The 287,238-nt window shown below is 44.1% G+C and overlaps 4 protein-coding genes and 3 long non-coding RNA genes across 24 annotated transcripts; 4 read left to right on the top strand and 3 right to left on the bottom strand.

Annotated features, from left to right (window-relative positions):
- The first annotated feature begins 110,035 nt into the window (after positions 1-110,035).
- LOC119701928 lies at positions 110,036-199,831 on the top strand. Of its 3 annotated transcripts, none has more exons than XR_005257212.1 (9): positions 110,036-110,102; positions 122,724-122,832; positions 123,172-123,325; positions 169,921-169,993; positions 170,096-170,251; positions 172,235-172,356; positions 188,654-188,793; positions 195,626-195,782; positions 198,897-199,831. It is a non-coding gene; the product is annotated as an uncharacterized LOC119701928 (long non-coding RNA). The 3 variants fall into 3 exon arrangements; XR_005257211.1 differs by lacking the exon at positions 110,036-110,102 and adding an exon at positions 121,108-121,585 and having other exon boundaries at positions 172,246-172,356; XR_005257210.1 differs by lacking the exon at positions 110,036-110,102 and adding an exon at positions 121,108-121,585.
- On the bottom strand, positions 113,565-125,290 carry RCN1 (reticulocalbin 1). The gene is made up of 6 exons (XM_038139232.1): positions 125,011-125,290; positions 120,893-121,086; positions 119,165-119,343; positions 118,582-118,642; positions 115,828-116,027; positions 113,565-114,956 (listed from the first exon to the last, which is right to left on the bottom strand). Exons 1-6 carry the CDS (start codon positions 125,232-125,234, stop codon positions 114,849-114,851), a joined length of 966 nt encoding a protein of 321 aa, XP_037995160.1. The 5' UTR covers positions 125,235-125,290; the 3' UTR covers positions 113,565-114,848.
- An 18,694-nt stretch (positions 199,832-218,525) lies between the features above and the next one.
- Positions 218,526-222,789, top strand: LOC119701929. Its single transcript, XR_005257213.1, has 3 exons — positions 218,526-218,766; positions 219,888-219,960; positions 222,097-222,789. It is a non-coding gene; the product is annotated as an uncharacterized LOC119701929 (long non-coding RNA).
- A 7,615-nt stretch (positions 222,790-230,404) lies between these two features.
- Positions 230,405-253,386, bottom strand: LOC119701678. Its single transcript, XR_005257143.1, has 3 exons — positions 253,235-253,386; positions 231,812-232,013; positions 230,405-231,046 (listed from the first exon to the last, which is right to left on the bottom strand). It is a non-coding gene; the product is annotated as an uncharacterized LOC119701678 (long non-coding RNA).
- A 229-nt stretch (positions 253,387-253,615) lies between these two features.
- Positions 253,616-255,876, top strand: LOC119701351 (basic salivary proline-rich protein 2-like). The gene is made up of 4 exons (XM_038137921.1): positions 253,616-254,060; positions 254,450-254,741; positions 255,041-255,233; positions 255,499-255,876. The coding sequence occupies exons 1-4, from the start codon at positions 253,616-253,618 to the stop codon at positions 255,874-255,876; spliced, it is 1,308 nt and encodes a 435-aa protein (XP_037993849.1).
- On the top strand, positions 255,433-280,750 carry PAX6 (paired box 6). 16 transcript variants are annotated; one of them, XM_038138693.1, is made up of 15 exons: positions 255,433-255,589; positions 259,470-259,585; positions 262,018-262,160; positions 265,562-265,638; positions 265,997-266,051; positions 268,700-268,830; positions 269,726-269,767; positions 269,861-270,076; positions 270,652-270,817; positions 275,062-275,220; positions 276,010-276,092; positions 276,345-276,495; positions 276,636-276,733; positions 278,744-278,894; positions 279,762-280,750. In XM_038138693.1, the coding sequence occupies exons 5-15, from the start codon at positions 266,042-266,044 to the stop codon at positions 279,845-279,847; spliced, it is 1,293 nt and encodes a 430-aa protein (XP_037994621.1). In that variant the 5' UTR covers positions 255,433-255,589; positions 259,470-259,585; positions 262,018-262,160; positions 265,562-265,638; positions 265,997-266,041; the 3' UTR covers positions 279,848-280,750. The 16 variants fall into 16 exon arrangements, with proteins under 16 accessions (XP_037994621.1, XP_037994620.1, XP_037994628.1 ...); XM_038138692.1 differs by having other exon boundaries at positions 276,618-276,733; XM_038138700.1 differs by having other exon boundaries at positions 269,861-269,875; positions 279,762-279,847.
- On the bottom strand, positions 259,611-261,769 carry LOC119701677 (vegetative cell wall protein gp1-like). Its single transcript, XM_038138708.1, has 2 exons — positions 261,432-261,769; positions 259,611-261,002 (listed from the first exon to the last, which is right to left on the bottom strand). The coding sequence occupies exons 1-2, from the start codon at positions 261,755-261,757 to the stop codon at positions 260,852-260,854; spliced, it is 477 nt and encodes a 158-aa protein (XP_037994636.1). The 5' UTR covers positions 261,758-261,769; the 3' UTR covers positions 259,611-260,851.
- Positions 280,751-287,238: the final 6,488 nt, after the last annotated feature.

The following is a 287,238-nucleotide window of genomic DNA, read 5'->3' as shown; positions in this document are numbered from 1 at the left end:
ATAAGAGGCAGCATGGAAAATGAAGTGAAGCTGGGAGTGGGAGAAAAATATGAAAGGAACAGTAGGACAGAAGGGCACTGGAAAAGACTGCTGTTCCTTTCCACATCTCACTAATCAAAATACATCTTCATGACCTGCAAAGGTGACCAATGAACTTCTGGTGAATTCTGGTGTATCCCCTTAGACAACAATTAGTAACATTTTCAAATATCATCAAATCTTTCAAACCTGGATATACCTCCTTAATTAACCATGAATTTACTGAAATCTGAACAAAAAAAATCTCAGGAATCAGTATTTTTATTACTGTAGCACTTTTAGGCAAGAGCCTGTTCTTGTTTGGAAGAGTTTATTGTCTGCTTGGACAAAGGGAAATATTACCAACAGATTTCTATTACAGAAGAAGAATGAGACCTGCCAGAATCAGGTGATTTGCCCAAGGATGTGAAGGAATCTGAAATGATGATGAAACTGAGACTCAGCATGCAAACCTGCAACGCTTCCATCAGGTTACAATTGCACCTCCAGCTTCCTAACAGCTAAAAATCATTCACAACCCTTCCTGGTTTGGTAACAGACTCCAAATACTCACACTCCACACATTAGGAGTGTCCTGCATCACCTTGGACGTTTAAATGCATACTTGCAGATAGGTCTACAGGAAACTTATGTAATTTTACTGATTTCTTTGTAGACTTTTATTCTGTTTTAACTTTCCTTGGCTTAAAAAACACGTGCAGTTTCGCCTTTGTCTTGCCAAGTGACTTTTCCCTGCCTTGTCTTGCAGGTGTCACAAGCCTTGGCAATCCATTTGTTTTCTGCTTCTCCAGTAAATTTTGATTTTGCAGAGTGTGCCATGCTTAACAGGCAGCGAGGAATCCTTTCTCTGAGCTGAGCCCTGCTGTCCAGCACCTCCCCCTTCCCAAGCTCTCCTTCTCCCATGTATTAACCAATGTCTTAACTAAAGATGCACATGGGTAGAAATTATGTACATGTAATGAAAAAAAGGAAGGAAAGTTAACATCACTGGCATGTGGGAGGTTATAGAGTGGCCATCCTCTCCGTGGTTATTGCCTCTTCTTGAGGGAGAGCTGAAACCAGAATATCTGAGGTAAAGAACATAAAGGAATCAATAAGCGTGATGTCCATGTGCATAAAATCAGATGGACATGTAAAGAATATAAAAAATGAATATAAAAAATTCTACCAGAGCTCCAGAATAAAGGCTGCCAGAATCCCCAGAGGTGTAAGTGTGCCAGGACTGGCACACCTTGTGTGCAGCAAGCACTGGGGCTCAGTTTACCCTATTACTTAAATAACTCGGTGAGGAATCTTCTGGCTTGAGGATAATGCAGCCATAAAATCTTTCTCTGCACTATTCTGAGAATGAACTTTATTCCATATCTTATCTTCTGCTTGAAAATGAACATCCTTTCTATTCTTATCATGTTTCTGCTTTTTTTTTTTTGAATTGTTGAGTGTCAGCCATATTCTGCTTGGCAGTTATGCAAAGTTGTTCCTGCTCAGCTCTGTTGTGCTGAGTTACCTTTGAAATTCAGCCCTCTTTTTGTGACTGCAATCCAAAGGCCCTTTTAATAACCTGCTCAGGGCTAATAATACTTCCAGGAAAGCCAGTCTTGCTCTGATACACCCACCCCTTTCTCATTAGATGGTACAAACCCTTCAGTGTGATACAATAGAGTCCACAGAGAAGAAAACCCCAGGTAACCATGTACCACAGATCTGCTTCGTGCTAAAGTCTCGGATGAGGTGACAGCACAGTATTCACCTTCATGCCATCTAATCTGGATAAAACAAGTGTCTTTTTCCTTCACGGGCACATCAGGGATGCCAGATTTGGATTCATTGAGGGGTCAGTGTTGTATCATGGATGGTTTGGAACACGCTCATTTTACTTCTCCATCACATTGGTGTTCACGTCTTTAGAACAAATTATCCTTGAAAATACTAGGGCAGTCCTTCACACTGTAGCCTTTTCCCGAGGTAAGGAGGTCAAATGCACGGCCTGAAGAGGCTGCCCCTTTCCTCAAAACACACACACACAGGTCAGGACCTTTTCCCTACCCCCAGCCATTTCTCAGCCCTCTCTGGCAGCGGGGTCTGCGCTCCCCTCCCGCCCCGGCACCGGGGCTATACCCATGGGAGGCCATGGTATTTCTGAACAAAACCTTGGGTCTTCCTCACAAAAAAATGCCTTGGAACAAGCAGTGGGTTGGGGAGTCTTAACTTCTTTTTGTTAGGGTCGGGGATAAATGTGTGAAAGGGTATTTCTTGTTGGGACTCAGATGTTTATTAGTTCTTATCTGTGTTACAGTCTCACAAACCCTGAGTTCTATAGCTCTTCACTCTAACAAACTAAAAATTGAGCCCTGTCTGTCTCTACAAGGCCTTTTAAGGATAAATTGTCCAATTAAGAAATGACACCTAAATTATTTTTACTTTTAACCCAATAACCAACCACCCATGCCCACAGTGTGGACTTTTTATCCAATTACACAAAACCACCCAAACCCATGGAGAAGAAGGTGAAGCAGAAGGACCAGCCTCCACCCTAAAACCTCCATCTTGCTTTATATATATTACTATATTCTAAACCCTTATACTCTAAGTTTTCCACCCTGTGATATTACACCCTTCTATTCAAACTCCACACCCACAATCCCAGTTCTGTCATTCCATTTTGGAAGCCTTCTCCACAGCCTCAGGTCAAATGCAGTGTGCTCTTGGGGGTCAGTGCCTGTCAGCACAGAAAGTCTGAAATTCTCAGAAACCAGGGTTCCAAGTGGGTGACACTGGCCGGCCTGGGCTGTGTCCTGAGTGGGGACCCAGCTGCCGAGGCCCTGCCCTGGCTGGGGCATTGCTGCCACGGGAGCCTCTGGATGATCAGGGATCTCCCTGTCCTTGGGGAAAGGTGTGTGTTTGCCTTGGGCAGTGTGCACACCAAATCCTCAGAACAGAAAATGAATTCCAAGGGAAATGTCTTTTTTTTCCCAAAAAAAAAAAAAAAAAAAAAAAAAAAGCTGGATGGATTTCCTTGCTTACTGGTAAGAACACAGTTCTTGGCAAGCTGGACCCTGTCAAGGCTTTACTTGGAACTTCCAACAGATACTTTGGTTAAAAACCCTTAAATCTTTCCTTTGCTTAACAACAGCATGCAGTAAGTAAAAAACAAAGAGGAGAATGCGAATTTAAATAATTAAACTTCTTCTTCCAGATGAAAATCTTCACGTAACCTACAGAAGTAAGAATACAGCTTATGTTCACTTTATTCTGAGGGAAGCCTGTAACTAATTGGCCTATCTGTAATGTTTTTGGAGTGATTCCACTATAAATACACTCTTTATAATTAAACTAACTGGCTGATTTATAGACCTGCAGTTCAGATGCTGCTGCACTTAGGGGATTTTGCTGCATTTCTTTTAATAATGATCATGGTCTTTTCAGCTGGCGAAATTTAACTTCAGCAAATCTTTGGAGATAAAAATTGCTTGCAGGTGTTGTAGAGTAGTAGTTTCAAGGTTTAGTTGGGGTGATAATCCTTTCAATTTATGAAAAAGCTTATGGAAAACTGATTGAAAAGGCGTGGCCTTTAAAAAAAAGTATTTAGTGTATCCTACCTTTAGTATTTTAATGGCTTTCAAAATGCTAATGGACGGAATGTGGTCTGTGGTGCTGTGAGCAATGTGGAGTCAGTGCAGCTCTCATTGCTTCTGTGGAGGGAGTCACGCTGGCTTCTGTGGAATTTGGGTGGGGTTTTGTGCTTGTGAATTTATTTTATAAAGTTATCTGAGAAGTGCAATAAGTACTTGCACGAATAATCGCTGGGTGGAGGATTTTTCTCTCTGGTAATTTACAGTTTTCTTTCTCAGAGTTGTTATGGAGACTTAAATATTGTAATAGGATAAGTAATTTATGAAATATATGTGTTCTGTAAAAATAGCTCTTGATTGAAGCTCTGGATTAGAAGTGAACTCTGCCTGCTTCTCTGCTTCTTATCTTTTTTTCTTATCTATTTGCTTGCTTGGTTTTTGGTTTCTGGGTTTTTTTAATCAGTTCTCTTTAGGCACCTTGGTGTAAGAGTACTTCTTTTACAGTGGCAATTACATATCAAGCTCTTATTTTGAAACACTGTTTAGCTGTAGTGGCAAAGATTGCTAATCACAGACAGGAGGTGGTTGTATTTAACTTCGTGTTTTGCAAATATGAAACTAAAGGTTTTCTTTAAGGACTAAAAGAGGGAATAGTCCTGGGTACTGGAGAAGGTGGTTTCCAGACAGCAGACACAGGAAGTGCTACAGCTGTGCTAATCTGGAAGAACATCACAGCAAACTGTGGCAACGAGCTGGGCTTGAGGAGCTTCCCGATTTCTGCAGAAGGATCACTTTTGTCAGTAAAACAACCGGGTCCACCAGACTTACAGATTCCTCTGGGTGTATTTCAGCGTGCACTGCAGCCTACTGGCTTCCTCAGGACGGGAGAAAATCTGTAAAAGCAAGCTGACCTCCAGTATTTTCTTAGAGCGTTTGAAATGAATCAAAATACAGGAGCACACAGAGACTGGTGTGGTACCCTCTGATGGCATTCACTGGATTTGCAGTGCAGCCGCAGTCCCAAAATGAAATAACTGCACCCAAGTCCTGTGATCCCCGGGAACATCTGCATATCGCAGCGAGGGGGAAAGCAGCTGTCACTGCTCATTTTGCAGTGACTCCTCTAGCAGGGAGGGGACAGCCCGTGGGGACAGCAGGGAGCGGGGCCAGTGCTGGGCAGGGTCAGACTGCCTTGGCTGAAGCGGGCTCTCGTTTTTGGGGTGCTCGGGGGGCTCTGAGCAGCGGCTGTCCCGCAGCAGGCTGAGGTACCGTGACCCTGTCTGTGGCTTTTATTTGGAGTTCATTGCTGACTCTGTGTCTCACTCGGAGCCTGGGCAGGGAGGGTCACACGCTGCCCGACTGCTCCCTCTTGCGCTGGCTGCCAGCGGCTCTGACACAGCGCCCGGCCCCGGGCTGCTCTGTCCGCCTGCTTCGGGGGGTCTGAAGGGTTAATTCATGCAGAAGATATTAGTTCTATTAATTACTAATTAACCATTGATTAATCATGCATATTATTAATTATTAGTTCTATTAATTATTAAATATACCTTAGTTATATTAATTATATTAACTAATATATTAGCTATCAATACATTATTAATATTAACGAATAGACATTAATTATATTATTAGTTATAATAATTATACTTTATAGTAATAATAAATAGTCATTATTAAATAGTTAGATTAATTATTAGTTATGGTAATTTATTATTATTATTATTATTATTATTATTATTATTATTATTATTATTATTATTATTATTATTATTAGCAACCAGGCTGAGTTTATTCTCAGCCTGGTTGCCATCAATAATTTTACATGGAGTCAATGCATCTCAGATTCTCTGGAAGAAAATGTTGTTTGCTGCACTTTGTTCCATACTCTTCAGCTGCCACGGCTTTCTGAGACGTGAGACTGTTTGATAGGCACATAAATATGAATATAATTATTAAAATGAGCAGCATATTGAAAAATCCCATATTTTTAAAAGCAGGGTAAGGCGTGCATACCTGCCTTAGTGTCTTGTTCCTCAGTTAAAGGACCTCATGTATTCCCAGATGCCAGGAATAGTCTGGATGCATCCTGAGATGAAAGTGAGATTATTCAGGTAAAGGTGGCTAACAAGAAATTCCTCCTCATGTTTAAGGGCTGTGTGCATGGGATAACTAATGGTTGTAGTACGTTTATTCTATTATTGTAAGTATTAGATGATTCCTCTCTCTTTTTATGGTATTTTATTGTAATATGTTTTAGGAGGTTGGAAATACCTTAATACTGCATCAAATATTACTTTTAATTTTTATTTTTCTACAGGCTATTGAGGGACACATGATTTTTTGGAGCATACTTTACATACTTGGTGTAAAGTTGGTTTGAGCTTGGGCCCTCTTATATTTGAGCTGATAAACACTTGTTAGACTTAGGAAATATTTGGGAATATGATAGACCATATCTGTGCTGTCTTTTTAGATGCTACTGGGTTTTTTTTTATAGAGGAACAATTTCCTGATCATTGTGTGATGCCTTTGCTTTTTACTGCTGATGGGACACGTGTATTATGCCAAGATCCATACATTTAGTCCTTAAGTACTTTCATGAAAATTAATAGGATTTTATTTAAAGCAGCAGCATTTTAATTTATGTAAGTAGCTTTTAAATATCAATGGTTTTCAGCAGCAATTTCTGATTAAAATTAATAGAATGTGTTGCCAGCTCCTGTCTAGCCAGTGTCAGTTATTTGGGGTCACCTTTATTCTTGAAAGCAGGTGTGGTTATAGCACCTTCCAGAAAACAGAGATGAGGAGAGATGCAAATGCAAAGAGACTAAAAAGCAGCAGCGGTATCATAAAAAGGAACATGTTTTTGGAAATGTAGGAGAAGTTTTGAAAGTTATACAGCATATCACACACTTCACAATCATTAAAATCAAGGCAAAAAAAACCCGACTGAACTGATATTCTCTCAGTGTTCTTTAGTAGAGACCCATAGTTATAAAATTGAGTTTTGTAACTAAATTTTAAGACTCACATTGTGTTCCTCTGGGCTGGAGGCAGGGCTCTGCTGAATATTTCATGGCAGTAACACCAGCAGTTAAAGGCATTAAGGAGTAATGCAGGGCAGGAGGCAGTGCACACAGGTGCAGGGGATCCTTTCTACACTACTTCTCCACCAGCTAAAGCAGACACTCATTAATACAGCATCTTCTGAAATCTGATGGTGTGTGGTTAACATTCGGATTGCTCACAGCTCAAGAAGTTTGGCAAGAGACAAAGAGCATTTTTAAATGCTTTCAACAATTCGTGCAGTGGATTTCTTTCTTAAAAGGTAAAAGGGATACTGCATCCATTTGGTGTCTTTACTGCTGTAAAAATAATGATGAGCAGAAGTTTTTTTGTGTTACCTTGGTAAAAGATCCTCTGGAAGTCAAACACTATTAACTTTAACGAAGTAGCTTTGATGGCAGGGAAGAGACAGCTGATACTACACTTCCTGAACAATAAACCACAGTGACAGATAAAAACAAACATCTGCACGATAACATATAGCATTTCAGAGAACAGAGCCAGAAACTAATGCAGACTGAAGTGATCTTTGCTTTCTTTTGAAGCCCATTACTGCTTTTGAAATTGTTCTTTCTGAAAAGAGTTAAAATTAAGTTCTGATTCTGTGACAAATTTATATTATGCTGTTGAAATAAGCAAAGGCAAATAGATGTGCCTCATATTGTCTTGGGCCTCAATTTTTGAGCTTTGTTTCATTGTGCTTAAAATTATACACCATGACTGATAACTTAATAGGAAGAAGCAGTCTGTTCTTTCATGTGTTTATTCCTTCCTCTATTTCCTGTCCTCTTTCCCTGAACTTGCTCACTTTTTGCCCTCAACTCTGCATGTAATAGACCTGCTGTTCATTATTTTTACCTGAGCTAGAGAACCATTTCATTTTCCAGTTATGTTTCTATACTGAGGACAAACAGACATAATGAACTTGCCAATGTAAATAAAAAGGAGGAGAAAATGCCAGTTTTTGTTTCAGGTGATCAGAACCTGTGCGTGTGCTCTCTTAGGGGAGGGGGTAGATTCCTTCATTGTCCTGCTGTCTGCAGCCCAGTGGTTAGGGTGTTTTTAAGGAAGATCTTTTGAATTCTTTTTCACTGAGGAGTTTTTATTCTTGGGTTTCTTGTGTTTTGGGCAGCCTGATTACTCTTGGATGAAGTGTGTTGTTGTCACTGGGCTTACCTTCAAGGAAAAGTGAACCACTCATCTCTAGCCAACAAGATAACTCAGGCATCTGAAACCTAGGATAGGGTTTTGAGATGTGAGGAAGAGTCTAATCTAGGAAGAAGGTGACATTTCAGACCTGCAACAAAGCATTTTGATCCTGATGACTGCCCTGTTAAAGTCCTGTTGTAAATTGGACCACACTCCCTGATGTCCCATTGACAGTAATGCTGTGACAGGAATGTCTTTCCAGTCCATTTCCTGCTTTTAAAAATTTTAATAGCAAAGTATTTATTCAAAGAAAAACAATATGCTAAGGTCAGCAGTGTAAAAAAGGTTTAAATCCTATGGCCTGGGTGTTTTCAGATGGGTGATGTATCCTAGAACCTCCAGCATGTGTACTGGCCTCTGCCCCCATCATGCCTGTATATTACAGTCTTTTTTAGAGCAGATTTCCTCTGCACAGTTGCTGTCAGCCCCTATTTTCATTTGCATGATTCTTGTGAGTTGCTTTTCAGATTGCATCTTTCTCATCCAGACCTCACAGTGAATTTCCTTAGGCTTTACCTTCCCCATGAAGACAGGTTCTTTTAAACCAAGAAGACAAAGCAGTTCCCTGCTTCTATGAATTGTCAATAAGTGCAAAAAGCTCCTTGGAGATTTAAATGTGGCACCTGGGGACATGGTTTAGTGGTGGATTTGGCAGTGCTGGGTTGCTGTTGGACTTGATGTTCTCCAAGGTCTTTTTCAGCCTGAATTATTCTGTGATTTATTATTAACATGATGATGTGCTCTAAGAGCCCCATTCTTCTTTGGGCAGGTGAGTGGATGGGCTTGGCTCCTCTGAAGGCAGGAGGGATGACTGCAAACAATGCAGCTGATATGGCAAAAGGTGCACTGGCTAAGTGTAGGCACACAGTTTGGGGTGACTGGGAGCGGGGCTGAGCCTCATCCCCAGTGGCTCCAGCTGTGCAGGACAGGTGAATGCTGTTGAAGGGAGCCATGGAGTGCCCAGGGGTGCTGAGCAATCCCACAGGGAACAGAGGGCACACAGGTGCAGGGCATCAACAGGAGGAGATAAAAGGCTGGGCTGAAGAACAAGAGGAGCAGATGCTCACAGCTTTCTGAAATGCCACGGTGTTACTCTGGGCAGATTCCTGAAGCCCTCTGATGAGGTGAGGCGTTATTGTGTTTGGGGAATGCTTAAACCCTTCTGAAATGGTGTGGTGACACTCTGTGTATGGTGGCTGGCTCAACTCCAACCCATGCTTAGGAAAAGGGACCAGCCTCCTGCTGGGAGCAGCACTGCCCTGCTTCTAGGGACAGGGTGATGCACCAAGTGCTGTCCCTGCACCACTGTGGGGTTTATCCATGGATGAGTGGACACTTCCGAGCTTTATGTGTGTGTGGTGCTTTTTTTTTGTTTGTTGGTTTTTTTTTTTTTTTTTTTTTTTTTTTTTTTTTTTTTTTTTTTTTAGTCCAGGCTCTTCACAGAGTGGTGAGGATTTGGCCTAGAACTTGGGTTTTACCTGTCTGGTTCTGCACTGGGAGAGGTTTGTAGAAGGTGTTTGAGCTGGGAGTGGAAGCTGTAGTAGAATGATTCAGTCAGCTCTGAGCAGTGTTTCTTATCAGCCCTGACTTTGTCCAGCTTCCTGGGGCTTGCACAGGGTTTTTGAATACATGTATTGCTTACCAGCCCTACAGAGTTATTTTTGCTTTCTTTTTAACTTAGCAAAGACTCGTTCTGTTATTGACTACCAGACAGGTTTTACAACTAAATTTTAAAATTGCTTTGGATTCTCTTAGAGCACAAATGTTCTATTTAAGTGGAACACCTGATTAGCTATTGTGGAGTACAGAAACTACTACAGAGTCTTCCAACCTCTGACTTTTTAAAATAATCATTGTGTCAAAAATAGACTGATAAGCTTAGTCTCAAGGGGTTAGTGCAGGGAAGAATCCTATATTCTCATTTTGTTTCCCCACCCTTATCAGGCTGATCCTTTTCCTGAGTCGTTCTGTATTTCCTTTTCCAGGATGCTTTATATTCAGAATCTTCAGATGTTAGTTGAATCAGTGTCAGATTTCCTGAAATAGATACTTTAACTTGTACATGCTGCACATTGCTCTAGAGGTCCTGATTGACTTTTGTCTTATGGAAATCTTCTGTTACTTCACTTACAGCACTTCAGTTCTCATATAGTACCTGAAATTATTTGTACATAAGATTTCCTGCCTCTGCCTTATTTTTGCATGTGCCCCCCTTTCCACAGGGGGCTGCTTTGCATGCTGGAAGAATTGATTTTAATTTGGCATGTACTGGATATGAATACAGCCTGAGATTGCACATGAGCTGTGCCCTCTTGTGTTCACTTGGAAAAGCAACCGAAGTACAAGAAAATAAAGCCAGCCTCCTGAAATTGAGTTGGTTGGAGTTGAGTCATCTCATATCCCAGCAAAAATCTCAGACTCTGGAAACACTGCATTCAAGGACTCCAGAATTTGATGATTTCTCCTCTTCCCAGTGCTGGGCAGCACGAGTTAGATCACTTTCATTTCATTTTAAATGGAAAGAAAAGTGAAAGAGCAGAAAAGACTAGAGTGTCATTATGAATAAAAAGAGAAAATGTCTTTGAATTCAGAGTTGGGTCATTTTCCTGTCCCAGGAAAGTAATATGCATTAACAGAACTTTTCCAAACAAAACCTTCCTAATTGTATTGTATCAGTCTCCTAGAAGGTGATTTGATATGCTCTGTGTTTGCCTAATGAAACTATTTGATCATGTGCAAAGATTCTGTTTATTAAATTAATTACTGTAGGCTAAAAAATATGGTCACAAAACCAAAATGCAGTGAATTGCAAGTTCAGCTTGTTTTCAGTGGGGCTGTAGGTGTTTCTATCTTGTCTCCATTAGCTTAAAATCTACAAAATAATAGCTATAAATAGCTTGTTTTAATGTTTCTCAAAATTCTGGTTTGGTTTATTCACAGTGAAATACACTGGAATACCTAGTGGCAATTTTCCAACGCGCATTTAAATACTAATGTTATGTTGATATGTCTGCTGTGCCCCTTCTTTCATGTTTTTTAGGTTTATTTCCTGTAGAGATCTATGATATATGTCAACCATGTCTTAGCTTGACCTCTTCTTTCATGTGGAGAATATATTTTGGTTTGAAGGGATTATTTTGTCATTTTTGTTTCATCCCTTGATGAATCATTGGTGTCATCATTTTGGAAGCAGCATTGTTATGTTTAGTGAGCATCAAGTTTTTATCTTGTGTTTTTTTGGGGGGAGTATTATGATTAACAACAGACTTTTCTGTGGCCATTGCTAATTATTGACATAAATGTCTTTATGTGCAGCATCTCAGTAAGCATTTGGTATTACAGGTCAGTTATTCCCTCCTGGTTCATGGCACTGTGGCAGGGAATCAGTCTGGAGCAGGAACAGGGGTTTGCTTCCACTGGAGTGGCTCATCAGGATTTTAGGTGTCGTTAAAGCCAGAAACAGCCGATTTGGCCAGGGCTTTGTGAACCTTTTGCCGAGTCTAATCTGAGTTTCTTGTCACCCTGACTAATTTCAGTGGTTTTCTTTCGCAGGAAATTGCATTGTGTGCTTGCCTTGTAGGGACTTGGACTCAGATAGGGAATGTGTGTATGAAATGAGATCATTCCCTGGCTTGGAATGAATGTTGTTTCATAGCTTGTGTTGATACTCTGGTAAAAACTGAGATATAGCTTGTATAAGTTTTGAAGTCTGAGTGAATTGTCAAGTACCATGGAAAATAAGATTTTAGTTTAAGAGTGAGACTTTTGAAGTATCCAGCTAGAAATTGTGGATGCTTTTATAAAAATTAAAATATTAATATATACACTTAAAGTTCAGTATTTAGATTGAGATTGTGTATATTTGAACAGTGTTTGTAAAAACAGTTTCCCCTTTGGAGAACAACTGATGCATCAATGTGTAAAAATCCTCATGGAAGAAAAAGAGTAGGAACCCAGAAGGCATCAAACTGATAATTCACTTTACTAATTACACCCAACACAAGAGAAACAGCTGCAGCAAGAAGAGTTTTTAATGGGGCTACCCTTCCTCCTTTATCTTGTGGATGTAACTTGTGTTGTCAGAGTGCTTCACATTTATTTACTTTAATTGTGGGACAGTTTTGCTGTGCCTTATTAAAGTGAGAGCCCATCTCTGAGAAATTCACGTGTTTAGTAGGATACTGTGCAGCTCAAATCCTTAGAGATAATACCTTAGAGATGTGATAGAGTAGATCACACATGCTGGGAAAAAAAAAGACCAAAAACTCCAACAAACTTGAGGTTATTGGTGAAAACATTCACTGAGATCTAATGTTAAGGACACGCTGAGAATAAATAATTTGTGATCTTTGCTTTTGTAACTGGAAGAAAAAGATAGTTGAAGGGGTTTGTTTCCTCCCAAAGCCTGGAAACATGGATGATGGTTGTGGAAACACAAGGTCTGTGCAAGCTCTGTGCAAAACCCATGCAGTGAAATTGAGCAACGTGCCAAGGACCAGTCTGTGCTGTCTGTTTATAGCACCAATTTATATTATTGGTTTGTGGCACACTGCCTTGAAAACTGGGGTGATGACAGGCCTCGGGACAGAATTGCAATTATTTTTGTGTGACCTGTCCACAAGCTGTGTTTCACCTGGGAGCTCAGAACACCCCATTAGCTCCCAGTGTGGGAGAGCACCCACCTTCTGCAATTTTCAGAGTAAAGTTTTCCAGGAGAGGAGAAGTGGTTCCCAAAAATGTTTATTTCCACTCTTTCCAAAGCTCAGTATTTTTTTGTGGAGGCATAGGATTGCTGGTAAGGGGATTTTTTCCTTTGGGCAGATTGGTTTCAATTAGTCTTACTGCTTGGATCCGGTGTGGGCACACCCCAGGATAGCAATGCCTGCCTGTCCCACTCCTATTCCTCCCCTTGGCTGCTGATTTGATTCTTTTGTTTGGGCTGTTCAGTTCCTGCACCTGAATAGCAGATGTCTGTGTACCTGCTGGAGTGAATGGTGTGGTTTTTTTTGGTTACTGCCAAGATGTTTGTCTGAGATTGTGACATTTTCTGTAAGTAAAGGCAGTGAATTGTTGTTAACAGGAATCCAGAGAAAGATGGGAGAGGAGTGCCACATGGTATCATTGTAGGGCATTGTAGAAAAGAAACTGCAATTTCCTCTGTAAATCTTCTTTTTTGCCTCTTCAGCTGTTTAAAGGCACGTTAACTTTGGATAAACTTACTTTTCTTCAGGTATCCCACATTATCTCTTTAAGTGACCCGCATACAGTTAAAATGATCTTATAACCTTTTACTGTGAACTTCCTGATCCTGTGAATTATAGCACTTGCAATTGCTCTGTAGTCAGGTGAGTAACTAAAACATCACCACTGGATGCTGAGAAGACAAAAATGTTGATTCTGAGAACCAGCATTGAGCTCCTGTGCTTCGGATGGAGGGTTGCTAGCCTGTAAAATGAAAATCACTGGCACTGTGGTCAGATAATAATGTCGAGGCCATGCTCCGTGCCTTGAAATGTAGCAACACTGCAAGACCTTGAGAAAGGCTACATTGGGAATGGGAGCTGAGCAATGCCATTGTGCAGTGCAGCTTTTCATGGGCAGAGGGGTTTTGTCAAGTTTAGGCATTGAAATGAATCCTTTGCTACCTGAAAAAGAGCTTTTGATTGCCTGTGGGTTGTAGTTAGTCAGCTACTTTGAGCAGAACTCTTTCTTAAGCAGACAGAAAATAAATATAGGCTTACTTATGGAATATTACCAAAGACATGGGAAAACACTTTGGTAGCTTGGGGCTGAACTTAGTGACCCTGCAGTCCATATATCCTTTAACAATGTGTATGTTTTGTGCATATAGATCACTGTAGAGCTGATACTCAACATCCTTACGTGGCTTCAATAGAAGCCCCAAGGGTCCTTTTACTCCGTGCTCTGAGACAACTTGTTCACTGCTCTAGAGCTAAGGGTTGGTTTGTTTGCTTTGTTTTGTAGGGAGAAAATCATATGCTGGGACGTTTTGCCTTTTAATTTTGAGGTTTTCTTAACATATTCTCAGTCTACCCGGAGTTCTTGGTTTATCTGAGCATGAACATAGAATGTAGAAGGAGCTGCTCGTTCCTTCTGTAATTTCTAAGTCAGCACTGATTATGGTTGGCTTTGTCAGTGACACAGATGTGATCCCTCAGAGTAAATAAACAAACAAAAAAGATTAGATGAGATCGTTTACACCTCTTTTCTGCTCTCTGAAAAGGTGTAAATCCTTGTGAGTTCTCAGGACCAAAGCTGTAAACCCCAGCACATGCGCTACTTTGCTCTGGTTATGCTCCACACTGCACACACCTTTAGATGTTTTAAACTCTGCAGATGCTGCAATTGCATGCTTCTGTGTGCCACAAGCTCCCCTCTCTGCACTAGCCTGGGGCATTTTGGGGTGGCTGGATCCCAGAGGAAGGGTCTGTCTGGTGTGCTCTGGGGGCTCCTCCTGAGGGGTTGGATGGTCAGGCTCTCCACTAAACACAGGGGTCAGCACCACTGGCTTTTTGAAACACAAATGAAGGAGATGGTAAGCAACTTTTGATATCAAAAGGAGTAGATGGAGCCAGTGCCCTCAAAGTGGGACTCACCACTGCAGCTTCTTCTGCAGCTTGGCAGTAGTCTGAGCTTCTAGATCTGGCTGCTGAGTCCAAGTTTTTACACGGTTACTGCTTCAGTACCCAACTGTAGCACATCTTTTATGGGCTATAATTGTAATTCTGCTCCTAGTGTGCTACTGGTTTATCCTCTTTGCATATGTAGGTCTGTAAGAAATCAAAACGTGCACATTGGTGTTAGCAGCAGCTTTCTTTTTGCCTGCATAGCCAGATTTGATTTATCATCTTGATGTTGTCGGCATCTGACTCTAATTAACTGGATAAATGAAGCTGAGATCTTGACTGAATTAGCAGTTGAAGAATGCATCTTACCAGAAGCAGATGGAGAGAAAAAACAGTGTATTTAGTTTATGGCCATTCCCCTGGTTTATGGCCATTTCCTATTTTTAAGGGAAAAAGTTCTGCCAAATCAATTCTTGTCAAATGCTAATTAAATTATAGTGATGATTAATCCTGATGTAAATACATTATTTCAGTGTTTAGGAGAGTTATAAATAGTTTAAAGACTTAAGAGACGTTGTGAATACATAGTTAATCTGGAGTGCATTTGAGAGAGAGAAAATGCCAATTAGATAATTCAGTGACAGTTTATACAGTTTAATTTATCCTTTGTAAATAATGTTTGTTATTATTAGCCTCTGTTGTAGATAGAACTCGGCTAAATCTTTTTGTTGGTAGAAGAATTCCTTATAGTGACATTTATGCTGTCCTCTTTAACATCTTTCTTTTCTTGCTAGAAATCTTAGAGTTATACAAAAAAAAAAAAAGGCAAGTGCTGTCATTTCTAGGCTGTGGAAAAAGAAAGTGAAGCAGGAAGGCATTCCCTAGGGTCACTGAACAGGCTGAGAACAAAACCCATGTCTGCTAGCTAGCTCCATATGCTGCCTTAAATGCTGTGGAAGGAATATCCTTCCATGGCACTTCCCATGGCATATGTTAAAAAACAGCGGGCAAGCAGTGTCAGTGGTTGCATTACCCTGTGTCTAGTCTGGACTTTGATAAGATCCTGGAAAATGTGGATATATGATGTTGTTAATTAAAAAAGAAAAACCCCAAGTGTTGCTTTCAGACTATTTCATCTGCTGCAAGGAGGGGTCAGCCCCTTACTCAGCACTGGTGAAAAGATATCCTCGAAGAGGTGAGGAGCTGTTAACACTGTTCCTGTGCTGCAGAACTTGTTTTTCTCCAGCCAGACGCTCTGGTCACCAGTCAGTGCTCCTCAGGAATGTGTTTGGAGGCAACCTTCAGGGAGAGCTCCATTTGGGTTCCAGATTGATGAGGCAAAGCACCAGACCTTAGCATTTCCTTAGTCCATCACAATGGCGCCTGCAACACCTCAGTTCACCACTGTGCTGGCAGATGGAGAAAACAAAGCTGGAGGTTAATTTATTGGTAGTGGAGAGAAGAGATCTCTGCTCCTTCATCTGCAGTATTCTATGAATTATGTGCTTCTGCAAGGTGAAATGCTGAGTTTTTCTATGCGCCGTAATTTACGACGCAGTTGCTACGAACACACGAGGAAGATTTGCCAGTTTTCAGTCGTACACCTCCTATATACAAGTTGGGAATAAATATCTTTTGGCTTTTGTGGCAAGGTTCAAATTTATCTGGAAATGAAATGTAAGATAATGTTATGCAGCACCCACATGCGTAGCCTTTTGGAAAAGAAAACAAAAAGGTTTCTCTTTCTTGTCACAACAAATAAATGGTTTGCCATTAGAAGTAGAGTTGTTTCTCATAAACAAACAAAACAATTCTGGCAATAAAAGTAAAAAAATCCTGCCTATGCCATCCTTTTGGGACAAATAGTGAGTGTGTGGAGGTGACAGCCAGTGCAGGGAGCACACCAGTGTCTCCTCATGGATTTGCATCAATTACTCAGGGCACAGCACTATGTCACTGAGGGAGCATTCTGTGGTGTTTTCCTAGGTGAAAGGGTAATTATTTGGCTGTTAGTTCTTGATTTATTAATATCAGCACCAAATATGAGGGTAAAGGATTATTCCACACAGAGGATTGTGCCACTGACAGATCAGCTGTGTGGAAGATGCAGGGATTTTGCTGCTGATACAAAAAGCTATTAGTGTAAAGACAAAGGTCAGCCTGGAATCTGAATGCTGTTGAGTGACATTCAAGGAAAGATGAAAACTGAAATGAAGCTCTGTGCTGGTAAAACCTGGTCCTAGTGTAACTTCAGGTTGCCATTGCAGCTAATCAATTTGGTCATTTGAGTTTTATAAGAGAAACAGCCAAGAGCCTGATCCAATTTATGGGTAAATCAAAGAACTTCAGACTTTGAGAATTTGGATGGGACCTTGACAGTCCTCAGACAAAAGCAGATTTTACTAATGAAGATACAGTCAATCCTTTATGGTGTCTGCGCTGTTTCTGTTTTCAGAAAGAGGCTGATCAACCTTCTGTTGTTTTATATTTTCTGGGGGGTTTTGTGGCTTTTTTGCCTTTTTTTTTTTAATGACTATGTTGACTTTTGAAAGTGAACTAGCAGGACATTTTGCTTTAAAAGCCAGCAATACAAACACCACTATTTTTGTGGCTGGAATTCATTGAACCTAGAATCACCTTAACTTGCCATGGATGTTGCATGTTCTGCAAGTGGCGCTCATGTGTTTCCACCAGACTTTTCAAAAGCATGAACTGATGAGGAGAATATTGGGGAGGGAGTTTCAGCTGGGCTAGAGTTAATTTTCTTTGCAGTGGCTGGTGTGGGGCCGTGTTTGGATTTGTGCTGAACACAGGGTTGATCACACAGAGATGTTTTTGTTGTTGTTGCTGCACAGAGCCAAGGCCTTCTCTGCTTTTTGTGAACCCTGCTGGTGAGGGAGCTGGGGGTGCCTGGGAGGGGGGGAGGGGACACAGCCAGGACAGGTGACCCCCCTGACCAAAGGGACATTCCAGACCATGTGGCATCATGGTCAGTGTATAGAGTGGGGGGAAGAAGGAGGAAAAGGGGGGTGTTTGGGGTGATGGTGTCCATTTTCCCAAGCCACTGTTCCCTGTGATGGGGCCCTGCTCTCCTGGAGAAGGCTGAACTCCTGCCTGCCCTTGGGAAGCAGGGAATTAATTCCATTTTTTCCTTTCTTTCTCTGTGTGTGGCTTTTGCTTTCCTTACTAAGCTGTCCTTATTTCAGCCCATAAGCTTGCTACTTTTTATTCTTCCCATTCTGTCCCTGAGCCCACTGGTGGGGAAGTGAACCAGGGGCTGCCTGGAGGATGGCTGCTGTCTGGGGTTAAACCACGAGAGATGGAAATGCTTAAAATACTTTTTTTTTTTTTTTCTAAATTAAAAAATAGTATGTCTGAAAAATCAGATGGGCCACTTCATTCAGGTGCTACACCTCCAAAAGTTCTGGGAAAGCAAATGCTTTTAATATTGTGCTAAACTTCAATGCAAAGTACATGGGATGGTGTTGTGGCTTGGCTAGAAGGACAGCAGGTTCATTGTGTTCTTCTTGACTTTTAAAGCCAAGACTACTCCTGGATTACACTTCCCGTTAGCCTGCTCACCAAGAGGGTTCTGATGATGCAGCTTTTTTTTTTTTTTTTTCCTAAAGAAAATCTGTGTAATATGAGCTGACTTGGACTTTGCAGATAAAGGAAATGAGAAAAACTTAGTTTGCATTTAGCCAAATGCCTGGAGCGTTATTTGTGAGTTACTGGTGTGGTGGACAGCTGCATTCACACCTTGCATGTGCAGAACACTCAGCTCCTAAAACCCTTTGGTGCATGGACAAACAGCCAGGGTTTTTTTGGGCTGTCTTATATGAAATGTTTTTGAACTGCAACATCTCTAAAATTCACTGAGTGGGACACAGAATTGCTCTCAATTCCATTGAGAGTCCATTCCAATTCCTGAGCTCAGTTTATGTTTGCATCAGATTAAATCAGGAATGACTTGGCCAAGACTGAACATCCAAAGTGGAATAAACAAAGCTTTCAAAAACCTAGAATTGAAGGGACAGTCTCATGCTTGGAGTTATTTACTAGGTTACTCACCTGAAGAATATTTCAATTTGCTGTTGTTGCTTGTTTTTTGTCTTCTGAGATCTGACCATAAGCTAAAATCACAACCCTTGCTGGTAGCTGGCATAAAGGAATTTATTTATCATGTTGCATCGACCTGAAAACAAACTTCTGTTCAGCTTTTCTTGAGATATTTGCCTTACTGTGTGGGCTGAGCTGAGGAATCTTGCCTTCACATACTGTAGGTTTTTTGGTTTAGTGACAGATTTACAATAATAAACTTGAGAGCCTGTATGGGAGATAGTGGGAGAGGAAGTGAAAGATGTATGAAAAGCATTATTTGATTTTAAATCCGTGGAATCCTCATCCCATGAAGAATGCAATGAAAAGCATTAAGAAGCTGTTGCGTCCTCAAAGCTGTGGAAGAGAGTCCAAGGGGCTTTGCCCTCTTGTGAAGAGTTACAGGGGATGGCCAGGGCAGGGGGGGCTTGTGCACAGAGCCCAGGGAAGGTCAGAGGACAGGGATGAGCTGTCCGGGAGGAGGGCAGCACACAGCAGCAGTCCTGGAGTCAGCTGGGAAGTCTAAATATCTCTGCTTTCTGTGCCTGTGATTATTCCCAAAATGTTAGAAAGTTCTTTTTTCCCAGCCCCGCGACTGAAGAGAAAGTTGAAATTGCTCATCTCTGGTCCTCAGGGTTGTTTATTTTCACTTATCTCTTCATTCTTTGTCTGTCCTGCTGAGGTCTGGCTGGCAGGTCGGGTTGTGGCACAGTCCCTGCCCTTAGGGTGGTGTTAGTATTTTACACTAAGAACTACGTGTACTTTATTGACAATAATTTTCCAATACCTATCACCTATGTTAGACAGTCTGTCTCTACTCTAAACCAATCCAAAAGTGCCACCATCTCAGCAGAAGATGAAGGGCAAGAAGGAGGAAGACAGGACACACCCAGATTCCTCCATCTCGCCTCTTGAACGCCCATTCTAAATGCCCAAAATTCTACTTTTTTCACCCTGTGACAAACTAACTATCATTCCACTCAAACTCTCGTGGCATGTAAATCCTCACACAAAGCTGGTAGTTTTTCCATGGGCTAAAATCGAAGGCACAGGTGTCTTTGACTCCGTGCCAAGGTCTCTGAGCCCCCTGCCAGGGTCTGGAGGCATCCAGGGCAGCCAGAGCAATGTCTTGGGTTCCAGCATGAACACAGCTCAGCAGGTGCAGCTGGAGCACCCCTGAAGTCATCTCTCTGTCATGACTTCAATGCCTTCCTTCTCAGGAAGCTGGGGCTGCGTTTTGAGCAGCATTTTCAGATGTCCTTCATTTCTTGATGGTAAAGAGCTTTTTTCTAAAATATGCAAATTCTATGTGGTAGGTAGGAAAAATAATTCTGCAAAAGTGGAATTGACTGCAAAAAGGTGCTAACCTTGTGAAGTAACATCTCCCTTGTCATAGACTAATTTTTATTCTCTTTTCCTCTCCATTTCTTCATTTGCATAAGTTTTTTTTTCAGTGTTTTCTTTTATGCTGTTTGGGGAATTAAAAAAAAAATACATTATTGTAATTCCAAAATGTCTCAGTAAGCGCTCAGCATGTCTCAGTGCTCGAGGTTTGGTCTGGCTTAGCCATTTGCTGACTGCCAATGAAAAAACCACGGGGGTTGGCAAGGTTATTGACAAAGCCTTTTGCACTGTGAGCACAGAAATAACAAACTGGGCATTGCCCTTGCTCCTGTCTGAGTGGAAAAATCACCTGTGAATTTACATGAAACAACAAACCAGCTGCTGTCAAATTGGAGCTCAACCCACAACCTCACTCACCTGAAATGCTTCTGATGGTCCTAAAGCAGCTGCCTAAACATAATGTAGGTGATGGCTTGAGAGGATACAATGCATATGACAATTGCAACACTTTCTGTCGCAGTTGTTCTAAATTATCATATGGGAAATAGAGTATTTGCCTTGTGTTTTGCTGCACTAAATGCATTAAAGAGAAAATAATGGCAGTCTGGTACCACGTGGGCAGGAAATCCAACAGGTCACCTTGATTGCTGGTAGGATAAACAATTCAAAACAAGCACAGCTGAGGAAGGGATAAGTTGGGAATTCTGCATTTAGGTGCTTTAAGTGCTGGAAGGAATAGTAACTTATTTATAATATATTTATAATCAGATATTTATTTATATTTATAGTAATATATTGATTTATATTTTAAAATGTATTTATTTATGCAAGGCTTGTGCACATTCATGCAGTCCAGGAATTCCACAGAAGGGATGCTGCCTTCCAAGCAGCTTGGCCTGCAGGAATATTTCACTTTGGCACAGCTGGAAGTGTCTTAAGGAGCACTGGTGACACGTGCTTGACTAGTGAGTCTCCCTGTAAGAAGTTATTTTTTCATCCCCTGGCATAAGACAACTGCATGAACTGTTAATGGTCAGAAATTAATTTTATTGAGCTGAAAGAAAATGCCAGGGCAGTCACAAAGGCTTGTTTTAAAACCTTGCCCTCCACAAAGGGTTTTTGTTTTGAATGTAACAACTGCAGGTTTTTCTGAAGGCTGTTGTTTGATCCCAGTGCTAATTTGTGATCATAACACTCCATTCCCATGAAACAAAATAAAGAGATGTTCCCACAGAATAGGATATAATGCTTGAAAAAATATTCCTTTCAGGTAAGCAGAAATTATTCATATTGATTCAAATGAGAGAAAAAAAATAACAGGAACCTGTACAAAACCACCACAGATGCAGAGCCATTATTCTGTTCACTCAGCCTGATGAATTTGCTCTTTGCAAATTATTTTGAGTGCATCAACGAGCATAAATAAACCATATTTTAACTGAAATTTCAATTATCAGCCTGGAAAAATATATCAGAGGTGCTGCATTGCAAATCCTTACAGCACAAAGGTATGTTTAAAGAGTGAGAAATTCAGTTCTTGACTAGGGTGCTGTCATAGATGTTTAGATTTTCAAACACCATTGGGACCCTTCTGTTCAAGTGGCTTGACCTGTGTTCCTTGGAGCAGGCATTTTTGATTAATAAATCACTGTGGAGCTTGTAATTCCTGCTTGAGCTATAGCAGCTCTATTTGGGAAAAAGAAAAGTCAGTTTCTGAAAGAAATATTTCTGGTGCTGAAGAATCCTGAGTATATAGTGCCAACAATTACTCACTGCTGGTGTTATTCTTCTCTTTTAGCCTGAGTTTTCCCAGATTTGCCTTTTGGAGATTGCATCCTGGTTAGGCATTTCTTTCTGGATTCAGGATCCACAGCTTATTAGAAGATTTTCCTTGTGCAAAGATCTGCTGATCTCTGATGGATTCTCTCCGTTCCAGCCTTGTGGGCAGGAGGCATCTTTCCCACAGCGGATAACTTACTGGGAGCTTTTTCTGGGCTTTTATCAGTTAAATATCTGTTAAAGCAGCACTGTACAAGGGGTAGGTTCAGCTCTCTGCATTGATTCACTCTCATCACTGCACCTCCTCAGGTTTTTTGCTGTTTGTACAAAACAAGCCTTGCTCTAGGAATTGATTTTCTGGGTTTTACTAACCATTGCCTCCAAATTATGTAATTATTTGTGGGTTTTTTAGGCTGTGGATGAGGTTGCCATCTTCAAAGTGATCTGCATCTTATCCACTTAAATGCTAATTTGATAATATTAGCTGGCTTTTGTGACTGACATGGCCCAAGCCAATGACTTCTGATACAGTAATATTGAATATATTGCTACCAGTGGTATTATAGCTAACCATCTTGTTCCAGTCATTGCTAAAAATAGCAGCACTGGCCCAAAGTCTGTGAGACTACTAAAATATCCCTCAAATAATTCTACATTAACATATTTTTTTGTGATCTCTCTTCACTGGTTCTCAGCCTTTTGGTTGAACCTCGTTAATTTTTGTGCGGTGACAAATGTCACCATGGAAATGCCATGCTTTAAAGAAAATACCATGCAGTCACATTCGTTACAGACCATGGTTAGTGTCAGCCCTGTTACCTTCCCAGTATTTTAAACAGTTTGCCAAGCCCTGCTTTCCACATGACTGTGTTGGTCATTTTTAATTCTCCTGCTGTGCTTTATTCCTCTGTGCACAGGCTACCTTGTCATGGCTTAGCTTTGCAGGGATGTTATCCTGACCAACCTGTGATGCCTTGGATAGGCTACCTGAAACAGAGGCTGGACAAGATTTAGGGAATAAAAGTGGCTGTTTATTGAAGGCCTTTAACAGCTTCACCTTGGGCAGCAAAAAGCCTCTGAGCTGGATGGCAGTCACGAGTTTTTCATGCAGTTACAAGTTTGGTCCAATAATATATCAGAGATAAATCCTCCAATTTACAGTTTCAGGTAATGAAGTAATTTACCCCAAGTTTGTCCCCCCAACTCACTGCTGTTTACATCTCTAGGGGACTGAGACAATGTGTCCTTGAGTTTCAGGCTGAAAGAGGAATTGTTCTGTCTGAATAAAATGGGAGAGCAGAAGCTGAGAGGCCATGGAGCTTGAGTTATTCACTAAAGCAGTACAGGATCTGAAAAACAGAAAAGCTAAATCCTAAGGCATCACCTGTAGTTAATTGGATCATTTATTATTCACCGTTTTAAGGTCCACATGTTGCCTAGAGAGTGGCAGTGTGGAAAACATTTCCCCTCCATGGTAAGGGAGTGGTATCGAATTTCTTTCTACTCCATCTTCGGCTGTGGGAACCTAAGGGTTGGAAAACAAAGCCAGAGCAAGGAAATGCAGAGCCAAAGGGCTGAGCCAAGCAAAGCTATTATCTGTGTTAGTAAATGTGGCTGCAATTCCCTTCAAAAGGCGGATGTGGTCTGAACTAAATGTTACTACACTGATGTGTGATGGTGCTTGGCCTTCCCAAAGTGGCGGTGCTCTTGGATTCTGGGCTGTGTGAAACAGGGCTGAGTTACTGTGCTGACAGCTCTGTGTGCTGGTCTCTGAATGCAGGCAGTGCCCCACATGGTGCTGGGACAACAGGCTCCTGGTATGAAATGTTAAATAGTGAATGTCCTCACAGATACATTTCAAAATGCAGGTACCAGTTCACATTTCTGTTGTGCTCTGTGAGAGGCATTTTGCTACCAAATACACCAAGTGGGTTTGGATCCCTCTGAATTCTGTATGTAAAAAAATTAAATTTAAAAAAAAAATCCTTATTCTGTGCTTTAGTCAAGTTCAAATGTTCTGAGTCCAAACTTTGGCTTGAAATATCTCTGCGAATTCTTTTACTGGATGAGAGTGGTCGTGGCATGTTCTGCAGTCCCATACTGAAACAAATTTTCTCGTGGAAGTTGAGGTCCTCTCTGAATAATTAATGAGCTGATAATTTATTTATGACAGTTATGGTTTCATTAAAAATGGCACTACCTGCTGGGCAGCACAACTATGCTTTTAACAGTTTTTATCAGGCTGTTAAAATTACACAGATGATGAATATTTCAATAGTGAGAGAGAGCAAAGCATTTAACCAACTACATTGGTTTGAGAATCTTATGCTGCCTAAAATGGCAATGCCTGGTAATTTGTGTAAATAACTAAAACTGCTTTTTAAGAGGGGGAAATTGAAGATTCCCAAAGCAATTTCAGCAAGTCAGAAAGGTGAGTTTTCTGAAAAGCCAAATCAGTGTTAAGAGAACGTTTTAGGCTGCACTGGACATAACAAAATGAATGTTTCCAAGGAGCAGATCCAGCCAGAGGGAAAACTAAATATTTTAATGATGTTTAAGTTATTCTTCCCTCCAACCCCAATCAATAGTGTGATTAGTGTACACTGGTGCAAATGATGAGTTATAGGTATGGATAGCCTATTTGTTATTCATTGAATATGATTGGATTTGTGAATATTGGTTGTAATTATAATATGAATTTTTGTTCATGAATTTGCTTAGTGTAGTTTTAGGGATTTCCACTTGGTGGAGCTTTATGATTGAATTTTTAATAGATAAAATTCTAAATATTTGTGATTCAGACTTAATAACTGCTCCACTGCAGTGAAAAAAAATAAATTTGAGAAAATGAAGTGAAGAGTAAATATTAGGTATTTATTGTTCCCTTTCATTTGGATCTTGGATCAAACAATGGTATTTTTTACAAGGTATCATTATGCTATTTGAGACATCATTTAATACAATTAGTTTTAATAATTTGAAAATAGGGTGGCATAATAGCTCTAATAGGTACTGATATGTATATTCTATTCACAAGTTAAGGTTTCCACTTTGTAAATACGTGTATAGGCATACATACATATTTTTTTAAAAAAAAATATTCTTAGTTAAACTATTGAAATAGTGTAAAATTATCTTTTGTTCTTACTGCATAGGGGTTTATTAAATTCTGAAGGATCCTAAAGAATTTTAGAAATTAGTTTCTCAGAATAAAATGCCTGAAAAGATAGAAGACTTCATACTGGAATGTAAGGAGGGACGATGTGCAAGGTTTCTGTCCCTGGCAGGACTCAAAACTAGATCGGGCAAGCCAGAGGACAGGACCCAGTATCTTTTGGAAACCCCTTTCAACCTAAATTTTTCTGTGATTCTGTGAAGAAAACTTTCACCTGTGAATTGTGATAACAGACACACGGGCACCAACTTGATGGCCTCAATTTTTTTTTGGGGGTGATTGATTTGTTAAGTGGGAGATTTTGGAGCAAGCAGCATTGTGATAGCACTGAGGATAATTCAGTTTATAAATGAGTAGAGAGCTGTCTCCTGGGAGCAATTAAGACACAGTATGTGATGGCATTGCTTTACCCATCATCAAAATAGATCTGCATAAAGTGTAGCAACATTTCAGCTGCCATGGCAGGTAATGAGTGAGGTCCTCCACACATCTCTGCAACCTTCAGGAGAATTCTGCAGGAGATTTGTTCCCCTTGGTGTATATTGGAGAGAATTTGAAGAAAAGTTGCTGTTTGCATCTTTCCACCCCAGGGTTCCCATCAATTTTTCCCATTTTCTGAGAGATATTTCCACTCCTTGTGTTACTGATGCAGCCCAGCCTCTCATTTCCCAGGCTTCTGAGTTGTTACCTTGTCTTCTCAGAGTTTAATATAATTTTTCTCAGATCGTGTTTTGGATTATTTTTAATATTTGCAGTATTAAAAAAAATACTTTTGTCACTGAGACTTACAAGCAAAAGGACAAAGGAAAATTTAATGTTCTGCAATACTTAGGTATAAATCTGACAAGGTATTCCCTTTGTTTTCCTTTGCCCTGTTTGTCTCTAAGGTGGCCAAAATTTTTATGTATCTATCCAAGAATTTTAATTAAAAACCCAAACAAACAAGAAAAATCACCTCAATAAACCAAGGAAAATCATCAAAAAAAACCACCACTCCAAAAAACCAACCAAAAAACTAAACAGAAATGAACAAATTTGGGTTATTCTTGTCTTAATCTTTGAAAATTAATGGCTGTTGTTTCCAAATATTCCTGGCTTTAAAATCTGAATATATTGGGGAGGAGGGCTAATAATTATAAAAAAAATAATTACTGCTTTAAAATATTAATAATAAAAATAAAATAAAATTAAAAGTATTTTATTATTAATAAAATTGTTTAATATTAATATTAAAATACTAATAAAATATTAATAAAACAATAACCAATGCTATGGTTAATAATAAAACAAAATAATTAAAATGAAATAATAAGCTAATAAAGTAATGAAATAATATAATAATAAATATAAAATAAGAGAAATAATGAAAATTAATACAAATAATATAATAACAATAATTTTTATTATGAATTAATTATTGTTATTAATCCCTGCTGGGGACCCGGTGCTGCCCACGCCTCCCCATGCTTGCAGGGCAGTGCAGAGCAGGCTGAACACCCTTTTCCTTCCCCGTTGCAGGAGAGGAAAAACATGTAAGTGGAATCACTGACAGAGGGGATCCAGAGGGAAGCTATTTAGAGGAATAAATAGCTTTTGAGGCCAAACTTCTGTTCATAAAATACAGCTTTATAGGACCATCAAGCGTACATTTATGTGTGTTATGTATTTCTGTTTGTGACCATGTAGTGAAAGGTAAATAATTTATAAATGTTGTAATTAAAAGCCATTGCTAGGGGGATCTGTGGGAGATGGAAACACCTTTTGGATCTTTCTCTGCTCCCCTCATGCTTCTGAAGATGCACAAGTGGGATTCCTCCCCAGGCATCGTTGACATGGTTGAAGTTTTGCTGACTGCATAAATAGGGATTGGTTTGTCCCAAATTTTTAATATTTTAGTGTAGTGAGTTGACTTCAGTCACTTCAATGGCTGACCCTTTTTCCTCCTCTCCAAAAATTCAGTTAAAGCAAACTGAGGACAATTAGAAATAATTGAGGCATTGAGTACTGTTCAAGGGACAAATCAACGTATCATGCCAAGCAGTTTCCCAATAGCCTTTGAAACCTTCCTCAAAACTGAGAATAACCAAAGAAAGGTGTTTGCAAAGAGGTTTCTTCTTTGCTGTGCTGTTTTTCATGCTGGTATTGAACTACTAGCATTGTTCCCTGTGCAAGCAGAGTAGAATCCCCAGATTCTGGAGTTTCCCCTGCTGTGATGCCCTAAGGCATGATCCAGCTACGTTTTCCAGTTGGGACAGAGCAAAAACAGAGTTCAAGCAAAGTCTGGGGACCTGTGTGATCCTCACAGACACAGACTGTGATCAGAGCAGTCACCACACACAGATTATTTCGAGTATCCACTTAGTGCAGATATTGTATAATACAGTATAGCTCTACAAATGCCGTGAGCAGTCTCCCAGTGAAGGTGGCTGGGGAGCTGCTACCTCCTGTTGATTTCCCTGGCTCCAAATTTGAGCCCTGAAAGAGTGTCAGGCAGCATCACTGTGGGCTTTGCCTCTTCATTCCTGGTGTGTGTGCAATAGCTTCAGAAAGCACGCCAGAACAGCTGCTCCGATGGCTCCTAGGTTCTGCTGGATGAATGGGTGGCCCTGAAGTGGGATCTTGCAGAAAGCACTCGTTAGATGAGAGGTTGCTTTTGTGCAGGCTGGTAATTGGGATCTGATCTTTCTCTTGAGATATTGTAGCTTGGGCAATCGTGAGGGAGTGGCTCTATGTGTGAATGGGGCATTACTGCCAGTCTTGAACGTTTTGGGGTTTTAATCCAAATCATTAGGCACATCTGAAATTATAAAAATATCACCACTGGTTTGGGTTTAACTCTTCCTGTTTTGTAGGCTTTTGTTGAGTGTCTAAGATTCAAAGATGAGTCCTGATGACCTATATACCTGTGCTGGTTTTGGCTGGAACAGAGTTAATTTTCTCCACAGTTGCTTGTTTGGGGCTGTATTTTGGATTTGTCTTGCAAATATTTTGGATATATTTTGATAATGCTGGGGGATTTTTGTATTGCTGAGCAGAGTATACACAACATCAAGTCCTTTTCTGCCTCTCACCCACTCCACCAGGGAGGGGCTGGGGGAGCACAAGGAGTTAAGAGGGGGCATGGCCAGGACTGCTGACCCCAACCAACCCAGGGATGTTGCAGATCTTATGGCCTCATGCTCAGCATAGGAAATAGGGGGAAGAAAGAGGAAATGCATGTGTGGGAAATCCAGAGTGATGGCATTCATCTTCCCAAGTCACCCTCGGGGGTGACGGAGCCCTGGTTTTCTGGGAATGGTTGATTTCCACTGCCCCTGGGAATGGCAAATGTGTTCTTTGATTTCCTTGTGGGTGTGGCTTTTGCTCCTCCTATAAACCCGAGGGCTGAGATAAACACAGGTTTTCTCATTCACACTTTTAATTCTCTCCCCATCCCACCAAGGGGGAGTCAGCAAGTAACTCCTGGCTTTTGGCTGTCTGAAGTAAAACCACCACAACACCCAGAGTTGTGAAAATGAAGATGACGCCTCTGCCCCATGACTTACCCTATTTCTTTTCCCAGCCCCAGCCCTTTCCTCATTCCTTTTTGGGTTTTTTGGGGCTTTTTTTTAGCATTTTCAACTTCTTTGTTGATGGTGAAGATGTGGGGTGTTGCTGGCTGTACCTGTGCCTTGTCAGTGCTGCTGCAGTCCTTGGTCTGGTGACAGAGGGGGTTGGATGCTGGGACAGCTGCTGCCTGACCTTGGTGTATTTGTTTCTAAGTGGCAAACTGCTCTGCCTACAGTTGCCACCTCAAAAACTCATCCCCAGCCATTACACTCTGTGAAATGGCCAGAAATTGTTGTCCCTGCCCAGGAATGGGGATATTTCTGAGGAGCTGCAGTGCAGCATTTGGTGTAAAGGCAGAAGCTGAACGCTGCTGCAGCGTGGCAGGGCTTTGGGGCAGGGGGTACAGCAGGAGCAAAGGCAAGCTGGTGATGCCATGAGCTGAGCTGCAGGGACACAATCTGACAAGGTCTGAATCTGGAAAGACAAATCTCAGTGCTTGAGTTCGTTCTGTGAAATGCTGTGTGGGATCACACCTGCAGCAGCTTACTAGGAATGATTTACAAGCCTCAAACAGGGTCTGGGGGCAGAGGTAAAAGCACCTGTAGCTGAAGACTTGAGAAATCCCAAGCTCTGCTTTTGGTGGACTGATACGTTATGTTATACATATACACTGTATACTACATGTTAGATACACACACACTACCCTGTATGTTTTTATATAGATATACCCTACATGTTTTTATGGATACACCCTATATGTATGTTTTTATATAGATACACCCTATATCTATGTTTTTATAGATACACACTATATGTTTATATATGCTATATGTTTTTATGTATATGCTATATGTTTTTATATATATATTATGCTTTTATAGATATGCAATGTTTTTTTATGTAGGTACTATATGTTTTTATGTAGGTACTACATGTTTTTTATGTATATAGTACATCTATAAAAACACAGAGTATATGTTTTTTAGGTATGTACACTCTGTTTTTTAGGTGTACATACACACACTATGTGCTAGCCCCAGTTACCAAACCTGCAGGTGCACTGTTTGCCCAACACAGAGGCTGTGCTGGCTGTTCACTTATTTTCTTCATTGTAAATGAAGAATTGCCATAGCAACTGTGTGATATGTGGCACAGGTTTTTGGTGTTCTGAAGGTCGATTATTTAACTGTGCTATGAAAACTTAAGAGTGCCTTTGCTCTTCGATAATGGAGCAAAATTCCTGTAAATAAAATTGCTGCCTTGTTTCTATATTGGTTTTCTGCACAGTGATATCCAGACATTTCTTTGATTTCCTGGTTTGCTTCATGTATAACTCTTTGCTTGTTTTACTTTTTACAATATTACTTTTAATCAGCCAGTTAGGAAAGGAGTCAGAATATGGGACTTTTACTGGTGTTCTATTGGTATCAGCTGCAGCTAATGACCTCCCAAATATTTCATGAAAAAACATGCAGCTGAAAGCTGGGATTGGTTACTAAGAATTGCAGAAATTAACAGAAGCCACATCATAAATCAGGGTTTTTTTCCTAAAATACCCTAATATTTTGGACACAATTTCATTTCTTGTGTTACTGCAGCTTCACTTTTTTATCAAAAGCAGAACTTGGAGAAGTGAGCAAGAGCAATTTCATCTACAAAAGCTTTTCCAAATTGAGAAGTGTATTTGAAGGCTTCAGAACTTAACAATATGGATTACTGGTTCACATATAATCTAAGATTAACACATTTAAATATATTATAACAAGCTTGCATAGATCTATAGAGAAAGTTGAGGGCGACGTTATCTGATGCTGATGAGATATTGAAACCCTTCTGTGTGAGCTTTGTGCTGAAAAAAAGTGTGGCTTTATTTTTTTAAATTGAGTTGTACCTTATTGTGTTTGTGGGGTTGGTTCTCAGGCAAAGGAAGGAGTGATGAATCTGACTCCATGTTCTCAGCAGGCTAATTTATTATTTTAAGATACTACATTATATTAAAGAATACTAAACTAAACCATACTAAAGAATACAGCAAGGATACTTACTGAATGCTAAAAAGATAATAATGAAAACTCGTGACTCTTTCCAGAGTCTGACACAGCTTGGCCCTGATTGGCCAAAGAGTGAAAACAGCTCACAGCAGACTCCAATGAAACAATCACCTGTGGGTGAACAATCCCCAAACACATTCCACACGAGCACAACACAGGAGAAGCAAATGAGATAAGGATTGGTTTTCCTTTTTCTCTGAGGCTCCTCAGCTTCCCAGGAGAAAATCCTGGGCCAAGGGATTCTTCAGAAAGTATGACTGCCACAGTACCTGAGCAGAGAGTGCAGTCTGGACACATTACAAATGTTTCTTTAAATGCAATTTGCTTTCAACTGGTGCATCTTGCTTCTTAAGACGTGACTCATTCTGAGGTTTGGCTTGCTCATTTTGTTGGAGATTCATAAAATGTGTGAGCATTTCAGAGTTCAAGAATAAACGGAGAAAGAGGACCCAGAGGCTGAAGCTTGCACTGGCCATCTGTCAGAAGGGCTTCCCTGGGCTTCTGTCCCAGGAAAACACATTGCCTGCAGCTTTGGGTGGACTTGTAGGAGGCAGGAGCTGGGTGATGGAGCAGAGGACAGAGCAGGGCAGCAGTGCTGGGAATGTTTGTCACGCCGAAATTCCAATTCAGCACAAATGCTTTCCAGCGTCCCATGGAGTAATAATGCTTTTGGTAACACTGCTTTGGCATTCGACAAGTTTCACCTCAAGTCAGTGTTAAACACTCAGCAAAAACAAAGAATTTTGGTCTGTGTTTGAGGTTTCTAGTCCAGATTTTTGTTGAGAAATATTTGTGGTGCAATATTTGTATGAGAAATATTGCCTGCAGAAAGCTTCTTCAGGGCTTTGCTATCATCAAATGCAGAGGCTGCCCCATGTGCACAGACAGGAATGCCTATAAATATTAACAAATGGAGCATCTTTGAGGTCAGGGAGAAGTATTACCTGATTCAGAGTTAAGAGAAGTCATAGGAGGACTAGTTTCTAATTTGTGCCAATACAGTCAGTCTCTGAATTGGGAAATTTTTATCTGCTGACTCACAGTTTTCTGCTCTAGAAAGAGATTGCTCTTTCTCATTTATGATTTTTTTCCCTTTCTGCCTTTTCTTTCATAGCTGTTTCATGTGCATACAGGATATTGAAAGACTGTGTTACAATTTTATAGTTATGTTGAATTAAATACAATATACCATATATAAACATAAGATATATTAAAAAGATAAAAATGTAATCTATAAAACTATATATAAAATATGTTTAGACATAAATATTTATGAAATATAAATATAGGCACAAGTAGATAATTGCCTTTTTTAGCTATCAATTTGAACCTACACACATAAGAAGAGTAAATTTGAATCCCCAGGAGTAGTAGTTTTAAGGGGTTTTTTGCATGCTGGTTCTATTTTTTTCTTTCAACTGCAGTATCTGTGCATTTCATAACTGAACAAGTAAAATATCTGTATAAAAGGTAGCATTTTTAACACCATGAATGAACTAATGCTTAGCCAGCAGAACTGCAAGACATTTGGATACATAGGAATTTGAGTTAATGATGTAGAAATTGTATATATGCACTGCCTGGAAAGCAGGCTAAATGACATTGGGTCAGCTTTTGCATGGAAATGCAAAGAAAATGAGTTTATTTTACAGATTTTGAGGAATTTTGTTAACTGTAGCGATTGTAGCTTAGAAAGCTACAATCAAATAAAAGTATTTAGCATGCTACTAATGGAGAATTTTGTTGCATGCTTGGGGACTACTTTAAAATGCTCCACTAAGGTCTAGGTATAATTTTTGCATCTATATATCATTTTTTTGGTGCTAATTGAGAAGTTTTATAAGGATAAACACAGACTAAAGAGCTGGTACATGATCTGTTGGTGCTGTAAAAGTCATATTGCTGATTGTATGTGATACATTACTCTCACCTGGAATATGGAATGCATTACTAAAATAAGAATGTGACTTGCTGTGTTTTTGCTAGGTATATTTTTTCCTGCTTTCCTTGGTCAAATTTTAGTCAGATAATTCTTAATTTCCATGGCTTTCTAAGTCCAGGTAACCAGTAAAATTTTTTCACTTCAGCTTTTTTGCTGCTGTTTAATGAAATGTAGATCTGGTGTATTGGTGGCAGAACAAATGAATTATTTTTATAAATGATCCATTTTTTGGTTTTCCTTTTACATGTTTTGGATGAAGTATTGTAATTTGTCTGTTAGAACTAATGAAAGATTGTTTGTTATGATTTGAAAATGCAGAAATAGGATATGAATTTTCTTTAGAAACTGCAACATCTTGACTTGCAAGGCTGCTCAAATATTTATTATGATGTTGCTTTATTGAGGTGTTCCAGCCTTCATCTGCAGTTTAGATTTTGTCTTTATTCTGTCTAGATTCCTTACTCAAATGTAAGATTGTTCCAGGAATTGTGAACTGCCTGGGATTAGATGTGTGCAGGGAGTACTGGTGCCTGTCTTGGGAAGAGAAGAGAGGTTTATTTCGTGGTTTGGTTTTGTGTCATTGCTAAACATAATAGAGATTTTCATTCTCCTCTGATGGATTTTATGAGCTCACACGATGCTAGTCTGGAATGAAATTAACTCACAGGGCGGTAAAGCTGGAAAATTTTGCTGCACTGAATGTTGCAGATGCTCAGATGAGGGAGCTATTGGCCTAGAGACACCCTGGTACTTGGGAAAATATTCTATTTAGAGACCACTCTGCTTATATGTCATTTTCTGTATTTATCTGACCTTTTGCTCATTCTTTATTACTAGGGCAATTTACATAAAATAGGATCTATGCCATTTATGAGTTCATGTGCTCCTGCTGCTTATTCTTCCCTTGAAGTTCTAATCCTTTGTGGCATTTCACCCCAAAGCACTTTACAGTAATTGCTAATTGATATAAAAGGATCACTCCATCCACCCCTGACATGCAGCACCTCGCTGCTGAAACTCAGAAGCTGTTTAACAGTGAGCACTAGGACTGAATAACGTTTTTAGGAGGGGAAAAAAATCAACCCATCAACCTGAAAATGGGCAGGTTATTTACATAGTCAGGAATTAGCTGCAATATCCATTTCAGGACTGTGTTAGCATGCCAGGGTTCATATTCCTGGCATTCAGAAAGGAGACCCCTGCTCACAAGGAGTGAAATACAAAATAAAATTACATTTTATTCAGAAAATTGTTCATTTTATTTTGTTTCACTCTGGAAACTTGCTGTTCTTGGAATTCAGTATATTTTCTCATAGCTTGTGAATTGGATCAGCAGAGATTTAGAGGAGAGGCTTTTGCTTTAGGGGATGACAACCTTGGTGTGCTGTGGCTTTTGGGGTTACCCAGAGTTCTCAGATGGGGTACATTTGCCACCTTGACATGTACATTGTGGGGTTAGGTGAGAGAATGCCTGTAAAGAAAGGTTGTTCCACCCAAACATGGGCTGGGAATGGCAGCCACAAAGGGAAGACAGCTCCAGGAAAAGTCCTCCAGAAGCCCTCAGGGAGTAATGTGGGCTTTCCAAGACTCAGCCTTGAAGTGTGGAAATCTTTGTGGCTGCTGTGGTGGGTTAATGTTAATTAAAATTAATGTTTCTTCTTAATGTCATGGAGACTTCTCCATAAGTAAAAAAAACCCCAGTTTTCTCATGGTTTTCTCACAAATAGCAGCTGCTCAGGGAAATCAGTAATCATGAAGTTTTTTTTATTTTGTACAAGTTTTTCCTCATAATTGCATTTATGGGTTATGTTAATTTATGGGGTACTGTTTTAAAGATGAGTTCTTCAAAGGTAAAAGTTTTCATTATCTATTTCTAAAATTATTTTTGTCTCTGGGAACAGAGGTCTTCTTTTTCTTCTCTGGGGGGCAGAGGATTACTCTTTTCTCTTTTTCTGTTTAAACTTACAGGATCACAGTTACTTTAACATCTGCTTACTTTGGTCTGGAGCCTTTTGCCTCCTGCACAGCAGCTGCGTCTGTCCAACAGGTACAAATGTGGTTTTTAATTTATTGAAAGAGGCCATAAAGGGGGAGAGCACAGAACGAGCCTGGCGTGCCATCAAAATACCTGCTTGAAAAGCAGGAGAAACCAGCCATGGCCAGGGCAGCAGAGCTGCTGAGACGGGAATTAATGACTGAGGTTGGTGAAGATGCTGCTGCTTAAAGTAAGGAGAGAGCTGTCTTTCATGGTGTACCCCCTGGCTGCATGACAGGTTTGATAGCACATTTGCCCCACTTGTTGGATTCAGTATTATTTATGCCTATATTACCTGTGTACCCCTGAGTGATTTCATTAATTTGCTGTATAACTATGTAGCAGTCAGTGGCATTTAATTTATTTTACTGATTTATGTCTACCATTTAAAAAAGAAAGCCCGTACAAAGCTTTGAGTGACATGATGGTAATTAAATTTTAAATAACTATAAATTAAAATATAACTGCAAGTTAAAGTTAACTATCAGTTAAAAATAAACTTCACAAGCCAGCAGTCTTCTATTCAGAGAGGTGGTAATTTATCAGCAGTCAATCTGCAGAAGCTGATTGGGTCTTAAATGGCACTTGAAACCTATCAAACTGGGTGACTTTAAAGGGTTTCTGCTTCTTTCAGCTTTGATATCCTCTTGGTCTGAAATTACCAGAGTCCCAGGCATATTTGGGATGCTCAGCTCTTAAGGCTGAGTCTCTCAAACACACTCCACTAAGAAGTGGTAGCCAAACACAAAGTGAAAACACTTTCCTGCAATTAAGTTGATAGATATTTATAACTAATATATAAAGTTCTCCCAGTAAGTGACTCACGCACATTCTAGAACATTGTCACACACTCACAGTGTTTATGAAGTAGAAAATTCTTGTTAAAGCAGGAGTCAGCCTGTAAGCCATTCCTTTTAAAAGTGAAAATCTTATCCTGTCCTTGGAGCCAAAGTTATGTGAGCCTGCCAGAAAAGCTTTGATTTAGAAATACTGCTTTCTGAGGAAGCTGAAGAAAGCAGAGGAACTTTTTTTTTTTTGTATTTTAAAAGGGCCTAAGAATAAAGTGAAGGCCTCTTTTCCTTTAAGTGAAGTTTGACTGTTAAATTATCAGGATTCTTTCGAGTTACTCCTAAATTCTTCTATCCTAAATCTGAGAAGAACAGTTCCAGGGAGAAAAACATTGCAAATGCATTAAAAGAGATGTAATGTCAAGAATGGCCACGTCTGTGAAGGGAAAATATCAACCTATCGCTATACTTCTTTTTTTCAGGCACCTCAGGATTTCTTTGACGGATGTTTTTGCCTGTTGGGGGTGCACAGTGTGGTATTTTTACATTGGTTCATCTTGTACAGCCCAGCAGGACTTATACAATGGAATTCAGTGTCCTGGTGTGGTCAGGAAGGTGGGACCTGAAGGAAGGAGTCAGCAGTCAAATCAAAGTGGCTTCATCCACCAAGTAAAACCAGGAAAAGTGAAAGGAAAGGGGAAACCTAGAGTAAATAGTAAATGCACTTCACTGTTTGTGGCACTTGCACAAATGGAAAAGCTTAGTGCTCAGAAAAATCAGACTGTAGAAAACAAGGCTGAATTTGTAGAGGTCACTTGTTACTTTTTCCTGGTCTGTTTGTTGTAGTCCAAGTTTAGGAGTTACTGCCCTCAAGCTGCGCCAAGGGAGATCCAGGCTGGAATTAAGGAGGAAGTTTTTCACAGAAAGAGTGGTCAAATACTGGAATCATCTGCCCAGGGAGGTGGTGGAGTCACCATCCCTGGATGTGTTTAAAAAAAGACTGGATGTGGCACTGGGTGCCATGATCTAGTTGAGGTGTTAGAACATGGGTTGGACTCAATGATCTTAAAGGTCTCTTCCAACCTAGAAATTCTGTGATTCTGTGATAATACCAGGATTTATCCAATACATTCAAGATTTTTAATAGTTTTTTGGCATAAAACAACAGCTTTTTTCACTGGAATGAAGGTGGTTTCAGCTGGAGGTGGGAAGATAGATGGTGTATGGGTGATGGTGATGTGAGTGCCAAACAATAAATCTGGAGAGCTAGGAGTGATTTTTTTATTTTTTTATTTTTTTTAAGCTAACTTTACTCATCTGTCCCAGTCACTGGTCAGATTAGTGGAATCCACTTTTTAGTTTTCATCTAACATTTAGAAGATTTCCAGCTCCTTTGTTCTTGCCAAATAAATGATTTCATGGTCCCAGTAATGACGTGTAAATATTTCAAATGGGAAAACTTACATTTTGTGGAATGGTAAAATTGTTTTGTTGTAGGTTTGAGTAAAGTGGTGTGGATCACACAGTCCCTTTTGCAAAGATCAGTTTTTGAAAAGAAACAGTCAGGTTATTTTGTGTGAAATTAATTTTGAGCAGTGTGAAACGCTGATGCTTTTTACCTGATGGATTACCTGATGCTGTTATCACTTATAAATAATAAGATGATATTTGCCTGGCTGCAGAAAGGCTTATTCTGTTCCTCTTTTGGTTCCAGCTTCTACACTTACCCGCTCTCCTCGCCCCATATTAGTATTTTTAAAGCAACAATATTTATGTTGAGTTTCAGGTTTGTTTGGCCAGAAATCCTATGGGAAAGCTGTGGAGTCCTTCAAGCCTCCAGTTTTCAAAAGATCATGTCCAAAAGACAAGAAACTCAGCTCAGAGAGGCAGGTTTTGCTGGAGAGGTTGCTGGTGGGTCTTCCTCCAGTAGGAAATACTCATTTCAGTTCCTGGTGTGACTGAACACTACCACACATTCATATTTTGAAGGTTCACACCAAATGCCCTGGATATCTCAATTCCTCTGGGCAGATGGATGTTTCTGAGTCAGAAGAACAGCCATCAAGCACTCAGTCTGGACTTGATGGGGAAACCCCAAAATTTTTTTCTTAAGTAAGTAGGGAGAGTGGAGTGCGGCTGAGTGCAGAGCTGGACACATCTCACCACAGCAGAGATTAAGTTCTTTTGCAGTCTGTGATCACCACCTGGTTGGCAACGTAGAAATCCATTGGCAGTTCTGCTGCTTCTGCAGTATTTCTTCTGTTTCAGCTGTGGTTCTTCAATAACTGATGGAGGAGTCCTTGTAAACATGAACTGTGACAAAGAAACCTTGACATATAATGTTTGTAATAAACCCATTTTAAGCATTAGTTTCTTTACAAAAAAATTACTGTTTTTTTTAATCGACAATGGGTTGTGATGGTGCTCTCTGAGTTCTTCAGTATATGTGGAATATTATGAATTTTCACTGACTTCAAAACTTGTACAAGATCAGTGGAACCTGAAATAGTCCACACTGAAATTCTCTTGCACTAGCTTCAGATATTTTGAATAGTGTCAACTCACACCAAGCATTGTGGGGAGTAAGTTACTCAACAGAACTGCTAAAAAGCTTTTCTCTGGTGTCTTTAGACCTTCTGTTTACATTCTCTCCTATTACACACATGTAAAATATACATCCCCTACACATAAGAAGGATGATTCTTCCTTCCATTGACTCACTGAGGTGTAATATTACTTTTTTCTTTCAGCATCAGTGGCATGCAACAATCAGCTGCAGTTAGTTACACCTCAGAATTTCTAACCTTCTTTTAGATACTTCAGTAAAATTTAGGCTTAGCTGAAGAGCAGTTGGATTCCCAAATGTTTGAGGTGCTTTAGTGTTGGAGTTAGATTCAGGTGTCATGTTCAGGCCCAAAACATGGGACATTACTTTCTTGGCATCATGATGACAAGTTTTTCATAGTTTATAAGTTTAATTGAAGGCCTTTTGGAAGCATTAACTGCTTGAATCATCTGCAGATAGGAGGATGAATTAAAATAATGCCACGGAATCATATTTGTCTATCAACAGTGCATGGGTTCTTTTTCTGGTTGTGACACAACAGAATTTGGAAATCTTGTATTCTATTTGGGCACTTTGATGCTACCTTGTCTTCATAAAAGACATAATTTTATGCTGCTTTCCCACACAAAATTTTTTTGGAACATGTGCTTTCTGAAGCTGCTTCTACAGTTTTGGATCACTTAGCACCATTGGTGTCATTCAGGTACACCAGCAGTAGAAATCAGTCTGTGGCAGAGGTTTAGCACTCAATATTATGTGGACCACGGAAGAATGGTCTATTAATTAATCTTTTAATTCATATACTAGTTATTTAACTAGTATATATTGAGCTATTATATGTTTAACTCTTAATTAATATATTAACAGACCATGGAAGAGAAAACCCAGCTATGTAAAAATTCACTGAGTGACCTCAAAAGTCAGTAATAGGGAATGTCAGCCTGTCAGATTGCATTATTAGAACGAGCTCATCCTGGTTAGGTGCACTTGAGTTCTACAAATGATGATTCATCTCCCAGGTAGTGTAATGCCCACTCACTGGACCTCAGCAAAAGTTTTCCTTGATAGAAATTAACTGTCAGTGATTATTGCAGGAGCTCCAGGTGATTCACTTCTAGTTACAGCCTCTGTGTGGAGCTTTTGGAACATGGGATTGATTTTTCTTCTCTTTCCCACCTTTTCTTTCTCCCTTTATTGGGAAGTCTAACCTGAAGTGAATCTGAGCCTAAAAAGAACTGGGTTCAGCAACAATCTAGGAAAAGTAATATTGCTTTTACTGGCTTCTTTCCTCACACTTGTGATGTGGCTGAGGCAGTTAAGGTAATCTATTCCCTTTTGAATATGCAATTAAGTGTCCACTGCTGCTTAGCAGCTCTCCAAGCAGAGCTCCAAATCAGCCTTAGATGCCTTGTTGCTTGAGCATGTCCACAAAGGACCTTCTTCAGCCTTTTAAGGCTTTTAATTTTAGCTAGTTTTCATTTGATTGTGATAGAACTAAGCAGCTGGACTCCAGAACCCCACATAAAGGAATTTCATCAATTTTGCCATGTTTTCTGATCTCTGAAAAGTCCATTTGTCACTGGAAAATACACCTAAAGAATTTCTAGCTGATATTTTAAATAACAACCAATTTCTATTTGTCACCTCGTCAGAGCAGACCCATGGTGTTTGTCGTTCTCATACTGTAATTGCAGTGTCTGGGTATTAGAAGTTGTCCTATTTCTTCAAGAAGAGAAATTAATTCTCTATCTTTGGTAGTGTGATGAGAGATCAGCTTGAAGCTTCAGTTGCTTTCTTGAACTGGTATTTTACTAACATTTCCTGCTGGCGGTGCCTCCCTGCCCTGAGGATAGGCAGAGCTTTCTTTTCTTGGCAAGTTCTTCCATCAGCTCTTTTGTTTGAGCTGGTGATTGACCTTGGATTAGTAGTGCTGTCCAAAATAGTAACTAAATAAAAGATGTACTCCGAGATGGTGATGAAGGGACCCTCTAGCAGATTGTAGCATCAGGTGATTGAGGAGAGGCAGCTCTCACCCACCTCCCAGGTGATGTGCTCAAAGGAGAAGAAAGAAAGGGCTGCTGGATTATAGATTTCTTTTCCCCATAGGTTTCTGCCTGTCTTTATTTAAGTGCATAATGACCCAAAGACTTTGCAGTTGCTCCTCTCATGATCTTTCTTATTGACTTTGGAATCAGACATGGGGAATAGTGTGCTGTGGGTTTTTTAATGCTTACACTAATACAGTGAATGATAAGCAGTGGTAGAATTTCTTCACTTGACTGAAATTTATCATTAAACCTGGATACGGTTTTAGGAACAGATAAATGGCCTTAAAGCTACCTTGAAATCCTCTGTTGACTTGGAAATTGTAAAAATAAAGAAAAATACTTGAAAAGCCAACAAACACGAAGCCCAACTAGGCAAGAAAACATAAAAAACATAATATTGTGAATACATTGAAAGAAAAGGACTTTTCTCACTGTCCTGGAAGCTCCATTTTTAATTCAACTTGCAATTGATTTGGGACAAGGCAGAGGGGAGTTTAAGAGTGTTATCCATTTGCTTTTAGAAATAACTTCTTGCTTGTGTATTACAATCCAAGGGGAAAATGCCTCCTTGTTAGTCTGTATAGCTCGTGTAAGGCAAATTTTCACAAGAAAAATGCAGTGCATGCTGGTAAGTTATCTGGTAGGCTTTAAGCTTGCTTGCTTTATATAGAAGAATCAAATTAACTTCACTTTGTTTAATTTTTCAGCATTTGTTTCATCTTTCAAAGAGTAACCCTACTTTTCTTTTGAGATTTGCAAAGGAAAACAACTTGGAAAGGACTGTGCACTCCTCAGTGTAGCAGCATGCTGAATTTCTGTTGGGGAAAAAACCTAAGGTCACACGTAAATCTGTTAAAGAGATTTATGTCTTAATGTCTTATAAGCAGCTCATGTGGATTTAGAGTATATCTGTTGTATAGGTGATTGTTTTCTGTGCCTACTTCAATACTTTACATGCATATAACTTCACAGGGGAACATGGATAATGTTATTGTGTGTCTTTAATGGCTGTCAGCTGGATTAGTCTTTCAATTAATAACATATCATTGAGAAGGTGAAAGTAAATTTAGGCAGATGCAGTCTGATTGACTCATACCCCATGATGAGTATGGGGTGGGTTGTGAAAATTAGCACTGCTACAAAAGTGGGCAAAATTTAGATCAAGAAATCTGTTTGTCCTGGATATAACTGCATGATTGTCATTTAAAATATATTGATCTTTACGTTGCATTAAAATTAATTTCCTTTTCAGACACCTGAAAGGTCTGATGTCTGAAACCTCTGACTTTTTTTTACAAGTAAGCCCTTAATGCTGTTTTGTTCATAGTTTTCAGGGAGACATCAACAAAATCAAAAAAGTGTAAATTCCTCTCCATAAGTATCCTACCTCACTCAAAAGAAAAGTCAAATGGTGACAATCAGAATTTTCTCTCAAATATGAAGTTTTTCTTCTTTTCCCCTTTTCATTGCAGTGTTTAAAAACCTATTCTATTTTTTTTTTGGGGGGTGGGGGGGAAATGAAATATTTAACTCATCCAATACATTTTTCATTTCAGCTGTAGAAGATGATAAATACCAATTTACCAAAAACGTTATGGAGGGAGAAATGAGGCTTAAAAAAAAGAAGTTAATCATATCGAGGCAGCTCAGTATGATGAGAGAACAAACGACCAGCCTCCCTTTGGCAAACAAAACTGAATCATAGGAAGGAAATGAGGTTGCCAAGGCAGTGAAAAACAGAGCTGGAAACTTCTCTTGCAAGTCAGGTCCCAAGTGGGGAGGCATTCAGAGCCTCTGGGAATTGGGGAGTCCCTTGCACGTCTCCGCTGCCACTCAGGGGCTGCAGCCTCCCAGCTTTTCCTGCCAAAGGGGCTCTGGGGTCCCCTGCACAAAGGACAGGCTGTGCCCTGGCTCCACAGGCTTCCACCACTCGTGGCTGAGGGGCAGGGGGTTTGGACCAGCAGTGTGCAGTGGCTGCTTTTGTGGCTCCAGGGAGAGTTTCCATTCCTTGGGGTGTCAAACCTGCCCTGGGGGAGGTGCTCAGAGTGATGTAAGGCTGTGTGCACGAAACACCTGGTGTTGAAGTTCATTAAATCAGTAGAATATACCATGCTGATGGCTTGCTCTGTAGTGCTTTATGTTTTCCATCCCTCTGAAATGTAGGTTCTGTTAAAAATCCTGCCTTATTTTTAATTTTCACTATATTCAAGACTCCAGCTACTTACTTGCAAGTGAGTGGATGAGGGCCCTGCTCTTGACTGCACCACTGACCTTGAGGAGGAGGTGACTGGCAAGTTGCTCTCTCAGCTTCCCTGCTTGCAGGACAGGATTGATAAATGATAGTTTTATAAAAATTACAAGATTGTAATGAATAAAAGCTGCTGGGTAAATTTTTGGTAGCCAGTCATTTGCCTGTCATTTGACTTTGTAAATTTTTGGCAAAGTTAGAGGTGAGATAGAAAAGATTGTTTAGATGATATACACAAGAGGAAACTTAATTTCTTTCAGAACTCAGTCAGATGCCCCAGCACTGCAAAGACAACCTATGGATACATGTGCCAGCCTTTTTTGAGCTGTACAAGTTATTTTTTGTATTAAACACCTCTTTGAAACTCTCAGTGAGCTCTATAAGGAGAAGAATCCCCCAAACTTCTCCTTGGGGCAGTTCTAATTCCCTAATACCTCTTGTTTTGCTGTGACTCCTGCTTTTGGCATGGGGACACTGCCAAGCTCTGTGTCCTGTGGGTGGCCCTGTCTCCCCTTCTCTGGGAGCTGCACTGCCAGAGCTCACAGAGAGGTCTTCAGCTGGGTTTAGTAGGGGTTTTCACTTGTTCCCCCTCCCATGCAAGGCTGCCTGCCGGGATCCTCTCTCAACAAGTGGATTTCTCTCTGCAGACGGAAGGTAATGGCATTTTGGGCACCACTGAAGTGAACCAGCCCTTATTCCCTGATGTTTCCCACTGCTGTCTTTGAAGGTGACAGAACCCCCGTGGTCACTGCTGTTGTGGCTGTGTTGCCTCCTGAAGGTGAGACACTCACTATAAAAATGGCAGCAGTGGTGGAAAAGGTTAAAGCGCAGGGATGGACTGCCAGGAAGAGAGCTCTGCCAGAGAGCAGTGGTTGGCTAAAGCTGCTAAATGCCTCTTTGGGTCTGTGTGCAGAACTGTGTCCTATTGTTGCTTAACCTGCTCCACTTATAATCCTAAACCAGCAAAGGCCTCCTACAGAAGCTCATTATTTGAACAAATAAGGCTGACTTCAAACGGGATGGACCAGAGCTGGTCCCAGGAGCAGGTGTGCAGGCTGCCCTGAGGGGTGGGTACCTCTGCCCCTGCCCTCTCCAGGGCACACACAAGTGTTTAGGTGTGCTTAACCTCTCCTGCCACAGCTGCTTCTGGAGAAAGGTGCTAGCAAAGGTTAGATGCTGCAGATAGCCCTGGCAAGCCTGCCCTGCCCACTAGGACACCTGCTGCTGGAGCTGAGCTCCCCAGCACCGGGGGGAAATGTTCCAGCCATAAGGTGGGTTAATAAGGAAATGGGGCCCAAAGAGAAATTCAACACAGCTCTAGGAGTTGAATAGGCTTGACTGGAATGATTTTCTTAATTATGACTCAATTTCATTTTTTAGAATGAAAAATTAAAAACTTTAAATGCAGGAAATATTAAGCAACAATATTGAAGAAAAATAATGTTTTTTGGTTTTTTTTTCTCAACACTTGTGCATGTTTTATGCTTCCTCTTGCTGCTGGAATACCATAGCATGTGTTTTGTTATGCGTTTTGCTGTAAAAATTTGTTAGTAGTTTTATTTTCTTTCATCCTTCATACTTTTAAAAATTATTTTATGTGGGCTGAATACGTCTTTATTGGTTAAAATAAGTGTGCTCCAAAGCATGTCCAACATGACCCTGAATGCCTATAACTTGTTGGCAAAAACTGTGACAATATATATTGCCTGAGGAGACACCCTCATTAACAATTTGTTCCTTTCTTGCAAAAGGATAAAATTTTTGGAAATCCAATTAGATTTGATGCTTTTCTCCTTTCCAATTAATTTTGTAACTGATACAAACCAAAATGAATGATGACTTCCTCAAAAATCCCCTACTTTTATAAAGTTAAAATAGGCTTCAAGAACAAATTAGCGCAGTGCAAAAATTAATACACGCGAAGTAATGTAAGCACATGGCACTTTTAATTTTTCAGTGGCCTGGGGGTACTGTTATCTGGTCTTTTCTGGGAAATCACTCATCATGTTGCTATCGGGGAAAGCGAGAGCTGCAGCCCCCTTTCTGGGAGCAATCCAGTGCAGTATGGATATTAATTAAATTTATTAAACAAATAACACAGCGACTCAGGGAAGCAGGGGTCCATCTGCCAGCTCTGCAGATTGATCTCTGCAGAGACGCGAGTTGAATGGTAGTTAAAGCTAAGTTGCAGAGCTCAGCAGATGGGCTCTTGTCTCTAGTGGGGGGAGATTTGGTGGCGGTCCAACAGCTTTTTTCCCCCTCCAGGTTTTTGTTCCTTGCAACTGTGGCTGAAGAAGCACTTCTCTGCCTTTTCTCAGCCTTGCCCCCCCCTTTTGTTTATCTGAGCAATGTTTAAGTCTGAGTGATTTGTTAGAGAGGCAAGTCCCGGCTGATCTCGTTTTGTGCATGTGATGTAAACCTCAAGCAGAAAATAATTAGGAAAATGTAATCCCATTGACTTTACACCCCACTTGTGTACACTGCTACATCTCTGCCTGGTGCCTTGGAAAAAAAAAAAGTCTAATAGCAGCACTGCACTTGCTACTCAAAATCACTGCCCATCGTGCAGATATCGTTAGAAAAAACCTTTGCTGGAAGGCTGTGTACAGAATATGAAATTATTTCTGCCTGTGGGTCTAGGCTGCAGTGGTATTCTTTTGATTTCACTTTATTTTATTTCTTCCTGTTGTGTTCTCTGCCTTTTGAAAATATGTATCTTTCGAATGAATCCCTCTGCAATCTTCCTGCAAACTGGTATTAAACAAATACTGATCTAAGGAATAGTTTGCTTTATGTGAGCTACCTAAAACCTATGGTGTTGTCTATTGTGGATTAAAAGCCCCTGTAATTAATTATGCAATTAAGCTCTTTATTTATTATATATTTGCAGGTGGGTAGGTCTTTAATCAAGTCTTGAGAGTGATGGGTAATATCTGCTGTTGGAGACCAGTCATAATGCCACTTACATCCTTGGCAGAAGTCCCACAGACTGTAGTGGGAGCAAGACTGGCCTTAATGCTGCAGGGAATCCTGCTGGCTGTGGTTCAGAAAGCCTTCTGAGAAGGTTTTGTAATGTCTAATCAGAGTTTGACTGTTCCTCAGCGAGTGCTTGCAATGGGAAAATCCCAGCCACACAAAAGTCACCGCTCTCCTACAGCCTGCAATAATAAAGAGAGGATGAGCTACATGAGAGGGTTCTGCTGTGTGTCACAAAAAGATTGCACTTCTCTTTCCTGCAGGAGGAAAAAGTAGGAAAAATGGCTTCTGAACTTGGTGGGAACTTTGACAAAAACAAGGCCTATGGGATTTGGCTCTAATAAAGTGTGTTCTGCAGAGTAAACAATGGAGAAATCTTCTCTGGCTGGTAGTTTATGCTTTTGTAGTGCTTCTTCATTCCTCCAAATCAATTCATTACTATTATTATTAATTAGTAGTAGTAGTAATAGTATTTTCTTGGATCAGTCTTTGTTGAAAGAACAATACTGGTGTTTAACTTCAGGCATGAATATTTCACAGGCTTTATCTAGAGAAGAAAAATTAGTTTTCCTTCTATCACTTTCCTGTGTTTTACTAAGGGTATGCTTTCAGTTCTAGACCACGCTGACATTATTAACATGAATGTTTCTGTTACTGTGGTAAAGGCCAGAATTAGCTGATTTTTTATTAGTACTCTGACAAACAATATTCTGAACTCTGGGAAGGACATGAGTGTTCTGTGGTGCTCATGATATTTTAAACTGACCCAATATGTATAGAGAGGAAAATGTTATTTTCTGAGAGGTTCTTGTTACTGGTTTGTAATAGGTGATCTAGTAATTTATCTATCTATCTGGCTTGTTGGAATTGAGACTCATCAGGATTATGCAGCCTGGATTTAAATTTATAGACTGTTGTTTTATACTGGTGCTAATTCCACTCTCTAATTTGAGTAGCTGTCTTTAATATTTAGGAGAAGACTGCCTGCTGCTCATGACCAAGTTCTGGGTGCGATTGTCTGGAAGGAAATCTTGTGTTTAATCAGAGTTGCTTTTAGAATAAGTGATCTCAATGCATTATGTAGGGTAGAAATAAAATGGTTGAAATTCTATGAATTCCCACAAACTGGAAGGGAAGGGGCAGTGAAGGGGCATGGAAGGGAGACACACAAATAGTTTGCCACGCTTAACAACATGTTGCTTGAAATCCTGTCTTTGAAATGAGTCTTGCATGGTTTAGGAGCAACAGAGGGGTGTGCAGTAGGGGTGTGGTAAATGACTATCCCTTACCTGAACTATTTTATGTTGTTACATTTACTAGGGGTGCTTAACTACAGTATTCTTAAATGAATAAAGCCTCCACCATGTTTCTGAGCCTTCTCTGATAGAGACCAGAGTATCAGCTACACGTTTAATTTTGCTCTCAAACAGTTCCTAATTAACAGGGGTGCTGTTAATTAGGATGGAGTTGTAGAGGTAGAAGCAAAGGATCCTCTGAAAATAATCAGGAGTTTTGCTATGTATATAAAATATACATTTTGCTTATGATTTTAGCAAAATGTTCCTCGGGCTTAGTTATTTCTAGATTCTCTCGTGCTTCCATTTCTGCATTATTTCCTTCCTACCATGAATTCTGTATATTTACACTGAGGAAGGCAAATACCCTCTCATAGTTAGCAGAACCTTTCCTAGGAATCTCTCAGTGTTTCCTAAAAAAACCTGTAAGAATTTGAAAACGTATAGCACCTTGACACTGGAATGGTAAATGCAGTAGTGTAAGAAGCTGACATTTACAGATGTTGCATCATTTCTGCTTTTGAAGCTTCACCTGGACACGGGGTATGGATCTGCTACAGTTCTCTCTTTGCCCTCCTTGAAACACTATTGAGTCATCCATGTAATTACCAGTAAATGGGGGAGAAATTGAGGAACTCTTGAGCCTGGAAGTAGCCTAGACATGCCTTGTAAAATATATTAAGAATGATGATTTTTGCATTAATGTGAATAGTCTCTAATAACATGATGTATCTTTAAAGAGGGCTTTGGCTTTATAATGCCTAGTGAAGTACACTTAGCTCTTTAATAGCACTTTCCAGTTGCAGGCTTTTAATGTTGACAGCTATATTTAGTACATTTGATATTCCATAGGGTGTTCTTAGAAGAAATGAACACATCTGATGGAACAAACCCACTCTCCATGTTCAATTAGCAACAATACTGCTCAGTGGAGGTTGGAACAGATAGGTTCTTAGATGTTTCTGGGAATATGTGGATCAGTGCTTAGGGACAACAGATCATTCCACTTAACTTTGAACTATCTGACTTTTACTAGTAGCTGTCTTTTAATATTAATAGGACATTCCATTTTGGCTTTGTATATTTCAGAAAAGATAAAGAATTTCAGTCTTTAGCTTGGAACTCACTTCACCAGACTAATGAAGGTATTAGACGTATAATTGTTCTAGCAGATAAATTACTGAGTATGTGGCTTAAGTCTATGCAGGGAATTAATATTTTAGTGTAGGTATTATCATTTTGGAAACGTAGGCTGCTAATATTTAAAGAAGGACTCGGGAAAAACATGTGGGCTACTGGTAGACATATCTTTGGAAATCACCTGTACTCTTAATTGTTCCTGATTTCACAACACTGGGTTTCCACTAGATACACTAAATTTAGCAAAATAAGTAATTAATATCTATTTGGATTTGCATGCCTGCAGTGGCATTTATCAAAACTCTGAATTTTTTTGTGCGTGTGTGGCACTTTTCATGCTTGGAACCTCAGTCTCTGTTCTTAGGCTGCATTGGTCAGTCAGAAACACGTGAGGCTGCCCCACACAAGGATTTAACACCAGGGGGATTGCTCCCAGCTAAACATTTAATACCTCAGGGATTGCTCACAGCTATGCAGTGAGTCCTTCTGTGCTCTGAGGCAGGGATGAAGTTCCCATGGGCTGCTGCAGTTCCCTGTTTTTCCTGGCAGCTTGCAGTGCAGCCCTCCTCAGGTCCCTGTGGCCTGCCAGGCTGTGCTCCCAGGCTCCCAAAGCACAGCTTCAAAGATAAGGTCACTCCCAATGCTCCCTTGCCTTTCCACTGCTCCACCGTCTCCATGAAAACATTCCATCCTGAATTTACCACTTTATCTCTGTAACAAATAGGTTTAAAAGAAACCTTTAATCTCTTTCACTTCAGTAAGGCTCACCCTAGTGATGTTGACACATATTTAGAAGTTAACAGAGAAAATAAAATACAAAGAATTTGAAATTTGACTATCTGAAGTTTGACTATTTCCAGAAAATGCCACTTGGTCGCCAGTCTTTTGGAATGATGCACAGCTTGGAAAGATGGGTGATGGGGTTTGATCCAGTTTCACATAGCCACCTCACATTCTGTGAGCAGTCAGATCAGACCTAGAGAAGCCTTTCACTGGTTGTACTGGGTATGCTAAACTTGGCTCCTGTACAATGCAAAAGCAACCCTAATTACTCATGGTGCCTCGTTGTTAGTCTGTTATCTTCTAGCCGATGGAAATGGCAGTGGCATCCATGGAGAATGATATCTAGGGCTGTGTTGGCATCCTGAATCACAAGTGGCACTGCACAGCTCAGTTTTAAAACAGTTTATCCAACAGTGTGGATGCACCTTTGGTCCAGAACACTTGCCCAAAGTAGCTCTGAGCTGCTCAGCACATTTTCCTTAAGCTTCCTTTGGTTCAGCTCCCCCTGATCTGAGCTACTCATGCAAGGTGTAATGTGTGGGTTTTTCAGCAGTGATTTTTCCATCTGGCAAAGCCTATTTAGGGCTCTGTGCCTCAAATTTAGCCCGTTGAGTCTAGGTTTTTAGTTCCGATGAGAACATCTCTATTTTTGTGTTTTCCCAGCTTGGGCAGTAGTACTTGGTTATGTTTCAGATAATGAAGGGTCGTGTGATTAACTGTGTCCTTGAGGAAGCAATGGAGGTGACTTTTTCTGAAAAATATTTTGGCTTGGGACAGGGATCAGTTTTGTGATCCTCATGTCAGAGTCACCATTCTCAGGTTCTGGGATCTAGTCAGTCTCTGCAGTTTCAGTAATCAAATACATTGTGCTTTCAGGCTGCTGATTTTTGGGTGTGGAGTGAGAAGACCACAACCAACACTCACATAGCATTTACTCACATTTGTTTGCTCCATATCCTCATACAAATTTTCTCTGTGTGTGTGCATACACATACAGATATTTACATGTATGTAAATATGCCCCATATGAATGTATGTACACACTTATATACATGGGGGATATGTGGATATAAATATATATTTACAAAATATATATGTATACACACAGAGACTTGATTTTCTGTGTGATTTAGGTGGCAGTAGACATCAGATCTGGGTACCTTGGTGTCCAAGATCACCTCCAAGGCTAAAGAAGTAGAAAGAGTGATGGCAACCAACAGATTGGTGTAGACCAGTTCCCCACCAAATTCATTTACTGATTTACTTCAATTAGACATTTTGCTGTTAGATATTGGGGCAGGGGTAAGAATTTTGAAAGGGTATTCACATAGCTGTGGTTGATAATAGTTTTATCTATTCAATAGTCTTTTATCCCCAAACCCCTTAATTTTGCTGTGACTTGTTCAGTGTCTCATCCAGTCTCATCCAGACTCTGAGCAGGCTCTTCGAGAAAGACCAAGACTTGCTTAGGCTGATGGAGATCCTGATTTTGGATTCTTCTAAAACCACTTTCCCCACTTCCCTTTTTTGTGGCTTTGTCCTCATTTTTATTGCACATATTGACAGAATGAAAACTTCCCACCCAGCGCAGAGCCCTTCCACTGCCTTTAAGTGCCTGGACTGCAATGCACACAGTAAAGTTGTAAAGTCGTTATTGGAGTTGTGTCCCTGCAGGCCAAACTACCATTGTTCTACTTCTGGAATGAGGTCTTCAGTCCAAATTTTTTTTTCTCTTATTTCCTTTATTTAACAAGGCATTACCTTTGGGGAAAAAAATCCATCTGCCACAATTTTTGTATGTTTTTCATACATCATTCAGTTTAAGAAAATGGGAAATGTTACAGTAGCTGTTCCTGAGATGCAGCAATGCAGATGTGCAGGCCCTTTTCTAAACACAGTCTATGTGTTGCCCAACTTTTTTAGAAAAATATAAATGCTGTAAAGTGAATAATTCAAACCAGATTTGCACGTTAATCTGTTTTTAAATTAGGTTTTTTTCATGTTGTGGATCTACGCATAATTCTCTGGAGGTTTCAAGCAAGACTGAACTGGGTCAGATTGGCTTGTATATTTTCTCTAAATAGGATGGAAATAAAGTCTAGTAGTGGATTGGTGATATTAATCATATGACTGCTGAATTGGAGTCATTATTGGGCTCTGGAAGGACTGTAAATTAATTTATAGAACTACAGAACTGGCCATGCTAGTGTACCCACTCAAGGGCATGTATGTACAGTATTTCAGTCCTTCACAACCTCTTTTGCATTATGAAAGGTGTGCAGCATTTGTATTCATGTACTTGGAGAAAAGTGGGGAGTGCATCTTAAAAAAAAAAAATTAAGCTATGCATATGAGGACCTGGAACATCTTTATACCTAAACTTTATTATTCTTCACACTGCCTCCAGGAGTATATCTGAGATATTAATCATATGACTGCTGAATTGGAGCCATTATTGAGCTTTTGAAGGACTGTAAATTAATTTATAAAGTCTATAGGATTGGCCATACTAAGGCGTGCACTCAAAGGCACTTATGTTCAGTATTTAAATCTTTCACAGCCTCTTTTGCATTATGAAAGGTATGTAACATTTGGAAAATGCATCTTAAAAAAAAATTAAGCTCTGCATATGAGGATCTGGGATATCTTTATACCTAAACTTTATTATTCTTCACACTGCCTACAGTAGTATATCTGAGCCCTTCCATTTCCTTGTTAACTATGTTAACAATTAACTCTGTTAACACAATTTTATCTGACTTTAAGCTTGGGATACTTGGAGGACTGCTGCCAAGTTCCTGAAATTGTACACACAGAGAAGATTTTTAGCCTTAATATTCAACATAAGTGTAAATTATTTAAAACTGTGATCATGACAATTGATCAGCTTCTATCTGGCTGTGAAACTCAATCAAAATGGATAGGGTAAAACTGAGTTGAAGGTTTATTTCTGTGATCATGAGCTGGCTTTCAGGGAATACTAAGGCTGTATTTTCTTTGGCAAAAGGAATACTTTGTATAAGAAAGTTTGGTTTTGTGTTTTGAGTCACTGCAGTGTGATTAACACAATGCTCAGTTAAATCTACATAAGTACATCTTTCTTTTCTGTTTATGACAGAATAATGGGTAATTATCACCTATCAAAAAGATGATTACTTTTTCATTAAATTAAATAAAACATTTTTAAAATGTACTATTTCAGCTTGTGAATAAATTTATCAAAACAAATATGCATTTTCAGCTTCCTTTTTCTTGCTGGATTTCTGTTTGTAAAAGTAGAGCATTATTCTCTCAGGAAGGGAAAAAAAGCAAATCCATGGATCTGTTTTCCAGCCTCTATTTCCAGGTTCTTGAGGGATGTGTTTTTTTACCTCTAATGGAATGAAAAGGATCAAACTGTGCTAGCACGCAGTGCTACTGTCCAGCCTGTCTTTTTAGCTACTTTTTATGAGGTAGCCCCATTGCCCTTGCAGCACTTGTCTATCAAAGCTGCCTGCTGCTCTTCAGACACATGCAGCTTTTCTTTCTTCAGAGCAGTGATGTGTCCACATGGGTGGACATTAGTGTGCGTGTAACCTGTGAGATGGATGCAAATTGCTTGAAAATGATTATGGTAAATATGCTAATTTTTAAATATTGCCTCTTTTAAAATCCCACCTGGAGTCCTAATCTGCTTTAAATGCTGAAGAATGAAATGGAAGTTCTCTCTTGCAGATGGACTTGATTACTTGTACATTCTGTACAGGAAAAAAAAATCCCGTGAGGGAACTACATGCATTGGAGTTAGCATAGAATGCAAGGTTCTGATGTAGAGTTGAGCTCCTCCAAAATTTGGGGACATTTGGATCTAAGCTCAATCTTCTCTCTCCTCAAATCTTGTACGCTACCTCTTATCCCTCAATTTTATAGGATTTAGTGAATGTAATAGTCTTTGCCTATCTGAAATTTCTCCATTGTAGGGGAAGTTTTCAATTTTATTTGCCAGAGCCCAGGCTTTAATTCACATCCATTCTGGTGACCTGGTTTGTTTGAGTTGGGGGGGGGGGGTGGGGGGGTGTGTTTGTGTTTTGTGTGTGTTTGTTTGTTTGTTTAACCTGCATCCAAGTGCCCTGTGTTCACCTCCAAGGGTACACTGCGATTCACAAAAGGTAGATGTGCCAGACAAAGGAATTTTTGCCCTGAAGCATGTCAGCCTCTACTGAGGCATGAGCAGTGGCACAGAACAATTGCAGCATGGCCAACAGGCATCGCATCTGGAGTGCTTCGTGGAGCAGATGTGGTTTTCAGGTTTCTTTGTTTGTTTGTTTGGGTGAGGTTTTCTGTTTTTAATAGAGGAGGAGGAGAAGGAAGCTGAGACCCTGGCTTTCACTTTATGCTTAAACTCTCTGGAATGAGAGGTTGTACGGGAGAGAGCAGGAGGTGAAGAATACAAGGTAAAATATTCAAGACCAGGAGACACAAATAGATCAGTAAACAAAAAGGTTGAGTATGAAAGAAGAACTATAGGATCAAACCTTTGGCTGTCTTTTTTCTGTATATATAGCTGTATTTTGGGTGTTGTGTACAAGAGTTAGGCACATAATGCCTAAGTAATGGATGGCAAAACAAATATTGTCCCTCCTCAGCCAGAATGAGAGCAGGGGTGAAGAGTGCCAGAATAAAGTCAGTAAGTGTGGATGCCATGGGACAGAGAGAGAGAAACGGCAAGCGTTTCTCACAGGGGCTTGTGAGAATTTTAAGGAAGCTACAAAAACATGATAATTTGCTAAATATAAATAATTAGCAGGTGGTGTTTTTCTACTTCTTATTTTTCTTCTTCTCAAGGACAGTGTGTGAGGAAGATGTTTTTGTTAGTTAGCCAATCAAATATCATAACACTCTATAAAAACCGTGCGGTTCCTTTGAATAAAGGCTTCTTATTCTTTTGTACGAGATTGCCTCTGTCTGTTTCTGTGTTCTTCATTGCACGAGAGCGACAAGTAAGTGTAAGGAGGAGAGAGAAGAGAGTGGTGGAAAATGTTTTGCATGTGAGCCAGTAGGTGTGTTAGAGACATGAATCTAAAACCATCTGATGGTGAGCGTTCTTGGTTTCAGGTTGTTCTGACATCAGTATAGGCTGAAGTGTGAGAAGAGGGTGTTATTACTCTCTTAGATGCTAAACAAATCTGTTGCTAAATCTCAGATGTCTATATCAACTGTTTAAGCAGGTTCAGTTAAATTATCTGGTTTAATCTTTTGTTTACGTTGCGTTGTTTCATGCGATGGATCTTGCAGAGCTATGGCCACAAGCACTCGAGTTATCACAGCCTATGTGTGGAGCTGGGCTGCATCCAGCTCTGACAGACACACCCAGGGCAGGGTGTGGGGTGGTGAAAGTATAGCTGTGGCATGTGGCACTCAATGAGGACAGGCCAGCCCCTGCCTGCACAAGATTTAGGAAGGAAGGTTGGGATGAGTGGCTCTGGTCATGGAGCAATTCTGGTTTCCATACTGGGCATTTACTTACGTCTCTCGTGCTACGAAGACCCACGTAAAAGCCAAGGATTTCCTGTCCTGTCCTTTTCCTATCCCACTGGGGGATTTCTCAACATCTTTTAACTGCCAGGAGGTGACATAAAGAAAAACATAGCTTGTTGGGGCCAACTTGTCCTGATCAACCTTGTCTCTGTTTCGTTATACATGATACTAAATTCTGTAGGAAGTAAAGCCTAGATAGTATGGCAGATGGTTTTTTCATGCACCATCCTTTACCAGAATGTCATCATCTACCATGAAATACCACTGCACACCCAATTTCTTTGTATATATATTTGTGTTCAGAAAGCAAGGCCCGCTGAAGAACATCAGTGATTCTGCAGAGCACAATTAATAGCACAGTGCTGATCTTTCCTCCTCAGATGCCTCTCTGCCCTGACACTGGGAAGATCTGGGTCTTGCATGAGCTAATGTGAGTGATCTTCACTTGCAAATGGATTTTTTTGCCTTTTTTTGTTTTTTTGGTTTTTTTTTTTTGTTTTGTTTTTGTTTTTGTTGTTGTTGTTAATGAATGTTAAGTCCTCAACCAGAATGTCTTCTGAAAAGATAACCTGTGGCTGTCTTTTTCCCTTCCTCCCCACCACCTCTTCCTCCTCCTCCTGCCCTGTTTAATGGGTTAACGTCTGTTTCCCTTCACAAGCTGAAGGTCGTTGTAACTTCTCTCTATTTCAGCATCTTTGCTTTGTCCCTCCTGAGGTTAGGGGCCAGGCTACAGTGGTTCTGAGTGATGAGAGACAATGCTAAAATGGAATAATGCCTCAGTCCTGGAAGCCTTTCTCTTTCCAAGCACTGAGTTGCCATTTGTATAGGATCAGGATGAAGAGCAGGGTTACATCATTTTCCTGAGTGAAAATTCATCAGAAAACCTGAGGGAAATTATTGTGTATCCTGCATCAGTCACTTGAGGCTAAAATCTGCCCTCTCCTTCTGTGTTCTTGCTGAGAGAAGCTAACTGTGCAAGCTTTGAGCAAATGTTCACTTGCTGGGGAATGGTTGTTACATGCACAGAGTCATGGAGGCAAGTCCTTGCCGTGTGCCAGCAACATACATTCTGTTTGCTCTGTGTATAAAGTAGAATGTGGTTTTGGTTTTGGCTGTCTGTAGCTCAGAAGAGTAAGTAGATTGTTGGAGGTGCTGTAACTCCAACAGCATGATGGGGTTTTGACCTTCCAGATTTAACACAACAGCAAAGTTCACATAATGACAAGAATCCGAGGGTAAGAAAAAGCAGATCATCAAAATTTATTCATCAAAGTTGTCAGTTTGTTCAGACCACATATTTAATCTTTCTGTGGAAGTGTTATCTAGAAATCACTTTTGATGCGTTTGGGTTTTTTTTTTGTTATTGCTAAGTTAAGTTTAAAATTCCAAAAATTGGAACCATGAAGAGATAATGAAATAAACACTTAATATTTATCCTATAATAAATTGCTTTCCACCAATGGAAGTGCAACTCTAGTTTACTTGGGATTGATTTTACCTCATGAAAGCTTAAAATGTTTATAATTTTTTCAGAATTTTTTTGTAGGGCTGAAAGGAGGTCTTGCAAACGAAATGATTTAATGCACTGTGTTGATGGGATAACAAGTTACAGTCACTGTTCTATTGACATCACTGATGGTGCTGAACCAACAACCCCAGACAAGGACAAAAATGAAGTTTGGTGGTTTTTTTTGTTTTTTTTTTTTTTTTTTTTTGAAGAAACAGAAAAACTGTGTTTGTTATAGGAAAAATCTGTCCAAGTAGGTAGCGCTCACTATCCTTCATTTAGCTACATCTGTGGAATGACTCATTTGTCCACAAGTGTAAAAAGAGTGATTAGAAAACAAGAGAAGAGGTGTGGAGGAAATTAGGCTCTTCATGATTTCTCTCGAATTAATTCTGTTGAAGACTGACTTTTGCAAAGGGTTTATTATTTTGAGCATCTCATCAATGGTAGGTGTTTGTTTTACTGCACAGACAAATGATACAGTTTTTCTGTATATCTTTACCCAGGGAAGTGTAATATATGTTGCCAAAGAAATTTGGAGCAAAGAGATGAACAGTGATTTTTTTTGACGAAATCAATTATCATTATCTGAGGCTTGTTGAAATAAAGGGCTGGGTTTGTATAGGAGCTTTTAGATAAAAATTGAAAGTCCTCATCAGTTTCCAAAAGATGTTAATTACCTTTGCTGATCTAGTAGCTGTGAGAGACATACAATTTAACCTTTTAATCAAGGGACTGAAACCCCTGAGCATCCTCCTTGGCATTCTCTCAAGTGTAATATTTCAATGTGGGTTTTTTTGGGTTTTAGGGGATTTTTTTTTGGTAACATACCACCTCACAGGATCTCTGCTACATTTATTTGCTTGTTTGTATCCTGTTCATAATTATGTGATCTACTAGATGCCTGTTTTATTGTGAGTGGGAAACAGAGGAACAGGCTCATAAAAAGGTGGTTTTACAGTCTCAACAGAGATATTACAGCTGGGTGAACAAGCTGCAGGATCTGTGCTCACTAGAACTGTCTAAACACTGTGTGGGCTGTGCACTACACAGGTCCAGGGCAGAGGTGCTACAAAAATATCCTGTGATTTGTGCATAACTGTAATGATGGTTGGCCTGGGAAAAAGAATTGTGTATGTTTGCAGCTTTGCTTTAGGTCTACTTTTTCTATTTCTTTCTTAAAGCAACCTAAAGGATAATTTCCTTCTTGCCTGTTTGAAGATGGAGAGGAAAAAGTATTAGAGAACATATGCTGTGTTTTGAGATAATTTTAGTTTCACCTTTCTGACTTTATGGAAACCAAAGCTAAAACATGTTTGACCTAAATGTACTTTAATGAGTTATGCAACATGGTTAGTGCACATTTATAAATTTTTATTGCTCATATTGCATGCCATCTTCAGGCCCACAGAATAACCAGCCTCTCTTGTATCTGTTTTTTTTTTTTTTTTTTAATTAATCCTTTCAAATGAAGAAGTTAGATATTAGAAGATTTTTATTTTTGAATAGATTGGCTTTGATCAGATCCAGTTTTTTTTCGATGCAAACACAAAAATATTCCCGCAAGGAGAGACTTCAGGCACAAGGAGTTCTCTGACCATGGGGAGTGTCAGGCAGGGGCCCAAAGGCAGTAATTTTTTAATACACCTGCACGGCCAGACCATGCTCCCAGAATATGCTGGGTTTGAAGGGACCCATTGGAATCATTGAGCCCAACTCCTGGCCCTGCACAGGACACCCCAAGAATCCCACCCCAAGAATCCACTCCTGGCCCTGCACAGGACACCCCAAGAATCCCACCCCAAGAATCCACTCCTGGCCCTGCACAGGACACCCCAAGAATCCCACCCTGTGCCTGAGTGTTGTCTGAACACTTCTTGAAATCTGACATGCTGGGTGCTGTGACCACTTCAGTGTTCCAGTGCCCAGCCACCCTCCGGGTGAAGAACCCAGACCTCTAATTCAGCTTCATGCCATTTGCTCAAGTCCTGTCTCAGCTCATGAGGGTGAAGAGACCAGAAAGGGATCAGTGCCTGCCCCTCCTCTTCCCCAGGTGAGGATGCTGTAACTGCACTGGGGTCTCCCCTTGTCCAGGCTGGACACAGCCAGTGCCCTCAGCCACGCTCATTTGGCTTCCTCTCAGGGCCCTTCACCACCCCCGTGGCTCCTTTCGATGCTCTCCAGTAGCTCAAGCAACCATCTTCATTTTCTTCCTGATGGAGGAATTCACTTGTCCCATTTCCACCCTTCTCTGCCACTGCTGTCATTTTTTAAGCTGTAGTGCTCTGGTTTGGCCCTTCCAAACCCCAAATACTTTTGCTTGGATGCAGCAAGGAAACCACAATGCTGAGCAGACCAGGGAGGAGCACAAGAGCAAGAAGGATGGAGAAAGTTCATAGTTAGGGCCCCAACTTCCCAGGATCAGCACTGCCACAGCTGTTTGGCGTCTCTCCAATGACTTTTTCAAATACTCAGGAGGGCCCTCGCACTCTTGGGGCAGGTCCTTGCAGCTGGATCTGTAGTTCAGGAAGGAGCAGAGGCTCTGTGCTGCCCAGCATTGACAAGATCAGAGGAACTGAGAGCATCCTTGGGAAAACCACACAGGCACCAGGGAGCTGTAGATGCCTCCGGCTTGGGTGGCAATTGCTGTGGAATTTTTGAGACAGCAATTTAGGGCTTAGCTGCAATTCTGCCTAAATGGAGGCAGTCTTGAATTCTGTAGTATGCTGGCAGTTTTAGCTTGTTTTAAAATTAGATTTTTAAAAAAATGTATCAATATTTCACCTTTCCAGTCACAGAATTCTCTTAAAATTGGAGATTCATAACCTTTCATACTGACTGCAGCCTGCTCTTAAAGTAGAAAGATATATATGAAGTTCCCATCATTTTGACATGTGTAAGGGGTTAAGTCATTCTTGAACAGTTTATCGCTCATCAATTGTAATTAAATATGTTTATATTAAATTATGTTCTGTAATTAATGTAAAATCTCTTAGCCTGTGCTGTTATTAGAACCAGATGCTGAAGTATCAACAATATTTCAACATGACTGTGCTGCCTTGCCAGCTGTCTAACTGTAATTACTTTAATCTCAGCTTGTTATCTAATTATCACCTTTGTAAAGGGAAAAGTACTCTCTAATGCGTACTGATTGTTTCAGATGATGATGAAGAGCGTGAAGCAGCTGTCAGATATCCTAGCCCTGCTTATCTGGATTAGGAAACTTATTGGGAGGCCTACTTTGCTTCAAACCTCGCTGACAGAAAATGGGACAATGGGAAAGAGGGGTTTTGTCACCTTGTTTACCCTAGAAATGTGATTCCAGTAATCACTGGAGACAATGGAGAAAACAAGCAAAGCAATTGCTGTTCCCAGGATAAAATAGCAAGACCATGATAAGGCACAAAGAGTGAACCATTTATGAATTTTCTAGTGGACAGTATATTGGTATTTTTTTAATCTTTTACTTTCATTGCAGTGTTGGAGAATTACTCTTAATTTAGTTACGTGGGTTGTGCTGAAATGTGGTGGCCAAGTTTGTTATGTTATTTAATGAGTTTTATAAACCACATCAATATAGATAACCTCTTCCTGGGGAGTCTTGAGTGTTTTAAGCACTGAAGAAATTGCACTAAGAATCGTATGATCTGCTGTTCTCTTTGGAGACTTCATTCATGACAATGCTGATGTGATTTTACAGAGTATTTTAATACTGTGTAGTGCTTAAAGCCAAGATCCAAACCCTGCACCTCAATGAAATTCAGGGGAAGAAAAGGGTAGAATGCTAAAGTAAAAAAAAATAGTAAATTACTGGATTAGTAACACTCGCGTAAGAGTGATTTTTGCCTGTAATTCTGTTGGTTTTTTCCCCCTTCACTTCTGTTTATCTCCCACCTCCAAACAGTGCTGACAGTGATGCTTCTGTACGACTTTTCCTGAAAAGTCTGGATTTTTTAGCTGGAGTATTTTATTTGGTGGCAGTAATATAACAGGTAAGAAATAAAGAAATTTTATGATAATGTCCTCATAGCAGTTGTAGCTTTTGAAAATGGAGCTTTAGCAAGGCTTCTTGTGATTGAAGTTTATCATTGTTAATGCTGGCATGGTTTGAATCTTGCTGAAATATGTGAATGTAGATGTGTCTTCTCTTTCCTTGACACTTTCTGTACTATACCATAGAAATTTGTTGCTCAGTAAGTGTTCTAAGAATAAAGGGGTTTTATTTATTTTTTTTCTAAAGGGGAGGGGAGATTTTTTGTGTGCTCTTTCTCAGTTTGATATCAGGGCACAACTGAGTAGTTGCACCAAAAAAATTATAATTTTCTGCTATTGATTTAATTGTGTTTTCCTTCTTGCAACTCAGATTATCCTTGTAGGCCCGCTTGATTTGTACATAAATGATAGTTCAGTCCAGCAGAAGGCTAAGTGAATAAAAATGAGCTGTAGCTTGGTGCTCTCTTATATTATCTCTAATATTTCTGGAGAGATAACCAAGCTTCAGGTTACCACAGAGTTGCTCAGTCTTGATTTCTCTTAAAAGCACACACAAGAAATTAAGTTCTGACTGTGTTGAAAAGGTTCAGAACAGAAGCAAAGTGAGGCAGCAGAGTTTTGCTAAAAGGCTCTTGGCTGGAGGAGAGGAACATCTTGCCAGGACTTGAGGGCAGTCATTTCTGTTTGTGTAGAACAATGAGCCTGTGTGAATGAATGACTATAAACACAATTTCCATGTCTTGGAAATTAGCACTCGATGCTCAAATTTAATACACTCCTTAACAGCTGGATTTTTGTGGAAATCAAATCCTTCAAGTAGAAGTGTGTCTGTAGCACTTCATCTGAGATGTCAGGGTGCACTAAAGGAGAGTCAGTGATTCTCTGTCAGTGAAGGCTCCTCCAAACTACAGGTGGATGCTGAGTTCTCTTCATGTGACTAATTTGGGTGAAGAACCTAAACCTCCCAATTCAGCTTAATGCAGAAATGGAGCAGAATTCAGTACTGTCTTAAATGTACCAATATAATGAGAATTAATAATAATAATAATGTGCTAGCTTTTGATTTTTTCCTTCTAAGCTTTTCTGATTTAATGTAAAATTGATTTACTTTAGAAAGTATTCTATATTTTTGGGCAATCACCTGATGCAAGACTACTTGCAAATGTTGTAAGGTGTTAATTTGTTTTCATTTCTTTTGACAGAGAATAATAATTCGGGAAGTTTTAAGCTGCCCACTCGAGGAGGATGCTATAAAACATTATATTATTTTAAGACTATTTTTGACTGACACTATCTTTTCTTGGAAATGTATTTGAAATTAAGTTGTCATCGGTAGTAGGTAGCTCTTTGTTTCTTGTGTAAGAGCTCCATATTGGCCTGTTAAACTGTAATGGGTTCTTTGTTTTTCCTCATGTCAAGGAACCCTGAACTCAGGAGTCTCCTAAACAAGACCATGACTTCTGTAAAACAGCCACTGCTATATTTCAGGTCAGTGACTTTCCAACTACAAATTCCCAACATTGCTGCAAGTGCAAGGCTTGGTGAAAAACACAGAATACAAATTACCATTGCTGAAAAATGATCCTGTGAGAGACTGAGTGCAATAAAGCTTGAGGTGGGCTCTTATTCTGGATTTATGAGCTTCAAATAAGGATGTACACAGAGGTAGCTTTAATATGTAGCAGTTCATTGGGTTTTGATATTTTAAAATGACATAGGTCTCTTTAAAAGTTGCTAATTGCAGAATAATCCCTTGAAAATAATTACCCCCGCATGAACTCCATTGATTTAAGTGTTGAGGTATAAATACTATAGATCATATATTTTCATCTGTACTCAAGTGCAGATGTTGAGGTTTTGTTTTCATTAAATCCTGCTTTATTACACTGACATAGAAAAAATAACAATATGTTTCTGTGCAGATATACACACACATACTAAATGGGTGCCCATAGATACACAAAATACATATTTGATAGATACATTATTTATATATATATATATTTGTGTGTATACATTTGTGTATATATATATATATATTTGACACAGTGTATTGATTTTTTGGGTGTAACTGTAGAGCTGTAGGTGCGATTGTGATGCTTTTGAGGTTAGTGTGAGCTCTGATATCACAGTATCCAGCATGTTATTGCATCTGGAAAAGAGACTTTCAGTCTTCAGTCTCTTGCTTGAACTGTTTATGTTAGTCTGGGACAAAGAAGCCTGAAAGCTCATATAATTTATTTGCTGTCTTTAAATCAAATATTGGAACACTTAAACCAAATGATGTGACAGAGCAAAGTGTTTTCCTCAGTTTGTAGGGCCTTTTCTACTCCTATTAGCTCTCAGGATTAAAGGCTAAGCTGTTGAGGTTGAAGAGGTTTGCTAATCACAGGGAAATAATTCCAGAGGTCTGTGGGTGAGGGCTTCTGGTGTTTAAGGGTAAAGCCAAGGATCAGCAGAGGAATGTGCAACTGCAGGAATGATGAGGAGGGGTTTGGTCACAGTGGTGAGATTCAGTTCACACTTTACTGAAGGAAAAAAAAGGATTTTTCTGCTTTCAGAGAGATGGGTTGGTCTGGGCCAGGATGGTGCTAGACAGATGTGGGAAAGGAATATGTCAATTTTCAGAGACATGGAAAGAAGTGAGCTGGGACACAAATGCCAGAGAAGAAATGGAGCACATTTTCTGTTAATCAGGCAGGTTGTCTGGTCTGCTTTGCAGCTTACAGCAAAAGGTAGCTAAACTTTGGGGTTTGGTTCATAAATAAAATATGGCATTGATTCAATTTTGCTTTCTTCAAGATTTCTGCATTTCTGGAAAACACAAAGAGTGAAATTTTCTTTATAATGCTTAGGAAAAAGGTAGGTGTTGACCAAGTGAATGTAGGATATATTTGTTGATGCCTTGAAAGGCACAGTTGAAGATCAAGAATTTAGATGCATGCTTTGCATGGCAGATAAACAACAGGGCTGTGTTTTCAACTACTGACTGATGACCCGGATTATCTTTCTGTGACTCAAATAAAAAATGACAGCTTGCCTCAATAATGGGAATTTGGGTGGAAGAGCCTCATTGAGAGTTGCTGTCTGTAGCACATACATCTGCCCCAGTGGTGAGGAGCCAGAGCAGCAGGGCTTGGAAGTAAGGCTGTCAGCTTAATACATTGTGTGAAAATTGGGGCCGGAGGTCACCAATCTCCTGGTACACAAATCTCCCTCTGAGAATCTCATTTCATTCAGACTATCAGTTAGATTAGAAATACCCTAATTATCCCACTGAAATTAAATTACTTTATGTAAGGGTGATATAATGAACAACCATAAAGAAGCCATACAACCAATCATCCTATTAGTCACAGCGAGACTAGACCATACACTAAATGGCTCTGGTTTGATTATTGCTGGCTGCTCTGTGCCACATAAACTGGGGGGGGGAGGGAAGGGCCTAGGGGAAGATTAGTTTTGATTTCCCTTTCTATTTCACTGGAAGGAAGGAAGTCCCATTTTAATTCACAGTGCAAGCCTTCTAGGCCAAAAAGGTGTACGGTTGCCCGGCAGAGAAGCCACAAGATGATGAATTATGGAGAGGTGATTGGGATCTCCCTTAGCACATGGTGAGTTTTGTTGTTCCAGCGAGCAGGAGAAGAGCTGTAGGAATGCAGGTAGGCTGCTCCAGCACCTCAGCTAGCAAACCTTGTCACTTGTCAAAAAGGGTCATTCTTTTCCAGATACATTTGCAGGCACGTGCAGCCATCGCTGCTGGAGGAAGGTGAGGGTTTAGCTCGTCTTGAGAAGTTGCTTCACTGGCTTAAGGAGGTCAGCTCTTAGGAATAAGCAGAAAAAGCTGCATGTTTAGTTTTGACTTGGTCTAGGACTGAGAAAACCTTCTGTTTGAACTGGTGCTGAAGTGGCAGAGCCCGTGGGTCAATGACCAGCCCATTGTGTCTGTCAGAAAAGCCACTCCTGTGATGAGCTGTGATTTTCGCTTAGGGTGGGAACTCCCTCAGAGGGACTAAAAGGTGCAGAGAGAAAGCAAAGCAGCTGCTTGCTTCTTTCTGCTGCTTGACTTTCTCAGTCAGAACTTCAGAGCTGTTTACTGAGTAAACATTTTGAAGAATCAAGGGATGCTGCTGTATAAACATCCCCAAACTAGCTGGATATATTAAAGGGGGAGGGGATTTATAGCCTGAATAAATTCAGGTGTAAATGTTAAATGACTGTTTTAAAGGATGGGCATGAGAGAAACCCAGGTCTAGAGGAGTATCCAAGAAATGTAGGAACTAGAAGAAAAGCAGGGATATCTTGCTGCTTTGATCTTCTTGCAGTTTCTTTATTGGACTTATTTCATGATGTGCTACAGGGCAGCACTGCTTTGCTCAAGTTCAGTCCTGCACAAATGCAGACTGGGCATTGAAAACATGATGCATCTTTTTCTGAGTAGGGCTTTAAGTTATTTGTCATAAAATGTTTATAATCAGAAAGATGATTTTCTGTGAAGGAAGGTGATAACTTAAAGCTCAGTTTTCTTCTCTTAGTCTTATGTCATTGGTGAATGGTGTAAAATGTGCTGAGGCAGTGCTGGCCCAGTAGCATTTCCCTGAGTTTTTATCGTCTCTTCTGAAGATAATTGGAAAAACTAATTAAATTACATTATATGTTGTTCAGGGTTTACTTTCTAACTACAGAAACATGCTTTGGAAAAGGAGCAAGCCATCTGAATACTCTAAATATCACAGAAAATGTTTTTCAAAATTCTGGGATGCTTTTTTCTTTTATTCAATTAAATACTGGATTGTTAAATGCCTTATCTGAATGTGAACAGAATGAAAGTATGAAATAAGTAATTTCTGCTCATCAGAATTGCAAAGTATAATTTTTGATGAGCCATAAACCTCAACTGCTGATACAAGTTTTTTTAACTCAGTAAGTAATCTGCACCTATACATTAGAAATTAAAATCACTTTTCTCCTCTCGGACAATACCTCAGGAATAAAATGTTTCAGCTGTGAGATGGGAATGAAGGAAGAACATTTTCAATGAAAAGAGTAAAATAAAAATATCCAAGTAAATCAATGTTGATGCCAAGAGACAGTAACTTGACTTGTGCAGAATCTCTGAGGAATATTAAGCCTGCTGTAACTGAGCATATGTTCTTCTATTCAATCTCTGGATAGGCAGGGGCAATGGCACTTCACAAAAAAAAAATTTAATGAAACTTTGTTGCTTTGGAGTTTTCAATTTAAGAAAAATTGACTTAGCTGGAACTAATATGCAGTGTTTTAATCATGGTGTCTGGAGGTAGCAGAATTTCCCCATTGCTTTGAGCAGAAATTCATGCTGTTTCCATAAATTACTCCCTGAACACCCCTTGAAATCTTCCATTTTTTACTTTATACTCTTCTGCTTATCCTCTAATTTTCATGTGTGATTGGAAGAGAGAGGGATGAGAAATAAATATCGAGCCAGCTGGTGAATGGAAATGCCTTCAAATGAAGGTGCTTTTGAAATTAAAATAGTGCTACCAACAAAGAATATCAATTGGGGTTTTCTTTAAAAAATATTATTATGGACTAGCACAGTCAGCAACCTGTTCTGTGAGGCTTAGTAAGATCCTATGGAATAACCCTGATTTGATGTTTAAACAGCTGGAGAGAACCACCAGCACTGTCAAGGACCTTCAGAAAATGCCATTATGATCAGTGAAATGGATCCCCTGCCCCAGAGGCAGCTTTAGTGCTATGATTTGTTACCTCAAGTAATTTTCTTCATCTCCCAGAGCCACTATTTGGACTGACACAGACCCTTGGTAAGGGTGAGCTTGTGTGGAAAGTTGATATCCTGTTTACTGGATAGGGTCAGAGTTCTTGTAACATCTCAGGTTTGTTTTGTTTTGGTAGGGGTTGTTTTGTTTTGTTGGTTTTTTGGTTTTTTTTGGTTTTTTTGGGAGGGGATTTTGGGGTTTTTTTGGGGGGGGGGTTGGGTTGTTTTGGTTTGGGTTTTTTTGGGTTTGTTTTTGTGTGGTTTTCTGTTTGTTTTGTTATTGTTTGGTTTTTTGGGGGGTTTTCTTTTCCCCCCAAAGAAACAATCAATTATTTCCCTATTTGTGTGAAATTTCCTTTAAAAATATATTTGGTGTAGATGCCCTGTGTGACCCCTTGGAGAGGGCAGGGAAAATAGTGCCTGGAACAGGGTGTGCAATACACCTGAGCACAATTTATCACGGTGCAGCAAAGCCTGATCAAGGATCAGAGTACAATAACTAAATGGATGATTGATAAGCAACAGTTGAGTAGATGGGATATTTAGAAAACCAGAAGTATTTAATGGTGCAGCCTAAAAATCTTTCATGAGTGCATAAGTTTATGTAGTAATCTATTTTAGCATTGAAAAAAGTTATGTTCTGTAAGCACCTATAGGAGATGCATTACCTACCAACTGCATTCTTGTGTCTGGAGCTCTTCACAAGAAAATGCCAGTGTAGGATTTGTTTGTAGGCTGGAGAGTTGGACAGAGAGAAACCTAATGAGGTTCAACAAGGGCAAGTGTAGGGTGCTGCAGCTGTGGAGGAATTACTCCAAGCACAGGACAGGCTGGGGAGCAGCTCTGCTGAGAAGGACCTGGGATGATCTCCAGAGGTACCTTCCAACCCTGACAATTCTGTGATTGGACCTGTCTCAAGTTGAAAATTATCTACAATTGTCAGAAATTCAATATTGTAAATGGAAAACTCCAAGCTGAATTTCAAGGCTCAGGTTGGAGATGCCTCTGGATTGGGACCAGGTTCTTTTGCAATCTGGCAGTTTAGGAATGCACTTTTGTAAGCAGGACTGGAGGTCTTGGATATTCCCCTAAGAGAAGGTGATGGTTTGAATAGGTTCTGTCAGGTTGCTTCTTTTGGTGTTCTCAAAATAATAGGAAGAATATTTTGTAAGGAATGTGGTGCAGAAAGACAGACAGGGATGGTGAGCAATTTTCTTAGTTCAGAGTGTTAAACCTATGCTATATCAAAATTAGTTGCACTTAAAACCATAGATGAGATGAGATGGATGGATGAGAAGCTCTACCTGTCAAAGTGGCACTTTGATTATGAAATTTAGGCAAAATTGAACTTTGTATTTGTCTTATGCCAGTGTTTAGGATGTGTTGATGTCTTTTCTATAGGATAAAATCATATCAGCTTTCCTGTGAAGATCACTATTGGAAAGAGCAGGTTGCATTTAAACAAAATTGTATCAAGGTGTAATTATTCCCATGTGCCTGTGGAAATGTCTTGCTGCAGGGTGGTGGGAACAAGAATTCCTTTATACTTCAGCATCCAAACAGAGATTGCAATTCACGTGCTATGAGTTTTGATTGTGAAGAAACCAATGACATTACTCCACATGCTTTCCAAGAATAAAGCATTTTATGTTCCTTCTTGCTTTGTATTCTGTCTGTGGTTTATTTCAGGATGCTAGCTAACTTTTAGGCTTCTGATTTTTAAAGAGGAAGTGTTTAACCTGCATTTTTGGGTTGCATTTGCTGCGTGAATTCTCCTGATCATGAAGGTTTCTGGCAGCCAGGTGACACTGTTACACACTTTAATTCTATTAAGGAAGGGGTGCTGCCCTTTTTCAAGATCAACCCAAGCAGCAGCTAATCCTGGTTTGACTCAAGGAAGGATTTTACTTTTGGATCTAAAGGGTGACAATTCTGTGGCTAATTCTTGACATGTCAACCTTCACCAGCTCTACATTGCAGAATGGTAGAAAAGGGGATTAATCCAAACCTGGAGACTTATATTTACAGAAATTGGTCATATAAAATTCACATAGAAGTGTGTTGCAAGAAGTGCAAAAATTCACATAGAAGTGTGTTGCAAAAAGGGAAACATTTCCAAAACATTTTAATGTGGAGATATGACATGTACATGTATAGAATATTAATAATATATCTGATATTAGCATGTGAAAGAATTTGTCAGTGCTAAGTATTAAAAAATATCACAAATGGTTAATTCTTGCACCATCACAATTTACCTTCTACTCACAAGAACCTATCTAAACCCTTTTATCCTCCTTGCTTTTTTTTTTTTAAAATGTCACATCATTTTCATGTCATATAACTCAAGTTAGTTTGTCATGTGTGCTAAATAAATCTGTGGTAAATATGGGACATTTAAAATCCCTGAATGTAAGGAAATAGTATCATCTTGGATTTCGGCTAAATGTTTCTACTATTAGGGCAAGATGTTTGCTTCTGATGGAAAGAATTTTTTCTTCCTCTTTTCCTCCTCGTCTTCTTTTCCTCCTCTCCTTTTGAAGTTCTGTGATTTATACTGAGCTTTAGGAGTAACTACCTCTTGTTTTTACTTAGTTCATGACAGAAGAGCAGGGAAAGAGACATTTCTGTTGCCATAATATGAGAATTTTAAACAAATCAGAAGACAAGCATGCAGAGAAAGTGGGTAGCATTAACACTGTGGGTAGTAAACCTCGAAAATCTATTGCCACAGAAAGCTGCAGAAACACAGCATCTGCAGGTTCAAGAAGGGAGTAGTCAAACAGATGGACAACAAGGTTGTAAAGAGATACTGAGAGGATTAAGTAGGGTTGTGCCTTAGAAATACACCAGACAACACTTTTGGGTGCTGGGGGATGCACAAAAAACAAACCACAGAAAACAGTCAAGGTTACCTGCTCGTGTGAGGGACCATTCCCTGTTTGCTGTGTGAGGCAGGATGCTGCCCAGGAGGGACCATTTATCTGGCACAGCAAATGTTGTGTGTTCAGAGCAGAAGCCACATGATGCTGACCTGCTGCTGAAGCCTTGTCTTTGCTCCTTATCCCTGGCTCTGTTTGAGTCAGTGCTTTGTTCCTCTGTCCCTCTGCGCTTCAGCAGCAGGAGAGTGCACCAGGCAGCTTCCTCACTTTGTGCACGGGTAGCTGAACTTCCCCTGCTCATGCAGAACCTCCAGAGGACATGGAAACTGATCTCCTTGTTTTATTTGGGCTTCCAGGAGTGAATCTAAAGCGATGAACATGCCCTAGCTTTGCAAAAAGAGGAGGAGTGGTAGCTACATGAAGTTTATTATGCTCCATCAAGTCTGCCAAGTTTAATCTGCCATTACAGAGAGAGAGCTGGCTGTGAAATGGTTAGGATTGAGTGACAACACTTAACTAACCACTGAGAATGATTTTGTCTTTGTCGTACAATTCATGTCTCTCCATCATGTCTGTGTGTGTAGGGTTTTCAAATGAGTCTAATTATGAGTGATGAACAAGTGGCTCCATGGATGTGCCTTCCTTGGTGACACTCTTACTGATTGCTGCTCATCTGCACTTGTCACCAGTATTCACAACCATCCCAGGTGTGCACTTACCTTCTCTTAGTTAAACTACTGGGGCTTTGAAGGAGAAGTTGAATTATTGTTTTGTCCTGATTTGGGGTTTGGTTTTTTTTGGGTTTTTCTGTTTAATTGTTGTTTAAATTTTGAGCCAAAGTTTTGGGTTTTGTTTTGTGATTACCCAAGAATGTTTCTGGTGGACTAAATGTGAGTTGTAGCCCTTGTTTGCATTTGTGATTTCTCAAAGTAGATACACATTTAGTTTCTAGTCTCTTGGGTGCTTCTCAGCACTGAAGGAAAATGCAAAAGGCATAAACTTTTCTGCTAAGAACTCATTTTGCTGATATTTGTGAAGCAGTTGCTCTGTGCATGTGCTACAGAATAGTATGAGGTATCTTCCTATGACATGAGAAATTGAGATCATGAAGTCCAGCTTGAAGCAAAACTTGATCTTTATTTCAGGAGAAATGAACTTATTTTCTGTTATTTACTGGTCTCTTGATATGTACATTGACAGCTTTTAGATTGTGAAAAGCAGCATCAATAGGAAGAAGAGTAGAAGACTGCTGCAGAGAACATAGAAAGTCAGGAGATAAAAGAAATGTAAAGAAATTATTGCTATTGCTGTATCACTGCATTGTCGTGTGTTGTTATATTCTTCATGTGCTCAAAAGAAAGTGACGACTCCTTTTCCCTCCAGTGTGTACATGTTGGCATTTGGTTGCCTTTCATTTCCTTCCTGATGCTAATTTTGTACTGAAGCTGGGGTGACCTTTATGTGTACCACTTTTCCAGGTGTTGCCTGCTTTCACCCACACAGTAACCACTGCTTGCATTTCTAATGAGGCAAAACACCAGGGACTAACTTCTGGCACCTTCTCTGCTAAGCTCTACTTTGACAATTATGCTCATCTAAAAGGAAAAGCATTTGTTGGAAACTTCTGAAATTGGTGGAATCAAGTTCAGAACAACCCCTTGAACTGGCTCATAAGTGTGTTAGGAGAAGGCAGATCAATTGTGGACTTGGAGTCCATGGCAAATGTCAGCTTTCTTCCCTCTTTACCCCACTGCTGACACGGAATAATTTCTGCCATTTTTATGGAATTTCTCTCCAGGTGAAGTAGGGCATGTAGGAAAGACATTTTAATACATCTTGGAAATGCAGAGAACTTTTACTTGGCAGGCAGGTTGGCTGCTTTGCTCAGCCAGGTGAGTAAGACACGATCATTGTCAATTCATGAATGTAAGATATCTGAGTTAGATTTTTTGCTCTTGGGAGAGGGTTTCTTTCTAAAACTGCTAGTCAAAAATCAGCAATTGTAGAAGAAGTTTAACTTGAGTGCAGCTGGGACGAGCTGTCATTTTGGTATGGGCTCAGATGGCCTTCCTGTGCACTCCATCTAGCAAACAATGCCCTAACAATATTTGTAATCTCCACTGAGGGAGGAAAGGTATGACTCGTATTAATAACCAAACGCTTTAAGCCCTTTCCTTTATCTTGATGATTTTAGTGAAATGTTTAAGTCCATTTGTTGTGTTGGTGGTGCTGCCTGCTTTTTTTTGTGAACAGAACTGCTCATTTTAGCTGTTGAAAGATGGTTCAGGCCAAAGGGAGGACTGCAGAGATTGCCAGCCCAGTTATAAATGTGGACATCTGCACAGAGCTTGTGAGGCCCTGGTCCACAGGCCAAAGTGCCAAACTCCTCTTTATGTCCTGCTCTCACAGATTTGGTTTGGCATGTGTTTCGTTCATCTAAAGTGAAGAGTTGCTCAAAGTCCATGTCAGGTAGTTACAGGAGGCATCAGAAGGGTTTGAGTCTGATTGGTTTTTGAGTTAAGAGCCAAGGCATTACGCTGCTGTTTTTATTAAATGCAGCTCCAGTTTGCAATACCCAATGACAGTAGATAAGCCCTAAAAAAACCCCAAAAACAAACCAGAAAAACAAACAAAAAACAACAGCAAAAAGAGACATTTTTGTTTCTAGTCTTGTCCATTCATCAATCCTTGTCCATCCTTCTGCTCCCTTCCCGAATCAGCGGCGTCCCCTCCCTGCCCACCTGGCAGCAGATGTGCTGTCAGGCGCTGCTGTGTGTCCCAAGCCCTCCGAGTGGCAGAATGCAAAATCTCAGGTGACGTTCACCTGGAAGCTCTTAGCCCTCAACAGCTGCAGCCCCTTGATTACCTTGCCTGCCTCGGTGGCTCCGAGCTGCCACTGTATCAATTGCTTGTCAATTCAGCTTAGCCCTGACTTTGACTGACTGGAATGAGGGAAGTGGGAGTGGGCTGCAGGCGAATGGTTAAAATTAATTGCTACATAAGAAAAAATTGAAAGATAATTATTCCTGCTTTCCTGTCAGTGCTCGAGGGTAGATGACCTCATTAACTTGCAGCTTGTACACAATTCAATTACTAGGAGATGGAAAATACATTTTTAATTACCTCGGTGGCTTGTGCTCCATTCATCTCCATTTGCATGGCTTTTTTACTGTTGTGTTCTGAAGAGGTAGCACGGTCTTCCCAAAGCTGCCCTAAGACCTTGGTTCTTGCTACAATTATTCTTGTTTGAGGTAGGATTTTAAATGTGTGAGATTAACCCTGTGGTGCCAAGTGAGTTGGGAGGTCCCGTGATGGTACTAAGGTGTTTTTTGTTAGTTTGGCATGTCAGGATTTTGAAACTTATCCTGTCAAATAATTACAGAGTGTAACTTTGTTCTTTTGTGTGTTTTGTTGCTACATAATTCAAGAAAGAATGAAATTAGTGAGTAATAAGCAGATCACCTAGTTAGACAAATATCAAACCAATGTATGTCATGGGAAAGGATTCTTTTGTAATTTCTAAAAGCCTATTATGGCATTTACTGAATTAATAATGACTTAATTGTTTAAATCCATAGCTAGGCAATTATTTCAATGCATCAGTTTTTAAAACTGCCAGTAGTGTGTTGAAGTATACAACATGCGTGGAAAGACTATTTGTTCATCACAATCATTTAAATTAAAGCTACTGCAGTACTGAAAGGCTTGGAGCTGAGAACTGAGGAACCCTGTGACTTGGTGCACAGAGTTTTTTGGGGTTTTTTCGGGAAAGACTTGTCAAGGATTACTCAGAACTGATCTGGAGTGTTTCATAGCATGACACAGACTAACTCCCTACCCTGATGGTGTGCACTGTGTTGATGGGGAAATAAGAAGTAAAGTACAGGCCACAGAGAAGTTGTTGATCCTTAGGGCAGGAGAAAGTGTTGAGGGAAGTTGTGAGGTCCAAGTTGTGATATTTAGTGGTGGGAACTGAGTATGTTTTATGTGATCTCTGTTTGGTAACTACTTTGCTCTCTGAAAAAATATAATGCAGGCATTCTTGAACCATTCATGTAGACTTCATTGTGAGTGTATTAGCCCTACTTAATTTTTCTCTAATGAGCATTAAAGCAAGATAAGGTGCTTTAAAGGCTGGCTGTCAGAGAGCCTTTAAAGCTGTTTTAAGGATGTGTAAACTCTGAGTCCGTGGTGACCTGCTAGGGAGCATCCTTGGGGGAGACCTCTGAGAGAGATGGTGACAATTTAGACATTCCTCCTTCCTCTCACTGGCTAGTGATCCAAGGGATCATGAAATACAATCTTCTTGCCATACAGGAACATTTAGGGTGTTTTCAAATGGCAATTTTACAGAGTAAAAAACCCAAATTAAAAAACAATGGTTGGACTACTACATACCTCCTCAGTCTAGCAAATTTATGGTGATATTTTTCTTCAGGGATATCTGCTAAGGAACACACACAGGACAGTTCCTTCACTGAGCAGTCAGAAGCCTGCATGTGAGTAATTTTGAAGTGAAAGACTGTAAATATTTTAAATCATCTATGATGATTATTGTATTTTTTTAATGTCTCCAATATTCCTTAAGCCAGGAAGACATCTAAATAACCAGCCTTGCAAGGATTACCTTTCTGCGTTTGTGCTCTATTAGTATGAGACATAAAAAATGCTGCATCAAGGAATCAGTTGCTTGCAGGCCTGCAGAGAAATTGTGTTGGATTTTGCTTATATATTACGAAATACAACGGCAATTTCTCAGGGATGTTTTTAGGTGTGAAGGTTTTACTGGTTATTTTTAATGCTTTACTGTTAGGTTTGGTGATTCTAGCGCCAGCAAAGCACCAAGTGCAGCCAAAATTCATGGCATTTGCATGAGATGCAATGTCTGTTACAAGATGCACAACATTTACTTTGATATATAGCATATTTCCACTGTTCTTCCAGAGATTAAAAAAAATACTGTAGCTCGGAACTTTTTTGGTTTTCTAGCAACAGGCAGGTCAACAGATGCAACACAAAGTAGAAAAGCATATTAAGAATATAGATACATGGAAGCAAAAGTGACTTGAAATAACAGTTGGAGGAAATCCACACAAGCATAGATTGTTGGGAATACACCCTTATCTGCCTCCACTGATTATTATTACATCAGTATATGTTGATCAAAAAAAAATTAGGTCATCTGAAATACAGACAGGGCTTCTGCAGCTGTCTGGCTGTCAAGTCTTTGAAACGTATGTGACCACAGCAGAATTATTTATTCTGCTATACCCACGCTCCGTTTAGGGAAAATGAATATAAATGGTAAGATAATAATTGGAAATTCACTGAAATGGGACATTTGGGCCACCATCAGGATTCTGCAGCGTTAATATATTTTCAGATGACACATAGGAAAAGCTGTTAAGGATCTAAGGAGAGAGGCTGATTCAACTTGAATTTCTCTGTGGGTTTTTTTGTGTTGACCACCACTGAGAAGCAGGCATTTTAAACTTTACTTCTGTCTACTACCACCTATAGACTAATGACATCTTTACCATTTGTAAAGGATAACTCCTATCATGACCTCTAGGTTTGGATTTTTCTTCAGTCAAGAAATATCCCCAAGACCCAGTTTGTGTTTGGCTTTGCCCCTGCCCCAGTGCAGGACCTCACACTTGGCCCTGTTGAATTCCTTGAGGTTCTTATGAGCCTCTCCAGGCTGTCAGTGTATCTCTGGATGGCATCCCTTCACTCCAGCAGCTGCACACGCAGCTTGGTCTTGTCAGCAAGGCTGCACTCCATCCCACTGCCCACGATGCCTCAGGTTTTGGCTTTCATATTTTTCAGATTCTGTGCTGCTTTAGTGTGCACTTCTGAGCTTCATGTGAGGGCATGGTGAGCTCTCTGCACAGAGCAGGGAGACAAAACAATTCCTGCTCCAGCTGGGCACCAAGGACAAATGATCCAAATCTCAGCCCAAGAGCACAAACAGCGTGGGCTGGAGAGAGAAAAACAAGCAGGATGGGAGTGCCTGGGCTAAAGCTGGAATGGGACAATGAACGGCAAGGTGCAAATGGAGCAGAACTGATCCAAGGGAGAGACCCCGGGAGCGCTCGTGCATTTTGGGGCCGTTTGGGTTGATCTTGGGTGCAGCCCTGGCTGGGCTCTTGTGCTGCCCAAGGTGGATCCATGGAGGAGATCCTTTGAATAAATCCCTGCTTTATTCCTTAGCTCTGTCCCACCTCTGCTCTAGGGCAGCCTGTGCTGATCCCAACAGAGATCCCCGAGGAATGCCCATCAGGTCCCACTGACCTCCTGTGCACTTTCAGGTTCTTGAGATGCTCTCAGACCTGATTGTCTCCTACAGTGAGGGACCCTTCATTCTCTCTTGGCACTGTGGCTGGAGCACTTGCCAGTAAAGACCAAGGCAAGAAATTGTTGAGAACCTCAGACTTCTCCTTGTCCCATGCAACCAGGTCTTCCCTTTCCTTCTGGACAGCCCCCACATTTCTTCTAGTCTTCCTTTTACCGCCAACTTACTATAGAAACTTGTCTTGCTGCCCTGACATCCCTGTCCAGATTTAATTCTGTCACAGCTTTGGCTTTTCTCACCTGATCCCTGACTGCTCAAACAATTGCTCTTTATTCTTCATATTTTACCTGTCCTTGCCTCCACCTTCTGCAGGCTTCCTTTTTGTGTGTGGGTTTGCTCAGGAGCTCTTGTTCATCCATTTCTGCCTGACTTCCAATGTGTTGGGATGCATCACTGCTGAGCTTGGAGGAGATGATCCCTGAAGATCAACCAGCTTTCTTGGGCCCTTTTTCTTTTTCAGGGCTTCATCTCGTGGTACTCTGTCAGGTACACTGCCTGCAGGATGTATTTGGAGAGTAAAGAATCAGACACAGATTCCCAGCTAAATGGAGAATGGATGAGGGCTTCTGGCATGGTTCTGGAAATGTTTCCAGCCTTGACACACAGGGATCTGCTGGCACAAACCTGAGGGTGCTCACCTTTTCCTATTGAAAACTCAGGCAAGAAAGGTGAGTAGGGCATTCCTTGTTTTAGAAAGCAAGGGGAAATTGCATGTATAAAATGAAATTTCAAGAGGGACAGCACCTCAAGACTGTTGGAAAACAAACTCTTAAGATGATGTCATGGAAGAATTTTTCTTTTCAATGATCTGTTTCTCTGCTCACATAGTAGTAGTAACTTCTAGTTAACTTGTACAAAACAAACAGTAACTTGCTTTCTTGCAAAAAAAAATCCACGTTGATCTAGTCTGTTGGCTCATTTCCAAAAGAGATTTGCACATGCTGACTATTAAAGGCTTTCTTTTAATCCTCTTCTGCTCTTTTGGTTGAAGAATTATTGGAGATATTTTCCTTTTTTTTTTTTTTTTTTTTTTGTCCCTCCTCCATTTGCAATCAATAATATTGCACTTACTGCCAAAGTAGTACAGGATTCAGTTACAATATCAAATATACAATATTCTCCAATTATTCTGTTTGGTTATAGTAAGGATACTGCAGTCTCACAAAATGTAGTTTATGGTTCTCAAAATCTTTAGTAAGTCTGCACTGATATAAATTGTAACTCATTGTTTAAATTACAAAGCCCAGATATCTTTTATAAATGCAGAAAAATGGTTCATTAGAAAGATTTTTTTTTTAAAGGCCATATAAAGAAAGGGAATGGGCTCATTACAAAATATTTCACACATAATCGAACTAATTAACATAATAAATTGCAGGGAGCCATATTGGATTATCATATAATTAAATAAATTCCACACGGGCCACATAAGTTAATGTTTTCTTTTTTGGAAAATTGTATGCCTTGGCAAATAAAATATTCAGAGGATTAACTATAAAGAAAAAAATGGCTTTGTGTAATTATTGTCTCTTGTAATTTGAATTAGACTTAATTACATTTCCTAAATATGAAGAGAAAATAAGTGTGATCTATAGAGAACAGACAACACCACCGAGACAAGTCTGTCTTTGTTTCCTGACCCATTAAGTGACAATTATGATACTTGTGTTAAACATCTTAGAAGTGCTATCAACTTGCCATAACTCTTCACTCATTCTGCTTGAAAAGATCATCATAGGAAACGCTTTTGCTCTTCTGCTTTTAGATGGAGACCATCACTTGTGCAATACAAAAAGTTCATGGAAAAACGTCAGGTGTGTCAAGTGCTGATTTCACCACATAGATAAAATAAGGGATTGCTTTTCTTGCACCTCCAAATCCATGTAGCCTTCTAGAAGGGGGTTGGTGTCACTGTCATATTTTCTGGAAAAATCCCCTTGCCCAGGATTCTTCTCCTGGGAAGCTGAGAAGCCTGAAAGAAAAGGGAAAACAATATTATCTCCTTTGCTTCTCCTGTGTTTTGCTGCTTTGGAATGTGTTTGGAGATTGTTTACCAACCAGTGAGTGTTTCATGTGAATTGTTTTGACTTAATGACCAATCACGGTCAGGCTGTGTTGGGACTCTGGAGAGAGTCAGGAGTTTTCACCATTATCTTTTTAGCCTTCTGTAAGCATCCTTTCTGTATTCTTTAGCATAGTTTAGTATAGCATTCTTTAATATAATGTAGTATCATAAAATAATAAATTAGCCTTCTGAGAACATGGAGTCAGATTCATCATTCCTTCCTTCATCTGGGAACCCCACAAATACAAGAGGTTGCTGTAAACCCCTGTAAAATGTGTGTCCTTAAGTCCTGCCATGGGCCAGTGGTCAGTGCTGGGTGGTTTTGGTGGAAGACACACACTCCATTTGCAGGTGTCAAGTGAGTTCCTGCACTTCAAGTTGAATTACTGATAAAAGTTGTGAATGTTCTTATTTTCTCCAGGGTTGTTTGGGTTTTTCTTTCCCTCACCATTTATTTATTTAAAGTAAAGGAACTGCCAGACAGCATAAGATGTGAAATAAATTCAGTGGGGGTTTTATAACACATTTTATAGCAGTTAGTGAAAAATGCTTCAGAATTTTTGCATACTTGTGGAGAGTTATGCTACCTAAACTCATAAATATTTCATCTATTAGTGAATATCCAGTTAAGAGTATTGTATGAGCTTGAGGATCCACACCCAGAGTTTACAAACTTGGTCTACTACCTGTGTTGCTCAGCCTGTGCTAGACTAAATAATTTATATTGCTGAAAGCAGATCTGCTCACATACTCTCAGATGGGAACCAAACATTTTGGCCTTTGCATGGAATTTATCTGTGAATCACCCACTTATGGTTTATTCTGTTGTGACAAAGGCAAATTTTAGGCATGAAATATAATTATGTGGTTTAAGTAAATATTTGCTGAGGTTACTTCAGCATTATTTTTCATTTACTTTTTGATAGGAAGTAGTCTTATATAAATGAAATACTTTTTTTTTCCCCCTAAAATTCTTTGAGATATGCTTCTCAGAATGGATCTGGTGCTCTATTAAGATTGAATTTTTCTTTTTTGCTTCCATGTATGTGATAAAAGTATCTTTTGCTTGTCTGCTATAAGTGTTGATGTTTTCTAGGCAGATTTTTGAATAAATATTTCTCTTTTTAATGTAAATTTTTGGTTTTTGTACAAGAGGTTCTATTATATATTAGACTCTAGTTTGTTTTGCTATTACACTCTGATTTCTCCTTGGGACTTTTGTCTCATTGATTGTGAGAAAGGCCAGTGGAAAATTCTCATGCTGCATGTGTGCTATATCCTGTAATTTACAGCATTTTGCTGATAATCATCCTGGTTTTCCTAATTTTTTTCAATGGAAAAACTATCTCCATCCATAAAATGTTGTGGGATCCTTTGATTTGCAGCAGCCAAAGCTAAAGATAAAATAGACAATTGATGTAAAAGCAGTGGTTTTATTTCTTGCTTACCTGGAAGGCCATGTGTCCTGGTACTCCTCTTGGTCATATAATTGCTTTTATTCACAGTGCTTCTGCACTGGGAAGATGTTATCCATATATATAGATTCCCTGAACATGAGCCATGGAGATGAATTTTCAGACTTTTTTTAGTATCTAGTGTTAAAATGCTAAGCAGCTTATTTACTGGATGTTCCTGCCCTGTTTTCCCTGAAATTTGGCCACCTTTGTGTTTCTGAACTGCCCTTTGCAAAGATACACAGAGGAACTCTGAGGTTTCCCGAAGTTGTGCCGTGTTGAACGTACAGACATCCATCATCTGCATGACATTATGTGCCTGCTTTTTTCCCAACTATTTAACAAGAAATATACAAATCGGTTTGGAGCAAGTACTTTGCTTCTTCCAGCTTTTCCTGGACTGTTTGCTGAGCCTTACTCAGGCCTTCAGGTTGGAAGGTGACCACGAGGATCCTCTGATTGAACCTTTCTTGATGAAAGCACAGCCTAGACAAGATGGCACAGCACTCTGTTCAGCTGAACCTTAAAACTGCCCAAAGTTGGGTATTTTTACCCCATTTACCCATTATTACAATAGCTGAATGTTCTCATAGTGAAAGATTTTCCTCTTGTCTCTAGCTGGAATGCCCCAGGATTGCTTGTACCAGTTACCCCTCAGCTCTCTGAAGAAAGGGAGTCTCCACCTTCTGAGTACAGGAACCCTTTAAATACCAAACATTAAATATTCAGTACAATACAATATTATTAAATATTGTTGTAAGGTCTCCTCCAAGCCTCCCTATTCCAAGGCTGAACAAACCCAGTTCTCTTTGCCTTTCCTCATGTGGCAGGCTTCCCTCTCTTTGTGGCTTTGTCCAAGCCATCCACAACTCCTTTAAATAGCAGGGATCAAAACTCAACAGAGTTCCAGGTGTGGCCTGACAAGCACTTTAGTTTTGACAGTAGCTTACCACTCCCTGCTCCCAACACCCATCCTGACGTGTTTAGAGTCAATTTAGATTATTTCATTCGATCCTTACACGGCACTTTGATCAAAAGGCTTTTCAATACCGCCTAAACAATAACCGTGTGTGCTTGGTTTGGCAGTTTTGGCAATTCCTGTGAGTAGGACAGGAGGTTTGGCTCCTCTTCCCAGGTGCTGAACTTGTTTAGCTTCACGCTGCACTGGGAGAGCAGCTGATGTGTTTCTGTTTGGCTTCACAGCGATGTCAAGAAGACTCAGCTGGAGTCAGACTTTCAACCTCTCCTCTCTGCTGCTAGAACAGACAGAACACATCCAGGTGTCTATTTCATAGACTCAGGTGCAGTGAAATGCACTATGATGCACAATTTCCAGGCCAATCCCTAACACCTGGCTATTAAGCTTGTTTTAAGGATGATCATCCTTTTGGCCTTTCCCATTCCTAATAAAAGTACACCCATATTCAAGCAAAACTTCCTTTAATTACTACATTGTCTGCTTCTCTTGGAAATCTTTGTCAGCCTTGTCTAATCCTAATTGTTAATGAAAATGATTGAAAACAATCAATTATCTTCTTAGATGTCTTGGATTTTGGAGTATTTTATTTTACGTGAACAGGTTTTTGGGCAGATCATTCCCCCAGTATGTGAAATAATGAGATTCTTTTGTGCTAAACCAGTTAAGAGAAATATTTTTGTGTCTCTGTACTCTTGATTCTCCTGTTCTATTTATGGATTGCTGGTTAAACAGCTTAAGTAGTGAGAAGCCTTCTGAAACTTAGTTATCCTCCTTGCTTCTCTAGCTTTGGCTGTCCTGCAAATTCCTATTATTTTTTCTCTAACATCATAATCATAAGTTTATATCTTGCTTTTCTTCTTCAGATTTATTTTTATCACCTCCACTTCAAATACATTTTTACTTCTTTGGACTTTCCCACTATGAGCTGTTTCTGACTTCCATCTTTGCAATAAATGATATTTTCCCTTCCCTAAATCATTATGTGGCTAACCACTACATATCACACTCTGAAGGGAGGTGAACCTTAACTAGGACCACTGCTGAACTGTTCTGATTCTCTCACAGTCCTTTCAGTGTTTGATTGAGGGTTCAGTCCAAGATCACTCTCACCTTTCCACTTTTAGGAGCTTCACCATAGTTCTTGGAAAAATCATCTTGCTAGTGATGAACCAAACTTTAGTTTCCTAAAGTTTGTCTCTCATGAGACATTCAGCCAATTGTCCTTGTTTTCTCCTGCTCCACCTCCCCAATACTTTGCTTTCATCTGCTTTCTGATCTACAGACACCAGATGCCTTTCAAATTCTTTGGTCTTTAAAGTTTTCTACATATACAACTTCTCTAATCTCTACTATCAGATGCAGAATGGAAACTACATGCAAATATGAGTGGGGTTATGCCATTGCTCTCAGTAGTCCTTGTTCCAAAAATAATCACTTAATCATAGATTCAAAACCATTGTTAAGTGATTGTAATAATTCAGTTCTGCCAGGTGTTTAAATCTGATCCGTACAGACACTGAGGCTCACAGGATTGTGTGCCCAGATGCCAAAATGGTGGAAGAAGAGCTGTAAATCTTGTTAAGGTTAAGCTGAAATTTCTGACCCAAGTAGTTCAATGCTTATTTGCATTAGGCTTTGTTTTGCCTCTGCCAAACACACCTGGAACACCAGGTAAGCAGATTTCTGTGTTCTTGCTCTGGCATTTAGGATTCTGATTCTAACAGACTTTGCAATAAGGACTCAGAGATTCCTGGGTTGTCATAACCCTGAATTTGTCACTTTTGTGGACATGGCAGTAAGGCAGCATTTTATTGTGTTGCCAGCTTGTACAGAACAGTGCTCTTGGCTTTTCCTGAGCTCCGAGCTCACCCCAAGCTGGGATTGAAGTGCTGCTGCCTGTGCCACATTCAGGTGCCATTGTCCCACAATGTCCTGGTGCTGTGTGAGGTATGGCTCCCGACCTGAGCACGTCAGGAGCCACTCTACTGGAATGCCTGATGTATGAGACACAGTACTGCACGTGGGAAGGGATCTCTGGAAGTTATCTAATCCAATCCAATCTCTTGCTGAAGACTCCAATAATGTAAAAGTTGCATCAGGTTCCACTTGGCTCTGTGCGGTTGAGTTTTGAGAAAAAGGTATGTGTATGGAGATTGCGCAGTTTTTTGGGGCTCCTGTCCTGGTTATCTCATGAAAAGTCACTAATTCCAGCTCCAGACTCTTCCCATGACTGGGATGTTGCTGGTATCCACAGGCACAGTAGCTGCAGCTTGTCCTGCTCCCCAGACTGTGGGAGCTGAGGTGTGGTAGCTCAAACACAGTAGATGTGGTGCAACAGTGAGACCAGCTGCAGGCGTGATCACCTTGAATGTATCATAAGATAATTCCCTGTCTCTGTCTTTACTTCATAAAACAATGAATACATGAAACCAAGGAAGCTGTGGGGCCATTATCCAGTCACAAGACCTTTGTTATTTGGCAGTTAATCTGTCTCTGTGCAGACCTTGGTCACATTATTCAGCTATGAGGTGGAAGGGGTCTGTTTTTAGACTAAATGGTTGATCTGAACCCACTAAGGTACTATGTGGAGTTTTTTTAACGTGGTGAACAGGAGGTCTATGGATAGTTTAGTGATGCAAGAGAGCAGACATCTGCTTCTCTCTTCCTCCCTCCCTTGCTGTTGACTTTCAGGCTTCCTATGAAGCAGCTCTGTGTGTGCCCATGTGGCTGGTAACTCTCCGGGTGCCTCTCAGCACTGGAAATGATGATCTGCCCTATAAGATGTGTGGAACACCCATGTGGGCCTGATCCAAAAATTACTGAAGCCACTGAGGGCTTCTTACTTTCTTTTGTTACTACTTAAGCCAGGCCATCCAGCGAGTCACTTTTGTTCAGCTTGCCAGTGGTAAACTTTTAAAATATCGTTTCTTTTATTCACCTTCGCTTTGCCTGTTTGGCGCCATTCCTAATCCTCTTATTTCTGCAAAGTAATTGGCAAGTACAACGTTTTGAGGCATAGGAAGAAGCTTTGGGCTGTTTGTTCTCTTACTAAAACAAATGACACAATGGAAAAATAACATCGGGACATGAAAGGGAAGGAGGGGAGGAGCAGAGGAAGGCGTCAGTGGGCGAGGGCAGAGTGAAGTGTCCTTGGGGAGGCTGCTGGGGTTCTGTGGGATGTGGCAGGGCACGATGCCTGCCTGCTCCTTGCTCCGAGCATGTTTCTCTCTGTCGCTGCCCTCTCGGCTCAGGATGGTTTCCGTCCTCTCTATATTTCAAAGCTTTGTGGTAAATAATCAATTCAAACCAGGACCCAGTCTCTCTTTCTGTAATTCTGAAAACCCATTAAATTATATTGTTGGGGGAAAACAATAGTTGTGCTAATCATGCTCTGTGCATGTGCATCTTAATTTCCCCAGAGACCCGAATATGAATTTTTACTAACATGTTAATTTTGTGTGTTAATCAGTAGCTGTAGGCCGAATGAATGGATTGACTATGTAAAACCGTCTGATATTGAAACAACTCCTTTTGACCCCCTCAAATTGGCTTCATTCCACTGAAGACGGTTAAAGTTAATTAAGCACTCAATAGGTTTATGGTGTTTAAATTAAAATATATCACCGCTCATTGTGCAGTCATCAAGCGCACACGGCGATACCGCACCCCCCCCCCCCCCGGTGCGCACCGCCAGGGGGCGCCCCGCGGCCGCGCTCGCCGGGGGGGGGACACGGGGACCCCCGCTTCCCAGCCTTCCTTCCCTGCTCTCCCGCTCCCCAGCCTTCCCTCCCTGCTCTCCCGCTTCCCAGCCTTCCTTCCCTGCTCTCCCGCTCCCCAGCCTTCCCTCCCTGCTCTCCCGCTCCCCAGCCTTCCCTCCCTGCTCTCCCGCTCCCCAGCCTTCCCTCCCTGCTCTCCCGCTTCCCAGCCTTCCCTCCCTGCTCTCCCGCTTCCCAGCCTTCCTTCCCTGCTCTCCCGCTCCCCAGCCTTCCCTCCCTGCTCTCCCGCTCCCACCAGGGCTTCCCTGCTCTCCTGCTTCCCAGCCTTCCCTCCCTGCTCTCCTGCTTCCCACCTGGGCTGCCCTGCTCTCCTGCTTCCCACCAGGGCTTCCCTGCTCTCCTGCTTCCCAGCCTTGCCTTCCTTCTCTCCTGCTTCCCAGCCTTCCTTTCTCTCCTGCTTCCCAGCCTTCCTTTCTCTCCTGCTTCCCAGCCTTCCCTCCCTTCTCGCCTGCTTCCCAGCCTTCCCTCCCTGCTCTCCTGCTTCCTAGCCTTCCCTCCCTTCTCTCCTGCTTCCCAGCCTTCCTTTCTCTCCTGCTTCCTAGCCTTCCCTCCCTTCTTTCCTGCTTCCCAGCCTTCCCTTCTCTCTTTCTTCCTAGCCTTCCCTTCCTTCTCTCCTGCTTCCTAGCCTTTCCCTCCCTCCTGCTTCCCAGCCTTCCTTGTCTCCTTCTTTCCAGCCTTCCCTTTTCTTCTTCTCTTTCCCAGCCTTTTCCTCCCTCCTTCCCTTCTCTCCTTCTTCCCAGCCTCTCCCTCTTCCCAGCCTTTCCCTCCTTCCAACGCCTTTCCCATCTCCCCACCTCCCCTCTGTCTTCCCAGCCTTTCCCACCTTTCCCTCCCTCCTTCCCTCTCCTCCTTCCCAGCCTTTCCCACCCTCCCAGCCTTTCCCTCCTTCCTTCCAATGCCTTTCTCTCCTTTCTTTCCCAGCCTTTCCCTCCTTCCAGGCCCTTCTCACCTCTCCACACCCTTCCCTCCTTCCCAACCCTTCCCTCCCTCCTTTCAATGTCTTTCCCATCTCCCCTTGCCCTTCCCAGCTTTTCCCTCCCTCCTTTCCATGCCCTTCCCTCCTTCCCAGCCTTTCCCTTCTTCCAGGCTCTTCTCACCTCTCCACACCCTTCCCTCCTTCCCAGCTTTTCCCACCTTCCCATGCCTTTCCCTCCCCCCTCTTTCCCAGCCTTCCCCTTCCCTCCTTCCCAGCCTTTCCCACCTCCCCAGGCCCCCCCACCTTCCCTTCCCCCCTTTTCAATTAAACTTCTGCCATGAAATGCCAGAGCCCAGGGATATATGTTTACTGAGAAATAACTGGAATTATGCATGAAAAAAATATATAAAATAACACTTAACTCTTCCTTAAAAAAGAAAAAAAGACGTGTTGAAAGCTGTAACAATTGCTGTGCTGGCTTTCCCCTCTGGGCCCTTTTAAAGGGCTGCTGGTGGCTGGGGGTTGCCATTGCTGCTTTTCAGAAGCCATGGCAGTCACGTTAAGATCTCCAAAAAGAATTGTATAATAGGTAGAGTGCAAAAAAATGAGATAATGGTAACTCTCAAAGGAATACATGCTTTAAATTAAAAAGCCACGGTGCTGCTGATGTGAGCATTATATTAATGCTTGTATGACACAATCCTCAAAGCTCTTTCTTCTTCCTCAAGCTGTTTACTTCACCCTTGGAAGCGAGGGCTATGTGGCACGGCCAGCACAGATTGTAATTTGACTTATGACTTGGAAAAACTCAAGGTTTTGTAGTGCACTTCTCACAAATAATCTGTGCAGAAGGTGTTGGAAGGTGGGAAGATTAAGCGTGGTGGTGGGTGAAGCCCTTGGCAGCGGGCTGCACAGGACAGCTGTGACCCCACTCCTGGGTGGCACACACGGGGGAGGTGAGGCCACTCAGCCCTTCCTGCCGCTGATGGGATCTCGTTTTTCATAATGTTTTATAAAGTTCAGGCTGCAAACCTTCTCCATACCTGGTCTAACTGCTTGCACATGGCGCTTAAATGTTGTTCTGTGTTGTCATAGAATTACACACCACCCTCTTATTATTACAGGGATTTTGCTGGTCACAATCACCACAGTCAGATGCCCATCGCAAGCATAAAGGATAAAAATTATCGTCTTCATGCTGGCCTTCCTCACCTAGGAAATGTTTCTGCATTATTCAAAACTAGAAATGCTCTATGGGGGAAGAGGAGTGATGGAAAGAGGCTCGAAGAAGTATCAGACTAAATAAAATAATGTTATAAAATAAGTAGATTGTCCTGAAGGGGGGAGAGCCTTGTTACTTGTGTTGGTCAGGTGTGATGCTTGCTTTCAAAATTCATCTTGTCTGTGTATGGTAAGAACCCATAAGTATATCTTCCCTTGAAGAAAGGGAAGATATAAAGGGAAGATGAAATCCCATCCCACACCTTTGTAGTAATTCATTATTAATTTGCCACGTTCTTCTGTTTACCTTCCCAAAACAGATTGGATACTGCACCTTCTGCGCACCTTGGTGTATGTGAGTGAAATGTTCTTGTCTTGGATTTCATCAGGTGAGCAGAGTGGGTTGTTCTGGTCTGAGTTAGAGGCTAAACAAGTGATTTGCTCAATTCTCTCACCTTCTGTGCAGAGCTGTGTAGGGGTCCTGTGCTTGAGAAAATGTCAAAGCCTGCCCTTGCGAGGCCACGGCTGACAAGCACTGTCTCTGCTGTGGCATATTCCTGCCTCCCTGCAGTAAACTGAAGCAGTAAACTGTTTCCTTGTGGTTTTAAATGTATTTCATGTTTCCCCACCTGTGCCAGCTCTGCTGGATCTGCTGCTGGGCAGGTGAGTCAGAGGCAGGGCTGCTGCAGTTGCATCCTGTGGTATTTTCGGGGTCCCCCATTGTGGGGAGGAAAGATGAATCTGACTCCATGTTCTTAGAAGGCTAATTTATTATTTTATTGTATGATATGATATTATATTAAAGAATGATATACTAAAACTATACTAAAGAATGGAGAATGGATACAGACAGAAGGCTGAACAAAATACTAATTAAAAACTCGTGACTGAGGAGAGAGTCTGACACAGCCTGACTGTGATTGGTCATTAAATCAAAACAATTCACATGTTGGTAAAACAATCTCTAACCACATTCCGAAGCAGCAAAACACAGGAGAAGCAAATGAGATACTATAGTTTTCCTTTTTCTCTGAGGCTTCTCAGCTTCCCAGGAGAGAAATCCTGGCGAAGGGATTTTTCCAGAAAACATGACAGTGGCAGCATCCTCTGTGGGGGAAGCTGAGCTGACTTCTTGCCTTCTGAGCCCTTCAGCAGAGCAGTCTTCCCCAGAAATGCAGCTCCCATCTGTGCTGGCTGCTGACAGGAGAGGAGGAGGTCTGGCTCTGCTATCAATGCTGCTTCCTGTTCAGGCTCGTAGTTCACGTTTATAGCTGTCACCACAAAAGGCAAATGACATTTTTACATGGAAAGCTTTCACAGGAGCACTCAGAGGGCTGATAAAGGTGCTTTGCAATTCTGCATGAGTTTAGACTGACTGCAGGAAAGATCTAATGCAGTGGACCAGCTAAGTGTTTTTATTTCTTAAATATCTTCAGATGTGATTGTATCTGCAGTGGGGATTTTATCCAACAGGGTAGCTGTGCAAATGATGCAAGTACTTAATAAGTAGGCATAAATGTGATTTTCTTTTTTCCTCTTACTGAAGTGCCTTTTGAAATCAGGGCTGTGGCACTGGCACAGATGAAGTACACAGATGCTCAAGGATTTGGTGTTCTGCAGCTCTGCCCACCGTAACCAAACCTTGAGATCAAAATTTTGCAGTGATTTTTTTTTTCCTTTGTACATTCCTTAGACAGCACCAGTCCAGCTACAAAAATCCCCTTGTTCTGTGAGCCTATATTTAGCATCATGTTTTGCACACAGTGACAGTTCATCCAGATATCTGCAAATCTACTTTGCAGCAACACAATCTGCTTACCAAATTAAATAAGTGAAATCAGGGGGATTTCAGTAATCCCATGAGAGCAGCTTTGGAATGTAAATGAGTTTGATTGCCACTGATAGCCATTCGCCAGAAGAGCTTGAGGATTTTGGAGATGCCACCCGAACAATCCTTGGAAGGCTGGCTGGGTGCAGGGCTGGGTGCCTTTGCTGGTTTCCCATGCTGAGGGACAGTTCCTGCAGGGATATCCGTGGCTGCTCCAGGGCTTTTGGCTGACAAGCCAACGTGGACATGAGATGTCACCTGCTGCTTCCTGCCTGCTCTTAGCCAAGGTGTGAGAGCCTAACAATTAGCAGGGGTGAGGTGGTTTTAGGGAAATGATTTAATAATACCCTGGTGAGTACTCTAGCCTGAGGGAACAGTAGAAAAGTTTAAGGTTTTGGTTTTTTTAATATTAAATCCTTTCAGTGAATCATAGTGTTTAAAAGGAAATGGAGGATTAAGTCTAAACACTTTCTCTTTTTTTATTTCCTTCTTGGAGTTTTTGTGTTGAAGTTGATGAAGGGCTGTCTGAGGAAGAGCTGGAATTTCACAGGCAGATATAATCAAGGCATAATGTAGAAACCTGATTTGCAGAGCTTGCTCTAGAGCAGCTGACTGGGATTTGCTCAGCAAACCTACCTTTTTCTTGCATAGAAGACACATGAATACACATTTCATCAAGCATGTATGATGTGAAAGCAGGACCTCGTCTGCTTCAGGAATCAAACATTTAAAAATCGTAATAGCTGTGTCTGTTCTTTTTATCATTGGCTAGTTCATATGCAGAAAAAAAAGCCTTTTTTTCTTAGCACATGTAATGTTCTGGGAGGGGTGCCAAGCATGCTCTCATTTCTATTTTGTTTTTGTGCAAAGGTGTTCTAAATGAGAATAAGCAGCCCCACAGAGGGTATCACTGTAGCCATGCATTTTCTGCCTAAGAATTTTAAAAAGGGCTTTCCCTCAGATATGCTTTCAAGTTACTGAAGTCTAGGATCTGGCCTTAAAAATGTGTCCTGGTACTCATATACAACTATTACCATTTCAACCAAGTCCACAAACTTGTTTTAATGCATGAGGTACTTTCCAGATTTGGACTGTTCTGGGGCTTCACTCTGTATTTTCACACATTTGTCAAGGAACAATTATAGATTTGACGGATGCTGGGTGTTAACACATGCTGAGGGAAACTTTCCTCCAGCCAGAGCACTTTGAATCCAGTTGTCATCGTTCTGTTCCTTCTGGATTGATGTTAATTTTCTGTGATGTTGCTGGGGCTCGAAGTGGACTCAACAACTTTCAGTTCATATGTTCTTCCATGCAGCAAGTGAAGGGAACAACCCTTCTTAATTCAAGAAGTTGTTCTGCCACATCATTCCAGATGGTTATGAACAATCCTAGGAATTCAACACTGATTAACTTTTGTTTTCCATCTTATTTGGGTAATCATTTGAAATGTTGAGAAAGAGCAGAAGATGATTGGCAACCCCCGAGGATAAGAGGCCATGTGTAGCTCAATAACAGATGAGTTTTTATTTATTTTTTCCTGTTTTCCTGCATTGTATAACCTGTCCGTGAGAACTTTTAGGCCCGTTGGGCTTTTTATGTTTTGCTGCTGGCTCACAGCTTGCTCATGTCCTCTGGCTTACTCTGTTCTGATAAAACATGACTTGTAATTTAGAAGAAAATTATGTAAATTAAGATGTTAAGTTCTTACCAGGGCATTGTAAACTTCAGTTTTAAAGGTCAGCTTAAAGGAAACATAATCTTTTTGATGTTGTATTTTTTGGGTTATTTCAATTGGCAGAATGGGCAAGGGGGCACCCTGATGATGATGATATCTAACAGATAGCAGCATGAGCTGTGCTGAGTAAAACTGGGCAATAAAATCTTTGATGACCACTAGTTTTTCCTCAGAAATTTTAATCTCAGACTAAATCAATTTATCACGGTGCCAAACGAATCAGTTTAGTGCCTATTTTTATGGGTATATTGCTTTATCTGCTCTTTGACACAGAACTCTTGTAGTCTGGTCAGCAAGGAGGATGTGACACTTGCAGTCCTAGAGCAAAATGTGCTCTCTCAGAGCAATCCCAATGAACATTTTGTTTGCTGCAAGTTTCATATTGCTGCTGAGGATCAGTCTGGTGCCACTTTGATACCCACACAGAGGGCAAAAACACATTGGTGGTGTGGGGTTGTCTCTCTCTCTGTTGTGTCTTTGCTGGTGGCACCCGGGCACTAATCTGTGTTGATACGCCTTTGCTTTTAATAATTCTAGATGTTATATACTTATTTATTTAAAGGTCAGAAATTTCTTTGCTGGGACATTAAGGGTTTTTCAGGTAGCTGGGGTCTCACTTGAAAGCTGTGTGTGTGGAATTGTGATTTTTGGATTAAATTGCCTTGAAAGATTGTTTCCAACACCACTCTTTGCTGCCTGCCATCTGCTCCAAGGGCTGTTTCTTTTTTCAGCTGTGAAACGCAGCCAATTTGGCCCTTGCTCCTCAGGGTGTTGGGAGGAAGAACTTCTCCCCAGCTGCTGCCAAGGGGAATTCCCTGCAACTCTGAGATGTCCCAGAAAGGGGTGAAAGCAGAATGAAGCCTGACAAGGGACAGTGCCAGGCAGAGCTGTGCTCAGTGAACTCTGCTCGGCTCAGGTCAGAATATCTGTCAGCTCTGGGCTGAGCTGCATGGCTGAGGAGGTTGGTCCTGGGTGTGTGTCAGAGGCAGACTTGGAGCTTTCTGTGTGCCCCTTCCCTCCCCTGGTTCTGCCAAGCAAGGTGTGTGACACAGAGAGAGCAGGAGCTGAGGTTTGGATTGGATTTGAAGGCTTGGATCTGGCTGTGGCCTTAATATTGTATGTGAATTCTTTCAGGTCCATGCAAAGCAGGGCAGCAAGACCTCCTAGATGAAGTATTTTCTTCTCACTCACAAGCTTAGTGTGTTGCATATGAAAAGCTACAACCCCCCCAAAATCCCAGAGTTTATTTTTGGGCAGCTCCCCGTTGTCATTGTCGCAGAAATAAGGGATTTTTCTAGGTAGGAAAGTTTATTTGTTTGGTTGTGTGTTGTTGTTTTGGGGTTTTGTTTGTTTGTTTTTGTCTGCCAGAAAAACATTAGAATCTTAAAAATTAATCTGTTATTTGCTCTGCTCCTATTAGCTTCCCATGCCTAATTTTGGGTTCAGTGAGCAAAGTCAGTTAGCAGTTTTCCCATTGTACAGTGCTACCATGGAGGACATGCACACTTCTTCTTTCCCCTCATGCGAATGCTCCTAGATGCTACCTGTAGGTCTGAAGACAGTAGATAATGTTACTATGTTATAGATTAAAATAAATAAATAAATGAATAAATACTCTCTATATATTTGTATTTTGGTATATTGTCCAAAAAATATATATATATTTTATACAGAAATGTTAAAAGTGTTTATATGTGAAGCCCAACCAATAACCAAGCCCAGGATCAGCTGCTCACTCATTCCCTCAAGTTAAGGGACAAAATCAAAAGAGCAACACTGAGCAAACGCAGGGATTGTGACAAAAGCCTGTTTGAGAAGCCAAACAAAGTGGAACAAGGAATGAATTTCTCCCTTCCCGTGGCAGGCAGGTGCTCAGCCATCCCCAGAAAGGCAGGGCTCCATCATGTGTGACATTTGGGAAGAGTCCATCACTCCAAACATCCCAGCTTTTGTTTCCCCCAGCTTTGATAGTCTGGGATGTCCCTGGGGTCAGCTGTCCTGCCCCTGTCCCCTCCCAGGTCTTTGTGCACCCCCAGCCTTCTCTCTGGTGGGGTGAAGAGCAGGAAAAGCCTGGGCTCTGTGCAGGCACAGCTCAGCAGCACTGAAAGCATCCCTGCTTTCAGCACAAACCCAAAATGTAGCCCACATCAGTTCCTACGAAAAAAACTAACCCTGCCCCAACCAAAACCAGCCCAGCTCGTCTTTCATGGCGTTGATCCTATCTTTAGTTTTCAGTGTGAACCTCTGGGAGTCCAAAAGCAAAATATTTTGATGGTCCTGACTGAAAATAATGCTGATATATCTGAAAATAATGCTGATATATCTGAAAAAAAATGCAATGTATGTGAACACTAATCTTGCAAGTTAACATGGTTATATATATAAACATGTTATAAAAGCAAAGTTCTTCTACTGAAATCCCCTGAAAACAAAGCAAAAAGAATGGCACTGCCAGAAAACAAGAAAAGTATTATTTGATACAAAACAGATTATACACTGTTTTTAATCCTAGAGCTTTGCATGTCATAAAGTTAAAATTACTTTGTTTTTTTACAAAAATTACCAAAAAATTACAAATTACAAAAAGAAAAAAAAAGAAGAAAGGGAAGAATTTTAAATTAAGAAGGTTTCCTATAGTAACTTTATATTACTGTAGTAAACCCAGATTTTTTTTTGCTATTCAGTCAGTCAGCCTTGTCACACACTGCTAATTTTGCACTTCAGATCATTACCTGTTCTCTCCCTTTGTTGTTTCTTTAATTAAGAAAAAGCTCTTCCATGGTGTGAGATATTCTCAGTGTTGATTCTGTGTGTGCACACTAACTGCTGTAGCAGGCCTGGCTGGGCTCTGGGGGTGCAGCAGCTCCCAAATGATTAATCCAGCCACTGCTGGGAGATGATTGCAGCAGAGGCAGCACCAGGTGAGGGAGAGAAGTGCAGCAAGGGCATCCCGGAATTCCTGAGCTTTCAGCTCAAACCAGCTACCAGCTCTCCTCAAGGAAATTGCTCCACATTGCTGCTCTTATCCTCATTAATTACAGAAAATAATACTTTCCCAGCATAGTGTAAGATGACTGTGGATAACAGAGAACCTCTCTAAGCCTTTAAAGGGCAGAAGCTGTTATTAAGCAGGTGTTTTACTGTCATGCACATCTTTGTTTTAAGTCTTATTTTAAGGGAAAAAAAAATCCTCATTACTTAAGAAGTGACACTCATTGTCTCTTGGAGGGATTAGACTGGTATTGTTTTAGCATCAGAGTGCCGTGAATAACCTGGAGTGTGGGTTATAGCTGCTGCCCACGGGGTGTGCCTGTGGGGCAGTGAAAACACAGGAATTTAGCGTCCAGTCCTTTAGGATCACCAGTGAGGCCTGGAGAGCTGTGCATCCAGTATTCTGCTCGTGTGGCCACATCAAATATCTCGTGGTCAGCTGCAGAGCAGCGCAATTTTCCTCTCCTGATTTCCTTTCCCTCTGCCCCCAAAATGATTTTGTACCACTGTCAGCCTGGATATGGTGAATTTGAACAGATATATACATTGTTCTTTCACAAAGAACTTCCATGTACAGTTTCTAATTAAATGATTTTAATCTTTCCAGTTCAATCAGCCTACATAAACATCAAATATCAAAAAGGAATCTCTGTTCCTGTAGTCCTTTGCTGCCTCCACAGAGTGGTTCTCAGTGATATAAATGATGTTTGTTCTCCTGTTACTGCATCTCCAGATAATGAGCAATTTTATTATAGCTGGAGCATTATCCCAGCATGTATTTGCAAGAAGTATATGACAATGAAATAGTAATTTTTCATTATTTTTTTTAAATATCTTTGGACCATCTATGCCTCTGACAAATATTTCTACTCAGCTTTGTATAGGAATAGATTCCTCTTTTCTAAATTACCCTCAACTGCAGTTTCTTTATATGATTTGTTATCTTTTTATCTATTAGAAAGCTGTTTTAAGGTCATCTCAGTACTTTGCATGAATGCTTTTTCTTCCCTATGTTTGTTAGGAATGCTTGCTATGGACAAAGGAAGCATTATCTATCCAGGATAATTTCCAGTTTTACTTTAGATCTAATGCAGGCTGCTGAAAAGCATTTTATTTCTTTTAATCTAAATCTTAGTGATGAAGTTATAATGACACTTTTAGAAGCATTACTTACTGATCTTGTTGTCAGGTAGACTGTATCATGAAAAGAGGTATCATGAGATATTCAAAAGGATTCTGTTCTTTGCAAGATTTGTCCCATTTTTATTTGACTGTCCCCCTAGCACACCAAGTTCATAACAACTGATTATTTGGTTACACTTGGATTTATGATGTAGTTCCCAAAAGGCAAAAAAGCCCCCTCAATTTTATCATATTGTTTTCCTCAAAGAGAAAGTTTGGCTGATCTGGGGGAGTGACTGCACCAAAATACTTCCTGTAAATAATAATGTCTTCATCATTTTCAGGGGTAAGAAAATGAGAATGAGAGAGCAGAGTGCCAGAGGGATGTGTGTGGGTCTCCTGTTTCTCCTTACTTTTTAACCTATATCCTCTTTCACAGCAAATATTTAAGATTAAACCAGCTCTGGTGTGGGCATTGTTTCCCTCTACTGCTTTGTGATGTTTGTATTGGTGATTGTCAGACTGGCCATTCACATGAAATTTCAATTCCCATCTCAATTTTGGTCTCATCTAAAAATAGAGATTCTGTATCAGAAGAGTGTAATAGAAGATAATTATATGATACCTAGAAAGGAAATACCAAGCAGCAAGAGAGAGACTGGAAAAAAAATTTGTGTGGCACTTAGCGCTAATTTTGAGGAAATGAAGACGTTGCCCACTAAAACCTTTGCAGGTAAAATCCAGCTGTTTGCTGCTGCATCCTAATCCTTTTTGCTCTATGGGTTTCTGGAATGACGGAATTTTAATTTAATGGGTTTTTTGCGAGTTTATTCTCAGAATTGTCAATCTCCCTGTCAGAAATCTCATTAACACAGATAAGATGTGAGGAACATTGCCTCGGTGACCAGAGCCAGCTCACGTGGCTGCCCCTCGTTCCACACAAGGAAAGAGGCAGTGGCAATCTGGGCAATGTAGAAAATGCCCGTGCAATGGATCTGTTTTCTTTCTAATTTAAAAAAGTTAAGATGTGTGTCAGCACTGCAGATCTTTTCAGGCAATTTGAACTGCAAGATGTACATATCTCATGTCTATTTGAGATAGTTTCCCATATTTTTTATTCATATACTGTTAATGTTTGGATAATTCTCAAGTGCAAAGATAATTTGCTATTATCTTTTCTCCTCAAGTGCATGTTAAACATGGCCTTGCACAATCCTGGTACATTGTATGTAATTGGCAGTATTGTTGATACTTGCAGGTATGCACTGATTCAAAGGATTGCCTTATAATGAGAAATTTTTCACTTAATCATAATTTTTTCTCTGCCAGTGTGGCCTAAGTTAACTCCACCGATTGCAAAATTGGAATTTGAATCTAGATTTTTATTGCCAGTGATGTCAGAATTCATATGAAAGAATTAATAGGAAGCCTTTAATATACCAGGAGGGAAAATATAGTGCAGTGAAAGCAACCTGTTTACATGATGGTCTTGGTATTGAGAAAAATCTGTTCTGCTTCACAACTCCTTACTGTGTTCTGTAGGACTCAGGAGAGTTTGATGCCATTAGCAAGTGTAGGAATGAATGCAGAAACGTTTCAACAGATGTCAGAATTGGGCATTGTTTTGTATTTTTACTGTTTTCAAATATTTTTCTTTTAACACCATCTTTGTCCTGCCAGGAGAAAACAACAACTGGTTTTTGTGTGGATGTACAGCCTTCCCCTGCAAGTGACAAGGCAGCCTTGTCCTTCCATGCTGCACTCCACACGAGCAGAGGAACTGAGATATATGAAGCCACAAAGTGAAATAGAAATATTTTTCTATTGCTCTGTGGCGGCTGCAGTGACACAAAAGTTGTTAAAAAACAGCAGCCCAAAGCCTGGATTTAAAACTCCCAACAGGTGGGACAGATCTGATTGCATTTGCCAACATATCTCAAGGCTCTCTACCTGCTGTAAAGAAAATCCTTGTGTTGCTATTTTCAAGCAGAGAATAATTTGCTAAGGAGTTAATGATATAAGAAAAATCAGTAGTTACTAAACAGGAAAAAAGTCTAGTTGTGTGGCCGCTGTAAGTGAAGAAAGGAAATAATGTTAAAAAAAAGGTAGAATGACTTGGTATGTATATGGGTAATATTCTGAGCCTTGCATGGGGCATGTAAAGCATTTAACTCATCAATAATTTCCAAATTTCCCAAAGCACATACTTTGCTTGCTTCAGTCTACATTAAAATAATAAAAGTGTCATAATAGTTGTAATTTTGTTTAATTTCAAATGATGGCTGTTAGCAGAATTATCTTAAATCAGAATTTTGGAGATGTTGAACTGATGTTTTGTAAGTCATGAACCTGATTGGTTTTTTTTTAACAAGGAGAAAGAGATTCTGTATTAGAAGTGTACTAGAAGATAATGAGATGATACATAGAAAGGAAATACCAAGCAGCAAGAGAAGCTTTATATTGTAAAAGCACCTAATTATAAGTTGATTGTTTTATGAAGCTTTATTTTGTCTATAAATAAATGTTAGAAAAAGTTATTGCCTGTGCCTTAAAGAAAGATTTTTGGATTCTTTTGAGGATAGTTCTAAGCACAATTTTTTTGTGCCTCGAGTTGAAAATAGTTTTGATTATAAAGTGCATTTTTATTATGTTTTTACTTTCTGTCACTGGACTGGCTGGCTTTTGCCTGTGCTCGTTAAGAGAACACTTCGAGGTTTGTGTTAATCCAGAATTTTGATTACAGAATATAAGCTTATAGACTTCAGAGTGTGAAGTAAGGCTATAGAGATTATTGAATAGTTGATGCTGAAATGGTACCATTGCTCTACCATCCTGTCCCTTCCTCCTGCTGTGCATGTCACATTTCCTTGAAGAGCTGCGTGCACCTTTGTTGCCCACTGCAGAACATGTTGAGGTAGCCTTTGCCTAAGGCACTGCTCTGTATTTTGGCTTTTTCAGGCTCTTGCTCCAGAGCAAAGATCTGAAATGAGTTGCAATGATCAATATTTCTTTATTCCCTCGTTAATTCTTACAGAACTCTGGAAACTGAAAAACTGACTCCCAAAGGCGACTGAAACTTGTAATTTCGTTTTGCTCGACGTGAAGTTCTTTAATCCTTCAGCACATTACATGGTTCTCCTGTGGCATTAGGGTATTAGTACTAATGGAAAGACATAGTTATTACAAACAATTCCAAATTTCATGGTGTGGATCTTAATAGCAGAAAGGGATTTTCTCGTGATTAAAAAGAAAAATGGGTGGCAAAATAAGGAAGGAATGCTTGTTACATGGGATGATCCCCTGGAGGCTTAATTACTGAAAAAACAAATAGGAGGTAAATGTTCAAGATGTTTGCAGGTTAAACATTCCATGAGTATCTTTTAAATAAGAGTATCTGCAACCTTGGAGCAGCTAATTGCTCAAGAATCACAGCCATTTGTGCTGCCTCATTTTCCCCTGGGATCGACACTCACAACAGGATAATTCTTACCTTGATATAAGTGTCACAGTAGGGACTCAGTGTAATTTGCTGATATGATATCAAAAATAGCATTAAGGTAATTACATTTTGCACTTGTAATGTTTCACAGGCAGCAATATAACTGAAAAGTACTCTTTTTTGTTGTTGGGTTTTTTTGGGGTTTTTTTGTTTTGTTTTGTTTTGTTTTTGGTTTTTTTTGCTTATAGTAACCTGGCCATTCCCCACCAGAACCACAGTTTTCTACTCTTTTTCCTCCTAAGGTTGAGCAGTGAAGTTACTCAAAAGTTTTGGGGCTTTTTTAGCGTCTTCAACACAGAATTGTATCCAATAACCAGAGCTGGAGAACAAAGTGAAGTATTACACTCTTTGACTCAGGAGATGTTCTGTAGCCCAGGATGATCCATTGTGGGATCTGTCTTCAGTACTGTTCCACTGCAGTTCAATTTAAACTCTTTGTTCCTCTCACTTTCTGGAGGAAAAGTAAAACAAGTAGATTGTTTTATTGTTGTCACTTGGATGTGTTCCAGTAGATAAAATTGAACCTTTGTGTTGAAACATTTATTTCCCCGTAACACTAACCTTAACTTGTGAATTGTGAAACCTGTGCAGGATAGATCAGCATTTGCAGCTCTTCAGTGGTAAAGTGGCTACAGCAAGAAAACCAGACCTCAGTTTGTTGGAAATTGCCATGGAGATCTGGATTTAAATTGACCTCCTCCTGAATTTACCTCATTGACAGAATGACAGAATGACCTAGGTACCACTCACTTGGGTCACCAGGGACAAAGGAAATGGATTTAATTGTGATTTAGACTCAGCTCCACCAGAGGTTTTGCAAAGCTTTGTACTAAGTTGGGGGTGCTTCTTTCAAGTCTTGTATCAGTTTCTGGGAAATGCCCAAGTCCTGGGAAGCACATCTTTATTTACATGTGATATCTTATTTAGGTGGTACCTACCACCTTATTTAGACATTTTAGATTAGATTTACAACTTTGGTATTACAGAAAGGATCATTGTTCATTAAATCCTGGTCCAAACAAGTAACCCACAGATGCCAAGCATGGGGGATCAGAGTTTAAGCTTTTGTAGCAACAAAAGACAAGTTGAAGAGCTGATGGCAGCTTTCAAACCAGCGTAACTGGTTTGTAACTTTTCAAACCTGGTGTAACTGGGATGGAGGTTGTTGGCCTACAAAGCTTGCAGGAGCTGCCCCATGGAAAGCTGCTCTGGAGCCAGCTGTGGCTTGGCTCTGCTTCATCCACACCTCCAGTTCTTGCAGGGAAAAAGAAAAAAAGTATTTGTCTCTACCTGGCTTTGAGGGGCTCCCTGCCCATGCTGCCCATGGGTGACTGTTTCCTGCCAAAGCTGGTCATGAAAATGTGTAGAGGAGCCAAGCTGGACTGATAATTTATCTTTGCAGCTGCTAGAATTTCAATATACGGAAACAACCATTTAAAGAGAGATTGTTCTTCCATTAAAAAGGCACTCAGGGCATCTCAAAATTAAAGCCTGGAAATGGAGGTGAATTCAGATGATGTATTTGAGGGCTCTCCTGCAATGGGCTAAATCACACAGAGAAAAAAAAAAACCAAAAACCGAAAGGCACATTGGAATATAATTTTATTTTGCCATTGAACAGTGCTAGAGACCCTTTTTGTAGATAGACAAATGCTTGTCATTACTTTATGCTCAAAGGCAACATTGAAAGTGACCTGGAACAGGCAGGAACTGACTTTTTTCTACTAATATGATATGAAAGTTTTATCGTATTAGGAATTTTCTGTCATGGTGGATTAGTATCAGGTCATATTAATGTTCCTTTTTACTAACTTACAATGAAATGTGCTAACGTGACTACACTTCACTATCACAAGAGAAAAAAAAGCAGAATGATTTTATATTAATGTGATACCATAGAAAGATTTCAATACCTCTGTCCCATGGCGAGTAGGAAGAAGTTAAAAATAAAATAAAATATAATGGCTTGGGACAAGGAATTTGTGGGATTTTTCTCCCAAGGATGAAACTCCTTCCCTCACCCTCCCTGCCCCCAACATCATGTCTATATTTGTTAAGTGGTTTCTGGATTTTTGAAGTGATTAATTTTGAAGCAGTTTGGGCTTGATTTCATAATTATGGTTGCTCTCCCATTTCTAACTAAAAGTCATTTGGAGCAGCAAATACTGAATACCTTGAAAAACAACCCAGGATGCTTCAGGCTGACTATCCCTTTACTTTCAACAAAGCAAATGTTGACTTCTCAAAATGTTGATCTAGAAGCCAAATTTAAAAAAAAAAAATAGAGAAAGTGGGGGAAAAAATAAGGGGGAGGAGAAAAAAAAAAGGAAAAAGAAAAGCCATCATATTGTGTCCATACTCCATTATGCACTGAATACTGTGGCCAGAAATAATTAACAGGCACAAAGGGTGGCAGTTAGTCATTTGGCTGTATGATTGTACCTGCAAGGTTTCTTTCATCTGGAGCCAAAATCTGATAAAAATGGATAATGTTTGAAATGTTCAGTCTTATCTAAATTATGACCAGAAAAAGCCTGGGTTTAATCTTGGCTCCAAACTTTTACAGGACAAAGCAGATGAGTTTGGCTCCTAGATTGAAATTCAAGTCATCCCTAATTCTGAAAATCTGTAATGTGGTTTTCAAGGTTTCCTTTTTGATGCAGCTAACATTCCCTAAAAGCTTTGGTCTAAAATAAAAGGGATCAAAACCTGTCAAAACCCCTAAAGAGGTGATAAATTAAAGCAGAGTTATTTTTAAAAGGGCAGGATTGCTTCATTGGATGACATGCATGAAGAAGACTGGGTTCCCTGCTGGAAGGTGATGAAACATATTTACACCAGCTCAGAGGATTTGAGAACATTCTTCTTGCTGCAGGTATAGCCCTTTGCTTCAGGCCCTTGGCAGGTAAGGGGAGGAGAAGAGACCCCATCAAGTTCCCATTTCCAGTGAGAGGAGAACAGTTGTATTTTTCAGTTGTTATTTTAAGCAATAGCAGTGACTGGTCTGGAGCCCCTTGTCCTTTTGCTGGTTTTTGGGGTTTTTTTCTGAGTTTCTCATCCTAGTGCTGTCCCCACGAGGCACAGCAGCTTCTCATCAGAATGGCCTCAATTAGAACAGCAGCACCACTATCTGTAAATAACTGCTTTCCATCATTTATATTGTGTTAAGGGGCAAGGGTCTGGAGCCCCTTGTCCTTGTGCTGTTTGCTGTCCTGGCCCTGCGTGGGTTGTGCAGTGCTGGCTTCCAGAGCCCCGAGGAGCTGCAGGGCAGGGCTGGAGATGTTGTGCCAGCCCTTTTGTTTTAACAAACACCTACAAATGAGACAGGCCTTTGTGCTCCAAAGCATGGCCGGGGCAGGCAGAGGTGCTGGGCTCCCTCTCTCCGCCACTGAACTGGGGACTGAGCGCTGCTGCCAAGCTGGGGAACAAATCTCCCACTGATCCGGCTTGTTTAGGACTAGGTCATGGTGGTGTTGATCTGAGCAGCACTCAGAGATATAAAAAAAGGTGGGCTCTACCCACGGAATTTGGAACATGAAATGCTCTGCATCATTCAAAACACTAATTTGGGAATCTAAAGCAAAGCTAATCCTAATCCATGGCTCAGCACAGCAGTAACAGCCAGCTGCTAATGGATACTGGGGAGAAAGTGGGGATAGCCAATCCAGCCTGGTCTTTCTGAGACTTGTAGAAGAATGTTGTATTAGAGAGGAGAAACTCTGAAGTTTTTATGTCAGGTTATTAAAAACATGTTTGTTAATCATGTACAGCCATTTAAAAGCTCTGCCAGGTTAGAGAGCCTGGGCTTCTCATCCTAGTGCTGTCCCCTCAGCAGCTTCTCAATTAAAACAGCAGCACCACTATCTGTAGATGACTGCTTTCCATCATTTATATTGTGTTATCTCTCTCTTCAGACTGCTTTTTAATTTTTATGTTTGCAATTATAAGTGATTTAAAGGAAAATTCATTGCACAACCTGTCCAGAGTCATTAAATTCACCTAGGTTGAGTAACCTGACGTTCACCTGGAAATAACCACATCAGGGACATTATCTTACTGAATTTTCAGCTAACTTAGAAGTATAGTCCTTATCTTTCCTTCCTTTTTCTCTTCCCTATCAAGTGTAGTGGTGGGGGAAGGGGGAACATCTTTAATTCACAAGAGATAATTAGCCAACTCTGAAAGGTGTGTGCTAATTACAGAACGCTGTATATCTCGTGTAGCTGATTGCAGCACAGGTTTCTGAATAGTAGGTATGATTTTTTCCAAACACTGTTCAGTAATTTGAAGTGTTATTAGGGGATTAACTTTCCATATGAAAAGCTAAACTAATACTTATTATACAGATTATAGCAGCAAGTGGCCTACGAAGCTGTTGAGGCCATTATTTTGCAGGCTGCCAAGGACTGAGGAGAGTGCTGGATAAGCATCCCAGCCAGGGCAATATGCAGAGCAGCATCCTCGGCTGCTCCTCATCCTTCCCACCTCTGCCAACACCAGGCAGGCTGCTGGGCTGATTTAGGAACACGGCTCTGAAATGGAGAGGCAGAGGAGGAAAGGTGTGAGGATTGTTTTGTGCTACGTTGTTCTGCTACGGCTGCAAATCAATCAAACTCTGCTGATCTTCTTGAGTTATTTAGACCAATCTCTGGGGAAAGGCTGTTAAGTGTTTACTGCTCTGAGAAAACTGAGCAGTACAGCTTTAAGTATCTGTTTCAGCTTGCTGGACACAGGGTGAAGTTAGTTTCTGCATCAGTATTTTTAAACCCCATTAAATAGCTTGTTTTGATTTACTGCTGATGGTGGCAGGTAGAAGCTGTTGCTGATCCATCTCCTCTCCTCCTCAGTTTTTATGCTCTTATAGGGTCACATATTCTCTCTCTGTGTGACCTCTGATATTTGTCCAGCCCATGGGAAATCTAACTGGATCCCTCCAAGCTAAAAGCTTGAAGCTGAAGCTTGTAGTTCCAGTGAAAACCTCCCATTCCCTATGAGCAAGGCAACAGCAAATGCAGACCTACTTTTAAATGGAGGCCATGCAGCTGTGACCATGGAGAATGGGAGTATGTGGAGCAGGAGAAGGAAGCTCTTAGATTTCTCTGCTGAATAAGTCAGCACTTAAGCGTAGGGCTCACACTGGGGCTGTAAAATGCACACTAACCAGTGGATGGAAAATACCTGTGTACAGTTTGTGCTTCTAGGGGAAATGTAACCTGGTTTTGGAAGAGAAAGGGATAAATGATAAAGTTTGCTCATCTTTGTAAATCTGTACGCTGGTTTAGTGTTACATTCCAACACCCCTTCTCCACCAGCACCACCCCCAAAAGAGAAAACAACCCTGCCGTTGTTTTAAAAATAAATTATTTTAATGTAAAATTGTACTAATTTCATCATATTATTTACACACACTGAGTTGTATTCTTTGTTTTGCAAAGTACTTGGTCAACTCTTCATTAATGGTTTAAAATAGATTTCGTTTTGACTTTTTTCTCTGCCTTTTTGTCGTCATTTTGCATTTTCTGATAGATCAACCAGCAGAGTTCTTCCTAAAAGGACTTCCATATTCTCTTTAACAAATGTCCAAATTATTTATTAAAAAGCAAATTATCTGTTCTCACATCTGCCTACCTTATTAATCCATGCTTCCTTTGCTTTGCTTTTCAGTGCTCCTCTGTTTGTAGAATTATAGCTTCAGCCCCCCTGTTTGTGCTGATATATGATTGAATAGCTTATTGAATGCACTTTGTCCACATTTCTGGAATACATTTGCTGTTCTAAATTTTTTAATGCATTTAGCTTCCGATATGAAACTTGGGGAAATGGTTCTGAACATCTCCACATCAGGTTCCCATTGCATCCCTTTGTCTATCCTAGCAGTAATATCCTCTGAGATTTCCTCCTACAGGCATCTCTGAAACCCTTAATTGAACCACTAGTGTGCTTGTTTAAAGTGTTGGCTTTCTGAAATGATTTTTAAGCTTTCCCTACACACGTTTTCAGTCTCCCCAGCCTTTCCCTGAGCTAATGGCATTATGATGGTCTCCTGCCTTCAGGGATCTCTCTTGAACTACATGAACTCCTAAAGTGTCAGTGAAGACTTCTCTCACTTTCTGTTCCCACTTTTATTTCTCTCTTGGCTATCTGCTGTCTGGGCTGTGGGCTTCCTTCAGGCTCAGCTGTGAGTGGCTGTGCATCCTTTTGCAAGAGAAGAAAGGGGTGTAAGTCACTGCCTTGCTCCCTTGCATGGGCTGCCACTGAGCCGACAGGGAAACTGCATTGTACAAGGGAAAACTTGGCACTGGTGCCATTAACAGTGTGTCAAACAGTGAGTTCTTTTGGCTTTTTATATCAGGATATGCCCATATGGTCCTTGCATCCTTAACTGTCTAACAAAAGTTAGCAAACTCAGACTGAAGTGCCAGTGAAGCTTTTAGGCCGTGGCTCTGGTTTACGTGTAAAGTCAGAGATCTGGGAAGCCTCGTGGGGAAGAGGAAGGAAGATCTATAGAACACCCAGTATGATGGTAATTTAAAATTGTTTCTCCTAGCAGTTTATTCTGATTTAAAAAAAGCAAGCAAAACCCAATTCTATCCTAGGTTTTTTTACCTAAGATCAGCCACCATGAAACACTCTACCTTTGCTGTTTTGATTGTAATAACAAGGTGAGGAGCCAGACAGGACTGAGAAAGCCACTTTGCCCCAGTACCCTGCTGCAAAGCACCAGTACTCAGGTAGGACACATCAGACACAGTTATATCTTGGAACAGTTAAATTAAAGCAAATTAATTCTTTAAATGTTCCAAGTAGTCATTGGATTTTAGTTTGATGCTTTTCTGTCTCATTCTGGAAAATGAATTCATAAATCTTTGGGTTTGACCCAATTAAAAAAAAAAATTAAAAATCCCAAACCAGGAAAAAACCTCACACTGAGAGATTTTGACTGTCTGATTCACTTTTGGTTTTGTTTCATTTGGTTCAGCCTTTTTCTTTTAATACTTGGTCAAATCTTTCACTTCTGATATTCTATGGATGGGTTCAAAAGCAGTTTTGTTTGTCTTACATATTGTTCCATATATCTGTCTTGAGCTATGCTGGCTTCTCTTGTCATTTTGACACTGATTTACTGGAATGAACTTATATTTTAAACTCTGTTACTGTTCTTTAAATGCCTTCCATTCCACATTAACATTTCTCAGCAATGGTTAGTTCTAATTAGTTTTCATCCAGCCTGTTTGCAAATCTAGCACAATATATTTTGAAAACAAACTTACTGAACAGTATCAGACATTTGAAGAAAATAAGTGATCAAGTGACTTTGCTGCTGGTAGTTCATCTCTGTTCTGTGTGTGCTTGTACCCAGTTATATAAATCATTTATATATAGTCATTTAACTCCTAGAGGAAAAAATAAATTCTATTGAAAGATCTGCTGCAGAAATTCATTTTTCTAATGACCTATGGCAAGCAGAGATTCAAAGGCCTATGAGTAGGTCATGGATTTCTGTTGGGGTGTTCTGAAAGAGCTCACGTGTTCTGTCAGCAGCTGAGCCCCAAAAACTCATTCCCACCTCACTGGGATGGGGGAGAGAGTTGGAAGGGTAAAAGTGAGAAAAATCATGGATTGAGATAAAGACAGCTCCGTAGGGAAAGCCAAAGCAATTCACACAAGCAAAGCAAGGAATTCATTCCCCCCTCCTGACGGAGCTCAGCCATGCTAGGGGGAGCAGGGCTCCATCCCACAGAGACCAGGGCTCCATCCCTGGGGAGCAGGGCTCCATCCCACAGAGACCAGGGCTCCATCCCTGGGGAGCAGGGCTCCATCCCAGGGCTCCATGCCCAGGGGAGCAGGGCTCCATCCCCAGGGCTCCATCCCAGGGGAGCAGGGCTCCATGCCCAGGGGAGCAGGGCTCCATCCCCAGGGCTCCATCCCAGGGGAGCAGGGCTCCATGCCCAGGGGAGCAGGGCTCCATGCCCAGGGCTCCATGCCCAGGGGAACAGGGCTCCATGCCCAGGGCTCCATCCCAAGGGAGCAGGGCTCCATGCCCCGGGACAGGGATTTGGTGGGACAAACACCACACTCCAAACATGCCCTTTCCTCCTTCTGTCCCCAGATCCATACACTGAGCATGAGCCAGAGGGTCCGGGACCCCCCTGGGGCTGGCTGGGCTCAGCTGGATCCTCTCCCAGTCCCTCCCTGCTGGGGTGGGGTGGGAGGCAGGAAAGGCCTTGGCTCTGTGTGAGTGCTGCTCAGCAATAACAAAACCACCCCTAACTCATCAACACTGACCCCAACACAAAAGCACGGCCCTATGCCAGCTATTAAGGATAAAAATTCCCTCTATCCCAGTCAAAACCAGCACACATTCCTGTTGGCATGCTTTGATGGCTTTCTACCTGCCCACAAGTATGAGTGTGCCAGGGTTTGCCTGGATCTTAAACAGGTTTTCAGTTTTTCTAGAGACAGTGGAGAGCCAGAGCTGTACCAAGGTATCTTTGTAATTTTCAGTGAAATAAATTTGCATATATGTTAACATTTTTGTACTGTTTTAAACCAAACAGCTGAATAATTTGCTTCTTCATCTGTCTTTCATGTGTTGCTGCACAGACACCCATTACATGTCTCCCACAGCAGCAAAAAAACCTGTGCAGAGATGTTTCATTCAGTGTTAGCTTTATTTTTTCCTAGGAGGACAGTTTGCAGAAAAATTTATTTTAAATTTATTTTAAATTTATTTAAAATAAATAAATTAATAAAATAAATAAATGAAATAAAAATTTATTTTAAATTTATTTTAGATGGTGCCTGTGGATGTAAATGAGCATAAGTACATTGAAAGAGAGAGAGAAAATATCATTTTTTGAACCACACAATTAATATGAGCTGGGGGCTGATGCATTTGTGGTGTGCCATTCTGATCTGTGTGATTATTTTCTCTCTCCCCTGTATGCTATTTCTTCATGGTTTGGTGCTCTTGAGGTGTGAATTTTAGTCAAATAAAGATAAAACTGTGGTTATTTCATTACTCGTATGACTGTAATTCTTAGGAATCCAAGTCATGAGGTGTAATTTCACTGCCCTAACCACTGCAGCAGTGCTGGACCAGGAGATTGCTGCAGAAATTACAGCACAAGAAGAAGGAAAGCCCAGGGGTGGAGGCAAAGGGGGAGATGCACAGCCTGAGTTCAACACCCTGGATGGGACTGCATGGAATGGATGGGACTGGAATGGAATGGATGGGACTGGATGGAATGCAAGGGATGGGTCTGAGGAAGTTTTTTCCTCCCCACTCTCTGCAATGTCAATTGCTCTATTAGGTCTCCATTTCTTGCTCTCTGTTTAGTCTTGCTGATAGAGGAAATGTAATTAATGTGCTGCTTGGCAGTTGCATCCTTCAAAGCTGTGGCTGAGGAGAGCATTGGGAGCTAGCTAGAAATTTAGAGAACCCTCTGAAATATGAGGAGCAGCATGGAAATAGGAGCATATTCATGTTTTTTGGCTTCTATTTGGCCTTTAAAAAATAACTTAGGTGAACAAGAGTAATAAAACTTTCAGCAATGGGTGAGAGATCAGCCATCTTGGGGGCTGTGCGGGTTTTTGGAAGTGAAGATGAGTCCTGTGGAATTGGGTGGGCTGGAGGGAGTGAATTATTGCTCTGCTTTGCAGTGGGAGCCGTGCATTCAGGGAAAAAAAACCACTGTAGTAATAAAGTTATAAGTGATGAGGGATTGCCTGGCTAAAAGGCTCAGCTGTGAGGTCTTGGATGAAAAGAACCTGCAAGGCTTCAAAGATTGCATTCCAGAAACTGGGTTTGGATGGATGTTTAAGAGAAGTGCAAGTGCAGCTTGATGAAAGCAGGTAGAACTTGACTGAGCAAATTTTACAGTAAATTTGGCATTCATTTTGGTTTTAATATTACTCAGATTTTTAAGGGGAGCAAAGCACCAAAAGCCAAGCAGATTTCATCTGTGCTTGATTTCCAGGTTTAATTGGAGAGCAGGGGACAGGAAAAATTCCTCTCCCCTCTCAGTACTATTGCTGTCTGTCCATCCCCATCTTTGTGCCTGCCTGTTCTGCCCTAAGCCTTAATGCCAATTCCATAACACTCAGGTGACCTTCTAACTGTGGGTTTTGGCTTGTTTCCTGCACACCAGCAGCTCAGGGAGACACGAGGATGACACATGAGTGAGAACACCCTTGAGAGAAAAGAATTTTTGGAAAAGAGAGCTATGACAACCTCAGCAAGAGAGCCTTGCTCCATTCCAGTGTTGTACCAGGGTTGCTAAGAAATGCTTGACACAACTGCCACGTTATCTTTCCTCCCAGACAACCTGCAGGATCTGCAATTCAGGCAAAGCACTCAGATTAAAGAAGCAAGCAAGGCTCCAAGCTGCTTCTTAAGTTGCTGGGAGAATTTTGTACATTCCTCACCCCTGTGCCTTGTCACAGCTGCATCGTGGCTCTGCCACCCTGGCTCTGAGAAACACGAGTGACTCCTTGTGCCTCTGCTGAGCTCTGAGAATCTCCAGGCAGCAACGGAAAAAGAAAAAAAAAGGTGTAACAGGGAAGGGGTGAAGGTGGTTCTGGTAGTGCAGGGCAGACTTTTATCTGGGATTATTCTGAGTTTCACCAGAAGCAGGGAGGGATGGTGCAGAAGGTACAGGAGATCTGAGGCTTTCCTTGTCTCCACAAGCAAATGATGTTGTCCCTTTGACTTAAAAATTTGCTCACAGCGTGTGTAATCTTTTCCCATTACACATAATTTTTAATTTCATTGTAAAGTACATGTTTGGAGATAGTGTAACCCTGATTACAAAGCACATGTGAAATTTCAGCATGCAAGTGAGTGTAAAACATTTGATTTGATGCTGTTCAAACCAATGCTTGTTAACAGCATGGCATACAGGTAGAGAAAGTATAAAAATGTGGTGTAATGCAGTGGAATGAAAAAGTATCTTTCCAGTTCTATTCTGAGAACGCAGCAAAAATAGCCTGATGTCAAATGCCATTTGATATCACTTCTTAATGTGTCTGATACACTTATTCTTTATGTGAGCCCACTGCTATTTTGCTTATGCTGCAAAAATTCCAAAATACTTATATATACATTTTTTTTTTTTGGCTTTAAGTGTACCAAATTAGCTTCTTAGTTTCATTCTCAACTCCTCATGGTTTTTGCATTGACAGATTGATGGCATTCCTACCTTCATGTTGTAGAAGAGAATTTGAACTTAACAGCTCCACGAATTGTTTACAAAATCTTGTCTCTCTGCACAGGAATGAATCCCTGCAGTTTCACTTCTTGCCAAACTGGGGGAAGGTGGCTGCAAGGAATTGCAGCACTGGCATGTCTGCTCTGCCACCAATGCTGGGCAAGAAGTAGAAGTAAAAAAGCAACACCCAAAGCGTCTCTGTAAACCCTGGCAGACTCAGCAGTGGTGAGAGGCTGGATTTTATTCTAATATTAAAGCAAGAAATGGTAATATTAAAGCAAGCAGATAAATGGGAGAAACGGGTATTAAGCATATATTGCATATTTTAATTGCATGTCGCACATATTGCATATATAAACATAGACTGCATATTGCCTATTTTAATTGCATCTATTAAAATTAAGCAGCATTTTTAGCTGGATCAGTTGGTCTGTACAGCCTGGCAGGACTGTGCTGCTGTGTTGTGTGCAACCTTTAGGCACAGCTCGGGTTGCAGGCCTGAGCTGTGTGCTGACAATAACCACACTGTCTCACTGACTTATTTTGACAGTTTATGTCCGGTTACTTTCAGTGATTTGCAAAGCTGACATTTCCCTTTAGTGAACCTGAAACTCCTTTCTGCCGTATTGCCCAGATATTTTGAACATACCGGGCAGTAGCAAAAAGCAGAGAAAAGAGGGCTCCTTTCTCACTGAACCTGGGGAGGGGTGGAAGGAGCTGGACTGTAAACAAAAACTGGGCCCCACATTAGTGCAGTTGTGGTCAGAGGTTTATTTCTATTAATTTGTCATGCTATAAATGCCACACTACCGTTCTGTTCTGTAGCAGATATTCTCCTGTTCTTACAATATTTTCCTTCCTTATGGTTAAGTGTATCTGATTGAGCCAATTTATACTGACAGCTTTCCTAAGTTAACTTCTCTGTGAATTCCCAGTTCATTTAATATATTTTCCTCATGCTTCCCACATTTGAGTTACCTTTGTTCTGTGTCTGAAGGATAGGAAGCTGATAGTTATTTTATATTTATATTTCAAGGCTGCTTAATGTTTAATGAGGCTGAATATGTTGTAAAAAGCTTCAGAACACTCAGGCTGGTTAATATTTCATGTCGATCTACAGAGACAACTATATTGATCTTTTAAGCATCTGCTAAACAAGACAAGGAATAAATTAGATTTTGGTCAGTTTGATTTGGCTGGTGAGTTAAATAGCTTTTAGAGCATTATCACCTTTTAAAATGTTTTGTTTCCAGTTGAATAAAGTAGATTTTAAAGGCAGTATTTCATGTCGTTTCTCATTGCTCTTCATCTTGCCTGTTTCATTTCAGCTGTGTTTGTGTGTGTTATGAGGGATGCAGGACATAAAGAGGGGATGTTTGCACTGGCTGCTTTATGCACCCATCATTAGACCTTCTGAAGCCACAGTGGAAGGCCCCTACTTGTCCCTGTTGACTGCATTTTGGACACAGGTTCCCACTATTAAACTAATGTTGATTTACATCACAGTTACATGCTTAGAAAATTCTCAGCAAAGCTGGACCACAAATCCAGTCTGATTCAGGGGAAAACCTACTTTATCCCCAAGCTCCAGAGGACCTATTTTAACATCTGGTATGCAAGTTTCCTTTTTACCAGCTTTGGGGGTAACAAGTGCAGAAAATGGATTTCCTTGCAAAAAGAGGAAAAATAAATGATCCATTCAGATGTTTACAGAATTGTCCTGTACACTTACTGTGTACACTGTGTACAGTGTTACACACTGCAAGTGCATAACAAGGCTTTACAAAGGTCCTTTCATACTGAAATGATTTCATAACAGGTTTGTGATGACTGAAAATTTCCAAACTCCGCGCTCAGAAGACGCAGAAGGTGTAGAGCTGATCTAAAATTGACATTTTTATTAAAGAGCCGAGTTGGCAGCCTCGGCACAGAGCCATGGGGTTTGAATGTTAGCTCAAGAATAGGTCATGCAGCTTACCCTACAGAAAGACCCATGCAGGAATTATTTGGCAGTTTGACTAAACTCAAGTGTAAATTACTGCATTTAATGTCTCCGTGAAAACAGTACTCTCTAGCCTGCAAGTATACAAATACTTTTCTGGTAGAGAGCTAAATTTTAAATTATTTTGTAGTAAACTAAATATTCCAACTCAGTATAACCCTAAATAAGTCTGTTTCAGGTTAGATATATTTAAGTTTGTAAGTATATATGGGAATTATGGAATCATACTTTTGTTAGTCCCTTGCATTTGTGGAGTTTTTTTTAATTGATTATTTAACTATAGTTTACTGTAGCCGGTTTGGAACAGATGTAATAGCTGTGAAACTTCATTCTTTGGCAGAAAACAATTTAAAGTTATCAGTTATCAGTGATTTGAGGAAGTCTAGGGGTTCCTAGAAATGTTACACCTGTACTATTAACTGAATTTAAAACCTAAGGACAAAGAAAAAAGGCAAAAAATTGACGCAAAATCTGTTAAACTAAGAGCAGGAATGAAGAGAAGGATACCTCTGGGATACCCCTCCAGCACTTTTTGCTTCATTCCTGCTGCCTGTGGAATTTCCTTGTGAATTTACTCTTTAAAAAAGATGCTCCCTATGATTTTTAAAATGTTTCACCCATGTGTTACCAAGTAAAGATTTCAGGAAGTTTTAGCCATCTGAAATCTGTTGCACTTGTCATTTTATGGGTTCTCAACTAGCATTCCTTCCTTTTGTGTCCCAGCAACCTGTGTGATGCAGTGAAAGCCATATTTAAATTTCAAGCTGGAGAGGGGGCATTAGGAGTAATTTGGGGGGATGTCTTTGATCTGTCCATCTCATCAATACTATGTTCTGTCTGTCTGTGTTACCTTACAGTTGCTCTAATGATCAAAGCTCATCCCCACTTTTATTTCTCCCTGAAACATTAAATTCTCTGACTTTTATCCAAACAGAAGGAATGTCCTGAGAAGCCCTGAGAACATCAGGCTCCTGGGAGTTCAGTAATTACTTCAAGGTACATTTTCAAAAGCTATACTAATGTTTCACCTTTAGTGCTCCCATTGGTCCTTTTTAAAAGCTGCCAGGCTATTCACATATAAAGAAAATATTTCCTACACATCTCAATGCATATCTAAATTCCAGTTGATATGATGGAGCCTTGCCATTTCTAATGTATGTGTTCCCCTTAATTAGCATTCAGATTCTAGTAGTGCTCATTCTAATTAGCACTCAGAGTCAGGATCGTGCCATGACTTGTTCTTCACAGCTGTTCTGGAATTTCAGGTATGTGCTAGTTTCAGACCACTAATGTGACCAACATTGCAAATGAGGCCAACTAAGAAACGTTTAAAAATACTAAAACTTCAGAAGTTAGCCAGCCAGACCATATCTGGACCCTTTATGATTATGAAACACATTCTTCCACAGGGAAAACAACTAATGTGCAGTATGTGAAACTGAGCTCTGCTGCCCTCAGAGCCAAGCAGAATGCAGGTGTGAAATTGTGTGCACGTGTGTGCCCCTTGTTCACTGTTTCACATTAGGGGAAAGCTGGTAACTTCTGAGGTTGCTTTGAAATTCACCATTCTATACAGCCCTTGAGTCTCAGGGACATCAGCCTTACCGGTGCCTGAAACTTCAGTGGGAAATAATGCTCAATTCCCCCTTTGAGATCACTGGAAAAGGTTAATAAGCTGCTTGCTGGACACTCTGAATGGAACACGGCACAACTAAACTGCAGCCATGAAAAGAGAAGTGGTGGATGTTTCCAAGTGCTTGGCTATAGGCCAAGTCAGGTTTTGCAAAATGTTTAGCTATGCAATCTTTTTTTGTAGATCCTTCTGTCACTCCGTAAAACTCACTTCATTTGCTAAGGGTGATGCTACCATGACTCAATAAAATGCTTCTCTTCAGCATGAGACCATGCTTCAGTGGTCTCTCTTCCCTGAGCAGACCACTAAGACTTTACACAGTGCCTTCCATGAACTAGACTTGCACCCTATCTCACAGGAGCATGAGCCAGTCTAATTCCCAAATGTTAGTGGTCAGTAGTAGTCAGGAGATCAGGATCGGATGGTTGTAAGGTTATTTCTGACCTCCAGTCCCACCACCCCATTGTTCTGCTTGCCTTTGGGTGGCTTTGGGTAGCCAAGGCCTTAGACTAGGCCTTAGAGTAGTTCTTATAATCCTTAGAACAAGGAGTTCATGATGACTTCACTGGGATCAAGATCAGCTTCTGCACAGCAAATAAAACATTCTGCAACTATTGTAAGGTACTCTCGTAACAGGAGCAGGATGGGCTGTGATCTCCTCTCTCTAGGGAGTTCTGTACACTCCTTTTCCTTGGAACAGGAGATAGATTCAACCTGACTGAATCATTAAATGGAATTATAAGACAATGAACATTAGCCACTTAGCTCATTTCATAAATTCCAATAATTAAAACTGCATGGGCAATAATAATAGCTATTCCAGATATCTAAGTAAGAAAAATGCACCTTTGATGTATTGTGGCATAGTCGTGGTGAAAACACTGAGTTAATGGAGGATCTGTGTAATAAGTTACCATACAGAACCTGCAGCTGGAAATATATAAACATGCTTCCCAACAGAATTTCACTGTGTCACAATTGATTAAGAAAATCGGCAATAACTGACAAGATAGGCACAAAATGGATTTTCATGTTGCTGGGATGAAGTATGGCTCCCAGCAATTAATGGTTTTAGTCATATTAGGAAGATAAATAATGCTATCTGACATTTCAGTATTTCACATTACACTAAAATTTTGTAACATTTGCTCATAATATGAGTTGAAATATGTTACCTAGAAAAAAAAAATCTTATCTCTGGAACAGTCAAACCCCATTAGAAACCTTAGGCTTGAAAAATCACAATGTTAACAGTTATATCCCCTAGCAAAGGTTTGCTTTCTTTAAATAGTGTTAAATTTAAACCCAGAAGCTCTAGTCTCTTTTGGAGTTACTCTTCCATAGTGCATTGAGCTTGAAAGGGAAATTTAGAGCATGGAATGTACTGTGCCATTACTGAATGCTGGTAAGAGAAACGCCATGGAGAACTGTAGAAACAGAGGAGCCTTCAAAATGAAATCACATCAGGGATACTTATGATCTCTAAAACTGCTTCTACATTCTGCTTTATTAAAGAAGCTCCTAATTTTACTATGACCCCATAACCCACTATTGAGAAATAATTTGATTATTTTAAACCTCATTCTAGTTGGCATGTTTGCCTTTTTCCTAGCTGGATATATGCTACCTGAGTACCATTCTTTTGGGAAAAAAAGAAAACCTGTTTCTGGACCTGAATTTTCAGTTACTGTTTGTGTGAAAAGCTCCTCTGATTTCAGCATTCTTACTCACATAAGTACAGTTTTATCCTGGAAAATACCAATGCGTTCCAAGCAGTAATAGGAATCAAGAACAAATATGAGAACAGGATTTTTTTCTCTTGCGTGCTGCTAATTCTGTTCCAAATTCATTTAGTAATGTGGAAGAAAATGTGATTGCTTGTCAAAGCACAGATGTGGTTTTTTGTTGGGACAGTGCACAGAGCATTCAGAAGTGTCATGTTTAGCTGAGGGCAACAATGCTTAGTGTCTCAGCACCCAACTCCCACTGAATTTCAACAAGAGTGAGCAAACAACCTTCCCCTGGGCTCCAGTGAAAATCCTTGGCTTAGTATCCAGTCTGAGCTGCAGTTTCACTTGCAGGAAACAAGCGGGTTTTTTTGAGGTCTTTTAAGGTATTGTTCCCTGAAACAGCAGAAGATAATCTGAGCACACAGAGAGTACTGAAAAATCTGTTAGCAAAATATGTTACTTTGATAAAGATTGTCAGGATTATTGAGTACAATAAACCTTTCCAAATCCAAGCCATAAAGAAAATATATAATCATTTACACGTGCCAAGATACAATTTTATTGCTTCCCAGATAACACTGCATTTAGGCTTTTATTTAACTTGAGGGTACTGTAAAAGCAAAACCAGTTCACTTTTAAAATATTTGCTCTACTGTACGTTAGTGGGAGAGGTAGGGATTTTTCAGACATTGCTGGCAATGTCACAAGACGTGCACCCCAAAAGCTTAGTGGTGGTGCCAGCAAACACATGCCATTTGTCAGACTCAGCAATCTACATTTAATTATCTTCAACCGCAAGATGCAAAATATTGCACCATGGTTCTTCTATGACCTTATAAAAATGACACTGTTCACAGAGGTCACAGTTCTGCACTGTCTCCTGATGATTTTCACAAACGTGTTGAACTGCTGAAGTGTCTCCCAGCCTGGGAGTCTCAAAGCTCCCCTCTGGATGGATGGTCATGGGACCAGGGTGTGATGTTTTACACCAAACCTTCCAGGAACCTCCCAGAGAACGCTGCTGTGGAGTCCTGATCTCCCAGTACTAGTGTCCAGAACAAATTCTAGTTACAGCTACTATGTATAATGCACTTCTTTTTGGCTTTTCTTTTTATTTAATGAGGTGACAAAGAACAGTTGGGGTTGTATGTCCAGATGCTTTTAGAAATGACCATCCCAGTGCTTTGGGAACTACTGGCTTTAGAGGCTTGGTTTGTGTTTTCACATCATCTCTCTGCTAACCTGTATTAGTGTTATTGCACCTTCACAGTATCAAAAAGAAGTATTGGTTTTATTGTGCTTCTTTTAAAACCAGTACAGTTAAAAACAACCAAACTTAGAGAAGTCGGTTATATAAAAATATACATGTAACAAATCACATTATACAGTAAAAAATAAAGCACCTATGTGGAAAGCTTCCCCCTTGTTTGGAAGGAGAGCTGTCTTTAGAGTTGCTTCAGTAACATGTACTTATAGGTATATACACACAAACCCAGAACTTCAGCCACAAGAATCTGTCCTCGTAGTGGCAGAGGAGACAGAAGGCCCAGAGGGGTGATATGTCTCATTCCTTCTCCATCACAGAGCTGCTGCCATTCACACTGCGTGAACAAGAGCAGGGCTGGGGTAAAGTGTGAAAAGCAGGAGATAAATTATGCTCCATGTGGCACAATTCCTCCCAGGAAGCAGCAAGGCCAAGGGCCCACAAACAGATGTACATTACCCTGTTGTGGAAGGAGCAGCTGCCAGGCTGGACTCTGCATCCCTGGCTGGGAATGCCAGGGTCAGGGACAAGGCCACCTGTGCATTTGCACATTGAAGCAGGAGCCAGGGGGCTGCTGGACACTCCTGCAGCAGCACTGACCCAACTGGCACACAGAAACCGTGTGGAGACAAAGCTGGTATCAAACTCTTCTCTGGGCAGGAGGCTCAAAGGGTTACCTCTAAACTGTTACATGCTAGTAGAAAAGACAACTAAATAACTTAAGTCTGCTTAAACATTAGGGTGCTAATCCTAGGTGCATTTCACTATGGCAAAAGTGGGTATTTGAAGAAAACACTTGGCTATTAAAGATTTTTGCAATGTTTTTAGAAGTGCCTTTTCCATGTCAGGCTCTAACCTATTCAGAAAAGTTACCTTCTTAATTTTTTCAAAAATAAAACTGTAGTAACTATAGATTGTATTTAACCATGTGAAAGGAGTAAAAAATCTATTTCTAGGTGGTTTCTGAGGTAATAAGCTGGCATGTTAAAAATAATATTAACGCAAGTCATTCAGTTGTGAGTGTCCCTTGCCCATCTTCCCTCCAGGAGGGGATGGACACAGTGATTTCAGTAAGGTGGAGAAAAGATGTGTGGCACACTGGTTGGCACACTGTATCATAACTCATCATGGTTTCTTGTGAGGTCCTCCCCATAATTAGTAGCTTGACTTCCAACAAACATATTCCAGTTGTCTAGAACCTCCTCTTTCGTTAGTTTTTGATCCTGGTAGAAGGAAAAAAGAAAACCTCTGTAAGAATATTTTCAGAACTAAGTCAAAGACACACCAGCACAGACTTGCAAGAGCCCTGGGAAGCAGACAGCTCTTCACAGCAGCAGACTGCAGGTTCAGCAATCATTTTTAGCTGTCCCAGTGAGTGAAATCTGGGCCTCAGTGGAAGACAGCAGTCCCACAGGCTTCAGGTAGGTCAAACTGCTAACTGGAAGTTCTTTGTAATGCCAAGCAGTAGTTTAACAGAGGATTACCTGGTACACAGTTTTGCCCTGTGGTTTGCTTCATCTTCCTGACTGTAAAAACACAAATCCTCTGGTGCACTTTGTGGAAGGTGGTTGCTTATGTTAGCAGTTTACTTTCTGTGTTCGGAGCATTTTGGCTTTCAGGTCCCAACTTTGCTTGCATTACCCTTCTGAAGGCCACCATCTGGAATATACTGTTCCTCATCAGAGCCAGTGTTTAAGTGAAGGTATGTGCTTGAATATAGAACTGAGAGTGGTTTTGCTACCCCTACATTTGAGTACAAGGGGTATCTAAATGTAACTTTGTTTTCCTCTTTTAGTCTATATTAACATACAAACGTAGTGACCACTCTTAAAGGAAAAAGAGTATTTTTTGCTGTGTTAAAATAGTGATAGTTTCTCATCTCACCTAATGAAAGCCAGGGGACCTTCTAGAGCTGATAAACTGTATTTTACTACTTAGTAATTTCAACACTACCAACTGAAACTGGCATGGAAACATTAATCCACTAGCAAGTCTAGCCTCTAAAGAAAAGTTATTAGGAATAAATTCTTGCAAGCTGGTATTTTAAAAAACCCACAAGACCCTATATAACTTCTTTAAAAAAGCACCACATACCTTGTCTACATCAGATTCGTAGACTAAGTGCCTGGCTTCAGCTAGTGCATGGTCATAGTCCTGGGGGAGGATCCAGTGCTGGATCTCATCTTTGTCCATCTTTCCATCCTTGTTGAGATCACGAAAATCTGAAAACTGCTCACGCTCTGTAATCACCCAGTCGGGCTCTGGTCCACCCTCTTCATTCGCAAACATATCAGCTGGAGAGGAAATAAGGGTCTTACTTGGGTCCTATTTACTTTGCAAATTAAACACAAAATAAAGATATTTTCACAGTGTTCCTCAGAGGGGACTGAACTTTTCACTCTTTGCACAGTGTCTCTGTACAGAAAAAGAAATGTGGGGTGTAGATAGAGTAGCTCAATCTGCTCTCGGGCCTATTTCTTCACTGCTGGTGGTTCTGCCCATTCTCACAGAACCCTGTATCATACCTGTGCACTCCTGGGGCTAACATGTTCAAAGGCCATCATCTGAACTTCAGAATGAACAAAATCCTCTAAGGATCTTTAGTTGAATAGCAGACTTAAGCTTTAGTGCTAGGCTTGGTCACATGGGGAGAAAAGAACTCAGCCATTTTATCTTGTCCCTGCCAGCAAATGTCTTTGTGGATAAGATCAGACTCCAGCCAGCAGAGTGATTACAGGAAAAAAGGCACAGGGGGAATTTAGGCAAACAAAAATTGCTAAATGGAACCTGCATGCATTTGTACTGCTTTTAGAGAAGTCTTGTGTGAGAGACATTCAGCTTAGGAGATCAGTTCTCTTTTAACCATGCAGTGCTGCAGCACATTCCAGCAGAAGACTCTCTTCCAGGAAGAGACAGAGCTGGAGAAGTCACGAGACATGGTGCATTGTGTGAGGAGCCACAGGCACAGGGCACTGTCACAGACTGGCACCTGGGGAGGGAGCACTGCTTGTGACAGGATGCAGAGATTACACACACGAGCTGCTCTGCACATCACTCCTGTGCTACCTTTTGGGAGCACTGGTAGGACCATGCCAAAGTGGCAATTGCTTTCTGCATAAACACAGGAGAGCAGCAGTGATTGTTAAAACAAACTGACTTCTAGATGTTCTTTACATCACAGGGGTTTCCAAATCATGAGTGGTGTGTCTATGTCATTCTTCTGGTCACTGTGGCCAACCCTTCCCTACTCATCTCATTCCTCAAGCCTTCCACTTCTCTATTTAGAATTAAAGCCTGCTTTGTGATACTACTCCTCTCCTTTCCAGTGCCTTTTGGATTTGGTTTTCAAGGATGTGCTAAGGAAAAGTGTACCCACATGGATGGTGTGAGGGTCAGAGGCTGGCTGGTATCTGTGGGAAACAAAAATGCTGAATTCAAAGGCAGGAATAACCCGCCCTGACCCTGCAGTGTCCCTGAAATACTGTTACCTGCCATGCACAGTGATAGTTTAGTTCTCTCTGCTCAACATTTTTACAGGTATTTTGCTCCGCCGGTTGTGTAAATCTAAACCAAATTTTGCAAAAGACAAAATGGGAAGAAAGAAGGGAAAGGAGGGTGGGATCATTCTATAAGCTCCAACAAATCTTCCCAACAAATACTCCATCTAGAGACTGAAATTTTTGGACTTCTTTTTGTTGCATCTTATAAACTACCGAAGAAGACATTTAGTTTTCTGTTCGTTTCTTAATCCCAACTTCATCAAATTTTTAAAAAATTACATCTGAAAAAGTAAAGTAGGAATATTTTAAGCATAGTTTTCTCAACTCAGGAAGAAACTTCAGACAACACATTCACTTTCTTTTTTCATTTTTTAAAGCGCAAATTATATTGTTTATTTGAAGCAACTGACATGTCCTGTCAATTTGATTTTTATCATCCTTGCCAATGTGGGGTGATCGTGACTAGAACATTCTATGTTCCTATCTATAGAAGACAAGAAAAACCAGCATTCACATGGTAACAAATGTTGACAATTACCTTATAATTATATGTAGGTAATGTCACTGAATGAACTGAAATTACTGTGGAAATTATGCTGCTCTGTTATTTCAGTCATAGATGAATAGCATTCACTTTCTGGGCTAAATATAATTTACAAGGAACAGAACCCCCTGCCATTAATTAGCGTGTGTATATTGTTCCTGATTCTATGTGAAGTGATCTTTATAGCACCACTAGAAACAGAAAGCTTCATCCAACTTTGCACTAATGCCTTCTTAGTGCTACTTTCTGGATTTAAAACTCATCAAAATGTAATGGTATCATCAGTACAGAAGTATGGGCTTTACTTACTAATTAAACTAGAAAAAAAACCTAGTAGGAACAAGGTGAACTTTCTGTTTTTGCAATGGTTGATTCCCAGGTGTTTTGGATATTTGAGAACCATCCAAACCATCCAAAACCATTTATTTGGGAAAAAACTAATTCATTTTCTGATCCTCCTGCATTTCTAAACAATGCCTTCAAACAGCAGTCAACATGGTGCAATATACAAAGAATATCCTTGCCATGAAAAATATTATTCCAGATTCCCTTCTTTTGTTCTCATATAACTCTTACCTGAGTTAAGTAAGAACAAGAGAAGAATTTTGTGCTGTGAAGCATGAGGAACTCTTCCTGGTCATGTTGCTATCTACCTAAAATGAAATTAAACTTTCTGGGTTGGATGGTCGGTATAAAATAGTTAAACTGTTTTGTTCAACTCTGGGTAGTTAATGCTGCTGCCAATTTGAGAGAAGTTGGAAAAACGGATGGGAGATTATATAAGAAACAAGTAACAGCACTTACCAATGTACTCATCTTGATCCACAAAACCATCCTCGTTTTTGTCTATGTCTTCTAAGGTTTCCTGGAAAACAGTTTTGCATGAAAGTTATCAAGAAAAAACTGAGAGCTCTGATTACCTGCCTTTGATAATTTAATGTTCTGGGGCCTTGACCTGCCCCTGTACACAAGTGAATGTAGTCTCACTAAATCCAGTGGGACTGTTGTTTACACAATGAATATAAAAATATCCTTTCATGTTGAAAATATTCCCTGTATGAATGAACTGCTTATGTTAGGGGCAGATACCAGCTTGCATGAAGCACTCAGCTGTTGCATGTCAGCACACCCTCCTTTTATTTTGGTTTAAGTCTGTGCCCCAAGATTGTTTCTTGATTCCATTTAGGAGCTGTCTAAGTGCACTTAAAAAGTCTTTCTTATGTTGAGACTTCTAAACCAAGTGAGTATCATGAAAGGCACCCCTTTCTGCTCCCCACTTAGCTATTATGTGTGTGTCTCTTTCTAAACCCTGCCTGGAAAGGTGAGAGAAGCCTTCAAAGTTCACCCATAAAAATAGAAACAATGGCATTGATTTTGCTTTGCTTACTAAGACAACAATGTTTTTCATGTGCTCAAACTCCTCTGGGTGCAGGAAAGCAGTGAACTCTTCACGAGTGGCAGCCAAGTCTCCATCCAGATCTGCAGCTTTGAATCGTCTTTCATCTCTGGGCAGCATTTTTTTAAAACTGTGCTGATCAGTCGCATCTTGGAATTCTTCTGGATTTTCTGCAGACAAATCAAGATGATCTCAGAGGTGTTTTCCTTTAAAACGTACTAGCAAAACAAAGCTGTTTGAGTCTAGAAATAAAAAGGTTTATTGCCAGAATAGCTGTTGTTCTAAATGGAAATTCTCTTCCCCATGAAGTTTTAAATTCAGGGGTCAAATACTTGGTTTGATCTTTAAAGGTGACAGTAGTAGGAGGTAAATTTCTAAGCAAGCTTTCTGTTACAAACCAGAATAATGGATTTTGCAGTATTCCCTCACAGATTTTTATCTGCCTTTACAAGCACCACTGAGGCAATATTTGGGGTAGACTTCATTCACATAAGTTTTCTTCTCCTTTGGAATCAATATGATCCACACAACTTTTCAGTTTCAAGATGAGCAAACGAAGGAAATGTGATTTCAGAAGGTGGCAGACTGACTGAAATTATCTCAGTGCTACGCCTCTGCTACAGGGAACCTAACAATTATTTTCACTTTAAAACAATGGCATTTTTTCAGAGTGTTCAGTGGCATAAAAGGAATGGTATTTGATATAATTTTTAAAATAGGAACATTAAACTGACTTTAAAAATGAAAAATACTCATAACAATTTCACAATTCATGTGTTGGGAGACAAACACAGGTGAAAAAGACTGGGCCAGGAATTACAGATGGGAATTTTAAGTATTCATTAACACAAGCCCACAATGCTGCTCTCCAAATCTTGGGGCTTAGAGGAAGCAAAGACAAAGGGCTGAGAAGGGTTCCAGGAATAATTCTGCAGGGACTGTGTGTCAAATATTTCCTTTCACAGATGTAACAAACTCCATTTAAATCTAAAGGTAGGCTTTGGAATTATTACTGCTACAGGAAGCTTGCTCTAGAAACTGCCTCTGTGGTAGGTAAATATTGTTTTCTCATTTCCAGTAAGTATAAATGGTCAATTAATACTGATTTGTTGCTCTGTCAGTATTGCCCTTTAGCTTAAGTGATCTCTTCTCCTCCTCTTCCTTCATTAACTTATAAAAGCAAAGGGAACGTGGAAGGGAGTGGGGGAATTCAGGTATATTTTTTAATAAATGTTTATTTTGCCTGATTTGTTAAGGATTTTCATTTGCTGTTGATCACAGTCTGAAGCATGTTATTCTGCAAGAATGATTTTAATCAATAACTTTGCTATGGCTTAGACACAGACTACATTTTTAACAACTAGACTTAGGATTTCAGAGAATAAATTCACAAATACAGTTAATTAGACAATATATTATTTTTTAATTAAAGTACCCTTTTCAATGTTAAAAAATAATATATTTCTAACTGAAGGAGACTTTAATTCAGCTGTGTCAGTATATTTAATGATACCTCTACAAAACCTTCTGGGTGCTGGTGACCCATGTGCAAAGGGCTGCAATAAATAACTAAAAAGTGCTTTTGACCTCTGAGCATCCATAAAATTTAATGTGAGCTTCAAGAGTCCTAAATGTGACAACAACCTCCAGCTGACTGCAAGGCAAGAAATCATTTTTTATAATCTCAAAAATCCTTGATCACACAATCTGTCCTCTTACCTAGATAATAACCATATGTGGCTTGTTTGTATTCTTCCCAGGCAATTTTATCATCCTTGTTTAGATCATAGTCTTTCCAAACTTTAGCCACATTTTCATAGATGTAGCGTTTCTGTACTCGTTTAATCCAGGTTTTTAATTCCTCTGTTGTGATATAGCCATCTTTGTCGTCATCTATTCTATCCACAATCTTCCTGTAAAAAGACATCAGCATCTTTAAAACCCAACTGCATGTCAGGCCAATTTTAGTAATCTTTATCTGGCCCTGATTTTCCACAAAAACGAGGCGCCCCAAACTCCTAAAGCTGTCCTACTGGTTAAGGCTTCCCTGCATTTTATACATCATCTCAAGGAATGCGTCTCTGTTCGTTATTCAGCATTGCTATGAATAACTCAAAGGAAACTTGCACAGCCAAAATCAGTGAGCAGCAGAGAATACCTGGCTTTCTTTTTCTTAGGTTGTGCCTCCTGTCTTAGGGGCATCTGTTCTTCACTGCCGACAGGGAGTAGCCATGCTGGCTCAGAGCAGGAGACACCAACTTCACTACAGGACAAAGCCTGAACTCAAACTTGCTGGAGGCAACCAGGGCAAAAATCCAGGACTTGCTGGACACCTGCAGTTTCTCCTTTGGCTTTCCAGCAGGCTGACATCAGGGTGAAGTGATGAGTGTGTAATGCTGGGGTGTACACCAGGTACAGTCTCCCCTTCCATGCCTGTCCCTCCCCTTGTTTCTTTTCTTTGATTCCCCATGGAACCCAGTATTGCTGGTGTTGCCAGCAATGCCTGTTACTCACTAAAGCACTATCAAGTCTGCAGCAGGTCTCCAGCCACTGCTGGCAGCTGGGCTATAAACCTCTGTCCAGTGTAAAGCTGCCAGCACTGCTGAAATCAGCGGGAGCGAAACATTCTGCACACAGCTGCAGTTCAAAAAAATAAAAAAGGACAATGCTCTCTCTACCATTTATGTTCTCTGCAACTAATCTCCCTGCAATTGATAAACTCCACCATTTTGGGGCCGAGCTTGTAAAACTGCCTTCTGTGCCTGCTCTTGGAATTGAGCACATCCACCTTGGCTCTCTGGCACATCCAGGCTGGCTTTGGGCACATCAGCACCCTTCACCCTGCCCATGAGGCGCAGGGGCAGCCTGCCTGCAGGTGCCCTGTGCCTCACCCAGTGGCCAGCTCATGCCATGCCTGTGGAATACTGACGTGCCATTGGAATGCAGAGGGAAGAGTAGGAGCTGACTTGTCTGAATCGTGACTTGACACTCAACAGGAGAGCTCCCTAAACCTCAGGGAAAAAGATCTGCACTTCTAAACATGCTTTTCAATTCCACATCTTGGTTCTCCACAAAGAAACCACATTTGGCCAACTGGAACTGCCCAAGTAGTGAAGCAATGTCTCTGCCCAAGCCTCTGCTACAGAAGTGGCTGCTGAAATAGCAGCAGCAGCTTCTGCTGAACTTCCAGCAATCTTGTGTGAGTCTGATAGTATCAGACTGACTTTATGAACATGCTGTTTGAGTTATGGGGCAAAAAAGGGGCTGCTGAAATTCCTTTCTGAATTAGTGAAGTGTGGATTAACTGACTAGAAAACCTTTTCTCTTCTGTATCCATCGGTTGCCAGGGGTCCCTTTCCCTGCATGATGGACTCTACTTGTCACCAGATTTTCCCCACAATGAATTTAATTTTTTTAACTGGTATTTCTTTCTACTGTTAAGGTAACAAATGATTATGCTGGTAGCTCTTGGCAATGTGTAACAAGAAAGAAGTCAGGACTGTGTACCAGAAAATGTTTCATGTCTTCTCCTTTTCACCTGTTTTTATAGGTCTATTGCATCCGTGTGCACTATTCCACTCCACTTCTCAGCTGAAGCTGGAGACAACAAAACAGTCTTGGGGACAATAAAACAAGTCTACAGGCTCCCAAAGGAACAGGTAAAAAGCTGTTGTGTGCACTTCACTTTTTACTGTTATTATTGGGATGACCAATGTGCTGCCACATTTCTTAAGCAAGGTAAAATGCCTGATAAATACAGCAGCCTGCACTCTGGTTAGAGCAGCAGACTGTGTTTCTGTTTTCTCCCAGAAATCATTTTAAAATAGCTTTTAATAAAATCTGCCTTCTTCCTAAGAGCAGTCACTTGCTGAGAAGTGACTCTGTTTGTAAACCCCTACAGAAGTCGCCCATAACAAAAATGGGGAGAAGGGGTTCAGCACATGACTATTAAGTATTAAGCCACAAGATGTTTTTTTAATCCTCTCTTTACCTCCCAGTGTGCTGCTATCCAAAATTACAAGGTTGGGGAATGCTGGAAGTTATGAAACTTTCCTAAAGGCCCCCCAGGAGCCACACCCCTGATGCTGAGATGCACAGTGCTCACCCACAACGTGTCCTCAGAGGGCCACTTCAGTCACCTCCATTTAAAAGGTAATTATTGACTGTGGCTGAACTTTAACGTGCCTGTGTCACCCCTCCAAAGGGCAATCAGCGAGATCAATGGAAGTTAAAACTTCTTCCCTTGCTTTACAATTTGTAAATATTGTTTAAAAGCACCTATATTGTTAAATATTGAATTATCTGTACTAGTAAGTGCAGACCAGTATTAGGAGGGCATGTCCATTTTGGTGACACAACTCATGAGACTCTAGGTCATAGTCACGCATGCTGAGAACGTAGTTTCTTTTGCTACTTCTTGAAACAATGAGGATGAAGTCAATCATTTCTGGTCATCACTTCATCTGTTTACTCACTGAGACATGTAAATAGTAGTGACAGCTTTGAGAAGGATCAAGAGGTTACTCAGTAGGATTGTAGTGCTACTGCTTATGGTAGGACTAGACCGAAAATTAGCAAGTGCCACTCCCTGTGGAAGAGAAGGCGGGGGGGAATCTTAGTGAGAACACGCAGGTATTTCAAACAATCTTCTTCGTGGTAACTACATTAAAGGATCTTTGTTTAACTCCTATTAAATTTAGTTCTGCTTAGTGATCTGGCTTCCTGTAGGTGTAAAGGAGGGAGAAGCAGTAAAGTCCCTGCCCTTTGCATCAAGAGCTGCATGGAAGTCACAGCAGCTGAAACACTGTACACAAAGAAGTCACAAGTGGGAAGATGCTTGAAGTGGGCTTGTAAACCTAGCTGTAGAGAAGGAATGGTTTAAACTCGATGAACACTGACATGGTGGAGGCAAGTGTCCCAGAGGCAGGGAGCCACAGCAGCAAAGCCCTGCAGCAGCAGGTCCAACACCTGCTACAGCAGCTCCCTCTGTGAGGTTATTGCTCTGGGGCCAGAAAAGACAGCAGGGAGAAACACCAAAGCCATGATTTGTTGGCTGCTCCTTTGCAAAACCAGCGGGGTGAGAGAAGTTGAAACCCAGAGGTTCGACCCGCAGGCCACTCTGGAGTACAGGGTCCCACACTGGGGTACAGAGCATCACACTGGGGTTCAGGGCACCACTCTGGGGTAAAGCACATCACAGTGGGGTTCAGACACCACTCTGGGGTACAGAGCATCACACTGGGGTTCAGGGCACCACTCTGGAGAACAGGGTCCCACACTGGGGTACAGATCATCACAGTGGGGTTCAGGGCACCACTCTGGGGTACAGGGCATCCCACTGCGGCTCAGGGCACCACTGTGGGGTGCAGGGTCCCACACTGGGGTAAAGAGCATCACACTGGGGTTCAGGGCACCACTCTGGGGTAAAGTACATCACAGTGGAGTTCAGACACCACTCTGGAGTACAGGGCATCCCACTACGGCTCAGGGCACCACTCCGGGGTACAGAGCATCACACTGCGGTCCAGGGCACCACTCTGGGGTACAGAGCATCACACTGCGGTTCAGGGCACCACTCTGGGGTACAGAGCATCCCACTGCGGCTCAGGGCACCACTCCGGGGTACAGAGCATCACACTGCGGTCCAGGGCACCACTCTGGGGTACAGAGCATCACACTGCGTCTCAGGGCACCCCACTGCGGCTCAGCGCACCACTGTGGAGTGCAGGGCCCCGCTGTCCCCTCGGACACTCAGGCAGCCCCAGGCCGCCTCCTCCGCCCCGGGCCCAGCTCGGGCCCTCCCCCTGCCACGTCTCCCGCCCGGGCCGGGCGCTCACCCCAGGCGCTCTCGGCTCTCCTCCGGGCTGAGCTGGTCGAAGCTCCGCGCCTCCTCCTTGCCCAGGAAGGCCTCGTGGTCGTACTGGAAGCCGGGCCGGTCCTCGTGCTGCGCGGCCCCGGGCCGGGCCCGCTCCTGCCGCGCCGTGGGCTTGCCCAGCGCGCCCGCCGCCAGCAGCAGCAGCAGCAGCGCGGGCAGCGCCTTCAGCGCCCCGCCGCCCGCCATGCCCCGCCGGCCCGGCTCTCGCACCCCGCTCCGCTCCGCTCCGCTGCCCGCCCGGCCCGCCGCCGCCCCGCCCCGGCCCGCTCCGCCCCCGGCCCGGCCATTGGCAGCGCGCCCGGCCCGGCGGCGCCACGTCCGCACGGGGCCCGGGCGGCGGGGCCGGGGCCGCGGGTAGAGCGCCGCCGGGGCGCCGCGGGCAGCCCAGGGGTGCCGAGCCCCGCGCCGGAGCGCCCCAAGTTCAGCCTGACAAACACCGCGGCAGCTCGAAACAGCGGCTCGGGGCTGGCCCGCCGCCGCTGCTCGCTCGGCCGGAGCGCCGGGCTGGTGATGGCTGCTGCTGTCAGCCTGAATCGGTTGGGAAAGGACAAAAGTGTGATTTGAACACAAACAAACAGACCCCTCCACGCCGTCTTGAGTGGTGATGCCCCAAAAGTGCGAGGGGAAAAGGCTGCCCGCACTCTCACAAAGGATATTTATCGTGATAGGGTCACTGTCACTATAAGGGAACCGAACTTGGGATTCTGAAAATGTGGGAGACGGGAAGCCCAAGCCATACAGCAAAAGAAAAAGTTTTTGTTTTGCCTAAAGTGAAATTTATTTTGTTGACACTTGTGAAAGTCTCTAGGCAGAGGTAATTGATTCCTTTTCCCAGTATGACCCTTTTTCCTGTGTTGCACAGGTCATTCACAGCTCCAGAAACAGAGTGCAGAGGAGGCTGTCATTGTGTGACACAATGCATCGAGGGGTAATGACCCTGTCGCTAAGGGGTCCTGTGGTGAGCTGTGCTCCACCACCAAGGCTGGTCCGTCCATTGTCACTTTTCCAAATTGCAACAACTGGTTTGTCAGCCCAGCCCACAGGGTGTACAAACCACATCTGATGTGGCCTTTGGGTGTACCACTAACACGGATGTGCAGGACGCTGCACCAGACCACAGCTTCCCCTTGTGCTGTTGTTACACTCGTAGAACTCCTTTTGACCCAAACCTCATATACAGCTGAGCTGTGCCAGGTAGAGGATTTGGTTGTAATGACCACAGAAATGTGGTGTTGGAGATTTCCACGTGTGCTGTCCTCTGCCTCTTGTGACTCGTGCAAAGAGTAAGTGAGAGCCGTGCGGGGCTAGTGCTGGTTTGCCTCAGAACCATTGGCGACAGCAGCAGATTTCAAAGGTTTAAACAGTCAGATATGTTGGTTTGTTAGTTAATTAGACAGAGAGGGACACTAATGCACCCCCCGGAGCTCAGTCACTCGGTGGGCCTGGGCAGTCTGTCCTCTGGGGCTGTTTGTGCATCCACAACTGAGCAACTGCTCCAGTGCCATTTGGTGGGAGCTGAGATGTGCATGTGGCAGCTTGAAAATGGCTCAGCTGATCAGACCAGCTGTGTTTGAGTTTCCAAAGCTAGTGAGATGTAATCCTTCTGCTGTGTTTGGGTTTGTTTATTTGTTTGTTATTAAGCATCTACCTTCAAAACCAAGTTTTCATTAACATATTCATGTTTGTGTAATAATTGTGTCTTGGTCTTCTAACATTCCTGTCTCTGCTTCCTTCATCTATAATATTGAAATTAACGTTATTCCAAAGGTGTGTTTGTGCTGAGGCGCTGAATTTTTACTTTGCATATCCACAAGTGCCAGAGTGTGCTGCTAGTTAAGAGACAAGTTATTTGCATGGGTAACAGGTGGGCTTTACTGCCCATTCACCCCATCAGTGTTGTAATCAAACATCAGCTTGATGCTTGATCTTAGCAGCAGAGGGGTATGAAGTTATTTGAGGGATGTGGAAAATGAATTTCTATGTTTTGTTGTCAGAACAATTTGGAGGCACTTCTGTGAGGAGAGCTACAGTGAGAGCAATGCGGAATGGGCTAAGTGCGTACGTGGCTGTTCACTGGAAAGCCTCCAGACACTGGGAGGCTTTGCCTCAGGGGTATGGGTTCTGCCCGTCGGAACATTTTAATTTTGCCCCGTGTTTGGGTTCCACAGTGAGAAGGAGCCCTGAAATGCAGTGGTCTTATGAAAGATAGGAAATCATGAGTGTCCTGATCCCTCCAGACTTGGTTCGGGACCATTGGTAATAACAATAAAGATTTGATTGATCCAATATGACTTTTTGTGGAAAAAGAATGATATTGCTATTACTTGTCCTTAGAGGGCTGAAGTCTGAGGTTGTAATGCTGAGAATAGGCTGCACATTCAGTCAGAACAGTTGTTGATCTGGTCAGTCTTAGCATTGCCAGATCTTTGTATCACTCAGATTAACATTTACAGATTTTGCTGTTGGACTGTCGTGACCTTGAACTCTCAATCCTCTGAGAAGACATGCCTTCAACTCCTTTTACTCAATTCACAAAATGGTAGTTTTCTCTTAAGTCCTTTATCCACTATGCCTGTTTCTTAAAATATTTGTATTTTCTGGTTTAGAGATATTACTTCGGATATCTCTGAGAGAAACTTCCTGCTCTTGAATGATTAATTAGTTTTAGAGTTTGTGGGGCTATTTTCACCATGGCCACCTCTTTCAATAAGGCATCTGAGTTTTATACACGTAAGGTTTCTTTGAAACATTGCAAAATACCAGATCTGCAACATCAACAATGTTTTTTAGCAATACATTTATGCAGGAGCAGGCATGCTGGGTAGTTCATAAGCTTTTAATGAAGCGCTGGCAGATATTAGGGTTTTATGGGCTGGAAAACAGTGCGAATCAAAGAGCTTTGCTTACTGTTTATAGCATTTTTCCTCTGAATCTAACAATATTTATCTCACTTTTTCCATCTTGCATTTTGCTCTTCACATATTTACTTTCCCTTTCACTGATATATTTAAAGCCAACAAACTATTTTGTATGAAATATATTTGGAGTTACAATATTCCTGTTACCATGGGTGTTCAGTCACTGGGATAAAGCCCAAAATGACTTATTTCACATCTCTCTTTGTCTTCAGTCTGCCTTTATCCTGATGAGGTTACACATATCTTGCATCTTTAGCCAGTGTTTCTGGACATCATTAATTGTGACTTCCCTGAGGCCGTGCAAATGGTCCCTAAGGGCTGCTGTGCTTTTGGACTGCCTGCTGGCTCATACCTGCTCTTGTCTCACTTCTGAAGCTCTCCTCAGAGCATCCGTCTATCACTATGTTTTTTCTAGTTCTATCTGCTTAAATAGTCAAAATATTTGATGGCATTATAGTATCTTGGTACTACTAGGAGGTAAAAATATATGTCTGAGAGAAGCAGATGATTTCTAAGTAAACAAAAGAACTTGTTTTTAAGAGAAGCTACAAATGGAAAAGATGACTTTTTTCTCCTCATTTCTACTGTAGTTTGTAAATCTGGAATAATCACAGTATTTCTCTACATGGAAAATATGGTTGGTTTGAATGGATATGAGACTTGTGTATGCCACCTCAAATTAAATTGTAGAAATGTATTTTGTGCTTTTCAGAATTATATTTTACATTTCGGTTAGCCTAATGTGGTTTACTCAGGTCACAGTATCAGCACTATTTTTAAAGCTTTGTCTTTTCCTGAGGATACAGAACACCTACTTCAAACTTGTTGCAAACTTTTCATTGACACCAATAGACTGCAGCTCGAGCTGTTTATTTAAAGTCCGGCTGAATTTTATTGGAAGTGTAACAGTATCAGTATTCCAGAATGAGCTTTTAAAGTCTAATTTACTTTGTATGACCTAGCATTAGATACGCTGTATTTTTACTTTCATCCAAATTCTGCTGGGTGCTGATTGCTCTCTTCAGCTTGGGTGTCCAAGAATAGATGGACTGTAACTTTTATCTCAGCTCCTGTGGGAAACCAAGCGGAGCACAATCAGATCCCAGCCTGCAAACAGCAGCAGAAACTTTGCAGGAGAGGAAGTAGGGGAACCTCCAGAGAACCACTTTGATTAGACTGTTTTGGCTTGTCCTGGCTAGCTGCTTCATCGCAACACCACAGCTTTTGTCTTTTTCTTAGCATGGGTGTAGTCTACATCCCTCTATCCTCCTTCTCTTCTGCTCATCTTTTTGTGCCTAGTTGCCAGAAGAAAGTTTCATGACATAATCTACCCAAAATAATCGTGGCCTGTGCTATCAAGGAAGCTGACAATCTCATTTTCTCTGTCTGATACACCCCTTCTCTTTCTCTTTGCCTTTCTCATCTGCTTGTACCTTAAACTCTTTGGCAGGGATTTCTACTGTTCCTGCTGGTTGGTTTCTGCTTACTGCTACTGGTGACTTTCTGCTGATTTTCTACTGAGCCTGTGCAGCATCTCTCTTCATTTGGATGTGGTTTGACTTGGTCCTGAAGGTGTCAATAAGCATAGTTAACAACAATTTTGGAGCACTCCAGAAGTTTTTCTTGTATCAGGAATCTTTGTGATTAGTGTTTTTTTTCGAACATGTACATTTTCAAGTGTATAAAAAGATCCTTTGCTTCTGACAGCGTGAATCCGTGCGCTGTATGTGCAATTTGCCCTGGTAATTACTTATGTATGGTGATAACCATAGCAACATCCCAGGTAGATAATGTCATGCAAATTACTGCAGCTCCAGGGATGGGAGACATTAATACAAGTATGTACTTGCACCCCTGGTCTTCAACATTTTGCAGTGACTTTCCCTCCCGCAAAACACGTTGGTTTAAAATTTCCTTTCCTCACTATGATCAGGAAGCAAAGGAAAACCTCTTGCTACGTTTCTTATTGGTATTCACAGAGGGAGGGGGGAGGATGGTCCTTCAGTGTTTCTGTCATGAATAATTTTGTATGCACGCTGGAAATTCCACGGTGTATGTAGGGCATAAAAGTCTAGAGACTTGGATACACTGCTGGGCCGTGTTGTGCTTAAACCCAAGTTCCTGCATTTGCAAACACAGAGTGTGTGCACGTGGGGGTGGAATCGCAGGCACAGATGTTTGGACTGAGGTGAAAATGTCCTCAAATCAGTTACAGAAGATAGGGGAGAGCAGCTTTGTTGCTCCAAGCAGACACTGCTGTAGCTGAATACTTATCAGGGCCCGTGCATTGTTAGTGAAATGGGGAAATAGCAGAGAAGGAGCTGGAAAAAGTTATCCCTTGTTTGGTCATAAGCAAGAACAACAAAATTAAATCTGTAAGAGACCTGATCTGCAATACACTAGTCCTTGTGTATCCTTAGAACCCTGGATGTATGTATGAAAGTAAGGTACATCTCCAAACAGTAACTGGAGTATTTTGTTAAAGATAGAGAAAAGCAGACAAGGAAATTGGTTAAGTAAAGATTTTGCTTTTTTTTTTTTTTTTTTTTTTTTTTTTTTTTTTTTTTTTTTTTTTTGTGAAGAGTGAAATTGTTGCTGAATTTGTTCTTCTTTGGACTTAAATAGTGAAAATGTGGTTTTAGTGCTGCAATCCATGCTGAAGTTGCTGATACTGAAAGCTGCACTGCCCCAGCCTTTAAATGAGGAAATACTCCAATAGAAGAGAGTGGAGATTAGTGGAGAGTGACAGAAAGACTGGTGCAGACAACCACCATGACAGCTGGATCACAGTTTGTAAGGGACATGATCCCAAAGCAGGCTGTGCTGTTCAGTGGGCCAGCACTGAATAGTCTTCATCATAAAAACATGATCTGTTTTAAACAGAACTGTGGGGGAGAGTGCAAACAAAATTATTGAAGTCACAAAGAAATTTTATTTGTGCTAAAGGCAGTAGACATGGAGGGTATTAATTAACTGGAGATTAAAATACTGCTAATCTGTATCCCTTGATATCTGTACAAGAGGATTTGCCACTTCTACAGGTCTGCCTGCAAATCCCAGATTGCAAGGTTTAATCTTTTCCCCTCTAATTTCTCTGTGATTTAACAGTTCAGCACTGCTCAGCTGTGCCAGCCTCCCAAGCAGTGCAATTTGAAAGGTGCCCATGTTCAGGTCATCCAGTTTGGTGTCAAACCTTGCCACAGCACCTGAAGTTATGGACACCCCTGATGTACACTGGAGTATTTCTTTCAGAGGAAACCACCTGTTAGGATGCCTACCTAAGAAAAACAAACTGCTCCAGAAAGAAGTATATAAGGACAGGCTTTTTAGTCATCTGACAGAAACTATTGAACCTAATTACCTGCAGGAGAACTTGCCTGTCTGCCTACTTTGCATTTAATGGATATTTCTTTGTCATTTCTATTTTCAGCATGTGATTGTCTGAGAATGGCATCTCCTTAAAACCCAAATCACATCGAAGAGAACAACAGGTGCCTTGGAATTACAGGGATGCCTGAGGCCCTGGCAAATTGTATACACACTTCTTCAAAATAAAATTTGTAATAACTGCTCTGCTACACCTACTGAAACCCTGATCACAGGCCAGTTTTTGACCAGTCCCAGAGTCAGAGAAAACACTTAACTAAAGTTATCCAGTCCTCTGCTTCCCATGGCTAGGATGTCTCCTTCAGGACTGAACTGACCTCCTCCTAAGTCTAGGGGATAGTGGGGATCAACACTGGCATAATTTTTGTTTCTTGGTGGCTTTGTCGTGAAAGTGCACCTCTCTATGGTTTTGATTTGCTGCTGTTATTCACAGAGCAAGGTATGATTAACAATGTTTAAAAGCAAAAAGGCTGCAAGCAACCTGAGCAATGGCATCAGCTGTTAATGAAACTCACAGCAATTGAAGATCTTAAAAGCTCATCTCAGAATCTGCTGACATTGCAAAGCTTCCCTCAGAGCTGCGGTACCATTCCAACACACAGGGAAAAAGTGTGCATGAGAAAAGATCTGTCTAGGTTAATGCCACATGCAGGGCAAGTGTTGGATTTAGTGACTCTGGTTCCCTGCTCTAGTGAGGGTGCAGCTTTCCTCCATCAGATTTTTTGGTTTGCTTTTAGCTAACCACACTAAGGGAAGCTGCCAGCATGTGAAACCCTGCTGTGTTAGCTAGCTGGGCAGATTGTATTTAACAGGTGGATATGTGTTATCAACAAGCAAAGGAAATAATGACATCAAAGTCACGTGTCAAAAAGGCAAGTGTTTAACAGTACTATTTGATGTATGTGATTTTATTACAGTCTTTTCTCCTCACTTTTTCTGCCTCAGCTGTTGCTCACCTTTGCTACTTTATGACACAAAGTTCAAGGATACACTGCATTATCACAGACATCAGTGGAGAGAAATTGGTTTGCCATTAATAAAAATTGTAAAACCAACCCTACAATAAGCCCTGCTTTTGGCCACGACCTCTGCCTCCTGGATGCAGCAGTGAAACACAGCCCACAGCTCTCCCCGAACATTTTTAACCCAGGGTTAAAATCTCCCTGTGCAAAGGTCAGCTGCAGAAAGAACTCATCACAGGGCTGAGAGATGCATAAGTGCTGGGGCTGCAGAGCTGCCTGGAATAGGATATGCAGGGGAATGGAGGAACTTGGCTCTTTCCTGGCTCTTCCATAGGGCAAAGAGGTCTCCTCAATGTCCACCAAAATCAGCTGAAAGCATCTCTGTAACTTTATTTTGCCAACGATGCGATGCAAAGCAAAGCCACGCAGCTTTTAGGGCAGGAAGTGCAGTTTGCTGGAAGCAATGTGAATTCCTTTTGCTCCTTTTTGCATCACTAATTTTTATTTATCACAGAAAATCATAAACTGCACATAAACTTAAATGCAGACATCATGTACATTACTGTGATAATAGAGAAGCCGTGCTCCTTTAACCAGACAGATGAAATAGAAATAGACATATTGAACGAGTTCTCCTCAGTGAAATGTTCAAATTCCTTCTTTTTTCCAAATCTTTAAATTCTAACTGGTCTGTTAAGGATAAAAAAGTATAATTACACTAAAATGTGCTTTCAAAAGACGACACATCAACGAAATTTCTTCAGACAACAGCATATGAATGTCCAAAGATTGGTTGAAAGCATTTCCTATAGGGTCGTGCACTCAGTATCTTTTCCAAGTTTTCTTGTAGATTGACTATTTGGAATTTACAAACCATTCCAGCAGAATACACAACAACTACAGTTTTGAATGTGTATAAATAGCACTCCTGTGAGTTAGGTTAGCTGCTTAAAAATATTAATTAAGGGAAGTCTACGTTTCCAGTTATTATTTTGTTTTGTACAAGGTCACAGCGTACCAGGGCTTAACCAATGACAAGTACAGCCAAATTCAATAGGCAAAGCCAAAACACCTATGGAAAAACATATTAACTAGTGCCAGAATTGTGAAGTGCAGATTTAAATAAACTGAGTTATGAACTGAAACTGGCTACAGTATAGTTGCAAATGTCAGTGAAGCAAACAAGCTCATTCTTTGCCTGTAAAGAGGCGTTGGAACACATCCTATATACAGTCTGTATTTAAATGTAAATATGGGATTACCTTTTAGGTTGTGAGACAGAATCATACAGGCAACAAACATTACATCTTGTGAGTGAAAACTGTTGTGTCAAATATGGCTTGATTAGTAGGGTTGATGGGCTTTATTCAAGGTTCTTAGAATTTATCTGCCAAGCATAAATAATTATTTAACAACTAATAGGGCGAGGCCAGAAATATAATAGCTTTTATGTTGAAATTAACATCAAGTGATCTGTAGACATCTGCTAAGCAGGCCAAATGTGGTCTATGTGCTGTATGTTTTGCCTCACTGCCTCAAAATAACAAGCAGTGCTTATATTTGGAGGGGCAGTTTTCCTTGTTGAAGTGGAAAAAAAATGTTCTGATAGAAAATCATTTGCACTGTTAGGATCAAATGTGTGACAAACATTAAATAGCCCTACAAATTTAAATAATGCTCCATGTTGAGATTTCAGCCTTGCAAATGCTCATTTCCTGATGTAAGCTTACTGCTGTTTGGAGGGAAACAGAAGTTCTGTCTTGTTAGAAAGAAAACAAAGCATCATGCAGTATATTCCAGCTCCTAGCTGTTCCAGCTTTCTGGGGCCCAGTAAGTGTGGGAGCCTGGGCTCCAGTGATTTTATTTTTTCCATAGTGACCAGAAGGGTGAGGGAATCCTTAGAAAAGCCACAGCATTAAGAAAGCCTGAAAAAGTTCCAAGTAGCAAAGACCCTTTCCAAGCAGATACTGGCTGTTGCCTTGCAGGGACCTGCATTGTGTGTGTGTGTGTTTGGGTGCTGTGGATGCCAGGACAGAAACTGTGCTTCCTTTCCTTGAGAGCACCACTGTTGGCATGGCCTCTTTGCTTTGCTGCCTGCTGCAGTTGGTCCGCTTTCAGGGCCAGCCATTCAATCTTTGGCATCTTCTCTAGAGGTCTTGGCCTTTCCTCTGTTTTAAAAGTATTAGAAGGAGGTTGAATTGCTGAGTGGGAAGTGTAATCTTTGTGAGGCCAGATCTAAAGATGTTAGTAAGCTCAAAGGGCTGTGCTGGCAATTTACTGTGTACTGTGCAGGAATGAATGAGAGACTCATATTCATTGTGCTTATGTATGCTCAAGTTCTTTATGTCCATATTTAGATCTATTAACACGATAAGATTAAGCCAACTTGGATTTCTTGACTGAACAAAGCACTAAATGGCAGAGCCTCAACAACAGACCCCATGAATGTGTGCTGCCACCAGCAGCATGACTAGCACTGGGGCTGAGATCCTGTGGGGTTTGGCAGCGACACAGAAGACACTGTTTTGAACAAGCTGGATTCCCTGTCGGACAGGAGCCTTGGCACCAACCTCCCTGTAGGCTGGCTCAGGCTTTTATGGGGGCCCTGGGCTCTGTGCTGGACTCAGTGTCTCTGCCCTAGGCTTTCCTGAATATCAGAGTGCAGCCTCAGGCTGCTCTGGTTCACCCTGCCAGGAGTCCCCGGGAGCTTGTCTGCCAGTTGGGTTAGCCAGAACACACAGTGCTCCAGCCAAAGTCAACTTCCCCCTGGGAGGGTGACCTCAGGGAGGAAATGTCAGATGCTGCCTGGGCCAGATTTCAAACCACACCTGGCCTTTCCTGTAGGCACACAGTTTGTGGTGATTGGGAGTGGGGCAGTGGCCCAGCCTCATCCCCAGTGGGTGCAGCTGTGAAAAGCAGGTTTGAAGGTAAGGAGCCATGGAGTGCCCAGGGGTGCTGTAACCAATCCCACTGGGAACAGAGGGCACACAGGTGCAGGGCATCAACAGGAGGGCATAAAAGGTTGGGCTGAAGAACAAGAAGGGCAGAGCTTGCAGCCTTTTGAAATGGTGTGGTGTTACTCTGGATGGGCTGAAGCCTTCTGGAATTGTGTGGTGACACTCTGGGTATTGTGGCTGTCTCAGCTGTGACCTATGCTGTGACACCTTCCCAGCAGGGATTTCCCTAGAAGTTAAGTGGCAGAAATTTCTGTCTTGTGCTGGCAGCTCTAGAGGACAGAGTTAGAGAACTAGGAAAAAACATCTGGAGGATGAGAGCTGTTGTATTTGCATTGGCAAATCATGAAGCAACAGAAGCACAGGAAAGCTTGAGTTGAAAGGGACCTCTAGGGGATCATGTAGCTCCAAACCCTGCCATGGGCAGAGACACCTTCAGAAGCCAAGTTTAGGCTGTGACGTTTTTCTTCACTGCTTCAAGGCAGATGAGAAGGAAGAAATTCTGTTTGTGAAGGCCTTATCTTAGCTTTGTGTATTGAAGTAGTCCACAAAGGAGTTTGGAGGGTTCTGAGGTGGGAATGCTTCAGGAATTTTGTTCACAGATGAGGCTCCTTGTCCAGCACAGCTAGGGTAGACAATATCCAGGCTGGATAGAGAGTGGACAGCCAGGTCTGTTGTTTGCACGTGGTGGCTCTGACTGCTGCAGGGACTGAGCATGGACTTCGTTCTTGGGCTTCATTACTGGTATTATCTGATGTGAATGAGGATGATTCTCTGTGCACTTTGGTCTTGGTTTTCTGAGGGAAATGTGACTTGCTGATTCCAAATAACAACATGTAAGAGCTCCTGTGATGAGGGTGTAACACAACCCATTCAGCTGTGCTTTGATGATTAAGCTACTGCTTTTAATAAAAAAGACATAGCAAGGCAGTAATTTCTATGCATGTTCCAGGGTGGTGTATTATTGCATTTTAACACTTGACATGAGTGTAATTTACACACAGTCACTGCTTTGTCTCCCATGAAAAACAAACTTCTACCAGCAGATGCAAGAAATCTACTAAAGATTTCATGTTATTAATGTTTACAGCATTTGTTGTAGTGCTGCCTGTTAATTACCACATTTAAGAGTGTGCCCTTCTGCTGTGAGGGGTAGGCATCTACTGGAATGATGCTTCTGGAAAGAATGTTGACACTAATTCGGCATTGCTGCATCTGGAAAGATGCTGCTCTCAAGCAAAGTGCAAACTGGGACTAAGCCTGCTGTGAAAAGTGACACTAACTTGGTGTAAAAATGGCTGTGGGGGAGATGTAGACCCCTGGTTTCAGAGGCTTCTTGCAGTCCCTGTGCAATACAGGTCAGTAAGAAAATAGGCCATGGGTTGGAGAGAGCACATTTGCTAAGGCTGGGAGGCAGAGGTGTGTGCAAATCTGAAACTGTCTCTAGCCCTTACCATCCTCCAGACAGCAGCTTCCTCCTCCTCTCCCAGAGGAGTGCCTCTGCTGTACCAGACATCTTACTGGCAGTGCAAAACTTGCTGGGCTTTCTTCTGTGTTCTTTCTGAAAGTGACTCGAAACATTTATTTCTTCTTTGGGCTCTCCTTCATGCTTCTATCTGACCGTTTTTTCCTGTGTGAGTGTCTCCAAGTTTAGACCCTGTGATCATCAGGTGCATGGCCCTGCAAAGGGACATCACACAGGTGCTGGAAAGGTGGCATCATGTAGTGAAAAGAATAAAAGTCAAGGAGTCCCCAACTTGGCATCATGCCCTCTTAATACTCTTGTTCCCTGCATCCCCTTGCTGTCCTGTGGCGGGCAGGCAGGGACCCTGGGCTGATGAGGTGCTGTGCACTTGTTAAGAAGCAGCTGTAACTACCTCAGGGGTGTCTGAGACACGGCCAGCTCCACGCTTGTATATTTTGCTTCTGTGTGCAGCTCTTCAAAGAGTGGAATTATTAGGTTCTCTGGAAAAAAAAAATTACAGTTTGGCCTGTCTTTATGCATCTATCTCTTGCTGTGATCAGGGACTCTGGTTTGGGTCTGTCTTTATCTGCATAGGTCTACCTGACAGAATGGAGGTGTGATTGTAGCATGTTGGCCTGTCTTAATTTAACCATCAGAGGTAATAGCAGCACTGGCCAGCAACCAATTTATAAAGTCTGCAGAGACCTCGTGTGTGTATCTCCAGGTATGTTGACACTGCAGCAACTGCTGCTTGCAGAGATGCCTTGAGATAGCTCTTAATAATTTCACAGTGACTGAATGGTTACTTAGCAGTGACTGAGGTCAATAATTGTCACAGAGTTTATTCTGTGCCTTGGGTGAGTTTTGCAGCTTGTCCTGAGTACAGTGCTGCTGTGGATGGGATGCACTCGTTTTAGCTAGCAGAAAACAGGGAGAGTGTTTTACATGAGTAATATGAATGTCCGTCCAGACACATCCTCAGCACATATGGAACCAGTGCTAAGAGACTAAAGATGGAAAATGAGGCAAACATAGAGAAGAGTAGCTTTATCTAGAGCTAGTTTGTGTCAGGGGAGGGATGGGGACAAAGCAGTGGACACTCCAGTGCTGGAAGTATGACCAGAACTGTTGAAACCTGTAGGCACACAGTTTGTACCCCATCCCCAGTGGTCCAGCTGTGCAGGACAGGGGAATGCTATTGAAGGTAAGGAGCCATGGAGTGCCCAGGGGTGCTGAGCAATCCCACAGGGAACAGAGGGCACACAGGTGCAGGGCATCAACAGGAGGAGATAAAAGGTTGGGTTGAAGAACAAGAAGAGCAGATGCTGGCACACTTCTGAAGTGCCATGATGTTATTCTGTATGGGCAGATGCTTGAAGCCTTCTGATGAGGTGAGGTGTTATTGTGTTTGGGAGAATGCTAAAAGTCTTCTGAAATTATGAGGTGATACACTGTGTGTGGTGGCTGTCTCTGCTGGGACAGAAACCCTTCCACGGTGCCTGATTCTGGAAGATACAAAGTGCTGGCAGAGCCTGTGTCATGCAGCAGGATATCGGTTTCTCTGGGCCTGGATTGAAGGCACTGGAGACAATTGTTCATGTTCAGACTCAGCTGTTTATTATTTCTTATCAGTAAAACAGTCTCACTACTGTGAGTTCAGCAGCTTTTCATTAGAAACCACAAAATGGCCAATAATCTCTTGTTACAAGGTCTTTTAAGACTAAACTCTCCAATTAAGAACTGACACCTCGATTATTTTCCCTTTTAACCCAATAACTGATCCCAAAGTGCCTGCAATGCAGACTTTTCTGCCCAATTACAAAATGCCACGCAAATCCATGAAGAAGAAGGAAGAAGAAGCTTGAAGAAGAAACCCAGGACAACACCCTGTGCCCTCCATCTTGCTTCCATCCACAACATACTAAAAATCCCAGAACTTAAATTTTTCACCTAAGTGATACGCCTACACTACTCTCTATAATCTGTTTCACACTTTTGTGGATTCTAGCCCATCAGTCTGGGAAACTTTCTCCCTGAATGAGGGTCAAAGTCAGTGCTCCCCTGGGGGTCAGGACACCCCAGAGCAGACAGAGAAATATTCCCGGTGCCCTGGGTTTCCACAGTAGAACATCCTGCCAGTGCCTCAGAAGTGGTGGAAGCAGAGCGTGAGAAGTGGCCCTCCAAGCCCACCTGACACTGTGTGGCTGTTACCTGGCACAGAGCAATCCTGGAGCTCTCCTGGTGTTCCCTGGGCCATGGCTCATGTGAGCTGTCAGGGTAATGAGAGCTGAACTCAGTGCCTGGGCTCTACTCTGCTAGCCAGTGCTCCTCGCTGAGCTCTGCCTGCCTGCCCAAACCTGGAGCTTGCTGCTCTCATCTTGCAGTGGGTTTGGGTTGCTAAACCAGGCACCAACTTTCCGTGCTCATTCTCTTCCCTGAGAAAGGGCTCAGCTTCCCCTTCAGTCCAGCATAAGTGGACCTTTGGACTTGAAAATAATATCAGACTTTCAGCTAACAAGATTTGTCCTCGGGACTTTTCTTGCATTCTACTTCGAGCATCATTTTTACACGCTCCTAAATTTGATGGGGCAATGGGAATGACCTGCACATGAAGATGGCCCTTGTATTAAAAACACCTGGCTTTGGTCTACAGAGCGTTCTAAGTGAGATGCAGCGCAGTTTTTCAGAGTCATTCAAGTGTGCTCCCCACAGGTGTAGGCTGGCTGTGTATCACTAGCTCTGCCACAGGAGATGTGATCCAGATTTGGGATGAGCGTCTGGCCTGGATCTTTCCGAACCGGTGCTTTAGTCACACACAGAAAAGCACTCGGGGACTTCGGCTGAGGCTTGCCGAGGCCAGGAGAAGTAAGCCACGTGAAAACCAGACCGGTTCTGAGCCGGAGCCGTGGGTTTCCTGCCGGCCGGGAGCTCCGTCCCCACTGCAGCAGCCCCACCTGCTGTCGGACGGGCGGGACGCGCTCCCTCCTTCCCCGGCTGGGCAGCGCCTCGCCGCGCATCCCTGACCGCCCTCGCCCACCCTCCCGCTCCCTCGTGCCTGCCAGGCCCTCTGTTGACTCTAAGGATATCTTATCTCCGCTTGTAAAGCGCTAAGTAAATTTACACACGCCCCGAGTGCTTGATAATAATAACAGCGCTAATCTTGCGCTCTTACTGGCATTTGATTTCGAGAGCTCTCGGTGAAGGAAAAGTTATGGAGGCAAAGATATAACTACGGTTCTTGAGATGGTTTTATTCCAAACTGAGTGCGACTTCATGCGTTTTTCTCTTTAGAAATGAGAACACCACATAAAAATCTGCCCAGAATAAGAAAGCAAATAAATGAGACTTTTTAATTGGCAATACTTGTAAAAAGGACAGGGTGATAAACGATGCATTAGGGTACTTTTTCTTAAATTATACTGCTGTTTTTATGAGTGTGAGATGAGTACAGTGATCAAGAGTAAGGGTATTTACACCACAGAATTACTTTGAGATGAGGGTGCTTTTGGAGGAGCAAAAGATCTATATGTCTAAAGGCTTTTATGTATATATATATAATTTATATCTAATTTAAATCTATGTTTGTGTGTGTATATATTAAAAAACTTATACATATTTAAGGATAAATTCTGCAACATACTTCAGCTCATGCCTGTTTCCAACAACAGTTTTGCTTTAATCAGTTTGGATATTGCTGGATCAGGATCTAGACCATCAACTTCCCCTCAAAAAAAACCCTACAGTTCCAATGATCACAGTCTCCCTAAGCATCTTATTTAGAAGAGTTTGTTAGCCTACAGTGAGGGATATTGCATTGAATTTGAGGGTAGGGAGAGACTCAAACCAGCAAAACTTGTCTCTGGAATGAGATTCCAGACACTTTATTTATGAGGATTGTTTGGGTTCATGCATTAGAAATGTGGAATTGAGCATGCATGTATGTGTTGTTATTCCTTCTTGTAGGAGATGGTATGCACAGGTAGAAGTGGAGTGAAAAGGTGCTGTTATTTAGTTTGAGGGAGTGTGGGGATAATTGATATAATTTGTTTCCAAAGCAAGTAGAATTAAAGTTCAGGCATTTTCTGAGATGGATGTAGCTTCCTCCAAGACTCCTACTCTGCAAAAACCCGGCAGAGCAGACTCCAGCTGACATTGGGAAACCCTTTTTATTCGTGACATAACATGTGTTTTACACCTGGACTTATGAAATTTTTATTTAAAATCTGCTATTAAGCCTCCGTATGTCATGTTGATGGGTTGATAGGACAGTTAATAGACAGTGTTGAGCATCTGCCTGTTTCCTGCACATCGAGAGTTGGATTCAACAGTGAAGCAAGTTTTTATAATATTATAAAACAAAAAAATGCTTAACCACACGTTCTGAACACATAACAAAGGTGTTTCTTTATTCATGAATATAAGACGCTTTCTCTCAAAAGATAGTTTAGACCTTAATTTTTAAAAAGGATGTTTGGATTTCTTAGATGAGGAAATGTTTCTGCCAGTGTGTCTGCCTGATCTGCTTTGTGCCCGTGTAACCCAGCAGGGAGAGCACAGCACTTTCTGATGTTCTCAGCCAGGGTGAATGCACCTTGCTTTGAAGACGAGGGAGGCACAGCAGTGGTTCGTGTGCCATGTGCAGGTTCTCCACAGGGGTTACACTTCAGCCCACAAGAACTTAAAATGTCACAACTGCCACAAAGTGCAGCGAGTCCAGAAACTCAGTGCAAGATGTACAAAATAAAGAGCAGAGGGAACAATGTAGTTGCTGCTTTTCATGATGTCTTTTGAAATATGACCATAGGTCAAATCTACACATTAGAAATTACCTATGATAGACCTATGTACATAATGTAACGCTTCACTCAGTATTAAGTTGCTGGAATTTGAATTGTTTTCTTATATAAAGCATCTTAGTGGGTACCTGTGATGCCAGAGTCATTGCAGTGGTGTGTAACGAGTAAGAATGTTCCCTGGCTTTACCTTACAGGCAGGACAGTCCTGCCTGTATATATATGAATATGTATCTATAAATGAATATTAGATTCATTTATCTTGGGCTCCAGCAGCACCCAGGCTGAGACATCTGGAAGCAGCAGCTGTGTGGCAACTCCGTGTTTTGGTGTTTGGAATGTTCCTATATGAGTGCAAAGTAGATTGAGATGTTTGGAAAATGGCAAAAGGGATGGAAAAAGTACATTTTTGTGAGGAATTCAGAGGGCAAGTGGGTCATCCTTTACTATAGTTCTAAGTGATGTGATAAAGGCTGATGAACAGGTATCTGGACCTCTGAAGGATGAAGATTCATGACAGCCTTTGTGGAAAGTCTTGTTCTGTTACTAGGCACAGCTCATAACCAAATAGAGGACTCTGAAGTGATTCATCTTTTCTTCAGATGCTTGTAAATAAGTTGGAGACTTTTTATAAACATGGCAATTAATCAAATGTATGATCAGGTCTATGCACGGGCTCCTGTCAGTCTGCTCGCTCAAGAACGTGGCAAAGAGAGTGTATTGAGTGGTATTTCACTGTTTACCCAGGGCTTCAGCTAAGCATGTTAGAAAGGTCTGAGCTAGCCAACAATCTGACTATCCCTAGATTACATGGCTGAGGTAAGATTTGCAAGAGGAAGTTTTTAGTTTATTAAATCTACAGCTAGGGTTGGGGAAAAAAAAATACACAGCATTCTGGGCATATGAACCATCCTTCGGGCACTTGAGAGGGATTGATGGCAGCATTTGCTACGTTGAAAGCTCAGTGGATGTGAACTTATGTCTGTTTGGCTCAATTACTGTGCTCTGAGCAGTGTAATTTAAATATTGTGTGTTTCCGGAAGGTTAACGTTGCTGGTACACTTCATGCTCCTCACTGTAAAAAGCAAGCACTTTAAAAACAAGTGACAATCTCCCATTTGCCACTCTGCAATCAGTGAAACTGTTCTGTTAAGATCGAAATTTTCAAGGCTAAAGTCGATTAGAGCGGGGAGGGGGGGGTTTTCTTAAATTTGTTAGTCCATGTGAGACAAAAACAGAAATGACACTGTGAGGCTGGCAATAAGGGACAGGCCGAACTGGGGGCTAAATTTATTTATCTAAACAATACTTTGAGGGGAAGGGCTGTGCCCTGGGGGCAGAACTGCCCACCCCTGCACGGTTTAGAAACTTGTCAAAGATCTGCTGTCGCTGAGGCAGACACTTGCTGAGTGGTGTGACACAGACATCAATTCTGCAGCTTCCCTGGGAGCTCGGTGCTGCCGTTTTCCTGGTAGCAAAACCAAACCCCGTGCTCAACCTAGAGCCAGCCGTGGTTTTACTGGCGAGGAATAACTCTGTGTGCATGCCCTGAGGTCAGTGTCTGTCCATGGGATCATGAGCATAATCCCTTCTGCAGGCACCCTTGCACACTGCTGTGCAGCAGGGAAAGGTCTGGAGCATTATGCATTTATTGATATAAATTTCTAGTGCAGCACCAGCACAGTTCCCAGCAGAGCAGAGCACAGACAGCTGTCATTGCACAGTGAATTCACCTGAGCCATTGCAATAATTTGTTAATTTAAATTTAATTTAAAGTAAAGCTCATTTTGTGCTTTTTAATTTTAGATATTATTACCAGTTTCCTAGCAAAGTTTTGGAAGTCCAGCTGCAAACAGCAGACTTCACAGAACGGCTGCAGATAACTATATAAATAATATTTATATTTAGATTATCTTCTTGACTTCCAATCGCTTCAGTGAAGTGGCCCATGATTTTTATGTTATAGGACATAGCAAAAGATGCACCTGCCAGTTTTATTTCTGTTTTTATATTGTTGGAAGAGGTTTGGAAGTTTGATCTAAGTATATTTCCAAAAGTTGAGATGCTCCTCTGAATCTTTCCAATTTGCTGGAGGAATATTGTGATGGGTTTTTTTTTTTTTTTTGCTGGAGGGCAGCCCAGGGTCTTAAAGGTCCATTTGAGACTTACAACCTCTGATTCCTGGAACTGAAATGTAGAGCCCAAATTATGAGCACCTATATGGGGGTTTCTAGTGAACTCAATGGAAATATTGTATGAAATATGTGCTGTCACATGCTGTGTTGTCTTCTGGGCAGATCAAAAATATCAACATTTCTCATGGAATAACTCTATTTTTGACTCAGTAGCAAATGAGCATGAGCTGGACATGACATAGAAGGGAAAAGAAAATGAAATATGAACACAAAGAAATCTTTCTTTAGCCATTTACAGGGTAGCCATTTGTCAACATCTCATAAATTCATATCTATTTTAAGGAGTAGAAGAACATCTGAAATGTGCCACTCGTATGTGATTTGAGTCCTAAATGTAGCTTGTGGTTATGAGTGTGTCTTTAGCATATTGCAGTGTCTTGCCCCAAAGCCTTTTGGTCATGTAAACTTATCTCAGGTATTAATTTTCTTTCAATTGTGGTATTGATTTGGGGGTTGTTACGGTTTTCTTGCTTTAAAAAATTCTGTGTGATTTTTTTTCTTTGCATTTTGCAAGCCTCATAGTTTTTGAATCCTAAATGAACTGTTAAAAGAACTATTTATTATAACCCTATTATATGGATATGTTTTGACAAAGAATGTGCATGAGCTTGATGGTGCATCAAAGCAAAAAAAGCCAAAATGGGCTCTGACTTTAAGGAAAAGACTTGAACCACTGTCAAGATCAAAGTATATTTTGTGTGCTGGAGTCCTGATTCAGCAAAGCATGTAAGAAAGAATTTCAGACACAGTGAGCTTTGGTGGCAGCCAGTGAACGTGATTGCATTTGCTGCTGGGATTCTTGCTTCTCAAGAATCCCAACTAAACAAAGCAGTTGCCAACAATGAAGCCATCAAAAATATTGTAATCTTTCTTCATTTTCACATCCTTGCACAGCATTCCTTACACAGTTTGCATTATCCATAATTAATTGCTTTGATCAGAAGGACTTAAAACTTTTAAAGTTCCTGCATTTGCAGATCCGTTTCTCTGGGTAAATGTGCTTGGGTGACAGGAAATAGCCTGTGTACTTTTCCATGTCCTAGTAATCTTTTAATCAAATAGTAATGTTTCATGCAATAGCCTTACTGCTCTTCCTCTTTCTCCATCACCAGGAGTCTTAGAAGATGCATGCTGACACCAAATAAATGAAAGCAGTACTTTTTTCTTAATGGGAAATGCTCTGGTTCCCTACATCCCTCTTTGTTCCTCAAGCAGACCAGTGAGGGCTTTCAGCCAGACAAATGTTTTATGGCAATAGCGCTTTATGTTTTCGTAACACCCTTCTTCTAAGGGTCGAAAATGCTTTACAGCACTAATAAATTAAGCCTTACCACATCCTATGTGGTAGGTAACTATTCTGCCCCTTTTACAGGGGCCAGACTTTGTGGAATAAGCTTCATTCACCGTGCCAGCACACTGTGAGCAGCCATTTGGGGTTTCATCCCAGAATGCTTGCTTCAATGGAGTCTGTAAAAGAGATATCTACAAGGCAAAGCACTAGGGCTTTTAGATGCAGTGTTTGTCTTTGGACCTTATGCAGAGAACTTGCAAGAAATTGTGAAGAGAACTGTGATTAGACGCCAAGAAAAGTCTCAAAAATAATTGAAGATGAAAAACTCTAACAAATGATGAAATGAAGGTTCATCAGTCTGGAAAGAATGGTAGTGTGGAGGATGGTCTGAGGAATCAAAGGAAAGGTTTTAGAGTGGAGAAACCATGGCTAGATTTTCTTGGCTGCAATTAAAAGTGTACAGGAAGATCTGGTCACCTCATAGTAGTTCAGCTGAGATTTAGAAAGTCATAACACTGTTAACCTTGCTCATTCCCAACCTGAAATCTAAATAACTCTAGGCAGCTGCCCTAAAACACTTTTTAAATCACAACTGAGCAGCAGTTCTGGGTGGTTAAATGAACAGCTAGAAGACTTTCAGCAATGTATTTGTGTCTGGAATATGACTGGTGAGACCAAACAAACTCATGCAGGTGTGCTAAACATCTCACCACCTCTTTTGCTCATGTCCCTTTGGAGTCTGCAGGGACAGTGACCACTTAGGTTTGAGACAACACCAAATCACGGAAGAAACTCTGACACCAAGCATGTAGATCCTCAGGAGCAGAAAAATGTAAATTACTTTCAAAATTAAGCTCAGTCATTGTATGGACAGGCATGTGGGATGTGGTGGTCTGGATTAGCTGGGCTCAAGACATTGATCAGGAAGGGACTTGTCCCAGGATAAAGTAACGACATGTGATAAACTCAGTGCTTCATGGCATGCTGTTTGTTAAGTTGTTAAAAAAATCAGATCATACAGGGATAACCTCATTATTGTGTTAAGATGAAGCACGGAATACAGGCACCAAGGAATATCTTCTGTTCTGAAATATTCATAAGTTTTTTTGTTTTCTTTTTCTACTGACACAAACAGTCAAAAAGCAGCCTGGAGGAAATGTCCTTCGCTTTTGGAAAATGAGTTGGTAATTTATTCACATAAGGCCATGTAGTCATTTTGAATTAGCACATTGTGGAATCTACTAATAAAAAGAAGTCAGTTTACATTTTAAACAACCTTTAATATTTGTAAAAGTAAATATCCCTTAATTTCTCAGCAATTTAGATGTAATGGAAATTGTCAGAAATTTTAATTTCTCCCCGTTTAGCTCACTCACAATGGCTGTCAAACAGTCAAGTGATATGACGTAAAGTACTGCTAATCGTTTCAGCACAAGACAGTACTTCAAAGGTAAGGCAAAGGATGTGCAGACACTAATGAAATTTTATTATCAGAACATAGAATTAGAATTGTGACAAGAGACAATGGTTGCAGTGACATGCAGCTAGAATGTTAAGCTTCTGAAATCTCCAGGCTGAGTCTCGCAGACAAAAATAGCTAAAGCTACAGACTTCTTAATAGTCTTAAATGGGAATGGAATGGGCTCAATTAATCAGAGGAACAAACCGTAGGAGATTACAGAGAGGGCTCATTTTGTGTTTTCAGGCTATTAACCCACGTGGCTGCTGGGTCCTGTTTGTGATGGCGTGGTTTGAAACCCAGGTGTTGCTTCTCTGAGAGTACATGTTTTTGGAATTCATAGGAAAACATGGGAAGCTCGTAAGGCAGCGTGGCGTGATGGTTTTTGTAAGCACCTGCTTTGGCAGAGCCTACCTAAACTGAGTCCTATTTCACATGATTGAGCCAGTTCTGCCTGTGAAACAGGGCTGCATATTTCTGGATATGTGAGCGAAAGGAGTTTGCCTCAGAGCAGATCACTGGTGCCCTCCAGCTTATCCAAGGCAAAACAATAAATTTGAATTACTTATGGGCATCCCTTACTATTTTGGCGTTCACTAAAAGAGTATCTACTTTACAGTGACCTGTGAGAATCTCTCAGGTGTTAAAGAAGACGCAGGTTTGATGTTAGTGGGCTCACTTGAATTGAGTCCTAAAATATTTGTAAAGCAACTGTCATTGTCCTTTCCTCCTCATTCTTCTAGATCCCTGAACTGTGCTATGTGTCCTGTTGCCTTGTGAACCTCGGCAGCTGCAAGGGTAAATAAAAAATACCACATGGAATTTATTATGTTTGCTTCCTTTTGTATGTGAGTTAACTTGGGTAAGAGGGATCAAAGCCTGGGAAGTTCCCTCTCCTTTGTTGGGGGACCTGTACACTGATATTAGGAACTCGGTCTCTGATTCTCAGATTAGTCCTGTTTACAATGCCATCAGAGATAGAAAAGTATTTGAGAAGGGTTGGAAGCCAAAGATACCCATGGTTATATTCTGTAAGCGTGTTTTGGGCCCTTTTAGAGAATGTCAGTCTCCTTGGAGTGCTGTGCAAGGGCTTTATGAAAACTCAAACCCAGCATGGATGGTTAATAAGGCAATAAGGGGCTCTGCTGCGACTTGCACAGGACACAACCCAGCAGGCAGTCTGCAGTGTCAGGCACTGGCTTTCCTTCCTCCACCTGCAGAGTAGCTATTGGCACTGGGGAGGACACAAAAGTGTTTTGAGTGTAGAGCTAAGACTGGAGAATTGTCATTAACCCCCTCTAGTTGCACTGGTGTCCTTATAGTACAATCTCTAGCTTCATTTTAAATGGGGGTGCAAGGTGTATTGTTCTATTTAGGAGATAATCCTTCACTCTTGGCCAGAGGGGAGATTTTCCTCTGCATAAGGAAAAGGTCACAAAAATCATGGAATTTATTAGCCCTACCACAGAATTCCATGACATTGGCAGTAACAAATAAATAAACAGGCAGGGCCACAGTGTATATCTCTAAGATGTTGGTTTGGCCTGGCAGGAAATTCCAGGTTTTGAGTCCTGGTCAAGACTACTTGTACCTGGTGCTTTCTGCTCAGAGCTGCTGCATTTCATTCCAGGGCCTGGGGCTGTATCCCACTTTCCCTTTCCCTGTTCTCTTCCTACGGTGGCTGCATTTTATTTTCCCCATTTTCTGTTAAAACCTTCCAGGTTTTTTCCCTCTCTCTCTTTGATTTTTCTATCCATGTAGTTTTTACTCTTGCGAAGGCCATCTTCAGAGTCCGAAAATAGATAATTCACGTTCCCTTGTGCTATTCCCTGTGCCACACTGCCACTCCCCTGCCAGTGTGGAGTGTAAACATGGAGGGATTCAAGCTATGCTAGTACAGATGCTTGCCAAGGGCAAACTGTAACCCAGAGTGCTTGATCATTAGCTGAAAGCAAGCTGCACATCGTACGTGCACATATGTTGTCTGTTTACAGCTTTGATTCCATTGCTAAGTTATGCAAGTCTACCAGTCAGGGAACAAAACCAATGCCCCATATGCTTGGTGACTAACCAAAAATGTGATTTGTCCTCACAATAAGAAAAAAGGAGGGGGGGAAGAGTCCAAGGCTTGTATTCCAGTTAGTAACACAATTTGGAACGGAGGTGACAAGTGGTTTGAAAATATTTTGGTTGTTGTGTTCACAGTAAAAGCAGAGCAAATTCTGAATGGGCAACACTCAGCTGTGTTGCTGCAGGGAGAGCAAACAATGCCACATGGCTTGTGCCTACCCTGAATGTCTGCACCAAACTGCTCCACAGAATTTGCCTGCTCAGGAGCAGCTCCTGCTCAGTTCCAGAGTCTCACAATTAGTCCATGTGCAGCAGAATGCTTTGGAAAATTGGGCAGGAAAGGAACCCTTATGACTTGTTTGTTCAGGAAGGAAGTTCTCTCTTCTCCTGGCCTTACCCTGGAGCTGAAGGTTCTGGACCACAGTGATGTGATCCCTCAGCTCCAGTGCGCTGGGCCAGCAGCTCTCTCCTCACTAACGAGGGTGTTGCAGGATTAATGAATTGGAGACTCCAATGTGCTTGTAGGGTCACAAAGATGTTTAAAATTATTAGATCTGTAGTGCTGCCTGTTGTATCTACTGCCAGCTCTTCTGGTGCCTTAAAGCCCCCATCAGTGATGGCAGGGCAACTTTCTGGGAATGTAGAGGCTCACCACGAAGGGAAAGGAGAGTGTGACAACTTCCCTTGATCTGCAAAACCTCTTCCATGTAAAATTCACAATGTCTTGTTAATTAAACAAAAGGGGATGCAAGGAAAATTCATATTCAAAGTGTATTCTTATTGGGAGTGAGAAATTGTTGTCCTGGCAACAACAAGCATCTGTGTTTTCTCTCTCTTTTTTTTTTTAAACCTTTTTTTTCCTTCCTCTATTTTCCCTTTTGCCTCTTTTTTTCTTTGTCTCTTTTCTCTTTTTTTTCCTCTTCTTGTTTATTTTTTTCCCTCTCTTTCTTCTCCCTCTTTTTTCTGTCTTTTTTCTTTTACTGGGAGAGGGACCTTGCCTTGTATTTGCAGTACCCTGCAAGAGGACTTTCAGGTTTTAGCTGTTCCTGTGAGTTATAATGGTCAGGGGTTAGTCCTTTAAGCAGAATTTCATGCAGTACTCTGCAGGGGAGGGGACTCAGATTTGATTCTGCAAGGCCACTTTTGTATCAGTTCATTCTTTGATGAGAAGGTGTGTCTTAGACCTTCAAATTTTAGTTAAAATGCACTTACACACTTCATGGAAACAACAGTTCTTGGGAATAAAAAGCTTTACATGCAGAGGGAAATTGTATGGAACTTGCTTATGTTCAAATTAAGGAGGCTCTTGGCAGATGAAGAGAAAATCACAGAGCTTATCTTAGTGCACTGGTACTAGTATTGTGTTTTGGACTGGGATAAACTATTAATTATTAATCCAAACCTTTCCTAACAGAGTTGAAAAGGCACAGACAATATTTTGGTAAGGGGAAAAACCTGGAAATTGTCACAAACCTCCTCTCTTCACCTTTAATACAACCTCTTGGTTTTTAATTACTCCTGTAAAGTGGAGCAATCACAGTATCCTCCTGTGACATTTTCAAGTTTTCTGTCTGCTCCACTTACGAGAAACAAATGGGTCTGCTCAGCTCCATCTAGATTGAGTTTTTCATGAAGTCATTACTTCTGTCACAGGGACTATTTTCAAATTGAAAAATCTGAAACAATAAATGATGGTGAAGCAGTTAATAACTGTTAAGAAATCACATTTGGAAAATTGCATTTAAGCAATAACCTTTCTCCCTGTAATTAAATGACAGAAAGGTCCTGGTTTTAATTAAGTCAGCAATTTATAGTTATGAAGCTATACTTCACTATGCAGATTAGAAGATGATAGGTCACAGAACACCCTGAGTGCATTTTTAGCAGAGCTGATCTGGTAATTACTCCACTGTTCAGTGGTGACCACAGTGAACCGTATCTCTAGATTAAACAATTTTCTTTTCCCTGCTCCATGATGTATAACCAGGATGAGTAAATGTACCACTAGGACTGCATGGAACATCTTTAAATTAAAATGGATTTTAAATGAGGGGGCATGAGCGAAGGAAGTAATGTTTGAAGAACAGCGGTAAAAATGAATGGGCCACTAGGCAAGTCTTGCAAGCAGAGAATATATCATTGTTTTACAGGGCTTTCTATCTTGCGCCTGAATGTTTGGTGCAGATTTATGGGGAAGTAAAATGCTAATGTTAGTGTATTTATAAACATATGATGGGGGTTTCATCTATAATTTATTCCCAAGCCCTGCATTATGCAGCCTATGAAAGAAAATGAAATGCTGTGTTGGACAGCGAAAGGGTTCATTAATACAGCTTTCACATTTTATTTAACTAACCCCTAGCTCATATTACACATTGATTATTACATTGTGAGATGGTTTTGAACGCTTATTGTGTTCTGCTCCTCAGGCCTTTTGCTAGCTACTTCAGGAAGATTTCAGCAGCATTCCCCTGCCTTATTTCAAGTAGCACTAAGTATATTCATTTGGCCTTCAGGCATATCAGAAATGTATGTATATTTATGGATTTTATTTTTTTTTTCCATTTAAAGATCTGGGGGAAAAGAGATACAGTGTTACAGTTTATTAGCAAAATGTGTTATTTTAGTCAGATACACACAAATAACCTGTATTTGGGTTGCACCACAGAATCAGTTCCAATCAAATGTAACCAATGCAAGCTTTGCTGAACCAGAGTTTGTAAACAAGGAATATTCAAACAGCACTTTAGTTCACAGTTACTATTTCCTTTTACTTGTAAACAAACTAATTCATTGACCAGAAAAACTTCTTTAATGGCCAAATTAGCTATCAGTGTAAATTGCCAGCACTGTGGGGAAGTCTCTTAAGATTTGCCAGTACAGTCTGAAATTTACTTCCCAAGCTCAATTTTCCCATGCATCACAACTGAGTGCTTGTTGAGGGGGAGGGGTGGCGTGTGTGCAAAGGGAGGAAAAGCCAGTTACAAGATGATATTTATGAAAGTGGACATCAGTAACTATTGACATTAAGTGAAGACAGCAGATGATGGTTTTCAAGTTTACTGATACAAATACTTGCTTGCAATTCCTTTTTACCCTGTTTGCTGGGTGATTGTTTTATTTTTATTCCCAGGATTTTTTTAAAACCTTATTCTGATTCTCTCTGACTTTAACAAAAGGGGCTTCAGCCGGCAGTAGGCAGTGGCAGGATTATATCAAGGTTGAAGTTTTCTAAAGAGGGCAAGGAAAAGAAAGGCAAAAGTAGCATCTCTCAAGCACGGTTACCTTCTTCCAGGTTTTGAGAGGGATTTTTTTTGGGTTGGTGGGGGAGTGGTGAGTTTTTTCCATACAGTCATAACTTTATATTTGCTGGGAGCATCAAGGAGTAATATACAGCACTGAAGGCCAGGTTTCTAAAATATGCAGTTGTTTAACTTAATGAGAAATTGTTTGAATAATGATAAGCCTGAAAAAAAATCTCATAGAGTCAGATATCTTAGGAAGTTTCTTCTTTTAAAAGAGGGTAAATCTCCACTCTGGAGATTCTGGAATACTGAGAGAATATGAAAAAGAATTGAAAAACATAATATTTATTTTTCCTTTCCTTTTTTTCTGTTGATAGGATTGACATTTAATTTAACTGATGAGAGATTTTCCCCACACACACATGCACACACTCCCCTCCACCATGTTTACCCTGGAAAGAAACAAGCTTAGCACCTCCTTTGCACACTTACCTGTATATAGCTTTATTCTGAGGCACCCATATGTTTACACTGAAGCTTAGAGATGGTTTGGTTTGGTTTGGTTTGGTTTGGTTTGGTTTGGTTTGGTTTGGTTTGGTTTGGTTTAAATGTGGGAGCAGAGCAAGGGGACAGCTCAGTGGCTGCTCAGTGAACAATGGGAATTTGGCCCACTGGTGATCCAGCACACAAAATGTATTTTGTACACTCTGGGCAGACAAAATGAGCAGCAGTTATTTAGCAGAGGCATGCCTTGACCCTGACATAATTTCACACCATTCAGTAGTGAACTCTTATCAGAAGCCCGCAGTTTATCAGGGTAAAATCTTTCCATCTTTGTCTCTTTCTTTTTTGTTCAGTATTTTTATGGTACCTCTTTTCTTTATGTCTACTGCTCTTTTCAGTGGGTAGCACAGCATATCAGGGTGAAGATATTTCAGAATGCTGCCATCCAGAAGCAATCCAATGCTGCAGACTGAATTTTAGGTATTTTTAAAGATTTTCTTTAGCAATGTGTGACATTTGGAGTTGAAAGGGTAGAGCTGCAGAGCTCTAATCCCTGAAGGTGTAGCTCAAATAATGCTTTCTGTATAACACTGGGGACAGTTAGAATAACCAAAAATCCACACCCATCCAAACTCCAGGGTCTACAGTCTGTTAGAGATCCATGAAGCACAGAGATGAACATCTCCTCTTTTCTAGCAATTGCTGTCTGACACATCCACTTCTTGTTATCAACAGAGCTTCTTATCAGCTCATTGGAAGTTGTTATAGGCAAATGGAAATATGTGAGATTTTAACTGGCTTCCACAGAAATGTGAAGTTGTTTCTCAGTTCCTGTGCTAGGACAATTATTTCAATCAGGATTTGTTTTATTGCTTCTGAAGAGCATGAATTTACCATTTTGCTTTCTCCTGAAACAGCTGGAATTACTTACTCCTGGAGGTATGGATTTCCTGTCAGTCCTTGCAGAGTCTAAGGAAGTTCATGGTAATATTCCCTGTAGACAAGGCCTTTAAAATGGCTGTCATGAGGCATGGAGATGTAAAGTAAATTGATGACAGAGGAATTATGTGTGGGACTTACCCTTCAATGATCATGTACACCTACCTTATAAGGACTTCCAGGGCAAGTCTCCCTTCCAGACATCCCATTCTTCCTATGTTACATCCAGAAAAGAGACACACAGTTAAGGTGGGCAGGAAAACATTAGAATTGTGGAGAGGTGCATCCTTCCTGATGCGTTTGACAGCAGAAATCAGATAAGGAAAGCTGAGGAATTCTTATACTTCTCAGGGGAAGAAGTGAATTTGAATCAATGTGACAAAAAATTGTTAAGTGGTGCCAGCATGCTTTGGAGAAAAGCAGTAAAATCCTTTTCTCTTCCCTTTTACTAGGGAGTTCTTGAGGAACACCTTTTCAAGTTCACTTCAGGCATGGTAGCTTTGCAGAGAAGCCTGCTGGAAAGTGCTGGAGTACTTTTACTACTCCATGAATCAGAATATTATCTTCTCTCTCAGCATTCTACCTACAGGCAAGGGTGGTGACACTTACACTGACTTTCCAGCAATCTCTGCTGCTGCTCAGTTTCTGATCTGAAATTCTGCGTCTAATGTTGAAACAATTACACTCATCACTTTTAATCATTCCGTTGGCTCACTGTGGTGTTAAGCAGAAGCAGAGTGCAGGGGTTAGCATGATGGGCAGTAGCATTTTTCCATTTCCCTCCTTTGGCCAGCCTCTCTTTAATGACATGGAGGTTACATATTTACTGTTTCAGTTAGGAAAGCCCTTGTGGGAGGAGCAGAGCAAAAAGCTGTCCCAAAGTGCAGGAATATTGAAGGTGAAAGTTGTAGGGATCACGATTGCTGACAAGGAGCAGAGTCCTGAGCTGGGATGGGGAATGAAAGCTGTTATTAGCAAATAACATTTCCCTGGGTGTGTCGTGGGCTCATACATACTCATCTCCACATTTAAAGGCTCTTGGGAGGTGTGAAGCCTTACAGCATTTTATTTCCAGGATTGCAATGTCACCACTATGGATATTTTGTTACTGTCAGTATTAAGAAATTTTGGGATTTGAAAGTAAAATGTGAAACATTTGGAGGAATTCTTATACTTCTCAGGGGAAGAAGTGAATTTGAATCAATGTGACAAAAAATTGTCAAGTGGTGCCAGCATGCTTTGGAGAAAAGCAGTAAAATCCTTTTCCCTTCACTTCTACTAGGTAAACTAGATTATGCATTTGTGGCAAGGTTGTGCCTGAAACATGAAGCTCAACTTTAAAAAGCTTCAATCAACTCTCTTCAGGAGATCAGTCAGGACATTTACTTATAGAACTCCACAGTCTGTTTGGGTCAGTGTGTTTTGGGGAATAAATTAGAATAACTTTGCAGAAACTTCAACAGATGCTGAGGATCACAATGGAAAGCCACAAACATCAGGTCCTTGTGCGCTCCATTCTGTCCTGTAGTGCACCTAGAGCTGTCAGTCTGGACTGTTGAGTTTGTACAGCAAAGTATTGGATTTCTTCCCCTTAATTTTGGTGGGAAAAACATGAGGTTTGTTAAGCTGAACCTCCCAAAATTTTAAATTTTTTCTTCTGTCAAAGAGAGTAGGTTTTCCTTGTGACTATAAAAGTATTCAGTCTCCTCATAGGAGGATCCTCAGACTCATATTTTTGGTCTCTGCTTTTAAGCTGGAGAGTTGACAGTCAGTATTAAAATATTGTGTGTTTTGCTGAGCAGCCTGACAGTGCCACCAATAGATCCCTTAAATACTCTCAGATTTTTGAAATCTCTCTTGGAGTATTTTGGTGAATTTCCTGCTATTGCTCTCGAAAAAAAAGTGACCTAAGAAGCCATGACACAATACACTTTTCTTATGTGCTGTTGAAAATTGCCAGAACAGGTCACTTATGCATCAAAATCCATCTATTCTTCTATTCTAAACTGTACTAATATTAGTTTGAATAAACAGCAGGTAGCAGTATCGTCCTGATATTATCATAAGATAATATCTAAAATTTTAGAAACAGTCCATTAGTGAGAAATTGTTGCTCCTTGTTCATCCAGAGGGGTCTCTGCCAACCTTGTTCCAAGGGCAGTCAGTAGTGTCATGTTGTGTAAGTGGTCTCTGTTACACTGTGCTCCCTGTATGAGCTGCAGCCTTCACAGCAGGGTACTTTATCTTTGATTGCATCACTCGTGTCTGGCAAGAACAGGACAACTCAAATGCTGTTTTTACACTTGGCAACACCCAAATGGGAACTGCAGATTATGTTTGCTATGTCTCACCTCAGGTGTGGTACTAGAGTGCAGTTGTCTTTGTGCAGAGTCCCATCCTTAGCTGCAGTTTTGCCTGGCTTGGGGTGGAATTTGTATCCTCTTATACCTGGCCACAAATATCATCTAAAATGGCAGCGTGTATTATCAGTTGAGCTTTTTTTAATTTTAAGTTTTCGGTTTGTACTGTGAATGTATAAAGAATCTATTTAAAGCATTTATTCTGTGAAATGCCCAATGTGGGTAAAGCCAGAGTGTTAAATATGTTAGATAAGGGATGATATTCACCTTTGTTTGTCCCAGCACCTTGCTGTGTCTCCCCATCAGCTCACTGGGACCTGGTGAAGGTCACAATCTGTGCCTGAGTCACCTATTGAAGAGCAAGCACAGCAGCACACTGGGGGCATAGCATTGGTTGGCATTGTGGTCTTAAATGGGTTTTAAATGTTAAAGGGCAGGGGTGCCATGGCAGTAGCTAGGAAAGGGACTTGGGGGCAGTATTTTTATATGGCATCTTCAGGAATGGGTTGCCTGAAGTCTGCAGGGTGAACAATGTTCTCTGCCTCGTTGCTGGCAGCAATTTGCAGCCGTTTCTGGTACAAATGGACACAGCTCTGTTCTATTTATGGAAGGTTCCTGTAATGTGCTCAGGCCTCCCACTGGCTTCAGTGAAGCTGTTCCCATTTACGAGGCTGGTGAACCTGGCCCGTGAACTCTGCCAGTCACTCATCAGGTCTGAGACACAAAGCCAGCCTGAGAGCTGACAATATTTATGTAATTCTGCCTGAAGATTGCTGTCTTGGGGTGAACCCAGCAAGGAAGAGAAATTTTGCGTGCTCAGACCAAAAATCAAGTGCTTAATTTTTCCATGGAAGATTTGTCCATTAACTTTAATGAAGCTTTTTTTGGGGCTTACCAGTCTGAAGAGAGCTATTAAACAAAAGGGAGTTTGCTTGCCAGGCATTTTCCCTGCTCCCTCAGTTCTGTTTCTTTATAGCCAGAGAAACACTTTCAGCCATATATCTTTAGAGCAATGCTAACACTTAGTGACCAGTTAAGTAAATCCCACTTGTTAAATTCTTGTGGCTGCATTATGCTGGGAGCCTTACTCTAAGGGCCCTGTTCTGTCACTGCTTGTTTTTTTCCACTTAAAATGAAGTGACTTGGATGGGATACACAGATTGGTGATGCAGGAGAAATCTTCTTCTGCAACTGGAAGGTGGCATGATGTGGCACTAGAGCTGTTATTTGCCTCCTCTGTGGAAGGTTTGATGCCTTGTTCAGGCTGCCCTAGAGCAGAGTCTGGACAGAGCTAAACAATAAAGCAGGGATTTATTCAAAGGATCTCCTCCATGGATCCACCTTGGGCAGCACAAGAGCCCAGCCAGGGCTGCACCCAAGATGAACCCAAATGGTCCCAAAATGCACGAGCGCTCCCGGGGTCTCTCCCTTGGATCAGTTCTGCTCCATTTGCACCTTGCAGTTCATTGTCCCATTCCAGCTTTAGCCCAGGCACTCCCATCCTGCTTGTTTTTCTCTCTCCAGCCCACGCTGTTTGTGCTCTTGGGCTGAGATTTGGATCATTTGTCCTTGGTGCCCAGCTGGAGCAGGAATTGTTTTGTCTCCCTGCTCTGTGCAGAGAGCTCACCATCCCTTAATATGAAGCTCAGAAGCAGCACAGGATGTGAAAAATATGAAAGCTAAAACCTGAAGAATCGGGAGCAGTGCCTCACCTCTGTGAGACCTGCAGTGCCCCCTTCCCTTCACAGTGGTGGACATTAATGTCCTGAAAAACCTGACACGTTCATGTTTGGAATTCCAGAGCTTCCTTGGGACACCACCTGTGCCTGCCAGTGTCTTTCTCCCAGACCAAAGAGACAAATGACTCCTCTGACCATTTGCCTGCCTTCTCCATGGGGAGTGTGTCCCTCCTGTAGGCCCTGCACTTACCAGCCCCTGCCTGCCTTCACAAACACCCAGGCACCACATTTATCTTCCCCTCTTCCATGGGATTGGGAGCCCAGTGTGCTCCAGATTAAGGTGAGCACCTTACCCCTACAGGTATTATCTCTCTTACAATCCTGCAAAAAAAAAAAAAATGCCCACAATTTCTTGGTGTACCAGATCTCTTATTTCAATTACTAAATACTGTTCAGAAGTCATAGCTCAGGAGTTCTGGCCTAATTTCTCTTACAAATTGCTTGTACGGATTTCTCTCGCTAGAAAATTAATTGACCATACAATAAACTATTTTCCCTTGAGCAGGGACTATTCTGTTTCCTATGACGTTACAGTAAGCTGTCTTTGGGCCAAATATTTAAAGGTATTTAGGTGCTTAAAGATGCAGGTAATGTGAATTTTCCAAAATACCTAGCTGCCTAATACACAGTGCTTTCAGTGGGAGTTGCCATCAAAGAGCTTCTAAAAATCCCACTGTGCACCCATCTGCTCCTTTAAGCACCTGAATTCCTTTAAAAAACAGGTCCTTCCCTCCTCAGTGGCGACAAATTTTATTTTTCCTAATGCAGATGGAGCTTCTTAATGCCTTTTCTTAGATATAGCCTGCCACCTTTAGCTTATTTTCATTGTTTTGATTATGATGTCAAAGCTGGTTGATGATCATGTTTATGCAGTTCCAAGCAGAGCGTGGGCACACAGCATCTATCCTTTATGACACCAACTTGGCACAGCAGCTGATGTTAATAAATCAGGGCTAAGAGGTTTGTAGGCAAGCAAACTGTCAGGAAGTTACTGCAACTTCTGCGGCGTATTAAATGATCTGTGTTTTGTTCTAACTTTTTAAACCCTCTTTGAGGACCGGTGTTCTGTTTCTCATTAGTGGGTCTTTGATCCAGTGAAAATATCAGTCCCTTGGGTTAATATTTCATCTGACTATAGGGCCATGTAATTTGCTACGACACTAAGTCAATAGGTCTCTGCTGGCTTACCCCAGCAGGGCTTGTGTGTGTAGGCAAAAAATTTCTCTGCAAAACAAGAATAATGTGGGTCTAATCAAGAATTTATTTCTCTGCTTAACCAAAGGAAAAAAGCAGAGTGTGAACATCCATCCATCTAGGCACAAAAGAGGCTTGAGGGGAAGAAAACATTTCACTTTGTATCAATTCACATTCTCAATTTAATACATAAACAGGAGTGTCAGGACGTGTACATCTTGCAGAGCTGCGGAAATAGCAGTGGATTGATCTATCATTATTTACTGGCTGGGCCATCCTATCTATGTGCTTTCTGTTATAATGTACTTGGAAACCTCAGAGGGTCCTTCTGCATTAACCTCCACCTTCTGTCCTCATCTCTCCCTCTGGCCACCCCGTGCTCCATCCTGAAATTTTAATTTCCTTGCACAAGGTGCTATGGAATGAAAATAAGCATTTGTCTGTGGAGAGTTTGCTGAGTCTGGAATATTCAGTGTGGCTTAAGCTAATTTAAAAACAAGTGACTAAAATTGTGCTTTTACTTTTTAAGGCTTTTCCAGCAATATTTTATTCTGTGGTCTCCAAAGGAGTGAAGCCTTTACGAATATGCATTAATCCTCACTGGGAATTGATCCAGAGCTTGTTTTAAGCATATGCTTAAGTGGTTTGTTGAACTGGGGCCATGGCTGCCCAGACCCATCTCTGGATGAGATTTAATTGAGCAATGAGAACATTTGAATTCATTTACTTGTACTTGTGGGATTTGAAATAGATAGATTTATTTTTAAATCGTTATTGATGAGATTTACAAGGATTTGTGCACATCTGATATTTGGATTCACTGTGAGAGAAAAGGTCTAATCCTCCCTATGACTTTGCAAAAAGAAATCTCTTTAGTGCAATGCATGCCTGATACTGTCTTCAAAGAACAAGCAAATATTTTGTTATATTTTCACTGTGCTGAAATAGCTCTTTGTTGTGTGGGTTTTGCTTCTTGCTTGGTTTTGGCTTGAGATTTTAAAAATTTGTTTTCTTGCGTGGGTTCCATTTCTGTCCTGGGTGTGTGAGGAGCAGAGCCCTGTTGCAGAGGAGCCTCGTGCTCTGGTTGATGTGTTAGCTTCTCACTGACCCACTGCAGCTCATTCATGAGTTTTCAGCAGTGACAGGCTGAATGCCCAGAGTGGTCACTGATTAGACTGCCACTCCTAATATTCTCATCCCTGCAGTTATCAAGCAGGAAAATAGTGACAAGCAAATCTACGCAGCGTGGGAAATGCAGAGTCTGAGAAACCGGGGACTTGGGCACCTTGTGGCATTTCCTGAGCCCTCAGTGGCATTGGGTGTGATAGCACAGTGGTCTGGAGCAGAAAAGGAGCCCAGAACCTGGCAAATAGCAGGCAAATCTCACATTGTATTTGTGACTTTTATATTGCTGCACGATGCCTTAGGGGTAGGAGAAGAATTTCAGAGTCCTGGGTGATTCCTCCCAGCTTGGGTGCTCAGTTGAGGTGCTGAAGAGATCAGACCCTGAAATTTCAGGGCCACCTCCTGAACTCCAAAATCTCTCTTCATCAAGACAAAGTTCTCAATAAGGTCACTGGGTGTTTTCCTCAGACTTGGGGATATCAGAATTTAATGGTCCTTTTTTATTTTTTTTTAATCAAAGAGGCCTCTTTATCACCATAAATGAGGATTTCAGACCTCATGAAGACAGTCTATTTAACCAGGTTTTATAGTAGAGGAACACAGCATTTTCTGACTGACATGTGGTAAAATGAGATCTTTGATTTCCTTTTGGCAAATTTCTTTTTGCACCTGTTTTTCTTTCCCATTATTTGTGCAGATTTGGATCCCACTCCTGCCATTGTCCTGACTTTCTGATGAGTTTCCAAGGAACATTTTTAATGTCTTGGGCTCCCTGAATTCCCTGGGTCAGTACCAAAGGCTGAGATGTATGCAGCTGGTCATGACATTCACCTGGGATTTGCTGAGGCCAAAATTAAAGCTCCAGCTTGAATCTGGGTCTCCTGTGTCTCAGGTGAATACAGTAATGTCTTTATTCTAGATAGCTTTTTTTCTTTACAGTTCCAAAAAATATTTATCTGACCACCTCCCTACAAAAAAAAAAAAAATACAATAGGAAGAGCAGGATTCCATGAATCAGTATTTCCCAGAGAATTTTTTATTTGTCAGAATACTCCTGATTGATTATAGTTGTTTACTTAAAAGCACCTTTGCTTAGGCTTGTGTCTAAAAATACAAATTCTCCTTAGAATACGGGAAGTGCCAGGTACTTTAACAAACAAGGAACATGCTCTGAAGTTACACACATCTAAACAAGGTGACCCAATAAATGTTTTATGGAGCAGAATTAGGAAAATAACCACAGTAGTAATCCAGATGGATAAATGTAAGTCCCCTGGCTATGGTGAGCACTTCCCTGTGCTCTTTGCTGTCTTTTCCCCCCTCCTCAGGGCAGTTTTTTTAAGCTCTCTGGCACAGGGAGTTTCAGAGCTGTGCTGGGCTGCGCTAATGGCAGACAGAGAGAAATTCTCTGTGTTCTACCCCACACAGGGCAACGAGCTCTCTTCCTATTCCTTTGAAACAGCAATGCCTTAAATTCCAAAGTTGGTCAAATCTGTGAATCTCTGTTTTCCTTGGTGGAAGTTGAGGACCAGTGTCCAGGCATCCATGTTTGATTCCATGCACAGATGAACATCTGGATGTGTGGCTCTTGCAGATGTGCACGTGAACCCCATCTATAGCACCAGCTGGAACCCAGGCTGGGTGGAAGGAGAAAACAAAATAAAAATATAATAATTGATCGTAAAACATTCTGATATGAGTTAAACCTTAACAACAACTTTCCCCTTTTATAACCAGAGACATTCCCCGTGTTTGGGGCAGGGTGTTAAAGCATTAGAAAATTCCCTATGTTTAGCATTTGAACGCACCCCATGGTCCTTGTTACAAATTCATTTTTAAAACCCTCACAGCTGTATGCCCAGGTTGTGTGAGGTGCTCCATGGCCCATCCTGCCCCTTCTGCTCCCTACAGCTCTCAGCCCTCCCCCTACATAAGGGAAGGAAGGTGAGGCCAGTAATCAGAGTGGAAATCCTCAACTTGAAGAGTAAAAAAAGAAATAAGAGGGGGTAATTGATAAAGTGTAGCAGGTCACACATGCAGTGCTCTTGAAATAACCATTTTAAAATTACTCAGCTGTGTGGAGAGACACGGGGATAAAGTGTGGCTTTTGTTGGCTTTGTGACCATATCTAAAGTGTTGTGGTGTCCCTAGAATAGAGGGTACACAGTAAAGGTTTGGGTGGGGGGGATTAGTGCAAGACTCAAATTAGAAGTGGGGAAAATAATGGTGCAGAATGTGATGGTGCAGAATGTGATGGTGCTTTGCCTTCTCCTTCCAGCTGTTGCACTGGGAAGGGAGGGAGTCCCCATCTGCACATGGCTCTTGCCTGGAATATCAGGCACTTTGGGCCCAGCTGGCTGAACCCTCCCACAAAAGCTCTGCTGTGCACCAGGAACGTTTCAGGATACTCTTGCAAGCGTGAGTGCATCCATAATTCTGTTTTTAAAGACAAATCATTTCAAGTAGAGTGCATAGAGCTCATGACACAAACACATCTGGATTTCAGTTGTTGATGTGAAATATTCACAGTCCAATATGGTAGGAGCAGATGTTGGATTGACACTCATTGTAAATGTGAATGATCACATCACAAATCCCATATGTAGCTTAGTTGAGAGCAGCAAAGCCTACCTGCCCACCTCAGTTTTGCTCTAGGGTTAAAAATATTTGCTTGCACTCCTAATGTTAGTCACCACTCTTTTTTTAGGTGTAGGAGATTATAATAAACCTCAGAAAGGTTTAGATGTAAACTGTGGTAGGAATTGAAACAACTGCCTTAATTGGAAACACTTGGTTTGAAATGAAACATAAAAAAAACTCTTTAAAATGTTTAACATTTTCATATTTTGTGCTTAGTAAGCACTGCTGCAGAGGTCAGTGGTATCAAACTTAATGGGTTGATCATGAAAAGACATCAAGTGTCTGTGCCTTCTGCTAAGGTATATAGAGGGGAAAGAACTTCTGGTGCCTTTGAGGAAAAGTAGCTGAGGAAAGAAAAGTGCAGCCAAACAGGTGAGTCAAGGCTCCACAGAAAAGCCACCTGATTTTCCAGGAGCTTTTCACACCCACAGCATTTTGAGTGTGAGTTCTATTGGTGTGAACACTGCGTGTATGGCCTTCTTTTTGTATTTACTTGTGAGTGTATCCACCAGCTGGAGGATCTTCAAAATTGTTTTGGATTCTTAAAATGTGACCATCTTCCAGAGCAAAATGCTCCCAGACACAACAGCTGGGGCCAGAACTTTTGCAGAAGAAAAGCCCAGGTCATGTCCCCCTTCCCCCCTCTCAAAGCCTTGTTGGTTCACTGAACATTCAGACCACGATCTGTTCTTGGTGCAAGTTACAATTCTCCAGCACACTGAGGGCTCCAAACCAGGGTAGGGCCGTGTGGGATTTCAGTGTGTGACCAAGGATGAGTGAAAGATGTCAGAAAAGAGATTAAACAACCGAGGAAATAATTAGGCACAAGCTGAAGGTTAGAACCTCCATGCCAAGGTGTGGGACAAAGAATCCTAGAGATTCAAGAGGGAGTCAAAGGGTTAAAGCAATGAAACCTGTGTTGGGCAGTGTTTTAAATAAAGAAAAGAGAAGTCAGGGCAAAAATGAGAAAGTTTTGAGGAAGAGTTGGAGTGCAGGGGTAGGAAGAATCTGAGTGCATTAGGAAAAATGCACTGGGGAACAGGGGCAGCAGGGAATTGTGTCTGTTTTTGTGTTACAAAGAGCACATCCTCAACTGAGCCATCTCAGAGCTTAAAATGATTCAGACTTCAGCTTAACTTCCTTTCCTAAGAGAGGATTTCATTTCTGAATAGGCAAACATTTAAAATTGTAAAGAAGAAAAAGCAAGTACTTTGCTTGGAAGGATGGATGAAACATAAATCTTAAGCAGAACTATAAACTGTTGAGACAAGGCATTTTTGTTGGATTATGTAGCTCATATCAGATAGCAATAAATCAATCCTTCAAAGACAAAAGACTATAGAAAGAAGAATAAACCAAAGACTCTCCAAATAACAAAGGCCAGATACACAAAAGTAACTAAGGAGCTGAAGAGGCAAATAGATGCCTGGCAGGATTTTAAATGGGATCATTCAGCACAGACAATCATCACCTGCTAGTGATTATTGGTGTCTTTAGGCTCCTTCAGGCCTAGACACTTCCATGACTGAGGTTAAAATTCCCATCAGCATCAGGGAAATTTAACTCATAGCCTTAAAATCGGCATGGTTGGTGCATCATCCCTCAGGTAAATGAAAACTTTACCTCGTGGATGGGTTTGACCTATTGTGAGCTTTGACAGCAAACATGTCTTAACACAGTTCTGTCTTTAATCACTTGGGTCATGCCACTGAGATGGGAAGTTCTGCACAGATTTATTTACCTTGGTTCCTGATCCAGGACTTCATATAATAACAGATTTTTGAGGCAAACTCAAAATCTTATTGGGTATGATGACAAAATACTAGTAGTGGGTGTAAGTCACTGGTGCTAGTTAATGCTAACTAGCTCTCACACTTCAGAAATTAATTTTCTGTACTGTGAATTCCTATATTTTGGCCAAAAAAAGCCCCATTCCAGGGCTGGAAATAGCAAAATCCATGTCACACTCTGTGCCTGTACTTTGTACTCCCAGTCCCTTCTTGTTCAGATTATCCAGACTTTTTACAGCATGCTGTGGCATGTTCCTAACCTGCACACACCTCGGCCTTCTCCCTGGGAATATCAAAGAATAAAAGGAGATTAAGACTTGGGACTCATCCTGACTCACAGGCAGAACAGTCAGAGAAGCTGAGAAGTATTTTATTTCCAGGTCCCCTGGCTGGAAGTGCTGGGGACAGTCCTTTTAGCTGAGCTCTGCTGTACTGGTAGCTACATTTTCATCCAGGATCAAATTTGGCTGGTTTGTTTGTTGATATTTAATAAAAGGATGACTCAAGTCTTAAACAGTTGGGGGTGTGTGCAGGAAAGGGATTCCTGTCCTTCCTAAATCAGAAGAAGTAAATGTAATGCAGACAGTAAGAGGGGGAAAAAAAAAAGAAGAAAACTTGCTATACATCTGTTTTAAAAAGACAGGCAAACAAATATTCAGGGCACGAGACCTTAGCATGGCAGAAAATTACTAGAACATGCCAGACATGGAGAATAAAAGGCAAGCAGGCAATGTTGCTGCTGGAACAAGCAGAGATGTGAAAAATGTAGGAAAATCTGCAAGTCTTTATTTGCCACTAGTCTGACAACAGATGATGATGATGACATATCTGTGAACATATGTTATGAGAAAAAGGGCTGCTATCACAAGCTATGCAGTGATTGGGTCATTGAATATTTTTAGCTCCGGTTCTGGTTCTGGTTGGCCTCTATATCGTCTTGAGTTAGTTCAGTGTCCCCGTGGAATACTGTTCTACAGAATACTCTAAGTGCATTTATTGAGAAAGGAGCCCTGGCATTTGAATACAATATAATTATGATTGTGATCCAAGCCTATACAACTTTAGGTTTGCTTCATCAAAGATTAATATTCTGTTTCTTGGACTTTGCACACTTACAGAGTTCAGCTGGAAAAAATATCAGAGTGCACGTCTTACAAGTGAAATGGTACTTTTGTGTTCTCCTCTCCCCTTTGGCAGCAGAAAAGTGCTTTTTCCATTCCACATCTTATGACATGCGGTACTTAAAACAGGGCAGTGTGGAAACACCATGAGAATAAGTCTTCCTGCCTTGGCTCAAAATGCGCTTACCTGTTTAAAGCAGAAAAATATGCTTTTCCAAAAGCTTGTCTATACATTAATCCTGCCCAAGGGCACTTCTGGTATGTGCCTTCACTGCTTACCTGGCTTTTATACGCAACTGCTTGCTTTGGTATTGCCTAAAAAGTGATTTTTTTTACTAATTGGGCAAAGACTGGACAGTGCAGCAGGAGATTGTCCACCTGCTATTCCCGATAATTTGTTCTTAAAGGAAGCAAGCACCTCACTGATGCACTCCTTCCCATGCATCTCCCCCAGCACGGTGATGTATTTTTGGTCTCACTGCTTACTCTTTGCTCTTACTGCTGTTACAATCCCATTTTCCCCCCTCTTTTTAATTAGACCCCCTCAGTAGAGGAAGGGGTAAAAAGAAGGAGGCAGTGTTTGCAAATGGCAAATCAGTCCGTGGGGACTGCTGGGATTTTAAGGGCAGCTGCTGTTCAATGTATCTGGTGTGTCACTTTCTGTTTTGTGCCACTGTTTTATTGCTGCTGTGGGAATGGAGCAAAAATAGAGGCTACTGCAGTTGTGTTGAATAACCATCAACGTGATCCTAGCCGATGTGTCAGTCCCTCACTGGGCACAAAAATGTCCATATTTGATATCCGCCACCCACCCTGGCCTGGAAATGAAAACAGCAACATGCTAAATAGCTAGAGAACAGCATCATTAGCTGGAAGACTCAGCTGATGCACACGGGTGTGTTAGTGCTGCTATGCATGTGTGGGTGTGAGAATATCCCTGCATCTCCAGAAAGGCTGGTGTAAGTAAATAATTCATAAGGTGCACGCAGTGTATTTAAATGTTAAATACATTGCCTTTCAAATCCAGTGCAACAATTGAAACCTGCGTTTGGCTACCACCATTCGGCTGCTGCATATTTAAAGTCAAATCACAAATTCAAAGTGAAATCCACAGTGTGGAAATGCTGAGTAAAAGCCACCCAAGCCCTAGTTTTTGACGGACCACCTAAGCTTAACAGCCTAGCCCTTTGTGGAGCTCAGATTCCCTTCCTCCCAAGCAGGAGTGCTGCATGTTTCCATTTGAGCGCAAAGTCTTGACATCAGGAGTGCTGACTCACGGGACAGCGAGGAAGGAACATTTCTGTGGCTGCTGGTGTGGCCAAAAGTGGTGTGGATTTACCCTGCCGTGACTTCCCCTGCCCTGTGCCCCATGTCCTGTCCCCAGGCACCTGCACCTGCTGCTGGAGAGGAGCACAGGGCTGTTAAACACATTTCACAGCTGCTAGCTGCCACAGTCCGGGGTTGAATCTACCTGGATTGTTTCACCTCTCCTTCCTGTTGGGCGCCAAAAGTTTATCCCACATCAAACCAGGGTGACTTGATGGACCAGGTGGTCTGGGGGAGCAGTGGCCCCTGCCACCCACAGACAGGTGACAGGCTAGGTGGTTGAGTTAGCCGGGTAAATTCCCTGGGCTCCCATCGGGGGTAGATGCAGTCCAGAAGACAATTCCTGAACTGGGAGGTGAATTCCTGAATAGGTAAGTGCAGGAGCCTGACCTTAGGTAATGCAATAAATGAGATCTCTCGGCAACATGTCTCTCACAGTAAACACGGGAGAGTTCTACCTGTGGTTGTCTGTAAGATAATCATGTTCTTTGAACCCCCCTGTTATTTACATACAATACACTTTTCTTTGTCCTTTTTGACTGCAACTTAATAGAATCAGCTCAAGTACCGATCCAGGAGAGCAGCTTTTGAAATCGCTCGTCCTCCTTCAGAAGTAGCTAAAAGCAGTACCTAAACATGTAGTAGCATGCGACTTCTCTGACGAGGAGATGGAAAAATCCCAATTTTTGAGGCCATGGAAGGCCGGCCGGGCTTTTGTTCTCCCCAGGGCGCAGCAGCGGCTCCCTGAACCGGCCGCGTTTCCCCGACAGATGGCACTGCCTTTCTCTCGTACTTCGCCCAAAGTTTAAAAACATTTCGTTAAAAATAGCTGCCCCACATTCTTAATTGGCAATCCTTTTTCTGTTTATTGTTAGGCACAAATCAAACGCTGTTTAGCTCTTCAGGCGAGCTCAATGCACAATACATAAAACCATAATGTGAAACACGCAGATTTTCTTATTCTGTTCTGTATCTGCTTGTTACAGCAGAAAATACTGAACAATTTGTGGTTCGTCACTAACTTAGTTATGATAAAATGTTATTTTTTTCGTCATGAAGATAGAACCATTTTTTTTTAGTCTTAAAACTTGCTGTGCTGCCTGCACAACGCCCCTGTTTTCACATAAATGGAGCCAATGTTATTGCAGCATCTCTGGACTTCAGCTACAGTAATGGAGTGCCTAAGGCATTTGAAAATGCCCTGAAACAGGCTTCAAACTCTTCTGTGCTGGCTGGTCTTTCTCACGTGAGGGGATGGACCCCCCACAGCAGGGTCCTGGGGTACTGGGCGCTGTCAGAGTCCCTGGGCCAAACCCTCTCCACAGGGGCTGGGAGCACTGCAGGAAAACGTGGCTCCAGCACGTCCCTTCTCCTTCTCCGACCCTCCCCAGGTGATTGCCATGGGGGATTCTCCACAGCTCCTTACCAGGGTCTCCTGAAGCCAGCTCGGCTCCTGCGGGGAGCGGGCGTCGCTGGAGGTGAGCCTCCCTCTGCTCTCTCCTCAGCGAGCTAATCATTTCTGGAGCCTCTTCTGGGACCCCTTTCATTTCTGCAATTCCTTGGGCTATGCTGAGCAGAAAGGCCAAATCTCTCCTTTACCAAATGCAATCCCAATGGCCTGGCTAGCTCCTAGTTTGGTCTGCGCCTCGTCTTTCTTTCCGTGGCCGAGCGGGTTACGGTGAGGCAGAAGGAACATGTTTTGTTTTGCTTTATTTCTTTGCCTGCTCTTGCACACGGACAGATTGTCAGCCAGCTGCCCACGGTTTCGGCCCCTTCCACCTCCCCCCACAACGGTCACAAATCCAGTGGAGGTCCTGATCCACACAAGAGCTCTGTTCCCTACCGGGGCTCTCCCAGCACTGTCGGTGGCTCTACCCCCAAACACGTTTTGTGTGTGCTCCAAGGCGGTGGCACTGCTGGCCTTTCAGCACAGATGCATGGGAGAAATTCCTTCTAATATGCATTCACATGTCTCTCTCTCCAGTGACCTTTATTTGCCATCTCCTTGCCTATTTAGTTCATTTATTCGACCCTTCTGAAGTGGCTCATAATATTCTCGTAATACTGGACAAGTCACAATAATTGTATCAAATTCCAGTGTTATTGGCTGAATTTTTAAGCCCCTTCTCCTGTTTGCTAACATATTAAACAGTGCTGTACCTAACACAGTTCTTTGAGTCACCTCATTGTCAAAGCAGTTGAAAGCCTTTTCTTCTTCTTCTTCTTCTTTGGTGATTTTTACTTCCCAAGTTGGTTTTGTTCCCTTTGTCACTTTTTGTGATGAAGGCTATCAGCTGTTTTTAGAAAGAGCAGTAGAATAATCAGATGTGCTTGTACTTGAGGCAGTTTACATTCTGAGCCTTATTTTCTTTTTAAAAACTCTGCACTATTCTCTCCCTTTTATATAATGACGGTCTGGTTCTTTTCATACTTTATTTTTGTTTTAAGAGATTTGCTTGCCTGGTGGTAAGGTTTAGTAAGCTGCAAATTTCAAGGCTGGCTCAACATGTTTTTAAAGCTAATACTCACATAGCAGCTTCCAGCAGCTGATGGTAATGAGCAAGGATGTAGGGGTTTTTAATTAGTTACTCCAATGCTTCCTTGAAAATATTTGTGTGCACACAAGCCAGTTCTGGAGTTCTGTTGCTCCTAAATGCAAATGTTGTAGCACTTACTGCCTTAAAAAAAGTCTTTAATATTGATTTTTTTATTTTTTTTTTTTTACGTGGGAGAATAGATGTGTTGAAATGGCAGCTTAAAATCCTCTTTTGAATACAGGTGTAAGTGAAATATTTGGGGTCCTTGAATACATCACCTTTAAATACTCATTTGTCTCTCCTTCAGTCCTCCTGCTTCTTAGCTCTGTATCTCTCTCCATGTGCAGGTAAAAAAGTGTTGCTTCTTTTCACAAGCAAACAGTCAAAAATATTTCTTTTTTCCTAGACCTAATTTCTATCCTGCATTTTTTAAGACAGCAGCACGTATGGTTTTGTTTCAGTTTCTCCTGCTGGGGGTTCTTCTGCTTTGAGGATAACCGGTAAACAGCTGACCATGTCAACACAAACATTTATTTTTCCTTGACTTCTGTTTCCTCTTTGTGTCAAAATATTCATAGTCTAGTGAATGTATTATGATTTTGAGGCTTTCTGGTTATTAAGAACCTCTGGTGTTATTTCTTGCATCATGCCAGCCATGTGATTTCAGCCTCAGGTCCCAGACAAGCTGCAGTGCATCTTTTGTAAAGGCACTCATTCTTACTGGAAAGACTTCAGCTTATTCCATCGCTGCTCTCAAGCACTTAATTTTAACCTAATACTTTACGTTTTAAAAGACCAAACTTTTTTTTTTTTTCCCAACCTGCATTTGCCTACCTTCTCTTTTTTAATTACTTACAGTTGTGGCTCTGCTAGCTCATTACAAACTCCCCTGGTGTCAGGACCTTCCCTTCCAGCACTCCATGACACTCTGGTGAGTTATCCCTGCCCTTCCCTTGGGGGTGCAGTGTGTTGTGCACAGGTGAGGATTCCACAATTGCCGATAATTCAATGACTCATTTTGATTCCCTTGCAGTATCCCAGAATCATCATTGTTAGAAAATTGGGTGCCAGAACTGGGCACAGCAGCGCTGGTCCCATCAGTGAGACACACCTGTAATATCATGGCCTCCTGCATAACCATGCAAGTATTGCATTAACCTTAGCCCATGGATTGCATAGGGAATTCATGGTAAATTGATTTGCTGAAGTCCCTTTCAGTGTCACTGCATTTCAGGATATGGTATTCTGTGTTGTTAGTCTGACCTACATTCTATCTTCTGACATATCTGACTTGGTGTCAGCCTGTATTAAAAACCTTTTTAAAGATATTACTTCATTTTACAAGCTGATTCAAACAGCACATTATAACTGACCAATCCCAATCTCTCCAATTGCTATTTGACCTTTTTTGGTTTTTAAATGTACCTTTACAGTACCCAGTTTAAAATATTTCAAGTATTTTCTTTCCTTGATATTTTCAAAAATTCCTGTCCTGAATGTAGTCAAAAGGCATTTTTTAAAAAAATACTAGAAACACTGGAAATGCTACTAAATGCACCCATATTCAGGTATGATGACCAACAGATGTGCTTTTTCAGGTTTTAATATGTTTTACTGTTGCATATTTTTAGTGTTGTTCTTTAACAGAATATAACACAAAAACTTTCAGAAAATATGAATCCAAAATGTAAATGCAATTACTTTTTTTACAGCCAAATATTTTGAGAAATGAAAAAAATTACGTCAGCCTTGTTAAAAATATATTTTTATATATACATATATTCTATATATTTTTTTAAATATATATATGCTTTCCATATACTGACTAGGCATTATGACCTCATTTTTCAACTTTTTTTTTTTTTTTTATCACAACCTGTGGTAACTTCTCCAAAGGGTCACCTTAGCCCCAGTTCCTGATCCCAATGGTTCTGTGAATTTCTCTCTGTCTGCAGCTCCTTCATTTCATGTGGGTGAAAAGCTGATTTGGCCACCTTTTCACTCTGGAGGTTGTATTTAAACCTTTTCCTTGACCACCTCAATTCAGATGGCTACCAAATGCTTTTTCTCCTCCTTCCCTTTACCACTGTAAGTCCCATGCCACGAGCCACCCTCAAGACTGGTTTACCCTGGCTTTTTTATTTTTTTAACCTTATCCCATAACCACACTCTGTGAAAGAATTCCATAAAAATCTCTTTAAAATTCCCACCAGAGAAGAGACTTTATCATCCATCCTGCAGAGGGGTTCGCTGGGGTTAGGCACAGCTTCTTGATTTTCTCAGAAGGAATTTGAATTCTGAGTAGTGACTGATTCAGTAACTAATAAGTGATAGCACCCTCCACTTTTCCATCTCTGTTTGGAAGCACAGGGTTATTTTCACATGGGTATTCATGGGGTTTTTTTGATAGCTACCTGTCAATTGACAGATGAACTTTTGGATTAGTGAAGCCCTCAGAACGAGAGGCACCCGCTCAACCTGTTCAGTGTTTATTTAATGATAACAGGAGAGCCTTGGCATATCAGTGTTTCCTCGAGGAACATCCAAATATCCCCTGACTCAAAAGATCACAGAAAAGAGCAGGGGCAGGTCTGTGGGACTCTGTTTTTGCGTAGTTATTGCAGTTTTTCTGCATCTCTGTCACCTGCACAGGCTCTGTGCGCCAGACGAGGAGCTGCTTGCTTGATTCTGTAAGCTAGAATTAAGGATAATAATTCTTACTTTGAAGGCAATTCCAGATACCAGTGAATTTGCCTCAGTTACTGGCTGCTAAATTGGTTGCTGGCTGTTGTGTCAAAGCCCTTTCTTTTATTTTTTAAAACAATTTGTTTCGCCAGGGAAAAAGCAAGAAAAGCAAGGCAGTTTGCAATGATCGCACAGGGCTTGTGAGAGCCAGGCTGGGCAGGGACTGAGGTGGCCACAGACTGTGGCATCCTGGTTAGGATTTTGCCTCCTGACAGCAAACTGTGACTGCACACTGCTTTGTCTGAGTGAAGAGATGCCTCAAACCACTGTGGGTTGAGGAGGAACAGCAGAGTTTGCCAGGACAAAGCAAAGGCTGCGGAGCCCAGCTCCTGACACGGTGCTTTGAAACTCTCCAGAGGTGCAGCTGCCTCAAGAAGTGTTTTATGAAAATATTGGGCTGTTCAGCCTAAACACATCTTTTTTAAAGTTTTCTTTCAGGATAGAAGGCGTGTTGTGCTGACCATGCATGAGGAGGCCAATCTCGTTGCTAATGGATACAGGATAAAGCGTGAGGTGATATTTGTTCAGCTGAGTCACTTGCAGCCAGAGGTAAGTGACAGTTCTGGGAAGTAATAAGCTGTCATGTAGTGTTTCTTAAATGCATGGATTTTCTGAAACCCTGTTCAAGGGGTCAATAGCAGAGCAGATGCAATTGTCTGCTGTATCACAGAGACCTCGAGAGTCAACTCTGCATTTCCCTTTATTTTCATTCCCCTGAAGTGGTAAACTTTGAGAATTTCCCCCCCGAGCAAAGGAGCTTTCACTAGATGTTGGGGATAAGAACAGCCTGTTTCGTTTTGGAAATTATCTTCTATATTATTATGTTTTATTCCGGCTGTTTATTTTACAATTTTGTTACACATTATTCCTTTGGAAACCAGTCTGCTTATTACTACCACCATTTGTTAGCCAATGATATTTTAATTTTTATTTGGATTTTTGTCCTAGTGGTGTACTTGCTAAATACAATTTAGTCACAATCAAGGCTGGTCAAATCAAGCTGTCAAAATCTATGCTAGGCACAAAATTCAAATGTGCCCTCATCTTGCATCTTGTATTTGGTTGATTTCTGTGTTTCAAAGGGGTCAAACTAGGGAGGTACAAGGAAATACAACAGAGAGAGAAATACAAGAGAGAGAGAGTAAATAATCCAGACCCTTCAGAGGATCCACTAAAGGGAAAAAGACAGAGATGTGCACAATAATGAGTGTCATGGAGAAAGTGATTAGGGAGTGACTAATGCATTGTTTCTGACAATACAGGACCTAAGGGGGTTCCAGTGTTATAATCACACAGGGAATTTAAAGCAAACTTTTGTCATGCAGGGCATAATTATTTTGTGGAAGTCGTTGCACAGGATGTTACAAGTTCAGAAAAATAAGATGTATTACTGACGATAGGTCCATGGGGGACTATTAACATGAGGGTACAGTGGCAAGCTCCAGTTCCAAGTGCCCTAAGCAGCTGATTGCTGGAAGCTGAGAGGGTGTACACAGGGATTTCTGATTTGTTCCCTTTCTTTTTCTTGTCCTCTAAGAATCTCCTCCTAAGAGCCCAAAGACAGGAGGCAGGGCAAGGATGGATTTGAGTCTGACCCTTGAGTTGTGTTCGTGGACACAGCTAGCTGTCCAAAAGGGATCACAGGCAGCAGAGGAGGCACAGGAGTTCAGGATGTGCTCACTGAATCAATGCCATGGCCTGGTGGGGTTTTTAGTAGCCAGACAAATGCCAAATCCACTACAACTTCCTGCAGTACCTCAGCAACACCAGCACACCCCAGCAATCAGGTGTGTTGGTGCCCTGCTGGGAAGTGTTTTCTGGTGTGCCTGGAGCCATGGTCTCCTGGCCATCCAGGCTGTAGGACTTCACAGAAGCTGTGGGAGCATCTCCTCTACTCTCAGAGCCAGTTTTTCCACTGCAGGCAATCAGGCTGTAGAGAGGAGCAGCATCCAGCTGCACAGCTCAGCTGTGCCAGGGGCACTCAGAGGAGGATGAGGATGAACTGTGAAGCATAAATACGTGTTTGGCAGGACAGATGCTGTTTGGAAGTGCTGAAGTAAAACAACAATGCCATAGCAAGATACTGCAAGGCCTCCTGGAGTAGGTGAGGGTTTGTGTGTGCTCTTATCCACTGGTAAATATGAAATCTCTCCCTCTGAGTCATGAACAAGGATTCAGGAAGGATTGTGCACGGAGGAGTGATCAGCACGGAAAGGAAGAAATCCAGTGGGAGAAATGCCTAAAATCTGGTTTAAAGCTTCTCTGTAACATTGAGAAGTATTTGAGAGGATGCTTTCAATATAAGATGCAGCATGATAACAGCACCAAGGCAAAAATACAGAGCAAATTCTATGTGATGTGGTGAAATAAAGGAAGGAAGTTAGGAAAGGGCAGTGGAGGGATTCAGGAGGGATTGTGTTCACAGCAGGCACAACTGTCTGTCTGTTCACAGACTGGCCCAGGAAATAGGAATGAGAAGTTGCTGGAACACAGGGAGTGATGGAGGCAGCCTATATATTCATGTCTGGGGCTAAAAGACAAAGGGGAAAGCTTGGAGTACCAACAGAGATGGCAAATGGCAGAGCAAAGCTTTACAAAGCTTCAAGAATACTTTCAATCCCTGCCCGGGTGGTAAGTAGGTGTCTGGGCAGCACCACTCTGAAAAAGGAACCCATGGACCTTTCTGAGTATTCTGAGGTGGGGAATTGTGTTTTCCTTTGGGAAGGCTGCTTTGTGAGGTCAACAGTGAAGAGTAAACTCCGAAATGCCAGGTTTCTGAAAGATTTGCTCCAGTGCCAGTCAGAAGAGGACAGGGTTTCTCATCCCTTCCTCAGTAAGGAGGAAGCACAGCTCTCTGCCCTGCACCTGTCTAGAGACAGATTTTCTCCTCAGAAAATGAGAAAGCATTTTTTCTGCTGAGATACTTAACAGCATGGCATAAATTCCTCTCTCACAAATTCAGCAGACACACACAACAGCTCCCAAGTGGGCAAGTATCAGGTGTAGGAAAGACCACTGAAATTCTTTTGCTTTGGCAAGAGTTGATGAGTGGAACTTGTTTGTCCTTTTTCTTTTGTGATTGTCTTTGTTAAATAGAATCACAGACTCAGGCTGCTTTGTGTTTGAAGGGACATTAAGGATCATCTAGCTCCTCTTGTCAGGGACTGCTCCCACTGTCCCGGGGTTCTCAGAGTCCCATCCAGCCTGGCCTTGAACACTTCCAGGGATGGGGCAGCCACAGCCTCCCTAGGGAACACGCTTCATTGTCTCACTGCCCTCACAGGGAAGAAACAGTTTTGGCCAAATTTATTTGCCTTACAAAATACAAAAGCAAACATTAAATTGGTGCATGTATTTTAAAATTACTTATAAGCAGCTCAGGTTAATATATCTGTACATTTTGTTTCTATATTAATGGTCACACATTTATATTTTGTAAATCTCATTGCTCCATGTTGAGCTAAGTATATATTGAAAGTATATATTCTAAGTATACTGAAAATTATTGAGCTACAGGAAATTCTGAGAGGGAGTTTGAGTGCTGTAAAAAAACTGTGGAATATCCTTCTTCAACCATGGTTCTACCAGAAGTGTCAGACAGAATGTGATTGCAACAGTGTTACTTTAAAATCTTCTAAATGCATATGAAAATCAAGACAATAACATCTGCAATATATTCCATCTTGCACAGAAACAAATACCTACGTGCATTTAAATTATAGAAAAGAGCATGACTTTAATATTAGATTCCTGTAATCACAATTTTAAAAGCCCTTTTGTACATAGATGTAATAATAATGGCTGGGACTCCTCCCCAGAAAGCAGAGTTTCTCTCAAATCCTCTGTTCATTCCTGTAAAAGCAGAGTCAGTGTGTAATAGCTGTCTGTATATGCATCTCTGAGCTGGAGTTAGCACCTTGTATTACTGGATTTCATTTTAAAAGGACTTTCCAACAACCTATCAGGTATTTAAGGAATGCACAGTGCAGTTGTAATGATACAGGTTGCTTATTTATTTAACTTGAAAGGCTCTCTCGGCTCCCCATATCTATTTCTATATGTAGGAATTAGGAGACCTTGAATAATGAACGTGTTATTTAAATTGTGCTGTGACACTGCATAATGCTGAGAAGTCATTTTATACAGTTCACTATTCTCACAGTCAATGGTGCTTGACTTGATTGCCAGCGCCTCATAGCTAGAGTAGATCTGGGCAACGTTTTAAATTTGTTAAAAATCAGTTAGACAAAATTGTCTTGAATGAAATAGAGCAGGCTGGAGAGCTTATTCCTTCTGATAGTCTCCTAAATGAGTCTTAATTGTCATGCTTAGAATTTCCATCATAAAGTACATTTTTTATTAAAAAAAAAAAAAAAAAAAGTAATTAAAGAGTAAAGGAAGCTGAATGTTCTACCTGGTCTCTGCAAAACAATAGTGGAAGAGGCAAACTCAGCCTGACATCCTGCCTTAGGTTTCTAAACCACAATTCAGGACAACCATGGTTAAGGAAATATTGTGCCCACAATTTTTCCATCATGAATAAGGAAAAGGTGAGTAGAGCTACATTCTTCCTGTGCATCTTCACTGTGCTGGGGTCCAGCAAGTGCCCTGGTACAGCTACAATCTGCCTCCCAAACTGGTTTTACCCTCCAATAGTGATTTATTCTGCAGTGCTAGTTTGACTTGCCCAGCAACCACCATGTGCATTTTCATGATGCACCCGGGTAAGAAGTGTTTTGCTAGGACAGCACATCACATCCTGTGTGATAAAGCACTAAGAGGTTCACTTCCAGCTGCTGGGAGCCTGGGAAAGGCAGATTTTAACAGATGGGGGGGGGGAAAGGCTTTCCTGTGAGGAGCAGCACCACGAAGGCTGGTTTGCCAGAGCTGGGGTGCTCCTTGTCACCTGTGAGTGGGCATGGCATGAGCTTAGCTATGCACTGCAACTCCTCAGTCACCTGCTTTTCCCCAGTGCAGGTCACTAAACTGGGTTATTCTCCTCTACTCATTCCTGGAGGAGTTAGTAGAGGAGAAAAACCCTACGAAGTTCCTACCTTCAGACTGTAAGACTTACTTGAAAGGCAGCCCTGAAACACAGCCTTGTTCAGATCAAGACAGGATCACACTGAAATGTCACTAAAAATGAGATTGTCTTTGGAGTGTGCTGAACGTTGTGGGATGCAATCCAAGTTTCTCTTGGGAATGTTTTGGCCCAGTGTCCATGTAGGTTACCAGGTGTCACACCTATGTCTGAGGGCTCAAAGCTGTGCTGTGGGTCAGGGCTGCCTGTAGCCATGTCATCACTCTTTTGCTTGCACCTACATGTCTTCTTCTTTCTCAGGCACATTGAAGAGGCATTACTTGTAGAGCAACTGGTTTTGATGCCTCTTTGCTTATCCATTCTCTTTGTTACATGAACCATAGATATTCCATGTGTTTTCTTCCCCACACCTTTTTGATCATTTTAACTATATAATAAGGTCTTAAAAAATGAAAGAAAGGAATCTTTATTTCTAGGTACTAGAGTTCTTGTGACATGGGTTTGAAGCAGTTTATGATCAAATAGTATTTTTTAATTTGTCCTGATTCATGTGAAAGTAATTTGAATCCACATTAGTATTCTATGAACTGATCATTAACACTTTTCAACTGATTTAGTAAACATATATTGCTTCCAAAATAAATAGAAACAGGAAAGAAGTACAGTTAGTGTAGCTGAAGCATGAAAACATACACATTAACATGCAAGGCAAAACTCCAGTGTTGAAATGGGGCAGGTTATTTTTCTGGCCATGTTTTCACATCTCCAGAGGATCCTTAAAAACAATGCAATGAACATCCTAAAGTACATCTTCTAATAATTCTGCTTTGTGTACTTCACTACAAAATGGTGAACTGGGTGTGATAAATGAATTGTCACAGCTCCCCTGAAAATACTGGGTAGTCAGGAGAAGATGCCATGGGGAAGATAAAGAACACATCCTTCAAGGGGCTTGTCTCTGAGATAAGCCCATCAATATTTGCACAACCCTTTGGGCATATAAGGCTTCTCTAGGGACTGAGTCTCTCTGTGTCCCAGAGGAAAGCCAGGCCAGCTCTGATCCACAAGCCATGAAGTGACACATTGCTGTGTCCAAACATCAGCCTTCCTCAAAGCTTGAGGCTGTCAGTGCTGGGCTGGTGCAGCTCTGCCACGTTCAGATCTGTGCTGGCCCCTGTCCTGAGGCTGTGGCAAGCAGGTGGAGGGGCTTTGGCTGGCCTCTGCTGAAAAACACACAGCCCCCCAGCAGTGGAATTTATTCTTCTATCATCGCTGCTGAGTTTCACCTGAAATAGAAGTAAGGATCCTTGGAAATGGGCTCTTCCCTATGAAGCTGACTTTTTACCTCACAGTGATGCCTTGTGCAGGCTGCCCCAGAGCAGAGGCTGTACAGAGCTAAAGAATAAAGCAGGGATTTATTCAAAGGATCTCCTCCATGGATCCACCTTGGGCAGCACAAGAGCCCAGCCAGGGCTGCACCCAAGATGAACCCAAATGGCCCCAAAATGCACGAGCGCTCCCGGGGTCTCTCCCTTGGATCAGTTCTGCTCCATTTGCACCTTGCAGTTCATTGTCCCATTCCAGCTTTAGCCCAGGCACTCCCACCCTGCTTGTTTTTCTCTCTCCAGCCCACGCTGTTTGTGCTCTTGGGCTGAGATTTGGATCATTTGTCCTTGGTGCCCAGCTGGAGCAGGAATTGTTTTGTCTCCCTGCTCTGTGCAGAGCTCACCATCCCCTGATGTGAAGCCCAGAGCCACACACTAAAGCAGCACAGAATGTGAAAAATAGAAAAACTAAAACCTGAGGCATCAATAGCCATTAAGAATAAGGATGAGGGAACCTTCCACTTTTTCCTTTAAAAATAAAAAAAAGGTAAGGACCCATTTTGAAAGATTTGTCTAGTCGGCTCACCTAACACATTCTGCTCTGTCTGTGAACTACCTACAACACTACTGAACTTAGCAATCCTCCTAGGGCTGAGGCATTAAGAAAATGCTGAGTTGCCCAGCCCAGCTAACAGCATAAGGCTTCTGAATGTTTCCAAAACCTCATAGCAAACTAACAGAATATAGGTGCCTCTTGCTTTGCTGACTTGAGCTCTGTTTCTTGCAAGCTCAGTCTAGGCTCTTTTTGTAGAGCTAAGTGCAAGTGATTTGCTGAAATCTGTGTGAACTGATACTTTGGACAAAGCTGGGAATGGAGCACCTATCCCCACGCCTCTGGGAAATTCAGCCTCGGGCAATTTGGTGAGTGAGGAGTGTTTATTGCTGGGAAGGAGTATGTTGAGCTTCAGCTTGTACTACTTGGGCATCATCTCTCTCTGAAAGCTCCATAATAATTCTTCTGTGAAAGCTGGAGAGTTATTTGGTGCCATACAGCTCTCTGGCAACTCACTTCGTGTGCAGTGGCCATGCAGAAGGGAGAAGGACATCATACTTCTATTGTGGAGTCATCCCATGCTGCTAAAATGGAACCTTTTTCTAGGAGGTTTCAGGAGGGATGCTGACAGCAGCTGACGAACATTTGGCACAGCTCAAGGACAGAAGAGGTGACAAAGGTGACAATCTCCTTTCCACCAGGCTGGGGCCAGTTCAGGTGCACCACCTGCCAGCAGCTTCAGCGCTCCAGGACAGGCAGCCCCTCCTTGTCTTTGGATTCATCTGGACTTGAAAGGTACCGAGAAGAATTGAATTCAACCTCACACCTCATGCTGGGAGAATGATTCAGCCTAGATCTGCTTCTACTCACACTGTTTTGCTGTAATAGCTTCTAAAAGATCTTGTAGGGATATGGTAAATATCTGCAGGGCCACACATTGGTCTGTTTATCAAATCTCTGAGGGTCAGCCTTGTCACAGTGAGGTGTATTCTGTATTTCTCCTTTCTGCTCTGGTGCATCACTGCTAATGGAGTATTCCCTTGCCAGAGAAACCAAGCACCTTATTTTAAAATCTTAAATCCTGGTTCCAGGTTAAAGCAAAGATTTTTTGCAAATGCTGCAAACACTATTGCTGACTGGCAGCTACGTCTCAGCTGCACATATGGAAAGATGGAAATTTTTAGTGAAGAGGCATAAAGTGCTTCTTGAAGCAGAGATGTGAGTTCACATCAAATGCAATGTATGCAGGGGGTCTTTCTTTCTTTCTTTTTTTTTTTTTTTTTTTTTTGCACTGCATTGTAGGAAAAGGTTCATTATAGATTATAAATAGTAATATTATGGATTTATGAGTTTATGTGGACTCTTGTGAGTTTAGTTCTGACTGGAAATGCACTGAGCCACCAAAAATAATGCACCCCAGCCAGCTTCCTTAGGGCTGTGGCTGTCTTCCCCATAAGTGCATCTTTAACCAACAGCATATAAAAAGAGCAATGATGACATCCAGAGGACAGATAGTTTAATCATAGGTACTGTAGGTATCCCCAGCAAATTTTCTGGGGATATATCCCTCACCTATTTTTTCTGTTTAAAGTCTGTTCCTATTAAATCAGTTATTGGCAGCCTGCTGAGTTCCATTAAATCATAGTTTTTGTGAAACTGACCTTGTAAAGTTGAGTGATTCACCCCCAGAGCAAAAAATTACATGTATATGATAAACTTTTATTAGTATCATCATTTTTTGCGTGCATTATCATTCTATGTTATCTCTGAGTCCACCTGAAATGTGAAGCACTGCTTTGAGCTACTGGAAAACTTCAGGTTAATAGCTGTCTGGCTTACTTCACCTGTGAGGGCTCCTACTGTGGAACCTCTCCCTCTATGTAGGTTTTTATCTAATCTGTCTTAGTAACCTTCCATACTCCGGCTTGGCAGGTTGGTTTTTTTTTGGTTGGGTTTTGTTTTTTGGGTGTTTTTTTTTTTGTTGTTTCAATTTTGTTTGCAAGTGCAAGAATATTGGCCAGGTGCACCATATGTAGAAGCCACTACACAGAAAAACCTCTGAGTTCCACAGAAATATCCAGGGTGTCTATTTTATTGGCAAATTTGAAGGAGATGCATTACCAATGATAGTCTAAGCACATCTCCACAATCAGAATTTAATTGAAGCATGTTACCTATAATAGGTTCAGATATTTGTGTTCTTCAGCATTTTATAAATTCAGAAGCAGATGGGCTATGACCAGGAAGCAGTGGAGAACAGACTGGCGTAAAGCAGGTTGGCTCTCTGACAAGTGCAGGTACAGCTGTGGGATGTATTTTATTCAGCATGCCCACCTACTGTATCAGCAGCCTGCCCTACCAGCAATTCAACTGCAACTGACTTAATGAAGAGTAGAAGTAAGCATGAATCCAGACTTTCCATGGATCATAATATCTGAGAACCCAGAAGGATCAACATGATGGAAATCATGCCAAGTATTTTTTTTTTTTTCCTTGCACCTTTACTTGCAGGAGATAACAAAAGCATTGGAAATTTGAAGAGGGGAAAAAAAACCCACAAAATGTAATCAGTTTGCAGTATTTAAAAATGTTCCACTTCTGGTTTTTTTGTTTGTTTGTTTGTTTTAATTTATTTAAAAGAAGAAAATATTAGGAAGTAGCAGCTTATAGCTTAAATCACCACAATTGTGCCCAGGGACATGATGAAGTGCTGGCTAAGAGGGCTTCTGTTAGTAAAAGACAATTTATATGGGTGATATAAGGGCCAGTTCTTGAAGGTTTCGTGCAAGAAGTGTGCAAAGGATGTTTTTGCTCCCATTTGTGCCAATCCTTGCAAGCCCCATAGGGAAAAAACTTCTGTGGCTGAAGAAGTCGTGGAAAAGAACCCTTGACCTGAACATTCCCATTCCTTAACTGGGAATGTGGTATTTGCTATTTTATGCATTTAAAAGAGGTGGCTCTCTTTGTCTTTTGGCATTCCTTATACATGAATAATCTCCTATTTAGGTTTATTGTACCTCTTTATCTCTGTTTCTATATCTATCTAACATCATATATTCTAACCTACAGTAACCCACAAAGGGAATTTGGAAAAACAACAACCCATAATTATTTTATATGGTGATTGCCTGACTTTGAAATATTGAGGTAATTATCAGGTTAAATTCCTATGATCCCTGCAATTTCTATGAAACCTGGAGATGTCAGTACCTGAGTTCTGGCATATCCCTTAAAGTAAAATTATACCACCTCAGCCTAAGGTCGTAATTAAAGGTGTAACAAAGCTAAGTGAAAAAGGGCTGTATGATTTGAATTAAAAGCAGAGCAAGCCCTATAATTGCAGAGGGTGAAAAATGAAGTGAGCTGGCCCTAAACTCCACCCTTCAGGGGCCACATGCAGCGGGCAAGGCTCTGTTAGATGCAGCTGGACACAGGCAAAGGGGAGGCCAGGGCTGTGGGACCAGGAAAGAACCTGAGGAGCACTTGCTTCAGAAAGGGAATGGCTTCTTCCAGAATGCAATAAAGACTTGGGAAAAGCCTAAATGAGAGGGGTTTTTTAAATATAGCTGTACTGGGACTTTTGTTTCAGAGGTAAATCTTTGGTCTCCAGAGTCAGACTGCAGAATGTGTCGGCATAAATTACCTTTATTTGGATCTGGATTTCTAAGAAAAACTTTAAAACCCAGTTAAAAAGGATTTTTAAGAGTTCTGATGAGCAGGAGAAAATGCAGCCTCGTCTACATGTGTATGTGTTCCTCTGTGTGTACACATGTATGTGGACTGGCGCTTACATGTGAAAACCTGGCAGACTGATGTGGTTTTAATATTCCACAGCCTTATTTTAAGGGCTCTTCCTTTGTTGTGGTACAGGTGCTGTAGCAGTGGAAGCCATCAGGGTTCAAATGACAGAGGCATGACTGGGAGTGCCACTTCAAGACAGCCAAACAAAGGGCTGCTGTTCAGGAATTCAGTTTCCAGAGCACTTGTGCTGGCTGAGCCGTACATGCCACATGTCTTGCTTACATCTTGGTCTCTCAAAGGTTTTCTTTTCTCTCATTCTCTTGTCCAAGCTGCACATTTAACCTTTGAGGCAGTTTTGAATATATCCCTTCATAAATCGTAGTCCAGTAGCACTAACCTCAGGCAGCTCTTTAGTGTTTTTGACTCCCTTCTCACACTGCTCCTCCTCAGGCTTCTGCTGGTCATTCTCATTTCTCTCCTGACGATTTTGTCACTTCTCTTCAATGTAAAACTCAGGGGATCTCTGAGACTGCACACTGCAACTGTGTTTGTGATGTTGGGGCCTCTGCCTGATGCTACACTTCGCTTCATTTACCTTTCTCATTTCATTGCTTTCCCCATGTTCCAGCAGCACTGCCAGCCCCCTGCTACTACTATAGGGCTGACATACTGTCCATCAGCTCCTGTCCCCTCCAGCCTCCACCAAAATATGGTACCTTTCATGTTGGTGACTCCCTCAAACACACTAAATCCTCTGTGTCCTCTAGGATTTTTTCCGTTTGGTTTTAAATGTCCCCTAGCTGTTCTGATGCTGCAAAAACACCTCTGGACCTACCGATCCTTCACAAGCTTTTTAAAACCTTTCTCTGGTATTTCTTCTGTCAGCATTTTTACAGCATTTCAAGACTAGTTGGTGTCACAAAAGTGAAGAATATTTCACAGTGAGGGTAAAATACAACAGTCAGTTCCATACAGGCTTAGTTCTGAGAAGTCACTTAAGCAAAGTGTGATGTTGAAGGAAGGGATAAGTGATAGCTCAGGGAGATTTGTCCAGAAAAAAAAATGTACCTAAGCTGTGCCTCAATATTTATTTTTTGTTTTCAGATGACTGGGGGAAAATAAGCTTTATGTAAACAAACAAACAGGGGGGGAAAAATGAAATAAAAAGTTGTAGTGCTGTCAGCTCCTGAGGTACAGAAATGGTCCCATCCAATACTTGCCAGAAGGGACCCTTGTCTCTTTTCTGAAGCTGGTTCCCTCTGCCACCTAGTCCCACAGCCCATCCCACTGAATATCTGCAGTGCTAAAAGGATTGTTCCTGAAGGGACTTCAGTAAAATGGTTCAGGAAAGCTTCTTGATTGAAGGGGTCCAGCATAGGAGCAGCATTATTTGAGACCTGCATTATTGCCATAACTACAACAACAGGCACAAGTCTGCCTTCAGATCTCCATAGGTGTTTGCAGGGAAAGCAGGTGGCGAGCTGGGAAATTTGGCTGAGGAAAGCACTGAGGTACTCTACTGAAGAGAACAAAATAAAATCTTCAGTTAAGAGGAGATGCTCTTCAGCACCAGAGTAGAGCAGACAGGAGCATTTGTTAGGATCAGCAGCGCACTCTCTGCTTCTGGGTCCCTCTCACCCCTGGGGGAAGGCTGCTGGGTGTGTGCTCTCCATCCCACCCCCTAAGGTGGCTGCTCTCTTCATCCTAGCTGCCCAGAAACTTTAGTGAGAGCTGGGAAAACTCAGGGAGCAAGTGCTGCATCGGAAGTCAGCCTCCTCCACCTCCCCACCCAAGTAAAAACTCCATGGTCACTTTGAAGAGCGTTGAAGGGAGCTGAAAAACTGAAGCTTTAAAATAAGGTTTAAATAGTGCACCATTTCCTCAGCTGTCAGGCAGCTGTGGCTCTGAGTACAGTCCTCCTGTGCAGGATCATTCCTCCTCCTGTTGGAGAGAGGCTGGGGTGCAGGGCTTTGCCCAGGTGAAGCTGAGGCAGGGAGCAAACCTGTTACAAATCATGAGAATTCACATTCCAGAGTAGCTGGTGTCCTGTTCTGAGCTCAGCAGCTGGGCTGCAGGGTGACACTGCAGGTTATTTCAATTCCCTGTGTGAGTAGTAAGTGGGAATATTAGGGAATATTATATTTAGGGTGGCCTACTGTCTCAAGTTCAGAGCAGTAAAAAAACAAGATGCCAACTGATCTTTAGGAAGATTTTGATGCTTGCAAGCAGAAGGCACAGGAGCAGGGAAGGTGAAAGTGAAGCCACGGTGGGGGACAATGGGTTTTGTACAAAGAGAGTAAAAGAGATGAGTTCAAATTAAGCAGGCAGGCTTTTCATGAGGCAGTGTGCTTGTAGTGGGGAAGGTAACATTGTAGGTGCTGTCATGGAGTGAACAGAAGAAGGTTGTGAGTAAGCAGACAAGAAGGAAACTGGAACAGCAGTTACTATTTCCTTATCCTCCTTTTGGCTTTGAGTTTTTGAATAAACAGGTTGAAAGCAAGAGTCAGAGAAAATTCTGTAGCACTTGAAGTGCTCTGCAACATCCCTGCTGGACAGTGCACACTGCTGCTGGAAGGATGCTGGGGAATAACATCCTTTTTGGGAGTGACTCAGAGCTGAACGTGAGAGTAATAGCTGTGACTCCATCACAGGCTGTTGTGGAGGGAGATTGATGCCAGCATTCATGGCCAATTCTCTTTTTTTTGTGTGTGTCAATCTACTTTCCAAATAAAGCATATGCCAGTTATTTCTCTTGGAAGGGAAACAGAGAGAGCTGATATGAAACAGAGATAAAATCTGGAGCATAACTAAACAGGCATTTTTCATGTCTTTATCACTGTCTTCTTTCTCTGCCTTCTCGTGCTTCTATGTCTTGTTGTCTCCAAAGCTATTGCAAGAGGGATGGATGCTGAAGGAAAAGCAGCTGGCTTTGATGCCAAATAGGTACTCCAGGTTTTATCTGACACATGGCAAGATGCATTCAGACATTTTTGTTGTGCGTCTGATCATGTGAGGCATTTTGTGAGTAGTCCATCCTACAAAGACATTGTGTTACTGTAATTGTCACATCTTCACAACAATTTTCAATTCAGCTTCCACAGTTTCCTCACACTTCCAGCAATAAATAGCTAAAATAGTTGTAACAAAACTGAGACTGCAGTGGCTTTGACTTGGCTTTGAAGAAGGCTTTGGGAGTGGTAAGCCTCCTTCCACACTCCTTGGGCTCCTGTAAAAGAACATGCATGCTCTGTGTTAGTACAGAGAACTAACTTTGGGAATATCAAGAGTTATACAAACAACTTCCAAATCTGTCATTACATGAGGCAATGGCAGCTTTACTGACCCCATCTGAGGCAGAATCTGTTTGTCTTACAGATGTAGGTGCTCCCCTGACTGTCCCTCCTGGCTCTTCACCTATTCTGCTGTGTCACATGAATTCAGCCCTGCCCCAGCCCCACACCTTCTGAAAGGTTGTGCTGCCCTGCCACTGCAGCAGCAACAGAAACATCACTGCTGGCCGTGACTGGAGCGTGGAATGTGTAGAACAGAGCCCCGAGCCTGCTCTGCTGGAGAGCAGCACATTGATTTGTTTAAATGCTTGTGCTCTGGGCTGCCGTGTGCTTCCTCTCGCCTTTGTGCTTGGGTTTGCCTTTCACCTTCCCAGTGCTGTGCAGTGAGTCCCACGGGGCTCTTTGCAGACTGTCACAGCCCTGGTGTCTGCTCTGGTCACAGATACACAGAATAGGAAATGCTTTTCTGCTCTCTTTCGAGTGGCCTTAGCACTTACAGCACTCCCTGGGTGAGGCAGGGCAGACCAGGGCAAGTGGGGCTGGGCTTGTCCCTTGCTGAAGCTCCTCCAGGGATTTTGGCACCCATCCTGGAGCTGATAACATTTGTCATGTGCTGCACAAGAGCTCAGCACAAAGGTTGCAGATGTAGTCTAGATGTTGTGGACGTCATCTGCCTCCTCTGCTAAAGTGACTTGTATTTTGGAGGTTACTCCTCTGGGCTGCTGTGGCTCCCAGCCCTCTCCAGTGATATCAGAGATGTGCTGAAGGTGAAGAGAGCACCAAAAGGAAGCAAACACTGAGTTCTGTCACCTGCTATGATGCCAAAAAAGGGACCACAGGACCAGAGATGGAAGGAGCTTCAGCAGGGGGACATATTTGGGGGAGAGGAGCAGCAGAAGACTTGGGAGACAGAAACAGCCTGAAGGAAATGTGGGAGAGCAGAATGGTGTGGGAGAGCAACCTCCTGAGATCTGCCTCCAGATAAATACAAAAACCTGGGGAAAAGTTAGCTTGGTTAGCAAACCAGCAAGGCTGCAAGTATGTAGGGAAATAAACACATAGCTGGCGTGATCGATGATCTTTGTGGAAAATATCATAAAGCAGGATCTGGTTGATTGCTAATGTGGGCAGCTTTCCAAACTGTAAGTACATGGTGCATCAGGAGTCAACTGCATGTGCCCCTAAACTTTTTAGAAGTCAGACTTCCCCCATGGAAACAGTGCTGTTCAAAGTTAGCCAGCCTTTCCAAGGCTCAAAGGAAAGCTTGTAAGTAACAAGCTGTGATTAATTTTCTGTTTGTTTTGTACACACTCAAGAAAATGCTGGGATGTTTTGTTTGGTGATGAATCATCCTGTGTGTGCACACTCATCTCTCAAATGCCTGAAATAGGCAGTTTGTATTTTGGGACCCACTTTCTCGTTAGCAAAGAGAATATGTCAGGTCTTACAAACCTTCTCAGAAACTGGGTAAGCATCTTAAAAAAAAAAAACACCAGTTGACTTTTTTGCCTCCATTATTCCTATTACTGGGCAGCCATTCCAGAGCTTTTATCCATCTTATGACAGCCAAACCCATTTTGTTTCCATGGTTTTGTTTCCAACCTTAGATTATTCCTTGACAATTAATGGCACGTGAAGAAATGAATGAATTATCAAATATGCCAGATTGTAGAATAAACAGAAGTGGTGTCGCTAAACACCATATCCAGCATTTAGGAAGCAGACCTAAAGTAGATTCAGAAAGAAAAAAAATCAATGCAGGAGGCCATACAGCTAATTACCAAGTACAATAAATGACTACCATGAAAAATAGGCCATGTCTGGAATAATCTCTGTCAAATGTAGCTAAAGACTGTCCTCCTTAATCCGTTTAAGAATTGAGAGGGTATTAAAACCTGGAACATGTAAATCAGTTGTGAAAGTTTACAATTCACTGCACCTCACGGATCTCCAGGTTGATAGGCGTGGAGGGAATTCCAGCATGTCACTTTAGGAAAACTTGAGATAGCCAAGACTAGCTGACGTGGAAGAAAACCTCTAGCAGCAAGTCTCAGGTTGTGTTAAAAAGGGTGCTGTGTTTCACAACAAAGCATTCTGGTGGTGGGGGTGCCGTGACATGATCTCTCCAAAAGGTGCAGGAGGTGAGATGAGCATCTGTCTCAATCCTTTGGGTTTGACAGGAGTGAAACATATGCTGCCTGGCAGGTGAGCCCACATTTAATCTACGTAGCACTTTCTTTTAATGCCGACGGTCCTGGCAAGGGCTGCCTGGCAGTAGGGTGGCTTTTACTGAGCATAACGGGGTTTTTGTTCCCAGACACATGGTTTTGCTACAGAACAATTAGTGGGTTTAGTATGGCAGAGATTCTGAGAACTGCTGAAAGTCTGAAGGTCGGGGAGTTGGAACAATTAGAAATAGTCATTGTCCAGCGTGGTGGTCTTCAAGTGCTCTTATCCATGGTGGTCTTGTTTCACAGGAACCAGAGTTGCTACAGAAGATCCACGAGTTTATCTCAAAATTTGAAATTGTATTATTTCCTCAGTGATCACCACAGAAAACCCTTCTGACAGCACCATACCTTCACAGTTATTTGTCAATAATGAGCAGATTTGCGTGATTCTATTCTTGAGCAGAGGAATGTGCTAACACGCTCCCACATCCACCCCAAAAAAAGACACCAAGTCTTCAAAACCAGGGATACTTTTAAATAAATGAATGAGGAAGAGTAAAACATCATCTATTTGAGGCAGTCAGATTCACAGATTACTTAACTTCTCTGCTGCTGTGCTGACTTCTCAGCTGTAAGGCAAAACCCCCTAATTTCTCATCCAGTATCATGAAGATATTTGTTATCACTTACTTTTGCAACTGTTTTTTCATGTTTGTCTCTGACAGGAGATGCAAAGATGCTGTCTGTACCCCAGCCTTTCTTCAGGATGAAGCTTTTCTTTGCATTTTGTTATTTTAGACTCCTTCAGGTTCTTAATAAATTTCAGGTCCATCAGCTTTTCAAGCCATCAGGAATTTTAGCACAAGTAAGTATATCCAGTGCATATTGGGTCATTTGGAAACAAGGTTAGTAATTAATATATCTAGTTTGGGAAGCAATGCAAAAAGTCTGAGTATTTGTTGCTGGAATAAATCAGCTCTCTGTATGTTTGACTGGCTGCAAATGGAAATATTCCTGCCTTCCAAAGGATTCAGCATGGATATAAAATTCCACTTGCATAGATGATACAGGAGGACCAGGCACATAAACTGTGCACAAAAAAAAACGAACTCAGTATGCTGCAGACACAAAGATATTAATAACTCTTAGCCTGTCATACTGCAAGATTGGCTTATTCTACAAAAATGTCCACTCTGTTATATTGTTTTACCTGAATCCTAGTAAATACAAAAGATATTCTCATAAATAGTGTAGTGTGTGTGACCTACCTCAGTTGTCCTCGTTAGCTGGATGCCTTTAAAATGTGTCTATTAGGAAATGATGCAGAGGTTTATTCATCAAAGTTGGGCTTTATTCTCAGACATGCACAGCTCAGCTGGGTTGCAGTTAATAGCTAAGAAGGCAATGCCAAATTGGACTTTAGATAGAGTCCTGGGCTATGAGGAACTATAATAAGGCTACACATTAAATTACCTTAGAGATCAAAACTCATAAGCCAGAACTAATAATTGCCAGTCACAAGACAACAATTTGTTGTTTCAGATGAGCCAGCTTTGAAGGGATTTGAAGGGAGCACAGAAAAAGGGGTTCACGTGCAGTTTTAGCAGGTATCACACAGTAATGAGATAGTGGCCAGCCCAGATTGCAACTGTGAAATACAGATAAAGCAAACTTGCAAATAGAAGGAAACAGGATTGTATGAAACACTGCCAAACAAAACTGAGGAAAAAGAAAATAGGCTAATCTGGTAAAATGTAGAGCACAGACTACAGAATAAACTAGAAACACTCCTAAATTAATGAAAGAGAGGTAGAGTCCAGCAGTAAATTGAAATGCAGTTGGTTGAAAAGCACATATTAATGCTCTCCTTCCCTCCAACGCTGCTTTCTCTGCCTGGAGTAGCACTCCAGAGATTTTGTTTCTCACTGCCATGATTGCTCATTTTTTTCAGCAGAGATAATGAGATGGAGGCAGGGATAGCCTCCTTTCATTCTCTTATTCCATTTCATTTCTCTCCTTCAATTTGCACCACAGCAATGGCAGCAAAAGCATCAAGGAGGCGAGTTGTGAACAGTTCATGGTCAGCAGTGAAGAGGTGCTCTGCAGAGGGTCCTAGGTGGAGATTCAGCTGGGGTTGGGACACATTTCTGTCCTGTCCTCCCCTCTGAGCTGGGTGTCTCCATCTCCACGTGGATGAGGGTGTCTCCTGTGTGGTCCTGCCTGGGATCCAAGAGAAACTGAGTCAGTGGAAGGAGAAGAAGACAGCCGTGAGACTTTTTGGATGCTTGGCTGTGCTGGTTCATCCACCACCCAGAAGCAGGGCTGCCAGGAAGGCTTTGTTAGCAATAACCACCCCAAAATCTATGTGACTGTTTTCAGGATGAAGTGCCAGGACTCATCCCGGTGCTTACAGTCAGCACTCAAAATGGAGGCTCTGCTCCTTTGCTGCTTCACAGGTATCACCTGGAAAGCACGGAACAGGAGCAAATGCTAAGAAAGGCTTGTGCCCTGCAGTGCACTTGTGCAACCAGAAGCCAAAATTAGCAGGGGGACCATCTAATTGTATTTGTTCTGCTTGCAAATAGATACCCCCCCTGCTAATTTCAGTTCTGCTTACAAAAGTGCTCTGCAGTGCTCACTCCCCCGCCCTTCCTCCTGCTCTCCCCGTGGTTTGTTGGGTTTTTTTTCTTTCTTCACTCAGATGTGATTTCTCTACATTTCCAGCTCTATTTTCTCAGTCTTTTCATCAATATTTAATATGTGAGTGGAACAGTGGGCAGTTAGTTTCTTTTTCTTCTCCCTATTTTCCCTCTGAAAGTGCTGGTGCTGGGCTCTGGCTGCAGGAGCGCTTGGCTCCTGGGAGCACTCGCTCTCTTTGCCTGCATTAAGGAGCCAAAGCCTAACCTGAGGCTGCCAGAGGGGCTTTAAAAAAGGCAATAATGACTAATTGACCTCTTTAATGAGCTTAGGAGTTATAAAGTAGATAATTGCAGTGCATATGACATATTTTATCTAGGTTTTCAGAAAATCTCTGATAAGGATCTACATGACAGGCTGCTTCTGAAGATGAACCTAACAGGGGCTGAGAAGGACATGGCATAGAAATACAAGAAAGAAAATGAATTTTCTGTGCTGAGGGTTCCCTCCAAAAGGGAAGAGTTAAGTGTGATTAATACCTGGTTTCATAGTTTGATTTTAAATAAATTACCTAGCTAGAAAGGCCCACCATAATGCACTGTCTGTGCTGATGATACTAAATTATGATGCATATTGAGCACAAAGTGAGTGGCAAGAAACATCCATCGTGCCTTAGATCAGCTCAGTAATTGAGCTGACACATGGCAAATTAAATTTATTACTGAGGAATGTGAAATAATGCACATTGTTCTTGATATAGGGATGACAAACATAAAGACTCTCTAGAATACTTTACAAAATAGCCTTTACTAGATGATGGCTGTCCTGGGCAATGTGCACAAGGAGAGAGAAACACTGGAAAAGCTGGAAACAGAAAGGACTGGCTTTGGCATTTAATTTTCTTTCTGTTATAGTGTATTTTTCCTGTATTCATTATGTTTTTTCCAGCTTGACCCAAAGCTGCTGAGTTTCTCAGGTTTTCTGAAATCTCCTCTCCATACCCCATGGGTTTGTTAGGATGAAAACCAAAGAAGTGAGCTGGATGCATGAAAAAAAGTCCCTCAGTCTTGGAGCTTAAAAAGTGCAGCAGCTGAATTTTGAAATGTGCTGGAGCAGCCACCCAGGTGACACCATCCATTTTATCCTTCTATTGGTGCAGTAAAGAGAAGTGAAAATAGGTGTTTCATAGGACAGTGTAGCCAGACTCAAGTGAAATGGGCGATGTGGGTTTGGTTACACATCTGGCTTTTCCCAATGAGCACACCCTATAAAGTGAAACACTTTATAGCTAAGGTTTGAGGCACACAGTTGGACCTGGGGAAGATCTGATGAGCTAATTACTTAATCCAGATCTAACAGCCCAGGGCAGTGTCTGTGATTTGTTTTGGTCTTCCAGAGTTAACACCAGCCCTTCTCATTATCCTCCTGTGTGGCTGCTGTGACTCCCAACACTTTATTTCCACCTTACAGTTGTGTCTCTTGGAATTCACTGGTTTAAGTCAAGCTGAAGCCTGCTTTTCTACTTTAGCTTCTCAGTTTCCAGCTCATTTTGCCAGGTGTGGTGGGCACATTCCTGCTGAGACTTAGAAGCTGGTGCTTGGGAGAAGGCCATGGGAATGTGGGATGGAAGGAGGAGAAAGGGTAAGGGCTTTCAGGCACAAAGAGCCACCAGAAAAAACACTCAGACACTTATAGGAGAGGTGGCCAAGCAGATGAGCAGGGCTGCCAAGTGACAGAGGAGAAAGAGAAAAATAAGATTTTTTTTGTTTGGGTTTTTTTTTTAAGGAAGGGCTAAGTTTGGACATTTGATAATTGATACTGATAACAGCTGGGGGGGTGCCACAGCCACGGAGCAAGTCACAAGAGCCCACTGGCCACAGGATACCTGGAGAGCTTTGCTGACACCTTAATTACGATTAGAACTATGCCACTCATTAAAATGAACATCCTATTAGAATTAGTCACTTGAGCTGCTGGAGGTGGGTACTGTGGTGTTATTATTTCTGTGGTGTGTGCTTCTCCTCCTGTTTTTCAGCCATCGGGGTGGTTTGAGTTCCAGCTCCCAGTGTTATGCTGATGACACATCTATGTGGTTTTTTTTCTTCTTGACTACTCAAAGCCATTTAATCTCTTTGAATTTACTTCGGATGTCAACATTTTGAAATGTCTCTATGAAAATCTGTCACTATCCTCCTAATGTTTTACTTCATTTCTTTTGCCGTCTGAGCCGTGCTTCTTGAAGGCAAGGAATTGCCCCTTTTTCAGGATCATGTTACACTTTCTGTTTACCAAGTCATCTTTTTATTACTTGGAAACAGCTCACAAACCAAAGACACAAAGAGAAAGAAATTTAAAAGCTTACCTTTGTAGCACATTTTACTTTCCTCCGGATTTGCCCCCGACAGAATTCAATTGCAAACAAAACAGCCTTTGATTCAACTCTTAAAATATATCTTATGAATAATGGGTCTCTAGCTCAACAGCACAGGCCAGATCCCTTCCTTCTTTTGCAATTTTCAGTGCAATTTGCCCATGATTTAATTGTAAATTGGCCCTCTCCTGAACTTAGCAGGCTGATTTAAACTAAAAGCCTATTTTTCTGAATGTCTGAACACTCTTGGTGTTTCAATATTTGAGCAGTCTCCTCGAGATTCTTGAATAACTTGGCTTCCAAAGTTTTAAATCACAAAATTTTTTGGTCATAAAATTTTAATTGGAAGTTATCATTGGTGTGAAAAAAACTGATAGCCTTTTTTTGTGAAGAAGAAGAATCTTGTCTACTGTTCTGTTAAAAATTGTTTGAATGAAAGATTTTTTTAAGTGAAAGGAAATGTGGGGATAGGAAATTTAAAAATATAGTGGATCCATTATCACTGGAAACAATGTCCTAAAGTGCTGAGGTATAGCATTTTTTAAGAGGGATGATATATGAACTAGAAGTTGGGAATTTGCCTCTCACATCCAGCTCTACAAAGGCTCTGTCACAAGTCCATCGAGTAACTTCTGCATTAGGCATAGGAATTTTTTGGAGGAAGAAGTCTTTCAACGAAGTTTTAGATGTTGTTACCTGCTGATACTTGCTTAGATCTGTTACGGTAATCCACCTTCAAAATTTTGCTCAAGGTACCACCTTCTGCCTAATTTCCATTTTCTAAGAACTCTAATAAACCAGAAATCAGACGTTTTATCCTGTACCACTCCTCTGAATTGGTCTGTTTGGCCTGTTGTAGGTAATGCTGTGGAAAGTGCCTTGTTATTTAGTAGATGAGATGTCCCCAGCATTTGAAAAAGAAAAGAATGTTTGTATGTAATGCCCTGTGCTTCCCGTGCCATTTGATAATATTGATCACAGAAGCTTCTCTCTTGCCTCCAGGAAGCTTGAGGGGTAAACAGAAACACCCTTAAATGACTTAGACCCTTCATCTCAGATTAAAGCCAAAAATTTGACTGGGGCAAATGGTTTTCCATGTCAGCAACCATCCCTTGAGAGCCTCTTCAAGGGTTATTCCTCTTCTCCCTTTATAAAGCATCTATTCAATTCCACTGAAAATTGGTGCATATATATCTTGATGATTTAGGATAAAAGAAATCATTTATAGGCAACAACTTTTTCCCATGGGCTCAGCATTTAAAATCCTGTCCTTTTCCTTATTACCTATTTTTTGGGTTAATGAGGAAATAAGCTTTCAGAATCCATTCCCGCTGCCATCGTGCAGAAAAAAACACTCCAGACAAAATCTCCCGAATCCACCTCTGTAATCTCCTGTCCTCCTCAGTTATATTCCTCCACTGGATCTCCTCTGTGCCACACAAGGTGTGTGATCATGGTATGGCAGGTTTTTTGTTACATCCACCAGTGGTGATGAGATCCTGCTTGTCTTCTCTTACCAAATCTCATCCCATGAAATGCTCCTTCTGAACTGGTAAACTGCAAGGCCACTCCCTTTTTCTTATATAAACCACCATTTTATTTTCCCCCCTATTTTTAAAATTTTTTTCTTTTTCTTTTTCTTTCCTTTTTTTTTTTTTTTTTTTCTGCAATGCCCCCAGCAAATCAATTTAAGTACTGGAACTCTCTTCCATAAAGCAAACATTGCCATCAGTTTCACCACCAGGTCAGATTGGGCTGTAAGCTTGCTCACTCATTATCTACCACGTGAATTTCAAAAATATGTCTAATTGGTTAAAAGTCAATGGGACCTGCTTTTCCGAGTCACCCCAGGGCTTTTGAAAATTCTTCTTCATGAGGGATGAAATCAGCAGTCAAACCTGCCTTCCACAAGTAACCTCTCCTTGCTGCCTCCTCTTTCACAGCTTGTTGGATTGCTACCGAGTCACAGTTTAATGTATTAACTCCCGAGGACGGCAGGACAGACGCTGCAATCTCTGATCCCACAATCTCTGATGGGTCTTTTGCTCCTCCTCTTCTTCCTCCTCCCCCATCCCGGCCAAAGGACAGCAGTTGCCTTGCAGTCCTCCAGAGTTTTTGCTTTTGTGGAGTAAAAAATGACCCTCTCCCCGTGCCTCCTGCAGACTGCTTGTTTGCATCAAGGTAAACATTTAAATGTCACCTAAACGTAAAAATAGGTAGGAGGCACATTAAAGGAACTTCATCTCCGCTTCACATCAACACCACTAAACACATTGTTACAAGAGTGACTAAAACTGTCTAATAACATCATCAGTGGCAACTGGTCAGTTAAAATGTTTTTTAATTGTGACTTGAATGTGTTTATCAACCTCTTTTTGTGACATTAAAAAGACAGCAAGAGAAACACATGGAGACATTGTCCTCGAGGGAAAGGATTAATCATCAGTGAGTGAGCAGGCCTAAGCAGATGGTCAGCTATGCTTTCCTGAAGTCATTTCTTCTATCCACCATTCAGTGTCACTGCCAGAAATGAGAAGAAGTGTTATCTTGACATTGAACATCTTTATAATAAAATCACTAATTGGCGTCTAATACCAAAGGCTTTAGAGCTGGAAAACTGCGGCAGAGGTAGCTGAGTGGTTGACTGGGTTTCATTTTAATAAATGCTATTTTCCAAATCCTTCCTTAGTGCTGGCCACGCTGTGCTGTCACTGGGAGACCTCTCTGCTGTAATGGTGTGTTTGTGTTAGCTCGGCTCCAAACGCAGCAGCCAGGAGTGTTTCACCAGCACAGCAGATAAACGTGACGCTGCTGTGCATTGTGCTGCTGCTTTTCATGTATTTCAGGTAAGGCTAATATTTTGCGGAAGATGTTCTTTAGGATTTAGTTCTCGGATTCTTTCCTGTCTTTTTGGCAACCAGAAAGGGTCTGTCATAACACATTATCGCTTTTGGCCTTGGAAATATATTTTTGTGAAAGCTGAAAATGTGTCAGCATTGGACATCCGTGAAATTCTCATGGTTTGTTAAGGATTTCTCTTTCTTTTATGCTTCTCATTTTAGCCAGGAGCATTTAGAGAAAATATTTCTCTCCTCAATAAACCATCCACTTTTTTTTAAGGTACAGCCAGTCCTGGGATGGAAAGAGTTACACATTGCAGCAGTTATGGGAATGTTTGAACGCGTGGGTCTTGTTTCCTTCGCCCACTTTTTCATTTAGCAAATCTTTCACCACATGAACAGTGAGATTTTGGCTTCTGCACAGCAAAGCCAGTCTGGAGTCATTTGGACACTCTGGGCTGTGTTTTGGTGTGGCTGAGGCCACGCTGTGGCTCAGCAGTCGCTCTCTTGAGAGGACCTTTAGTGGTGCCTGACCCCAAGGCATCCAGCATGATGCTACCTGGGCTTGATCCCAGGTCCATTTAAAGCGGCAGAAGGAATCTTGTAGGCAGTAACAGGCTCTCAAACCAGGATTTTGATTCTTCCACAGTGAAATTTGAAATTTGCAGAGAGGGTTAATGCCTGGAAAATCATATAAATATGCTATGTCATAATATTATATCTCCCAAAATATTGGTAAAGGGTGTTTTTCCCAGAGATTAGAGCATTAGTGAAAAAATAATGATTAACCTTTAAAATCAGATTGGCATTTCTTTTTTCTCCAAATGTAGAATTAATACGCATTTTTTAATCATTAGTGTAATTTTCAGGATGATACTTTTGTTCTTTTGGCTGTTGAACTGTTACGGCTGCTAGTAACCCTTCAAATTGTTTGCTTCATTCAAGCATTCTTTTTTGAATAATTCATTAGGCATTATTATCCAAGCGTGGAACACCTCATTTAGCACTGGTGATCTTTTCCTTATGTGTAGCTGACAGGCAATCAAAGTTTTTATCAGTGCAGAAAATTTGCAATTCAGAAATGTAGTTGCAGCAATTAGTAGCTATCAGGTAGCATAGGAAGGACAGCTTCATAAAAAGAGAGAGTTGAATGAGCTCGACTGATGTTAGCACAAAAGTAATGGATAAAACTAACCAGCTGTTTCTAAATTTACCAAATGGAACATTCCTTTTCCTCAGAATAGAGGCTTTAATTAACTTTGTGTTATGTGTGGCTTCACGAAAGGAGAAGTGAATAGGTGACAGAATGTCCCTCTTTGGGTGCCCTTCACTCCATTTTGTAACTGTATTGAGGCATCCTGTGGATGTTCAGCTGCCTCCTCACTCCAGGTTCCTTGTTGCTCACCTCAGGCCCACTGGAGAGCAATAAGTTTTTTTAATGCATGGCAATTTTTTTTTTCTCTCTCTCTCACTGGTGCACAAGCATTGGTGTTCTTATGCTTCTGCAAGAGGCTTGCTGAAGTTTGGCTAGCAGAGGTGTTTTATTGAGCACTCCCAGTGAACTCCCAGTGGGGCTCCTGCAGTGACTCTCAGTGGCAGAACACAGGTAAATAGTTCTAGGAATAAGTAGGAATAAGTTCTAGAATAAGTAGTTCTAGGAAACAAGGTGGGAGGAGAGGCAGTGGAAGCAGGAGGAAGGAATGAACTCTTAATTTTGTATTTTACCAGTCATTCTGGTTCATTCCCAGCTTCCAGATCAGGTGAGGTTTATGCTGGATTTAACTCATATTCTGGAAAGCTGAAAGAGGAGAAGAAAGCCTTTGCAGTGCTCACTGGAGTCCTGGAGGAGACCTGGGCATTGGTCTTTTTCCTGGGATGACTTATGTGCTTTGCAGAGGATTTTTTTCAGGATTTAACTTCAGAGACACTGGGTCTGCTAAGGGGATCTCCGACCCTGACATTCTGTTGAGTGCTCTAATTGGCTTGTGACTGAATAACTCCATCAGCTCCTCTGATGTGGTCTTCAGGGCAGCCAGGACAAGGTTGAAGGGAAGGAGAAATTTTGACTCCATGTTTCAGAACGCTGGTTTATTATATTATGATATATATTATATAAAAAAGACTACACTAAAACCAAACTAAAAAGAACAGAGAGAAAGATGCATCAGAAGGCTGGACAGGAATAGAAAGGAATGAATAACAAAGTCTTGTGAATCCCAGAGAGTCTGAGCCAGCTGCCCCCTTGATTGGTTATTAAGTAGAAACATCCCACACTGACCAATCGAGGAAGCACCTGCTGCATTCCACAGCAGCAGATAACAATTTGTTTGCATTTGTTCCTGAGGCCCTCTCAGCTTCTCAGGAGAAGAAAATTCTAGCAAAAGGATTTTCATAAAATATCATGGCTACACTCCTCCCATCATTTTAGGAAGGAGGATTGCTCCCTGACTTCCCTGATGGTTCTTATTTGAAGGAGGGCACTGGATCCCAGACACGTTTTGCCTCAAACAGCTCAGCTGCCCAGCCAGAGTGGCAGGAGGGAGAGGAAAGCCCTTTCCCTGGGCTCTGCCTCCACACCTGGCCCCAGGGCAGGGAGCAGGGAAGGCTGGATCCCTCACTCCCACCAAGCACTGGAGACAGAGGCTGCTGAGGGCATTTTCTGGGGCCAGATCTCCTGGAAGCAGCCGTGGCAAAGCTTGTGGCTCCACTCCTGTCCTGTCTCGTGGCCTTTCATGGGTGAAGCTCCAACAATGTTCTCTTGCTCTTTAACACGTGTCCTTCAGAGTCCAAGAGAAAGGAGGATGCCCAAAACCAGCCCAGCTGATGCAGGAACAAGTTATGTGGAGCAAGGTACTACATCAGCTACTTATATGCCATGGTGATGGAGACTGCAAAAACTGGTGGCAAACACAGGGAATTCACTGCAAGATAATTCAGAAGCATTTAGCAGCTCTTCTCTAGGTGCTTATTGTGGGGCCACAGGATTTGAATAATGCTTTTAAGCACCGGTATTGAGCCACACATGGGGGCTGTAGCATTATTTTATCCACTGTGCTATCTGCTTCCTTTCAGTGAGATGAAACCATGCCATGTTTCACATGCTGTTTCTTCCCCTGACAGCAGCCACAGGGCTCAGGAAGCAGCTCGGAGCAGCGTGGGCCATCTCCAGCAAACTCTCCCATCTGGGGAGGCACTTGGGAGGCTGCAGAGGAGGCAGGTGTGCAGCTGCCAGCCCCCATTCCCCACAGGGAAAACTCTGCATTCCCAGCAAAAGGAACCTCCTGGCGTGCTCCCCCGTCTCAGGGGTCTGCCTGGCCTTTTGCTGACAGCATAATTTCCTCAGGAGCTCCAGAGTCTGACATCTCTGCTCACGACCCTTTTTTCTGAGCAACGTTAATATCTGCTGCGGGTCTGGCAGGTGCAGCATCCCCTAATTGTGTCTGCATGCCCAGCCCTGATTCAAGCACCCCTGCAATGTCTGAATTTCTACCTAGGCGGTGCACAGACCTCCTTTTCTCCAGGAAAAGGTGCGCCGCTCACTCGTGAGCCCTTAGCCCACGATCTCCAGGCAAGAAGAAATGGGAAATTGGCCTGAGCCATCCTTGTGGGAGCTCATCAGCACGCCCGATGGAGCTGAATAGCATTTGCCAGTCTGAATTATGGCTGGTGTCACAGGCACAACCAAAGCTCCTTTGTGAGACCAGCAAGGAGACACCTACCTCGGAAAGCCAAAAATAGTTGATATAAACTTGACTGAAGTGGCCATCTGAGGTGGTGAAAAGCAGCACAGTGGGAATCCACGGTGACCAGACACTGTGCCAGGCAGAGGGTGAGTCTGGGCTGATGAGCTGCTATGGCAGGGAGCTTCCCATCCCTTGGAAGCCAGTGAAGCATGCCTAACCTGGCACTGATTACTCGTCCCTGGCACTCGTTACTCTGCCCCAATTCATTGCTCAGAATTAAAGAAGATTTTTGAGAACTTGCTTGATTCGTAATATAGAAATAAACATTTGGTCTGCCTGTGATCTCTACCCCAACTAGCCACTTAATTAAGTTGGAATTTTAAGCATAAATAGTGTATTAAAATAACAGTTAATCAACACTAGATTTGTGTCCCAGCTGGTTCTCTCTACCGGCAAATGCTGAGAGGTTTCTGAAATCCCACATTTTTCTTGGTGTCACAAATACACGTGTGTCGATTTTAACGTTGGGAGAAGCTTAAGAATTTTAGGGAAGGTAAACAGAGAAAGCTCAGAATTTAAAATCCTGAGATTTTTTTCCCCCCAAGACTTAAAATTCTCATAATTTCTGATTAAACAAGCCGGTATAGCTCATTTGGACTGTGAACTAACAGGTGCTTCCAAGACCAGAAGGGATCATCTTCTGCACACCCTGGCTTTGCTAGAGAGTGGAATTAGACCCTGAGCACAGCTCCTAATGTTTATCTCTTTTTTTTTTTTTTTTTTGGACTTGTTTTTGAAGGGGGAGTTGTTTTTAATGGAACCTACTTGCTGTTGTAGCAAAATCAGGCTTCAGTAGTGAAACACAAGGGTGAATGAGAGCCTTCATCTGTGCATCCCTCCCAACCTTCCCTTTCAACTCTGTTTCTGTTGCTATCCGAATTCCCAGCTTGGGCACAAATCCTTCAGTGACATTTTTCAGAACCCTATAGGGCTGGTTCCAGTTCTGTATGGCTGATGCAATCCAATATGTTGGATTTAGTCATTCCTTATGTTTAAGCTCATGTTAAACAGCCTTTTGGACAGTGGCAGTCACAGAAGCCAACACCTCATGCCCCCTAATGAGACGTGGGGTTAGAAATTACCTTGTGGTAACTACTGCTGCTCCAAAAACCTCTCTACAGGAAAGGTTACAAGGATTTTGAGCTCTGTTGCAAGCTGTGTGGTCCCAAATCCATAGCCCTGAAGTGTGAAGCCCCTCCTGCAAGGTGCTGTGAGATGGAGTTGGGTTGGTTTTGTTTTCTGAGAATCCCCTTTGCTTCCTCCTTCACCAGCAGAGGAAGTGGCTGAGCATAAGCACTTACTCAACACATCTCTCCTTATTGTTGTTATTGTTTTGGCAGAGGCTGGTCCGTATTCTCTCCCACCTGGGTGTGGAGATGCCAGCATGATGATTTGTCCTCTGAAAGGGAACCAAACCCTCTGATAAATTCTCGAGTTATGGGGAAGGACTTCCCTGGCCAGTCAAAACCTTTAAAGAAACTTGACTCAGATGAACCTATTGGCCAAAAAGGACAAATTTCCCCAAGGAATTTCTCTCCTGGGCTTTTCTGATAATTTAGAAGAGACCCTGAGGTTGTGATTGAGCCAGCAGAGCAGGAGAGCAAAATCCCCCAGCGACTGTTTCCCAAAAACTGCTGTGGAACCATTCCCACGCCCAAGACATACCGTTCCATCCGGTCTCATGGCTTTTTCTAAGGGCGGTTTCTTTCTTCTCTAATTATTTTTTCACAAATCAAATGAAGTCATTACACAGTCACAGAGCATTAATCACCTTATGTAACTTCCTAGTAGTGACACACAAAAATATAAGTAATAAAAATAATAAGGGATGATGATGCATATGTGGAAGGAACTGCAAGGCAAAGAAATTGCTCTGGATGTGTCACCACTTTCTCAGGTGTATCACAGAAGTTTAAGGAAAGTCCCTGAGGTTGTCTAAAACACCTGAGATGTAATCCATCCATAATCCAGCAGAAAAGCCATTTATGTATTGTTAGGAATTAATCACTTTGAAGGTATAGACATTTGAGAGGAAACTGAAGCACTAAAGGCTATGAAATATGTTTTTAAAGAAACATAAGAACAGCCATAAGGGCTCAGAGGAAGGCACATCCCAGCACCTTATCTCCAGCAGTGGCCACAGCCAGTGCCTGGGGTAGGGTGGGAGCAAGGCATGCATTTATCATATTTACATACTCTCCTAGGCTCAGAGTGGGTTTGATTCAAGAGCCTGCCTGAGTCTCATGCAATTTGTCTGGTTTTGTGCCCTCAGAAAATCTCTTTCAAGTGCTTGTCCTGTCTCCCCTTTCCAAATCTGCATCATCTGCTGGCAAGGAGATCACAGGCTGAGGAGCAGATTACAAGATTCTGCATCTTGCTTCCTTTCAGAAAAAAAATCACAACACTCCTGGAGACCCACTGGGGTCAGCTGTCTGGAGACTTTTTTTTCAGTAATTTCTGAATGAAAAACTCTTTTGAACTGCTTTGATAAAATGTCTTTTAGATGATAGGAGATATTTCAAAAAAATCACATCAGGTTTCTGTTGCTCATTTCATTGCAGCATTGATGTATCACCAAATATGTATCTTTAGGTTTTACCCTTATCTCAGTGGATGCCAGGCATGGCAGTAGCACACAAAACATTGGTAGCGTTATGATAAAACTCAGGTTACCAGGTGGTCCATGTGTTTTAAATGACCTCCACCTATCCCTTTTGGAATTGCCTGGCATTTGTATACACAGATTTTCACAAGTATGCTAAGAAGAAGGAGGGGGAAAAAAAAAAAAGTGTCGTTTCAGTTCTGTAATCTGAATTCCTTGGGGGTTTTTAGTGTTATGTGATGTCCCTGTAGTGAGGCACTCAGCACAAAGTTCAGATTTGGAGCTAAACTTCCACCTGTCTTCAATTGTTATGGTCCATTCTTTTTGTGTAGGTCCTTCCCCAGAAAGAGACAGGGTTTCAGCAGGCATGTTGAAATAACCTTAGCATGGTTAAGGATGCATAACTGAGTAGCCCTGTGACTCCCTAGCACTTTAGACCAAAAGCTCCTTTAGCTTCATAGCCAGAGTCTGCCAGGAGATGCAGACAATTGTGTTGGTGCCTCAGAGTGATGACAGAAAATAAGGTTGTTGAGTTGGTAGTCTGTGAAAAAGGAATACAGCACCATTTGGTCCAGAAGCTACAAAAACACATACATCAAACATTTTAGGGGCCGCTAGAAAATATAGCTATCTCTGTATCTATTTTTATATATGTGAAATGAACTGCAGCCCTTTCTTAAGTGGTCACACTTACCTGTGTTCCTTCTCATTTGAGGGGCATTCCACTGTGACTAAGGAGCACGGCCATGGTTTACTGAGACAAGAGCAAGTGCCTTGTCAATTAACAGCCTCATTATTGCCTTCAGAATCAGAAAAATGTCTTGGGTGTCAGAAAAATCCCACATATTCAAATTAATGCTGGGTTATAAAACCTTCTGGTGTGGCTGAATGGTTGTAACACTCCCCTGTGAGTGCTACCCCAGCCCTTCCCTTGCTGAGCTGGTCGGTGCCTTGGTTAGAGCAGAGCACAGGCTCTGGTGAGTTCCCTGTGCCTCTGCTCCTGCTGGGGCTCCTGTGGAATAGCTCCTCATCCTAAAAAGAGACTCTGAACCAGCACTCTGAACCACAGGCACGCAGGAACAGCAAAAGGTGTTGCCAGCTCTGGGAAAGAAAAAAAAGGAAGGCAGCCTGTTTTCAAATCCCTGTGAATGGGTTAATGCTGTTGCTAGGAAAAGATTTGCCCTTTTACAGATCTGAAGGGAGGTGATGTTGACAGTAAGGAGTAGGGGCCCAGCAAGGTCTGAAGTTTTTGTGTGACTTTTATTGCAGGGAAAGAAAGGGCATTGACAACAACAGCTGCCTGTAGCACAGCTTCCCCTCCTTTTTTTTTTTTTACACTTGACTTCTAATATGGATTCCAGGCATGATTCAGCAAACAGAAGGAAGATTTTTACAGACATGGACTGGCAGTATTAGAAAAAAAAATGAAGCAGAAAAACCAACCCTGGAATAACATAATGGGCTTTCTTTGATACATCTAAAATTTGGATCTTAACAATTTCACATGAGCCTGAATTTGTAAGAGTTTTGTGGGTCTCCTGCTTTAACTGCAGAGTCATTTGCTGGAAATGCAGGCTTGGTCTCATTGCTCTGCTTGAGAGAAAGGCCCAGCTCACCTCCAGCCTCAAAATGAAAAAGAAAAAAACACTAAATTGCATTGTCTGGAGATTGGTTTTGCTCTTCTTCAAGGACAGGGCAAGCAGACAGAGACTGATTCTGTGATCCAGAAATGCCAGGAATGGTGCTGACAGCTGCAATACTTCACCCCTCCTTCTGAAGTAAGTGCTCCCTTTCCAAATCTGGGACAACATTTTTAAGCTTGAGGAACGGATTTTTAAAGACAACAGTAAACCTCAGGAGCTCCTCCAGCCCATCCTCATGCCCCAAGAGAAGAACAAGTGATCTAAACCGTATCTGTGGGCTGAAACAGGTACAAACACAAGCTGGTCACCTTCAGAAGGCAGCTATGAGGAATAAGGGCTGGCTGCATATTAAGTTGAAATCACACTGGGCACACATAAGTACAAGAAAAGAAGAGAAAAAAGGCTTCTGAGACAGGCAGCAACTTGATCAGTGTGGGAGTGATTGATTTTTTTCTGATGGTTGTGAGAGTTGGTAGTTACTGTATTTTAGCATGTGATTAGAACAGCAAACGTTTGGGCATTGTTGAAATCTAATGGACAGTGGATAATATTCAGCAATTTGAGTGTGAATTAAAATGATGAATGTCTCCTTTTGTTGAAATGGTGGCACAGTCAGGTGAGGTCCCTGGTGGCTGAGAAAGGGAAACTTTGCACTCATTTTTTAAAAGAGGAATGAGGAGACTGTGAGCCTCACCTCTGAGTCTGGGAAATCCATGGCACAGATCCTCCCAGGAGCTCTGCTGAGGGACAGGGATAACACAGAGGCGATCCAGGACAGCCAGCATGGCAGCTCCTGCCTCACCAGCCTGGTGGCTTTCTGTGGCAGGGCAAGGGAAAAGCTCCAAATGTCACCTACCTGGACTTCTGTAAGGCCTTTGACACGGTGCCTCAAAATCCTTCTTACTGAACTGGGGAGAGATGGATTAGGAGAAGAGAAGGCTCTGGGGACACCTTATTGTGGCCTTCCAAGGTTTAGAAGAAAGGAGTGAAAAAAGTTTTAAGCCAGGCCTGCTGAGATAGGATCAGGGATAATTGTTTAAACCAAAAAAGGATAGATTTAGCTAGCAGGAAGACATTTTATGCAATGAGAGTGGTGAAACATTGGTACAGATAACCCAAAGAGGTGATAATAGTTGCCCCATCCCTGGGAAAATTCAAGGGCAGGCTGGATGGGGGTCTGAGCAGGCTGATGTAGTTGAAGGTGTTCCTGTGATGCCTTGTGAAGGCTGACCTAGAACAGAGACTGGACAGAGCTAAAGAATAAAGCAGGGACTTATTCAAAGGATCTCCTCCAGGGATCCACCTTGGGCAGCACAACCCAAAATGGCCACAGAAATGGACAAGCAGTCATGGGGTCTCTCCCTTGGATCAGTTCTGCTCCATTTGCACCTTGCAGTTCATTGTCCCATTCCAGCTTTAGCCCAGGCACTTCCATCCTGCTTGTTTTTCTCTCTCCAGCCCACGCTGTTTGTGCTCTTGGGCTGAGATTTGGATCATTTGTCCTTGGTGCCCAGCTGGAGAAGGAATGGTTTTGTCTCCCTGCTCTGTGCAGAGAGCTCACCATCCCCTCATATGGAGCCCAGACCCACACACTAGAGCAGCACAGAATGTGAAAAATATGAAAGCCAAAACCTGAGGCATCACCTGCCCATGGCAGGGGGGTTGGACTGGATGACCTTAAATGTCCCTTCCTGCCCAAACCATTCTTTGATTCTATGTCAGTGGTAGAAATAATTCATGCAGCTGATAAGAGCAATACTGTATTGACAGCAATGTTAGAAGGAAGCCTGTAAATTATGGATGGCAGCACAGGCTGTCATAAAGCACTTTGCAACTTTAAATCCCCAGCAGCTTGTACTGATAGTGTCCACACCTCCTCCTCCTTCTCTTCAGTAGTTCAACACTACTCTTTTGTTAGGAAAATGATTCTCTTTAAACTGGCAGGGTCAGCCCCAATATTTTCCATTTCCACGTGTGTCCTCTCTTTGGGAAATCTCAAATTTGTTTGTTCTGGGACTGGCAAAAGAGCAGTGGAAGTGTGACTGAGGGAGACTGCAGAGTGCTGGTCTGTTTACAGGGCTGGGAGTGTGGCTACCATTCCCACACTAAAGTTTTAATAATGCTTTCATTTTCTCTTAAGATTATCAGAAATTGAGACTCATCCCTTGTGATCCCCGTGTTAATTGTGGCTGTTTGTGATGATAACTTTCTTGATTATTTTGGATGATTTGAGTTCTGAGACTTTTCTCCTATAGATGAGTGCATCTGCATGCTTTAAGATCTGAAAACTGCTCTGGTGTATTCCTGTTAAATTGCATGGTAATAACTACAACAATATCCCCCATAAATTATGACTGTGGAGACTTACCTACTTGTCCTTGCCTCAGCTAATTACATTTCACCCCCATCCACTTTTTTCATGCTGTCACTTCAAATGTACATTTTTTGGTTCTCCAGCTCTGCAGTAGCTCTGGTGCACTCCCTGACAGCAGGGTGGGTTACACTTACAGTGGGGAGACTTGCTGCACTCAATGAACTGAAATGAAAGATATTTTAGTCCCTTGACATACAGTCATCCAGTAAAGGTATGGAAAGAGCTCGTATTTTTCATCAAGGAGTATTTCTGACACAAATTCAAACGCCCAGAGTCAAGCACATCTGAGGACAGGTTCAGGGCAGAAGCAGCCCAGACAGGACTCCACCACCTTTTATTTTTTTAGGGCTGGGCTGCTGGTGTGAAGCCCAGCATGAGGACCAGGCTCTGTGGATGATGTGTAGGGAGGAATGGGTTGCCCAGAAGGGCAATCCCAACCATCCTGCCCCTCTTGAGGCATTAAACATCTGGGAAGGCTGGGGCTGTGCTTCGAGCTCTGCCCCTTGTTCTCCAGAGCTCAGCTGTCACTTCCAACATGCATTGGCTTATGTTTTATGTCAAAGACCCTGAACATGAGTGCACTTGCCCCAGGAGTGACTGGCACGTCTTCAAGACCTCCCCAGCCCAAAAAGATCCAAATTGTTACCCCCCAGGAGAACAACTGAACCCAAGGAACACCCAAACCACAGCCAGCCTTCCAGCTAAATTCCTATTTATTTCTAAAAGCTATTTACCCTTGGAAAGACCACTCTTGTAGAAAACATCCAACTCCTGGGTGTGTTTGGGGTGGGTGGGTGTGTGCAGAGAGCAGCTTTGCCTGGTAGAGCAGCATGTTGTTGAAAGGGCAGGTGTGGCTTTGTGTGTTCTGGGGCTGCAGAGGAGCTGAGGACACTGTGTCCCCCATGCCCCTGTCCCCTGCTGCACTGTCCCAGAGGAGCAGGGCTGCTTTTCAGAGACCCCTTTATTTCAGAGCTCTCTTTCCAATGAGGGTTTTTAACCCTCGAGGAGGTGTCACAGAACCAATGTGACATAAGTTCCACAGCGAGGGAGGGAAGGTGTGTTCCCTCCCTGTGAATGCCTCAGCTCACCACCTGCACTGCTGCCATTTATATTTTTTCCTTTCTAAGGCATTTATAGTTCTCTAAAACACCTCATTTTCCCTTCCACGTCCTTCTTGCAGAAAAAAAAAAAAAAATTAAAACTTCTCAAGGGAAGGATGATTTTTTGTTGTTGCTGTTGAAACACTTCCCTGCTTGATAAACAATGAGGTATTTCAGTCAGATTTAAACACACAGTTTCCAGAACATTTCCAAGTTATTCTGGTGACATTGTTACTGTATTAGCCTTTCTGTTCTCTCTCTGGCTTCTTATACTGTCAGATACTATCAGAGTACCTGAGCATCTCACGCATAAAATCAATAGCAAAAGTAAAATCTCCACAGGGGTTCATACTCTCTGGCAGTGCTCCCTTCCCACTGGTAAAAAAAAAAATTCTTGAGTCAGGGCTTTTCTCTGGATTTTGAGGAGAGAAGAGGAAAATGTTGAACAATAGTTGTGGTGTTTGTATCCTGTGAGCTGCACCTGCCAAAAAAGGGCCCTCAGAGGTGCCAGGGGCACATCCTGGAGGCTGCCTGGTGAGGGGAGCATCCCTGTGCCCACCCAGCCCCACTGCCTGAGGTGGCAGGGCTGGGGACAAGGACATGGCTGAGCACAGCACAGGTGGGTGCAGCCAGGGTGGGTGGCCTTTGCACCAAGGGTGCCTGGCAGCCCTGGGGCTGCTGTCCCCAAAGGGGTCAGCACAACCTCCTGTGTGAACCTCATCTGACCTTCACAGCTCCCCTGGAAAGTTGCATTTCTGTTCAACTCAGCCCTTTTGTTGGTTTCTGAAGCCCTCTCTCCCATCTGCCTGTGGAAAGCACTTCACAGGTTGATTTGCCTCCTCCACACCTTTTTGCCACATTTCTCTCCCTCAGGAGCCTCTTTTTCAGGATAGCTTGATGCTATTTATCTTCTCCCCGTATTGGAGCTCTTCCTTAGTTTGGAACATTTTGGTGTCTCTTGTCTAAAACTTATCACTGCCCGTTTTCACAGTGAGAGGTCAGGAGGGCAAGGAATTATCTCAGCTGTGGGTGCACCAAGGGTTTAGCAATGACATAATGATGTCTGCTGTTTCTGCTGTCCCTGATTTCATCTTTCTGTGCACAGGCACAGATGAAACCCCTCCTAATAATGCCACCAATGCCACTGTGGAGTTTCCTTTTGTATTGTCATTTGTGTTGCATTTTAGAAAGGAAGAAGTATTTTTAGTAACACATGAGGCATAAAAGCAGGTGCTGCATCTTTCAGTTTCACAATTTAACCCAAATGGCTTTCTGTGTCATTAGCTTCATGCAGCCCTGCTGAAAAGACCTATAAACTACAATCTAGGCTAGTTTTTTTCCACATTAGATTTCCAGGAGCAGCATATGTGCTTGTCATGTAGCTGGGGCTGCTCCAAGGCACGCAGAAGTGCCTTGGATAGGCTCATGCCCGAGGTCCCCCCCAGAGCTGCACTCATGAGAGCTGCCTGGGGGCTCCCTGGTGTTTTCAGCAATTCAAACATTGGTGGGCAGACCCACACCTTCAATGGATCCAGGCAAAGGGAATTTGGTGCCAGAGTAATTTAGTTCCCATTCCAACCCCCTCCCAGCCGTGGTGGGTTCTCCTCTGAGAGGGTCATGCTCAGGTGGTTTGTGGCGGTGTGTGGTGCTCGTGAGGTCCCCAGGACAAGGGAAGAGATGACTCTGACTCCATGCTCTCAGAAGGCTGATTTATTATGATATGATATGATACGATATTAATTCTATTCTATTCTATTAATGCTATACTAAAACTATACTAAAGAAATAGAGAAAGGATACATCAGAAGGCTGAACAAGAATGAATAATAAAAACTCATGAGTGACTCAGAGAGTCTGACACAGCTGGCTGTGATTGGCCATTAAGTCAAAACAATTCACATGTTTGGATAAACAATCTCCAGACCCCATTCCAAAGCAGCACAACAGGGAGAAACTGAGGCTTCTCAGCTTCCCAGGAGAAAATCCTGGGCAAAGAGGACTTTTCACAAAGTATCATGGTGACAGTGGTGGCTTCTGCAAGGATGTGATCTGACACTAGCACCCATCTCACAGGCAGCTCCTCTTAGCTCAGCCCTCCTTCGTGCCACCCACCCTGTGCCAGCCCACATGAAATAAAACTCTAGATGCAGTTTCCAGCAGTGACACTGGTATGGATTAACCCAAATTTGGCAAACCCAAGTTAAAATTAACTGATCCTTCAAAGACTGCAGGTTATCCAGCCCAGGAAAACAAGTGTTACCATGGATTTCCCTCAGTTGTGCTGGGGGCATCAACCTCCTCGGCTAGGGAAACAGCTACTGCTTCCTTTATTGCTGGTCCTGGAGCAAGCATGTTTCAGCCAGATTAGAAAGTCTGAGCCATCAGTTTGTGCTGCTGATTGGCAGCTCCTGCTCCTGCAGTGAGTGCAGGATATTTCTCAGGATGCTTTGCCAGCAGTCCCCTCTGAGTGTTCAGCAGAACAGAGCACAGTCTCACACGCTACCTACTGAGAAACAGGGCACCCCTGCTCTGGGAATGACTGGCATCTGACTCCATGATTCAGAAGGCTGAATAATTGCTTTATTAAAACTGTATTATATTACACTAAACTATATTAAAGAATACTAAAAGGATACTATACTATACAAAGATACACCCTAAAGAAAATCTTGTGATTGTCTTGAGATAGCCAGGACACAGTTTTGACTTAATAGGTTAATTAATATGAACAACTATCACTGGAGTCCAGTTAAGAACTCACTTTAGGTAAACAATATTCCTAACACGTTCCACATGTACAAAATAACAGGAGTAGTAAGTAAAGATAAGAATTGTTTTCTCTTTCTTCTCTTTGTGCTTCTCCAAGAAAAACTTGAGAGAGAGAATTACCTCTCTCTGTTCAGAGAGTATGAATGCTATATGAATGCTACACGCTCCCCTTTCTCAGCTGTGTCACTGCTGCTGGGAGCCTGAGAAACTGTTCTCACCACAATCCACAGAATCCACGTGCTCTCCCGCCCCACAGCCCATCTCCCAGTTTATTCTGTGCTGCAGGAGCAGTGGCCTGGTCTGTGTTGTGTTCCAGGAAAGGTGTGAGCAAGACTGAAGTTTTGTGAGCTGCTCTTTGCCTTTGCCACGGCCATGGTGAAACACACGTGGTGAGTTCATTCCATGATTTTTTCCTTGCTTTTCCACTAGCTTCCGCCAGAAAAGTGGAGCCTGTTGTGAAGCTACAAGGTTTGAACTTGGGATCTCTTACAATAGCCATGCTCATTCACTATTATTCTGTTGAAGCAATGTAAAAAGACAAGGTTTAATTTGTGAAATGGGCCATCTGTTCCCACACAAACTGCATAATAGAATGCACAACTATTTCAATTAATACAGTAAACCATCTCTAAGCAATACAGATGATTTTGTAGAAATTTCTCACTGCAGAAGATACCATCATCCTTTGCTCTAATTGTTCTTGATTTTACCTTCCTATCTTTTTATTTAAAGAAAAGGAATGACAACTTGTCTCACTGGGAGAGAAGTTTGCTCATAGATGGATCAGGAATAATTAGACCAAACGGTACTGCAAACTCCAGCAGACAAGATATCTCCATTACAGAGAGTAATGTTGTCATTTCTTTGACCATCCTCCCATCAATCCATCCATCAACAAATTAAAGCTGGCTAAAGAGCCACTTATCTTGAGTGCTTTTTATCCCTATTGCTGTCAATCTAGGTAAATAAACATTTTCCCTAGGCAGAGTTTACATATTTAACCATGTTTCAGGAGACAGTCCCCTTGCTACTCACACATCCAGCAAACCACACATTTATTGCTGTGTCTCCTGACCCAGCTCACCCACCTATTGCAACTCCATTGGGTAAGCCCTGCTCCCTCTGCCTCCCTTTGGATCATCTCTGAAGATGGAATGACTGGGATAAAGTTGCAATAAAACTTGCAGGCTGAGAAATGCCTAGAAATTAATTTTATCCCCTTTTGTATTCTTGGAAAAGCCTGGTATCCTGTGCAGGATTCACAGCAAGAATGAAACCAGGGTATGAAAGAAAAATTAAAAAGCAGAGCTTTATTAGGCAGGTTGCTTTGAGAAATGTGACAATACCACTGCATCTGTCTGCCACCTTTTAAACCATGACACCACAGATTACTTTAGGGCTTTATGATGCACATAAACATGATACAAGCAGCATTTTATTTGCTATCTAATAAATATGGATGTGCCAGCAAATGCGCTGTTGAAGATATTACTTTCTTCCTATTATTTATTTTTCACCTAATTGATAGACAGTGTGGCTCACACTCTGCCTGCTGCCTATCAGGCAGAGGCAAAGGAGCTCTGAGCAAGAGCTCTCAGTTATTGGTGTTAATGTGTGCCTGGTGCAGTGGCAACATGCTTGTTGGATAATGCTGCAGTGGTACTGGTGCCCTAAAAGGCATCAATATCAGCAGAAAGCTGTGGCTTAGGAAAGATAAGGATGGCTCTTCTGACAAGTTAGAGCCACAAACAATCACTGTGGCACCGCCACTGATCCCTCCCAAAGACTCCAAACACATCTCCACTCTTTTATCCCAGTGCAGCTGGCGCTGAGCACCTCACTGCTCACAGGCTTCCCCCTCAGATGCAGCTACAGCAGCAGCAGAGGAAGGGCTGGCTGTCCCCACACGGCGTGTTCCAAGCACAGGAACATCTCCAGAGACTGCAACTCTGCAGCAGCCACGCCAGAGCCTGGTGCAGCCCTGCTCCTGGACTGCTCCCCGTGCCCCAGGTGTGCTCCCTCACTGTGGAGTGGCCTCTCCTTGCTGGAGAGTGCTTTTCCCTGCCAGTCTGTCAGGACAGGAGATGGCACAGCTGAGCTCTGGAAGCCACCAGGGCCGATGCTTGGGGAGGAGAGCTCAGTGAGAACACCTTCCCCATGGACTGCAGCAGAGCAGAGGTGGTGAGTGAGTGGCATGACCTTTCCTTACACCCGTCTGTGTCCCCACTGCCTGCTCTCAGGAGCTCCAGCAGGAGTTTGCTGCAACAAGGTGAAAAAAGATACCATTTTTTCACCCTTTTAATAGACATTAAGCGATAGGTGCCTTGCTTTCCTCTGCCAAAACAACTCAACTCTTCTGTCTACACACATAAGGGTGACCAGATGATGGATTTATATTCCTCACATAATAGTATAATTCGATTATATGATAATAATTCTATTTCTAATACTTTAATCACTCTACCTCAGACTTCCTTCCTCAAACACAGCCATAAAACTGGTGTGGATCAGTTCCTGCTGAGTTTAGCAGTTGAACCTCAAGGTTCCCCCCCACCCCAGATCATCCATGCCTGCCCAGCCCCATATGGGACAGGTCCTTGCACCACGTTCCCAAGAGGCTGTGAACCTGTGAAATGGTAAATTACCATAAATATGTCCATAGGCACAGGAGGGGGGTCAGATATGCAGAAGCAAAGCAGTTGTTTACAGATTTGACAGTGGGTGGGTGTGCAGCACAGAGCTGAAGGAGTTCGGTTTCCCCCTCTCAGCGCTCCCAGGGGACAGTGACAAATGTTTCCAGCCATCCTGGGGATGCTCTCTGGCATCTGCTGCCCTCATCCTGGAGCAGAGTCAGTGCCTCACTTTGCCCAGAGGAGAACAATTCCCATCCTGAGGATCTTGGCAAGACACTGGAGGTGCCTCATGGCACTCCCTGCATTCCACTGAGGGTGAGATGTCATGGTGCTCACGCTGCCTGCCTGCTCATCACATCTCTGCCATGCCTTCAGCACTGATATTCTGGTCAAGCTCCTCCAATTCCAGCACGGATGGCTCCTTGCTTGTCCCCAAAGGTGGCTGATCCAATCAGGCAGGAGTGGCCTCCATCTTTTGGCACTTGGTTTCCTGAACTCTGCATAAACACCACTTCTTTGCATTTATTTATACTCAAGTTTAAGTGCCTGTGCAAATTATAGCACAGACAGCCAGAACAGAAATGAGGCATTTAAATGGTAAATAAACACTGCCTGTGCATGGTGGTGCTTTTATAAATAATATCCCCTTTTAAGCTTTATTCTCTTCCATAGAGGAACATCACTTTTCAGAACATCTGAACCCGCAAACATCACACATCAATCTCTTTATATGCTTATTTAAAGAGCATATCAAACTATTTCTGCAAGCAAAAGGACTAAATTATCCATGAATCCCAGATAACCATCCTTAACCCAGAAAATGTCAACAGTTTTCTGTAATGATAGTCCCAAACATGGCAGCTGTCGTGGTTGGGATGCTCCCCTTTAGGACAGGGAAAGCCATCCATTTTTGGGACGGGCTCACAGTGGTGAGAACATGTTCTGATTTATTAGGACAATATATTCTGTTTATAAATTTGTTTTATAAATTTGGTCCAATATATTCTGTTTATCATTTTGGTTGTGTAGTTAAATTCTGATTATAAATTTATATAATTTTGGTCCTGCATAGCTTTTGCTGTAGCCCACTAAAACGCAAATAGTAAACCTCACATCCTGCTTTGTTCTTTAACTCCTGGCCATCTTTGTGTGCTCCCTGATTGAAAGCCACCTTCCTGATGGTTTTTATTGCCATGTTTACAATGCAAACCTATTAAATCTCCTAAATTCTACTTGTTAAGCTTGTAATAATTGCTGCCCAAAGCTACCTAATAAGCAGACATCCAGATTTGTACCTGAATCGTTTCAGTGAGGATGCAGGTGGTTCACGTCCACAGTCTTGAGCTGGGTGCTGCTCCAAACAGCAAATGTCCATGGTTAAATTCTGAATGATGGGAAGCCCTGACCATAGGCAAATGCATTTCCGAGCCCCAGATTTTGGGAATGGTAACAGCACCACACAACCTACAGCGCTGCATTTGCTCTGAGCTGTCTGCAGGTAGCAGGGGAGGGGGTGTGTTTATGGTACATGTGCAAGTGGCTATCAAAAAATACTCCAAATTCTCGAAGTGTTGTCCAGAGGCTGCCAGCTGCTAACCACTCATGTAGTACAGTCATTCCCAGCCTTTCCTTTCAAGGAGGGAGTGGAATGTGGACACAGAGCGTAGGATTTGCTGTTTCCTCGGCTCCCAAAATGCACAGCCTGATGAGGACCAGCCCAGCTTTGGTTTCCTGCCCACCCCATCCTCCATATTTGGTAAAAATACATGAGGTAGCTTCCCCATGGGAAGATGATGCAGGTGTTGTAACAGTGTGAAACAAGCAGTCAGGAAGGAATTTGTCCAAATTGCTCCCAAAGCTGATAAGAGCCCAGGGAGCTGCTTTGCTTTCCAGCCAGCAGGTCCCTGTGCTGAGGGCAGTGCTGAGCGTGTGCCTGGGCTGTGGCACAGCAGTTCCTGGCTCCAGGGCACACCCAGCCACCCACGGCACATTCCACACTGCTGCCCACTCCTCTGGGCAGCCTGGGCACAGGTGGGAATGGATGCAGGGACGAACACCCCTGGCCCTGCAGAGGGATGTGCCCAAGCAGTGCCCAGGTGTGGTTGCAGGGTGCCACGTAGAAGTTTACAAAGTTGTAGGAGTGTTGCTCAGTGCTACAGTGCCTGTCCTGTGGCTGCAGGGCAGGAGTCACTGGCCAAAACTGTCACCCTGCCAAGCACTGCCTTTCTCAGCACTCTTAACAAACACGATGCAAATGCCAATCACAAGTCCATTTCAGTGCGTTTGGGAGGTTTTTTTGTCTCATAATCAGAAAATGGTGGTGGAATTTATGGTTGGTGCAGTTTGGGCATCGTGCTGTAAGGTACAGAACTGAGAAAAAATGGAATACTGTGAGAAAAAGGCTGAGACAAAACACATGAGTGTTGTACAGGCTCTTCCTAATGTGGTCTCTCAGAGTGGATAATAATATAAACATCCATCCATTAGAAAAAAACTACCCTTTACTGCCCCCCATTAAATACATTGGCAGTCCTATTAAAATACAAGTCAGATTTGTGTTTAATGATCTTGAAAGGAAAGTAATTGCTTGAGTATTACCATTCAAATGTTCTTACAGCAGCATATAATATTTACAGTCTAAGTGCCACTTCTGAGTGCTGTGTGGCACTGGAGATTGCCCGGCCTGCTCAGAGAGAGAGCCAGGCTGCAAAGCTGATTCACCCTCTGAGCACCAGAGAGCCTGTGAGAAGCAGCTGAGCGATGGGCTGCATCATTTCTCAATGTTAATAACCTCTTGAAAGGAAAAAACATCTCACAAAGCCACTGCAGCCTGTGAAGGCAGGGCTTGAACACCACTGATGCTTGCTCAGGTGAGGAGTTCTGCTGTTTCTCAGAGGAGCTGGGCTCCTTTACCATGTGCCAGCAGCAGCACAAAATCATGCTGGGATCTGTCATATTCTGCTCTACATTTTTCACCCCTGACAGTGTCTTAGTCAACATCATAGATTATATCATATTCAACTCTTACACAGGTTTTTGTGGGAATTTCCTCAAGCAGAAGCTCCTCGTGATGAAGGAAATGTGAATGTATTATTTTTATTTTCACAAGTCTATCGAGAGTAAACCAGGAGAGTATTTCATAAAGCGCACAGCAAGAGTGCCACAAAGAATATCAGAACTTCCCCAGTGGGGAAAAAATGCTGTCCAGGCCCTTTTTTCATCTCTCTTGCCTATCAAGAACTTGGTTCCTCAGGCTTCAGGAGGGATGGTGAAGGACTGGGCTCGGTGTCTGTGTCTCACCACAGCACGTCCTGGAGGGAAAAATGGCCTGGCAATGTCTGCCCCTTGCTCTGTGCTTGTACCAGACCAGCTGAGGAGGCCACAGCCACCACTGTGTCCCCACCTATAAGCAAGATTAATTAAAAAACCCTAACGAGCTCCAACCGCCTCGAGCATTGCCTTTTGTTGGCCAGGCTGGTTCTGAGAGTGACAACCCTGCCACAGCGCATCAAGTGACAACCCTGCCACAGTGCATCAGCTTTTACAGCCCCAGTGCCACTGTCAGCTGCCATGCCAGGCAGGGGGGACAGCAGGATGTGACGGGAAGGGAGGAGGAGGATGAGAGGCACTCAAGCACCCACACCTACCAAACAAACTGGTGCCATGGGCCAGATATTAATTCATGTTAGAATTTGGGGAGGGTGTCCATAATCATTTTATTGGGGTAATGGCTAATGTTCCTGTAAAGGAGCAGGTCATAGAGCTTATCCCCAGCACCTGGCTGGCAAACTGCTTCCTCTCTCAGGAAGGGTGCTCCCTGCACAGTGTGGGCTTGGACAGAGCCCTTTCTCCATCTCAGGTACTCACAAAGTGGGGGTTGTTGCAGTCCAGACTGTGGTTCCCTTTTAGTGATTCCCTTTTAGTGATTCCCTTTTACACTGAGGCTTCTTTAGATCACTCGCCACAGAAAAGGCCTGCAAGGAGGTACAAAGGTAGCTCATGCTCCTGCTGGGTGATGCCAGGGGCCTCAGGAGAAGTGGAGATGTGCAGCCACATTTCTCTTCACAGAGAAAAGCAAGGCGCAATTCTTCCCAAGAATATTTCTGAGATTCACATTCTCTGAACCTCAGAGAAAGGAAAAACAATTCTTATCATTTGCTGTGCCTGTGTTTGTGCCGAAGCAGAATGCACTCTGGAGGTTGCTTACCCAGAGTGATGTGTTTTGTTTCCTTGGCCTGTCGGGGCCCAGCGTGTGTGTGTGTGTGTCGGGACTGTCGCTGACAGCCACGAGATTCTGGCAGGGTGAGCAGAGTTGGGTGCTGGGCAGATTCAGTCTAGATGTAATGTAATATGGTGTAATATAATACAGAATAATATAGTATAATAAAGTAATTAATTAGCCTTCTGATAAGATGGAGTCAGATGCATCATTCTCTCCCCTCGTCGGGGGCAAAAATAACACTATAGGGATGAAACTTGAAATCTCTGCTAGTGTTGTGAAATTCCTGCACACTTTATGAGCAAACATGAGGGAAGGGGAAGGCAGAGAACCAGGAAAAGGGAAAAAATTTGCAGCTTATGCAAACTCTAACAGCAAAGAAGAGTGGATGCACCCTTCGAGTACCCAGGTGCCCACAGCTCTCTTTGAAGGCGTGGCCATCACTGCAGAGAGATGTGTGAGTCCACGCTTCCTGCATGCCCATGGCAGAATATCTAGCTGTGTGCCAGGCAGGAACAGCTCGGCAAGCCAGGTTACTGCCCTGAGAACTGGAAGCCAGCCCCACATCCCTTTGCAGATTAGTACATCTTTGGATCAGGATGCTCAAGGAGTCCAAAACACTAAGAGTGTTTTCTCTGGATCCTCCTGAGCCTTTCACCAGTGAACTGAAAAATATGACTGTGCTGAGTGATCTCGGATTTAGCTGAGCTCCTCATTATAGGTTTCTGATTCCCTCATTAGTGAGCTTTAAATTTCAAGCTGGAACAGATCAGGTACAATCAACAAAACCAGAAAAAAAATGCACGGCTGCAATTTTAACATGACTTGCCCCAGCTTCAGGCCAGCTAAACAGCACATCTGAATGGCACAACATGTTGCTCTTGAGAACCTGAACAAAGCTCTCGAGCTTTTATTGCAGCTGGGACTGGGTGTTATTCAGGGCTGGTGACCAACTGGTGGTGCTAATGCTTCATTGGATGGGAGGTGAAGAAGGGTTCATCACCTCTCACTAAATATGTACATTCATTACACAAACCCTCTGCAAATCACAAAGCAGCTCTCACCAGCCTTACAATTAAAAGATCCAGCTTGAGTCCCAAGGGACAGTTGTAGAAAATGCGTATTCCCAAATTTCATGTGGCAGCACTTGGATCGTGGTATCTTCAAGGAGCAGTCTCTTGCTTGAGTCACCCAACATCCTTAGTCCCCATGATACACTTTTGTGTGGGTTTTGTATCTGTAAAGTGCTTATTGCCTGGGAGGGTGACTCGAAACTCACTTGTTTGCACAGAACTGTGGAACAGCAAAGCATCAAGTCTGGGAAGCCCGGGTTTGAGGGAGAGCTGGCCACAGTCAGAGCCAACAAGCCTGGATGACAGAGCACAGTCCCAGCCCTGGTGGGTGTAGGAGGCTCTGGAGCCGAGTGTCACTCCGTGTTGCAGGCAGCACAGCCATTGACTGCCACAGAAATAGACTCCAAGAGTGGCAGGAGTGTGAAAATAAAAACAGAATCTTGTTACTTTCATTTATTCAAGGAAGTGATACTCCTTCTAAAAAAGGCAAGGTGCCATTATTCATACTTGAGGGAGGCTGTTTAGGCTCTTAGAGGTTTGTGTTTGGTGGCATTTTACAGCTCTGTCCCCTGGGTGTTGTGCTGAGAGTCACCTGCTACAGGCAGGTCAGTGACAAGCTGTAGGAAGGATTGTCCTGAAAGGAGAAGGGAGGCACTGAGTCATTTGCTTTTGCAGCAGGCAGACTGTGAGAGGAAAGCCCCTTTTCACACCAGCTCTGACCTGTGAGAGCACTTTCTTGGAGAGACTGAACACGAGCTCCTCAGAGCAGCCGTGAGAGTGGAAGGGGAACTGCAGCGTGATGTGGCGACAGATGACTTGTGGTGATTGCACCAGGTGACTCCAGCCCTCTCTTCCCACTCTGTTCACCTCTCCCTGAAATCATCTTCCTCTGATAGCTCCTGGGTGGTGGCAGGAGTGAGGTGCCTCTGGCACTGGCGGGAGGGGCAGGCAAAGGGATGCCCACCCTGCAGACTCCCACCCACATAAATATGTACCTCCATGTACATATTTAGTATTTGGTGTGGTGTCTGGAGGATACTCACACCTGGAATTTCCAGTGAACTAGCTAGAGATTACTGTGACTGGTCAGGAGCTGGCCTTTTTTTCACATTTTCTCCTGTAATCACAGTTTTAGTACTATGGAACAATCTATTGGGAAACAAACCTATACTTTGGCCATTAATGCCAAATATCTCCCTGATGAGCACTGTCTTATCTTTTGGTAGTGGTTAAATTGATGACCGTTCTTTGGAGTTCAGGTGAGCACCAGGGCACTCTGTGAAGCCTAATCTCATAAAATACAGACATGTAAACTCTTCCTCTCCTCTAGAGTAGAATGTCTGCAGGTACTGTGCAGGTTCCTCTGAGGCCACACTCAGGCAGGTCTCCTCCTCCCCGGAGGAAGAGGCAGTACAGTGGCCCAGGGGATGCTGTCCCACCAGTAAAGGCAGCCAGAGCAGAAGAGGGCCCTGAACTTCACCTGCTGATGCTCTCTGGGTATCAAATTAAGCTGGCAGTGGCAAATGTGAGCCTTCTCAAGGGGAGCTGGTGACATCCAATAGTCATCAGTCCCAGTTTCCCTTTTTTTTTCCTCCTCCATTCAAAAAAAATCCAGTTTTTCTACTCCAAATCCGTTCCTAGTGGTTTTCTATTTTTTTTCCTTATGGACAGTGCCCCTTCTTCTCTCCTCTCCCTATGCATCCTTCTTTCTGAAGGAGCAGCCCTGACAGAGGCTCTCCACTGGGGATTACCACCCAGGAATGTTTGCTTCCTTTCTGGCTCATCCTGCTTGTTTCCCATACCCAGGCATATTAACATTCCAGCTCTGATTGTCATTTATCTTTTGTTGGAGAGCATTCCCTTTCTGTCTCGTTCAGGAAAAAAAAAAATTTTAAAAAGTCAAACCAGTGCCAGATTTTTAAAAAATGAAGTCTTCTTCTCTATTTTTGTTGCAGGCACTTAAAATCTCAGCTGCTTTGGACTGCAGAATGTGCATCCCCAAGAGGCTCAGGCATGTTGGCTGTTCAGGTCAGATAATTGCATGCACAAGTGTCCAGTTCCATGCACGTCTGGTGATGTGCATTCCTAAATGCATTCATGCTGGATGCCATCACGTCAGAGCAGGGCTGTGGCTCAGGAATGCTGAGATGGGAATGCTGGGGACACAGGGCACAGAGGACAGGGTGTGCTGGTGAATGTGGCTGCATTTCTACATGCAGTCCTCATCTTCTGACATTTGAAAATGTGTTCCTTAATCTCTGCGGTGCGGGATTTGCTGTCAAGAAACATTGTCTGGGATGAGCTGTTGGGATTCAGATCACCAACCAAACATTAATTATTCTTCCAACTAAACCCTCAACAGCTAGGCTAGATAATACAAATGTAGAAAAAGAAATGAGGGTGAGCCATGTTCAGTACTTGAAACCTAGAATGCACCATGCTGTAGGAACAAAATCAAATTCCATATGCGTATGAGCGTTGAGACACAGCAGTGCCAGACCTCAGCTGGGGCTGGAACGTGCAGTGTTGATGCATCAAAAGATGCTTTCCCCACTGTAAGATCTCAAGCAGTTCCGTTTATTCCGAGCATTTCCAGATAATGACAAGATCTGTCAGGTTGCACTGAGGAAAGCTGAAGCCAAGAGAAGAAATAAGATCTGTTAATCTTTTGTGATAGCAAACTTGTTTCTTTTTTTTTTAGCCGTGCTTATGCAAGAAGCTGCTCAGACAGACAGAAGTAGTGTAGGCCCTTGGAGAAGCTGCAGCAGGTGCCTCCCTATCGGTTTCTCTGGGCCTGGATTGAAGGCACTGGAGACAATTGTTCATGTTCAGACTCAGCTGTTTATTATTTCTTATCAGTGAAACAGTCTCACTACTGTGAGTTCAGCAGCTTTTCATTAGAAACCACAAAATGGCCAACAGTCTCTTGTTACAAGGTCTTTTAAGACTAAACTCTCCAATTAAGAACTGACACCTAGATTATTTTCCCTTTTAACCCAATAACTGATCCCAAAGTGCCCCCAATGCAGACTGTTCTGCCCAATTACAAAATGCCACCCGAACCAAGAAGAAGAAGGAAGAAGCAGCATGAAGAAGAAACCCAGGACGACACCCTGTGCCCTCCATCAACATACTAAAAAACCCAAAACCTAAACTTCTCACCTAAGTGATACACCTACACTGCTCTCTATCATCTAATTCACACTTTTGTGGATTCTAGCCCATCAAACAGTCCAGGAAACTTTCTCCGTGAATGAGGGTCAAAGTCAGTGCTCCCCTGGGGGTCAGGGCACCCCAAAGCAGACAGAGAAATATTCCCGGTGCCCTGGGTTTCCACAGCTCCCCTTCCACCAGGCAAAGCATCAGAGCTTTTGGAAAGAACAACCTGTGTGTTGTGCTGACCAGGCAAGAGGCCTCCAGATCATTTGCCCTGTGGCACCTCAGGCTGACTTCAGTACAGCTTCATATTTATAGCCCTCTGTTCCACATGTGGTTAAAATGCTTAATATCTTCATGGTGTTGTCCTTGTATTCAGCTAGGCTAGAGATTAAGTATTTACATTTCAGCATACACAACTAAATGCTTTTAAACCCAAGTAAGGGATTTAAAACCTTAGAATAGAGCCATAAAGAGCTAATGAGAAGAACAAAAATCCGGTAGATAAAAAATGATGTAAGGTAGGGTCTTAATTTTTTATTATTAAATTCACAGCACATTAAATATTAAGTGTCCATAAACTTTGTTTTGTGCAATGATAAATTAATAATATCTACATAGACATGTTCTTTTACAACAGGGAAGCCAAGAAACATAGTACCAGAGGACCTCGTGTTGACAACCAAAGCTATTAGAATAGACTCTTTAATCTTCAATCATAAAAAGTAGATAATGTTATTTCTTATTACTATTAAATGCAAAGTGCCATAGTAGGAAACATATAAGCCATTACTAAAAATAACTACCAGGGAATGTTTTGAGCAAGGAAGAAAAAGATGTTAGCAAATTGTACCTTGAGATAAATTCAGTGAAATGTTCCCGGCTAATCTCTGCCATATAAAAAAATTGTTTTTCAACTTATTCTCCTGTTAGCTCATAACAGGTTGCATAAGGTTTATGTCTGAGCACCAAAGCAGTCAAGGTTTAACCTGGGATGTTGTACTTTAGGTAACAGTCCCCAGATGTCCCCAGCCTGCAGGCTGATGGAATACTTTCTGCACTACTGAAAAACCTCTGCCAACCTCCTCTTGGGGACAGGACGGTGAACTTTGTGTCTTCCAGCTCATCTGCAAGCCGTGAACAACGCTTCCTTGATTAAAGCCAGGGGACTTCTGCAATTTTGGTCTGGGATTTAGCAGCATTATTCATTCAGATGTTTCCTGGGGCTCATAAATATGCAAGGAGGAGGTGTCATCCAGGCCAGTCCCCTCAAAGCCAAACTCCTGCAGACCAGGCCGTGGAGAAGTATTTCCAAATGAAATGTGGCCTAAATGAAGGAATTAAGGGTTTTTAATGTATTTACCCGTGGCCTGGACAGCAAACCCCTCCGCTGGTTCCTGCCGGAGCTCCCAGTACACGGAGTAGATGAGCTTTGAAGAGCCTTCAGCAGCACAGCTGGTAAAGAGCAGCTTCAAGCACCAAAAACCAGTAAGAGTAGGACAAAATGTTGATTTGCATGACCACACACAAATTTTTGAGTCCTGACACTTTAATTTTTTTTTTCCCAAAGTAGAAGTGAAAAGAGACTCCTTTATGTTACCATCAACATTATTGAATGGATAAACCCAAACCAACTGGACACATATTCGCCTTCCAAACCCTCTGCCTTTGGCTGCCCTGCGCGTTCCGTGCCCACCCCAGGCTCTCAGCCAGCTCCTGCCCCAGTTGTTTTGTTTCTCATGATCCTGAGCGAGCCGGGCTGGAGCAACACGTGCTGCCCGTGTCTGTCCCTCAGGGGTCTGCCCGGGCAGCGGATGGGAACTGGGGCGCGGCAGCGAGCGCGTCCTGCCCCGGAGCAGCAGCTGCGGCCGCGCCGCCCCGCCAGCCCCGCTCCCGGCCGGCTCCGGGCGCTCGCCGGGACAGCCGGGCTGCTGGAGGCAGCCGGGAGAGGACGAGCCGTGCCCCGGGGGGCGGCAGCTGCTGCTGCTCGCTGGCGGGCTTGCCCAGGCCCGCCGCTCCCTGCGGCACAGCCCCTTGCCATCCCCGCTCCCGGCTGTGGGGCTCCGCCCGCCCCTCCGCTGCCCTGCCCTGGCTCTGCCTGCCGCGCGTCGCCACCAGGAGCCTGTCTTGGGGTCAGGGCGGGGGACATTGGTGGCCCAGGGCGCTCATCTTCCGTGTCAGGCTCCCTCCTCATGATAAAGAGAGTTCTGCCTCCCAAGAAGCATCCCCAGACCTGTGCTCTGAGCACAGGGGACAGCCGAGTGTGCTGCATTAGCTGCAAAAGCTGAGACTTGAGGGACAGCAAAGTGTGGAGGACAGTGGGGAGGAAGGCTGGGTGGGCTCTCTTTCCTCTCCTTCCTATTTCGAGAAGTCCTTCCAGAGGCTTTTGTGTTGGGAGGGTGTTTGCTGCAAGGAGCTCATCCCCGCTCCTGCAGGCAGGCCGGGCTCTGCGGGCTCTGCTTTGGGAAGTGAACATGGAGAGGCTGGCACATGTCCCATCCCCACCCTCAGCCCCTCCTGCCCTGATCATTTCACAGGTAACCTCTGCTGAGAGCCACCCTCAGGAGACTGCTGGGTGTCAATCCCTCTCTTGTGTGCTTCCCATCCTGCTCTGGGTAACACAAAAAAAGAGCAGCGAGGGGATGGTGCCTGCTCCGTGTGCCAGCTCAGAGACACTGCTTTTTTTTGCCTTTTTTTTTTTTTTTTTGGTGGTTTTTTGGTTAGTTGGTTGGTTGGGTTGGGTTCTTTTTGGTTGTTTTTGTTGGGGTTTTTTTTGTTGGTTTTTGTTTGTTTGCTTGCTTGCTTGCTTGTTTTTTTGCCTTGTTAAAGAACAGGGAGAAGACACCCCTGAGGCAAACACACCAATGTTCTGAACTTTCAGGTGGAAACCATTGACATGTCAAAATTGCAAGCAGGGCTGCAGGAGGTCTGCAGGCACACCCCAGACCATGGGCAGCCTGATGCCAGCTGCCCAGCAACCTCCAAAATTTGAAAGAACAGCTCCAAAATTAGTTGAGCCTGACCATGCAGATCCCCCAGCTGCTGGACATTGGCCACAGAAAAGTAGTGCTGTCAGAAAGCACCTTCATAAAATGCTGTCATTTTTGGGACACCTAGACAAAGCGCACGAAAAGGTCTCAAACTGATAGACATCAACGACAGGCAGGGCTTATCCAAGCAGCTAATGGGGTTTAAGTGGGATAAGCGCAGGCCGACAGTGGCAGATCCCATCGGTCAAACACCTGGACAGAAATACCTGCGCTACACAGCCCCGGCGTTATTGGCGCAGCGCGAACCACAAGAGGCGTGATGCAGTCCAGCAGGATTAGTGGAAACCTCCACCTGCGAGAATTTAGGGTAAGCTCCTCAGCATTTACTCCCAGGGTAGTTTAAATAGTTTTCTGCTTAAGGAATTGGCTCCGAAAATCCCTTTGTTAAGCACTTAAGTACAGGTCGGCTCTTGGGCACAGCCTCATGCCGGTAGCGCATCCCCAAGGGCGCTGGCTGCGCGGAGGAGGATGCCACCGGAGGGAGCGGGGTCCCCATCGCTGCTCTTGGGGGCAGTGCCGGCTGGAGCCCCGGGGGCAGTCCCGGCTGGACCCTCGGGATCACTCCAGGCTGGATCCTCGGGATCAGTCCCGGCTGGACCCTCGGGATCACTCCAGGCTGGACCCTCGGGATCACTCCAGGCTGGATCCTCGGGATCAGTCCCAGCTGGAGCCCCGGGGTCAGTCCCGGCTGGACCCTCGGGATCACTCCAGGCTGGACCCTCGGGATCACTCCAGGCTGGATCCTCGGGATCAGTCCCAGCTGGAGCCCCGGGGTCAGTCCCGGCTGGATCCTCGGGATCAGTCCCGGCTGGATCCTCGGGATCACTCCCGGCTGGATCCTCGGGATCAGTCCCAGCTGGAGTCCTGGGATCACTCCAGGCTGGATCCTCGGGATCAGTCCCAGCTGGAGTCCTGGGATCACTCCCGGCTGGACCCTCGGGATCACTCCAGGCTGGATCCTCGGGATCAGTCCCCGCTGGAGCCCCTGTGCCGCTCCTGCAGCCCAGACAGCATCGCGGGCATCGCACCCCAGCGCCGCAGAGGGGCTGCCCAGGAGCCTGCTCCTCTGTGCTGCCTCCCTGAAGGGCGGCTGCTGACTTATACCTTCCCTCTGTGGCTTTTTTAAAATTCCCTTTTCATTTTTTTTTTCCTTTTTTCAGCTGCTTCAGTTTTCTGCGATGCACTTCTATGGCGTCGCTTTGTCATTATAATATACTTATTTTCATTGCAAACCTACTCTAGCTGGACCTTTCCAAAGGGGCCGAACTGTAGGTGACAAGCTCTTCGTTTGTATACTCGGGAGTCATTTGGCCAAGTAAAGCTGCTGTGTGTAAACCTCACATTCGCTGCATAACAATTGGAGTGAAGTTTTTATGCGCAGGGCTTTTTATTTTCCAATCAGCAGCCCTGAGCTGGGACTTTTGGGGTAAACTGGTAGCTCTGGGCAGCTTTGAAGCATCACAAGTGGAGGGTTTTGTCTCCGGAAGATTTACTAGCCGTGATCTTTTCTTCAACTGTTTTATTAGCCTCCTTTTACATATGTATAGCAGTGAGGGGGGGAACCTGTTGTTGGTGAAGTGCAGAGCCGATTTCCCCTGTGGTATTCACACACACACACACAAAAAAATAATATTGTGTGAAAAATTGTTGCCCAGGGCCTCCCCAAATCTTGAAATTTAGCTTAGCACCATGAGGTTTTCAAACCCTTCTAGCCTTCTCCACCCCCAGCCCCCTCTTTTGAAGGTTGAAGCTGGGCTAACAAATTCAGCAGTGAGAATGGACGCCCTGCCCTTGGCTTCCTGGAGCTGCCAGAATAAATCTGGACCCCCCCGGCCGAAACGCTGAAAAGTTTTCACCCACTTAACATGGGTTTTATAATTTTAACTTGCAAGTTCTTGTTGAATTGAGCCCTGTTGCGTGGACAAATTGGACAAGAAAAGTTTAAATGTTACCACTTTGGCTTCTCCTCAAGTGGTGCTGAGCACAGATGTTTGAGGGGGCCATCATGTCCCCATAAGAATGGGGGCTTTGTGTGCATAACCTCACAAAGGGCAGAATAGCCCTGCTTTGCTGCCAGCCACAGGATCATCCTATCTTTATGTGTTGATTTATTAGGCCAGGGATGAATGAAACCGTAATTAATATTACTGAAGCATTAGAGTCTATTTAATTTAAATGCCACTGAATATTTCACTTTCAGTTGGGAGTGACAATGTGTTCGGGGCTGTTGGTGAAAGCCTCAGCCATCTGTTACCCCTACTAAGAAGGGAAGACAAGAGAGACACAGGGCAACAGAGAGCACTGAGCTTTGTGGCTTTTCCAAGCCTCCAGGATCATCACTCAACTCAAGGGCAGCCAAGAAACATTCCTGCACACTGGACCCTCAGTGTATAGGGGAAAGGCCTGACAGGGAATGGGGACAGCACACCTCCCTGGAGGATGGAGAGAGGGGGACACAGAGCGACAAAGGTGGAGATTTACAGTAAGTACTTTTGTAAATACACACCTAAAACGCGTCTGAGCACCTGCACCAAAGTGCCGTGGCAGGGGAAGGAGGGTACAGCAGGGAACTGGTCAACCTACAGATGGTGTAAAAATATTTTTAAAGGGGGAAAGGGAGGGAGGAAAGAGTCAAAGCAAGGTCTGACTGTTGGTTTTAATTCTTCTAAGCAGCGAGGTTCCAGTCCAGCTCCATTGTAGCAAACATCCAGGCTTTGACGTGGTGGGTATCACAATTTTGGGAGCATGAGACGTTCCCCATGAGCTGCTGCTGCTGCTGCGAAGTGCTCTCCACCAACCCGAGCAAAAAAAGCGTGGAGGGGGAAACAAAAAGGGCAGCAGGCTTAGTCCCGGGGAAATGCTGCGGGACATGAAATGAGCAGCCGGTGAAGCATCACCTTTGCTCCTGCAGTGCCTCGGGAGGGTCCCGGGCAGAGCGAGGGGCTGGGAACCGGGCTGGCAGGAGTGTGCCGGGGCTGGCCCTGCCCGGGGGACGCCGGGGAAGGACGCGGGTGGGAGGCTCCGTAGTCCATGGGATGGTAATTAGCACAGTGGGTTTTCTTATAATTGGGATCATTTGTTCTCCCAGTTTTTCTCCTGCGAACTGATTTCATGCCAGAGGGAAGCTGTGTGACTCACACCTTGCCATGCCAATTAGCTGATAAACATCAAATGTAAACAACGATGGTCTAATTAAGACTAGTCGCCCAACCTCTACGTGCATCTTGTCAAAATCCCACCAGCCTTTCACATCCAGACTTATTTTCTCGTTTGCTGGGACTAAATTAGCGGCTTTGCACAAGAGCCTCTTATCTGTGAGAGAATCTCAGAGCAGGTAATGAGGAAAATTGGGAGCTGGCCGCAGGAGCTGTGTCACCCCCTCCATCTCAGCAGGTGCCTCATGCCAGGGCTGAGGGCAGGGATTTGTCTGCCACGGGGTGATGCAGGAGGCTGACCCGGCGGCCGCATCCCGGGCTATTCACTCAATTTGTCTTCCCGAGCGCTGCTATCCGCACGTGAGATCTGCGAGGTGTGTGCCTCCTGCTGCTCTCACCTGCTGTGAAAATTCATCAGTCGGAGTCCCCGGCTTGCCACGGGCCCGGCCGCCGGCTCGCAGCCCCGGGGGCTCTCTGCGCTCTGGAGCGCAGGTGTGCGACAGCCGCGCATCCCAGCAGCGGCGTTTCACACCCGCTCCGCGCCGCAGCTCAGCGCCGCACAGGTGAGCTGCGGCAGCGGAACAAGCCCAGGGAGGAATTTGTATTCCAGGAGGTATCCTAATGAAATCCATAGGATGGTTTCGTGGCATTATAAAAATATTTTGAGGGCCGGAAATATCAGCAGATAATCTGGACCATCCCTCTGCATCAAGAGAAGATCCCCAGGGTTCCTGAGGCTCCCTCGGCCCATCCCGGCGGCCTGTCCTGGCTTCCCGTTGGCCTTGCTGTCAGGAGAGACACGCCTCGGGCTTGAACCGAGTCCCTTTGCCAGGCGCTGAGCCCGTTTGCTGCAGTCCTACCCGGGAGGAACACAAACAGCAAGCCTTCCCCTTTGTCACCATCTTTAATGAACTTAAAGGTTGTTATCATCTCTTCCTGCTCAGCACCCTCTCCTGTTTAATCTCAGCAGCTCCAGGTGATTGATCTGTTCTGCAATAAATCCTGTTTTCCAAGCCTTTCATAATTTACAGCACCCAACTCTGGAGGCTCTTCAAGGCTCTCTGCTGCTCCTAAAGCAAAACATCCCAATGGGAGCGTGGCACCCACCTGGCTGTGCTTCACCCCATCCCTGGTTTCATCTCACTTGTCCCTCCTACATTGTACCTTGCTCCTTCCAGCCCAAAATGGTCACCCTGAACACCAACCCACCCCCCTGCATGCCACCGGTCCTCTTTGCTTTGGGTCATCTGAGACTGGGATTGGCCAATACCTGTTCCAGGACAGGAATGACAATCTAGCAGTGGCTGTTTGCAAGGCCGACCGTCCCCCAGCCCAACCCATTGCTAGCTGAGACTGCACTGCAGGCACTGCTGCTGTCCTGCTGTCCCTGGGGGTTGCAGGATCTCTTCATCCAACCCACATTGCCCATTCCTGTTCAAGGAAGCCTCCTGGGAAGGACTGCCTTCCTGAAGTGAGAGAAAACTGGAGCAGGGCTTCTTTTCTCTCATCCATGGCTTCTCTCCGCATGGCAGGACTTCCCCTGTCTCAAACTGCATCAAGGGACATTTAAGTTGGATATTAGGAAGTTTTTCACAGAAAGAGTGATGAAGTTCTGGAATGTTTTGCCTGGGGAGGTGGTGGAGTCACCATCCTTGGGTGTGCTTAACAAAGCCTGGCTGAGGTGTTTGGGCTGGATTGGACTCGATGATCTTGAAGCTCTCTTCCAAACTGGTCATTCTGTGAATTCTGTGAAAATAACTGGAGTGATTTAACATATTTTGTTCTTGACAAGTCCCTGTTGGTAGCTCCCGCTGGGGTGTTTACAAATAGCTGTGTGATTATTTGTTCCAGCACTTTCCTGGAGTGAAAACCAGGTTGGTTGCCTTGTCTAAAACTCACCAGTGCCTCTTTTACCAGTGTGAAGGTCCTCAACAAGCCCTTGGTGAAAGCTGCTAATGGTTCCGAGCCCACCTCAGCCCCTTTGCTAACCATCCCAGGCAGCTGGGGCATAACCTCTCACACCATGTCCCTGAGAGCAGTAAAGCACTGCTGGTATCTCCCTGCTTCCCACTAAAGATTATGGGATATTACTCAGGGAAATTACCTGTTCTGCTTTAGTCTGCTTGAACTGGTGGCTCATTTATCCACACGTGGGAGAGGGATCTGCTCCTCCCAGCGGAGGCAGCAATCAGCTGTGCTCACCCTTCTTTTCCATGGCCAGTTCCACAGTTTGCGTCAGCATCCCTGGGAATGACCAGGTTTGATGGCAGGGAAGGTGAAGGAATGCAGGAAAGGCAGACACAGTGCGATTGTAAAGGATGGCCAGCCACAGCCTGTCAGCAGCATTTCCGTCCCAACACCCTGCTGGAGGTGCTCCAGAAAGGAGCATGGACTCTCCCCACCAGTCTGACCAGGCTGGGAAGTAGGACTAGGTGGATCACTCTTTGTAGGGGAGGAATGGGATGTATACATTTCCACACAACAATTAGAGGTAATTCTGACGTCATTTATTCAAAGAACCTTATGGATAAAGATTCAAGTCTTTGAAAGTTATGTGCCTCACAAATTATACAAATGCTGGGCACTGCTTCCCGGGGTAGCCAGGGAGGATGTGCTGATACCTGGCTGGAGGAGTGAGTGGAAGAGCTTCACACAAACCTGCTGGTGTGCCAGTTGGTGCAAACACACAGAAAATCAAGCAGAGAAATCCAGGTCGTGATGCCTTGAACAACAAGCTCTGTCTAGGCTGATGTAGAGCAAGACTATACAGAGCTAAAGAATAAAACAGGGATTCAAAGGATCTCCTCCATGGATCCACCTTGGGCAGCACAAGAGCCCAGCCAGGGCTGCACCCAAGATGAACCCAAATGGTCCCAAAATGCACGAGCGCTCCCGGGGTCTCTCCCTTGGATCAGTTCTGCTCCATTTGCACCTTGCAGTTCATTGTCCCATTCCAGCTTTAGCCCAGGCACTCCCATCCTGCTTGTTTTTCTCTCTCCAGCCCACGCTGTTTGTGCTCCTGGGCCTGAGATTTGGATCATTTGTCCTTGGTGCCCAGCTGGAGCAGGAATTGTTTTGTCTCCCTGCTCTGTGCAGAGAGCTCACCATATGAAGCTCAGACCCACACACTAGAGCAGCACAGAATCTGAAAAATAGAAAAGCTGAAAGCTGAGGCATCAGCTGCACTACCAGTGTGGGTGTACTCACAGCTCACATCCAGCTTACAGCACAGAAGTGAAGGTGTGAAGATACCTCAACTGTTTTAATGGGTAAGTCATCTAATACATACTAAAAAAAACCGTTTTCATGTCTGTCCCACAGTCTGGTGGGGTTCTAGGGAAGGCAGTTTTCAATAACATGTAAAGCAGGCCCTTGTCGGTGGTGTCAGCAGGAAGTTTTCCTATTTCATGAACTTACTATTGTCTAAAAGCATTTTGAAAAGAGTTTACCAGCTAATCAGCAAAGTGACATAATTATGCCAGATGACAAAGCGTTTCCCATGTTTGAGTTTCTCCGCTGGCAGGGCTCAAAACAACGTGGAGCCTCATAACTTTTTAAATTCCAGTCAGATCCTGCACGCTCTCCCCACTGGCCTCCAGCTGACTCATCCTTTTTAGAATATTTCTTTTCATTCCTGTGTCTGTAGGCTGCACATCCCGGAGCTGGAGCCAGACCAAGCTGGTGCTAGCCAGTGTGGTGAACCAGCATTTCTCCATGGTGGTTTCATCAGCTTCTACTGAATTTCAGCTTTTACTGAAAAGGAAGGGGAAAAAACAATCAAGCTCTCTGGGGAGGAGGAGCAAGCTTTGTGACTGTGGCCCCGTGGAGGACTGCTCTGGGGACAGGGTAGGGGAAGAGAAGCAGTGGAAAAGGGTGACTCAACCACAGAGGGGACCTGCAGCAGTTCCCAATGGCAGCGTCACCTGTGAGTGTCTCCCTGTCCCCACCTGCACACCCAGGGCAGATGGCACGGGGACACTGGAGGGGAGATGACCCACACAAGTTTACAAATGAGGCTGCTGCAAGGGTGAAGTGACCTGGAGCTCCCTGGAGTGTCCCTTCCCCAAGGTGCCACAGCAGTGGAACCCCTCAGGCACATCGGCGTCCACCTCCTGAGGCTGCAGTCCCTGTGCCTGCCCTGCCTGGCACAGCTGCCACGTGCCAAGTGGCCCTTTCTCTGCATGAGAACCAAAGGGAGAAGGATGCTCAGCAGCCAGAAAAGCACCATGTAAGTAGAAATGGAAGATTTCCAGCTCCTAAAGAGCTACCAGTGAGCATTTCCAAAGTGGCGTTAAAGAACACTTTTGAAGTACAGCTGATGAGTTTTAAAAAAATGCATTTGGGGGATAAATCCACATCTCATTCCAAAGAAACAAACCAAGCTGCTTTTTACTAAATATAGACACGTAAAGCGCAGCAAAATTCATCAAAACTCTCAATCATATCTCCCAAAGAGATGTGTTGTGACAGGAAACCAGCAACGCCATGAAAATAAGGGCTCGGTATCCCAGTACTTACACGCACGAGTTACCTCCGTGGTGTGAGCAAAGCCACCGGATCAAACACTCGCAGGATTACACCCCTCCCGGCTCCCACCAGGTCACTTGGAAGGATCTTTGCCCCCAGAGGGTGGCCCAGGCTCCCAGCCCTTCCTCTGTGCCCGCAGTGAGTCTCCAGAGCTCAGCTTTTCCGTCATCAGGGATCGAGCAGAAAAGTAAGGCTGGGGAAAAAAAAAAAAAAGCTTTATTGATTGGGTTATACGAAATGATCCCCTCTGCAGCACAGTTTACACTAAGCCTCCAAATCTGACATCTCTTTGAAAGCTCTCTTAATATATCCAATTATAGATTTTCAGCAACTTTGTGGAATGTCGGCTTTCCCGGCGACTGACCCCGGAAAACACCATTGAAACCAGGAGGGATTTTGCTATTGAGCTCAGTGGGGGAGGATCAGGTCCTACATAATTTTATTGTCAGCAATGATGACCTCTCTTCACAAATGAAGAATGCCCATCCTGAACCGTGGCCTTCGGAACGTAAACCATTTATTTTTATAGCTGGATCCTTCCCCAAGTGGGATATTTTGTGCATGGTTAACTTATCCCAGGGCTTTAAATGCTTGCCAAGTGGCTTTAATAGCAGGATGTTGTTTAAAAAGATTGGGAAGGATTGTGGGCAGTAATAGAGATAATTGCCAAGGAGAGATAAATGAATCTTCAATCTCCAACCAACTTGGCTTTATCACTGGGTCAGGAGGGAAGATCCAGAAAAATCCCCCGTCTAAGACTAAATGTGTAATGATAGTTTGGGATTTAGGGATGTTGGCAGCCATCGAGATTTTTTGATAAAAACATCTTTGGAGGCTTAATACAGGTTTGCAGTTCCATATAAAGGCATGAAATCCCTTTTTCTCTCCAGGGATTTGGCATTGTGAAGTAAAAAAAGCTGGAGGTGAATTTCTGGGAGAGGAGCAGACAGCCAGTGACACCCTGAACGAGCAGCTTGGCAGGTGGCACCAGGGCAGGGGAACGGCACCTGAAGGGCCTGAGCACAGATCCAAGCAGGTCAGGAGTGTTTTGTAGGACACAGGTCACCTGCAAGGGGTACAGGTGTCCCCAGAATGTCCCTCAGTGCCACCCCACAACCACCCCTCAGCTGCTCTTTAGCCCCTGGAGCAGCTGGGAGAGGACGATGCAGACCCAGAGCTTCCCTCTCTGCTTGGGAAATAGCAGAGGAAGCATATCCAGGACACATTTAAGTGTATTTATTTATTTATTCATTCACCGGGGAGGGGAGGAGGTTGGAAGCCAACCATTTTAATGAGGAATTATCTTACCTTACCATGCAGAGTAAGGTACTGCGTGACGCAGCAACTTCTCATCTCAACCGTTTTAAAAATGAGTTGCCAAATAAAGAGCATTGAACAGGGGAAAAAAACAAAGACTGACTTCAGGCAGGTCTCTCCTGTTAGGATTTGGAGTGCCAGCTTTCCTCCCCCTGTGACATCCTCTCTTCCCCTGCCTGCTCTCAGACAGTGCCCCAGGCTGCGGGACCCTTGCTGCTCCCTGCGGTCCAGGCTACCCAAGGTGACTCCTGCAAACGCTCACAGGGCTGTTAAAAGAATGGGAAAAAGCATTTTAGAGAGAGATGACTTATTTTTAAGCAAAGGCCTTACCCAGCCTGGAAGCAAGGGGGACTTCTGGGATGTAATCAGTCCATGTGCAGCACTCATGGGGCTTTCATGAGAGTGGAGAAGGCCTTTTAGTGAATTATAACTTATTTTTCAGCAAAGACCTTTTCCAGCTCCAGGCTTTTCCCAGTTATGCTCTTGCCAGTCTGCTTTTCTCCTTTCCAAAGCCTATATTCCCAGCTGTGAGAAATAACATGGAGGAAACCCAGAAGGATTGTACCAGGAGAAGCCTGACAAAATGATTTCTCTCCTTACGATCTGAACAGGAAACGGTGACCCGATTTTTTCTGAAAGCAATATTAAAAAAGGCAGAGCAATGTGACACGAGCAATACAAAATGGGACAGGTTTGGATTAAAGAGTCGCTGCTTCAAACCACCCAGCTACTTCCCATGTTTGCAATGGGAAATAAGAGTTGGATAAAAGCCGTGGAAGAGGTGGATGGCTTGTTATGACAAATTTTCCTGGGTAAGTAAGGTCCAGGAGGAGTGTTGTTCTTGTGAGATTCACAAAAATAAAAATTAAATTAAAAAATAAAATTAAAAAAAAAAAACAAACACAAAAGCAGTTCAAAACCAGTTCAAACACACGGCATGAAATAAAACTGGGCCAGAACCACCCCAGACCATGCAAACCACATCCCCCACCGTGAGCGCAGCTGCGTTACCCCGAAGGAGAACCTCCTTGCTGGTATGGGAACTGCAGCCCAGAATTCCCAGCTCAGGGATTTGCATTTCCAGGCTCTTAGCCCTTCTCTGGGGAAGGGGTGCAGCCTCCCCAGCCAGCAGGCCCCCAGCTAAACTCACCACTGCCTGGGGCTCCTGTTCACAGCCCGCTTGCCTTTACCGTGGACATGCTCACACTTGGCGGCATTATTCGGAGCTCTGGCTCTGATGATCGTATTTTTTATATGGCTGACACCCAGACCTGCTTGCCTATTCCTGTGGATTCCCGTGAAGTGCTGTCATGGCTTATTACCTGTCTATCTGCCTTCAAGCCTGGGTGACTTTTAATTTTTTTTGAAGCTTAATGCTGGGAAAACAGAATCGTTTCAGGTTGGTTCGGTTCACCTCCTTGGACGCGGGGATTTATGGCGTATAATACTGTAGCACACACAGCTCAGGAGCTGGTTTCACAGCAAGGCTCTTAAAAATGGGCTTATTTTATCTGAAATAAACCTTTTCAGGAGGTGAAAAGGTATCAGCAAGGGGCGAGAAGAGCAAATATCTTCACGGGATTTCGGAAACTTCCGCAGCCTCTGCTCCGTGTTGTTTTCCAGGTTGAGGAGCCCTTGTTCATGCTTCAGTCTAATCCAGAGTTGTGTTTTGGAGCTCAGTGATAATTGGAAACTCTTCTCACTCCAGCATTTTCAGCTGTTGTAAAAGTCTGCAGCTAATGTCATAACAAGAATTAAACTGTCTCATCATATTACACCCGTCTTAGCTGACTTCGCTGGCTATTAAGGTGACAGCGCATTGATTTGAAATTTGTGTTAATTGTTTACCCCTTCTTGCAGAGGCTTTCTTGGGGGTTTTGTAGCAACCTGCAGGCCTAGCTGTAGCTGTAGATTATCTTTGTGTTCAGCATTATATGGACTTTAAAAAATTGTCCTTTGTCTGAATCACACCACCAAAACCTCAGCCTGTGGATTCCTTTGGCATGAGTATTCCCTGCATGGGCCACTTCTAAAAATAAGGTGGTCAAGAGGGCATGGCTGGCCTTGATCTTACAAGACTTTAAGAGGATTTTTTTCCCCCTTCTTTGATATTTATTTATATTTGCTGTTTCCCGTTTTCCTGCATAATAATAACAAGGCTGTTTTTTTTAGGATAAAGGTATCACTCTGCCTACAAAACCTTTCACCTTATTTTAGTAGAGAAACCACGACCCACCAAAACGGACCTTACAGCCCTTCATCCTCAGGCCTCCACCTCTGAGTTGAATAAATCAATCCCCATGTAAGCCCGTGGTAACAAACTTTTTATCTGGAGCTGGGAATGAAATTTGCTTTGTGCCATTTGCTGTCTCTCTGGCACAAAATGAGCCTCACCTCAGCCAGAATTTGGTGTGCTCTGGGATTGCAAGACTGGAAAATAGGAGACATTCTCTTTCTTTTCTATGATCTAGTTCTTCAAATCTACAATCAGTGCATTTCTCCACAGATATTTGAAAAAAGGTCATCCTTTTCTTCCTCCAAGACTGTGGGGTTTTTTCACCTCTGTCACTGTGCCTGAAACATTTCTGAGTTTCTGCTCCCCTTTGTTGTGTTTTCTGTCACTGGACTGGAGCAGCTACTGAATGGGAAATGGGAAGATCTAAACTTACCCTAACAAAAAAAAAAAAAAAAATCTTATTTAAGGGGAAAAGTTAAGTAATCGAGTAAATAATAAATATTTTGTTCTGAGATCAAAATGCCATTGGCATCACCAGCTGGTTTTTGTCCCAGGTGTCAGGCTCTTTGGAGCAGACCTTGGGCTCATTATTGGAATGTGACCTTAGCTAATGGACATCTTCCTAAGGAGACCCACTCTGCCTTCCCCTGCCAAAAAGTGCTAATCTCATAACCAGCCCTGCCCTCACCCCATCTCCCACTAGGTCTTTTTTGTGCTTTTTAGTCAAAAAAAAAAAAAAAAAAAAAAAAAAAAAGGAGCTTGTGCATGAGCTGCCACCAGAATTCACAATTCTCCAGGGGCCGGCGCATTTTGCACGGTTTATAGCTTATTAACACAATCGCGAGTTGCAAAACTATTCCCGGTTATTTGAGTTCCCAGCGTTTATTCCTGGGGAAAACCAGAGCCTCCCAGCTGTCATTAGACAGCCCTTCATTAGCAAGCGGCATTCAGTATTTATATTTGGAGCAGCAAGCGCCGCTCGCTCGCATGAATAAAGGATGCGCTCTCTCCCGCAGGCGGGCCGCTCCGGCCCGGGCCAGCCGCGCTCCCGGGATGCGCCGGGACGCGGCGGGGATGAGCTCCAGCGGCTCCCGGGATGCGCCGGGACGCGGCGGGATGAGCTCCAGCGGCTCCCGGGATGCGCCGGGACGCGGCGGGGATGAGCTCCAGCGGCTCCCGGGATGCGCCGGGACGCGGCGGGATGAGCTCCAGCGGCTCCCGCAGCCACGCGGGCTCAGCGCGGCCGCGCCGGGGCTGCCCGCGCCCAGCGCCAACCTTTCCGCCTCCGCCTTGCTGCCCGCGCTTCCAAAGCCTTTTGTTTCGCCCCTGTTTTGATGAACTTCTCCCCCTTTGATGTTCATCTGGAGTTGAACAGCGATAAAAGGCGCACAATGGTGAGATTGTGGAAGGGGAAAAGGTGCTGCGAGAGCACAATGCGGGGCATTATCCCCCGGCTCCCCTGCGCCGCTCGCTTGGCAGGCGGCAGTGGGAGCGAGCCAGGGTGACAGCCTGGGCTCTATCTCGAGTCAGGGTGACACCCTGGGCTCTATCCTGGATCAGGGTGACAGCCTGCGCTCTATCCCGGGTCAGGGTGACAGCCTGGGCTCCATTCCGGATCAAGGTGACAGCCTGGGCTCCATCCTGGATCAGGATGACAGCCTGGGCTCCATCCGGGATCAGGGTGACACCCTGGGCTCCATCCCAGAATAGGATGAGAGCCTGGGCTGTATCTAGGGTCAGGGTGACAGCTTGGGCTCTATCCTGGATCAGGGTGACAGTCTGGGCTCCATCCGGGATCAGGGTGACAGTCTGGGCTCCATCCCGGAATAGAGTGAGAGCCTGGGCTCCATCCTGGTTCAGGGTGACACCCTGGGCTCCATCCCGGGTCAGGGTGACATCCCGGGCTCCCACCGCAGTGCCACCATCCCGGGCTCAGGCCAGAGCACCAGGAGCAGCCAGGGCTCAGTGCTGCCAGCAGCCAGCAGCCAGCCCCTGGCACCCACTGCAGGCTCAGTCCCGGCTTGGGGCATCCTCTCAAGCCCAGGGAGCGATGGCCAGCCCAGGGTCATGGCACCAGGTGAGCAGGACACATCCCAGCTCCCTCCTGACGCATCAGCATCCCACACCAGCATCCAGGTCAGCAATTCCCACTCCTCCTCAAGCTCAGAGCCTGAGGACAGCCCGTGTGAAGCAGCAGGGTGCTCCCGGGACCAGGGCCACTCCAGCACAAATTCCAGCCTCTTCCCGAGCTGCCAGTGCCCTGGCTCTGACAGGTACCCAAGAGGCAGGGGATGCTGCTGCTCTTCGGGGTCTGTCTCCCAGGGTCAGGCTCCTCTGGGGGCTTTTCTCCAGATATGCATTTCCATCCTACTGGAAAGGAAATCCCCAAAAGTGGAGACAGAGGGAACCCCTAAATGTGCTGTTTTTACTGCCTTTCCACAATTTTATGAAGGGCACTGATGAGCCATTTCAGAAGGCAGGATGGGGCAGCAGGGCCAGCAGCCAGCATGGCCAGTTGTGACAGTGTCATGTCCCCAGGGACATTTCTCTCCCTGCCCTTTTCTCCCTGCCCAGACCCTCTGCACATTTGAATCAGCAGCCCCGTGGCCTAAGTCTCTTTACAAATTATTTGCGCACATTAATTCCTGGCACCACCCTCTTGTTCCCCACCTGGTGACACCTCCAAGCAGCTCAGGCTGGTGCCACCTGCTCAGATGTCACCTTGCAGAGGTGCCCTGCAGCACCCAGGAACTCCCAGGGAAAGTTCCAGACTGCACCCCTGTGCCCGTGGGGGCTGGCTGACACCTCGGTGACTCTGGTATGGCTCCTTGCCCCTCCCAGCCCCAGCCCTGCCCCTGGGCAGCTGCTGCTCTCAGCCACGTCACGGCACATGCCAGCCCCGGGCACATCCTGGCACATGCCGGCCCTGGGCACACCCTGTCCCCCGAGGCTGGCTCGTGACTTCTGTCCCCTCCCAGGCTGGGCGCATCCCCAGAGCCGCCTTGCCCCCCAGGCCCCACCTCGTTTGCCACAACCCAAAGCCCTGGCCGAAGGCACGGGGTATTTTTGGGATCTTTTTGTGCAGGACCAACAGAGAAAATCATTTTGTGTGAAGCTACTCGACGCGTTTGGCATCCTGAACCAGCCCCGGGCCCCAGGCACCTTTTCCCGGGATGACGCCTGGGGTGGCTCCTGCTGTTCAAGAGCAGATCTGCAGCTCGGGAGGGACGGGATTCCAAGGACACGAGTCTGTCCTGCCGGAGCTGTCCCACTGTCTGCACGCAGCCCCTCTGCAAGACAAGCACAGAGTCCTGCTGAACTCACGTATAATCTCATTCCTCCTCAGACTCTGCCACCAGCAGCTGTCTCTGAGCAGGTGTTTTTTAAAGAAAATTGTTCATAGGCCTCCTGCAAATATCATTTCTCACCTGAGAACAGGTTTGAGGAGCTTTTAATATCCTTTGAGTTGCTCAGTTTGGGGATAACTCGTTTCCTGTATTTTTGCTTAGATTTTTAACCATGTCTTATGGCATCTGCATTCACTGCTGCTCTGACCTACTTAGTGAAGTCAAAGATCCTGGAGATTAAGCTGAGCAATCCACTTCAATGCATACTTATAATTTCAGGCTCCTGCCAGAATACATTGGTTTCTAATAATGATTTGTTGGTGTTCAAACAGTAGTTGTAAATTTACGATCAAAAAAAAAAATCTTATCTGCAAAATAAAATCATTTTGCTTGCCTGAGAAGGCAAAACCTGTGAGCTCAAATACCTGAACCGCACCTGAAATGTGCACAAGGATTTTTAACAGCACTGCTTATTCACCAATGCTAATATCTACCAGTGTGTACCACGGTGTGTCAGTCCCTCTGAAATTTAGTTTAACTGCAGTGAAAATAACTTTTGTTTTTTAGGAATGTTTTTCACTGCACCCCCATTTCAAACCCAGAAAGCAAACAAGTTGTAGCAGATTTTCTCTTGCAAAATGAATTTGTCAAGCTCTCTGCATTTTGCTGAAGTGGAAGAAACTCAAATAAAAGTGATCCTAAAGTTAAGAACTTGATTTCAGGGCAGAGACTGGTGGGGATTTCTGTGCTTACATCCACTCTTCCTGAAGTGGGAAGTGTGGGTAGATTTTCTTGTTTTCTTGTTCAGAGGAAATGCATCTAAGATCCCAAAGACAGATTCCCTCTGCTATTGCACTGTGCAGCTCATATTTTGATAAAATTCTGCAGATACAAGTGGAAATAGGAAATCAATTGCAATGTTCATCTGGGCTCTTCCTTTTCTCCATTACATTTTTATATATGTTTATATATATATATATATATATATGTGTGTGTGTGTGTGTGTGTGTCAAGGTTTCATAGCAAATGAAAATTGCCAGTGCTTAGCAGCTTGCAAAACCAAACAGACCCTGATCCAGAGCCTCTTCCCATGCTGGTGCACAAAATCTCTGAAAATTTGGCAGGTCCTGGACACTGAATATTTACAAACACCTTGCCTTGATTTAAAAAATGCTTGGAGTGTAATGTTGTATTTTCCTGTGTTTGATGCCTTGGTGTGTGCTTTGGAGAGTACAGCTGTGCTATTTAACACTGCATTTTTCTAGCTTTTAATCCATATTTTGAACACACAGCCAAAGAGCCTTTCAGAACCACTGTGGCCGTGGTGTTAATGGCTGGGAAGCAGCTGCTGCCAGAGTAATATTTTTCTGTATTTTTACCATTTATGCACAAGCTGGAAGAGGTTTTTTGCTACGTCTGAGCTGCTCTGATGCAGCCTAAATAAACTGCTGTTATCAGCCAGCTTCTGCTTGCACGTCCAGTTTCAGTGACCCACCAGACACAGGTGCAGACCTGCTCTGCCACAACACCGGCCCTCAGTAGACCTGGGGGTATCTGTGGGTATGCCTTGCTGGGCAATAAAACATAATTAAAAATGTGCAAAGGGAGTGCGTGCAGTGTTTCATTCCCGGAGGTTAAATCCGCTTAGTAAAACTTCAGTGTTCTACTGCGTGAGAGATTTGTGCTCAGAAATGCATTTCTGCAGTTTTTTCAATGAATTTCCTCAGGTGATTGATTTAGAGGTGGCTGAATAGTGGTAAAATATAGAGTGCACACAATCAACACAAATCACTAGTATTAAGCAAATGCCAGATACTCAGCAAATCTTTATTACTTTGGAGTATCTCATATCAGTAAAACAAAATTGTTTTGTGCAACACAAGACCAAAGCCATTTGCGAAACAGCACGTCAAGCCTAACCATGTCCAACTTCTTTCTAAGCTCTCTAATGCAAGGGCTGTGTTGCTCTGTTGTTGCCATAACTGTTATTCATTACTGTTTTCCTTAATCAAAAATCAGTTCCTCTCCTGGATGTGGCTTTAAAATTAAGCCCAGACCCCTGAGCCTGCAAAGATTCAGGGGGACTCTTAGCAGGGAAATGCAGAACCCCAAGAAATCCCTTGCAGAAGCAGAAGAAGAATATTTCTAGGAGCAGAATTTGTAGAAAGCCCCCTCAAGGACCATGGCCACACTCCAGAAACACTGTCTGCACCAGGGACAAATCACAAAAGAAATGGCCTCAAAGCCTGGCTGGGCCATCCTTGAAATGCTCTTGGGGGTTTGATGCAGGTTTGGTGCCACAACCTCAGGCACCTCATGCCCAGAAGGAGCTGAGCTGGATTTTGGGACCCCCGAGGAAGTGCCATGCTGGAGGGCTGAACGTGCCTTAGAGCCCACGGGTGGCTCTGCTTTTGTTTCCTCTGTGTCTTTCCCCCTCGAGGATGTGGGGCTCTGGAAAGTTTTCCACATTTCAGAGAGCTTTCCTTGCCTTGTAGGGAAGGGCAAATCACACAAACTGGAGCTGGCTTCTGTGGCTGCTCCCTCCTGCTAAACAGCATATTTCTGTCTGTGTTTGACTGCGTTTTTCTACCCCATCTCCTTCTGCTCTACATGATCTGTCAATATTGGGTTTCTTCTCATTACACTTTACTCTCCCTTAACGTCTATTCTTCCTCACTGATGGTTCCTCCCTTTACCACGGCTTTTTCCACTGGTTTGACTCAAAATGAAACAGCCAGAGTGGTATTTAAAAGTAGTTCATGTGATTCTGTCTATTTACTATAAAGCACATGATCTGTATCAGCTCCATTCTTTGGGTACTTTTAAGGAGAATGCAATATTCCCTTAACTTTAGCTCCTTTTTTTATCTTGCTTCAGGCACAGGCTCCAAGAGATGTGCATGCGACAAAGATGCTTAATTTACTCCTCCAAATATGCAAAGAACATGGCTATGTGCAGTAAACATCACTAAGAGCATGGCTGAAGACCAGGGGGAAAAAAAAAATCAATAAAGCTGCTGTAAATTCCTTATTATCTAAGGATTTCAACACCTACTGATACATCTGGTCTTCCACCGCACCCTCATGAATTTAACACACTTGTTTATGGATGCAGGCTGTGTGTGTGTGTGTGTGTGCACAAACAGTGCAGCAGATTCTGAAACAACCATCTGAGGATGTTATGGCTGTTAGTCAAAATCAGACAGTAAAAGGGAGATTTTTGTTTGAATAGGGGGATTCAGAATGTGACTCATAGACAAATCACGCGGGATACAGGAACTTCATGAAAAAAAAAAAAAAAACCTTAGAAAAACACACTATTGTCTGTAAAACCTGGACATGCAAGTGCAGAATCTGCAATATCTGAGTCCTATCTCTTCCCTGTTACCTGCAGCCTGTGGGTACAATAAGTGACATCTGCAGAAAAGCAGCAGACAGGAAAGGGAAGGGCAGTGGGTAAAATTCCATCGGCCTGGGGGAGACTGAGCTTTCTCCTGCACGTCTTTAGTCTCTGATTTTCACATCTAGGTGTAAATCTGGCTTTGGCACACTTCTGCCAGACATGGTCAGTGATAATCACATATATTTTTAAATCAATACAGGTCTGTGTTTGATGTGTGTAGCTCTGCATCCTCTAACTCCCTGTAATTAACAATATCTGATCTACAAGAAATTTACACCCAGGTCACAACCCCTTTACTCCCAGCCTCCCACTATTAGTGGTAAAGTCCTCCAGCTCATGAAATATTAGAGTTCTGATTTTTTAATGTCCTAAGAGTCCCACTAATCTGACTCTTCAGGGGATTTTCACATCACGCTCTTTAGTAATAGCTGGGGATATGTACCTGGAGATTTGGGTGGTGAAAAAGCAGCACCAAATACTTGAAGTGCACATCTCCAGGGAAGCCCACCTCCCCGTCTCCCCACACACACTGTCTCTCACACACATACACGTCTCTGCACGCCAGTGCTTGAATCAGCAATGCATTGTGGCTATTGCAAAAATGTGGAGCACAGCAATATCATAATCAAATGTATGCTCAGACATGTGCCAGGAGGCAGCAGCAATTCACAGCCCATCAAATGCCCCGGCTTTGGCTTCCTTAAGAAGCGTTTCTCACACCAGAAAATGCAATTACTGCTCCACTGTGCCTCCCCACATGGAGATCCAAAATGCTTCAGGAAATGAAGCAACCTATCAATACTTTATCTGCTGCAGATGAGATATCTACAGATAAGGATCAGGGTAATCTAGCCATTGATTTTTAGGATTGTCAGTCCTCCAAGGACTGTGGCAAATCCGTGCATTGTCCCGGAGTGGCAGGGTTTGCTTTTGGATTTGTGATTTCGTTGGGGAAACCGTGCAAGAGTCAATGCAAGCAGAGGCAGCTCTGCTGCTGCCCAGCTGGGCAGGCTCGGCTCCATGTGTGGGTCCTTCCAAACCCAACTGTGGTGCACACCACTAATTAGCAGCCAGACAATTGCAGACACACCAACATTTTAATTTTTTTTTTCCCTAAGACAAGAAAAGGCAAACAGTTTCAATATTTGCCAGCTTTCCTACTTTGCTCCAAATTTCCCTTGTTTTGGAATCCACTTGTATTGTGCAAGCTTAGTTACTGTTCCTGGTGGAGTTTGGTGACCTGGGGATGTGAAGGAAGCATTTGGCTCTCAGTGCCAATCAGTAAATCTTTTTTGTAAGAATGGACATACAGAAAAATTCCTGTCCTGATGGATCTTTCTCTGGAATTTACATGTGTGCTTCATCCCTTTGACATGCTTGCCCCAAAGCAGGTTATAAACAGATAAATGTGCCCTTGTAACAAAAAGGGAGATTCTGTTTCTGAGAGACGCAGAAATCTGAGGGGCCGTGTCTGTAGGTGCGTGAATGCACACATTTAGGGTCCTTCAGATGGGCACACCTGCACAGTGTTTTATGTAACTCCACTTCAATGCACTGCAAATGTTTACCAGCAAGGGTTTGAAACTCACTGGCTAAGAACCACTGGATTATTTGCTAAAGAAAATAGGCGAAATAAAATAAAATAAAGAAATAAAGAGATATAAATAAAATAAAGAAATAAAGAGAAATTCGTAATAATAATTCCCACTTCTCATTTTTTAACCAATCAAGAAAAAAATAGAAGTATAAAGAAATGTTCCTATTTCCTCTAGTCTATAGGATTTAATGCACCCACAGACCAGGGAGGTATTTGAGTATTACATGGAAAACCGTGTAATAGATATGAGCTGGTATTACTGGGAATTCCCAGAAAAACCCTGAATATTGTCATCAGGGGCTATTTCTGTCATCCCAAATGACACAGCAGCTTCAAGCTTTCCCCGCTTATTGTAAGAAGAATGTATCAGTGCATATTCTTCCTTTATCCAAATTTTCATCTGTTCCCGAACCCAGCTGGAAAAAACCTGCTGGTGGAGGTGCAGAACAGGCAGATTTCCAGTCTCCACGTAAAACCTGTGCAATCTGACCCATCACTGATGAATTTGCTGCCACTGGGCAAGTTATGCCCTGAACACAAATGGGACTTCCATAAACATCTAGCAGGGGCTGAACTACAAAATATTACACCTTAAAAACGTGGCATCACCATGCCCAGGAAAGTAATTGTCAGTGCTTTTTGGAAGTGTTAAATTTGCTTCTGTTCTGCTTGGAATGAGTATTTTCTCACCCTTTGTTTGCTATGACAATATGTAATTGAGACAATCTGCCCCTAAAACCGGAGAAAAACCACAACATTCCATCCAGACACATTTTAAAAGCATGGCTTCATGTGGCAGCCTTACAGGAGGATCTTCTGGACCCAGACTGACCTGCAGGGCTGGGCTTGGCTGCTGAGAATCACACAGACATTCCCAACTCATGACCCTCCACAGAAAACATCAGCTCAGAGCAACTCCGAGAAATGAGCTCCAAAAACGTTATTGCATCTACTCCACACCTCTGGAGCTGTGAGTTTATGCTCCATCACTGCTGCATGAGACAGGATTCTCACGTGGATGGCGACGGCGCTGCGAGAGGCGCTGTTAAAGACACAGAACCCTCACACACTTCAGCTGCTCTCTGCTTCCAGCCCCTACCCCATGCACCAGGCAGAAACCCCGAAACACGACATCAGTTCAGTAAACTGTACTTTCTCTGCGCTAAGCAGCCATAAGGACTCCCATCTTTCAAGAAATATTTTAGGCCATAACAGGGGAGAAAGATGCGCTTAGGATAGATGGCAAAAGAAGAACAGAAAGAAAACCTGTGGTGTTCAGCTGTTGACATAAACATCACCCTGCACTGTATGAGCTGTGGTTTCAGCCCACTGACCACATCACGTGGACCTGGGAATTTGTCCATCCCATCAGCAAGCCTTGGATCAGACCTGTGAAAGCCAGGGCTGTGTATATGGCTTTAGCTTTATATCTGGCAAGCCTTGCAGCTCCGAGTAAAGCACGCCTCACTTGCTTACTTGCTGTGTAAACAAGTGCAGACCACGTCACCAAAAAGGCTCTGAGATTTACCCAGCAGATCAGGGAAACATCTGTAGTCTTTCACATATTTCACAAAGAAACATTTGTTTGGTAACATGTTGCATCCTTTCTGAATGGAGACACATGGGGCCACGGGCAGAGCAATTAAGTCACACAGAAATTATTATAAAAATCTGGATTCTATTTTTTGCGCTGTCTATATAGCATATAAATATATTCCGGATTGAGGTTTATTTAAATATGTATATATATATATATATATATGTGATATTAATATATTTAAATAAATCTAGATCCCATATTGCATTTGATCTAAAAGCAGTCTTACAATTTGGGGCAGAAGGGTTTTTTGGTTATATGTAAATATGTTCCAAAAGTTCTATATAAATGAGCAGTAAGAGTTTTCAGGAGTACCTGTAATCTTACATTCACCAACTACCTTAGAGACACAGGTTTTCCTGGATAACATATGGAATTTTTAAACCTGAAATTATTCTCTTTTCAAATAATGGGATTTTGTCATCAGGGTCACTTCCAGGAAGTGGGAAGTGATGGCAAAACACGGGGTTAAATTTCCAAGTAGAGGAGCGTTATGCTTGCTCATTTTGAAAGGGAATGAGAGCACGGGAGCTGCGATGTGCTGCCCACGGGCTCATGGTGTGGCCATACCCACTGACACTGGGCAATCCTGAATCCCAGCGGCCTTACTGGGAGCCCTGAGCCTGCTGCTTGAGAGCCATTCGGAGAGCTCTGTCCAAATGACTCCCTTCCTGGCACCAGGGCCACGAGAATCTGCTCCCTTTCCTGCACCCCACACAGGAGGAGACCCAGCAATGGGTAAGGAAATGGCTTAGCCATCCATGGGGCTGGCTGCCTCAGAAGGACAGGAATGTGGCACTGTAAGCAGAGGGTGGGTGAAAGTGTGAGTGCACAGCTGGGGTGGGGTGCACTGCTCTGTCCTTGGGCTGCGCCGTGCCCAGCTGAGCAGAGGCACACTGGAAAGCAAGGAACAGCATCCCTGCTCGTGCCTGTGGGTGGGAGGGAGGGCAGAGATGGGCTTCAACCCCTCGTGCGCTCCGCCTGACCTTTGGGGTGGCCTGGCTGCTGCCCCCGTGGTCGCTGGGGTTTTGGGGTCACCCCCAAGGCCTCCCGTGTCCAGTCTCACCTTCAAGAGATGCTGAAGGTGTCTCACTTGAAGGGGAGACACCCCCCACGTTCAGGAGCTGCCTGGATTTTTTATTGTGCCTTTTCCACAGAGGTGGAGCTGGGAGAGGGGAAGACAAACCGTCCCGACTTAATTTCTCTTCAATGGTCTGATGGAGCGTCTGACGTGTGAATCCTCGCTGTCCCTGCTCCCCAGCTCGACTTCAATGACTGCTTTCAACATACAGCCTCCCCCAGACAGGGAAATTCTGTTACTTTGCCCAAACCTGCTCAAATACTTTGAGCTCCCAGTTACACATTTAGCACAGGATTTTGGCAAAATGCGAGAGAGGCGCATCCTTTGAACTGGATGTAGACTTAAAAACAGCCTCTTGATCATCAGTGATGTCTTTATCCACTGAACCAGAAGTGGGTTGGTGAAAAACGCAGCCTCTTGATCTCCTCCCAACGTGCCAGCCAGGTCATTTTAAGGGTTCCTACTCCTGCATTCCTGCAGCCCCTCAAGATGCATTTTGAGTAGCATATCCAGAGCCATCAGTGACCACAGATCAGCGGGGCAATATTCCCCCTGGGAATCTTAGAGCCTGCACTGCCTTCCCTCATTACAGAGGCTGTGGGCTCTGCATTGCTTTGCATAAACCCCACTTGGGGTCTGGGAGCTTTGCCCCGAGCAGATCCCGGGCAGAGCAGGATGCTCATTCCCAGCGCCTGGCGGGGCAGGGGAGCCCTGCCGCGGTGCCCCGAGCTCCCCAGGCCAGACCTGGCTGCCAGGGCAGGGTGGGCTCCAGCCCGGGGCACGGGGGCTGTGCTCCTTGTGACTTCACCAGTCCTGACTGGGAATTTAAAAAAAGCCCGTCCCCTCTCGGTCTTCAGGGATAAATTTCAGATGCTCCAAAGCTCGATAATTAACAAGTTCTGTCGTTCCCCTTGCTGTTGCACTAGCTGTGGTATTTTTAAAGCTTTTTATTAAAAATTAATTTCTTTATTTTGTTGGAGACCCATCACTCAGTCACGTGGCTCCCTGTCATGTTTCTATCCTTCCTACTCATATTCGAGTTATGCCATCAAGCTAATATATTGTGACTGCTCTTCTCTCTTGTGACAAAGCCTTGCAGCTGCCTCCAAATCAATAGATGTCAAAGAAATATGAAAACAATCATGACAGAGAACTTAAATCCTGGCTAGAGTCTGCATAATAAAAAATGTGCTTCTGTTCTCAAGGCAGCGGATTAATTTATCCTAAAGTTTAGTCAAATTTTATTCCGGTACCTTTTTCCCAGCAGATAGAGCTACATCTGTTGGGTTTGTAATGTAATTTGTAATTACTGCCCTTCATGTGGTCCAATGCCTTGAACCATCTTTAATTAAAAGCATAATTAAGGGAAGATCTAAAGGAAGACAATTACCAGATGGTCTTTTTTTTAGAAACAGTTAGTTGCATTGAGGATGTACCCTGGTCCATCCCTGGCTTGGATTAAAAGGCAGGCTGCCTCCTGCACAATCTGCGAGGTGAGAGGCTGCGAGGGGGCTCAGGCATCCCGGGCAGCAGCACAGCCAGCAACTGCCACAGAGCCTGGGGACACCGGGGGGGACACTGGGGACAGTGGGGCACAGGCTCGCCCTGGCCCCATCCCATTTCCCTGCGTGGGTGAGCCCTGGTGCCCTCCTCCAGCCCAAAGCTCCAGAAAAAACACCTCAGCCAAAGCCCCGGCATCACTAGGACACCCTGCAGCTTCTGGGAGAGATTTTTTTTCTGGTGAAAACAGCAAGAAAAAGCAATATCAATAATAATCGTGATATCAAAATGCTGGCATAATAATAATAATAATAATAATAATAATAATAATAATAATAATAATAATAATAATAATAATAATAATAATACCACCGCAACAACAATAATAATAATACTTTTTAAAACCCACAGGGACCGGGTCCCAGAACAGTTTCCAAAAATGAATTATCACTGCTGTCCCGGCCATGGTGCCTGCCCAGCCCCTGCTCATCATCGCCGGAGGTGGTTGTGGGAGGGGGTGTAGTTGGCCAAAATCTCCTCTCGGGCCGCAGCACCCACCCCGGCCGGGCTGGACTTAGTTTGGGGATTCCTCCCCAACCTCTCGGGATAGCTCCTTCCAGAAGATTCCCCGCACCCACATCTGGAAGTTCCAGAGACCGTTGCTAAAGGAGAAAGGGTGGGAGGAGATGGGAAATAACCCCGAAAATATGAATAATGCAACAAAGTGCAGAATTATGTGTGAGCACAAAATTTCTAGAGAAAGCTAGGCATAAGAAAAGGGGGGGAGAGAAAAAGAAAAGGGGAAACCTCGAGCAGTGGTGCAATGGAAATTAATTTTTTGCTGTATTACTAAGATTTCATTATTTGACCGTTCCTACTCAAAGCGAGGCAGCGATGAATTGTAATCATTTCAATTATCTTCAAGATACTTTCTTTAGGACACAAGTTGTCAGAGATAAAAAAGTACATTCTTGCTGCTCCGTGGGTCCATTTTCCAGACGGTTTGTCGCTCTTGCTGCATGATTTAGCCGGGGCTCTTTTGCATGCTGCCGCTCTCCCGCACGCCCTCCGCGCGGAGGGGCCGCGGAGCCGCTCCCTGCCTGCCTGCCTGCCTGCGCGGGGCTCCGCGCCCGCGGAGCCGCCGGGGCTCAGCCTGCCCCAGAGCCCGCTTCGCCGCCATCCTCTTGGATTAACTTCACGCGGGAGCTTTTGGTTGGTTGGCTCCGCCACTTCTCCCCTCTCATTTTCGCGGCTCCGTGCCCCGTCTCGCTCTCCGCCCCGCGGAATATTTCCTGAGCCATTAGTCTGAATAAAGCGAGAACCGCGGGGCGGGCGCGCACCTCGCCTGGCCGCGGGGCAGCCGGGGCAGGATCCGGCCCCATCCCCACCCTACAAGCAGCCCTACAAATCCTGGCTGCTGCCTGCTGGTAGGGGTTGATTTGCAAGTGAGAGCTGCTCTCCGCTCAGGTCTCTTTAAGCGCAAACCAAATAACATTTAAACGCCTTTTTACTGCCGGGGCATTATTTATTTAAGTGGCCGTCGGAAATCACAGCGACGCGGTTCCCGTTCCTCCCGGAATATTGTCCTCGCCGGTTTATTAGAGCGACTGGTCTAAAAGAGGCTCTCTCGGAATAAAAGGGCGCGTTTCTCCCCATTATTTATATCTAGGGAGTCCCAGGCCTTCAGTACATTAAAAAAGCTTCAAAAGGACAATTCGCCGTCCGCAGATATTATATTTGTGAAATGTCCTTTTGTCGAAGCTTTTAACACCTTCTTATAAGGAATCATTTGTTCTTTTCTCTTTAATTTTGATAGACAATTAGCCATCAAATATACACCAGTTGACTGTAACCGAGCATTAAACTAGCCTTTATTTAACGCTAATTTAGCATAGCTGCTTTGTTTGACTTTGCCATACAAGAACCAGGTTTTGTAGCAAAAAAAAAAAAAAAAAAAAAAAGGTGTAATTTTATGTGGGGCTTCATTTCTTCTGGCCCTCTACGCAGCAAGCCCTCTCCTCTTTGTAACCCATTCTGCTGGGCAGAAACACCATTTCGGAGTGCCTAGCACCTGGAGCCTGGAAAAAAAATTAGCATTGATATAGATTTAGTTGAAATGTAATCTCTTAAATCTGTCCAAGATTCGGGGAGATAATTACACTTTCACTGAATTGACAGAGGTCAGCGTCTCTGTGGACCTGAGGAGTTGATTTACTAACAATAGTGTTACATAAAAAATGGTGTTTGAGATTATAATGTTAATAGATGCAGTCACTGGGGAAAGCAGGCAGGCTACAACTAATTCGATGGAACTTGGGTTTTGCGTTTCGAGGATTCAAATCACTTGCAGCATTTAATTTAGAGGAATGAGTTTGGCAGTAATTACAGCAAGTGGAAAGGTCGCCTTGGAATATTAGTTATTTTTTCCCAAGTTGCGACTCGGGGTTTTGGGGGCAAAGTCCTTTTTCTCCGTGCCCGGCGATGGCCGGGAAAGACGCGGTGCTACATCCCCTGTACTTCTACTGCCCGTCAGCTCGGACCCAGCAAAATCCCGCTCAGAACAAAGAAACGGGGGTGGAAAATATTTGTCTAAGAGTCGGAGTCGCCCCTCGAGTGGGACCCGACGGTTTTCAGCGGGAGCCGGCCTTTCTGTCTGCTCCCGGGGGATGCTCGCTGGGCCGGGCCAGGTCAGCATCTCCTCGGAGAAAGCGCACCACGACACGGGGGAAAATGCTCCGCAGTTTCGTTTGCATTTTGGGGGGTCACGACAGGCGCGGGGGCCGTGCTCAGGTGAGCCCGCTCCTGCCTCGCTGCTTTTTTATCCAGTAATAACCTGGCGGGGGCCGGACGGCCCAAACCCGAGCACTGCCCCAGCCGCCCCAGCGGGTCACGCTGGAGGAGCCAGCCCAGACACAAGTCCCTGTGCCACGACGTGCCCCGTGTGTCGTGCCTCTTGACCCAGGATCATCCCGCAGGGGACCTTTCCCCACCTCAGCCTTGCTCCCCCGTTTCGCACGGCGCTGCTGCGGTCGCGAGTGGCCGCAGGGAGCCGAGGCGCGGGGCGACCCTCGGGCCAGCGGGTGCCGGCTGTGGGTCGCGGCCCCTGCCCCTCGGGGGGCGCCGCGGGGGCCGCCTCCCCCCGTTCGCGGGGGATGCCCGCAGTCCCGGCGGAGGCGGGAGCGCTGCCCGGCCCTGCCCGCAGCCGGGAGCGCGGCGCTGCCGGGCGCGGAGGAGCCTCCTGCTCCGCATCCACCCCGCGCCGCGGATCGCCGCCGGCGGCCGCAAATCCCGAGCGCTTCCCTACAGGACGCGCCGCCGCTGCATCCCGGCCCGATGGACGGCGCTCCATCCCCGGCCAGCCCGGAGCGCCTCGGCGGGATGCGCTACCTGCGCCGGCGCCCCGCGGCCCCTCCGCGCCGGGAACCCCGCGGGCTCGGCCCCGCCGCCCCGGCAGAGCCGCGCCCGCGGGCAGGGGCGGCGGGGCGGCTCCCGGGGCTCCGCGCAGCGCCGGCAGCCGGGGCAGCGGCGGCTCCGCAGCCTCCGCCGCCCTCCGTCCCTGCCTGTTTATGTTTTAAGTCCACCCGATCTTATGTGTAACAGCAATATATATGTTAATTGAAAACTTCTGAATTTAAAAAGGTTGTGACAAGTTATAATTTGTCTTGTCAATGTCTGGAATCCTTGTTTAGCTCTTTAGTTGTGTCTGCTGTTCGTGCCTGTCAGATAACAGCTTGCCTAACACGCTGCCTTCCTCTCTTATGGCACGGAAATGACAAATGTGCTGTTTTATCCATACAATTTATTTCATTATTGTTGCCAGCACGAAGCATCACAATCAATCATAAGGAAGTCCAGTTGGCAGGTGTCAATCTTGGTATGTTTTTGTACGTCTCAGTCCATATTTAATCCAATTACAAGGGTCATGGAGTAAGTGCAAATCCCCTTGTTACAACTCACATCTTATTCAAGATTTAAAGTAAAAAGTCAACTTGATCACATGGGCGCTTTGGGGGTCCTCCGATACCTTTTGATATGTGGTCCCCCCCTCCCAAATTGTGCAGAGATAGCGTTTTATCAAAGAGTTATCGCGGGTCGGTTGGGGTTTGGGGATTCTTTTTTTTCCCCGAGTGTTTGTGTGCAAATGAAGTATCTTGTTATTTTGCTAAAGAAGAGGGAGGTTTTAATGATGGGAGATCTTTCCGCTCATTGCCCTTTCAAATACAATTGTAGATCGAACTCAGCCTTGTCACGTTGAGGAAAAGTGAATTTCTAACATCCAGGACGTGCCTGTCGACTTTCAGCGAATTGCATCCAATCACCCCCAGGGAATTCAGCTAATGTCTCAGTCTAAACCGGGATGAGGGGAGAAAAACAAATCAAACATTGTCCGGAGTCACGCTTATTATGAAAATGTTTTAAAGGATAGAGAAGGGAAATAATTCCAGACAGCCCAGAATAAAGTTTTCGACAAATTAATAGCATTAGGAGTCTTCGGGGAAAAGAAAAAAAAAAAAAAAAAAGAAAAAAAAAAAAGGAGATAGAGGGAGAGGGGAGAAAACCCAGCTACAAAGTTAAGGTATAAAGAAATGATTTATAGCTATAGGTTTCTCTTTTTTAGAGCAAGAGGAATTTTTTTAACCTTGATTTTTTGGTTGTTGTTTTTCGGATGAGAAACAAGGCTACGGCATTGAGAATAAGAGTCTCATAATGCAGCCGGCTACAGTGGGATTCTTCGCGAGGGGAAATGTTATCTTTCTGCTAAATTTCTGTCTTTAGGACGCTTCAGTTCACAGAAGTTTCTTGCAGCATCTTAAATGAGAGCCCCCAAACGCGCACTCCCGCGCACTAATCCCGCTTGTTACAACAAGTTTCCAGCTCGCCAGGGTTCACAGACCGGGGTGCCCGTGTCAGCCGGCTCAGCCCGCTCTGGGCGAGTGCTCCCAAGGAGGGTGGGTGCAATCGTTTACCAGGTCGCAGGAGAGCCTCGCAGGCTGCCAGCCGCACAACAGCCGGAGAGCTCTCCCAACTTTACGTGGCGGCACACAAAAAGCCATTTCAATGATAACTCAGGTATTTTTTATTCGAAGAGATGGAGCTATTCAGTTTCTATCAAACTGCGAGAGGGCTGAGCCGACAAGACGAGAGAATAAAAAAAAAGAAAACAAAAAACAACAAAAAAAAACCCCACCACAACCCAACCAACCAACAATACAAAACAAGAGCAAAATTACATTTCTGCACCAAGGTTTAAACGCAATCCTGGAGGCAAAAGAGAAATGTTAGACAAGCAAAGAAACGTGTGGGGGAAACAAAAAGAAAGTATTTAAAAACACATACCTTGGACAAGGGCAAAATATCCGAGCTACAATGCTAGTCAAGTACCTCTTTCCTTGAAAGCCAAAACCACGTTTCTATCACAGTATTTTTCCTGTTCTAGGGCTTTTGCTTTGGTTTTTACCGTTTATTGTAGCTAGTCTTGGACCCTGCAGCCTGTGCAATGCCACAGTAAACAAATTGTTCTGATGTGCTTATTATTATTGCTCAAGTTCTGCTTGGATAGAGAATTAAAGCTCATTATTACAGTGTGTGTTGAGAATTGCTCAATCTATGTGAACACGGGGGTTTGGGGCATCCTCGGGAAAAAAAAAAAAAAAAAAGAAAGAAGAAAAAAAGAAAAAGCCCACAACTTCGGAACGTAGTGTAAATCAAATATGTATAATGCTTATAAATTTTAACACGTTGCCGTGCCCCTGCTCCTATCCCCTGCCCGGCGCGGCCACGCCAGCACCGACCCCGCTTCCCTCCGCGCCCGCGGGGCTCAGCTCCGCGCTGCTCCGCGGAGCCGCGTCCCTCCTCCGCGCCTCAGCAAAGGTCGCGGACCCGACCGCGGCAGGAGCAAAAATCAGCGGGGACACACACACAGGCGCGGGGGAGACACTTTGTCGCCCGGTTTCACCGGCTCCGCTGCCCGCCCGAGCCTCCCCGGCTGCGCGGCGGGGCGCGGGGGCTCCGCACGGCTGCGCGGCGGGGCGGGGGGCGGCCGCAGCCCCGGACACCCCCACCCGCTCCGGGCTGACCCCGGGCCTGTCCGGGCCCCCCGCCCCGGAGCGTCCCGAGGCCGCCCCCGGGGTCCCGCCCGCCTCCCCGCGCAGCCTTTGCCGGGGTTTTCCCCCCCATCCTTTCTTATTATAATTTTATTTTCTTTTCTTTTTAGGCGACCTCTCGGCCAAATGCGGACTCTGCTCCCAACGCTCCCCCACCTTCCTGCCTCGCTTCCCTTTTTCTGTCTCTATTTTTTTTTTTTTTTTTTTTTTTTTTTTTTTTGGGAGATAAAAAGGCAAACAGAGCGCTCTGGCGCTGGCGAGGGGCTGTTTGCCTGCCTCCGCCGAGGCCTGGCCAAGCAGACTTGGCTTCACGCCTGAGCAGTTTCTGGAGAGCGGCGCGCTGGAGAGCAGGGGAGGCAGCACCTGGCCCTGCTTTAGGAGCCATCTCCTTTTATTGACAGCCAGATAAGCAGGCGGGAGCCGTGGTGTTTCCAACGCTTCCCTGGAGGACCCTGCCGGGTTGCAGGGAGCCGCAAGCCCCTTAATGGCAGCGGCTCCAAACGCGCCGCGAAACCCCTTCCTGGCAGCGCCCCCGGGGCCGTCGCTACCTGCCAACGCGCGGGGCTTGCGCGGCCGCCTGAGGGACGGGGTCACCCCGCATCCCAGCCGGATCCCTGCCCCGGGTGGGTCCCCGACCCTCAGAGCCGGAGCGGCGCCCCGCACCCCGCTCTGCCCGCGCCCCCGGCACAGCCTCCTCCTAATGGAGCCCGCACCCCCGCCCCGGCCCGGTCGGGCGGCAGGTTCATGAAACATTTAAGTGCAGTTCAATAAAACTATCGGCGGCGGGGGGGGGGCTCTTTGCCGATGAATTATTTACCCTGACAAGTGTGTGCAAATAACAGGCTCTCCCTCCCGCTCTAATGGGAGCGGGCGCGCACGGGGAGCCCGCGGAGGTGCCGGGGCGCGGGCAGGCTGCGGCTCCCCTCCCGTCTGGCAGCACCCCACTCCCGCAGCAGAGCTGAGGGCTCGGGGACCAACGCGTCCCCGAGGGGCCACAGGGCCTGCGTCAGGTTTTGGGAGCCTCCTTTCCCCCGTGCAGGAGCGTCCTTCGCGCGGAGCGCGTTTCAGAGGCGAAGAAGCCAAACCTCAGCCTAAAACTCGGCCTGGGAGGCCGGGGAGAATCCCGGCTGCCGGCAGGGCTGGGCTGGGGCGAGCCGTCGGGCCGCAGCCCCCGTTTGCCGGGAGGCAGCGGGGAGGAGGCAGCGACCCCGCCGCTGCCCGAGGGTGTCCCGGTCCAAGGGAGTCCCGTCCCGCGGCCGAGCCCCGGGCGGGGCGGGGCGGGCCGGGCCGGGCCGTGCCGTGCCCGCCGACGGGGCGGGCGGTGTCCGGGCTGGCGCTCGTGTCGCCTAAAATGTCTCATTAGCTAACTACTGTCCGCCCTGACGTCACCGGGGCGGCCCAGCCAATGGGGGAGGCGCTGGCGTGGATATTAAGGGAAAGTTAGTGCAAAGGCAGCACCCCTCTTTTGCTGTCATTGACATTTAAACTGTGTGGCAGGTTCTCGCGTGGAAATCGGCCACCGGAGCCGCCAGGTGCCTCCTCCCGGCCGCGGGACCGCCGCGCCCGGACGCTCCGCTCCCGCTGACAGGTAACGACCCCGCAGCCCCCGGCCGCGGGCCGCTTCCGACGGGAGGGGTCGGGGTGCCCGGCACCCCCTCCCCGCGGGGGGAAGGCGAGGGGAGCGGGCCGGAGCCCCGCACAACAGGTGGGGGTGGGAGGGAGCGGCTCCGGCCGCTGCCCGCCCGTCGGAGGGGGCGCCCCGGGGCGGAGGGGGCGGCCGGCGGCGGGGCCGCTTCCCAAACTTCCCCCGCGCGGGCGGCGCGGCCCCCTCCCCTTCCCCCGCCCCGTGACCCGGGCCCCGCTCCCTCGCCGTGACCCGTCTCGGGTGGCGGGGGCAGCCGCGGGTTACCGCGCCCCTCGGAGCGCCCCGCTCGGCTCCGGCCCCCGGGCCCCACGCACGGGACGGGAGCGGGGCACGGAGGGCCCGGCCCGCAGAGGGGGCCCGGCGGCGGGGCTGCCGGAGGGAGCCCCGGGCGGGTCCCCGACCCTCCGAGCTGCCGTCGGGGGCCGCGTCCCGGCCGCTCTCGGCCGCCAAACGCCGGCGGCTCGCCGGTCGCCGAGGGCGCTCGGTTGGCCCGCTCGGGTTGGAAAGGTCCGGTCGGCCAGAGGCGATCGCCTCTCGGCGCCCAGACTCAGGCTTGCCTTCCCAGCCCTGGATGCCTCTGCTAAATCAGGGCGTCGGTGGGAAAGAGAGGTGCCCTAGAAAGGCCGTTCTTCCTCCGAAATAACGCTAAACAAAATAACAGCGTAAAACCTGAAACACCGCTTACCTGTCTTCGAGCATCTCCAAATACTCCTTACGGTGCGTTAGCGGGAACGCTCCCTGTGATGCTTCACTATAATATACCGGTAAATGGACATTCTCCTTCAGTAATAAATCAAACACCATCTATCTCAGATCCTCCTCCCTAATTAGAGATGTTTATTGGAGATGGTGTTTATCCAGCTGTCATGCCGAGAAAAAGCTGTGACATAATTACCTCTGACCAGATAGTCTTTTATATGCATATCTCGCTGACATATAAAGGAATCGGATTGCATTGAAAAATGACAAGATCAAATGTTGATTTTAGCCGATATAATAGTATTTCTAGTCATTAAATTAATTGAAATCCAACTTTCAGGCTCTCCAAATTACGAATCCCGCTATTTGAACTTTTTTTTTTTTAACAATTAAATGAGAGGCTCTACCAAAAGGATGGGCAGAGGGAAATATGCCCTGCAAACTTGCCGCAATAAATCAAATTCGCCAGCTAAAAGAAAGAGAGCCCTCGACCCCTCAGCGTAATAACACAACTGACGTGAATACGAGGAGTTTCTCGGCCGGTTCCTCGTGGCTTGCCAAGTGGAGGCTTTGCTGCTATTTCGGGAGGCCGGGAGGGTCCGAAGCTGGAGAGAGGCGAGAGCGGGACACCTCCTTGAGGCGTTCTTTTTAACCCCCGCACCTCGGCGGGCCCGGCGCGGTGCTGCTGCCTTTGCTCCGTGGCTTTGGCAGCGCCTGCGGAGCCATCTGCGTGCGGCTGCGAGCGAGCCCTGATAAGCCCCGAATTACTGTGTAATTGAAAATATATTTTTGGGAAAGGCCGGTTTTACAAATATCAAGGGTGTAGGCTTTTGATCCTTCCTGCTGCCTGTGTTCTCCAGTTGCTAATAAAACTCGCATTGAGCTCCTTAGTGGCTTGATTAACAGGCAGATTAACTGTTACTGGGGTTTTGAACAGCTTGTCCCAATCAATAGCATTTAAAAAGCCCGTCAGGATGCGCTAAGCTTCCACCCCCCCGTTCTTTTCTGAAGGCTTTTCGAGCGGGTCTGGTTGCATGACACTTTCCCCATATTTATAATCAAAGGCTTTCTCGTACGGAGAGATGTGTGTCCGTCTTCCAGTTTCACAGCGACTTCGGCGAGGTCCAGAAAGCTTTTTTTTTTTTTTTTTTTTTTTTTTTTTTTTTTTTTTTTTTATCCTGCCATGCGGAGCTGTGCCTCGTGCAAAAGGCCAACATAAAAGAGGTTAAATCGATTCCAAACTTTTTGCGGATTGTTTATAAACTAGAAAAGCTCCACTTAACTCAGTGTCCTGCGCATTATAGGTTTCAAACACTGTCTCTACATATACAAATAGGCATTAAGTGTCCTGGAGGCAAAAGCATTGTAGTCTAAGACGTCAGGATTTGTGTATCTCTTCAGTTTTAGACCGAACTGGACAAGAGGACTTTAAGCATTTTTCTGGGTATTAAAAAAGGTAGTTTGCAGCCCAGATATTAATACAACGAGACGATACTGGAGTTTCTAACTCAGCACTTTCTGCTTTCGACACCTAACAAAATGCGAAAGGGAAGCGAACGCTGCTGTTTGATATAAATCAATAGCCAGGCACGAGATCATATTTAAAAAGTGAAAATTATTTTAATTAGGAGAAACAAACAAAAAGGCGCGTCTTGCTACGTATAATAGTTACTTACCTTTGGTTTTTAAACCATTTTTATATTAAGCCCATTTTTTTCTTTTTGTTTGAAATAGTTAAAAAAAAAAGGAGGGAAGGGAAAAGGGAAAAAAAAAAAAAAAAAACCAAACCAAATCAAATGCAGAGAAATGTTAGCTACATTAATCCCGTGCGGATTTTAAAGTAGAGATCTTCAAAGAGTGCCTAAGTCCATGCCGAGAGCCAGGGCCGGGGCCGGGGGTCCCACGGCCGAGGGGTGCCACGGCGCAGCCCTCGCCCCGGGAAAGGGGAAAAGGGGGGCGGTGTGCGCCTGCAGGAGGGCAGGGCGCGGGGGCGAGGGGAGCGCCGAGCACCTCACGGCACTGCTGCTCCTCTCCCCCAATTACAAAGGCGAGCGGAGTCATTTTGGAAAATACACTTTAAAAAAAAAAAAAAAAAAAAGGAAAAAAAGAAAAAAAAGGGAAAAAATAGAGAAAAGGAAAAAAAAAAATAAGAAAAGGAAAACCAGGCCGGCCGGGCAGGGAGGGAGAGCGGCGAGTGGCAGTCTGCTAGATGGAGAAAGGAAGAAGCAAAAGCACGGCGTTTCCCTGGGCGGTATCCAGGCACGGCAGCCCGGGCAGGTCCCGCTGCGGCGGGCCGGGGCCGGGGCCGGGGCGGGGCGGGCTCGGGCCGGAGCGGGGCCGGTCCCGCACGGCCCCTCCGCCGCGGGCCCAGCTAAAATGGCGGCGCGGAGCCGCCCGGGCCCGTGGGGCTCCGCGCCGGGACTGCCCCGGCCCGCGGGACGCGACGGGGCGGGCGGGCGGCCCCGCTGCCGGCCCGGCTCGGCTCGGCCCGGCCCGGCCCGGCCCGGCCCGCCGCTCCTTCTTCCTCCCGAGTTGGGCTCGGGGCTCCGCGGCAGCGGCGCCCCCCCGCACCCCGCCGTGACGTCACCGCCTCACCCCTGCCCTCCCCTCCCGCGCAGGGAGGGAGCTTTTTCTTTTTCTCTTTTTATTTTTCTTTTTTTTTGGTTGTTTTTTTTTGATGGGTGGGGGCGTTAAAAGTTTTTTTGGGGGGAGGGAACACAAAGCCCGCGGCGCCCGAGGGGGAAATAGCAACAAGATTACGGCTGCTTTATTCTGGCGAGGAGGCGTAAGAAGGTGCTAATCCAAGGGATGGCTAATTGAGAGCTTGTAAAAATGATATTTGCCTGCGATTTCGGACAAAGTGGTTTTTCTCTTTTCCCTCTTTAACGCCCTGTGGACAAGAGTTTAAAAAAAATCTCTTATTTGCTAGAGAGAGAGTGCAACAGGGAAAAAAAATAACCCTACAACAACAACAGAAAGAGGAGAATAAAAAAAAAAATCAAAAGCCACGGACACGACTGACTTCACTCCAGAAAAAGGACTAGATCCCAGCTTGAAACATCCCTTTGGATCCTCCGAGATTGGTGCGAGCATACAAATCGCAGCCTCTTTCTCTCGCCCGCAGGATGCGTGCGGCGGGACGCCCGGCCTCGGCCAGCGGCAACTAGGAGGGGACCGGCTGCTCGGCGGGACGGCTCGCCGGGACTCCCCGAGCCTGGAGGGCAGGCACACGGGACACAGGTTCGTACTTCAGTTTGGACTTTGCTCCTCTTCTCTTTTGCCTCCCTGAAATTTTCCCTCGGCGCCCCTGGAAGGATGTCTGGCCGCGGGCAGGTTAACTCGGTGACGGATGGTACTTTGGAAAGTTTTGGGGCAGAGGAGAGGAGCTGGGGCTGCCGGGTGAGGGAGATGCTTGCCCGAGCCCCTGGCGTTGGCAGAGCCCCCCTCGGGGTGCCCCGAGCCCCACGGCCGGGCTGCCCTTACCTTCGGGGGGGAATCCCGTCACACCCAAACGCTCCCGTGCGTCCATCGCGATATTCGGCTCCGTTTCTATAAAAAGGCGCGGTTCGGGGCAAAACTCGAAAGGAAAGAAGCCCCGCAGGCTGCCCTAGGCCCGAGCAGGGCGGCAGAGCCCCTGGCTGCTGCAGGTGGGGCCGGCTGCATCCCGGGCCGGGAGGGCGGCCGCTCTCCCTTCCCCGCATCCTCCGAGGAAGGGCTGGGCTCCCGGGGCCGCTCCCGGGCTGCAGAAAGGCCCGGGGGGACGGCGCCCACCGCACCGGGCCGCCCGCGCCTCCCCAGCGGGCGCGGAGCGGGGCGCTCCCCGCGGCACCCCGGCGTCGGGGGAAGGGTAGGGAAGGGAGAGGCGCAGGGACAGGCAGCAGTCTCTTAAGAGCCCATTTTGTGCTATTAGGGAGCGGTGGCAGCTTCTCGGCGGGACAGGGGATGACAGTGCATGACGGCCGAGCAGCCCATTATCCCGCTCCCATTGAGGCGCCCTTTCACTCACATGCAAACTCCTTGGCAGAGTCGTTTGTCTCCTCATTGTACTTTATTTAAGAATGCAATGGTTGTCAGGGCTCTTATTCAATTTCAAGATACTTTATTGATGAGCTTTGACTTTTAGCACTTTTCACATGTCAAGAGAAGTCAAGTGTATGCGGCTACGACTTCATTTTATGCTTTGCGCGTTCATACTCTCCACTTTCCGCGGTGGCTCTTGGAATTTCTTTTTCCTGTCTCTTCTCCTTCTTCCCTTTCTTTTCCCCAAGCCTTTTTTTTTTTTCTTTCTCTCTTTTTTTATTGTTTTTCCCGATGCAGACCCCCCTTCCCCCTCCCCCCGGACCACTCGCCATAACCGATTGGGACACCCTGAGCTCGGACTGGTGCTCCCAGTGTAACCTTAAATGCATGCGCTGAGGGGTTGCTTTAGAGTTTACTGAGGTGTGTCTTAATAGTCCGGCATTCAACAAATGTACTTGTGGTGTGTGGTCAGAGCAGCAAAGTCATTTACTTACTTTCCCCCTTGAGTTTCTGGCAGCCAGTGAAGGGGGTCCCTCGCAAAAGGAGAGGGAAGGAGGGGGGAGCCTCTTCGGGCGGGCACAAAGCGGCAGCACTGCCCAGCGCCCGGCTCTGCCCTTCTCCAACTCCGCCGTGGGATCTTTAAAAAAAAAAAAAAAAAAAAAAAAAAAAAAAAAAAAAAAAATCAGCCCGGCAGCCCTTAGTCAACAAATGGCACGTGGGAGAAGTTGGTGAGTGTTTGGTAAAGGACTCTTCAGGGCCTTTCACAAGAGCCCTCAATACACAAAGTAAATGGTGTATTTGCTCTGCTCTTTCCCGGCCGGCCGAGCCTCCCTCTCGCAGCGCCGGGAGCGGGGAAGGAGGGCAGCGGCCTCGGGGAGCTCCGCGCACCTCCCCTCCGACAAAGCGCCCGTCTCCCAAATATTTACGTCTTTACCATTTGAATGTTATTCCCCCCTTATCTCCCATTGTCGGACGGGAGCGAACTGTTTAAATGCAAATCGATCTCCCCCCCTCTCCCCACCGCCTCCTCCGCCATCACCGCCGCGGCCCCCTCCCCCAGCCCGACCTGCGGACGCGGCTGGGAGCGGAGCGGAGCGGGGCCGGCGGAGCGGAGCGGAGCGCGGCGGGGCCGGGCGGCGGGGCCGGCGGAGCGGAGCGGGGCTGGCGGGGCCGGCGCGGGCTGCGGGCGGCGGCGGCGGCGCCGGGCCCTGCGTATTCATATTCAAACGCCTGGGCCAATTGGGCCGGGGCGGGCGGCGGCGGCCAATGGGCGGCGGGGAGGCGCTGGCGGCGCTTTGCATACGGCGATATTCGGGTGGGAGCGAGCGGGCGGCGTTTGCACGGTGCCGAGTGATTAGTGGGTTTGAACCGCCGGCCCCGGCTCCGCCGCATTTCCCGCTCGGGTCCGGGAGCAGGGAGGAAGTGTTTTGCTGGAAGATGATGACAGAGGTCAGGCTTCACTAATGGGCCAGTGAAGAGCAGTGGAGGCGAGGCAGAGACCAAGGCACACACACATTAATACACTTGAACCATCACCAATCAGCATAGGTGTGCTCTGCCTCTCTCTCCCCACTTCACTCACACACTCTTTTATCTCTCGCTCTCCAGTCACTGACAGCCCATTTTATTGTCAATCTCTGTCTCCTTCCCAGGAATTCAAGATCACACAACCAGCAGCTTCAGTGGCGAAAAACTATTTTGCTGGCAACTCTTTTTAAAGCACCATCATTTCCAATCAGTGCGCTCTTAAACTATTGACAGGAGCTTTGACAACAAGACAGGATGCCTCATAAAGGTGAGTCTGTTCATTTATTCTCCCAACTTCTCCCTCCTCGCATTTTAATATTTAGGCAGGGCTCTCTCTCTCACCCCTCCTCTCTCTCTCTCTCTCTCTCTCATATTCCCATTTGCATTCCGGAGAGCTTCCCAGGGAACTTTCCAGCCCAGGAGCTCACAAACTTTCTGCCTTTCACATAAGCCCGTGTCCTCTGGAAAAGCTAAAGCATCTGACTCGGGAAACCAATGCCAACACCAGCAGCAGTAATTCCCACGCAGCGTTTGCTGCTCAGGGAAACCAGCAGCGCCGGTGTCTGCGGTGCCGGTGCTGCCGGTGCCCGGCTCGCAGGGGCGGCGGGAGCCGGGCTGGGCTCCGGCCCCACGCCACGCAGCGTGGGAGGGAGAGAGAGAGAGGGAGAGGGAGGAAAGCGGCGCCTCGCTGCCCCCGGGGCGGCCCCGACTTCTGCTTTGTGTTCTGCGGTCTGGGTTAGGGAAGGCTCGCTCCTGACGGTGGAGAAAAACAGAGGGAGAGCGGCCGGGAGAGTTGCGTGGGGAGGAAAAAAAATAAATTAAAAAAGAACCCATATCCTAGGCCAAGTCAGCTCCCAGGCGCGGTACAGGCGGGGAGCTGAGCGGAGCTGAAGGGCTGTCAGCTTTAATCAGCCACCCGGGGATCTTCCCAACTTGTCCCTAGTGCCGGCAACTTTCCCAGCTCCGGCGCGGGAGAAGCGCCGGGGGCGCGGAGCAGCCCGCACCGAGCACGGCGGGCCCCGCCGGGCGCCCCGTCCCCGCTCGGCACCGGGGCTCGTCGTGCTCCCGCTTTGGGGAATTTTTTTTCTCCCTTTTTAAACCCATATGCTTTAAATTATTTTTTTTTAATCAAAAACCTCTTAACATCTCTTATTTTTACAAGACCCCCTTTGATCCAATCCCTCACTACAGCAAAGCTTTTTTTTTTTAATTTTTAAGAAGTTATAAACTCTTCGCCATGCAAGAAAAAATAATTGCTCCAGCGAAGAGCAACAATAAACTTGATTCCATTTCCCTCGCAAGTGCAATTGCAGAAAAAAAATAATTAAAAAATCTGTGTTTGAATTTAACCTTGTAACTCTTTGCACGGAGGGGTTACATGGGCACGCAGAGCAGGAATAATTTCTGGAAAGTTTAAAAACAAACTTTCTCGAATTATTCAATGTACCTGGCAGAGGTTGTTTTGGAAAACGACAACAACGTACTAGAGAAGAAAAGTGAGTGCATCTTCCCCATTTTAGGGGCATAAAATAATAAAAGTGGCCTTTGACAATAAATGTTTATAGTTGCTGACCTTCACCAGCAACTCCTCGCAAACCTATTCGTTTTTATCTTTTTCGCGTTTGCCCCGGGAAGGCGAAACTTTGCCCTTAAAGCCGAAATACAGTTTCACCGGGAGAGGGGGAGAAATGCTCTCTGCCATGAGATTATATGAAGATTTCGAGATTAAACCCCGAGCTGCGGATTAGGCCTGGCCTATTAGGACACGGCAAATTGCATCCCAGCTCTCGGAGGGATCCGGGGGTGCCGGGGGTCCCGCGGGGCACGGCAGGAGGAGGCGATTTCTCGCTCGCCGTGCGGGGCCTGCCCGGGGCTGCGGGGCCGCCGGCTGCAGGCGGTGGCGAGTTGTGAGCAGACACGCAGCTCCTTGCCCCACGCCTCCTCTTACCTTGCCGAAGACCTCGGTTACCCTCGCCCTCTATTGTAAACTGCTTTCGGCTGTTTGGGTTTGTTTTGTTTCGCGGCTTTTTATTTTTTCCCCCCTTCTTTCTCCCCCCCCCCCATCCCCCCCTTTCCTTTCTTTTAAACCCACTCAGTGTCATTTCTGAGGTGCGTGCGGGCAGAGCTGGGAGCTGGAAGTTTGCCGCTGCCTTTCGGGATGGCTTCTTCCAGCCCGTAGGCCCCGCGTTTATGATTCGTGCGTGAAATATGGGAGGAAATAGTGTCTGGAGCGGTGGGTTTCCCGTTCGGTGTGTGCCCATGCAGACGTGTTCGGTGTATTAAAGGGATGACTCCACGTTCAGCTCAGCTGAAGGAGATAGCACCACGTCTCCGTTGGAGTACAGTGTAGCTTGCTCTGCTGCTAATCAGGTAGCTCTCCAAAGAGCAGTAAATATTTACCAGTTAAAGTCTTCACGCTGCGAGAAAGTACTTGTTTGATGTTTATTTTTATGGATTTGAGATTACTAAAAGCTACTTAATAAATTATACCATGGCTAGTCCTGAATGGGGAAACGTGCCTCTTTGATTTCTCCATCATATGCGGGAAGAGTAAAATTAATATTCATTATAGGCGCAAAAGAAAGAGAATGAGTATTTTTAGGCGAAAAAAAAAGGAGAGAAAATGAAGGCTGCGACTATTTCATTATTTTACCTCCTTTTTTTTTAGCAACCCCCTTGAATGGGCTCTTTATTGTAATTGTCCCTCCCCAATTGAGCACCCCACTGAGCTGTTGTATCTTTTTACAACCCCTAACAACTCGCACCAGTAACACAATTACCGCCAGATATTTATAACGAGAAATTACTTTTCCATTTTCACCCGCGACGATTTCAAATAAATACATGGGGACGCATAAATAAATAAATAAGTGGGCCGGGGGTTGGCGGGGGGGGGTGGGAGAGGGAAGGAGGGAAGGAAGGAAGGAAGGTGGCGAGAGGAGGAGAGAGGGAGTAGTGGAAGGAAGGAGGGAGGGAGCGAGCGAGCAAGCGGGGGGGTGTGTGGGGGAAGGCGCTGGGGACTGTCCAGGCGCTGGGTCAAGGCAGGCACTAATGAAGGGAGAAGGGGCTTGTTTCTCTGCTCTTTGTAAGTTGGAGGGTTGTTGGTCCGTTGAGTTGGGAAGCTGCGCGGCCGGTTAAGGAGCCTGGGTTTCTGCACTCGGGGTTTGGGTAGAGGAGCAGAATGGAGGCCATTGTTCGCTTTCTGTAGGCTTTGTTTAACAGTTCTCACCCCCTCCTGTTCTTACTTTTTAAAGCAGTGAGGCGAGGTAGACAGCGTGTGTCACAGTACAGTGAAAAAGGGGAAGATCTAAAGACCAAAAAAGAAGTTAATCACAAGACGGGGAGTTTGGGGGAGAAAAAGTTGCTAGCGCCGCACGGAAAGGGGGGGCGAAAAAAACAAAAACAAAACAAAAAAAAACCCCACCACCAACCAAACTCGAGGAAATACCCGGAGGTAAAAATGGAGCCCCGTTCCCAGCACGCAGGGCAGCCGGCGGAAGGTTCCCCCCGCCGCCGGTGCCCGCGCAGCCCCCGCGCAGCGCCGCCCGTCCCGCCCCGCTCCGCCGCGCTCCGCCGCGCTCCGCTCCCCCCGGGCCGCGGCCCGCCGCCCCGCACACCTTCCCGGCGTCGCTGCACGCTTTCTAATGTACTTCTTCTGCTTTGTCCTAGAGGGAAGACTTTAACTAGTGACACGCAGATGTGCGAGTCCCTAAATTGTATGAGAGGACAGTCCACCCCGCTTTCAGGCAAGTTTAAAAACATGACTTCGGACTCTCTTTGTGATTGTTGTCGCTCCACTTAATACACCACCTCAGCGAAGAGCACTAAGGACGAGGCAATACGCCACCTGCATGCAATTAAAACGAGAAACCACTTGGCGGGCTGCTTTTCTTAATTTTTTTTCCCCCGCGAGTTAGGGATACATATGAACATTTTTTTGCCTTGGGGTATTAAAGCCCCCAAATCCTTAAACGAACCGGGTGGAGGTGGGGGGGCTGGGAAGGTGCCTAAAGATAACAAAGTTAGCCGGTGAGATATCAGCCTCTCTGCAGCTTAACCGTGTGCGTTTCCTCCCCTGATTAACGCCTATTTTGTCACTGATAGACTGCTATAGGCGACCCCCGTGGGATACTGCTCTCTCAGCCCAACATGCAGAACAGTAAGTGACTCCGCGCCCCTTCGCGGCCGCGGGCGCGCAGCAGCGGGCAGCAGAGCGGGGCGGAGGGCTCCGGCCGGGCCGGGGAGGGGGCTGGCTCCGCCGGCAGCGCTGCCCGCCCCGTCGGGGCGCGGGTACCCCCGAGGGCGGTGGGGAAGGGCCCGGGAGGCAGCGCTGTCACCGCGGGCCACCGCGCCAGGCCCAGCACCTGGCTGCGTCCCTGCCTTCCCTGCCGTGGGAGCTGGGCAGGAAAAAGCCACTCCGTGTTATGTGCGGCTCCTCGCCACCTTCTGGGTTTATTTGCTTCCCGATTCTGATGTCTCTGCGGCTTGTTAGTTTGTTTGGTGTTTTTTTTTTTTTTTTTGTGGGGGGGCGTGAGGGCTTTTTGTGTTGTTGTTGTTGGGGTTGCTGTTGTTGTTGAAGCCCTCGTGGATAGGCCTGTGCGCTTCTCGGAGGGGACAGCGCTGGCACGGGGCGGGAGAGCACGGGGACCCGGTCGGGTGTGGTGGCCGGGAGAAGCGGCCTCTCTGCGCCCCGGAGGAAGGGGCTGCGCGGAGGTCGGAGGGACTGGCGGTGAGGTCCCAGCTGGTCCGGAGTAGGCCTCATCTCCTCGGGACGCGGATCTTCCGCGGGCTGGGCTCCGCACCCGGCGGGCCCTCTCATTCTGCGCGCGGAGCGGCGGCGGGGAGCGCAGGTCGAGCTGCGCGGCCCTTGCGCAGAGCGCGGCCCCCGCCCCAGAGCTCCCCTGGAACCTGACAGGGGACGCGTGGCTCCGGGACCCCTTTATCATCCCACCCATCCAAACCCATCAATAAGTTGTCCCCCCGTGTGAGGAGCATCCGGAAAAGCAGAGGTTTTAGGGATTTCTCAGATATCCCTTGCGTGAAGCGCCTTTTTTCTCCCCTTTTTTATTATTTTTTTTTAATTTTGTTTGTTTTGATGTTACTTTGTGGGGGTTTTGTCCTTATTTATCTGCCGGGGCTGCTGCGTGCGTGTGCGTGCGATGTAATTTCATTTATCCCGGGCAAAAAGTGAGCCCCGGCTGCCCGGGGAGGGTTTTACCTGCGCCTCACAAGGACGGCGGCGGCTGCCCTTGGCCGTGGCGTGCCGAGGGTTTATGGTAATGGGGGATGCCTTCACTCGGCCGTTTGGGATCGCCACTGCAAAACGCAGAAAAGATATCATTCGGGTGAAGCCTTTATTTTGTTTAAAGGTCGCGGCGGGCTCTTCAGGCTTTGTGTTAATAACTCCTGGGTGTATATGGTGCAGAGCATCCAAATTGACACCATATGTTTTCCTATTAGATGACTAGCAATAGAATACAAGGCGCATAATCATTGCCACTGGGCGAGATCTACACCGCTCTCCAGGGAAATTATATAATGATTAAGGCTTAACCTTTTAAGTGAAACTTTGATTTTGCTTTCCCCGCTGCCATTTTTTATGTCGGCGAGGACATTCCCGGCGACGAGGGGCTGAGGAGCGGGGGGGAGCAGCCGCGGGACCGCGCCCCCGGGCGCGCACCGCGGCCCCGGGCCGGCCCGCCCGCCGGGCGCAGCCCGCCGCCCCCCGGGGCACGGGCGGGGAGGGACGCGGGGCTCCTCTCCCCGCGCTGGGAAGCGCAGGTCGCAGCTCCGGCCGCGCTGCTGGGCCGGGGCGGCAAATTCCCCAGCCCCGATGTCACTTCGAATCCATTGCGCGGGGAGCGCGCCCCCTCGGTGTGTCCGCGCAGAGCCCCCGGCTACCGCAAACCGCAGCCTCCCTCGGAGGGAGAGCGAGTAGAGTTCAATCTAGTCTGAGTGATATCCAAATGCGGACAGAAAGGGTCGTTTTATCATGCTACTATTTGTCGTGACGATGCAATTTTCAAAAGCAGAGTACTGTCATAAAGTGACACGCCTGCCACAAGTGCTCCAACTGATCTTTTCAATTAGCCTTCCATGCATGATCCGGGGCGACTTCCGCCTATTTCCAGAAATTAAGCTCAAACTTGACGTGCAGCTAGTTTTATTTTAAAGACAAATGTCAGAGAGGCTCATCATATTTTCCCCCTCTTCTATATTTGGAGCTTATTTATTGCTAAGAAGCCTGGGCTCTTGGAGTCAATTTATCAGGAGGCTCCAAAGAGAGGAGAGCAGAGAGCGCGTAGAGCAGAGCTTCTCCAGGGAGACCCTCAAAGCCTGGAGCTTCAGGTTGGGCACTGGCGAGGCAGCCTCTCGCTTTGCTTTTGGCGAAGCGAGCTGCGGCTGTGCGGATGCAGGCAGGCTCGCTTGGGCTTGGGCTTTGGGCTTTTGATTTTTATTTTTTTTTCGGCGGGGAGGAGGAAAAAAAAAAAAAAAAGAAAAAGGGCAAAGCAAAGGAGCAACCCAAGGCGATCCGGCCAGGAATATTCTGGGCTTTTGCGTTGGGTTTCGGGGTTTGTGGCTGCCGCGGGTTCCGCAGACGGGGTGCGCGCCGCGGACGCATTTTCGGAGGCGCGGTGGCTCCCGGGGAGCAGAGCGGGGGATGGCGGCGGGGCCGGGGCCGGACGCGGCTCGGGAGCGCTCGGCCCCGGCCGGGCGGAGGGTTGCGGAGCGCTCGGTGGCCCGGCGGGGGCTGCGCGGCTCGGGCGGGAGCCGGGGGTGCTATGGTGGGCGCTGTGCTTCCCGCAGGTCACAGCGGCGTGAACCAGCTCGGCGGGGTGTTCGTCAACGGGAGGCCGCTGCCCGACTCCACGCGGCAGAAGATCGTGGAACTCGCTCACAGCGGCGCCCGGCCCTGCGACATCTCCCGGATCCTGCAGGTGAAGGCGGCGGCGCCCCCCGTCCTCCCACCGCTCCGTCCGCTCCGCTCCAGCGCCGCTGTGTCACCGCCGGGCGCTAATGCGACCCCCCCACACCCACCCACCACCACCACCCGCCTTCCAGCCTAATAAAACGATCCATCTGCTCGGTTGTTGCTGCAAATAGACCTTTCGATGCGTATATATATCTATCTATATATGCCTTTTCAAATATTGGAATTTTTGCTCTCCGCTCCCCCTTATTTCCATCCGGTGATAACCTGCGCTGTCGTTACAGTTAGTTTGCTGTAATAAACTGAATTATACGGCTCGGCATAATTTCAGTTTCCTCTCCTTCCCTCCGTACCCCCCGTATTTACTTATGATTTTGTGATATCTGTATGCATTTGGCGTGGCTTACTGTTGGTTTTTTTTTTAATTTTTACCTTTTTTTTTTTTTCTTACAAAAAGCAAAATAATACCAAAAAAAAAAAAAAAAAAAAAAGAGAGAGAGAGAGAGAGATAAAATAACCCCCCCTCAAAGCCACGCTGTTTTAGCCCGGAATCTGTCTTTACAGACATTCAGGCAATCTGGCGCAGTTCAGGGGTATTTTGTAAATGTAGGTCTTGAAAACCCTTCACTCACCCCTTCCCCCTCAAGTCCTTTGGCTAAGAGCAGTGAGAAGGATGGAGACTAGTCTGGTTTACCTATTGTTCGTATTTAAGGCGTATTTAAACCTTGATAATGAGAGAATTACGTTTTGACCAGATGATTTTTTTTTCTTCCAAATGTTTTTAAAGTATCACTTTTGTAGAGGGTAGGGCCACGAATGTAATTTTTTTTAACAAAAAAAAAAAAAAAAAAGACTCTCTAAGTAAGTTCTCATACCATTTAAGGTATATTTTTGTGTTATAGACCCATGCAGATGCAAAAGTCCAAGTGCTGGACAATCAAAACGTAAGCTTGTCATTGTTTAATGCATACTTAAACAATTTTATTTTTGTCTTGAAATTATTAATAATGTGATTTTCTGTCCGCTTCCCTATCCAGGTGTCGAATGGATGTGTGAGTAAAATTTTGGGCAGGTATTACGAAACTGGCTCCATCAGACCCAGGGCAATCGGAGGTAGTAAACCGAGAGTAGCGACTCCAGAAGTTGTAAGCAAAATAGCGCAGTATAAACGAGAGTGCCCCTCCATCTTTGCGTGGGAGATTCGAGACAGATTACTATCAGAGGGGGTCTGTACCAACGATAATATACCCAGTGTAAGTTCATGGAAAAAACCTTCCTGTGTGCCGTGTACAATGCTGGGTAGCCGTAGCGAGCCTCTGCTTCCTTTGTTTTGGTATCAGAAGAGAGGATAGCAGGTTCACATCATTTGCATGTGGCAGGGTCAGACGCATTTTTTCATACAGAATCTGACAAATGCCTTTAAGGAGGGAAAAAAAAAATAAAAAAACCAATATGCGGGTCACCCCTGTGCCTGGCGCCTCAGGACCGCAAGCATCAGTCGGAGCCATCACTCTGGTTTTGCAGGGTTGGGTTTGGGGCGCTTTTTTTTTTCCCTTTGCTTTTTTTTTTTTTTTTTTTTTTTTTTTCCTGCCCCCTCCCCCGTGGTTTGTTTGTTTGTTTGCACCACCACCACCAGCAGTGAGCGAGCCGGGGCGGCAGGGACTCGGCGGTGCGGGGCGGCCGCAGCGCGCAGCCGGCGCTCGGGGAAGCCTTGACTTGCGCCCAGGTCGAGCCGCCCGCTGCGCAGGGGGACGCGGGGGTTGCGCGGGTGCCCGGCGGGGAGCGCGCTACCGCACTACCATTGCCTTTCCTGTCCTTTGCCTTCCAGGTGTCGTCGATAAACAGAGTCCTACGCAACCTGGCTAGCGAAAAGCAACAGATGGGTGCCGACGGGATGTACGACAAGCTAAGGATGCTGAACGGGCAGACGGGGACCTGGGGCACCCGGCCCGGCTGGTATCCCGGCACCTCGGTACCCGGGCAGCCCACACAAGGTAAGGGACAACGCGGCGGCCGCTGCCCAGCCCGGGGCGGCCCGGATCGGCTCGGTTCGGCCTCGTCCGGCGGAGGTGGCCCCGGCGCGGGTCCGCCTCGCCCCTTGCCCGGCCCCGGGCTGAGGGTGGCGGGCGTTCGTGCCGCCGCCTCCCCGGGCGGCTGCGGGCAGGTGGGCGCGGGGCACGGTGCGCGTCCAGCCCCGGCCCGGCCGCGGGCAGGGGAGCCCAGCAGCATCCGCTGCCAGAACCGCGCCCGCGGAGCTGCGGCGCCGGCAGCCGGGCGGGATCCGGGGCTGAGCCTTAACCTCGCCCATCGCCCGGTAATTAGCGCTCCCGCTCCCGGCCCGGGCCGCCTTCCCGCGGCGGGGTCTCTCCCCAAAGCCGGGGCGATCGGTGACTATCTCCGTAGGGCTGATTGTAATTCCTCCTCAATGGACCCGAAACAACTTTGTAAATATAGGAAACTGTTTATCCTGAAGATTAATAGGTATTTGTTGTAGGAATGACAAGGGGATAATATGAAGGATAATGGGATGTTACGTTACATACTTAAGATGGTTAATGGCTTCTTTTTGAATGCGGGCTCTGTTGAGGCTCGGCTCTCCCTGGCTCTGGTCATTCCTTTAGAAGAGGTGTCTATATACAACAACCTGCTTTTTGTTTTCACCCCGCAAGGAAAAAAAAAATCGGTAACAGTGTGCGGAATATCTGGTACAAAGGATGTTTCTGTCACACGCAAGAATTTGTTATGGGAACAATTCTGTCGCTATGTAATTGCTCATTAGAGATCGTTTTGTTTCTCATTAAGGCGACATGAATAAGCGTCTAGTTGAAGGAGACAGCTGTAGAAATGTTCCACAGGAGACCTCTGGACACGATATGGCACCGCTTGCCAATTAGACATGTCAGTTTTAAGAGAAGAAAACAGTCTATGAAGGACACTAGAAAGATAGAGCGGAGCCCTCGCTTCCCCCCACCCCCACTTCGGTGTTTTTTTGTTGTTCGGTTGCGGAGTTTTCTTTCGGCATTTTGTTGCGCCCGATGTCCACCCCAGGAACCGGGGCCGCCCTCCCTCGCCCTTACCTGCGGCGCCCCGGCCCTGCCCGGGCTGTGTCGGCGGGCGCGGTGCCCTTCTGCCGCTGCCCGCGCCCGAGGTGCGGAGCGCTGCTGCGCGGGGCAGCGCGGCTCCCGGCCGCCCTCCGCCCCCGCCGGGCAGCGCTTTCGGGGGGTTTATTATCCGTTTATTTTTTCCTTAAGAAAGGCGCTAAATGGAGAAATTTCGGGCTGCCCGGCGCGGAGCGGGGCTCGGAGGCGCAGCCCTTGCGCGGGTGCGGTGCGGGCACACCTGGGCCCGGCGGCCCCTGGCCGCGCCCGCGCTGCGGCTGAGCCGCCCGGGCCCGGGTGGCTCTTTGGGGGCCAGCGGTGGCCCCTTCCCGTGCCGCGGGGACCGGCGCAGTTTCCTCCCCGGGCAGGAGGAGCCCTGTCCGAAATGCGAAAATGAGGAGGTGCGGAGCGGGCAGGCGGGCTCGGGCCGCGGGCGCGGGTGTGCGTGGGCAGCGGAGGCGAGGGGGAGGCAGGCAGGCACTTAAAACATCCGCATGGCGAAATTAAAATTAATAAAATGGATTTCCTCTGGAATATTCATGCTCCCTCTAATGTTTTTCCCTTGCAGGGGTATGTTACTGGATTTTAAGAGTCCATTACTCAAAAAGCATAAGGCGAGGTTAGGTCTCAGAGGGGTACAAATATGGTCTCAATCTGATAAACGCCATGCAGCAGTGAATAAAATAATGGATACATGAGGGCTGACAGAACAAAAAGAGACATCTCTATCCGGGAGAAATTCTCCAGTGATTTAGTGGTTTTAGGGATCACCGAGACACTGTTTCTTATCTTTTTTTCTCCCCTCCCTCTCTTATAAGACTAAAGCCTTCTATAGGATTTAGACACTTTCTCTTTCAACAGATGCTACAATGTTTTGATCCCGGCTCTATAGCTGAGAGGTGCTGCAATTGGTTTGCTATCTTTTTTTGCTTGTTTTCCGCCTCACTGATTAAGACACTAAGAAACTAAGGAATGATTTTATTTCCCAGCGTCTTTTTTTTTTTTTTTTTTTTTTTTTCCAGGAAACAAATCCTATACCCAGCGTCAGATGGTCTGGCTATAGGATAATAGGGACGGACATTCACTTGCTTTCTTACGGATTAGGTCTGGAAGGTGGAACAGCCCTATTGAGATAGCTTCTTTTAGGGGCTTTAAAAAAACCCAAACAACCAAAACTCAAAGAAAAAAAAAAAAAGAAAAAAAAAAGAAAAGAAGGGGCGTGTGTCTAAAAAGAAGATATCTTAATTGTCCGGGACGGGGTTGGAAGTGACCAGAAGCGAGTTTAGGTGAAACTTTAGGTCGGCCGGAAGATTCTGGGGGGACGGGGAGCGCACCGAGGCGGGGTGGCAAAAAAGTACGGCCCCAAAACTTCGGAGCGGGGGGGCGCCCGGTTCGGGAGCGGCCCGGTGGGCTCCCCGCGCTCGCCGGCGGGTTCGGGGCGCTCTGCGGAGCCCTCCCGGCTCGGGGGGCCGCGGCCATCCCCCCGGGCGCCCCCCCGGCCCCCGGGCGCTGCGGGCGCGGCCCGAGCGGACAGTGATGGATGAGGGCGGTGGCGGAGGTGAGCGCGGCCCCTCCGCGGGCGGGCGCGGCCCCCGGCGCTGCCACCCGCGCTTGGCAGGGCGCTGCCCCGCCGCGGCGGCCGTCCCCGGGCCCGGGGCTTTGTGTGCCCTGAAAGGCGGCTCCCCCCGCCCCCCCGCTATTCACCCGCCGCCGGCCGCCTCAATGGGGCTGCGGCCGCCCATATGGTGACCACGGCCGCTGAATCCCTGTGTTTAAATGGAGGAGAAAGTTCGGGTTTTAAAACATTTCAAAGTGGTTGAAAGGGTCCCACCAGATCCTGTCACAATTCCCCCCGAGCTTTGAAGACCGGGGCCATTGTTCGCCGATTATAAATGATATTACTTTAAAGTTGATTTCCCACAATATTTAAAGGATGTCGCGGGAGTGTCGCTATTTATTTTTGGCGTAACTTTTCAAGGGAATTAGCATAAGTAGCCCATGCGTCCCTCACCCGGGCTCCCTCTTTATGCGACATCAAAACGCTTCGAAAAATATGCTTTGAAAGGAGAGGGAGAGCTCATTTAGGACAAGGACTTCTCTGCCTCGCCGGCAGCCTCCGGCCCTCCGGCCCCGGCGGCCGGGGGTGCCCGCGGAGCCCCCCAAGAGCAGCCGGCCCCGGGCCGCAGCCGCCTGTGCCCGAGAGCCGAGCACAATGAAACTTTCCCCTGTTTAATGACAGAAATTACATTAAAAGTGGTGGAAATGCCCTAATTAAAAATGTGCCACTTAAATGATATGCCAAGCGCTCAGCTGCAGAGCAGCGTATTTAGCTAGTTAGTGAACTCGCTACTATTTCTTTTAAAATTACATGTTAAAATTTTAAAAGAAATCTTACTTTTCTCTGGTGCAACACATTACAAAGAATGGACAGTCCTTTTATCTAAATATAAAATTCCATTTTCAGCAATTATAGCCTGTTCTTGGTGATGATATAATTACAGCTGTGCTCAGTAATAGGTGTCAAGGCAATGCACACTCATACAATAGTTGAATAAAACTGCAGAACAATGCAGGCACTTCTAAATTCACAACCTTTAAAATGAAATTGACTGTGCAGAATTCAAATAAAAACTGGATAAATATTTTTTTAAAAAGATTACAAGCTTGGTTTGGTTTCTTAATAGCATTTTCTGCAAACCTATCAACATCTAATTGATTAGATAGGAATTACTGATTATAGATAATCTGAAATACTGAACATCACTATTTTAAATATAGCAATAGGTAAATAAATGCAGCAGACGGAGGAGACAGCCATGGCACTCCAGCAGGGATTCATGGAAAGAATCACTTACAGGGGAAAGTATTTTTATGCAGGTTTTATTCCAGAGGGAAAACAAAATGAAATTAAGACCAGGTGATTGTAATTCCTCATCTCCGATGTTTACGTAAGGCTGGAAACCGAAATGTTTCCGTGTTACCTGTGCCATTAGCGCCGTGTTGCTTTGATACCCGAGACATTTTTAAGGGAGGGTGTCAGCAAACATGGCTGAACTCGTTTCCAGTTGCATTATTTCTCTGATAGGGATCTTCAAACAAGGGTACCTGCATTTCACTTTCCGACTCTCTCGGTTCCACAGATGGCTGTCCGCAACAGGAGGGAGGAGGGGAAAACACTAACTCCATCAGCTCTAATGGAGAAGACTCAGACGAGGCCCAAATGAGACTCCAGCTGAAAAGGAAGCTGCAGAGAAATAGGACATCCTTTACCCAAGAGCAAATCGAAGCCCTTGAGAAAGGTGAGTGACATTTTCCTATGGCTGAAGCAGGAGAGAAAACAAAATGTGCCCCGACTACATCACCAGCTGAATGTAAGCACGGCGTTCCTGTGCCTTATATATATGTATGTATTTAAACTCTGTGGCTCCCTCCGTGCTCTTTTATTCACAGAGCTCCAAATATTCATTGCTGGCCCTGGCGTGCCCCGAAAAGCTGTTAAAATGGTTTTCAAAGGCGAAGTGTTTAGGGCTCACATCACATCACACCGATGCTGCGCCCCGGGCTTCTCTTGGGGGGATAACTCTCCTCCCATCCGCTGTGCTGCATTGCTGGGGAGGCGAGGGCAGGCAGGGGGCTGGCAGAGTCCCCCACGCCTGCCCCCACACTCACTCCCCATCCCCAGTGCCCGGGGCTGGGAGCAGGTGCCCTTTTCCCTGGCTGGCCTGGGCGCACCTCGCCTCTGACCCGCCGCGGAGCTTTGTCCTCATTTTGCGCTGTTATTTAGCGACGTGCCATTTTGCTTCTCGGTGACAGGGTCAGAGCTGCCTTGGGGACCCCCTCGGCGGAGGCAGAAGCCCTCGCTGCTTCTTGAGAGATGCAGCACTGCACCCAAGCCTGCCCATCCCCATGGCAATGCTCCCCAGCAGGCAAGGCGTCCTCCTTGCTAACACACAGGCAGAAAGCTCAGCTTTGCCCTTGCAGTGATGCTTCTTAGGAGCATTTGGAGCCCAGGCAGCGCAGGAACGGCTCTGGTTTTACAGTCAGCCACGTCAACTCTGCAGCTAATGCAAGAATATTTCCTTCTGCAGAATTTGAGAGGACCCACTATCCTGATGTGTTTGCAAGAGAGAGACTAGCTGCTAAAATAGACCTGCCTGAAGCAAGGATACAGGTACTGATTTGCTCTGCAATTGTAACTGCTATTATCTTTACTATGACTACTCTGATTTTGTTACTCCTGGCTTCTCAAAGAGTGGGGCAACCCATATTTATGATCAGGTATTTGCCCATACCCTTCTTTCAGGAAAATAGCAGCAGCTGGCTTTGCTTTCACCCGCTGCTTTGCTCTCGAGCTGCGTGGGGGAGGCCCCGTGCCTCTAGTCCTTGTAAGGTCACTCACATCTCTCAAATGCTATATTTCCAGGTGTGGTTTTCCAACAGAAGGGCCAAATGGAGAAGGGAAGAGAAGCTGAGGAACCAGCGAAGACAAGCCAGCAACACTCCCAGCCACATTCCCATCAGTAGTAGTTTCAGCACAAGCGTTTACCAGCCGATCCCACAACCAACCACCCCCGGTAATGCCACCAACCCGCTCACGTCCATCCATCCTCCGGGCCAAATGAGACTCTGAGGCTGTGCTGCCAGTTGTGGTTGTGGTTAAACTAATGTGTTCATCTATCTGTCTATTCTATTATAGTTTCCTCTTTCACATCAGGTTCCATGTTGGGCAGGACGGACACGGCGCTCACGAACACGTACAGCGCGCTGCCGCCCATGCCCAGCTTCACCATGGCCAACAACCTGCCTATGCAAGTAAGTCCAGTGCCACGCCAGGGCATGATATTCCCTGGGGACTCAGCAGCCCCTGGGCTGTGTGGGAGCGCGGGTGGGGACCCTTGCTCCATGCCATGAGGGATCACAGACCCAGACCGTGCTGCAGGGAAACCTGCACCCAACAACTTCCTGGGCATCTGAAAAGATGCCCTGTTTGGGGCACTCAGAAGGGAAAGGGCGCTGAAAGATGTGGCGCTCAGCAAGCACTTTTCTCAGGTTTCCAAAGAGAAAAGTCCTCAGATTTGCAAGGCAACAAATCTGGGATAAAAAAATGCTGTTTGGGAGAAAAAAAAAATGTGGTTAACCTCTGGAACTCGCTGATGCCATATTGTGGAAATTGCTGCCTGAATGAGCTGCTGGAGGGATCCGACCTTCTGGATGTAGGTAACGTGGCAGCGGCACATTAGGAACACCTGAGAGAGGGAAGGATGTGATTAGCATCAGTGGTTATGCCAGCTAAGCCAGAATTGCAAGAGCTGTCAATCCTCATGCCTGAAAGCATTAGCTGATCACCAGCTGGGTTAGGAAGAAATCTATTCCTTTGGGGTCTGTTTCTATAGACCTTTCAGATGCAAAATTCCTCCTTTTTTAATGGTGGGGTTGGCCTAGGAAGGTGCTGGCCAATTACGGGAGTTTTACAGCTTTGTCTGAGGCACACAGCATTGACCACTGCTAGAGACAGGCGAGCAGATTAGAGAGCCTGACTCCTTCGCTGCGGCAATTACGATGTTACTAATTGCTGAACCAAAATTAACCAAATAAAGTTAGAGTCTTGCAAGTCTATGGAAAGAAACGGCGCTGGCTAGGTCGCTGCTTCGTGACGTTGGAGGCCGGCGGCGCCGTCCCCGGCAGCGGGCTGGGAGCAGATGACAAAAGATCAAAAGGCTGATACAGGAGGGGGACCCTTGGGAAAGCAGGAGGCCCCTGATTCACCACTGGGCACCTGGGCAGGGACACAGCGCGTGGGAGCCTGGCTGGAAAACGCTGCCGACGCGGTCACCGCGGCAGGGCAGCCACGCGGGCTCGGAGGGGTCTCTCTGCGGGTGCACGGAGCGTTGTGTGCTCTCCCAAAGCAAGTGGGGCTCTCTGCTGCTGGAGAAGGCGTGTGGCAGGGATGTGCAGACAGGAAGTGTGTGCAGACGTGTCGGGTCTCGTGGGCTCGGGGTGGGAACTGCTCCTCCTGCTTCCTGCTCCCTCGCTGCCTCCCTGGATCAGGGCTGCCCTGGTCCCCACTCACCCAGCAGCCTGGAGCAGGAGAAAGCCCTGCTTGGTTCCTCTCCAGCACTGTGCCATCCCTTAGCCCCTGTCCCCAGCTGCTGTCCCCCCTGGAAAACTGGGTTTTAGGGGTTGGACTTGAGGTAAATGGAGATGTCTGTTCTGGGATGTTGCTGGCACAGGTTTGGGGTGGCTGAGGCTCTGATGGGGATCAATGCACATGTATGTATGGGGTCAGGGGATTCCCCTGCAGAGCCTTGGTCCCCCCAACCCCACACATGGCCTGTGTGTGTGTGTGCCTCACGCTGGCAGATACAGGACCAGCCTGTGGGCCTCAGTGGAGTGACTTTGGTTACAGCACCAAGTGTGAGGTAACTAAAATGTGAATTACGCTTTAGTTACAGCACCAAGCACGAGGTAAGATGCTGGCCCTGTCTCTGGCTGCAAGTGGTAGGAGACATCTTCCTTTTACCTGGGTATAAAGGAGGGCAGCACTCAGGGATGTAACACTTCCATCAGCATCTGGATGCAGGGATCTGCTCGCCAAGCACGTCTGAAAAAGCACCAGTAACTGTCCATATTGGTTTTTTGCCCAAAAGCCTCCAGGAAGGGCCTGCTTGGTGGGGCTCCTAAATAGGTCTTTACATTGGGGTGCCTGAATTTGAAACTGGAAGCTGATTTTTTGCTGTCTGAGGGCTGGCACGTCCATGCCCAAGAGTGTGATGCTGTCTTTACCTGCAGGGCCTCTTACCACTTTGTGCTTTGCCCCCACAGCCCCCGGTACCCAGCCAGACCTCCTCCTACTCTTGCATGCTGCCCACCAGTCCATCGGTGAATGGACGGAGCTATGATACATACACCCCTCCTCACATGCAGACACACATGAACAGCCAGCCCATGGGCACCTCTGGCACCACTTCCACAGGTGAGTGACCCCCTGCTCCCCCAGCCTCCCTGCCAGCCTGCCTCCTCTGCTCCAGCCATCAGGCTTTTCACCTCTATTCGCTGTGGGAAGTCTCTGCCCATCACTGGGGGAGGTCTCTCTGCTGGGATTCGTTGCTGCCAAACCAGGCAGAAGATGAAAATGTAGAACCTTGCAAAGTAAAGCAAAAAAATTCTGATTTTTAAGCTGTTTCTTGGAGGGCTAGATGGAAAGAAAGCTGATTAACAGAGGTGGTGTGGAAATGGCAGGACAGAGGCAAGCTCTTTAGTGAGCCCCCATCCCTGAAAATCTTCCCTGTATAATTAAATTCTAAATCAGCATTTATTTCAGCATTAAATTTCAGCAGAGATATCCACAGTGGTGAGGTTAAGTGTATGTGAAACTGTTTGCAGTACTGGGCACATTTTTACCGTGTCTGTGTCAGATGTTATTTATTGCTAAAGGTTTGAAGTTATCAAAGAGGCAGGGAACCTGTAGAAATATTAGCCCATGCATAAAAAAGGCAAATCAGGGTAAAAAAGGGCAAGTGTCAGCAGAAACAGGAGCAATCCAGGCACTTTTCAAAAGAATAGAACTGTTCTGTGTGTTTTGGGCTGAATTCTCCACTGATACAAATGAGCCGAGGCTCTGGCATTTGTCTCAAAGCATGAAAGTTTATTCATAACAACAGTCAGTGAGATGTGCATAATTTTTAAAATTTATACACCCTCAACCCCCCGTTCCACAGGCTGGTAGATGGGGAGATTTGATGTTTGCTGGAATACAAGCTCAAATCTGTGAAACCTTAAAGCAAAAATCGTGCTGTGTATAGACAAAACTAAAATGTCTGTTTTCCCTCTCAATTTTCAGGTCTCATTTCCCCTGGAGTGTCAGTTCCAGTTCAAGTTCCTGGCAGTGAACCTGATATGTCTCAATACTGGCCAAGATTACAGTAAAACATGTGTTAATTCCGTAAATGACTATATGGACAACAGTTGGATGTTCAGCAGTATTTTATAAAGGAAGAATGGCTCTCAGAGTACTTCTGTACTGCAACTGTGCCCTATGCTGTAACACATGGAAAAGACTTTCACATGGACCTTTGTACACTGAAGGCATTATATCAGTTGGAACAAATCTTCATTTTGGTATCCAAACTTTTATTCATTTTGGTGTATTATTTGTAAATGGGCATTTGTATGTTATAATGAAAAAAAAAAAAGAACAATGTAGACTGGATGGATGTTTGATCTGTGTTGGTCATGAAGTTGTTTTAAAAAAAAAAAAGAAAAGGAAAAAAAAAAGAAGCCATGATCAACAAGCTTTGCCACGAATTTAAGAGTTTTATCAAGATATATCGAATACTTCTACCAATCTGTTCATAGATTATGGATTGATGTTCCAAGTTTGTATCATTCCATTGCATATAATTAAACCTGGAACAATACGCACTAGATTTATGTAAGAAAAATATCTGTTGGTATTTCCAAAGGTTGTTAACGGCTGAAGCTATGTGCAAACAGGGGTTAAGAGAGAGCTGCGATGAAGAAAAGAGTTTGATAGATAAAAGGTAGATTGTGTCTTCGATATAATCCGATTTGTTTTATGTCGAAATGTAAGTATTTGTCTTCCCTAGAAATCTCCCAGAATGATTTCTATAATAAAGTTAATTTCATTTATATTTGACAAGAATATTCTATAGATGTTTTATACACATTTTCATGCATCATACGTTTCTTTTTTGGTCGGCAAGAGTTAATTGTTCTTAGATATAGTTGTACTACTGTTCACAGTCCAATCATCTTTGTGCATCTAGAATTCATTCCTAATCAATTAAAAGTGCTTGCAAGAGTTTTAAACTTAAGTGTTTTGAAGTTGTTCACAACTACATATCAAGATTAACCATTGTTGATTGTAAAAACCATGCCAAAGCCTTTGTATTTCCTTTATTATACTATTTTCTTTTTAACCTTATAGTGTGGTGTTGCAAATTTTGTTACTGTGCTAGGTTAATCTCATTAAGTTTTATTTTGCTTTCATTTTCAGTTTTCAGTAAGGAGGGGCTCTTAAGGAACACTTTTACAGACCTTCAGCCCTTCCACCAGCCTGTAATTTGGGCTAACAAAAAGAAGACAACGTTAAGCTTAATTTTGATTTTATTTTCAGTAAGGAGAGGTTCTTAAGGAACACTTTTACAGACCTTCAGCCCTTCCACCAGCCTGTAATTTGGGCCAACAAAAGGAAGATAGGTTCACGCATCTAACTGAAAGCAGGAGGAGGTAGTTTATTTAGCCGGGGTTTCTGGGGATGCTCTAAATGAGCTCCAGAACCCAGCAGAATTTCCAGAGGGGATTTGCACCGTGCCAGGCCTGTGTCTGTCTGTCCCCGTTGTACCTAAAGGACGTACGGACACACGTACACCCAGATATACACCCCCCACTTCTAAAAATTGTTTTTGTTAGGATTCTTAAAAGGGGAAAAAAACAACCCAGCTGTGTTTTTAACAGGCTCTTTGGGAGAGTGAATGCCATCCCTTTATATTGCCACACAGCACAATCTTAGCGTAATTTTCCATTGAACTTGTAACCTGGTTAATACCTCAATGCGCTTTGTGTGAGGGTTGTTAGTGTGGGCGTGGGTGGAGAGCTGCATGTCAAGGAATAATGAGAGAAGACAAATCAACAGGCAACAACAATGCGAGCTGGGACTGGCTAGTGAAAGCTAAAGGCCTTTAGTCACTGGCAGGGAAATCTAAACATTCCCATATCTATGAAGCTGGCTCATTGTGCTGCAGTTGTTACTCTCGATGCTGTGCTGAAAAAGGGATCTCATGATTAAAAAGCCAATGTGCAGGGAGTTTTGAGTCAAAGCACAGGCATCACAAGCAGCCTTTGTAAAGCAGAGATACCATCTAGGCTGGTTATGTTTTCCTTTTGGCATATTTGTCACCGCAGACAGCACTTCACTGGAGACTTGGGGGAGCAGGGCTGTGCTGCTGGGGTGGCTGCAGCGCTGCAGATGAGATTAAATGCACGTAAACTCGGGATCCTTTAGGGAAAAAGAGCAGCTTTACTCAAAGCATGAGATGATAGTTATTAAAATGAAGAGCTTAAAGCAAGCAAAAATGAGCTTTGATTTTGATACTGGTCAGCTTTAAGTATATTTTAGGTTTTAAAGGCATCTATTCACAAATGTCGAAGAAAGATCAGTTTTAAATTTTTTTAGTATGTATTTTTATCAGACCTGCACGTTATGTATTTAGAAGAAAGAGATAAATTGCATTAAACACCACAACAGGCAGGTCCCTCCTCACACAGCCAACTTGAATCCGGGAACAATTAATTACAGGTACAAACCCAGCACTTCTACAGCTAATTATCGTGTTTATACCTACTAATGCAGTTTGTTATGGAAATGCCAATTTCTGCTCAACCAGGAACGGAGAAGGGCTTCCCATCCCTTCCTCCCCCGACTTCTGTGCGCCGCTTGCTGTTCCCGCAGGTGCCGATGCGCGGGCAGAGGCAGCTCCCCATAGCTCTTCCCTGCCCTTTCTGGCTTTCCCCGGCCTCGCGGCTCCACCGCCCGTGGTCCAGCGGCCGGTGGCCTCCACGGGGCAGCGGCCAGCCCTTCCGAAGGCTTTCCCTGCTCTAAATGTCGCTGGGCTGCGACACAGCCGCGTGTGCGCGGATGGACCCTGAGACCATTCCAGTGGCAGGCCGGCTGGCCGTGGCGGAGAGGAGACATTTCTGGCTCGCTGGCTCCTTACCGTGCCCCGTGGAGGGGAGAAGCGCCCGGCTGGCTGCACCTCGGGGAGAAGCTCCCGGCTGGCTGCACATCAGGGAGAAGCGCCCGGCTGGCTGCACATCGGGGAGAAGCCGGGGCGCTCGGTGCCCGCAGCGCCGCCGGAGCCGCTGCCGTGCGCGCCGGGGGCTCCGGGGGCTCGGGCAGCCTTGCCCCGCTGCCAGCCCGGCCCAGGGGCACCTCCCCGGGTGGGCTGCGGCTCGGAAGCCCCGCTGGCTCGGCCCCAGCCCCGGTGCCGGATGCCGGCCCGTCCCCGGGGCAGCCCGGGAGCGCAGCTGGGAGCGGGCAGGGGATGCGGCGCGGCTCCGTGGGGACGTGCTGCCTCGCCAGGCACCGCAACCAGCAGCAGGAGCGGGGGAAGACAATCCTCAGCGTGTTCCGAACAGCCTCTAATACCCATCTTCACCCCCTTTTCTTTCTTCCCGAGCTGTGTTACTCGTGAAGACTGAAATGTGCTGTGATGCGTTTGCTCAGTGTAACGCAGCGATTTCCAAGGGTCTCCTCTTTTCACCACTGAAATTAGTGGGAGTTTTGCTATTGATTTCAATAGGAACGAGATATTTCTGTGCATTTGGTTAAAATGTATTTCATAATAACACCTTATACTTTATTTATAAGCCCCTCCTAAGGCATTTCACAAATTATAGTCACACAAGAATTGATGTGTGAGTGCTGTCTTAATAACACTGTATTTTGTGTTTCAAATATTGTGTTCTAGATACAATATTTACATTTACAAGTGAAAAGGCTGCTAACCTAACAGTTATTGTTCAGAGCAGACAGATGATGAGCCATACATGCTGATGGCGAAGCAGACGTGCATGGGTGACACACGTGCTGGAGCCGCCTCGCACCGAGCACACGCCGCCTTTAATTGCTTTGAAAAGGTAAGCACCAGCGGAGAGCTGCTTTCTCACCCAGGGTGGAGCGCTGAAAGGGGGTTTCCCTTCTTCTTTTTAGCTGGGATTTTTATTTATACAGCCAGCAAAACGCCCCCACGGGCTGGTTCACTTTCGGCAGCCTAACACGGGATTTATTTGAAGGGGCAAGATTACAGTAGCAGACAACGACCCGGGACTGATAGCACGTTGCTTCCCCCAGGCTTTCCAGCCATTTGGAAGTCCCATTTCACTCACGTTCGATGGCCAAAGGTGTCTGGCTTTTTTTTTTTTTTTTTTTTTTTTTTAAACATTGATTTTTCTGGTATAACCGACTAAAATATACTATCTCCCTTTCTCTGAGTAATTATTATGTGCAGTTTAGAGTTATGCTAAGGATTAAATTTGTTCCACTTTTCCACGGTAAAAACAGCACTACAAAAGCTGAAAATGTGTGGTTCTTTTAATTTTTTTTTTTCTGCAGTTCATTTCTGTTTGCTCTTGTCCTCAGTTTCAGCAGCTGAGCTTTGTGCCACGTCCATCTGATAAGGCTTCTCCATGCTGGGGATGGTGTAGGGTCTTCTTTTAAAATGACTCTTCTTTGCAGCCCTGTTTTTGATCAGAGTGTGATTGGCACCTGCAGACACCTTGAACAACGCCCTCTTCAATTGGAAACAGGGGAGGGAATGGGAATTACAGATGTGGGAGGGGGGTGTGTGATGGCTGCTTGGTCCCATTCAGAGGGAGAGAAGGCACTGTGGGAGTGTTTCTCTGGCTGAAGAGTGCAGGAACCCCTAAAGCCCTGCACTGCCCAGTGGCAGAGCCATGTTCCTGCTCTTTGGGTGGAAAACAAAGCAGGGAATGCAGCTCCTTTTGGAGCTGGAGAATGGTGTTAGGAAGTCTCCCACATACGTTACCATTCAGTATTTCTTGGAGAAAACAGAGGCTGGAGGAACCTGCACGAGGTGCACAGTAGTAAAAAGATAGTACAGTTTGGATAGGAGCCAGGCTGGCAGGTTCTTGCTTTAGAATGTAGCTTAAATTAATTCCTCCCCCAACATTGTCTTCTTGGCTGCGAAGAAAGAAAACCCCAGTGCATCAGCAGACAGTCAGGTAGCTTACCCCAGGTAATTCACTATCCTAAGACAGTTTGCAAAACTGATCTTGTGGAAGACGAAGGTGTTTTCATAGGATCTGCAGAAATGAAACCCCAAAGCAATGAAGCCATTTGATCAGTCTGGTAATATGTGCTGCTGATGTGTTGTAGATTTCCAAGAGACCCCCATGCTGCCAGAGCTTCTGCTGTTTCTTTGGAAGGTGGTGGAAGTCTCCAAGAAACCTGCTTTCCTTCAAGTTTTGACCTCTGCTGAGTGACTTTTAGCACACAGAGAATTTCAGGGCCTTCTGTGCTGTTCCCTTTCCCCGTCCTGGTTGCATCCCTGGTGAGAGGGTCATGATTTTGAAAATGTGTGTCTGATGCTGGTGGGCTGTGTGCTGGGGCTGCTTTGCCCCCACAAAGGACTGTGATATGGTTTTGCTGGGCTGGTAGAGGTCTCTGGTGCTGGAGCCTCACCGCCTCGGTTGAATTGTAGGTGGGTCAGATGGTGAGCAGAGGTTCTGTGAGTGCCCCAGGAGGATCCTTGTTACCTTCAGGTGCCTGACAGGAGCTGTAAGTCGCCTGGAATCTTCCAGCAGAGGTTGCAGTTGCCTCCAGGCACCTGACAGACCTCACGTACTCTCTGGCAGCTAAAATTGGTGAGGGTTGCAAATTGCAGCTCTTCCTCTCCTGGGACATACAAGCTTTTCCAGCTGCACCAGAGAAGTTTGTAGATTCACAGATAACCTCCTTCAGGTCAGGCCTACACCAATGCATTTTGAGAAGTTTATGAACAGTTATTCCACAGAAATTACCTACAGGGCAACAGAAGGTCTCTGATTTACATGGAACTGCATACAGCAAATAAACATGTTCCTCTTGTTAGAATAAATATGTTAATTTATAATGAATGAAGAAAACGTATATTTCTCTCTGTAACTGTCTGTGGTTTACCCTTTAGATTTTACTTGGCAAAGATGGATTCATACTCAGTCTGTATTCTGCAGCTTTGTGCTTCAAATACTGCAGAGGAGGGTTTATTTATTTTTAAAACTCCCCCTGTCAGACTGGATTAAGTAAAAACCCCACCATTTAAATTGTATACTTTTTCTTTTTTGCTTTTTGAGAAGCAGATGGTCCACTTTGATTTCTCTAAACTTAAGTCAACACTGCTACTTTGCAAAGTAGATATTCAAACCCTTAAATTCTTATTTAAGCTTAGTTTTTGTTGGTTCTGAGGATTTTCTGAATTACGATTCAATTCCTCTCCGTGAACTGCTGTTTACACCTGCTTGGGCTAGGGTGTATTTAAAACTTCATTGAGACTTTTACAGTCAAGGACTGCAAAATAACTCCCCTGAAGTAACTGTGGCTCCATCCACTCTGCCCGTGCTTTAATCCTTTTCCCCTCTATTTTGTTGGGACAAGTTCTATTTGCTCGTGTGAAGTTGGAGAATCCATAATGACGTTTGAAGCTCCCCAGCCACAAACCTTGGTGGTTTGGGATGAATCCTTTAGTTTTGAGCTGGTTCCTGGGAAGACTCCCACACAATCTCCCGCACAGACGGACTTAACTGCTCCACTGTCTCCACGAGTGTGCTGTCAGAATCCTCCTTGTGCTGTCAAAATCCTTCTCACTCAAGTCATTTTCCAAAATTGCCGAACTATCCTGGACATAGGCTGGGAAGAACCACAAATGGCAATTTCATCGTGCTGGAGAATCCTTCCAAGTGCTTTCCTCTCTCTGTCACTGCCTGTCTGGTCTTGGTTGAGTTGTTTTATTGATCAGTGCTCTGCCCAGCTCTGGGCTCCTCAGCACAAGAGAGACAAGGAGCTCCTGGAGCAGATGCAGGGGAGGGTAACAAAGATGATGAAGGGATGGAGCATCTCTGATGAGGATGGACTGCGGGAGCTGGGCCTGTCCAGCCCCAGAAGAGATGGCTGAGAAGGGAGGACCCTGCCAGGGTCTGTCAGTATTTGAAGGGAGGTGTTTCCCATGGAGCAATAGCACACAAGGCAACGGGCAGAAATTGAAAGGCACAGGAAACTCCACCTGGACACGAGGAAGAATTCCTTCCTACACGGGTGAGGAAGCACTGGAACAGGCTGCCCAGAGAGGCTGTGGAGTCTCCCTCGCTGAGATATTCCAGACCCAGCTGGACACAGCCCAGTGCTCAGGGATGGCCCTGCTTGGGCAGGGAGGCTGGACCTGCTGTCTCCCTGGGGTCCCTTCCAGCCTGCCCCATCCTGCGTTTCTGTGATTAGCTCACCTTTTCCAGGTGCCAGGCCATGCTGCTGGCAGGAGTTCCATTACACAGCTGAGGAACCTTTGTGTCTGACAAGCTCGCCTGCTGGATCCACAGAGATATTGAATGTGCCCAGGAAGGAAAGGGATGCACTCCAACTTCCCTGGTCAGGAATGAAGTGCTGCAGCTGCAGTTCCCAGCTGTGGCTGTGAGCTGGAGACAGTGGGGCTAGAACTGGTGTCAAGTGCTAGAACCGGAGCTAGAACTGCTGTCAAGCCCTGCTAGAAGAATCCCTCTCCTGATTTAAAACAGGTCAGGAAGCCAAA

The sequence above is a fragment of the Motacilla alba genome, chromosome 5, assembly GCF_015832195.1.
Source record: "Motacilla alba alba isolate MOTALB_02 chromosome 5, Motacilla_alba_V1.0_pri, whole genome shotgun sequence".
Classification (NCBI taxonomy): Eukaryota; Metazoa; Chordata; class Aves; order Passeriformes; family Motacillidae; genus Motacilla; species Motacilla alba.
This window is presented reverse-complemented; position numbering and strand designations above follow the sequence as displayed.

What these genes read in the sequence shown, in the direction of transcription:
- RCN1 (XM_038139232.1), bottom strand. Translation starts at nt 125,234, where the DNA reads ATGGCGGGCGGCGGGGCGCTGAAGGCGCTGCCCGCGCTGCTGCTGCTG. An exon ending in GAGAGCCGAGAGCGCCTGGG is followed by an intron (nt 121,087 to 125,010) that starts GTGAGCGCCCGG and finishes GTCTTTTTACAG; the next exon opens with GAAGATTGTGGATAGAATAG. An exon ending in CACATATGGTTATTATCTAG is followed by an intron (nt 119,344 to 120,892) that starts GTAAGAGGACAG and finishes ATTTGTCTGCAG; the next exon opens with AAAATCCAGAAGAATTCCAA.
- LOC119701351 (XM_038137921.1), top strand. Translation starts at nt 253,616, where the DNA reads ATGCTTATAAATTTTAACACGTTGCCGTGCCCCTGCTCCTATCCCCTG. An exon ending in CCGGCCCGGTCGGGCGGCAG is followed by an intron (nt 254,742 to 255,040) that starts GTTCATGAAACA and finishes TCCCCCGTGCAG; the next exon opens with GAGCGTCCTTCGCGCGGAGC. An exon ending in CGCTGCCCGAGGGTGTCCCG is followed by an intron (nt 255,234 to 255,498) that starts GTCCAAGGGAGT and finishes ACTGTGTGGCAG; the next exon opens with GTTCTCGCGTGGAAATCGGC.
- LOC119701677 (XM_038138708.1), bottom strand. Translation starts at nt 261,757, where the DNA reads ATGCGGCGGAGCCGGGGCCGGCGGTTCAAACCCACTAATCACTCGGCA. An exon ending in GCTCCCAGCCGCGTCCGCAG is followed by an intron (nt 261,003 to 261,431) that starts GTCGGGCTGGGG and finishes TTTTTTTTAAAG; the next exon opens with ATCCCACGGCGGAGTTGGAG.
- PAX6 (XM_038138692.1), top strand. An exon ending in TGCCTGAAGCAAGGATACAG is followed by an intron (nt 276,093 to 276,344) that starts GTACTGATTTGC and finishes CTATATTTCCAG; the next exon opens with GTGTGGTTTTCCAACAGAAG. An exon ending in CCCACAACCAACCACCCCCG is followed by an intron (nt 276,496 to 276,617) that starts GTAATGCCACCA and finishes ATTCTATTATAG; the next exon opens with TTTCCTCTTTCACATCAGGT.